This window comes from Haemorhous mexicanus, chromosome 1, assembly GCF_027477595.1.
Source record: "Haemorhous mexicanus isolate bHaeMex1 chromosome 1, bHaeMex1.pri, whole genome shotgun sequence".
Classification (NCBI taxonomy): domain Eukaryota; kingdom Metazoa; phylum Chordata; class Aves; order Passeriformes; family Fringillidae; genus Haemorhous; species Haemorhous mexicanus.
In genome coordinates, this window is record NC_082341.1 from 38,516,258 (window position 1) to 38,804,615 (window position 288,358).

The following is a 288,358-nucleotide window of genomic DNA, read 5'->3' on the forward strand; positions in this document are numbered from 1 at the left end:
ACAATTTAATTTATTACTATGTGCAGCAACAGGATTTTTATGAAGAATTAAAAATTACTGTGTTATCTTTGTCCAGGAAAGCAAACAGAACAAGTGAAAGTTAAACAGCCACATTTTACAGAAAAGCAGAATTAAGTTAGAGATGAAAATCAGCAAAGATCAAACAGAAAAAATGGGATTACTTGAAATAAAGGAGTGACTTTTCCATGTACAGAAGGACAGCATTGTCTCTCTTAATGCTGGAAGTCAGAGTAGAGGCAAGATGAAAATGGATCATTGGTTCTGCATACCTGGAATAGCTGGAAAGGTGCCCTGTGATGGCACAAGCTAGGTAGGAATTAGTATTTTCAACCAGCAAGTTGATGGTTTTACTCTCCCATCACGAGTGCCTGGAGCTGACAACAGGGTTGGGATCTGTGCCCCGGATAGGAGGAACAGTCCCACAGTTGGCCATGAGGCCAGGGAGGCTCACAGAGCAGCTGCTCAGGCTGGGGAGGTCTCCTATCTGTGCTAGGCTTCTTTGGACTCCCCCACAATTTGGGGAATGCATTTGTGCCTTGGTGGCAGTTTCAGAATGAAGTTTGTTGAAGGGGGAATCGATGGGCAATATTCCTGTGTGGTCCCATGGAGCTGAAGACACCAGGGTCTAGTGCAGGAACTCCAGGCTGTGTCTCTTAGATGCAGTGATGGTCTGGGCATGCAGCACATTGAGTCTGGGCTTCAGGTGGGGTCATCTGTTGGGCTTGATGGTCTTGGAGGCCTTTTCCAGCCTCAGGATTCTGTGATTCTTCGTCACTCTCTTCTCCCTGCTAAAAAGCAGCAGGAAAACGGGAGATGGCTTTGAGTTGCACCAGGGGAGGTTTGGATTGGACATTCGGTAAAATTTCCTCTTTGAAGTGGTGGTCAGGCACTGGAATAAGCTGCCCAGGAAAGCAGTAGAATCATTATCCTTGTGACCAAAAGACACATAGAAATGGCATTTTGGGATGTGGTTTGATGGTGGTCTTGGCAGTGCAGGGTTAACTGCTGGACTTGATGGTCTCAGAGGTCTTTTGCAGCCTTAATGATTCCAAGATGAGCTGGAGACCTAGAAAGGGTTGTGTGTCCCAGCCTTCAGCCTGACTTTGGAATGTTTCTAAAACCCAGGAAACAATGAAGTGTGGCAGTCACTCCTTTCCCAAATCTCCTGCTGCTACTGCTGCTCCTGCCCATTTGGGCTGTCTTGACCAAGTTGGCCAAGTACAAATGTTCTTGGCCACAGGAAGGGGACGAAGGTGCTGCTCCTATTCAGAGCAATGCCAGATCCTTGCCTCCAGGCTGTGCAAGAGCTTAGTAGGAGCCTTTGTTCCTGGAAACAGAGCCCACATCCAGAGCCCACATCCAGCCTCCTGCTGAGCAGCCAGCTGGACACTGCATGGGGCTGGGTGAAGAGCTCAGGGCTGCCCACCACAAACTCCCGCCCTCAGCTTGGCCTGAGGGGTGACCAGGGAGGAGGTACCAAAGACAGAGGCTGTGACAGGTACTTGAGGTCTGTTCCCATGTCTGGAGGGTCTGTTTAATATTCAGAAGAAAGCAAATGGACATTTTCTGGCCTTTTGGGAACTACTTTACCATTCCTTTTTAAGCTTTAGAGGCCATATTAAACTCAGTATTCAGTGAAGTTCCTTAGCTTGTGAAGCCTTAAACAGTTTTCCTAGGGTTTTTGCATAGTTATGTAACTCTAGATTTCCCCTCCCAAAGTGCAAAATAAGATTTTCAGCTGGATGACTTCTCCTCTTTGCTTTTTTTTCTTTCTTTAAATAGATCTCACATCCTCCTTTCTGAACATTCATCATTCTTATTGCCCTCAAGTCAATATTTAGCATTTTCCAATCAGTGAATCCTCTTCAAACTGAACATTCAGGATTCCTGTGGTGTAGAAGCTTCCTGTTTTTCACTTTAGGCTCTCTGGTACTTTTTGCTACTGGTTTGGGCAAAGCTCATCTATTTAATCTACAATCTCCCTAGCAAAACTTGTGAAATCAAATGACTGAGGGGAGGAGGCAGAAGGGTAAATGTAAGTCAGTAATTTCTGTAACCTGTTCATCAGCCTGGCAAGCTCCTTGACCAGAGGTTTGCTGTAGTTTAGATTAGCTGGATCTTTCTTCTTTCTCTGACTTTTGCAGTTTTGGCAAAGTACTTTGGGAAAGGAAATAGTTGAAAGAGAAGCTTTCCTTTGCTCTCCTGAAGTTAATCAGGGATGGCAGAGAGGCTTTCTAACAGCACATGGTGTGGCTTCTATGTGTCCCCATTCTGCTGCAGGGGAGGGGTCTTCAGACTTTGGAGCTCATTACACAGTTTCTGGCACTGTGCACAGAGGCCAGGTGATAAGGAATGAGAGAGGCAGCCTGGCTAGGGAGATAAGCTTCAGAAGATCCTGTGGTTTTATTTCCAAAGCCAGTTTCACTTTGTTCCAGCTGAAGGTGTTTCTGGGGTTTCAGGCCCATGCTGCAGACCCAGGATAAACTGCAATGCTATATCTGAAAAAGAATACCTGAACTGCAGAATCAAGGAAGTAGATGGAAAGAAGAATGCTTTCACCAAACATCTACTTTATTTGGAAAACCATCTTTCTCTCTAAACCAGTTTGAAACGCAGTCTTCCAAACAGCCCAGTGTGCATTCCCAAGGGATGATCCAAAGGAAACAACTACCTGTGCTTTCAATGCACTTCTCTGCCCAGACTCCTCAAAGGGACAAGCTCAGCCTGTCTTCATGGCCCAGTTACAAAGGCTGTAACTGATGCTTGTGTTGTGAATAGCTTAAGATTTGCAGGCAGCAAAAATTCCTCTCTCCCTGACGCATGTCCTCACCAGCTGTGTGCTGTAAGAACCATGGAGCAGTTCAAAGAAGACTGTGCAGAATCAGACCAAAACCACCCTGGTGCTTACAAAGGCTCTGACAGAAACCCTGATCCCTCCAGACTGACAGCCAGGTGATATTTCTCAGCAGAGACATTTTAGATGATAAACAGCACCCAGAATTCATCAGCATGTCTGTCACACGAGCTACCACTTATTGTCTAGCTGCAAAATCAACATTGATTTTTGACAACATAATGCACCCCCTTTCCATGTGGGAAGTGTCCTGATATTTTAAACAACAGAGGAGCCAACACTCTGCCCTGCTTTACAGCTGGCAGGGTTGGACCAGGCACTCAGTGTGCTAGGCTGCTGTCACAAAATCAGGGCTCAGTAAAAACCACTTTATTTTGTAGCTTCATTTGTGTATGTGCATTGAACCTATGGCTGGAACACAGTGTTTCCTCCTGGGTTAGCTAGAAAGTTGGCTTTCCAACCAAATGAGATGCTTTGCAAAGCTCAGTTCCTCTGGGGCTTCTCCCCCTTACACAGGCACTGTGCAGAGTAAAACTGGTGAAAAAGGCCAAAGTTCTCTTGCTTTTTGCTAGACAAATATACCACTTCTCTATGCTGTTATTTCCACTCTAGGAAAAAAAGTAGATGTTTTATTCAGAAAGATTCCTACTAAAATATTTTTTGGGGATCACTGATTTACACGCAAGTAAGATTTTTTTTTCTATATCCACTTGATTTCTGAACAGCTTTAACAGCTTTTAGGCCTCAACCCAAGCACATCATCATCAGTTAGATCAGCTCTATTGTTTTAAATAAAACAAACCTTAAGCCATCCCTTCTCTCTGCTTACTTGTAGTAGTTTATGGTTGTCGTCTGTTTGTTACCCCATTTGCACTTAAAAATCATTAAAATACTGATGCTCTGATGCAGAAGCAGTAGGAAATAGTTCTGTATTAGATAAGGCATTTTACACTGAGATTTATACAGAGAAGAGAAATGGAGAGGTTTTTTTTAATGTCTGTTTTCAAGAAGCGGAATTTCAAAAGCAGCTTCAAGTCTTGGGTCTTATAATTAGTCATCAGTTAGTTTGCACTGTGCAAAAATTATTCCATCCAGTGTGCCTGAAATGACACAGTTAAAAAATAAAGGGAAAAATTGGTACAGACTTATCAGCACCTGTTTCAGGAGCATGATGGATGCTTAGAGGGAAGGCAACAGATTTCCTAATACAACGATGTTAGGTCAGCTTCTAAAATAAGTGCCAAGTGAATTACAGCTCAGAATATGTTCTTATGGTCAGTGCTAGACCACTCCAAATCTGGTGCAAGAACAATGCAGCCCTGAGCTATCTCACAACTTTGCAAAAGGAAAGAGCAGCAAGGTCTTCACATAGGAAAAGCCTGCACCCTCTCACAAAGAATATAAGCTTTTGTAGTACTTTTAGAGTGATGTCGTTTCCAGCTTGTGGAGAGCACTGGCAGCCACCCAGAACAATTCTCCTTCTCACAAGCCCTTGGCACCTGACCTCTGATCCAAGGGCAGCAGCTGCTTTGGCATGCTGGAAAGGAAAATGCCCAGGAGTCAGCGTGTGCATACAGGTGACATGTAGGAACAAAGGTCAAACGGCCAGTGCAGACATGTATTCCCTCTTCTTATCAACCTCTGCTTAAAATACACTTTGAATAGGCAGAGAACTTCATCTGCAGCAGAGAAAAATGTCAACAGCTGAGAGGGGCTCACTTGACTTTGAAGAAGTCAAGCACCTTAGCTCTGAGAAAGGCAAATATCTCCTAAGTTTCTTCTGAAGCCCGGAAGAAGGGATAAAAGTTTTACTTCCTTGATGAAAATAAAAATATGACTCGGGTCAATCTTCTGGAGCTGTGGATGGATAAAAGTGGAGAATTACAATTTATAAAAATTATTTTGAAACCTGGCTTATTAGTCCAGCCTCTTCTCTTGGCCTAGACACCTATCTTGTCTTGGCATCTACTGGTTAAAATCCTTATAAGCACATTTTTTTCCACCGTAAAAAAAGAATGGATATTGTGAGGTTTATTTTGAAATTGAAATACTGTCATCATGCCATCAGTTCAGGAAAAAACATGTGTGGTAATAATGGAGTGTAGGTGCATTCAACTGTCTGAAGCCAAGGCTAGAGGCAAATCTGATCAGATCAGCACAGCTAGAAATGTGACAAGCTATCGTTAACATTAGGTGATTGCCCAGTTTCACTGCTGATTTCTTTAAAAGAACTTGAAATAAAAATGAAATTAAGAGTCCCTGTGGTACTCACATGCCCTCTGAACAGAGAGAAGCTGAGAAGAAGGAAAACACAATTCTTATCTCGCTTGCTGTGCCTGTGTTGTGCTAAAGTAGAATGCAGTATGGAGATTGTTTACCCAAAGTGAGGATGTTTTGTTCCCTTGGGCTACCAGGGCCAAGAAGTGTGTGTGTGTGGGACTGTCACAGGAGAGTCATGAGACAATCAGAGATGAGTGCAGTTCTGTGCAGTTGTGAGCAAGAGTGAGTGCTTGGCAGATTCAGTTTAGATGAAATGTACATAGGATAGTGTTATAAAGTAATTCATTAGCCTTCTGATGATGGAGTCAGATGCATCATTCTCCCCTTCATCAGAGTGTCTTTGATTTACAATGAATCCTACAGCCCAAGTGGACTCTGTGTCCTTTCTGCCCTGGGTTCAGACCAGCAGCCAAGCCCAGGTGCTAGAGCTGGAGCTGGAGTGCAGCTCCAACAGCTCCAGGCTCACAGGGCTTTGTGCCTATGGTGATTCATGGTGGTGATTGCACCATGAATATTCCCAGCCCAGTGTGCTCCCTTGCTTTCAGCACAGGGCAGCCTGGGACTTGAAGCCATCCCTGGTTCCCAAAATGACCTGCCCCAGAGGACCTTTTATTTAAAGGGCATCAGCACCTCCTTTTCAACACGGGGCTTTAGGGATACAGCCTAGAAATGGCTTGGCCCAGTTTGGCTTTTTAGCCCTGTGTTGAGAGCAAAGATGTGCATATGCACAGTCTACAGAGAGCTCAATCCCCTCTCCTTCTGGATGGACCAGCTTCCTTCCCCTTTAATCCCTCAGTTCTCCCTTGAGCCTTGGCAGCAATACCAACTTACAAACTCCAGTGACAGGATCCTTCTGAGGGGAACAAACAAGAGAATGCTGGAATTTAAGAACCAAAGATGCCCATTTTATCACTACAAACTTCTGACAAAGAGTACTCTGCTCCTGAGCTTTGCAACAGGCTTTGGAGGACATAAACCTGTCCCTGTTGTCACCACCCATTTCCTCCAGGCAGACCTTTGTGTCCATCACTCCATCTCTGTAGTTCCTGACCTGGTGAGAAATCTGTTCTGGTGCCCTTCATCCCATCTCTGGTGCCAGCAGGACTTCCAGGGGAGGGGCTCGTGCCTCTGGGGTACATTCCTTCCCCACACATGCTGCTCTGGAATGCTAGATGGGTGTCAGGACCTGCCTTCACAGGCCATTAGAGGGAGACCTGGAAGAGCTCCCTGTTCTCCCTGGAACAGCGTCTAGGACTGAGGTGACCAACACACGATAGACAAAGCAGGCACTGACTGAATGGAAGAGTGCCTTGTTCACTGCCCAGGCAGTCACAAAGATGGGCTTCACCTGCAAGGGACCCAGCTGAGCCAGCACAGAGCATGCTCAGCTGTTCCATTCCATGGGGCAGTCTCAGGGCTGGAGCCAGGATTGTGGGCACAGAGAGGAAGGAGCTCACTTTGGCAAGAGGGAGAGGTCAGCAGCTTTGGTGTGTGCTCTGGCATTCAGGAGAAAAACACACCCTGCTCGCCCCACCATTTTTTGGAACTCTCTGAAAAATTTCTCACCATGGTCACAGAGCAGCCAGACAAAGCCATCATACTTGTATCCTAGGTGGGGGGGGAGCATAGCAGTGGAAGGACAAGAGGACTACCATGTTGTCCCACCCGGCCACGGAGGCTTAAAGGCACTGGCAGCTAATGTCTGTCAGATCCTTCTGAGTCTTCGAAGAGCCCTGCTTCTGGATTTCCTGCCCAGAAGAAGTAAAGGAACCACTGGCAACACAATCCCATTGAGTTAGATGTTTCCTACCCTCTCTTGCTCAATCCTCTGGGATGTTTGTGGTTTTGCATCTTGCAGGCTCTCTGCTCCTCACTGTCATGGATTCTGACCCACTGCACCAAGATGTGCTGGTTTTAAAGTGTGGGTTACCTTTCTGTGCCTCAGTTGCCAAACACTTTCTTGTGCCTTTTGTGAAAGCAACTGACAATACCTGTGACCTCGCCTACATTTCAGTGGAGCAAAGAACAGCTTCACCAAACCACAGCCTGGATCTCACCTTTTGTCATTATCTACAGCTCCAGCTTCAGGGGACACAGTCCTTCCCTTCCTTCCCTTCCCTTCCCTTCTCTTCCTTCCTTCCTTCCTTCCTTCCTTCCTTCCTTCCTTCCTTCCTTCCTTCCTTCCTTCCTTCCTTCCTTCCTTCCTTCCTTCCTTCCTTCCTTCCTTCCTTCCTTCCTTCCTTCCTTCCTTCCGCCACTTCCTTCCGCCACTTCCTTCCTTCCTTCCTTCCGCCACTTCCTTCCTTCCGCCACTTCCTTCCTTCCTTCCTTCCTTCCTTCCTTCCTTCCTTCCTTCCTTCCTTCCTTCCTTCCTTCCTTCCTTCCTTCCTTCCTTCCTTCCTTCCTTCCTTCCTTCCTTCCTTCCTTCCTTCCTTCCTTCCTTCCTTCCTTCCTTCCGCCACTTTCTTCCTCCCTCCCTTCCTCCCTTCCTTCCTCCCTTCCTCCCTCCCTCCCTCCCTCCCTCCCTCCCTCCCTTCCCTTCCTTCCCTTCCTTCCCTTCCCATGTCTTTGAGATTTCACCTGGGTCATGTTTTCAGCCCTAGCCAACTCCCCCTGCAACTTTATATGTGCACAAAGACATGCCCCCGCTTTCATTTGCATTTTAAACATTACATGGGGCAGTGAAGCTTTCTGCTTCTATGGTTATCCCAGAAAGGACAACTTCACCTTTTTGTTCCTATCTCTGAGCAAGGAGATACCAAAGACCTTGCAGCCATATGTAACACTTTTTTCCCTTTTTCAATAGAGCTTTTCTTTGAATTTTGAAAAACTGCTTTTATTTTTTGCAGCTAGAACATTTCTCTTCAGAGAAACGCTGCTTGAAGTTACCCCCATACCCACTCAGACAGTCTCTTGCAAATTCAGAATCCAATGAAATTCAGAAAATGACTCATTCTGGGTTTTGCTTTTGATTTGCTGATGTCCTTCTCTACTTTTTCACACTGTGTTTTCCAAATACAATCCACTAAGGATTGTCTTGTTTTCCCTGTAGGTTCCACCCCAGTTCTGCACAGCAGGATACAGAGCTTGAACCACTTTTCCAAGTTTGTAATTTTTCAAGTCACCACAAGGTCAGGATGACCTGTGAGACATTTTATTTCTCCCTTTGGGGCCTCTGACTTAAAGATCCCACAGACCTTTCAATATTCCTTGACCTTAGAAGTCTCAAAGCCCTCCCAAATGATACAAAGGAGATTCCTCAGGTATTTTTTTCTAATTTTTCATTATGTGTACAAAGGCAGCTTGTGGCAGAACCTGCAGGGTCAGTGCTTCGACCCGGCATAGGCATGAGAGGAGAGAAAGATGTTCTGTGATTCAGTCTGGGAAGGGGCCTTCTCTACCTGGTAAGCAGTGAGGAGGGCTGCAATATGATAAGCAGAGCTGAGGGACTTTTGTACATACCCTTTACTTATTTCAAAGGTGATGTGCTTGCAGTCACTTTTCATACGCAGGTTTTCATTTTGGAACTACTGATGCTATGGGGAATACCACACAGCACACGTGGCCATGAGTGTGACACGTTTGTTGTTAGACTCCCAAGTTCACAGAGAAAATCTTCAGATGTGGCTCAGTTTTCAAGGACAGAAAATCCTCACCCACCTCGCCTAGTGGGCAGACAAACAGTGCCTGTGTTCATCAACAGGCTCAGGGTGCAAGAGGCAGCCAACAGCAGGTCAAGAACACACTCCTGCTTTTATTGCCAGAGCTCCAGGGGAAGAGCTACCATTTCTTATGTCCTTCTCTGTAGTGATAAATAGACACTGAAGCAAATTCATGTGGCTCTCAGCATCCACAGATATCACGCCACTTTTTGAAAAACAGATTTCACCACTACAAATGAAAACACTTTATCCAGAGCACTGGCATCTGTGGAAGCAGAATTATTTCTTCACATTGAGTAAACAAGCTTTTACACACCAAATTAATTCCTTGCTCCAGAGGCAGTCCTGAGGGGCCAAAGCAACCCAGGCTGCTGCTGGCTCGGTGCAAACCCAGCAGAGGCTTTGGCAAGGCTTCCCCACGCGGTGCCTGAACTGCAGTGCTTGAAGGGATTCCATTGGAGGCACAGCAGGGATTTCATGCTTTCCCTCTGGCTCCTCACACACACCTCCTGCCTTTGAAGGCAGCCCCTCTTCCCACAGGCCACAATGGGGGGGAATGGACCCTCCAGCTGCTGCCACAGCACTGCCAGGGACACGAAGCCAGGTGTCAGGAATGTGCTCCCAGGGGTGCCACACAAAGGGAGCTCAGCATCCCTTGGAAGGGTCCAGGCCCTTCCTGTGGAAGGGGACCAGGAGCAGGAGCTGGCAGGCAGCCAGTGAATGCCTGTGGAAATCACGGTGAAACAAGAGCCCAGAATAGGTTTGCCATCTGGGACAGGCCAAGACATTACTCTGGATCCAGGCAATAGGCCGTGCTTCTTCCAGGTGGGAGTGGAAGAACTGGAGGAGAAATAAGAACTGCAAAGGAAAATAAGTCTAGAGAAAATATCTGAATGAGATCTTCTCCAACAGGTAGAGGACCAAGGTAGGGAAAGTATGAAAAGATGGGAAGCTTATTGCTCCTGTCACACCATCCCTGTTTAGACTGGGAGTGGAGAAGGAAAGAAAGGGCGTTCCTTAAAAAATGTAATTGAGTGAGACATAAATCAAGAGTAAGTTCACTGGAGTAAATTAAGGTTGGCTGCTGTGAAGAGTGAGGAAGTGAAAACCTTTGGTTGACTGCCCAAGGGAAGGGAGGAGTGGAGATAAGATATGAGGTAGGTGATGAAAGGGATGCAGAAGCACAGAAATGTGAACAGGTTATAGCTGATAAAACATTGTGCTCTAGGTTCTACTTTTCCCATTCTAGTGGCTTGGAAGTGTGAGACAGAGCTGACAAAAGAGCCTGCAACAAAGAGACAGAGACACCAGGACCACTTTTCAGTTATAAGCTTTTTCTTTTTTAGAATTCAAGCTTACACAGTTATCTATGCCCACTATATTCATAATTACATTTTAATATCTGCATACAAAAGCTATGTAAAAATTATTTTCTTCCCCAAATATACAAATTTTCTCTTTAGATAGTTTAAAACATTTGTGATCACAGATTTTTTTTTTAATATATTTTAGGCTGAAAAAATATTACCAATCTAGCATAACTCTTAACACTGTTTGCAAAAAAATACATCATCCAAGGTACTTTGTTTTTTACTGTATGGTGTAATGTTTGCCTTACCCTCAGGGCATGAAACTGATATAAAAAAATAAACCAAGTAAGTAAAACCCACAAACCTCATAGACAAAGTAGTAAGTCCTCCCAACTGACTTCATAAAAACAAATAAACAACCCAAACCAACCTCCTCTTCAAAAAAATGATGAATGACTAATTTGATGTATTTATGAGCAAACTGAAACTATAGAGTGCTAAGGAAGTAGGAAAAGAGAAAAAGAAATTACAGTATGTCAGCTAGTTCATGCCCTGATACTATCTTTACCAACATTAAATGTGTAATTAAATAAAGTGTCTTTTAATGTTTTACATTGTGCTCAGTAATTTACATAAATTTAATCCACACCTGGGTGCTGATGTAGATTTACATTTGATTGTCTTGTGCATAAACAAGGTTAGCTTTTAAAGAAGGTAAACTGTGCAATGGACAGTCACAAACAACTTATTACCTGCACAATATTGCTTTTTGAAGGCGACATCAGTCAATGTGGATACACACAAATAATGCATACTTTTTGCGTTTGCTAACATCTATACTAAAACGTTGTGATAAGGCCAAACCTTTTTTTTTGTTTTGTTTTTAATTTTAAAGCAAAAATATACCATAGTAAAAAAACAAACAAACAAACCAAAAACGTGCTCACACCGTTTTGAGTCTTTAAGTGGAAAATAAATCTCTATCACACTAGAATAAAATTCTCTCTATAAAATTTAAATACAGATCACTTCATTACTATATCAAAAGGAAACGTCTGGCAATCATTTCCAGATGGTCACAATAACAAGACACATTAAGAGGTTCTGTTGCCTCTTCCTTTGTGAAAAGATAAATGTTGAACACTTTCAATTGCTCTCACAGTGAGAGGAAAACGTTCCTTGGTTGTGGATTTTGATTCTGTCAATGAAAAAGGTTTAGCCTTAGGAATGCTGGCTACATCTCAAAACTGTAAGACTGATTTTTAAAATTTATGATTCATGCAGCAAGAAGTCAATATGACACATACAGATTAGAGTTCCATAGCATAAAAATACATCACTAGCAATGACATGCTCTGCTTGTGATTAACAGCCCTCTCTTGGCAGATTTCTGATATAAATGGTCTTTCTGGACAGTTTTTCCCTCTTTCTGATACCTGCCTCTGAAGAAGCAAGCAGTCTGCTCAAAGATGATTTTGGACCTGGGAGGTCTAACTCTAAGGTCTACATTTTGGCAGAATGTAAACAAAAATCATTAGCACACACTATATATGTTATAATAAATATCACAACTTAACTGAGATTACACATGAAATGAGTATCTAAATGCACATGTTACTCAGGGCAATACCATGAATGGTGACAATAAGGTTTGACAGGAAAAACCTTCTGTGTGAGACCCACATGTAGACCACAAAGCAAACACGAGAGCCATGTGGCACCAGCAGAAACAAGACTCTGGACTGCACTGGAAAGCACAAGCTTGTGATTTCACTCAGAAGGCCAGTTACTGCAAAGGGTGCTGACTGTGGCATTGGTGTCTGCCACTGAGGTGGTCAATCCAGGGCTCAATCCCACAAAGGCTTGAGATCACTGATATTTAGAAGTACGTCTTTGCAGAGCTAAGGTCAGTTAGTTTTGCTCTCCTGATCACATAAATCAGAAGTCATACTGTGGAAAGTAAAGGAAATGAGACAAAGTAAGACTGGTAGGAGATCAGGAGGCCATTAGATGTCAGTTCATCAGATCTGTCCAACCATGAGCTTGGCCTTAGTTTTCAGTTAGGGAATACTACTAACTCAGTCTGTTAATAAGTGCCAGACTCCAACTCAACCTGAAAAGCTAGAAAGACATGTTGATATATGTCCTTTCTGCTTAAAGCACTGCCAGAGCTGTCGAAGTCGGTTGCCTGATTTTAGGCACTTCAGTCCATCTGCAATCACCTAAGGAAGGAGGCCTGATTTTCTGAACCCTAAGCACAGCTCCAAACTGCATTGGTATTTAGGAACATGAAGAGATGTGTGATGCTTCCTCTCCTGGGTGTCACCTGCAGCACAGTCAAAAGCTTGAACGCCTACTCAAGCTCACATTAAGCAAACAGATAAAGTACTTGCACTGGCTTCAGGAGGAATTCCATGCTCAGATCCATGGCAGAACAGGGCTTCAAAAGACATGCACATTTTTCTTTGCAAGCCATAGGCACCGATGCTTTTCATGTATTTGTCATATATTTGTAGCTTTGTAGATTTCTGATATATGGCTGTAGCTCCAAGTAAAGTAGTTTTCCTACCCCTTTCCCCTACATTTTAGATCAGTGAGATAACCTCTAAGACATATTATGCTACATTCCTGAAATATTATTTAGTCTTGCCCCTTTAGCCAAGGATGTCTTATTTCCTTTTACCATGTATCCTCGACATAATAAATATGGGGCTAGAAACTCAGGAGAGGCTCCAAATGGGCAGAACCAAAAGGGGGGATTACTTAACTAAATGCTCTTCTAATTGGACACTATTGTTAAATATGCAAATTTATTAAACTTATAAAATTTCAGAAGTTCTCTATCAGGTGTGCATTTTGCTATATTTGTACCTGGAGGCCTCCAATTCTGCTTTTATATTCCTTGCTGTATTAATATGGTCTTGAAAGTATGTTGTTTTGTTTCTAGATTGTGAAGGCATCAGTGCAAGTAAGGGATGCTTTTCTGAGTTCCCTACTACATGCTGTAAGTCCTCCAAGTCACCCCAAATCACCTGTTCAAAAAGCCAGTGTCTGACTCTTTGCCCTCAAGACAGCGCTCTACAAGGAATTTGGATAGAGATGTTGTTTAGACACACGCTTTAAGATGGAGCCAACACAGCCAACAAAAGAGGTTTTACACCAAATATTTAAGAATTTATCTCCAGTGGTGTGTCTTCACTGCTACCTGCAGAAAAACTCCTACACATCCCAGTGTGTTTTGTGTTCTGACAAGAAAACCCCTAAGTGAAAACATTAGTGCTCACAGCTCATCACAGGCGCATATGGTATCAAACAACAGAGAGAACAAGATTCCACATCCCTAAAAATGTGCCCAATAGCACTCCAAATGCTTTATCAATGATGTAGGGAAAGAAGGGTAGAAAGTGTTTAACTCCTGACACACATATATCATGTTCCATCTATTAGTTTTCCTGAGTATCCTGTTTTTATGAGGGGATAAGCCCATAACCTATGGGTTCAGATACGGGCCATGAGCTTTGAAAGTCAACACATCCACTCTAACAATGCCCACAACTTGCTGGGCAAATGGGTCAATAAATAGTGGAGAAAGAAACTGGTACAAAGCAATGCACAACATGAAAGAATGTAGGGTATGAGGCAGTGCAAAAAACATGAACTAAAACTCTGGTTCCCAGGAAGAAGAAAAAGATGTTTTAGAAGTGTCATACAAATTCAGAGGATGGTTTAATATCAAGTTTATAAAACCCAGGGACAACATCCCTGAATGGAGATGGTGACAGAGAGGAACCTCTACCTACAATGTCCTCATCACTGGCCTCCAAACATTCCAGGACTGTGTGTACTGGCTGGCAGACTTCGGCAGCAGGACATTTTGTCATTGCTCAGTTTGGTTCCTGCTAGTGCAGTTAGTGGAAATAAATTAAAAGAATCAAGAGAGCATCTAGCCTAATGAAACACATACAGACATACCTGTAGAGAGAGACAACTCAGCTGATCCACATGCACACACACACACAGGGCAGAGTCAGAGAAAGAGAGAGAGAGAAGATAAAAATACGGAAATATGTTTAAGACACCTGCTGAAGATTTGTAATTATATATATATATATAAAATTATATATATAGGTGCATATAAACTTTATATATATAAAACAAAGGATTACTGCTGAGCAACACTATTTGTATTCCTGGGATAAAGCTCTACAGTCTTGAGTGTTGTTAATAATACAGTTGGTTTCTGTCCTATCTGAAGGTCACCTCATTTGTTTCATTCTCCTTGTCGTCATTCCGTGAGCTCTCATATCCCTGAATAACTCTGAGACACTGTCTGCTATCCTGACAGAGAGCCTTCTCCCTCAGAGTGATGGATTTTCCACACACCTCAGAAAAAGCAGACCCCTCCACCATCAGGAGCACCTCAGAGAATCAAATTTCTGTCCTCACTCCAACAAACCTTCCAGTGAAGTTACCTGGAGTCCAAATTTAGAAATTGAAGATCTTAATATCTTATACACATGGGAAAAAAAAACCAAGACTCAGTCCCTTCTAAAACTGCATTATTTTAAGTACTTGATTTATGGGGACAAGTAAACTGCATCTGCTGGAAAAAACCTCAGAGAATTGTGGGATCATAATGATGATGAAGATTCTAGATCATAGTTGTAATTGTTACAATAGAAACCATGACAAAGACCAGAAATTTTTACTATGAATTGGTCAGTTGTACCCTGCAAAAGGAGTAATACAAGACAGAATTGTCAGGGTCAAATTAACAATAGCTGTTTCAACTTGAAGGCAAATTTATCTTTCTGCCACTTCAGTCTCTCTCCCCTATTTTTGAGGCAATGATGGGTGTGAGCTGGTGACCACGCAAATGCTGGTGAATGAGATTGGTCTGTTCGTATTTTCACTGTTAAGCTGTCAAAGCACTCACATCAAAGGACTGAAGAACAAATTGCAATAGTCACAAGTACCCGCATTAAAGGGATGTTTTCATCCATGTGTATACAACTGCCCCCCAGCAACCCCAAAAGAAAACTCAAACAAAACCCTAGCCCCATCTCAAGAAACAGAAGACCACGAAAGAAGAAGAACAAACAGGTGAGAAGAGCTGGGCAACGGGATGAAATGACAGCCAGTAGTGCGACGGGGGTGTGGAGAACCACTTCAGTCTCTCTAATCCTCAAACACTTCCAGGAACAATGGAGGGAACAGTTCTGTGGGGCACTCCACCTTCATGTGCAGGAAGCGGCTGGCATGGCAGGCTCCGATCATTCGCAGGTCTGTCACTTTCATCAGCAGTTTTGGCCAAAAGTGTGCAACATGGTGTTTTCTGTAATTAATGTAGTGTTCGAACGCCAGGAGGAAACCCTCTTGACACTTTTCTATTCTCTCGACACAAACAAGGCCTGGGCGATCTGTAGATACAAAGCAGCAGAATTATCATTCTTACATATTCGCTTTAACAAATGCCTGATCATAAATTAGGAAAAATAGGATGATTCTGATGCTAGGAAAGAAAGGAGAGAGACAGGGGACATTTGTGGCTCTGCCACAAACTTCTTTCACTCCAGCCAACTCACTTGCTAGTACTATGCCTGTTAAAAGAAGAAGATAATCCTTCCTTACTTCATCCAGTGCCTGCTTTGCTCACTTACACACACATACACAGAGTGTAGCTGTTTGGGAAGTGTTTCCTTACAGTGACTAAAACATCAGATCCCTGATTTCAGCTAAGCTTCTATCTACATTTTTCTGTAAAACAACTAATAAAGAAACAAAAAAAAAAATCCTTGTCAGGTATCTAAATTACAGTTTCTTTCTACAGATTTTCTACAATCTGACTAATGGTTTGATCATGCTTTGATCATGCTTTGATTCCAGGTGAGCTGTTATGGAGCACCAAGGAATAACAAAGGCTAAAAATCTGGCTGTCTCAACTGGCACCCAGATGAGGACTGGAAAAGCCCCTTTCACATCACTTCTCAGGAGACACCTCTGGGAAAGCAGGTAATTTTTTAATTGCCTTTTGAAAACCCTGCTCCAGTATCAGTGTGTAGGGACCTAAAAAGAAACAAAAATGTTTTGATCGGGAAAATGAAGTGCTGTGTTGTGATTAATGTGGAAACCTTAACCTTTTTATCTCAGATGCAGTTAATGCTTGTAAATCACTGATTGTGTATTGTTATTCAGTGCCCAATCTTCAAAGCCATCTTAAAATAAAATCTTGCCAGATCTGCCACTGCCCAAGAATGGAATTTCCTCTTTGGGCTGGCACAATCACTGGAAGCATATATGAAAACATACTCAAATTGAGAAGTTTAAAAACTCTTTGGAAATCATAGGAAGTTATCTGTGCTGCTTTTGTATCATGACCAGTTGTAAATGGTCCCAGGGCAGGGAAGCAGCACAGCTTGTAAATGCCCATTAGGAGGCAGTGGTGCTGTTAATTAGGAAAACAAGAGGGCAAGTCAAACTAAACATATGAGACTGGTGGAAATGTGTATGAATGCCCAATGCATAACATTACTTGGGGGAAGAGGGAACTTATAATAAGGACCACTGTTGCTAAATTATCCATTTTTCATTTAAGCCAAACTGGCTCAGAATCAGAACTGATTTCTTCTTAATGATCATCCCTGGCTCAATCCTAAGTACCAAACTGAGCAAGGTGTGTTACCAAAACCAGTTTTATGTCCAACTCTCTGAACACCCTGAATTTTTTTCCTAGTGCTCACCGAAATAAGTCACTGGGGTTTTGAGAGAAAATTTCTCTCACATTACTCTAGTCAGCACTACAAGATCTAACCCACCTTATTTCTTTTACAAAGAGGCTTGTGAAAAAGACCAAAGAGTTTCAAAATTGCTAGGATCCCAATATATTTCTGTTCTCACCTGATGACATGAGCAGAACAGCCTGAAGAAGGGCAACCTCGGTGTCATCCAGATTAAATGAAGAAAGAGACATGCCCAGGTCAAAAATGGCATCAGACACTACGCCAAGACCCCCATTTTTCAGCTGGCCCCTTGTCACTGCCATCTCCCCATTTAGTGTTAAAGTCTCACTCTCGGGGTCATAGCGAACAGCTGCTCGGAGGGACATGATCTCCATACAGCAGCCTTTCAGAAGGATGATCTGGTCTTCACATGGCAGCTGTAGAAATTATAAATGGAAAAGAAAAATTCATGTTTGTCAGACTGAGTGACTTTTATAGCTACAGTAGATCCATGAGCATGAAGTTGCAGTTCCCAGCCCAGGACACTGCCCTGCATAATGCAGTTCCCCTCCAAACACGCTGCTCTGCAAAACCCCCAGGATCTGTGTTCCTGCCTCCAGGAACTGAGTGCAGGTTAACATTCCCTGGTTAGCATCTCCACACACCCTTGGGAAATCTCGCAATAACACAGCTGTTGTCTCCCTCAGCTTACAACCTATCATAGCAGAATAAACTATAATTTGGGCTGGTGCAGACCTCAGCCATCCCAGTTAAATTCACTACCAGCCATACTTATTTCTTACCTGACCAGAGGAAAGGAAAGACATTTGGGAGGGTCTGTAAGTGGACTGAGTTTTAAACAAATATTTATATCTAGAGGATATACCTCAATCAGTGGAGCAGGAATTCTCATGGCCCTTTTTAATAACAAAGAATTTATTTATCTAGACTTAATCTAGTAAGGCTGTTCTCCCTGAGCTCCCTACACTATTGCTGGACAGCCAGAAAATCTATGGTATAGCTACAGCTTTTATGCTGGTGCATAAACTGTGATCTTCAGGGCATGTGACTTTTCCATGCCATTAACAAAGGCAAGCTGTCCAAAGGTTCTGTATTTACAGAGTATAACCAGGATGCTGACATGTGAGCAGAATGTGTTCTATAAAAGCATGTCCTTATGTTTTCATAGGTTATTCAACTATAACAAAACCCACCAAGACAGTTTTGAGACTGTAAGCGAACAGCAAGTGTCCCACATATGAAAGAGCAACCCACTTCTACTTGGTTTAAAAGGAGGCAAAAAGCCATTTATTTTTGATTTATATAAAATTATTATATTTACCTGTTTTGCAATTCAAAAATAAAACCCCCTTGAACTATAGGTTTACATGGCAACGGTGTACTTGCAAAGCAAGTGCACTGATTTGGTGGGAAATGATGCAGAGCTACCTAATGCAAGAGGAAAGCAGTTCCCTGTTAGAGAAGAGTTTTAAGCACAGAGCTAGCCATGGTCAGGAAAATGAGTTGAGTCATGCAGCTACTTTTCCAGCACTGACAGCTTCAGGCGTGAAGTGTTCAATACACAAGAAAATTGACTCATCCTGTTCAGAGCAAATCAGTTTCTCTACAGATGACCCTCAACTCAGCAGCTGTGTGGGGAAGACTGCACAGGCACAGCAGAAGTCTTGCTACCCAAGACAATTCCACTGTTTGGCAGCAGAGACTGAAGTAGGGAAAGAAATGGAGCTTAAAAAAAATTAAAATGAGAATAGATATGTGAAAGGAACCATGAAGACACACTGGAAAAAGCAATGGAAGTGAAAAAAAGAACATGAAAGAAAGCCAGAGAGAAGGGACAAGAAAAGAGAAAATGAAAAAAACACCAAACCTCTAAATAGAAGGAAGAACAGTAGAAAAGAAATAGGTAACAGTAGAGAAGATATTTCGTGATGCTTCAGCTGTTTTATTAGTGAGCCATGAAACTAGTGAGGATTCTTTCTACTTGATCCTTCTTAAAACTTCTTTATGGTAGTCGCAGTCTATGCCTGTCTTTCACCTGCTTTTCTAATTCTGAAGGATACATGGGACACCTGTTTCACACATGCCAAGCCTCAGGTCTTATCTGCCAGTAGCAGGAGGCAGGAGGCTTGAACATCAGTTCTACTCCAGCTGTGAAGATTTTAATGCTACCTACATTCATCACTTGAGTGTTGCTACCAGAGCATCTTCCAGTAGCAGGATGGAAGTCAATAAATGTGACTGAAACTCTGCCATGTGTTGTCCTTTCCTCTCTCTCTGCAGGGAGAAAGGGCACAAGGCAGGAACCTGAAGTGCTCACCTCTGCAGGACACGTGCAATGCAGCACCGTGGAACTGAGCTGAGTTGAGTGACCTCAAAGAGTATTTACACAGCTTCACCCACTGTAGAACCACTGATGCCTTGATATTTAAAACTCACATTAAACTTATTACATTCTCCTCAATCTTCATCTTCTAGGCAGAAAGAAAAGCAGGAAGGAAACAACAGGAGAAATGCTGAGAAGGAAATCAAGTTTTCCTTATACTTTGATTAGTCTGTTGAGGCAGGGGCCAATGGGTGCACACAAACTAAGCTGGGCACTCACAGTGCTTTGCTGGCTTCTACATGTGTCCAAAGATGTGATAAAGAAGGAAAAGTAGCCTAATGAGAATATAAGTGGCCATGGATGTTCCCTGTCATGTCCCTCTTTCACAGAGATTTACTGCATTCTCAGACAGCTTCTGGAATTATGAACTGAGTTCATGTTTAAATGCTCTCCAGGTCCTATGGAAGAAAGAAGTGTTTTTTCCTGTAAAAAATCTACAGCCCACACAGTGTTGCTTCTAAGAAAAAGATATGGGTTAAAAATCATAATAGAAACAAAGTTAACAGGAGGGTGCCCCTTCCGAAAGGAGTAAACATTCGTAATTTTCTTCATGCTACAGGAAGTGCTATATGACAACTCAGAGGACAGCTGTCCTACTCCTTTGTGTTCATGAGGAGTTGTCCCTCACCCAGTCATCAGATCTTGCTGTATTTGGGCAGGTGCCAGGTTTACACAGTGGCTCAGCTGTAAACAAAGCCTGTCCATCTGAGCCACATAACATACAGAGGTCATGCTCAATGATTCCTTGACTTCTTCATCCATGCTTCCTGCCTAGCTCTGACACAAGTGGGTCCATGGCAGCCAGGAGGGGTAGGAGATGTCAGATGGGCAGTGAAGTCTGGGTGTGACTGGCAGAGCTTTCCAAATTGGAAAGACTACCTTGGTATGTCACTGCAATTTCCCACCAACAAATGCCAGATCAGAGGTGACAGATTCCCTCAGACACTAAATGCTCATGATCTATGGACATATTCCTCATATTTTAAAATCTTCATGCTTGGCTACTATTTCATGCTTCCTTGACTGATGGCACCAATGAAGAGGCTGGCCAGGGTGAGATATTTACACTATGACTACTATTGATATTTACCTCTTCTTGTTATGTACTTGCCAGAGAACATATACAGCTCTCCCTGACTGTCTTTTAAAAAAAGCTGCCTGTCACAGAAGAGTAAAAGTTGATGGCTGCCTTACCCTTCCTTTCTGGTAGGGTTTTGACCTCAAAGGATGAAATGGAAGGTGTTCCTGCCCATGGCAAGGGGGTTGGAACCATATGATTTTTAAGGTCCCTTCCAACCCAAGTCTTTCTATGATACTTATTTAGATTATTAAGACTGTAATATTATTTCAGGCTGCAGTTCTGATACCATTTATTAAATTGGAGGAAAAGAAATATAATCAGGCATTGCATCTGGTCCTTCAATAAAATGATACCTTGGTACAAATGAGATCAGCATAAGGCCTCTGTATTCCTTATGTGCAACCAGGCCTTTGAGTCTATTTACTGTATATTTACATATGAGAATCTACTTGGAATGACAATCCATTGCTTTCACAGACTCTTTTATGCACAACCTCCCCATTCAGAAGAATCAAGCCTAGGGAATCCAAGAAGGCAAGTGCCACTCCTGGACACAGGTCCTTTACTGAATTTCAAGAATTTTTTACTGTCTAGACCTAACTCTACAATACTGTACCTGCCAAGGAACCAGAAGATATATAGGGAACCATGTGCTGGAAGATATTATTAAACATATCAGCAATGCTTCTAGACAGTATCTTTTTGTTAATTTGCTTTGTTCAAGGCCACCTCTAAAGACATATCTGAGTCCCTAATGAACCACAATGACTTCCAGATTAACAAACTCAGGATTTCAGTAATCACAGAAAAAAGAAAATTCATGAAAATACAGATTATTCTAGTCCCATTGATTTTGAGTGTCTTTAATTTTTTAATTTTAGACACATTGAATTTTTAAGTTCCATGCCAGAGTATTTTGAGTAGTTTTTAACAACAGGCATAAAAATGAGGAGTGCAAGAAAGTCTTCTTACCTCACAAAACATAGGCAACTTTTTGGCAAAATCCACCACTCTTGTAATCGCTGGTGTGATAATTTTTGTAAACTGGCTGAAGGCTTCTAAATCCACTTTCCCACCTTCTGGGGCATTAACTATTGGTGCCTGCCCAATATCTTCTGGCTAAGGATATAAACAAAGATATTTAAAGGAGCAGTCTGTCTTAGAGCAACTATTTTATAGTCCAAAAAGTCCTGCTTGGTATGGAAGAGATGCTGAAATAAAAAGCAACACTATTTGCTTTATAAGTGAAGTCTGTCTACATCACAAAATGTGAATTCATTGGTAAGTTGTACAAATCTGTGAACTCATTTTCATTGTGAAAGAGGTGACTGCACAGAAAAATGGGTGACTGGTATGCTTCTACCCATTCTTTGTGGACAGCTGGACTGTTGTGCACACAGTGTCTTCCTTGTGTCTGTATCTATGTATTTTATGGGTGCAGCACATGCATCTTTTACTTAAAAACATAGGCACGTTTTTCCTTACAGGAAAGCTCTCAGCTGAAAGCTCTCAAGTCTCCCTAAAAGCAAAGAGAGTTGAGGAGACATGTTACCGTCAGAAGGTGCTGCATGCTTTGAAGATTTAGGCTCTTTACCTGCTCAAAGCTCAGAAAGTCTCCCCAAAAGAGATTGCCAGGTATCATAACCCTCCCCGCCCCCAGGCAATTGCCAAGGCCAGTTTCCAAAAGGTTAAAACAACTTATGTGCAAAGCTAAAACAACTTATGAGCAAGAAAGAACAGGCTAACCTAAAGGTACCCTGGATAATGTAAATGGAACTTGAACTCATCTGTGCAAAATTTTGGGTGGAAATTGCTTGTTGCATGATTTTGGCTCAAGGCTTCTCCAAATGAAAAACAAATCATATTTTGAGGATTTCAATAGGGATATACAATGAAATAGTTTCAAGCAGAATCTGTAATGAGTGTTTTTTATTCCAACTGCACTTGAACTTGTTCACCTGGTATTTATGCAGCTGGCCAATGTTACCGTGTATTTTAAAAACAGGCACATCAAAGCTGTTTTTTTTTTTTTAAGTGTGGCTTTGCAATTACAAACACCTACCAAACACCATGCAGAGGTTTCATTCTGTTCACATTAAGGTCAAAAAGTAGATGAAATCCAGAGAAACAGACCTTTAAGACTGATGGGCCCCATGACATTTATATAAGACACTGAAACACAGGAGCTGTTGAAAGTGCTGTCTGTAATAAAAACTTGTGTTCAACCACTTTTTTTAAAGAAACACATCATAAAAGATCCTTCTGTAACCAATCTGAATCCAAATCTAACTTCTTACAAGAAAAAAAAACTCAGCAATGTGTTAATAAAGCAAATACCAATTGTAAAGGAACAATGAAGAAGACTGGGCTCAATTATCTAATGGTTTCTACTAAAAAACTCAAATAAACTCATTTCTAGGCTCTCTCCCTCCCTGAATCTTGGGTAACTAAACCACACTGTCTGTGTGCTCATGATAATCAACCTTCACTGCTTCCAAGCAAAAAAAGACCAAAGGCTTAAACCCACACTAACCATTGTTATGGAGAAAAAGGAAGAGCACAGCATTTTCTTGGGAAAAGCAAAGCAAGTCAGGAGAGCCAGCTAAAGCTAACACACTGGAGGGGAGCCTCTTCCACCCAACTCAACAGGACAAGAGGTAAAGTGGACCCCAATGAAGTCCCTGTCAACAAAGAACCAGCCTCAGCCACACAAGGACAGATCCATAGCTCCGGGGGCAGACTGTCAGCTTCTCCCGGTTTTCAACATCTCATTCCCAACCCCAACTTCCAGCTCCTTAGGTTTTATCCCAAACCAGCTGATACCTGAAGAACAGCACTCCTGTCTAAGCAACCAAAAGTACTACTGCAGGTGCTTCTTGGTCTGCTCACACCTTGCTCTGCAACACCCCTGGAAAAAGCTCTCTTGGTTCTTGCCAGTGATGACTGTGGTTTCCTGACTGTAGAGTACTATGAGCACAAGCCTTTCATACAGAAATTTAGATTGTATCACTGGCATTAAACCCCCCACCCCCACCCCAAAAAAGGGGGATTTATTACAAAAGAGATCAGCTGCTCTGAATACATAATTTCTCTTAGCAATTCAACAGTGAGTTGAAATTTGAAATTCCCATGGTGAATTACACAGTAGGAGCCTAGGCTTGCAAAAAGATGAGTGTGCTCTATCTGATTTAGTATACCCTGACTGTTAAAGACTCCTGTGTATTTCTGAAATTCAGTCTCTAATCCCTCTTTTGTGTGGTACAAGCATTTTGCATTCTGCACTTATTTCCCTTAAAAATCGATTTAGAAAAATCAAACAAATCCTTTTTTAAGGTTGAGCATCACAAATCACCATTTATTTTCTGACTCTTAGTTATAGGATGAAAATCTAAGTTGTTTTGTAGGCTGCAATCCCAATGGTACAGTGTATGTATCATCCTGTTCTCACTGAAATTAATTTTCCTTGCCTAATATATTTTCATTACTATATCCACCATTAACCAAAAGAGGCAAAACCCCTGAGTTATTAACCTAAAGTACCAGCTTTCATCTAGAACTTAAACATCATGTAACACTTTCAATATGTTTTATGATAGTCCCTAATAAAAACAACTAACCCTAGACAGAATATATTAAAAAAATACAGTATGCATTATAGACTGCTTCTGTTCTCAATCAGGAGAGAAACAATTTTTCTACTTTTTCTTATCATAGCACAATAAAAGTATCCAGCTGAGTATGCCTTAACATAGCAACACGCTGTTTATCTTTTGAAATACATGGTCTGATCAAACACTGAGGTTCAGGCATGAAAAATGAAGTAATAACTATGCAAAATCATCCTTTTTTGCACAAACATCAGTACACTGGCAATAAAATCTCCTTGGGGTTGCAATGCTGGCAAGGCACTGCAGAAGAAACAACAGAACCTGGCTCTAAGAGCAGCATATAAGGCTACAGCCCTTACCAGAAATTTCCTTTTCTGCTTCCAGTGGCTTCCTTGTGCATTGGTGGCCACATGTGCTTCAGTAACAATTTTGATGAGCTCCCATTCCTCATCTGTTGGCTCTGGTTTGTGCCCAATGGTTTTCTGCAGCTCTTCCCGACGTCTCTTCTCTCGATTTTCTTCTATCAGCTTCCTCTTTGCCAACCTCTTGCTGTCATCCAACACCACTAGCAGGGGAGAAAACACACAAAAATGGCAGGAAGCTCCTAAGACTGTCAGAACTCTGGTCTTTTTTTGTGCCTGAGGTACCAGTTGCTTACAAACATCTTAACTAATCAGTAAGGAAGTACCTTGGCAAGACCCACAGTTGGGACAGTTCTCTTACTTCTCCCTTCAAACTTCGTTTTCTCAGAAGCCTGGAGAGCAAAGAGTGGCTTACCATCCTGGTAATACTTTGTATACTGCCATTGCCCTCAAGGGGCTGTTCCACTAATAAAAATAATATGTAAAAGATTTGTGAGGTGTCCAAGTGCTCCTATAATGGACTTGGAGTAATTCATATTGGGAAAGATGCACTTCTGTTTTCTTTGAAGTCATATCAGCACGCTCACACTCACTTCTCTGAAGTGCAGAACATGTACTTGGATGCTAGCAGAAGGTAATATGGATTGAAGAAAGTGGGAGCACTTATTCACAGAAGGTTCATCTGCCTGAAGCATGACACAATCAGGTCAGCATGCCTTCGGCTCTTTCCCTAATCCCCACAAATGGTGCTCCTGTACAGCCCCATTACTTCCAGTGACTCCAGATACACAGGTCCCAGGGCTCTCTGCTCACCACTTCAACGATATCCAGCCCCTCTCCTGAAGGTCCTACCTGGCCACAATGAAATTGCCTCCTTTATTCTATTTCCCTCTAGACAGAGGGCACTGTTATACATTACATTAACAATGAAAATACTAAGTTACTACTATTCTTCTGTTGTTTACTGGGCCTGTTTTCCTGTCAGTTCTTCTGCAAAGGTTTATACTGGTAACAACCATGAAGGCACAAGGGAATTTATATGACTTCTGGGGGCTTTATGTGACTTCCTCCCATTTGTAGTGATTGAAGTTGGTGTAAATCCCTGTGCAACGGCAGGAAAAGAAGACCCCTAAGGATTAATCTTAGAGCTGTATTTTCTACTTCTTTAGAAGAGACTCAAAATCTTTGCAGCAGATAACTTCTTCAGGGCTAAAAATAAAACAAACAACTGCAGGATGACTCATACAATGACATTCAATTTCACATCCTCCAGAATTTTCTAAACAAGATGTTTTTATCTCAAGCAAAGTGTCCATCCAGATGCATTTCTCCCTCCTCTCCTCCAAAGAGTGAACATTCCTATTGTTACTCAGCTTGGTAAGGCCAGGAGAAGGTGCAGCCTGATGAAGGAAAACAAAAAATTACAGCCCTGTAAAAGTGGCTTAATGCAACAAGTGCGATTCCCTGGTATTATTAAAACCAGAAAAGGGCTGGCAGTTCTACTTTACTTTAACAAGCTTCATCAATCAACATACTTTAGGCAAGCACAGGCACTGAAAAAAAAACAATAACGAAAACCCAGGAAAATATACTTACAATCTGTTGCCATGCCAACAAAGATACATTTTTTGAAGCGACATTCCTGGCACTGATTTCTTGTTACTTTGTCTATCACACATTTTCCTTCATATTTACAGGAATAGGTTGGATGGAGGTTCTTCTGAATGGTTCTTCTAAAGAAACCCTAGGAGCAAGAAATAAATACATTGAAAAGCATTAGCACCGAGCAATTTTTAAAAATTGGGAGCTGCTTGATTTGTTAGGCATGTACCTAACTACACAAGATAACAAACTTCATTCCCAAAAATTCTCAAAGCTCTCAAACCAGTTTTATAGTGTATGGCATTTATCTTGATTTTCCTTAACAATTAAAAACATATAGACATCTTAGATAAGTAAAGGTGCAAGTAGTGCTGTCTTGAGACACAAATACTGTGTACATGTCTTCTTGTAGTCTTTTTTTTTTACTGCTAAATTTTTTATTATATATGAAGTATTTTTTGAGCCCCTTTTCAAACTCTGTAATCATTTTGAAGGATATTGAAAAGCATACACATAGTTTTAATTAAAAAGGAGCTTTTGCAAATAGTAAGAATGGTGGTGTGTTTGTGCTATAAAAGGATTGAGGACAAACAGTTCCACTCCTTTATTCCCATAAAAGCCAAATAACCAACCAAATCTGGGCAAGAAAAAGATTTTGCAAATACAGTCTACACAATCTTTAAATTTGGTTCTAAACTCAAAGGATCCCTAATTTATAAATTATTTGTATTTCTGAAAAGCAGATTAAATTTGTATTTACCACAGAATTTCAAAAGCTCCAAAAGCCCCATCACCATCAAAGACTCATCTATTATCCATCAATCTATCATCTATCTATCTATCTATCTATCTATCTATCTATCTATCTATCTTACTATAATACAGATCTATATTGCAAATTTAAACAGATCCTAAGACCATATGAACTAATGCAATCCCACTGAATTCTCTCATTCAAATGCCCCATAAAACCTGGCTGTAGGTAATGAAATCAGATAAAAGTTATCTCTGAACATTATGGACAAAATCTTGGTATCAATTTCAACATGACTTTTCTCACTGACTTTTGCAAGGGCTGGATAAACTCCCGAAGACTGCAAGATATGAACAAGATAGGCTGTAAAGCAGAAAATTTAGACTTAAATTTCAAGTTTCACTTAAATTTCAAGTTCATCATTATTTGAGGCAGTCTAGATTCAGCCATGCAATTCAGGATTACCTTGACACAGAGAACACACTGACACTCTGGTCCTGTTTGACTGAGGCTGTTCAGAATGGCTTTGGTTTTAGTCAAAACAATAGCAAAATTCAAGTGAGATTTTACCTTGTGAATAGTCTCTTCAGCTGGGATTTTGTCTAATGAATAGTCTCTTCACTTCAGTAGGCAAAAGGTCTGTTTTTAAATCATGTTAAATAACACCCAGTAAAATCTTACAGCAGTGCGCAATTTCTTTTAACACAAAGTGTTGAATTAACATGTACAGATACGTCTGTATTTCAGCTTGTACTCCTAACTCCTGTGAAAACAATGAAGAGCCTTGTCCTCATTAGAGTTTTATCTTACGAGGTTCAGCTTGAGCTAAGAGTACAACTCTTTCTTCCTTAATTACGGTAAGACCTGAAATGTTAATTAAACTGAGTGGCATAAAGCTTGTGTGGGAGCCTTTGCAAGACTGGGACCAGTTGTGTTAAGAAAAAATCCAGGAAATCACAGGCAAGATATCCTTATGTGAGGTTTGGAATAAGTCTCAAATTCTCATCTACTGAACACCCAGTTTTGGTTCTTTTCTCAACCCTGTAATGAATTCCTAGAGACAGGATCTGCTTCACCCCTTCCTGAAGACCTAAGACTGTGACAACCAGGGTCACAGGGTTATCAACAGTTATGAAGCAAGAGATAGAAAAATCTCTAATGAATCTCAGCAAGTGAGCTTCTGCATTCTAAACCTTGTACGGGACTTAAGGTAGCTGTAGTTTTATGATGGCAAGGGTCTCCATCACCTCTGCTGGGACAGCCCATTTCACCTTCTCATTTCTTTGCATTTCTCAGAAAAATTTTGCAAAAATCCTTTTTTGTTCATCTCTAGATACACATTAAGGAAGCTGCTCTCTATACCTGTCCAAAGATTTCACCAAAGAAATGTTACTCTCATCAATAAAGGAAAGTACATTGTGTAGTAGGCAGTAACTCTTTCTAAACTCCTTTACTACACACCTATATAGCAGCAGATGCAATGGGTAAAGTCAGGAAAAACATTTCAGTGATTTCAGAACTCGCTGCTCATTTATTTGTGTTTAAATTCCTCACAATCTACTCTTCAGAAATCATGTGTGAGGATGATGTTCATGAAAGCACTTGCCAAAGCAAATCTTTGGTTGTCAGACTTGATTATCCTTGTTACAAAACTAAAGTGACTTTGAGTGGAAGCAACCAGTAAACATCAAATTAATTGAAAATTTATTATATATATTGTGTATTGATAAAGCATTGCTGATATATCATACAGCTCAAACGTGTATGCAGCTCCTCCAAGAATATAATTACTTTTTGCAAATTGTTATCTCAGGTCCTTGTGTGCATAAGCATTATTTAAAATTGTACATCAGACAGAAGAACTGTATGTGAAGATAAAAGCAAATTTGTATGCTATGTCCCTAAAATAGCTGGAAGGCATAAAAAGAACTACTTGACTTGAAGTAATGAAAATCTTAGCAGGAAAGCTTGCAAATAGATACAGCTGTTCAGCTGAGAACTAAGTATACTCCATAATGCCCCAGTGCTGCTTACTTCCCACTATATCTGAATTAAGTTGCATCCATACATGTTATGTGTTGTTATCATCTGGTATTCAGGATGCAAATGTGTAAGAACCCCTTGTGCAGCTCCACAGTAATTTTTAAAGATATAAGTACTTTTTTATACTTTGTATGTAAGTACGTGAATAAAGCCATTATGAGTATTACCATGAATCTGCTATACAATGGATACTTAGGTCTCTGTACATTTCATAAATGTAACTTAGGGAAATGATGTACAACCAAAAGAACTACTTCAACACAAGAGTTACTGTGATGAGGAGCTCTAAAGCCAATCTAAACCCAAAATATCAGATCCAAATGTTCCAGACTTTGTGGGTGAACAGAATGAGACTTTCATGGCTTAGTCTCATGACACCAGCCCAAGACATGTGTGGTCCCATTTGTTTAGAAAAACATATTTTTTTTACTTTCTGCAGGAAAGAATAGCTTTCTTACAGAATCTCGAGCTATTCAGGCAAATTCATGGCAGTGAAATCATGTAAGATGTGTCTGATTGTGTTACTCCATTTTTTTATTTATTTGCCCAAAGAAATCTCTTTTTAAATTTAATTTTGTATGTAGTCTTGGAGATGCATTTTAGGGCTAAAAGCACATTTCAATATGCTCAAGTTAAAGAAATAAAAATCTTTTTGAAACTATTTTAATTGGGTGTCAATGCTTCCCAAATTGATGGATGTTACTGTAATATGAGCATGTGGAAAGGATTTTGATTTTTGCTTCTTCACAGGGATGGTGAGAGGCACTGGAACACTGTTAATCTCATGGCCATAAGCAGAACGTTAGCTATTGCATAAACAGCTTCAGTGGAGTAGCTGGGAACATGCTGCTGTACCCTGGCTGAGAACATGGCTAAAGAAGCATTAAAAAATGGAAATTCAAAAGCTAACTGTTAAACAGCAGCAACAACAATCTTAATTTCTTGTTTTCTTTTCAGAAGCAAACATGGCAAAAACCAACTATATTCCTTATGCATATGAAGAGAAGCAGCATGGTCAGATGCGGCTTATCATCAGTACTGGATGTTCTTATTAGCTTCTAATCTGTCTTTATTTGATTTGACAGCACAGTTCAGGAAGTCTGTATAATGGAGGAGCTGGAGAGCTATTTCTGATTCCCACCTTCCCACCGTGCCATTTTACCTTGCAACCTTCGCAAGTGATGCAGCGATAATGGTATCCGGTGGCTTTGTCCCCGCATACTACACATAGCTCATCCTTGTCTAAGTAACTGGGTATGTACCCTGCAAAGAAAAAGAGGATGTGGCATGTAAACTCCATTCAAAATTATATGATACATTTGATATAAAAAGATTGTATTATAATCCACCACAGATCTTGTCTACCAGCGCCATACTTCTGAACTCACCGAATTTCCTGAATAAAAGTTTGTACTGTTACAGACTTAACTAAACACTGTCTATAAGATTTTCTACTCTTCAGACTGATTCAGTGTTTACTGGTCAAGAGGGAAAAGATGGAACATGATTTCTCTCTCCTGAGTGAAATCCTACATCAGAAAATATTCATTACTTCAAAAGATTTGATGTGAAATAATAAAATAGCAGTGAAGGCATACAATATGTTTCTGTTCTATATATCAGAAAAAACCTCAATATACTTGTACACCGCAGGTGAGACCCCAGGTTTCAGTGTGGCTGGGGGACTTGGTAGTAAGAAATATTTACTGACGGATGGTTTGTTTCAAAGCAGAAAGGTACAAGCAACATATAGCCCAAGTTTTATTGATCATGCCTGACCTGGATGTGTTCCACAGGAATACTTAATGTATCCTGAATTTAAAGCAAAATACGTGGACCTTCAAATATGTGTGTATGTGTGTGTGTGTACATGTATGTGTTAGAATGAATTTTTCTCTTCAGAAGTGGTTTACCAGATCCGGCCAGTGAAAATATTCCTGCTGTGAAAAAAATTGGCAATATTTGGTTCTTTTTCCACAATGACATTTGTTTTGAAAACACAAACATATTTTCAATTTGAGCAAAAAACCAAAACAATACTGATGGCAAGCAAAAAGTAATTGTAACCAGAGATAACTTTTAAACAGTGTAAAATACAAACCTTTCAAAATCAATGTTTCCATGACTCATAACGAATGGAGTTACAGTTCATAACTTTACCTTCTGAAAAATCTCACTGTGAAGATGTAACATAGAGATCTCAGACTCCCTTTGAGGGGAGGGAGGAAAGTGCACCACCCCAGCTCAACACAGGGCCACCTAGAGTCAGCTGTCCAGGCCCATGCCCAGACAGCTTTTGAGTATCTCCAGGGATGGAAGCTCTACAACCTTTCTGGGCAATCTGTGCAAGTGTTCTGCTCTGTCACCTTCAGAGTGAAAAGAAAACACTATTTTATTATTCTCAGAAGGAACTTCCTGTACTTCTCTTTGTGCTCATTGCCTCTAGTTCTGTCACTGGGGACTGAGAGGAGTCTGGCCCTGCCTTCTACAGTGTGGGGGATCAGGTATTCACACACACTGTTATGCCCCCTTGAGCCTTCTCTGCTCCAAGCTGAAGAGTCCCAGTTTTCTCAGTTACTCCTCATAGAAGAGATGCTCCAGTTCATCATCTCTGTGGCCCTTTGCTGGGCTTACTCCAGGATGTCTGTGTCTTTCTTCTATTGGGGAGCCCAGAACTGGACCCAACATTGCAGATGTGTTTCACTAGAGCTGAACAGAAAGGAAGGATCACATCCTTCAAGCTGTTGGTGATGCTTTTCCAAAAGCAGGCCAGATGCCATTTACCTCCCTTGCTTCAAGAACACTGCTGGCCTATATGCAACCTGCTGCCCACCAGGAAGCCCCAAGCACTCCAGTGCAGAGCAGTTGGGCCTGCACTGCTGTGTTTATTACTCCTCCCCTCATGCAGAATTTGGCCTTTCCCTTTGATGAACTTTTAGAGATTCCTCTCATCCCATTTTCCTAGCCTGCCTAGGTTGCTCTGAATGGGTAGCACACACATGAGGTGTTCCAGCCACTCCTCCCAGTTTTGCATCAACTGCCAGCTGTCTGAGTGGAATTTTTGAGTGCAATAAAGAAGAGCCCTTTGGATGCAGCTGCCTGTAACACTATCCCTTACCACTAGCTTGCTGAATCCATCTGTAGCACCACATATAAGGGTAGCCATGAAGGTTGATGTCTTTAGGCAGCCCTCACCGCAGTAAGGGCTGGTACAGCTTGGGGACTTGGGACACCAGTCACTTGGAGGGCAACCAGCAAGACTCAGGGCAGCAGATGGCTGTTGGGGGATGCTGCAAGAGGGGTGGTCATCATCTTCCTGCAACTAGCATGCCAGAGGGTCAGCTCAGTAACAGACAGTTTAAATTCAAATGCCTTCCTAAGGCTATGCATCCAGAGGTTCTCCAGAAAGGAAAGTCCAAATTAGACAAAACACTTAAAGTTAACTGAGCTTAAAATGCTTAAACTTTATGGAGTCTGGTGAGTAAATCAGGAGAAAGTAAAGAAGGCAAAAAGTATTTGTAAGGCCTAATTTGAATATAAGAACCTCAAATTATAGAGGAACACATATCCCTCTTCTCTAAAAGAAGGAAGCAGTAGTACTTGGAAGCCATTCCTGGATACAGGCATCTCAGTTCTGCCAATATTCCAAAAGGGGAGTGGGAGAATGAGCTAAGTTCTTAATTTTGTATCACACCAGTCTACAAGACAGCAAAAGACCAGATTTATATTCAGGCTGCATTTCTCCATGATGAACAAGTTACGCTGGGATAGACTGGTGGCCATGTGACATTGAGAGATGAAAGGCAGCAGGGTTTCAACTTTAATTACATCACTGACTCCTAATAGATACTATGCCAGGGAGGGATTAGCAGAGGCTATTATCTCCATCCTGCCCCCACTCTGCTCACACCTGCCTCTGCACATGCAACACATACACAACATAGAGCTGACAGAGTGGGCAGAAGATGCAGCAAAGGGATGCAGAATTTTCCCCCAAATGTATCATGAAGATCAATGGCTTCTTGTTATTGCTGGTTGCTGCTATTCACAAAATACAGTCTTTGCATAGCATAAACTAAATCCTCAAAAATTCAGTATCCCTGGTTAGCTTCTTCAAGAATTGTTTTTGAATTAAATGCCTTGATATTTCATTAATTATACAAGCTGGTTAGTGCTGCTCATGCAATGGCAACTTGTTCTACTAGAGGAGCAGGAGACCACTTGTCTTAAGTGCTTCCTTAAATATATACAGTAGATCATGCATGTGATCACTGCCGTCCATCTCCTTCCTGGAGTTTCGTGACTTTATCCAATATAAAGTTTCCAATCTGGCAGAACACACAATCTCCCAGGGGCACTCCTAATTAGAAATTAAAAATGGCATCCTTACATGCAACCACATTGCCAATTTCTTGCATCAGAAGCATTAAGTGCCACCTACTTAAGCTACCGAAATATTATGTTCAGTACTGCCACAGATTGACTCCATGTCACAAGGGAAGTACACACCTGGAACTCTTCTAGTGATTGAACAGGAAATATGAATAGAAAAATCTTATTCCAAGAAATCACTGGCAACAAAAGTGTGCAATACACATATCTTGTCTTTTTATTACAGTTTTCTATCTTTTTAACACTTCTTCTAACAGCTAGAAACAGTTAGACTGGGAAGATTGGACCTTCAGTAGTATTTTTAAAAGGTACAATTCAGATAGACATCACTGCAAAAGGAGTATGTGGATTTACATTCAGTTCTTACAAACACTAATGTCCATTCTAAGTAACTTCTAGTGGTGGCAAATATCCTGTATGACTTCTGCATAAATTCAATACAATTTCATTTGAAAGACGTGCAGAGAAACAGACAGTACATTTTTCCTGCTTCTCAGGAAAAACAGCATTAGCAGGAAGAAATTCAACATTGTTTTTCTAAACAAGGTACCAGCATGGAAGAAATGAATAGTGCAGTGGAGACTCTTGGGGAAGCCATGGATGGCAGCAGAGTTGTTTCTTAAATATTTTGAGGAAGGAGAAGAGCAACAGACTTGTCTCACTCTTTGGACCACTGTTAGTAACTTGTCTCTAATACCAACAAGTACTTTTGCTTCATGTGTGTGTAACAACATTGAAGCAAAAATAAAAATGCCTGTGTGGAAAAGCAGATGCTGTTTGGGCAGAGTAACCCTGGTGCTCTCTTACTAATGCAGAATGTCTGATAAATCTCATGGAAACATCAGGCATGCTCCTATTTCAGGTGGTCATGATTTATCTTTTATTTCTTGGTCAAAACCTTTTAAGTAAATAGCTAAGAGGGACTGTTCAAGAGCAACACCAACCTCACTGAATTGTACAAAAACAAGCAATACTGTTCCTTGTTGTTTCAAGTCTCTGTCTGCTATATTCAGCATCCTCATGGACTGTCACTTGTTGCATCCCATATGATCCTCCAAGTTAATTATCCGTCAAGTATGACCTGACATTGTTTATCACAATGCCCACCTTGGATCTTTGTTTTGAGTGCAGAATAACAGTGAATGACCTTGATCTGCCATGTCTGGTGTTTTCCCTGTAGCCTAAAGTAACACCTTTGGTTCCCAGACTCCCACCTGCCAGTCTGCCTAATCTGTCTTGGCAAGGCTAAGCACACAGCAGGACCACTTGCCCCTCTCCAGAAGAATATGTCATATAATCCATTATAGCCAATATTGAGGGCGATCTAAATCACAACTGTAGCTTTGTAGAGGCATGGCAGGAAACAATTCCCTTCAATAGGAAAATGCACAATGAGTCTGCCCCAAGCAGCCATAAGGACAGAAGGAAATCTCCTATCCCGTGCAGTCATCTGAGGTACTCCTCCATTAATACTGTATGCATGCACTCTTGAATTACCATTTGCAGGAACGATGCCTTACAGCACCATATATGAGTGACCCTGCACAGTGTAAAGGACTGGAGAGACACAAGCGAGACACTCAGTGCCTATCCTCCATCCCACAAAGCAAAGAAAAATTATTTCAATTATATAAAACTCTGAAAAATTATGGTGTTTCTCCTTCCTCTGTACCTGGTACACATTAACAACATCAATAACAAAAAGCATCTTTTAAGAAAAGTAAAGAACCAATTTCAGTTTGGTTAAAGTATCATTGCACATACTTTATACCTCCAGATCTGTACAGATAATGTGATATTTGCCTAGGGAATTAATCCCCACCTTAAAAAAAATTGTAGAACCAAATGGTATTTGACTACCAAACAGGGATATGAGTAACACCGATGCAAACAAATTATGCCTGTCTGCCAGATGTTCATTATTAGCTTGTTCCTAATCCACCATAGATTCATAGCTTGAAGGCAGAAAATGCCATTTTTTGCTATTGCAGAAGGACAGTTACACTTCAAGAATATTATTCAGTACTTTTAATTTTCAGTGTACACTGGCAGAGTCATGTATTAAATATATTCCCTGAAATCTTTCTTTCTCCCATCTGGTATGGTTTGCATGACTAGAGACCACTCACTAAAATGAGGACTTACCAGTAAGCTGGTATTCACTTACTAGACACTACAATACGAAAATGAAAAAGATGAAATTAATTACTACCTTAAGAATCCTCAACTGTATTAAAACTGAAATGTAAATTTGTACTGCTGTTCTACTGCTTTCATAGTCACCTAGAACTCTTTAAAAATTATAAAAAATTACAAGGACCAGCCATGCATCATCCTGGACATACTTGTGCAGAAAAAGCTTAAATGGGAGTGTTGGTGAAAGCACAGACCCAACAGAGAAAAAGCATACTCCATTCTTATCTGTGCTATTATCAACATTGATCTGAAAGGCTGGGCAGATACACTGATCCTTGTTTCCCACTTTCTTTAAATTACTCCCACTGAGAAAAATGGCTTATTTCTCCTTCGAGCTTGGAAGCACCGAGAATGTTGCTGAGCAGATTCACACATTTCTTGTTAGCTAACTGGCTTGCATGTCCTCAATTTTGATCTCTATTGACATTCTTTGATTTATGAAATCACTAAAATTTGACAAAAGATTTTGCAATGATTGAATCTGAAACATTTTATAGTCCTTTTTCTCTCCATGACTTTTCAGTGCAGTAGCTCTGCTCCTTAGGCTGAGTCAGAAACGTTATCAACAGCAGTGCTTTTGCAGAGAATGTGCTGTAAACATTTTAGCCCAAACTGTGTTGTCACTTAAACTTCTGCAATCAGTACTGTACCTGCAGCCATTACCAACTACAGGTATGAAATACATCACTTTAAGGGTCAGATCACACAGTTTCCCCACCCCTCAAATTATTTAAATGTTTTTAGAGACAGTATCTTAGTACTGCAAGAAAGTTGTTTCGAAATCTAAGCCTCACTGAACAAAGCAAAAGCAAAGTATAACTTCCTTCACTTTTTCATCCTTCATCAGGTTGCAGAAAGGTTACAGTAAAGGAGATGAAAACACATTATTTCCGTTGACTTTTTATGAAAGAAACATAACTCCAAATGCGTAATGATTTATGCAATGGATTATGCAATTTTTCTCAGAGCTATTTCCTTAGATGGGTGGTCAAGAGCAAAATTAATATTTTTAAGCCTGAATAATCGTTAACATACTGGGAGCTGCTCTGCTGCAAAGGCCAGGATGACAAATTCTCGGTGTTTCTGTAAATTGATTATATCCACACACACTCCCTGCATTGATGAGATGATATTTTGGCATAAGCTTCCTGTTACTTTTTCTTAGCTATTTAGAAAGTACCCTAATGTTCTCACACTGCTGAGAACTCAGTATGGGCTAATTCTGTTGCACACTCTAGCACTCTCACACCGCATATTCTCAGCTGCACCTTAACTGCCTGAGAAAAAACAGAGAGAAATAATTATGGCAAATACAATTATAAAATAAACAACAGTAACAACAACTTTCAAAGCCCCATTCTCCCACCATACCAAGAGCCCTCCCAAACATGGCATTAACCTCACTGGTATCTCACTGGTATCTGGGAGGCAAGGTGAGCTGCACGGATGAGAAGCCAGCTCTGCTACAGCCTAATCTCAAGAATTCCCCCTCAGCCTAATCTTAAGAATTCCCCCAAAACCCTCGGTTTGGGAGGCAGCCTCAGCTTACTGCTCTCTGCCCCACAGAATCTGAAGTTAAAGCCTAACCTCACAGACAGCTGTGGATATCTTTCATTAACACTGTCCGAGAAATTACCATGTAAAGGAAAGTGAAAAGCCAACTCTCATCCCAGTTTTAACTTAGCAGACATTTCTCCCATGTTGTCCAAATGTCAAAAAAACTGTGCAGACACCTAGTGTGGGGATAGTGATGTTTCTGGACTCCTGTACACATTTCTTTTGTACCTTCCTAACTGTATTATCTCCTCCCTGTCACTGGGTACTCCTCCTCACAGCATAGGTGGTGTGAGGAGATCCAGGGACATTTTTGTCTGTCTGCTCAGCCTCTGCACAGGGGCAAGGGGGCACAGGCTCTCCCTGAGCATCACCCATCCAGCAGGCAATGCTGCAAGCTCACCACGGCTGGCAGCACTGTGTGAGGGGAAAAATATTCCAGTTTAAGCTCTCTGGGACAAAACTGAGAATAGCACCTTGTTCTCACAACGAGCCCTGTTCTGCTTATCAGATTTCACAGCATTACACAGAACACAAAGTGCATGTGGCTGTCTATTTCCTAGGGCAGGATCAGGTCCAAAAGGGCTTCCTTAATAAAACAGTAAGCTCTTGCACAAACGTTGTGCTGTCACCTTTTAATAGCATACATCAGAGCACAAAAGGTAATGGAGCAACAAGTAGATGCAAAGCTAAACCCACATCTCCATCTCCTGATTTTCTGGACGACAATTCTTTTCTTTAAAAGTTAATTCTTTCACCAGAATTTCTGACAGATAGTCAGGAAATGGTTTTTATTGTACTGTAATAACTGAAGCAGCTTTCTGATATTTAGAATAACTGGATATGCTTTATGAATGCTTCCTGCCCCCCCCCCTCCCCCCCCCCCCCCCCCACTTAGTGACACACTGCTGGGGTCTTTGGTTGTTGTTTTTCAAGTTATTTTCTGAATTGTTCAAAGTGACATAAAAATAGAGAAGTAATTAAATACCCTTTCACAAATTACAAGCTTTTCAACATATAAAATGTTGATTCTTTTTTCTTCCCAGAGGGAAAACAAGACTTTAACCATTTAGTAACTAGCAAAAGCTCTGATAGGAAACAAGTAACAAGTCCATGTGCTACTATAATGTACAATCTGATTTGAAAAGCATATTATTGAGATTATGACAAATTTCAGGGGACCAACAAAAATACCAACTGCAACAATCAAGACTCCTCATGAACACCTGTTTAGGGAATTAATTTTGCTTTAATGGGCTATTACCCATTAAGGCTTCTCTAACAAACTCACTCGCTCCCCCAATCAATTCTGGATCAATACAGACACACATGCCCTGTGAAAAGCCTTCTGTTCTTAGGACAGGATTAAAAGATTTGTTAGTTTTACGATAGCTTGCTTAAAAGATGGAAATTAAAAAAAAAGAAGAAGAAAAGAGAAGATGCACATGTTCCACGCAGTTTAGATCTCTTCTGCTTGACAAACTCAACATTTGCAAAGGTCTGACAGAAGGGAGGCCACTTTTTATTGATTATCACAGTAATAAGGTTCTAAAGAATCCGAAAACACATTGCTCAGTCTCTGTGAATGATCAATTAAAAGCCTGCTAGAGAGCTGGCTTCCACGGAAATTCACCGCCATTTCTTAGTGAAACTGAGGTGGGAGAAAATAAGGGCATACAAGCCGTTTTTAAAAACAACTCTGTGTTCTTTCAAACCAAACAGTTCAAAAACTTTACCCAGGGCAGATGTCGGGCACTGAAATAACTTAAAGCTTTGATCTAGATGTACTAAGTATTATTTATAACCTTTAACATAATGAAAAATGTATTCCTTCAGTGACTTTGCAACAGCAAGTCTTTATTTTTTCTAAGTTAATCCTGAGATAAACTTTTCCCTTAACCAAAACCAAGAAATAAGAGAATTCTACAAAGGCTATGAATTCATTAATTAAAACCCAACAACAGATAAAAAAGCCTTTAAAAGCATTTAAAATTTTGCACAACACAAAAACATGTACTATCCACAACTACATTTATTCTACAATTTGATCGTGCTGTTACAGCTTCCAAGAACGATTTTAAAAATAATTTTCTTATGAAATATGTTGCTGTTCAAGGTATAAAATTAAGCCATTTTTCTATCAATCATAGAGATTTACTGCATAAAGGGTTAATGAGTATTTTCTGCCGAAATGAAAATACTTCAGTTTTCTTTGTAGGTAATAAAAATAAACAGTCTGCTCTTCACTACAAAGACACTTCAAAAGTAGTAAATGATGCTTTCTTTATGTCTCTAGTTGCATCAGATTCATCTGGATTTTGGAAAACTGCATACAGAAAATCTGGTCTGATCAGAAAAGGATATTATTTTGGTATAACATACAGTTTTTTTTTCCTTCTTTAATAATGTGATTTTGAAGAAACCCAGAGAATGTATACTTCATATGCATAAGTTGGGTTACCGAGTTCAAAACAAACAGCACCAAAAACATTTCCAAGTGTTTGTTAGTATTTTGGGCTCTTTTTAAATCTCACTTGCTTACCTGAAATCAAAAGAATAAATTCTAGAAACTGGCAATGATTTAACCCCTAGGGAGCAGACACTGCACTTGTCTCACAAATGTCTTGGTTAGATCAACCTTTTGGATGCAAAGTCATCTTTCTTGCATAGATAAATTCTTGAATTTTCAGTCTTTTTTGCTCTGCATAATCAGAAACTCATGCTTTTCACTTAGAAAACAGTAACTCAAACACATTTTCCCCTACATATTTACAGTCCTATTTTCAAAATCTTTTTCCTGAGTTGCTGAGCAAACAGAGTTCACATTTACTGAAAACACGGACTTACACAGTTTGTATGTAAACAGAAACACAGCTTTAAGACGCAGAATATATAATGATGACATTTCAGGAGAGAAACTTTCTTATCAAGCTCACTGGTGAATAGCAAAGGAACTTAATAGCCCAGGAAAGCAGAAAAAAAAGCAATATACTTGCAAATGTCTCTTATATATTATGAAAAAGTGCTCGGAAATCCTCATCGCTCTCCAAAAACCTTACAATCACCTAGCAACCTATGTTACTGCTGCTTTCAATTTTGAACAGGCAGCCTTCACATTCAAAGATGCATCTGAGCCAACCGATGCAACTGTAAGTTTAAAGCAAAACAAAAACAAAAACAGAGATTTTTTTTTTTTTTGTTATTTAAATAAAATACCCCTACCTTTCTTCTGAGAGTACGATGGCGACTGCACTTGAGAAAAAGTAGGTTTTTCTTCTGTGAAAAATTCAGGTTGGTTGTACTGATTCAGGGCCATGTCCATGTCAGAGTACTCGCTTTTAAACACGTTTCCAGGGTAACTACAGGTATAAGGCTGATTCACCGCCCAGGCCTGTTCCATATATATGTTGTTACTGTGCAGGACCTGAGCATCACAACTGCTGTAACTCTGATTATCTTCGATATATGTGCAATAATCAGTGGACTGCATGTAGCAATTGCTACCAGCAGCTGGGTGCACTTCATATATTTCTTGCATACAGTAGTTCATTTTGTTAGCCTATCTCAGCTTCTACTTTACGTACACACACACATGCATACACACGCAGGCATGCATACACATGGGTCGGGAAAGGAGCAATGAATATACACCAACAAAGTCGACTGCAAAACAGCCCGTTTTACTTTGGAGCAGCACCTGATGTGCTAAAATCCTACTTATATTGGGACGGCTTGTGAACTCCCCTGCCAGTCAAACATATTGGGAAGCAGATTTATGACAGTCAAAGGTCTTAATCTGTGACTGTAAGTTAATTCCAAGGGAAGATGGCAGTCAGGTAGCAATGACCACCAGACAAAGAAGTGACATCCTGACAACCCTCCTGTTCCCCCGTTTGTCTGGAATAATCATTTTATAAACCATTTCCATCCTTTTCCAATATGATTAGAAAACGATTACTAAGGCAAGGACACAGTCATGTCACTGTAGTTGTCAACTTAAGTGTGAAGAATTATAAAGACTGCTTAAGAACTCCCAGAGGGGATACGCTGAAAATCCTAAAATCAATAATCCTGTTTTTCAGCATTAAACCATAGAAAATCCAATAGTGCTGTGCTGATGACCCAAACAGTAGTCTAGTGTTACAAAATTTAGCAACTTAATCTGTCATCAGCTTTATTGATTTTGTTTTACAGAATTACATGCATGAATCTCCCCAGCCTTCCACACATACACAATCCTCCCCACTGCCTGATAATGAATTTACGGGAAAGCGGCTTTTCTAAACTTCAGTGATTTCAAGAAGTAATTTCTATTGAGTTCAACAGGTGGGAAACTTCAAAATTATATAATCAGCAAAAGGAACACTGCTTAACTATTATCAATAAGCTAATTGCTTTGCTATTCAGCTTTGTTATTTTTTCTGTTTCAGTAATGAAGTACTTTTAGAAGAGCTTTTTTTCTGATAACAGCGAGGAAAGGAAGGAACGTTTTTTGCTCATTTGGCTCACCTATGAACTATGAACATGACAATGCCACCACAACAAAAACTGTATGATATTTTAATTGCTTAATGCACTCCAAGCTTCAGTATGGTTATTATACCTTCTTTAATCAGCCATTCTTTTTTGATCTGAAAAAAATATTTTATTTTTAACTTATATTAACTGCTATTTGGTTGTTCATGAGGAAAAATGTGGTTTTTTCTTTACAGCACAGCTAAGATACAGTAAAACTTGTGAAGTCAGTAATAAACCGGTATCCTTTTCTAATATCTGTTCTTATTATTAGGGAGTTTAGTTATTACTGATTTGATAATGAGAGCTTTCTTATTTCATTCACTTTAAACTACAGGATTGCTACAATTACACTTGGCCCTTTTTCTTTTAGGATCTTAAGCATACATCTAAAAATCTTGATGAACATACTCTTAAATAGTCCTCAAAAGTTCAGTGCAATAGGTAAGAACTGGGCACGACAGCAAAATTTTTCCCTATCCAATATTGCTAAATATTTCAGACTAATAAAAAACAGCCAACAGAGAGACATTTTCCTTCCAACATACAACTGTAACTAACTTTTCTAAATAAGCAGCATTTCCAGTTAATGTCTAATTAACTACCAAATCCAGGACAAGTCCTTCCAATGATCAGAGAAGTTAAAATTTATACTTGGAGTTCTTCTTCCTTCTCTAACTATAAAAGAAGCATCTTTAACATGCATTTCTTATTTACTTGCTAAAAAAATAATAATACATTTGGTAAGTCTAACTGAACTCTATTGAGATCAGTGCTAGTGAAGTCAATTAAGTTGCCTCCAAAATGAACTTGTTCTCCTAAAATCTAATAATTTAAACATTTTATTTCATGAAGACCACAAACGGTTACTGAAATCCAGCAAGTAAAACCCTAATGAACCCTCATTCATTTACCACTGTCTAACTCAGCAAATACCACTGTAAAATACAGTGTGAAAAGCACACAATAAAAGTTAATTTTCATTTTAGTTCAGGCCCATCATCTAGATTTTAAAAACAGTGAGTTTGTCTGTGATAAAAAGCATGTCTCATGAAAGATTTGATTTTTCAATAATGGATGTTCAGCACTTCATAAAAACACCTGTGTTTCCTTCAAGAAATTCTGCAGCAGTTGTTTACACCGAAACCCCCAAACCATTCCCACTGAGGGGACGGGTTGGTAATGCTGCAGTGTATGTAACATATACAGCTTGCTGAGTTTACTTCTCCATGCTCCCAATAAAACATTCCCAAGTACCGTACCTGGGTTGCTCATTTACCACAAAAAAGATCTCCTGTACCGCCAACAGGAACATATGTAGAGCTCCCACAGAGGTGAGGCTGTGTTTTACAGGTTAGCAAAACACAATACCTAGATACTTTTACACCATCCAGAAAAGCTTTGGAGAGCTGGTCTTTAAATTCTTAGTGAGAATTTTTCCCATGTGGATTCGCTTTGCCAGCAAAGTCAAAATTCCCACGAATCTTTTATTTTCTTGTTTTTTCCCCCTGTGACTGGATTTAGGTTTGCTACTGAAAAACTAAACAGAATTGAAGCCTTCTGTAGACAGAGCTGTTCCAGCCAGGACAGCACCTGAGGAAATGGTATTTCAATATGGCACAGTCCGTGACTTAATTTCTGTTCCATAATAAATCCCTCAAACATTTCTTATTTTCTATTGCTACATCAATAATGCTCAAAAACGTGTCACATGTACTATTGTTGTCAAGAGTTCCTTTAATACCATAAGGAAATTAAATTACATCAAACTGTGAAGGATAAGGAAAAATGAAAAATTACTTTTCCAACAAACAAAAAAAATTATGAACATTGCCAGGGAATGTGGCTTTCTTACCTGTGATATGCTACTATTAAAGAGATTTATAGCTCTGCAGATTGTTGTTCCCTTGGAAACAAATCAGTTCAAAGAACACAGCAAAGATTTTAAAAACTGAAATATTCCTAAAATATTTTCATTTTAATCTTTTAGGGTCCCATCCTGTAGGTTCATTCCCTGTATACCTTTGAATTATATTCTCTGATACAAGACAGTCAGACAGTGTCTTTATCAAAAGTCTGAAAGTGGAGTAGAATAATATTAATTTTTTTTTTTGTATTCCTATTTTAATATTCATGTCGTTACATCATGTCATGTTGAGCTTTTGTTGCCTACAGCAATGTAACATCACACTTGGAATTTTTGATTTCACATGTGTCTGGTTATGTGAATACATGGAAGTTAATCAGCATCAGAATAAACCCTTCAATTCAAGCAAACAGACCAGGAATAAAATAGAAATTTTGATACTGTAACAGCAGAGGATCAGAAGCTCAAATTTCTCACAGCCTAAGGTGTTAGTCCATTGTTCGAAAAAAGGCAGGAATTATTTGTTGAACTTGTGCCTGGAATGCCCCAAAGGTTTTTATATACTCACCCTGGTGTAAATCAGAAGTAAGTCTAATGCAGTCATTGATATTAACAGGGTAGGCAGAAATCAGGCTGTGAATGCCTGAAAGGGGGAATCTGCAGAAGAGACCACCTTACACTAAACCATTCAGCTCTTCACTACCTCCTGTTTCACAAATTATGACTAAGATTTTTAATTGCAAACAATGAAATACCCCCATTAAGATGCACTTCTCTTGTGACTTAGCTTGGTTAGAAAACCCACCAAAATGAACCCAAAGAAATGTTAAGGACAGACAAAAATCCTGTCGTGTCCCTCTGAACGCTACAGCCCAACCAACAGGGTCCCTGACACAGAAAAAAGAAGTATCATGCAATGCAATTTAATCTGCTGTGGAATATTACCTGCAAGAGTCCTATTCTCCTGACTTTTTCCAAACTGTGCACCCCTGGTCTAGAGTCCTGGGTATCACAATGCTGCAGATAGGGCCCTTGCACGCCATTCTAAAAGATCTGGCAGTGTCAGTATGTGGGAGGTATTGCAGAGCATTCAAATCAGAAATCAGTAAGGGCAGAGTGCCACTTCTGAAGGAGCAAATATTGGAAGGATCTTATATTGGTTGCTGTTCAGACTTCATGCATAAAGATGAATAAAAATCCAGGATTTACTAAAAAATTTTGCACATTTAAACACGTAGTTGCAAAGATTAAACATACTGTTCTGAACTCTTCACAGTTTTGTATGCCTGTATTATCAGTTCCTAGTTTTGTAAAATGAATTTTTGCACATTACAGAATAACTGTTATATTTCCTATTTATGGATTTTATTGTTGCCTGAATTGTCTCAGCCACCTCTGATGGTTTTGGGTGGAAAAAAAAAAGAATTTAGATCATAGCTTTTCTGAGCAAACACAAATCAGCACTTTCATAACATGGGCTTCATTCCAGACAGATCTCATATCATAAGGAACATATAATGAAAACCGCAACAGCTTTTGAGCAAAACTACTAATGTCGCTTTTGCAACACCCATCAGTTGTCAAATACAACTACCTCTGGGCCCACACAATGAGTTACCATCTCTCTTTAATATATGTATTTGCACTACCTTATTCATTCACTTTATGCACTATGATCAAAGACTCAAAATGGTCCCTCAGAAGTATGACTATGCAAACTTAGAGATTAAGCTAAGAAAACCTCAAACATCAGGATCCAAAGTAACAACAAGCATTTACAAGAACAGGAAATTAACTCTTCATGGTTTTATTATATTTTGAAAACTCTACTTGTGACTAAATCATAACGTAGGTAGGATTATGGAATTCTGGTGCTGAAAGGTCACAACAGCATTTGACAGTTCCTGGAGTATGTCTCAGTGGAAGATAAGACATTAAAAAAAGAATCATTCTGTCTATGTTACATTTATAATAGTTGAAGGAAAAAAAGCTAAATCTTTCTGACATAAAATGATTTCCTTGGGTTTGCAACAGAGACAGGTAGATTTAAACTAGCTACCCTGTGGTACAAAGTAGACGAAAATCTTACTTAGACAACAGCACACCTCTATTCTCCACATGTACCAACTTAGTTATTTCTCTAAAACTGTTCCTCTCACAAAACCCACTGTACCTTGCTTATGACATGACACTAAATTTGTCTGTGACTCATAAAATGCCAGTGTGATGTGCCTTTTATTGAAATACTTCAGACTCATTAGTCTGCTTGAATAACAAAGAATGTCATCGTTTATATTTAAACCTTCAGATTCACTACAATTCCAGTTATCCCTCAAAATATTTTTGACACCTTGAATAAATTTGGTAAAAAGAGAATGGAGCTTGCTCTTTTCTGATCAGGACTCCTCCAGGGTTTGTGCTTGCTTTTACTTGCACTATTCATGACATGGATAGGTAGCACACGGTCTTGTCAGAAAGCGTTTACTCCTTGAGACGTCAGCCAACAAATGAGCAAACAAAATTCTTGAATTTGGACAAATTTTAAGATGGTCCTTGAACAAATATTACTAAGAGTAATTATAGCCCTGTGACCCAGACAACCCACTTTGTTAAGCCTCCCCATATATCATAATTGGAAGACCCTGTTAGCAGACATCAGTTAATTACAGAGCTTATCTCTTGAGAAAGTAATGGCCAATACTTAAAACGTGTACCTTTTTTGAGTCATTCCCTGCCTCAACTTCACATGAAAACATCAAGGTAAGAAGTTTCATTTGTTCAAAAATAAAACCAAGCAGAAAACAGGCTAATTTAGCTTGACATAACATAATTAACAGGCTCCTGGATGGGACTGTCTGGGTTTGGCAGCCTCCTGACATCCCTTAGTAAGACGTTAAAGCGATCAACACCTGACATCTGTTAGGAAAGAGGCATTCTGAGGTAAAGCACAACTAAATCTAAAGAAATCAGGTACTTAGACCAGTTTAACTTTTTCATGAGGTGATATCCTGCCTGACACTGTAATCTTTCTTCCTGGAGTGACGCAAGACTTAAGTAAAAGAAAACAACTTGTAATCCCAATATACAGTAATTATTTTTTAAGTGAGGAGCAATGAAGAACTATTTATCCAAGTTTAAAGAGGAATAAGAATAACTTAAGCACTTGTGCTACATTTGTGCTAATTCCCTAGCAACTGTGATTCTTAAAAGGAATTCCTTCAATGTTGTGCTGATGTGAATGAAACAATCTACCTCAGAGAAAATGGTTTATTCTCCTGACTAGTGAGGCAGAGAATATTCCTAACGAAAAGTCCCACTTGAGCTCTGTACATGCACCTACTGAGGCTTTGGGTATGGTTATTATTAAGAAAGAAGGCAAATAACACAGTCACAGGTGAGAGCTGAACACCCTGAAAGTAGAAAAGAATTATTTCTTTTGTCTTTGCATTTTTAATGTATCAAAGATATCCTATAAAAAAAAGGCCAAGTTCAGAAAAGATTTTTGATCAGCTTATAAAGATCATAAGGAGAGAGACAAATACTTTTTAAAAGCTCTAAAATAAGAGATATTATTTTGTATTAGGTATCACACAGAAAACCCCAGTAAGTACTCACCACATTGTTATAAGGGCTCTTCACATAGCTATTAAATTAAATAGAAAACTAAAACCACAATTACCACTGATAAAAAAAAAAAAAATTAAAAAAAGGTTGGTAGCTAGAAAACATCCCCACATAATAATGCTTTTACCAATGGCCAAACCCCTGACAGTAAACAAAGACATAAGCTGGTTTTGCTTTTTGTTTTTTCTAAATACAGCATTTGCTGTGCTCTGCATGATAATGTCAGTTACCTTTACACTTTTTTTCTTCTTTTTGGTATTCCTGGGCACTCGACATAATTGGAAAGTTTGCTTTTGTATAGCCTGGCTGTAAAATTGTACCAGTCCAAGTTGAAGCATGTCGGCATTGCAAAAGCTGCTGTCCATTCCTCTGGATATCATAAATTCTGAAGTGTCTTTTCCTACAGAAATTATTTTCTGTTATGCCCACTACATTCCATTTCTGATTTCTGTCAGGAAGGTGAATCAGTCTGTCCCACAATGGGAGGCCACGTCCTGGATGTTTGGCAAATACTGCAGGGCTACAAATCGTTGGCTTTGCCAAAATCTTGCTCAGGTGTGGAGTTTTGGAAAGCAAGTGGTTCCCCAGCTCTCCTGAAGCTGTGGTATTCCCGTGCATCTCCACTGGACTGCACTGATATGATGCAGAACCCTTCAGCCATGCCCATTCAGCCACCATAGTTCCCCTTCAGTGAAAGTGAATATAAAATTTTCCTGTCTGAGAATCCTGAAAAAGCAGGCAGATCAATGTGGACAGGCTAACACTAGATGCAACTTTCACAACATCACAACTACAACATGGGCCCCAGGGCAAGTTAACACCGATTTATTGCCTTGCTCATATGATCATTTGAGGTCTTGTAGGTCGAGGCTGGTCGGGAACAATTTTCAGATACTTAAAACACAAAACATCAAGGATTCAGCCTTGTTTGACTTTGCTCTTATCGTAGGCTGACCTGAGGGACACTCAGTTACCTAAGTGTGACATTCTTATGTGGGCATGCTTAGCAGTTCCGCTTTTGCTACCTACTGCCTTTCTCCGCCTGTGGTCACAGTGGAGTATCAGAGATGCTAATTTTATCACAGGAGCACAGACACTTGGCTCCAGTGTCGATAATGAACAATACCAAAGCTGCATGATTTTATCTAACTGGTCATTTCTTATTCTTTGGTATAGAAGAAACTGAGATACCACTAGCTGACAAATTTGTAAAACTAAATATAGTCCAATTTCTATTTCTGGGCAGCAAAACTAAAATCGGTAGAAATGACCCATCAAAGATCATATCCTGTACTTCAGATTTTATTTTATTTTATATTATATGTAATAAAACTCAAATACAAAATAGCTGTTTCTATGTTTCTTGCATAAAGAAAATAGCAAATTCCAGACATCTGATGACTGATACGCACAGTGGTTTTAATCACAGTAAGATTCTGCTGTTCTAATCAACCTAAGAGGCAATTTTACATACATTTCACTCAGTAAAGAAACATATTAGTAAGGGCATGACAAGTCATTAATTTCCAGAAAAAATTTATTTCAGTTACCAGATCTATCACAGTATTGCTGTTTCTGAATCCTTTGTCTCAGGACTTCTCTTAAGTGGAATATTGTTAGTACAGGACAAATTCAGAAAACTTAATCATGGTTAGTTTTAATACTGTTATCTTATTTTAATTCCTGTATGTACATACAGCTTTCCTGAGTATGTTATTTCGTTTTAGATGTAAACACCTTTTTGCTGCTAAGAATACAAGCTCACCTGACATTTGCAGCTACAAGTCTGTTTCTTCTGCTGACTGTACCTCAGCTGGACATCGGTAACACAAATTTGAGAAAGGACCTGGCATCACGGACTTCGATGCAAACGGCAGGTAAGTTACCTACATAATTTGCTCTTACCTACTTACTTCTAGCTTTATAGATCTGCTTTTGGTTCAGACTTCATTTTCTAAGTAAAATTAAAAACTAATTCTAAATGCAGGTAATACGGCAAGAGAATATCACTTGTAGGAGGATAATCAGTTTAAAATAGAATAGTGAAAGTAACCCAAGATATACTTGGCAATTTAAAAAAATATAAAAAGAATAGAATATAAAACTTTTTTTCATAATTTGAACACTTTGATATTCTCTTGACTTCATAAATTCAAGCAAAGAGGAAGAGATAGGATTTCTCTGATAAGGCCCTCTGGGAACTGAGAACTTCCCTATAAGATCTGAACTTACACACTTCATTTTCTGTGGCACAAAGAGGAACTGTGCCCTTCTTCTAGGCTTTGTATAACCTGGAACAATGTTACTTGGTTCAGTAGAAGGCTGCTCTCCCTTGAGTTCCTTCACACCTTAATTATCTCCCTGTGTGGATGATATTGCATCTTCACAAAATGAGACAGTCAGGCATGTTCAATATATATATCATTTCTATAATGCACTCATAAATAGATTCATGCTTTGTCAGCTCCTTGAGCAGGCCAGTGATGCGACACAATTCTTGACCTTGTTTAGAAAAGTCAGTTATATCCTCAGTTACTCAGGTCTTGACATTAGTCCTCAAGACCAGTAATTCATAATCCAGACTGTTCAATCTCATTAGGCAAACATTTCTATATATTTTCCTCAAATATATCTTTGATATTAAAGGCCATCTTTGCTGTCTTTTAGCCTATGAGGATTTGTGTTACCTTTGATTTTCATTAAAACCCATATATTCATGACTATGGTAAAAATTCTGTTCCCCAAGGATTCAGAGAGGGGGTCATACGAGGCTTATAGATTTTTACCTTTAATAAGGAACTCCAAAATCCTTCATAACTTAAAAAATAAAATCAAAACAAATCTTCCAATTTCTTTGTTAGCAAAGCATCTGTGGGACTTTGAAATATGATTATAGACACATTTAAACTATGAGGAGAAATTAATTCTATTACAGTTTCCATCATTTGGAATTTACCCAGGCAGAGTTTACCAAAGCTAGCCAAACATCAAGAAGCTATATGCTCTCTTTTCCTTTTAGTTGCCTCTGAAATTTTGCTAGTCAAAGATTAAGTTGCAAGGAACTACCACTGAGGGCTTTTATATTTTGTCTTCTATTCTTGTTCTTCCTATACTGAGGCACAGCAGATGTTTATGTCTTAAATTACTATTCTTCTTATTATAATGTTAAATTATTTTCATTAGAAGACTACATTATTTACATTATTTATTCTACTGCATTGGCTCTAACATATACTGCCTGAATTTCTCAAAGCCTTTTGTTTCTTTTTTTTTCCTTTTTTTTTTTTTTTCAACTGTTTTCAAATAAAACAGTTGAAATCTCCTTGAAATCTCCTGAATCTGCTCTTGGTCTTGTCAACCAAAAATCTTTGATAAAGGATGATAATGTAATTTTGTCTCCACTTCTTACCTGTAAAAGAAGCATCTCTCTCTCCCTCTAGCTACTGTTAAAACAGGTATATTCAAGGCAGGAAGCAGTACAGCCTACTGGGATGAACCATGACTAAAACCACAGGCCTTGTTTCAGAGTTAAGAGGGACTAACAAGCAGGGCCAGAGCTCTCCTCATGAAGGAATCACCAAGCAATTTCAAAATGCACATTGTAGCAATAACTGGCATCTCAGCAGTCAACAGGTCAAATGACTTCCTCAAATTCCCATCAGAAGGTTTTTTTAAAGGCAAGTTTGTTTTTACAGAAGGAGAAAAGTTTTAGCAGATGATGTGCCCATTAAGCTTAACTAAAAGAAAAGGAAAGGGGAATCCCTCAGAATTCTTTTACTACAAGCCAAAGCAAATACTCCTTAATGGGTAATTGTAAAGGTTGGCCTATTCTCAGACATGCAGTGTTATCTGAATGTCAGTATAAAAAGGACTACAGAAAAAAATATGGAACAATTTATTTGTTTTCATCTTAGTTATGTGGCCTTTTTTCCCAATTTTCTACTAATATCTGCCAACAGTGGTCAAAGAAACAATACATAAAAAGCTCTCCCATTTTTAGTACAACTCAAGTGAAGAGAGGCATTAAGTCGTATCTCCAGAAAGATGGAAGCTGGTAACCAGCCAGCCAGGAAGACAGTGCTTCCTGCTGGAATGAGCTGTATACCAACCTGAACTTTGATCCTGACAAAAACTCAAGAGTACAAAATAGAACCAAAAACCATATGGAAAGAGTGCGTGTTCCCCATGCTCACAACAACTCTAGAGGTACTGCACTAAATTCCCCCTGCTGTGCCCTGAGAGCTACACTAATTTTCTTAGCTTGGGATCTGCCCTGTTGCAATCAAGGCTGGATTTGCATTACCATTATTACTGTTATTGCTTTATACCACAGTAGCTCCAGTTAACAGCTAGATCCACTGGTGATGAAAGCTGCTGTGACCACCCAGGCAATCAGTGCCTGCTCCTCAGAGACTGACTACATTGCTCACACTTTTTGGGGGAGTGCAAACATTTATTTTTCACCCTCAGCAACAGGCTGTCACTTAGACAAAAGGTAAATTAACAGTTCTGGGATGTCAGAGGATTGCTGTTTTCCCAGTTAAAAAGACACTTCCTCTAACAACAAAAAAGTTATTTTACATTCCAAAACAGCTTACAGCAGAATTTCCACTGAAAAGTCTCTCTGTACAGTATTTCAATTTGCAGCTGGCCAAAACAGCGGCAAGTAGGAAACCAACTTAGAGATCTCTGAATTGTTATTAACTTACTTGATTGCAAACATACATAAGAAAGTTTTGCCTTTTTGGATATTTGAGTTTTACTGAAAAAAGAGCAGCAAAGACAATGCACTTCACTGGTTTGTTTTTTGTTTGTTTGTTTGTTTGTTTGTTTTGCCATTGAAGTATGCAAGCACATAAGGACACTGAAGTGGGTTGGCTTCAGAGATCAACTAAGGCAAATGTAATCAGGATTAGGACTGTGGGGTGCACAGTAGGTTGATGAAGCAGCCTAGCTCTGTATGGACCCAGTACAATAAAACTAGAGGATTTTTACTTGATGACTTGAGAGAAAAAAAGAAAAAAGCAACCCAGCTACAATTAAAGGACATGTCCCCAGTAAAGTTAACACCTGATTCATACTTTGTTCCAGCATTCAAAACCCCACAAACTATAAGTAAAAGCATGTAAAGTTTTCATGTGTGTTTGTGCTGGGAAAGACAAAACAATCTGTGCCAGCCAAGGCTAAGGTTTCTTTTCTTCTCATTAATCTTGCTGTCAGTTCACAGCATTTTATTTTCTCTCATTTATTTTGCTGCTTCTCTCCTCTTCCTCTTTTCTCTCCTATTCTTCCATTTTCTCCCCAAAAAAGCATAGCATTTTCCCCTTATGTTTCCTTATAAAAGAGGGAAACACTTCACAATTGAGTTTCACAACTTTTAAACTAGGCTCATATGATCATTGAATAAGCAGAAGGATGGAGCCCAGCTCACACAGACTAGCCAGACTCTTCTTAAATATGCAAATTTTGCCTCTGTAAATGTGCTAAATAAAACCTTTGAGAACATGTGATTTCTTTCCTAAAATTTTAAAATATAAAAATTAAAATGCCTATAAGAAAAAAATTGTAGAGTGAAAGAACTGCAGCAGGTAGAATGAGCAATGTCTACTGAAACCATTAGGTGGTTTTCAGTATTTCAGAAACATGTGCATATATGTATGCCTGTAGAAGTAAACAGCCAGGGTTATTTAATCCAGGGTTGTTGTCTTGCTACTTGCTTTAGCAGTGGTAATATTATAAAATATTTAAATATTACATTTTTTATTATGGATTTCAAGATTAAATTTCAATATTTCCAATCTTTTGGACAACTATTAAATCACCAGGAAAGAAGAGCACATAGATAATAACAATAAACTTTGTAAACAATTTCTAATGTGTAAGAAAAGCCAATATTAGGAAACTTGTAATAAAGAGTGTAATAGCTTTATCTTGGTTCTTGATATATCTTAATGAGCTCCTCTGTGAATCAGTGCAATCACTTTTTAAAAACATGCTGAATTTCCATTAACTTTATAGCAATATTACACATACACTTATCTCACCAAGAGCTGGGGCTGACATTATGCTCAAATTTCTAAACATGAGAAAAAAATTAATCAGAGAAAAGAATACCCAGAAGAACCTGGCAGTTCACGTAAGTTAACCAGAGGCAGGTTCTGAGCACAGAAAAGCAAATGGTTGAGGATTTTGGTATGTAAAGAGCTCTCTGAAAACCTGTCCTTTGTGAAATGAACAGGAATTGTACAGACCGATACAAAATCTTGTAGCAGCCATTTCTCTTACCAAAAGAAATGAATGACCAAAGCTGTATGGGGAAAAGCAGTAAAATACCAGGAGACACCATGGCACTAGAATGGTGGTGCTAACCAATACAGCCACATAGATGCTATAAATGCATTCTTCCCTTTCACAGTTCTGCCTGACACATAGGAGGGAATTTTTCTGAGAAGAAGCTATAGCTGCTAACCACAGGGCTCACCTGGCTGCTGTTCTCAAACAGGAGTCATAAGTGGACGCCCAGGGAAGAGTAAGAACAAAGTAAGCACATATCAGAGCTCGCACCAAGAGTCCCTCAGTCCCCAACTACTCCTCAGCCCAAGGGACTGACTGAGCCCTTGTGGGCTTTCTAAAATGCAGCAATACCCAATAGATCTCTCTTTGAACTACAGTCCAGTCTACTCTTGTGTACACTTTTTGTATTCACAGCCCCCTCTAGCAAGGAATGCCAGTGTCTGTCTCTTCATGTGCAGAACCATGTCCCTCTGTTTTAAAACAACATTGATTTAATTCCCCACAGACAGCAATCAACCTCTCCAGGGCTCATTTTGCAGACTACTGTTTGTGTGAATACGGGAATGTTAATGGATGTTTACTCTCTTCATGTTGTGTTAGATAATTCTCGTAATGCCTGGGAACCTACTAAAATAAAAGTGAGAAGACATAGCACCATTTTCAGAATATGGCTCAAAATACATAAAACACACCCTTAAAAACAAGTAAATTACAGTGAAACCATTTAGGAAATCACTCAAATCACTTCTACAAATCAGTTTAGATCACTGCCACCTTGTTCTAAAATCCTGATTCTGAATATTACTTTCCTCATGAGCTTTCAAATCAATTCACATGGTCTTTCCCTAATCTCTCATTAGACCTTCCACTTCCTCCTGCTGGGGAGTGGACAGTATATTTGGCTGCTGCTTGCTAACAAAATCCTGGGGATACGAGCGCATAATTGAAGCTTTTTCTTTTTTCAAGGTGGTGAAACAGTTCAAGTTATTTTGGTTCTAAAACTGCTTAATGAGATATCTTGAAATAACACCTCCCATTGAAAGATGGAGGTTAAAGTAACGGCCAGGTAAAACAAACAAAGGTACTAAAACTAGCAGTCTTGACAAATACATAATTTGTTATAGATAAAAAAGGTAAATAAACAAATAAAGTTTGCCCAAACAATGCAGTCAAAGCTTCTTCAGTAAGAAAGACAAACTTGGATGTGAGAAGAGAATTCTTTTAACTTCAAATAAACTCAAGCTTGGTACAGATCTAAACCATTTTCAGAAACACAACAAAGCAATAGTGAAAGGCCTTGGTATATGACAACATTTACACATTTACTTAAACATCTGTCTTTTTTTATGATAGCACTGCAGCAAATCTGATGCTTTTAAAGAACATAATGAGAAGTGCATTTAGTGAATGCAAAAGGTATTTTTATGTGAAAATAACCGGAAAATGCCTGAGTGGACTGATCCTACGGTTTACCAACAGCTTTACAGTTGGCACACAAAAAAATTAAAGTCCTCTCTACATCTAAGGATCAATACCAAGGACAAGTGCTCTAAGTTCATTGCTCTGACATGCACTTATCAGAAGAACTAAACAGCAGCTGTGGTCAGGCTTTTGAGGATCATAAAATGGCAGGCTGCAACTCCCGTGGCAAGCACAGCAAAGTGCTTTATTTTATAGGCTATTGGAAAAGACTTAGAAAAAAAGGGACATTTTACTCCTTTTAAATGACTATTCTAAAAGCTTCTTGCCTGCAAAATGAACAGGGACATTTTATACCGACAACACTTTGCAGTCCTTCTTACCTGATGTCAGTAGTGAAACACAACTACACAGTCTGAGAATTACACTCAAAATTAAAAACACAACAGTCTGCTCCCATCAAAAATAAATTTCAGAAAAATGAGTTATCAAAAGAAACAGCTCTTGCTTAAATAAACTACTATAGAAAGAGACTAAATATACTGATAGATCATTAAAAACAAAACAGAAAAACCATATCAGCATTAACATAATGAAGTGCACCTAAAATGACTAGCAAATGCTACAAAACTAAAAAAAAATACTGTTACTACAAAGAAAAGTTTGTTCTCTCTGTTCTTTGTGAAATCTAATCAGATCCCCCTCCCCTCCCCCACCTTTTTTTTTGAAAAGGTGTGATCTTTTGAGGAAAAAAACAGCAGGTATTTGTAAGTTGGAAAGAAAACACAACATATTAAAGAATTGCATAACATTTGAAACATTACAAAATGTTTCCCAGACTACTTGGCTTTTGTATTTATATAGTCCTTTTACAAAGCACTTTTAAAAATATTAAATTTTGAAGCAAAAAATTAACCCAGAGTATCTGTAACCGAGAACTTCGCAAGTGTGATATTTTTAACTGCATATTCAGAAATACGCTTCTAAGTAATAAGAGCCATCATGGAGTGATTCATAGCTTCATGCAAAAACATCCCACAATATAAATCTTGTTAACCTTTTGAAAATCCCCAAAAGCTCATTACAAAGCTGCTGAATCCTGGCATAACAAAACCTTATATTAAAGTATTTACTGTCCTCCTAAAAAGTCCATTACTTTAAAGAAATAACACACTTGAGTTAGTCAGATTTGATCATGGTCTGGCAGGCAAAGAAGTGTCAGACAGTGATGTATGTCAAATTAAATTATCCAAGCAAAATCATTATAGAAATTTGGGAGAAATAATTTCTCAGCTGATGTTGAACAATAAACTGTTCTCTGCCTGAATTAATGCCAAAGTTTACAGGGTAATGAGCATCACAGTGAGAAGACTCATGAAGAAAATGTGGTACCTTTCCTATTCTATTACTTTTCCCAGCTCTTGGAAACTACGTGCAACACCCTTGGAAACACTGGTTTTCAAATGGATTTGTTGCACGAAAGCTGATTAATTTTCTTCTCCAAATGAGGGACCTGTTTCAAGAAACGTTGCATATTAAATTCTACTTACTGAAAATATGCATTTATGACATTTAAATTATATTCCCCAATGTAAGCACTCAATTTTATTATAATTCCTATCTTGATCTAACTTTACAGTCATTACCAAATAGAACAGTGTGGATATTTGAGTAGAAGCACAATGACTGGGTTGATTTTGAAGCTCCCAAGTAAAAGCAGAGTAAACCCCCAGCCTTACTGAAATCAATGAAAGAACTGCTGCAGCTTTTACTGGAACCGCTATTACACTCTTTACATTCTCTCTTCATTTGCCATGAAAGTAAAAATTATGAGATTTTCTGTATTCTACAAATACTATTTCCTAGGTTTTAGAATCCTTTCTCGAATTTCTTCTTCAGTTCTCACTGTATAAAATAAAGTAAGATGAAAATATGTCTCAAGGATTGTCCTGCATTTTGGGAGAAAATGTACAGAAGGGAGCCTTCAGTGATAGCTATGGCCGGTGAATAGTGATGCTAAACCAGAAGCTTCATAACAGTGCTAAAATCGAAAGAATTTTAAAAATTATTTTACATGCTTGCTCATTTATTTTAGTTTCTCAATGAGAAAATGATACTTTACAACTTTTTTCTATTGTGCAAATGTATGCACACGAAAGAACTTGCTCTTATTGCTAAGATAGTACTAATTTTATTATGCTGATTTTTTTTTTTTTTCTCAGACATTACTCTGTGAGCAGCAATTGTTGGTGTCAACTGTAAAACAGCTGATGAACACTGTTGTTTCAGCCCAGAAAACCAATCACACCATGGGCTGCATCCAAAGCAGTGTGGCCACCAGAGCAAAGAAGGAGATTCTGCCCTTCTATTCCCCTCTCATGAGACCCCACCTGGAGCACTGCATCCAGCTCTGGGCTCCTCAGAACAGGAAGGACATAGACCTGTGAATCCAGAGGAGGGCCACCAAGATGATCACAAGAATCAAACACCTCTTCTATAATGAAAGCTTGAAAAAGTTGAAATTGTTCACCCTTGAAGAAGGAAAGCTCTGGGGAGATTTTACTGTGGCTTTCTAGTACCTGAAGGGGGCCTATAAGAAAGATGGGGACAAATTTTTTAGTCTGTAAATGTACTAAAGACTGGTTTTACTGTGAAGGTCAAATTCTACAACCTCCTGTCAGAAAAACTTCTCTAGATTGCACTAGAACCAGAAGGCTTTCAGGCAGTGCCTACAAGTGGAAAATACATACTGCAGTAGAAACATAACATATGGGGAGGAAAAATTATCTATCAAAACCACAGAGTAATACAGCCTGTTATTTTAGCCAGCTGGTTTGGTTTCATATTAGATTCTGCTCCCATATTCCAGTGACTCAGTAACAGAATCTAAACTTCCATTATCATTCATTAGAAAAGGACTCTTGTCTGGCTCTGGATCATGGTATTTATGAAGTTTTTATACAGTTTGAAAGTCTTTCATTTCATCCATGTTTCTCTTCACATTTACACTCATGTAGGGAACGTCATTCCTATAATCAGAAACAGAAAATATGAACTGCTCATAATCAAAAGTGATGGACATCTACAGCTGTACAAACAGTCATCTCCATCTCAACCTTTTTTTCTTTTGCTTGATGATAATGTTCTTTGCACATATTTGCTCTGTCAAAAGAAATGCAGAAAATATAGGTCCTTCCAATTAGGCTTTGTGTTTATCTGAGCTTAGCAGAGCTGCCCTGCCAGGGGCAAGCCCAGGGAGACAGGACTGATTAGAGTGCTAGTGGAAAATCTCCACAAACCCACCCTCCACAGGAAGCCACAGACCAAACAGAGAAGGTGAGGATAAAGTGGGCACACTGCGTTTCCTTCCTCATCTCTTGCCATCACACAGCAGAAGCTAATAACTGCTCCCTCCAAAACCACAGCAATGTCAAGCCCTGTAGTAAAATGCCATAAACACAGTTTAGCGTGAGACAGGGGAGAGCACAACAGAGAGTTGGAAGAGACCAAGTTACATGCCAGTGCTTTAAATTCTTCCAAAACAGGTCTTTGCCAAATGAAATCACCATGCCCAGAATGCCTGCAGGACAATGCAAAACCATTCTAGCCGGGGCCTGCCAATGCAGCCTGAGGACACTAACTTGTTCCTGATCCTCATGTGGCAGTGATGCCAAGTCAGAGCCTGACACACCAGCCAAGGGTCAGTATTTGACTTCATTCCACAAAATGCCTCAATGCTCTCTGCTTCCTTCTTATATTTGTCTCTGCTTCAATGGGCAGCAAAGTAACCATAAAAAGACACACCTTTTCATACTATCAAATAATAGGGTTTACTATGAAAGCTTGTATTTACATAATGCTCTGTTTCTTCCCCGCTCTACCTCTTATCTAGAACCTAAAATCAGAAGACCATCTTTGTTGGTGAATGCAGCTGTTACCCCTTGCTGGCCAGTACCAATGTATGTGAGCCTTCTAGGGAAAAGGAAAAAGAAAGTTGATCTGCATAGTCAAGTAAAAATAAACTGTCCTTTGGACAGAACACCAGGAATACAGTCTTGTTAGTGATGACTATTCCTATGTAGCACATGCTGTATTTTGCAGGTTTTTAAAAGGTCCCATTTATGCATTTGGCTCTTGAAAGAGCCATTGACAAACACTTTCAGTAGAACACTTTCTTAGGCAAATTGATGAATACTAAAACAAATTCTGGAAGTCTGAAATTCTCTGGCCTTCTATATGGTCTCCACATAATAAGCACGCCTTTCTAGACACTCTGTTCTGGGATTAGATACATGGGGGTTCTGACACAGCTAATTTATGTGGAACCTTCAGATGCTTTGCACCTGGTAGGGATAAGATGGTTAAGCAGGCTAAAAATGGTTAATGGTCATGTCAACTCTGGACCTTTAGCCCACCTGCAGACCTAGTCAATAATTCTCTGTAGTGTACTTGGCAACATATGTAAGGTAAATTTGACTGTCTCACGTTGAAGCTCAGGGGATATGTCCATGTTGCGAAACAACTTAGGCCAGGACACTCAGCAGAAACTGTTCCTGTGCTGACAGCTTCAGCAGGATAGCTGAAGCTGGAATGTGCATTTAGAGCAAAACACAACTAGGTTCCAGAAGGCAAACCAAGGGCAATGAAAGCTTCAAAAATGATGGGGAAGATTACTACGTGTCCCACATCTCTATGCTCTGGATGGAGGTAAGAGTTTCACTCCCAGCACTAATAGGGAATGAATGCAGAATTTCAATTAATTTCAATTTCAATTTCAATGAATTCAGAAATCGTTAAAGAAGCATTTTTCAATAAATATTTAACAATAATCACTCCAGAAAGGCAAGAAATATTGCACAGATGTTCGTATCAAATATGATTACCTGACATACTGCTGGGAGTTATGGATAAGTAATCATTCTCGTCCTTCTTCCGTCACCAATGTCACCTGCCAAAAAAAAGGAAAAAAAACCCATGTAATATGTTCATAAATGCTCATCTGCCGAATACCATTAACATTTAACCAAGATGGAACCTTCTGGATCTTGAATAATATGGTAAATGTTTGATGATAAGACATTAAATTCAAAGCACTTTTCTTAGCTGCATGAGGTAACAAATGTAAATCAGGTCCAAACATGGTGAACTGTGGTTAAGAGGGATTTGGAAGCAATGTACAAAAGACTATGCCTACTGATGCTAAAAAAATAAATAATGCTTTTGTGCATTTCATGGAATACTTTCCATTGTTTTTTCTGCAGAAGTTCCTCTAAGTCTCATATGTGACCTTAGGAGCTAACTGGTTTCTACTTTACAGTTTCTAATGATACACATATACCATTACTCTCAGATTCAGTAAAAACAGAGGATTCAAAGGAATTAGAAATTCTCTGTCACAGTTACACCAATTCTTACCCAGTCATTCAAAACCCAAAAGTCTACTGGCTTTTACAAAGTTCTGAGATGTAAATTATAATTTTGTTCATAAGGTAGAAAACTAATTTACAAATATTTAACACTTTTGAACAACAACATCTTCTATTTTATTAACAAGACATCTGCATCTGTGAAGAACTGAATCTGACATTTTAAAGTCTTGTTTTTGATATTTAGATTGTGTACCCCTTTCATATGTCCATACACAAACACATATACACATAGACATACTAAGTCTACTCTTTTTCTGCTTGGTAGCAAAGATCGAAGCCCTGCAAGCTAATTTAGTGCCAGGAGAGAATGTCATGGATACCAGTCATGACAACATCCTTCGGCCATGTCAGTTTTTATACCAGCCCTCACATTTTTCACATGGAGGCATCACAGGCAGAATGCCCTTGTTCAGCCATCCCTGCCCAAAACACAGTGCCCAGCTAGATGATCCCAGCTCGCTCCCTAGTTTAAGCTCCAACAATCCAACCCAAGCAGAGACAATCCTAAAGGCATTACTCCAGAATAGAGACAAGATCTCATTAGAATTTTTAAGTAAGAAATCCCGGGCCTACAAGTGACCCCAATACTGCCTGCAGAAAACTAGCCTGAGAACAGAGTCACGCTCTCTGGAACATCCCGCTGTACTCAGCACTGGTGAGGCCACACTTCAAATATTGTGTTCAGTTTTGGGTGACTTTTACTTCACTTTAAAAGAGCACTGAGGCGCTGCAGCATGTCCAGAGAAGGGCAACAAGGCTCGTGGAGAAAACATATCTATGGGGAAGAGCTGAGGGAGCTGGAGTTGTCTAGCCTGAAGGACGCTCGGGAATAACCTCATCCCTCTCTACAGCTACCCAAAAGGAGAACGTAGGGAGGTGTGACTGCACTGAGAGGACCAGAGAAAGTGGCCTTCAGCTGAGACAGGGGGGACTCAGATAAAAATTACAGAAAGTTTTTCACTGTTAGGGTGATCAGGCATTGGAATAGGTTGTCTACAGATGTTGTGGAATCACCATCCCTGGAGGGGTTTAAAAGGCATCTGGATCTGGTGCTGGATGATGTGGTTTAGTGGTTACGGTGGTAGTTCTGGGTTGATGTTTGGACTGGATGACCTAAAAGGCCTCTTCAAACCTTGCTGATTTTGTGATCCTATGAACAGAAAATACCTCTTTTTTAACATTAGTGTGGAAGTGACATTTTAGAGAGGAAGTAGAACCTCTCTTAAATTGTCCCGATCACCATTCCATGGTAAGAAACTGACCTTTGTGAACAAACCTGTGGATTTTATTTCTCTCCATCCATTCAGCGCCACAGCCCCTCTCCCTGTTTCCTCACACAGTGAGCCTTTCCCTTCAAATAAATATCCTCCCCTAGCAGCGGTCTGAACATCGGGCGCATCTGCTGTGTTTAGGCAGGGGTTTGAACTGGAGAGCGGCCGAGCAGCAGCACCGGTGAATTAACGCAGCCGGGACGCGGCCCCGCCGCTCCGCCTCAGCCCTTCGGCCTGCGGGGCGCTCCCACACCCGGGGCTCCGCTCAGCTACACGCGGCGTGGGCGGGACGCCCCGAGCCCGGATCTCCGGACGGGCTGCGAGGCAGGGCCATGCCCCGCGCCCCCCGAGGGCCAGGAGGCACAGGGCAGGCAGCGCGGCAGGGAAGGGGCGCCGGGAAGGGCGGCAAGGCAGGGAAGGGGCTCCGGCCGGAGCCGCGGCCTCCCCGCCCTCCCGCAGGCAGAGCCCGCCCGCGGCGCGGCAGCGCCCCCTGGCGGCAGCCCGGAGCGCCATTCCCGGGATTTTCCACCACCCCGCTCCTCCTTGACTAAACCGGGCACGTCTGCGTATAGCTTTAAATTAACTTAATTGCTGCTCCAAAGGTAGGAATTGTTCATGATTAAAAAAAAAAAAAAAAAAAAAAGCAAACAATAAAGAACCAAGAAAAACCCAGCGAACAACAACACACAAAACACCCCCACAAGACACAAACACACATACACCCCCTCTCCCAAATAAAAAGGCAGGAAAACCCCCAAACGAACCTATAATCATAGAGTATCTGGAGCTGGAAAGGACCCACAAGGATCGTCGAAGTCCAGCTCCTGGCTCTGCACAGGACAACTCCAGGAACGTGATCCTGATGGGTCCCTTCAAACTCAGCAGATTCTGTGATTCTGCGATTCTGCGGATAGCACCACACGGCTGAGAGTGTTGCCTCGGGCTCCTGGAGGAACTGTGACCACTTGCCTGGGGAGACCATTTATTTTGTCCTTTCTAATTCCCTAGTAATCTGAAATAATTTCTCCCTGTAATATATTATATTGAACGGAAATTACTGATTTCAGGATGTAATGTTCATTCTATTTGCAAAGCAAACACAATACAAAACCTACTGAAGTTTTACAGAAGAAACTTCTTTACCTGAGGGATGCAGAGCACTGGAACGTGCTACCCTGGGAAGGCATGCAGTGACCCTCTCTGAAGACTCACGTTCCTGTGTCACCTGTAACCTGCTCTACATGACCCTGCTTTGGGACGGGGGGTTGGACTGGATGATCTCCAGAAGTTCCTTCCAACCCTAACAAGTCTGTGAACTGGTAAAATATCCTCCAGTATATGAGTGACAATGTGTTTTTACCTGATATTTTCTCCCAAGCAAGCTACCCAAGATTTCATCTGGGCTCCTAGACAAGACGGAATCTCTTTAATCTTATAAGGGAAGAGCAAATACTCTGCTTGATATTTCCATGTACAAACCCCACAACCAGAGGTCTTTCTTTTTGCTGATGACACCTTGTGGAATTTCAAAATCCTTCACAGTTTGTCAATCCAGATTTGAGAGGATACAAGTTTAGATCAGGCCTCCAATTAAAATCAGACTCTGACCCGTCCCACCACGTCATGGGACGTCGTGAACCTCAACAATAAGCCATTTCCCAGAATTTAATTGTGGTTTAGTGACTCAGTGACACACAAGCATACTTGAAGCAAACAATTGAGTGTTTTAAACAAAAAATTCTGCCCCTCCTGTAAATAATTACTTACTAAACCTAAAATTATTGGTTTTGCACCAATCTATTAAAAAGGGTGATAAAAAAAGGATAAATACAATGTTCTTCAATGGATTCTGTACAAAGAGAAAAATTCTAGTTATCCTGGGAGTTTTGCCATTTTCCCTGATGAGACTAGGACTTGGCATAAAAGCAGCTGTCACTTGTGTAAAAAAACTAATTACGAAATAACTGTAAGAAAAGCTGGTCTTTTGTTTTGAAGCATTACGCTAACATATCTGGCTTTGGCAGTCTTTTTGAGTGCCACGGCTTAAAAAGGAGAGTGTGCATCCTCTTTTTCTCCTCACACCTGCCTAGAGATGAAGTTTCTTGGAGCAGGTCTTGATGTTGCTGTAGATGTACAGCATCTCACCCCTCTGGCATCTCCACTAGGCCAATTTAGCAGCCGTCAAAAGACACACAGTAACTGAGCCCATTTGTAATACCTGCTTTGTGATGATGATTTTAATAATCATTATGATCATTTAAACCATTAATTAAACCATAATAAACAATAATTAAAATCATAGTGATAATTAAAATCTTTTATGATTTTTATAATCTTCTCAAATGTCTTGGGATCTTTTCTAAGGGATGCTTTTACACTGCATTTTATATGCCAGAAGTAATTTCCTATTTTTCTTTCCAAGGAATGTGGCCCATAGATGGAAACATTGTGGAAATACAAAACTATTTATCCCTTCTGGCACATACATAGCATAGCCTTCTGAAGGCACAACACAGCTTCTACTTCACACGAGCAAGAATATTAAGCTGTGTCTACATTAATTGTAGCCAGCTCCTCTTGAAGGCATAGCTGTGTAAGATGTTGGAGGAAATCAGGTTCTTTTTAAGAGTCTACAGCTAAAAAGTACGTGAGCAGGCACAAATGGGAAGGATGAGGATGAGTCACAGACAAGTCTCCACTACATCAGTCCAGAAATGTCTGGGGGTCTTTACGGACACTGCAGAGTAAGACTCTTTCTTGCCAGAAGTAAGACAATTTTTATGGCTAAGCTTTGCTAACGTCACAGGGAGAAGGCTTTGTTAGATTATCTTTTGTGTGTTGAGCACTTACTTGCCCACAAAAGAGCTACCCAAGGTCTCATGGCTCTGAGTCACAGTCCCTGAGTGCTGCAGCATCAATTCAGAGGCTGCTATCTCACATCCCGCATGACCTCCCTGCTAGAGAGTTTCAGCAGCAGACTGAGCACTCTGCTCTTTCTCTATCACTGGCATTATACCCTGCTTTTTCTTCTTTTTTTTTTTTTTTAAACAAGGTAGTCCTCATGATCATATTAGATTCCTCAAATGAAAGCAGCAAAATGCATCCTGCATCCTGATATGGAGTATTGTTTCAGATCTACAGCCCTGCTCCAGGAAAATAATACTCTTATACTGGCCCTAAATACATTTTAAAAAAGAGACATCTTTGGAATCTTCAGCTCCTCTGGCCTGAACAGGTGATATTTCAAACTAACTCTCAGGCTCTGGTCTCCAATACAGATGCACTGTCTAGCCATATTGCCAGTTACTGCACATCCTTATTTTTTCCATAATGAAAGGCGATTAACCAATTAGCATTAATCATAGTAGTTAGGTGTTTTCCCACTTTCACCGAGTGCCTCCTCCTTCACAGGAATGCATCAGATTAAGCAATGACTATCTAACAGGAGTGTGCTGCTCAGGGGATGCAGGGGATTTTGACTGTATTCTGATGCTTCAGCTTTAAATGGTGGCTGCCTCTAGGCCAGGGCCAGGGTAATTTTGTGGTTTGAATCCTGGTTCCTGTCCATACCATGAACCGCTCACCTTCTGGAAGGCCTCAGGCTTCCCTTCCCACTCATCAAGCAGCTGCACAGGGTGGATAAGCACTGCTGCCTCCTGTCTCTTCTCAAGGCAGGAACAGGTGGGAAAAGCAATTTTGCACCTTTCAGAGGCACTGACAAGCTGCCCAGCTCCTTGCTGGACTGCTCTTTGACATCCCCTTTTAAAAGCCATAGGAAGGACCATGGGGCAACCTGGCTCATTTGCACAAGTCCCTCCTGTAACCCCACCTGCAGCTCCCGATGGCTCTGCCTTATCCCGCCGCTCTTACACAACGCCCTTACACAACACTTGCCGGGCACTGGGCTGCCTCCAGGGAGGCTGAGAAGAGGGGGGAGCTGCTGGCAGACCTGGAACGGGGTGAGGGAAGCCTGCCCACGTCCTGGGAGCTGATGAGGGCCCTGAGGGGATAGCAGAGCATGTAGGTTTTGGAACCAGGCACAGGGGGAAAGCTCCATCACAGCCAGAGTGAGAGCCACAGCCCCAGCACCACACCAGCCCCTCTTGCCCTGCCATTCCACAAGTTATGGCTCTTCTTTTTTTCCTTGGGGGCTCTCTTGGCTTGGGAGTGATGAATTATGGGATGTATCATCTGAATATTTTCTTCTGTAAATTCCCTCTGTGAAAGTTGCTCTCACTTCTTAGTTAGTCTTTAGTGTAAAATCCAGAGTAGCAACTCTGCATCAGGAAAAATTACAAGGTAGCCCATAGGCTGTATTGATGCCTAACTGAATTTTTAAATTAGTTTCAATATTTAATATTGCAATATTTAACAACAAAGCAAAATTAGTATTTTGGAGCAAGTTATACAGAGGATTTTGCAAGCTCTACATACTCAGTATAAAATGTACTCGATCATGGCTTATGGTACACGATACATTTATCATGAGCCAGCAGTATTTCCTCCCTTGCAAAACATAATGAACAACTGTGCATTGCATGAGAAATAAAAATCTATCTAGTTTTCCAAATATATGTAATGAAAAGCACCCATAAGGACTAGCTTGTAGGCACAAGCTCAGAAGTGGGCTTTGACTCATGTTTTTTATTGCTAGTATAGCTCAGCTCACAAGGACACAAAAACAGGCAATAAAGCATAAAATCAAAACCACAGTGCACTATCTGTATAAACATTTACAGTCTATCCCAAAACATAAGAACAAAAAAGCAAAGAGTTATTGAGATTTTTAATAGGTATGTACAGTAATTCTGTGTAATATCCCCTTCACACAGACTCAACTCATGCTCAGCTCTGTGCAGGCATCAGCAGATAATTTTACAGCACAAAAGCCAGAAAATTATTACATGCAGACAATAAGTCTCATAAAAGATAAGTGTAACTTCACTGTTCAACGGGTTTTTGAAAGCTCTTGTGTTTCAATAAGCAGATCTGCAGGATAAACACCACTGAATTAGACAGAAAAACTAATTCTTCCTGTAGTCTCATTGTAGTAAGGCTTTGGATCCGGCATATGGTTTGCAGGACAGCCTGAATCATAAAACTGTTGATTTGAATATAGCTACAAAAAATAATTTAAAAAAAACCAAACAAGAGACCCAGCACCACAAAATAAAGTAATACAAGACAGAAGCAAGATAAAAGTTGTTTTTATGATTTCATCAAAACTTTATGGCTTACTGCACTGGGCTAAATAGATCTTTTTGTAAGTGGAAAAATATAATAATTAATTATTATGCATGAAAAATATAATAAAGCATTTCTTCACAGGCAAAAAGAAACAGAATTTAAGTGTGCCTGTTGGTCTCCCAGCAGCCTGAACAGATTAGAAAGGCAGTTTCGTAAGTATCATTGAAAAAACACAGATGGAGACTGTAATATTACCTTTAAACCACCTGGGCATCAAGCAGAAAATGGAATATGCAATTCTCCTCTTGCCCTGTACTTACAGAAATTAGTAATGTTATCTCATTTGCAGAGCATCTCAAATCACTTATTATTATGATCTGAAGCTGCTGACTGCCCCTAAGATGTTAAGGCTCCAAGAAATCTACTTACATTCAGCTTAACACTAGGTTAGCATAATGGGCTGCAGCCTTCTCTTCACTTTACTTCATCCCCCAGCAGAAATGTCAGCTCTCCAGCACTTTGCTTTGACCTACTACATGTGTACACAGGAGGGCATGAGAGGAGCACAGAACTGCAGACAGCCCTGTTCAGCCACTATTCTGATAACCAGACTTCTCTAGCCCCTGAGTGATTTTCTTACCATGAAGTGTTACTGTGTGAGCTAGCCAGCTTTGCCAAGGAGTTGCTGGTCTGTAACTGTGAATTAAGTGATGTTTCTGTCATTGAAGATTTAAGCCTTAATTCTCTAGACCTCCACCAACTTGAATAAATACCCAGTTGAAAAAGGATCCTGGAGGGCCAAGAATGATAGAAAAGCAAAGGTGGGGGGGAGGGTTTATACAAAAGATCTCTAATTTGAGAGATAATTTTCTGATTTTTTGAGATACTTCATGGCTTTTGTGTTCTTTCTCCAGCACATGGGTGTTATATTCAGACAACAGCTTTGACATAAAACTTCCCTTATTTGTCTGTTTTGTTCTGTTGACTCAGGAAACATTAGCTCTCCCTGAAATTTAAACATGGGACAGTTTATCTTCGAAGCTAATTTCTCTTATTACTCACTTAGAAGTGTATATTAGATGAAGGCTGTCTTGAATAATCTACCTACTCTGCAACTGACTGATGTTAGTTAATCCCAAAGATAATAAAATTCAAAGACTTTCCTTGAAACTGGTGAATTTGCCCCCTTACGATGGAATAGATAAAAAAAAAAGAATATTTTCTAAATGTCAAGAGGGGAGGTACCTGGATGAATCTTGTTAACATGAATGCATTTTGTCAATGTATCTTATATATGCTGTGCCTAAAAAATCAGTGAAGCAGAAATGAGTATGTTCTAATCTACAAATGTCACTCTGAATAGGGATAAGTATTACCCTAAAGATTGGTACTGGCATTTGTTTGAGCTATTTTCAGGGATTCAGATATGAACAACAGAATTAATTCAGCTTTAGGCTTTCTGCTTTTCTTAACCAGAGCTTCAGAAAGTCACCACTTAGTTGAAAATAATAAATTCTAAAATGAAAAGAAAAATCTAAATGAAAAATTGTTATCTGTATTGCAGGCTTTGAATTACAGTGTGCAAATATATAGAAGTTTGAAGAAAACGTTGGAAAACAAAATGAGAGATGCTTTTACAGCTATGGATTTAGCGTTGTGGGTTTTGTCTATTGTGTAACTTGATGAGTTTCCAAATTTGATTCTATTTTTCCTAAAAACTGATAGCTGAATTGCCAAACCACCAAATTCTGAAATGTTTGACACAGATTACAGACATTAAATATATGGTTTAAACTCAATTATAATTGGGAAAGAATTTTGAAGGACTTGATTTTCAGCAAAATCAAAGTAAAAGACCAGAAAAAGAAGTTAGATGTTGTCTAAAATTGGTATCCCTAGCCAGCAAGAACTATGGTGGGTGAATATAGTCTAGCTAGAATCTGTGCAAGAATCTTTCCACAAGTCAAACTGGCAGACCTGGAGCCTTTGCCTGGCACTCCAGAAGTGGCTCAAGGTTAAAAGGGTATCAGAGGCTTGATGACAGTGTGACACACACCAAAACAGGACAAGGCATCTCTGGATGTGGAGGTTCAGGCTTTATATCAAGCAGTAAAGCAGAAAGCATCCCTGAAGGCACACTGAAAGCCCACCAGAGACATAAAAAAGTATGACTAATAGAAAGGGAGAGACAAACATGTAAAGTTAAATGATTATGGGGCTGGACTGACAGATATCTGTTGAGGGTTAACTATGGCTTGGTGAAGTGATGAGGAAGTGAACACAGAGATCAAGGAACGATGGAAGAATGTGACTGCTATGGGAAATTTGGTCAAATTATGCTAATGGTTACTGGTGGACATGTAATTAGGTTAGCAGGCAGCTATATTTAAAAAGAAAAAATCATGCCTGGTTTTAATTGATATTTTGAAATGGAAAACTTTATATTGCTATTCCTGAGGTTCACCCAAAAGCTTATTTTTCAAAAGAAAAAATTCAATGACTTCAGTAAAAATTAGGCTCAGACTGGAGAAGGCTTTCTGCAAACATTCTCCCTGAAATTTTGAAATACAAACCACATGTTTCATAGATACATCAATACATTTATAATTATTATAAATAAATAAAGAGTTTCAAGTTACCTGGCAATAATCTAGTGGTCATAAAATATGACTGTATTAAAACTATCTAAATGCCCATTTGCTTCTGGTTTTGGGCAGACAAAAGTCATGGAGAGAAGGAATAATACTTGTGAAAATGAAGTAGAAGCTCTTATTTCGCTTTTTTCTTTAAACAGAAAATTGCTTGTACCCTCTGCAACGGCTTTGCCTGTATAATCAGCACTGCATGTAATGAACTGCATTTCAGCTGAAGATTTCCACAGCTCAGAAGTTACCGTATTCAAAATCCTATTCCTTTTTAATTTTTTATTTTTTTGAGAGGAAACACATTACGGCATATTCCCAACTAAGTAAATTCACTGATTTAATCTTTAGGGCAGGCAGAGTTTCCTAAGAGGTGTGTTCTAATCTCTATCACGTCTTATACCCTTTTTCCTGACCTCACTGGGGGCCCAGTGCAGAGAGGAGAGGACAACTACTTCTCAGAAGATGTATACATACTGATATTAAGTACAAACATCATAGATGTGTGCCTGCTTTTGTGTGCAGAATGGAAATAAATCACATAGCCTAAGTGTTAACAATGGCCTTTCAGTATGTCTGATAGAACAGTGATTTCTTCTTATTTTTTTAGCCTTCTCTTCTTGTTTGCTGCCTCATTTACAGCTAACAATAATAGAATTAAGCCCAGAAATTAAAAGAAAAAGTTTAATCACTGATGATTTCGCTATCTCTCCCAAGCAAACAACAAAAGTCCACAACCTTTTAACCTTTTCCATCCTATTTGCTAATTACTTATTTTCTAATTAACCCATTATGCATCTGTCAGTGTGTTTTAAATTAAATCACTTTAATTGCTAGTAAGTAGGGTTTATTTAGTTCCTGGTATGGCTGTACGGGGTCATGAGTGGGGAGCTGTTGAACCACTCTGAGTTACAGGTGGCTCTGCAAAACTGCTGAAGTTGCTGAAGATAAAGAGGAGTTAAGCTGCTTTCCTTAGGTGATTTGATTTTAATGTCTAGTGGCATATTTCTAATGGATAAAAGTTAACTGCAAATACAGGAGGGCATTTTTTATTCCTAGTATGTAGATCACATTGGGAATTAATTTGTTGCTTGAAATAATTTTTAATAAAGGAATAATTATGCTAATTTTCTAGAAAATGCCAGTACCACAATGCTTACTTTGCTGTATAGCACAACTCTTTGAAATGCAACACAACTATATATTAACAGCCAAATTTCAAAATAAAGAGAATAAAGAAGGCCTAACACATGGGAAACAGGGAGTTTTAAGTATGAGGCTAACAGTCAACCGATTAAAAATCTTCATGCAAAACACTATAAAAACTGAAGATAGCTTTAAGGATAGGCATAATGTTTAATGAGGACAGATATAAAAGATTTTGTTCTCTGTCGCACAGCCCCCTTCTACCCCTTGAATGACCTGACTCGCTTCACTGACTCTGCAGAAAACACCCACTTTTTGCTGGGTAAGTTTTGTGCTGGGTTAGTGAGTTGAATTATCCCTGTGAAGTGGTGGTGACCACCACAGCTGGCACCAAGTGGCAGGAGACCACAGCTGCTCGAAGGCAAGGGGAGGGAGATGAGGTTCACCCTGTCTCATAAAATGGCACACCAGAGGAACGCAGGATGGGTTGATGTCTTTTGTAATATACTAGGGTATTTATGACTCTGTGCATTAAAATTACTTTTTAATTGCTAATTATTTCTGAAGCTTTCTGAAATGCCTTTGAAGATTGTAAGTCTTGCACTGTGGGAAAAAAAAAAACCCTAAAGACAACATAATTCATTATAACTCTTTTTGTGTTTAGATCCTTGTACACTGGAGAAAGGCTCTAAAAAGTGCTAGTTGTGTGTTCTGGAGAATGACAGTATGAACTGGTAAAGTCAGTCTTCCCTTTAGCACTAAGTAAAGCCATGAATCTAGTTCTAATGAGAATTTCCAGCGTACGTTTCCAGCAAGAACCCAAGTCCACATCATTGCTAAGTTACCAAAACTTAACAGTGGGCCAAATAAATAATAAAGACCATAACCAGGAGAGACTTAGCTGACAGAATTAGCTAGCTGAACTTGACACACAAACTTTGCTGTGAAAATTTGTTAACAACACTAAACTCTAAGACCAGCCTAGACATTAAATGTTTTCTTCCCTGTTTCTATCAGAAAAAACCAAGCATATGAAATCAGGAATAAAATGAATAAAAGAATGGAATAAAAAAAGTAGCTTATGGAGCACACCTGAATAAGACCTACAGTAACCCATCCAAAAGACAATCTTTCTGAGCAGTGAGGAAGCTGCAATTGACCTCTTCAGCTTGCTATGTCATCTATGTATTTTACCTTCACCTACAGGCTACCAAGACATAGCTGGGAGATTCTGGTGCAGCATTTTGTTGCTGCCAGATTTCTCCTACTGCATTCACCCTGACGCCCTCCTCGCTGATCTCAGTAGCTCCACAGCTCCACAGGCAGCATGCCTGGGAAGCTCACCTCACCACCCCTCAGTCTTTGTGCCACTCCTTGGCTGAACACCCCATCCCTGCATTTGCTGTGATGGCACCGCCACTGTGAAACAGCTCAGAGGTACAGAGGAGAACATGAGGGGCTGCAGAATGATGTGAATGAGAACGGGAGAATTAATTTTTTAACAAGGAGCTTTTGGATGGCCTTCAGGAACAGAAAAGCCTGTCAGAGAGAAGCCATGAAAAGCTCCACAAATAGAGGTATCTTCTGTACAGAGAGTGAGAATACATTCAGAAAGCTTGCATTTGCTTATCAAAGGTAAAGAATCAAAGAAGCAGCAATAGAAGTGCAGTAAGACTCAGAGTAACAGTGATTCTGAACATGCTTTAATAAGACCCATCCTAAATAGATCCATACTGACCTGTCCTGAGATGATGAGGCTTTGGGCATGTGTTCTAGAAGCTTAGAATTATAGAGAATGCCAAACCACTGAAATGACAGCTTTAAGGGTGGCCTGCTTGTAGGTGCACAGAGGCATAGGTCGAGGCTGGAGACAACACACAAGAAATCCAAGCCTCTGGAAGGAAAGAATGGAAAAATCGAGTAGGAGAAATTCAATTGTAAGGCCTGTTCAGCAGCACCTGCTTCCCATGAGTTGTGAGTTGCACATCTAAAGCTGTTTTACTTTCCCTGGTTTGTCAATAGTTGTCTCAGATCTTAAGAGTTTCACTATTGCCTGCATTCAACCCCTGTTTATTACTTAGAGCATGTATTTATCAAAGCAGTGAAATGAAGGGTCTTGAAAGGGCAGAGGGAGGTCAGTGTGGAAGCAGCATCCTCCCAGTGTCTGAAGCAAAACCCTCACATGAGCAGATACAGTTTCCCCAGAAAGCGCACCAAAAATCACATGCAGAAATCTTATCTACCCCTTTTATTAAGTTCATTAAAGTCTCATTACCACAGTGTTTCATGATGCCTATGTGACTGAGGTAACACCAAGGTATCAATCTGAGTTTCTTTGCTCTCCTGAGTCAGTGGGATGAGCCAGGATTTTCTTTAATACATAATTCTCTCCTGCCTCCTCCTTTCCAATTTTCCAAATAATGCCTCCTGTTCTAATTTCACATCTTCTTTGTGTAGCTGTGCAACAGGAAAACTGGATGTTGCATTTCATTCCTGAGGGGCTCCACTACCAAATGCCAAAGCCATGGCCCTGCCGACTCCATCTCTGTGTGCTGCTCCTGTGCATCTGCTGCCTGACAAACAAACAGATCCTTGAAGAACATAGCTGCAAGCAGGAGCAATCACCATTCAAGGAAAACTTTGTTTTAAGACACCCAGCAGAGATGACTTCAAAGGTTAGCAGGAAGATGCTGAATCCCACCTGGTATGGAGTGCCAGGGGCAAGACAGTGATAAAGCAGGGAGTGCTCCCAGAGGTGCAGCAACAGAACAGTTCCAAGGAACTGAAGAGTTTCCTGTATAAAGCTCTACATAAACACACTGAAGTGGTAAGGGATGGAAGATACAAATGTGAGGATTACCCAAGTCAAATTACCAGATGAATTTTTGCTGCTTATCTCAGGAAAGATTGCTCTGAAAATAAAGACAACAAGGAAGCCAAAGAGAGTCAAGGGAGAAGCCACGAGCAAAATGAGTCCCGAACACAAGACGAGATGGAAATCGCTACTTTTTCAGTAGATTTCAGTCCTCCATTTAGCACCATTTCTATTTAACTAATATGCAGTTTGATTTTAGCCAGACACTCAGAGACAGTTTTTATGCCACTCACATCAATGAGGAGAAGCAGAATGGGAAATCATCCTTGTATTGCTGATACTGAGGCTTCCCATGATTTATCTCAGCAGCATCACATGGATATTAAAAAGGACAGTGGAAATACATGATCTTAGAAATGATATTCCACATACTTCCCACCAGGCTTATCTGGAAACATGCTAAAATAAGCATCAGAGACATTCTTTTCCTGTTGCTTTTCATAGTGTTTCAAGCAGAAAAATATTAAGTGTGAAAAGCAACACACCAGTGTAAATTAAGGATGTGGGCATTTTCCCATCCAGTGATGGGAAGGACCTAATCTATCACAGCAATTTTAGAATTAATAAGTTTCATAGGTATTTATAGATGGATCTAATCTACATTCAGTGCTATCCAAATTACCTTGTGCTGAAAGAACAAGTTCTGTATAATGAAGAGAACAATCGAAGCTCACAGAAAAATAATTAAAGTTAGGGAGTTGCAACGGGAATTGGAATCAGCGCTGCCTCATGCTCTGTGTTGAAAATTTATTCTTACGGTTACCTAGCTTCCTCATCCATAAGGTGGAGATGATAATACTCACTTCAGTTCCAACAGTATGCCAGTAAGATCTACAGATAAGCCATCAGAACTGCTATTATTAATATCATATATGCTTGGCACACATTTTTTACTTCAAAACAGTTTTGCAGAATTCACTTCTAGTCTACTCTCAGTGTTTACTATTTTAGACTTCAGAGAAGTTATTCTCAATTTATTAACAACACTTGGGCATATTCTTTGCCTTTGACTTTAATTCTATTTTACAGCTTATTAGTTTTATGGGATTTTGTTCTCTGTACGATGTGAGAACACAGGAGCAGAATGATTCAACATCAGTTGTACCAACCAGCCAGATTTAACAGGCTATTTCTTGTTGTATCCTATAAACACAGTGAGCAGCCAATCTGATAGTTAATGATGCAAACCAGAGGCAGAGGTAGTGTTTTGTGCCAAGATACAATATGTGGAGATTGCAATAGCTCATAGTGAAATTTCTGTGGAAAAAAAAAATACAGCATGGAAGATTCTGTTATTTTGTGAAATTCAAAATGGAGTATATCTACTATGAAAAACAGATTAATTAGAAAACCCCCAAAGATATTGACAGAATGAGAGAACACCTCATATTGTTTGTGGAAGGTATCTGCAACCAGCTGCAGGAAAATTTTATCAGAACAGAATCCCCAGATTTATTTCAGGATCCTCAGATTTATTTTCATGGTCTGCCATCCACTAAGATACTTTGGTCTAAATGACAAAGCAGTTTGCTTATATGGGAAGCACAAAATGTACTAGCTTCTAGAAAGGGCTTATTTTTTAGTATCTGTGAAGTTGTTGGAGAATCTTACATAAGAAGTTATTTATAATGACTTAAAAATAGAATTTTCTTTGAGGTATCCTATCCAAATTATAGAAAAAGAAGACTTAAGAAACAGGATGAGATGTGTTTTTAAACCAGGCTTTTTTTTTTTTAAACCATCTTTGTAGGTCTCTCAAAAAGGAGACTGGTATACTATCAGCATTTTCTGAAGTGGCACAGAAGCTACAGGGGACAGTGGACTATAAAATGCTGTCCTTGACTAAATACAGACAATAATATAAAAAAAAAAAGAAAGTCTTAAAAATTCAGCATGAAATAGCAGAGTTGGCAGTAATGACCTGATTCATAGTTCCTGAGCACTGGAATTTGACAGTACTGGATCATTAGAAATGCCTTAATTACACAGACATCTCTCCTGAGCAGACTGACAGCAATTTGCTGGAATTTCATATCCCCACTAGGCTTTATTTCTCAGGTATTGTGGTCAACAGCTATAGCCAAAATATGTGTATCTCTTCCAGTTATCCTTTTTTTCAATCATGTATAATTTTGCTACATTTTAAAAGTATTTCTTAATTTTGATTTTATTCATCCTTGCACTTTTTTTGTAGAATAATGGGCTATAATTCATGAAAAATCTGTTCAGCTGTAGAAATAAGTATTCTGTTCAATCATTTATGACAGATTTAAGATGTTATTGTCAGCTTTAGGATATCTGTCTGTATTAGTCATCCTGCCAGCACTAAGATAGCAAGAGAAAAGATAAGGTTCTGCTGGAAGGCCTACGAAGCCAAGGGAGTCTTTCTACTGACATCAGCTATTTTGTACCATGTTCCTCTAGCAAGGGATTAGGACACAAAGAAGAGCTTCTCATGCCAAATTCTGTGCTTCTTCATTTGCACTCATTTCCATTGAGCAGGCTCAATAAAGTCTACTTGGACTGTCACTCCTGCACTCTTTTTACAGGTTTCAATGATTTCACTGATGGGAGCTTGGCAAGAGATGGCTGAGTGCCACAGACAGGGAAGGGGGAAGGCAGAGGACCTGCTGGGGTGTACAGCCACACAGGGCCACCAGGACCAATTCTGTCACCTGAGGCCAGGTTTACAAGGTTGAGATGGATGTGGAAAAAATGGGATCAAGGTGGGGGAAAAGCAATTAAGGGTGAGTTGTTTATTGGGGAGGAGACTAGAGTGGAGACAGGAGGTACAAGGGCAGCAAAAAGGAGGATCAAGAAATGGCAGAAGTAGTAACAGCAGGCGCAGATGATGTTAACCAGGGCTGTTTGGGGGTAACAACAGGGTGGGGGTGCACTTGAGTACTGCAGCCTGTTGTCCCAAATTGGAACAACCAATCAAGCCTGTTGTTCTGAGCACATCATGTGTGCTGACCTGCTGGCGCACTCGGGAGGACTGAGTGGGATGGGCACAGCGGAACATCCAAGGCAGATGGATCGAGCATTCTGTGTTGTCGTGGTGGTGCATGTACCAAACCTGACAGCATCAGCCTCTTCCTGACCTTCTCCTCACATGCACACCAGCAGAAGGAAACCCTCTCCCACCAACACTGCGTCATCTCCCCGAAATGGCATCAGCTAAATTGATAAAGGCGGCAGCACTGTTCCATTGGCAGAGCTTCGTATGTATTAGGGGCTTTGCCAGGATAATTTCACCAGCTAGGAGGGGATGATTATTTTTAGATGTCTCTACACAACATATGCATGCTGGAAAAATCATCTTAAGTCATTTCACTGCTTGCCTAGTCCCAAAGAAGGAGTTAATGTCTTCAAATTCCGTAAGTGGAAGAGCAGGTAATAAAACTGAATTGCCCATTTCTTTGCAAAAATGCTACATGAAATTATTGCATTTTTACATTGAAAGCATTATTTTGGGGACAATAGGGACTTAGCTAGAACACTAGGCAAAAGTAGCTTCCTTCCAAATTGTTTTTAGCCTTGGTGCTTTTCTAAAATAACCCCTAGATCTCTTTTCAGTTTATTTCATACAGACAAAATTTTCCTATAAGTATTACTGCCCTTAGATACTGCACAAATTATCCTTAAAAGGAGTATATAGTGTATTATCCTCACAGATATTAAATCCAAGTACCCTCACTCAGAGTGTAAACTCCTGATGTCGAAATAACTAAGGCTTAGTTTTCCAGCAGACAGATGTTCTGTCTTTTGGGTGCTAGCTGTGCTCCTGAAGTTTAGTTCAAATTCTGAAGTGAGATGCCACAGAACAAAAAGAAATCATATATGAGAGTCATTATCCTCAAAAACAAAAGGGAATTCTACAACTCTCAAAGAGAGCTAGACAAGAAGAAGAGGCTTGTTCATTAAGGAGAAGACTTAATAAAATCCAGAGACCAGCCTGCAGAAAGAAATCTGACTGCTTCCACACCAAGACACCTACAGTAGATATAAACCCAGAAACATCACTAAATATATTAACTCTTATTAATTACAAGGGTTTTTTATTAAAATCTGTTCAATTTTTCAGACACAGTGACTGAATGTCTCTGAATAACCACTGAAAAATGCCCACTTGCATTCACAGCACATTTACAACTGAGCAAAAGCACTATTCAAAGCTACAAAATGCAAACAATTGCACAAAGAGCAGCATAATACCAGAGAATCCAGGCACTCCTGGGAAGAATCTGAGATTTGGGATGTTAGACATTGCCAGCAGATTTCTTCCTTGGTTTAGCTACTAGAATATTTAACAGTACCATACATTCTTTATTAATGCTCTCTAAGGAAGACTGGTATTTTGTACGTAGTGTGTTTATTAATAGGAAGAAGATTTTAAGCTGCTAAACAAAAAGTTCTATTTGTTAGGATTTGTTCAGCACTGAAATGGCCAAGAGTTTGGAAGCAGATCAACCTACCTGCAGCGCCAAAAATCACATTTACAAGGTAAGTAACAAAATAACCTGTATGCCTTTTTTGCTGTTATTGCTCAGCGGGGAAAACTTCTGACATGCAGGTAAAACTATTTTTTCTTAATTACAAGCCATTAAAATTCCCAACTAATTTTAAAATAATTAAATCAGATGGAAAGTACTTGCACTTTATTTCTAAAAAATAGCGATGAATATATGGGTGGATGACTTTCCTAATTCTTAGGCAGTGGTAATCACAGTTCTCCTGGTCTTTGATATAACACTCAGATTTTATTTGAGGCCCACATATAACATTTGGCAGCTGTACACAAGAATGATCTCAAGTGAAACCCTCTTTACAATGATCGTCAGTTCCCTGTTTCAGGTGCTTGAATAAAGATGACAGTCACCTGAAATACTCTGACTTTGCAAAACCAAAAAAAACCAACAAGCAGTCTGATCCTGATCCTGTTCCCATTTCACTTGAGAGAATTTTTCTCTACCCACTGCTTATATTCTTTCATGGAAAAGCAGAGATAGCTCAAGGCAGCAGGCAAGGTAGGCAGCAGCCTAGAGCAGAAAGCTGCCTACACCACCCAGGAGAAGAGGAGCGCGGTGCTCATTTGCAATTCCACAGCCCTCACTGGTGCACTGTCTCACAACTCAGATGCACTGCTGGAGATCAAGGCTTTCAGATGATATTTCACCAGTGTTATCACCCATTGTTTATAAGTATCAGCTGCTCTGGAGCTGGACAGCCAATTTCTTAAATATTCTTCTGTCTTACAAAATTAGTACTACCACGTAAATCATCAGAAGAAATCTACGTTTTTACATACTCACCATATGAACCCTCACTTGATGCTGGGCAATGCTTGCTTCTCTCAGTACTTTTTCACAGATGGTGGGTATTTTGTCTTGTTTTATTTTCTAAATACATGTAAAACAACTCCAGACTGATTTCAGTTCCATGCTGCCCAGATTTCTCCCAGAAAAGACTGATAACTTTCTTTCTGTGTTTTCAGGGAATATTTAAATATTTTATATAAAAAAGAGAAACAGCTTCATCAGGTTTGCTGGGAGACCCACACTGGCTCATTCTACCCACCTACCAAGGAAGCTCACAGTCAGAGATCAAATCAGAAAAGATGAGAGACAGAAATAGGTAAGCCTCAGTGCTGCCAACCTGCTCTGTTGTGTATTGGGCATTTCCTCCTGGTTTTGGGAGACATGGAGGGATACAACTTGCCTGGCTCCAGAATTGAGCACTGTCAGCCCCAGCTCAGCAGCTCAGGGGTAAGACTTTGCTTCCATTCCTCTCCAAGGCATCTCTCATTATGGGCAGCTGGAAGGGGTTTGTGTGTAAATGCAATAAAGAACACCAAGAATATAGCCTGAAATAACCTTCAGATTGAGAAATAGGTGTCACAAAGCAATTCCTTAATGTATTTACCTACACAAGAGTCCTGTACAGCACTTAGCTTGTGCAGGTGCTCATCTCCTTGAAGGAAGGTAAGGTAAAGCACATACTCAGTTTGTTAGGCTTGTTTCATCCCACTTCATACAGCCTCCTAACATTTCATCTTTCTGGTCTTCCTTAAGAGTCAGGAAATATAAGAAATCAGGGGGTGTTTTTAAGCACTTTCAATGCCAAATTATGAGTTGAATGGTTATAATATGTGATTCAATTCAAGTGACTGTCTCCGTGTCCTCACAATCTCAAGATTACCCAAAAGATTACACTTAGAACTGTCTGTATCACAAAATCAGAAACTTCAGATGAAAATCAGGTATTTGCAAAGTCTTAGTCAGAAAGCATTGCAAGTGCCATTAGCTTTCCAAACTAAGGCATTTAAAAAACAATTTCAGTACAGAGGAAAACTTAGCAGGAATCTATTGATTAGAAAACATCAGAATTAGTATTATTTCATTCAGGGGGCTTATGTGATAATGTTTTCTTGTTAAAATGAAGCATGTTGTTAGAGATGTCAGAAAATTACTGACAGGGACTTCAACAAAGAAAAAACACCCTTTCATGCTGCCAAGAGAACTGGGAACAGTTTTGGAGGGGAGCGTATTCCGATCTGTTTTCCTGTATGGGAATATTTTCCCAAAACAAGATCAATGGCAGATTCCCACTTTAGGGCTTCAGTCTGATAACAATCATCTGTCCCCAACCATTTGCACAAGTCCTGATTTGCAAATAGAAACCTGAAGATTTTTTTCATGTCTACTCCTGTGGCTGGTTGCACAGGATTTTCCATCACTACAAAGGTGCATTGCAGACTATGTGCTAATGCTCTCTCACTCCTTCTCTGTGCTGCTATGACAAGGCAGTGTGCTGGTCAGGAAATCTGGGCTCGTTAATCTTGCCAATACCCTGTACCATGTCATGTGCTGCTCATTAGGAGCCACGGGCACCCAGACTGTCTCAGCCCATCAGTTACAGAAGTTACAGAAGCCTTTCCCATCTTGCAGGCAATAAAGACATGAAGTCTGCCACTATCACAATTGTCTTCAGAAGAAGAAAAGCAGCAAGTGCTAATTAAAGGAGGTGCCACAATAGGCTGTACATTAAACATCATTCAGAATGAACACTGGAGTGTGAAGGATGGAAAGTTTGCTTCCTTTTTTCAAGACACATAGCTGAAAAGTTAAACACTGAATGAGCTCTCCGAAACAGTACAGTCTGCATCTATTTTCCCAATTTCTGTATAGTAATGAAACATCCTTATGCTATACATTAAGAAATTAACTGCAGCATGCAACAGGCTTTTAGCATTTCAACAAGTTAAAAGTTTGTTCTTTCAATGCAGGATCAGCTCCAGCCCAGCAGTGGATTTACTCCTTCTGTCCATACAGACTTGCTGCTGTAATTTGTGAGCAGGATTTGCATAAATGCAGGGTGAAGTACTGAAGGACAGCAATGATCAAAAGGAGTTTTATCTTATAGGGCTTTATATAAATTCTGGTATACTAGAGGCTACCTATTAGGACTACTATAGCATGTCTCACCTGAGACAAAGTGAGCACCTGACCAGTTGTGACAAAGAGATCTGTCAGTTGGTGCATCTCTTCTGCACACCCAGTCCCATTTATGCCAGCTTCAAACACCGTACCCACCCTAGGCAACATCTTGTATTGCTCATCTCTTCCTTTCTTTCAAGTGTTTTTCCCAGTACAGGGTTCTCTTACTGTAGACAGAACTATCAGTGTCCTGCTAGATCCACAACCGATTCTGGCTCTTCTTCACAGCTAACTTTTATCCATTTCATGAGAACTGTTATCATGGTCTTCCCAATCACCTTTTCACAAAACTAAGCAGCTGTGCTTTGCTAAAACCTTACGTAGAACTCAAGCTTCCCATACCTTTGGTATTTCTTGATACTCCTGTCTAGACGGTCTCCTGTTGCTCACTTTCTCTCCTACAGTACTAAACTGGAGCAGGTGCTGCACCTGGGACCTCAGCAGGTTGAAGTAATTATGCACATATTCTGCAGTCATTGCTTAGGGCAATCTACACATTAACTACTCCAGATTATTCTCCCTGAAGTAAGTCTGCTTTCAGTTTATATTAAATTGTGCAGCGATCACACTGGAAGAGAAATAAAAGCATCCATTTATGTACTCACCTGGACCAGCTGCTCTGTCTAAAGTTTTGAGGTGACATTTTTTCCAAACTATTATCATCAGCATATGCACACATGCAAATGTACACATTCCCCTATTTCAGACCTGATGTCTACATCCATCCTGCATAAGATTGTTAAACTTTCAACAGTTCTGCACTTTACTGAGAGCTACCAAAGACAGAAAATGTCAGTGAGCATTTCTGAAAATAAAGCTTAGCTTTGTAAGATCATCTTTTTCAGCTATCTGGAAGCCATCTAGAGTTATTTTATTATCGTAATGGACATTTTTATTATTGTAATAGAGTGGATGTCATTATTGTTCACCAAACAATATATTTAAATGAAATCTTAAACGTTATTTTACAGGACTAATCAACACATCACAGCATCAATTTTCATTCACAGTGCAGAAAAGGTCAGTATGCAAATTGCAATATGCTAAAAATGGATCTGCTCTGAGTAATGCCCAATCAAGTTAGTGAAACTACATCCTGAAGACAAAGTTTGGCTTTTTGTTTTACCTCTGATATTTTGAATCTGTTCTACAGGCTAATGCGGGATTCAAAATGTCAGGGAGAAAAATAAGAAATTAAGCAATGTAGAAATAACATTTTCTGTCATTATGCAGAGTCTATTTATATGGTAGAAATCTTTGCATTACTTTTTCTGTGAAGAAACACATTTGATTATCCATCGGGTTTTCTGCTTTTAATTTTAATCTTTTTCTATTTAAATTTGTGTAAATTGTAAAATTACTAATTACTTGTATGGACATATAAGATGAACCTTAGAACAACATAAGCGTACATTTTTTTCTTGTTTTTTTTTTTTTAATCAGGGAAGCAATGACAATAATCTTCTAAGCTGTTTGAATACCCCTATAAAATTCTGAAGAGCAGTCTGGTCAGTGTAATCTCAAGCTTTTTGTAGGTGAAAAAGAATTTTGTAAATTTTTTTTTTGGTCAGAAATTGTGACATTTTAACATTATATAAAAGTGTAAGTAAAATGATCCAAAGACCAATGACTTTCATGAATGCATGATTAGAATATTTTTCTTCTCTTTAATATCTGAGATCTTCAGATGGATGGGGAGGGAAAAGTAGAAATTATTATGTGCAGTATGCATCCCATACTTCATGTGCAAGTTTGTAACCGAGAGAACAATTGAAATATATACAAAATATGTAGCAGTTATTGTACCAGGAAAGTACCTGGCAAAGTGGTTAATTTTGCATATATATGGCCACAATACTGGTGCTTAGTACCTAACAGGCATAAGTTTTGCTGGATAAAATTGCTTTGGAATAAATAGAGGATTTGATAGGTACAGCAGTTATATGTACATACATCTGAATCCACACAGTCAAAAAAGTCCTTTGGGACTAACCCATTCCAGAATAAAACATTATGGAAGACAGGCTTGTTACAGCAAAGTCCCCACATGAACTAACTTTATTTTTTAAGGAGGCCTTCTGTTCAGCATAAAGCTGTTTACATCTGTAATTTTTCCCAGCTTAAAATTTCATACAGCCTTCACTCCTTTTATTTTTCAGATATGCTCTCAATGTTTTCCTTTCTTGATTACCAGTAAGAAACTGCTAGGTGCTTCTATGAAAGCGTTACAACATTGGTAGGCATTAGTCTATTTTCACTTGTTCTTTGTATTACAGGGTTTTTAGATATGTCAGAAAAAGATGCATCTGAGGATGGAAAATACTGTGCTGTTATACATGTTTTAACACTACAGACACAAAAATCTAACAGGTCAGAACAAAGACCATGTTAATTCACAATGTTTGCTTTTGACATATGATGCACATTCAGCTGTTACCTTTATTAAAAATCTATTAGACACCACCATTTTTTCCTTAAGTGGTTGTAAATCCACTGTGATTGCAATTCTTCTCCTTTTAAAAATATTAACATTTATTGTGACTGAATTCCCTCTGCCATCATATTGCTCAGTCACAGCCAATACTGTCAAATCCTTGTACAATTCTTCCCAGTTGACTCAAGCACCACCATCAGGCTTCATTACTACAATATTAACCCCTTTTTCCTTATGTTGGATTGATGCCTTACAAGATTCCCCCACTGAAAAACTCAATGATTCGCTCCCTATTTCTTCCTAACTTTTAACCTGCTATTAATTCACTACAAGAGTTTCCTTTTCAGTGCACAGGAGCTTTAATTCTTTATAAGCCTTCAGGAAAGATCCCTATTAATAACTTCTGGAAATTCAAGAAGATTATAACTGGATCATAATTTGTACCCAAATCATTGCCTCCCCTGAAGAATTAGGTAGACCTGTGAATTTTGACCCCTTCCTGTTAATCCAGGCTGTTTAGCCTGCATGATGAGCAACACAATCCTAAATTATAATTGACTCCCTGTTGCCATTCATTTCATGCTAAGCACTGAATTGTAGCTGTGGTTTGGGAGCACTCATCCTGATCAACTCTCTATGCACATGTGACAGTCTGGCTGTCAGAAAATGAAAAGTTCTGAATTATGAAAATTGTTTTTACAAGACTGTTATTAACCATATCCAATTTTTATTTTCTTTTATTTCTCCAATGCAACAAAAAATAATGGAACTGTGGGAGAGAGGAGGAAGCTCTTGAATAGAAGGAGGTAGCTTTCCTATAGTTCATTGCTAAGGAAACCAACAAGCCTAATACCAATGGAGTAGCCCAAATTGAGGGCTTCCTAGCTCAGAAGAGACCTTAAACTTTCAGGGGACAGAGGAGAAAAACATCTCCAATGAAGGTCCCTAAGGAAATGGGTGATTTCACTTGGTGCTCTGGCATAATAATAAAGTAATATCGTTACAGTGTACCTGACACTGGAGCAGTAGGTATGGGCTAATGATTTAATATTGAGCTTTTACTGCCATGTCTAAAGAATTCTGGCTGTCTGGTAAAGTGGATGGCAGACACAGGCCAAAGTACAGTTATTCACACCCAGTTTTATGGTTTGTTTTCTCTCGTGTTATGACATGAGACACAAAAAACACAGCACAAAGATTTCTGCCTGCTTGAACTGAAAAATGTAGGATTCTAACAGAGAAAAAAAATCTATGGTGATAAAGTATTACCTAAGTACTACCAGGCTTATCTTTTGATATAACTATTCATAGATACAGGTATATGTACACACAGAAAAAAAAACCAGAAAAAGATTATGGTTCACTCTAGATAACAATTACAACAAAGTGAAAATGGCTCACTTGCAACATCCTATATTAAACTATCATATCCTTTTAAGTGATTACTTTGTTACAGATTCATATTCATACAAATGAATTATAAACAAAATATGCTAGTGCTGCTAGAAGGGATATTTTTTTCCTGGTTTTGTAACTATCATTTTACAATATAATTCTCATGGCTCAGTCTTGGTAAAAAAAAACTTGAAGGCAGGAATATAAAAGCCACAGCCACCTTTCCTAAAGATGTTTTCCAAGCAAAATCCAGGTTCCTGTTCCCTGGATTCTAATGTTGGCAGGCAGTTACTTTTCCTGTAAGAGGCTGAGCAAGATCCCAAATCTGAAAAAATAACAAGCTCTAAGAATATTCAGGTCTAGAAATGCATATTCCATGAGAACTTCAAACTAACCTTCAATTGTATATACATTTTTAAAGAAAGTAGAAGCAAAGTTTGCACAAATCAAGTACAAAATTGGAAGTAGAAGGGAAAGGGAAAAGCTTCCACAAATTAAACTGTTATGCACTTACAGAATTTTGCACAGATGCCGCAAATAGGTAGGTTAGAAAACAAAAGAACATGAAAGAGTTGAAAAGTGAAACACTATAGGTTTAAAGAGCCAAGATTAATCACGTCTCATTCCTTTGAAAAAAGAGCATTCCAAAAAGGCATCACCAAAATGCAAGGAAGATGCCACAATAAAAAGAATTATTATGTACCAACAAATACTTAGTGTTTGAAGAGACATCACAAAAACTGCATCCTAGCCTTGAAATAGATATTTAATTCCACAAACAATCTTTAGTTTAAATGGATACAAAGAAAAGTGGTTTAGATGTCATTTTCTCTGTTTAACTCACAAAAATAGGCATTTGATTTAAATTTCTTTTTCTGTGGTAACAAATCCAGAAGAAATGGGGTTATGCTTTTTTCGTACATCAATGCATACCTTTGTTACATTAACCTGAAAGAATTTTTTATCCTAGATCTTTGAGCTGCATACACAAGTATCGCAGAGGCAAATATAGATAAAAATGAACCTGGTTTAGAAACAGAATTTCTGCCATGACAGATCACAAGGAGAGTTAACTTTTTACTTTCCAAATAAAAAAAATTTAAATACTGAAACATTCTTTGAAATGTTAATATTTAATTCTTTAATAGCATCCTCAGAGACTTTCCAACTCTCACCTAATTTGAGGGTAATAGGTTACAGCAATTTTTATTGCTGCACTGGACATAATTCTTTTTTTGTGTGCTTTTATGTTATGCCAAAATTGCCTGAGTGCATATGAGTAAGTTTAGGTAGAGGGAGGGGGTTGGTTCCTTGGTTTGGTATTTTTTTTAAGAACGTGTACACATTTGATGGAATGCTTTTGCTTTCTGCTTTGGTTTTTAACAAGCAACATTTCTGACCATGCACCATCTCACTATTGTTTCTCTGTGTACCCGCTGCATCTGCTCTGCAGAACTTCCTAGGTTTTTTTTTTTTTTTTCTCCTGTAAATCACATTGTATTTTTTACGCAAACCTTACACAGAACTAAAAAGAATTTAATGAAATGTCCTCCACAGCCCATCACAGAGCTCAGATCTGCATGTGAGAAGGCAGCAGTGATCTGACCCTGGCTGGGCTCTGCGTTTGCCTCTCCCTGCCCTGTTCTGGCAGAGGAGAGTCCCGCAGAAAACTGCTGGCTTCTTTCAAAAAACTCTCTAAGTGCCACATCTTGAAAAGCATAAAAAGGAAACTTATGCATTTAGAAACCCATTTACCAGCAGTAGCAGAGCCTGAAAAGCAGCAACAGAGAAAAAGCAAAGAGAGGACTCACCAAGATACATCCTGATGTAGGGAGAAGAATTTTGGTAGCAACCGTCAATAGTTTCTGCTTCTCTCCTCTTTTCCTTTCTCAGTCCCCCCACTCCTAATTTCCCCATTTAAGGGAGAAAATAACAAGGCAGAAGAAGCCAAGAGACTTTCATGACATAAACAATAAGGCCTTCCTGTGCCAATATTTCCTTTAAAAACACTTGCCAATAAAGCTCCTGGAGGCCAACAAGAGAAAGAAACGCCGAAACAGCCATGACATGAACTTGGCATATTTTCTGACTCACTCACTTCCCTTGAGACAATTCCTCCAAGAGAATGTTGAAGGATAATGGGAAAAGAAAATTTCTTCCAGCGAAAAGGACTTCAGCTGCCCGTGCATACAAGAAAAGTGCCAATTAACTTTATTTCTGTTTACCTACAGCCTTGCTCACACAGCCACCTCCACTGACATGTTTCCTGACTCACACTGGCTCATGTTTGTATGTTCATCTTGTAAGCCTGGTGTCTGAGACAGACAATGAGATTTAAAAAAAAATAAAAATCTGAGAATCCTTGACTCCAAATAATTTCTGAACAGCAGAGAGAATGATCAATAAATGATAAAGGGCAGCCAAATATTTGGCTGCTTCGCATATTAAATCCATATTTCCCTTTTCTTTATCCCTGCTATTTATATTTCTTTTATAATTTCTCAGAGCCAGACACAGTAGTCTATAAAACATTAAGAAAGCTCATATTCCTTCAGATATTTGTAATGAAAGATTGTCAAGATTATTGTGTCTCATCAACCTATCTCATTTTGAGTAATACCGTGTTTTCAAAAAGAAGTGGCATGTTAAGAACCAGAAATTAAAATCTCCTTGGAAATCAGCATCTAACACGCACACACATGCATTCACTCCCTCATTCACTCATTCCTGGATGCAGCTGGCCCCCACCTGTGTCTCATGGGCAGGCACGCAGGGCTTTGGCTGTCTCCTCTCTCTCACGCCTTCACCTTCACCTCCAGTGCAGGGGACCTTCCCCAGGAGGCTGGAGCTGAGGGGAGGCACAGGTAGGAGACAGACCAGCACTGTACTGATGGCAGGGGGCAATGTGGATTCTCCTCCACCACGGGGTCACAGTGGCTCCCACTCCTCCAAGGGCAAGGGCAGGCTGGCAAAATGTGTCTCTGGTCAGGCTCTGCTCCAGGGCTGCCACCCCACTGCATTCCCCTCTAATGCCAGACCGGGCAGAAAACTTCCACCTCAAGCCCGACCAAGCAGAAATTGTGGTTGCTTTGGGGGGCTGTTTGATTACCAGTCCCAGTATTGTTGTGTGGGGACACCACCTCTCCCTCCGACATGTACCTGACTCAGGGGACCATGCAGGGACCCACTGTCCACTCCTCTCCAGAGACCTTGCACCCTGTCACTGCGTGAGCTCGTGCTCACTCTCGGTCTCTAGGAAGGCAGGGGAACTGCCAAGTGCTCCTCGCTCAGCTAAGGGCTCTCATTGTTGCTGGGGTTTCTCTGGTTTCGCATTCAACTCCTTAGATTAGCATCAGAGTATCACATACCAAAATAACCACTAAGTGAGGATTTGCTGGCCTGCTCAGAAGAGGGTTCACCATACCTGCAGCTGCACAATTTTACTGTAATGTAATCTGATATCATACACCCCTGGTTTCTACTCTCTAAGAAGCTGCTTGCTGCTTTAGCACTTGGGCTTATGCCACACTTGCCAAATCCCCAGACTCTCCTCTGAGACCCCTCCTACCCCTGGAGACCCTCAGCAATCACAGCTAAACCTGTGGCACCATTATGGTCATATTTGGGGTTTTTTCCAATTTTAGTAAATTTTGGAGCATTCCTAGCTAGTATGGCTCTGCTGGTAAAATGTATAAATGGTATAGGATACCATAGTGGATACAATCTACATTAGGAATTACCTACTGGCTCACCTTTACTCCACCATGACTGCTGGGCACCCTGTCAAGTCCCACGCACACACCACAACATATGATTCTTTTTTCTTAAGCATCTTTTTCTGCCCCCTTACAAAGCTAACACTGGTTTGGTTTTAGGTTTGTTTTCAGCAAAACCAGAGAATGTATGTATTTTTTTGTAACACCACTGGGGCAAGCCATCTGTGGTTGGCTGGCAAACTCTGAAATTCAGGGCTGGGGCAGAAATATTTAGGAGTCAAAAAAAGCTGACTTGCTCAAGAAATTAAAGCCCTTCTGACAATCTTCCAGAGAGCCCCTGAGGAAAAGGGAGGGAACCAGAGAGAGACTCAAGGAAAATGGAAGGGAGCCCAGCGTTGAGATTCACGCCAAAATGGTTCCTGGCCAAGAAGGAAGGTTGGCAAGTAGACAAATACAGGCTTTCATAGGCAGCATTGTAAACAAGACATTAAAAATATTAATCCATTTAGATTTCAAGCACTGAGATGAGATTTACTTAAGAAGCAGAATTATGCTGGTAATGGCTCCTCAAACTTTTCGGCTGAATGTCAAAATTTTTGCTCAACTGTATCAAGTGAAAATACAAGGAGCTGTTGACACTACAATATTCAAACATTCAATCGTATGGCCAGGCTGAAAAAACACAGAGAAAAGCAAAGGAATGCAGAAACTCAAGCCCTCTCAAGGAAACTGCATTCACAAATTATTTTTACCTTCATTTCTACACCAAAATAATAAATTGAAGGGGTGAAATAATTTTCTAAAACCAAACTTCCATTCAGAAATCTTTTCAAATCAAACATAAATTACTTATACCAAAATGCTTTGTTTCCAGGTAGACACAATCATGTAGAACAGAATGTCTTTCGTGTGAAAGAAAGCTTAAGTAGACTTTGAACGCCTGGACTTTAAAAAAAGTTTCCTCTCTCTTGAAGGAATCAGCATGTCTCCCCTTTTCCCTTTAGAAAACATACACTTATTCTAAATGACTGTTTTAATTTTCTTTTTAAATGTACCAGATAAGTAATTTCTCACCTAAGCCAACAGGTGCTCATGAAAACTGAAGTACAGAAATACACGTGCTTTTTTGGTGCACGTGGGAAGTGTCATGCCACCTTAAGCCTGTCACCACCAGGAGATTCACAAATCTTCTTCTACAGGCTGGTGAGCAGGGCCAAGCATGTCAGGGGAGGCCCACAGGGAAGATCGAGTGCCTTGAACAATGAGAAAAATACAAGCTGCAATTACTGTATGGGATTCAGTGACTCAGTCAGGAATGAGAAGATTCCTGTATTGGGTTAAAGATAGGACAGATATTTGTTGAATTAATGAGGCTGATCCTGCACACAAGTCCATGTGCACAGTCCGCTCAAGAGAGGTCTTTTCCCCCCTCTCAGTAGCACCAACAATCATTGTAAAATGCCAGGCACAGAGGAGGTATCTCCATTCAAAGCACTAAGAGCATTCTAAGGAAAATCTTCATATTCTCCATTACCTTTGGTCACTTAAAAAACCACCCACATTAACTGAGTGAAAAGGATAGGACAGAAAGCATTCCATATCTTACAACCTAGGATATACCTCATATATATATGTATATATACATCCCTCAGATTTATATTTCTTATAAGGGTCTTTTTACCAAGAAAAAAAAAAAAGTTAAAAAACCAAAAACACCCCCAACCAAACAAAACAAAAACAAACAAACAAACAAACAAAAACCCCAACCCCAAAACAAAAGAAAAAAAAAAAACCCAACAAAAAAAAAAACCCCACTAGGCTCTTTCTTGCTTATATGTGTAGACACTAATAAAATTATCTTAAGATCTCCACAGTATCTGAAATGGAAGATCAGAGCAAAGGAAAACCTCAAAATAGAGTTAAACAAGGAACAACTTCATTCTGCTTAAGAGTGAAAAAAATAGATTAAAGTTTAAAGAATCTTCAATTTTATAACAGTTTAAACATTTAAATGTAAATTAAAGTAGCAACACATGAATTATACAAATTCTGTAGCACTCCTATATTATGAATCATACTATGAAATTTGCTTTCTGCACTCTCAATGGAAACAGAATGAAATACTGGCATCTCAGGGATTTTGAAATGATATACAAGCAGCACATTTAATAGCCTCAATTTTAATAAGTTAGCATTCTATCTCAGATGCATATTCTAAAATGTTCTAGCTGAAGGTATTCTTATGCAAGCTATTTGCCTATTACATACCACAACTGGTGTAACTTCACCGTCCAGGGAGGCATTTCCATCCCTTGGAAGGAGAAGCCATTAGGGAAACACTGCTTGGCAAACAGCAGCTCGCACACTGGAGCTGCAACATTATCCCGGCTTTCCTACATATTAGGCACAGGACTATGTTCAAAGTAAACATGCGGTCATAATTAAATAATAATTATGACTAACATTTGTGTAACACCATTCATCCAAATAGTTCAAAGCATTAGGTAAATCTGTAAACAAAAGGTCTAATCCTGCACCCTTTACTCACATAATGCCGTGCATCAAACGGGCTGTGTAGATCTTGTCTATGCACAGACCTAATTGCTCTCAATTAACTCCATGTGTCAACACTTACTCCAGTGCCTGGTGCTCCTGTTCAGCTTAATTCTCTCACTGCTTACTACAGGTGAATGTACTGTTTCTACACTCTCACTGACTTAATACCACTTCCACGGACACTTTCCTACATGGATCCCACAGGGCTTTTAAAATATTAATGCAGCCTCACTTCTCCTACGCACTTCTAATAGGACAAATATTCCTTTATTAGATGAAGAAGTTAACTTTTTGCTACTACACTTCGGGGACTGACCGTCACATCTGACTTGCAACTGCAAACCCAAGACCTACAGTTGCTATTCTCATACCTTAATCACACAAATAGCCTTCTTCATCCATCATGCTCCAGAGTAAAACCACAGGAAATGGTAAGAACAGGGGAAAATTCTGCAGTTTCTAAAAATAAAATATATCCACAAGCAGACATGCTCAAATCACTTTCATGCATCCGTAGTACAAACATTGTCTGTCACAGAGAACCAATGTTTCTAACGGCTAAAAAAAAATAAAATCAGGAACAACCTGCTGACAATTTTGTGTCAGTTTGCCTTGACAGTCAAGCAGCTAGAGAACAAGGAGAGAGATCAGGAATACCTGAGTCAGATTTCATTTTGGCTCTGCTATGGACAGTTACTTAAGTTCTTTGCTTCGGCGGCAGTATCTGCAAGTCAAGCCAAATAATCTCTTTCGCTTACGGATCTTTTGAAATTCATGAAAATCCCTATGGCTCTTTGAAGACAAATACTGTTTATCAGCACCAGCTGTTACTTAACTTTTAGCATTTTTCACCTTTTATCTTAAATTTTGCATAGAAGAAAGTCACTGCCACAACCCACTCACACCACAATTTAGTGTATTTTCCTTCCATTTTTAATTCTCCTTTGCAAGACATAGACTCAATTTTAGCTCTTATATGTATTCCATGTAACTTAGGCATAAAACAGAAAATATTTTTTTTTAGCACCAAACAAAAGCACTGTAAAACATCATTGACTGCTGATCTGTCAGTAGAGCTAACACTAGCAGGGCAGTAAAGTAGGGTGTATTTTTTCTCTTCTAACTTTCAGATGAGTTTAGGCACTTCTCTGATGTGTTAATTAAAAAAAAATCCAACAAAACAATAAATTGTCTCATCTAAGCACAATGCTGTTGAACCTGAAAAGAATCTAGTGTCACAACAGCAATCCCTGCTAGAAAAAACAATCCTGACTTGTAGAAGGATTTCTCATTAATTCAGAAAATGCTGCACAGTAGTTAGCTAGTAAAGACACAGCTCTCTTACAGCTATGCACTCTTAATTCCATATACAGATAGTGTTTGTGGACCCCATAGGAGTGAAAATGTGAATATTAATGGTTTAATCCACAAAATGCTCACATGTAGCTTTGTTTTAATAAGCAGTGAAAAGAACACATTTATATTAAACTGCATTGTCTTCATGTGCCAGGCTGGGGATGGAGAGGTTGGATTCTCCCACCAGTTGTACAAGCAGCATCTGTCAGCAGCACAGATGAGCAGCAGGCAGGTGAGCTCTCTCAACCTGTCCAGCCAAGAAAGGAGAAGAGGAGCTGTGCTGTCTCCTGCCAGGACACCCAGAGCAGTGCTTCTGCTCAACAGCACTTCCTCATTTATTTCTGCAGTGCCTAGGACAGGACTGCAGCAGTGTGAGCCAAGCCGTCTCTCTCCCTTCCCGTGGATCAGATCTTGACAGCTGTGCAGAGACCATGGCTAAACATTGAGCCAAGGCAGAGAAACCAAGAGCAACTCCATTCAAAACTGGGCTGTAGCCTCCTCTACTCCTTATCTGTTGCCCTTCTTCTGGAGTCAAGCCAAAATGAGCCCATAACCCTGCTGGCAAGAGCACCTCTGGCACTGCTCCACTTCTTCATTTCCAACAGGGGCGGACAGCACAGAGCCCAGACAGGGAAAGGATCCTGGGGGACAATGAGTGTCATGCTGCTGGGCACTACAGGGCTGCCTATAAATACAGAGACTCCCAACACTACCTCTTAGCAAATCCTGGAGAATTTGTTCACAGCTGAAAATCGTGCCACACAGGATACAATTCACTGATGCACCACTAAGCACAGCACTGGAACAATTTGAGCAAGGCTTTCACAGGGGCTTCATGTGGCACTGGAGGCTTCATTTTGGCCAGGAGGGCTAAGAGACTATCTATCTGAAGTGAAAATGAGTAGTACATTAAAGGACAGCACATAGGACAAACAGGCTTGGTCGTTTGGATTTCCAGAGCTGCTTATGTGTGAAAAACAAGTACCAGATTTGACAAAATGGCAGGCTAGCCCGTGCTTTCAATTCCTTTCCCCAGTGGTGATTGCTATTTGCCTGGAAAGCTCTTATGTTTAATGCTAGAAATGCAAAATCAACTCTGCCTGATAGTCAAAACAGACAGAAAAAGTTGTAGTTAGCATTATGGTAGTTATAAACTGCAGTATCTCAGACTGTTCATGTTAGGAAAAGCAGCAGCTCCAGAGGATAACAACCATCTCAGGCATCTTAGCTGAATGCCCATATGTCACTATTGGCTATAAGTGCATCTAGAGAAGATAAAAAAATGTTCAGGGGCAAAAAGCAAGTCAAAACCTTCTCTGAATCTAATTAGGACAAATGAAAGTACAAACTTTTATTTCCTCTTAGTTTTTAAAACTGTTACTTTTTGTTGCTGTAACTGACTCTCACTATCACTTCCATCATTTATTTATCACATGACTCACAAAGCCACACTAGTACTACCCAGGTTTATCATACCACTGATTTTAAAATTTCATACACTGCTATTTTAGGGCTCTTGCATCCCAGAAGATTTAATACTCCAAATCTCTGCAAGCACAACATGAACATCCCCATGGCAGATCTTTCTGAGATGGAAGGAGATACAACACACAGTAAATATGCAACTAACACAAAACAGTTCTTCAGACCTGACCAAAGCACTGCTTGTATTCAATACCAAACAGGTAGAAGCCATTCTTTTAAGAGAGATGACATTTCTGAGTGTAAAACACAGAACAGCTACCGTGGAGATCCATTTGTTAGTCTAATTTCACTGGCTCTGATAGATTCTCTTTGGGGTGAATGGAAAATGACTACAGTGATTTCTTCAGGTCTTACATCTGAGCATAGCATGTTCTATACTCTTCTCAAAGTAAACTTGGAAGAAGAATTTTATTCTGGGGTGCAGCAAGAAATCAAGAAAAAAAAAAATCCACCAGCATCCTCAGGAAATTGCTACATCATTAGGGCGCAGCAGAGGACATTGTCCATAAAGGAGTGGCAATTCTTGGCTATTTGTCTTTGAAATGCTGCATACCATGACACCTAAAACCCTCATACTGAAAACTTTAAGGAAAGACAATCTGGTCAGCCTTTTTCATTGGATGAGCATACTTCAATTTGAAGCTAATAAAAGGCTTACCTTCCATTGAGATATCCCTTTCTTTACAAAAATGTATGTAATCTAAAAAGGAAGCCTAAAAATTAGCCCAATTTTTAAAATAAAATATAAAATGTTATTTCCTACCTTATACCTTCATCACCTTCTAATAAATGCCATGCAGCTGTGGGAGGGCATTTTCAGAAGGGAGGAAAGTCCTAGGAAACAAAATGCTTTTAGTAGAATTCTGAATGGTTTCATTGAGTTTTTTTAGCCTGGCCTCTTCAGAAGCTCTGCAAACATTTGCAAAACTCTAAACCAGAGCCAGGGTTATGTCACTATCTTTGGAACAAATAATTTGTTAGGAACTATTTTGTTCTGGCACAAGGATATATCAAGAGAGGATGCGTGAACTGGCTTGTTTTCTTTTGGATTAATGTTGTTTGTCAACTGAAGGCTGTCTTTATGTGGAAAGAGCAAGGTGCCAAGAAGCACATTTCACCATGCCAAAATTAAAGGGAGGAGCTCAGAAACAGTCTTTTATTACCTAATTAGTTTTATCAAATGACACAGATCAACTAACAGGAGATAACTAATAGGAAAAAGGGGTCTAATGAAAAAGTAAGTTATCAGCTGGATGCTCTCCAGAAAACAATTATCTCCCTAGGTAAACAAGAACTGCTGTTGGGAGGTCAGGCACAAAACGCAAGGAATGGAGGTCTCCTCAGGATACCAGCCCTTGGTGGAGTTGAAATGGGTGAAAAAAGTAGTGGGATAAACTACTCTGAGAAGAAGGGATGACTTGTTATTAAAGAAGCGAGTATATTCAGATAAAATTATTCCTATCTGGCCTACACATATCCCACCAGTTGTTTTTTTATGAAACACAAATCAAGTACAGCCTGCTAGATTAATATCCTTATTCAAAATGGAAATTAGGAATACAATAGGAACAGCCATGTTCACCTACTCATGAACAAATTACCAGAATATGTTTTTTATAGCTTACAAGGAAAATGGCAGTTCACAGATTTTATTTTATCTTGATTGCCCCCTAAGACTAGAAAGGATTATCACAAAAAGAAAAACACAATTTTAGATGATATTCTGCTTTATCCAGTAACCAGATGTACCACAAATACTTACACCTCCTTTCCATTATTTTCCCAATTGCATGAACTAAACTAGCCAAACAATTCAAACTCATGTGGCTCCCATTCAGATTACATCAACTTTTAATTCCTAATGTAAACCATACTTTCATGTTTCCCATTATTATTTGCTTATCTAGTATATATCTAAACTATGCAAAACTTACCCAATATTTTAGCTAGAAAAGTAACACCAGACACACATAACAGCAGAAAGACATTTAAGAAGCCTTGCTAAAAAAAAAAATCTAAAAATGAGAATTTAATTGATTAAAGACTTGTGCCCCCCAGCAGCTTGAAGAGAAGCAACATTGATTTTTATGAACATTCCTTGAGAATTTTAAGGGATGCAACGGGGGAGTTTTATTATGCTATTCTTTCTCTTCCTCTTCCCCCTCATCCATCATCAGTTAATTTGAAAACAGACAGGGCAAAGAATTTATGGGAAAATTCTCTGTCTCTTGGGATCTTCAGTTCTACCTTTACTGCAGAGCTGTGGAGACCACAGGAGAGTTTCATATATACTTATTTTGTGCTTCAGCAAGGACTGCTACAACTAGGAAAGGAACCTAAAAATCAGTCCCTCTAAACGGAAATACCAACCACTGCCATTCCAGAACTATGTCAAGAGTGGGCAAAAGATGTTAATGAGGACTTGGCCTGTCCTGGACAGAGCTGAGCAGCACTGCTGGGAAAGAGCAGTCCTGTTAGCATGCCTTTCCCTGCCTGGAAACGCTGAGTTACAGGACAAGTCCCAGCTCACACAGCTTGGTGACCCTGCATGCAACTGAGAGCACCTGCAGCAACAGAGGCTTCAGCCTAGACTTGTATCACTGACCCTTTCTGAGGTCATTCCCATCATTCCTGCACATGGAATGGGTATCACCATTCCTCTGTGTCTCAATGGACTTAGCAGAGTATTGGATTTTGGGGACTCTTCAGTAAGATAGCCCAAAAAAATAAAAGAAAAGAGAAAGAGCACATCACAGGAATGCAAATCAGTGAGCTCATGCAGGTACAAATAGAAAGCAGATTTAGTTGAGGAATAAAATAACCAGTAAATGAACTTATTTCATCTGCCAGGCACCTTTAAAGCCCTGCAACGAAAAGACTCTAAGATTCATAGCCCTCACAAGATTCCAAGTGACTCCGCAAAGAGCGGGGATTTGCTGCCAAAACCAGCCAGTCTTCACTTTCCTCCAGAGTCAGTCCTTGGCTGGCAAACCCTAACCACTGTGATATCCAGGCCTGCATATGGATGAGGTCACTGACCATGATCAGCACATGAGCATGTGTGTGGCAGATCTCCACACACATGAGAGCCAGCTTTTCCCCTAATGTGTGATCCTTCATTCCCACAGAACAGAGCAGTACCACTGTGCTCTCTTTTTTTCTCTCCCTGCCCCACTGCTGCCACCTTCTTATTACTTCTTCCATTATTTCCATTTACTCTGGAACTGACTGCAAGGCATGGCGCCATTTTAAAATCCTCCTTGGCTCTGCCCACCTTGAAAAGACTGACAGAGGAGGGAAAACTGGCCAAGCCATGACAGTGAGCATGATGTCTTAGGCTTTAGCTTTTGTATTTTTCAGCTTCTGTTCTGCTTTAATGCGTAGTTCTGAGCTTCATATTAAGGGATGGTAAGCTCTATTCACAGAGCAGCTAGACAAAACAATTCCTCTTCTAGCTTGGAACCAAGGAAAACTGATCCAAATTTCAGGCCCAAGAGCATAAACAATGTGGACTGAAGAGAGAAAAGCAAGCAGGATGGGACTTCATAACCTAAAGCTGTAACTGGACAATTAACTCCAATATGCAAATGGACCCGAATTTATAAAGGTGAGAGAGCTCGTGACCGGTCATTCATTTTGTGACCATTTTGGGTTCATCTTGGGTGTAGTCCTGGCTGGGCTCTTGTGCTGCCCAGGGTGTCTCCACTGAGGCCATTTAATAAATATCTACTTTACTGAGCCTCTGTTCTAGGTCAGCCTTGACAAGGCATCAGTTCGGGCAGAACCAGAAGAGTAACCACTGCCACTCTCACCATTAGCACCTGGAGATTCAGTCAGCCCCCTCCTTCCAAAAGAACTTGCCTGAGCAACAAATGACTTTTTAACTGCACGTTCTCTCTCTCTCACAAAAGGTTTCTAGCAGACTTTGATCATATGGCCTGTGCAAAGACACTGGATTTCCAAAATCTTTGCTTACTTTTTTTCTTCTAACCCTTTTCCCTCCTGTGTACCTTAAGCTACAAGTATCTACTCTGTCTACCAGAGAACTAAGTAGCAGAGATTCCTGGACTCAAAATTCCTAACTCCAAATTTCAATGCTGGGCAATGATTTTCTGGTTCAGTTAGGCCACTTAAATTTATGCAGTTCTACCTATAAGGTGGAGATTGTGAGAAGACTCCTCCCACCAATGGGTGTAAATCCCAGGGTACAGCCGGTGCAACCTCCTGAGATCTTCATGCTTCCACGCCTACAGCATTCCTGCAGACAGCTTCTCTGAAAATTATAAGCTTTAAGGCAATGTTCTCTGCACACCAACTTCCTTCTCCATGTCTCCCTGGTAAGTTTCAGCCTTCCTGCCCCAGCATCCCTTACATCAGACTTGCTCTGGTGGCACAATGTGAGCCCATCAAAGCAAGCAAGCTGAAGGAAAGGTGTTCGTGCTTGCTGCTGTTTTTCCACAGTTCATGCTTGCTGCTGTTTTTCCACAGCACACTGGCATATTCCATCTGGCCCTTGGAGTACTCATCCTAGATGCACTGCATCGCCAGCCTGCAGTCACAGTAAACAGTGAGACTTCTCCACACATGTAGAGTTGGTTTGGGAAGGATACTTGAATATAGGAGGAAAAAAATTATTATAAGGAATGTGGGCAGGACAGGCCATCCAAAGAAAAAAGCCTCACTTGACCAGATCACTGACCTTGCCCAGGAATGCAGGTACTGCACAGAGGAAGAAAGTTTTCTGTGCTACTCAAGCTGCAGTTAACACCCAGGTTTGTAAGCTGTTTTCCACAAGGAGAAGCTGTGTGCGAGGTCAGAAGGCAATAAATCATGCTGCATTATGGATCAGCTTGTTGTTTAGGACACACACATGCAGAAATATCAAAGGCTTTTTGAAATTAACAGTGAGTGATTATGTGAGGCAAATGTAATGAAAACACAACAGAGTCTCTTAGCTAGGGGTAGAGAATATTCAGCCAAAGGCTTCCTCTGACTCCAACTGCGAACAACAGTATGAAATATGTATGGAAATAAACAAAATGATGTATTAGGAGAATGAAGACTCAAGGCTTTGCACTAACTTATTGTTTTCCTGAACCATTAATTGCTAGACAGCTTTCTGTGCCACAATAGCATTTCAAATACTGAGCTTTTATATTATAAATTTACTGTATGTTTTTGAGGGTGGACAAAAATTTTATAATTATTAAAACATGTCTAACAGGAACAATTATGAAGGAAAACTGAGCATTTGGCCCTCCATTTGCTATTTTAAAACACAATCTATGCAAAGAGATTATAAGCAATTAACAGGTTTAACAACACATGCCATTAGCTGCAGTCATATTTAGAGTGATTCTTATGCATATTAAGTGGATTATTTATTTAAGAGAGATGCATTTCAGCAGAATACACTGAAGGAGACTGTGTGCAAGTTGCATGCATGTTGACAAGAAAGTGGTCTTGTGAATTCAATACACACAGGTGGGAGCTGTGACATAGACCATTACTAAGGATTATCCAATGCTTCCTATAAATCTGATTTTCACTTGCTTATAATTTTGCCAGATTAATTGTTTGGGCTGAAGCTTTCCATGTTGGATGTGTGGTTCAGGCTAATTTTTTTCTTACATTAACCAAAATGGTTTGATTATTTCCAAGACAGAAGCCAGAAAAAAAAAAAAAAAACATTGTTTTGCCAAGAGAAAATACTATATTCAAGAATTTAAATATCCCTTTTGTTTTAAATAGCAGAGGATGCATTTTACTCAGGGAAGTGGCTCTTGCCAGGCCAGTTAAAATCAGTTCAAATGTGATGACACTCCAAATGTCTGCAAACTTGTGAGAGGTGCTAGATACTGGGTTTAATGTTGGGTTCCACTGACGAGCATTATCCTCATGCAAAGAGAGGAAGCTGAGATGCCTTTGCTGCCATTGCTGCTGCCTGTGCCACAGCCCAGGATGGAGGTCAGGCAGCACAGAGAGTGGGACCAGACTGCCTCACAATCCAGCAAGGAAAAACTGCTGGAAAGTGGAGGAGAACTTGGGTATATCTGGCCCATACAGACCAGTTATGCAGCAGAAGAGAGTGGGATCCCCTGAAGAGATTAAAATGAAAGGGATTTAGGTGACTGATAATGAGTTTATGATGAAAGGAAACAGGGTCATGGGTGGGGTACAGCACTTGATTTTGCAAACTCTGTTTGTTGTGTGTGTGCAGCACTTAAGCAAGAATAAAATGAATAATAACTTTTTAAGCTGGAAATGTACAACTCAAAGCTAATGTTTTCAGATACTGACTAAAACATGCTGCTTCTAAATATTTAGGCCACTCCACACAGGTCTCCTGTTATTGAGACTCAAAACATCCCCAAAACTGCAGTCAGAAATGAACCTCTGTTTATTGGGAAAAGATCCCTCTTTTTAACACATATTTAAAAATACACGCCCTGTTTCCATGATTAGAAATGTACATACCAAAAATGAGAAACATGGTCTGAGGTACCTCTTAACAGCAATCAGGTAGATAGTTTCACAGAGTTTTTTAAGGAAATATGCCTTTGAAAATCTTCCCTTACAAATCCATCTATGCACAACTTCATTTTATCAGTCTTGTGGAGAGGACACAGGAGCTACTCATCACAACTGAGAACAAAACACTAAACAAAAGCCCTTCTGAAGGTCAATCTGTGTGTTTATTTTGTAGCTACTTGTAGCCTGGCACACACCACCTTTTACCCAGCCCTAGTAGCAGCAGACAATCCATGTGGGCAAAAGCCCTTGCCTCTGCCTTCAGAGCAGCCACAGCTCAGACCCTGCCCTGGAGAGTTTGCTCCAGCACAGCTGCACCATGCCAGCACACCCAGGGTCAGAAGGCAGTGGCCAGGACAAGGCAGCCCTGAACTGCTGTCCTCTGTGGGATGGGTAATCTGCCTCAGCACGGGAGAATTTGTGATGGTTTTCACTGATTTCTGCTGTGATTTTTGATCACTAGCCAGGTGTTGGTTAATTATTGGCCTTTATGGTGTTGATTGCTCAACAGAGAGAGGGCATTGCATGTGCAACTACACCACAGTCCAGAGCTGAGATGGAACAAAGTAAGGCAGAAAGCTTCCTGTGACTGGGGGTTCAAGGTTGTACCCAGTGATTAGTCTTTAAAAGATACACAGATTTTTTTTATTTCAATTTTCAGCTCACTTTCTATCTCATTCACCTTCTCCTTTTAGCAGTGAATTCCCTTCACACAACTATGTGATGAATTAGTCCTAAAGGCAGAAGATGGAGAGGAACACTGGCCATACAGTTGCACCCTGCTTTTCTTCCCACCCCCTATAGTATTATTAATTCCCACAGATACAAACTTCAATTTCCATTTTTATGACAACACTATTTTCATGGATTATCTGCTTATCATTGCCAACTTTCCTTCAGCAAGGAAAATCACCTTCTCCCAGGAGGGACTATTTGCAATTTCATACCAAGTGTGGCATCTCTGCAGTAGTTCTAATTTTAACAGAAGAAAGTACATCTTGTTTTACAAGGATGGTGGAACCATTACACAGTACACCACTACCACCTTTACAAGATGCAAAGCATTCCCTTAGAAGAAAAAAAGATCTCATTCTCTGTGAATTATTATTTTCTTATTATTTAAGAACTTAGACATACTGGGACTTGGCATGCCATGCATTTAAGAAGGCAAATTCATAAAAGCAAGAGATTCTGAAAAGTTAGAATCTTGAACTGCTTCCTTCCATCATTTTAATATAAAGTATTAGATAACATTTGAAGAATTTTAATGGTAAAAAGGAGCACAACTGAAAATTCACAAGAGAGGTATTTCTCAAAAACAGATCATCTACTCTCCAGTCCTGTTTCTCCATTGCATAAGACTATTTCCTTTAGTGCTGGCTGATGTGGCACATACTCCCAATAAAACAGCACCAAAATGGCCTTGGTGGACACGTAGCTTCTCCTCCCCTCCAGTTCTGGATGTGTTCAGTCTTAATACTTGTCTCTGTGATTATTCCTTCCCCACAAAATTAACTCTAGACATGGTAGAGGAATTATAAAATATAACTGATACAGCAACTTCTTGATTTATATTTGATTTAATTGCTAAACAGCTTACTAGAGACTTGCTAGATCTGGTCCCAAAATTACAATCAACTAACTATGACAAAATGTGTGTTGGTGCACATAAAGAGAAAAGAATTGCCTCAGAAAAGCAACACAAAGCACCAAGTGAATTGGAAAGAGTCTGTGAAAGGCAGAGGGCATGCACTGTAGCTCTTTCATGCTCTGGTTGGCTTTTGTGAGCTTGATTTATATATAATTAACCATTTTTTCCCCTGCAAACAATTTCATTCGAAGCTGTGCTATCATTTTTGCCCCCCATTCTCCTGCCACAGCCACATAAAACAGTCCAGTTTAACATGATGACAACTGAAACACGCTGCCACAGCAAGAGCCCAAACTTCTGTGTTTGCATAAAACCCCGCTCCCGTCTCCCTCCTGCTCATCCTATCATCACAAGAATGAGAGAAATTCATAAACTGTAACTCTCATCTCTAATAGAGCCTTGGCCAAAATTCAAGCCTGGTAATTAATTACATTCTGTCTCTCCAAATTCCCACACTAGGCTGACTAAGAGAAATAACTCTTCTCTTCCCCGCCTAGACAACAATGTTTTATATGGCTAATGGACAGAGCATTTCACCTCTGAGAGAGCTGGGAAGCTAACTGGAGAAAAACAAGAGATACCTAATACTTGGATAAGACACCAGCAGCAGATGAAAGAGTACTGTAGTATGTTTTTAGTGTATGTCAAACCAAAAGCTAAATCATTGTTCTCTAATTACACTTTCTGTCAGAGAATAAAAGCACAGATGATCATACAGGACAGGCAGCTGGGAGGAAGGTGTCTGAGTGACTACAACACAAGCTGAATGATTTGGGATAGGAGGGTATTTGAGACAATGCAGATATGGTTGTGAAATCTGATAAATCAGTAAAGTAAACTACATTTACTAGCACTAGACCTCAACAAAATAGAGAAGGCATCCAAACCATTTCAGTCTGAAGAATATGAAGCATTAACACTATACCATGATCTTAGACAGCCATAAAAAATCACTACCTCATTCCACTGTTCAGTAAATTACCAATATATCAAGAGAAGAAAATTATTATGACACCTGTACTGCACACATAACATAAACCACTCATTGCATGGGGATTGTAATTGGACTTTTCTTCTGAGCTTGACATATGAACACTATAACCTTAAGTAGCACTCTTAAAAGATTTTATTTATTGCATATTTCACATGTATTTGTAAAGGACTTAATGAACTTCTTTCCCTGCAGACTTCTTTATCTTCTGGTACAAAAGGGTGTGCATCATCACTGGAAAAAAATCACAAGACAAGGCTGGCATGAACAGTCTTGCTAGTACTGTATGTACTTCACACTGACAAAAAAAACCAGTGCAATTCTGAAAGTATCATCAATAAAACCTGCATTGCCCTTCTTTAGTCTGGTCCATCCCATATTTCCTGTCCATCTCCATTCACTCTTTTAAAGATAATATGCAACTTTGAGGCTGTATCCATGCAAGAACAAGACATTAATATATGGTATAAACTACTTTTGCATTGATCATATTACTATGGAGAATGTATGCAGTGGATGAGCCAAAAGCATAGGACTGATCTCTATTTACCAGATTATAAAACAAGACCCCGTTTCTGTTTAGTTAAGGTTTCTAAAAACTTTTCTAGTTCTAAACCAGAAGCAGAGTAATTTCAATCCAGTTACACTTGAAAGCTGATGTTGGAATCCCATCCAATTCTTCATTCATTCCACTCATATTCAATCTGTAGGGCACAAACCCTCCAATATTCTAATACAGATAAGGTCCAAGACACTTCAAGCATAACATCCATAATATGCAGTCATGTTCTGATGCACCCTGTGCATGCTCTTGAGATGAAGAGACTCATAAGGGAAAAGGAGGGGCAGACACTGATCTCTTCTCTCTGGTGACCAGTGACAGGACCCAAAGGAATGGCCTGAAGTTGTGTCAGGGGAGGTTTAGGTTGGATATTAGGAAAAGGCTCCTCATCCAGAGGGTGGTTGGGCACTGGAACCACCCCAGGGAAGTGGTGACAGCACCAAACCTGACAGAGTCCAAGAAGCATTTGGACCATGCTCTCAGGCACATGGATGACTCTTGGGGATGGTCCTGCACAGGACCATCCCCAAGAGTTAGACCTTGTGGATCTCTTCCAACTCAGCATATTCTGTGATATTGTGAGATTTACTGCAAGCAGTTCAGTCACTTAAGCCTTGGAACCCTACTCCCACACCACCACCAATACACTGGCCAGAGAAATAAGAAAACAGCTCAGGCAGAATCATTAGTATCATCAATTTTTCACAACAAATCAATCTTGTTCAGCAGCAGAAATGCTGGGTCATTACATACTGGCTGAGAGGGCAATAAAAACTCAAATAAATGCTGGCTGAGAGAGGCAACAAAAACTCAAATCTTTCTGAGCACAGAAATGATAAGCAGAATATTTGTGTGAGTGTTTCATTTATTTTTATGTGTTGACTTGGCAGTAAGTATGGAGTTTAACATTAATTCTTAAAAAAAAAATTCAAAAGTTGTATATCTCAGAACTTTAGATTTCACACACACACATAAAAAAAGAACCCAAACCAAGAATATATACACAAACTTGAACATCATAATTTGATGTAGAATGGATTACCACACAACACTTATAAGCATGGTCATCAGTATTATGGTTTTCTTGCTCTCTCCGTATTACTTACATGTAAGGGAGATTTGCAGTACACAATGCAAGAGCTCCAAAACTGCTTTTGTGTCAAAACTAATGGAAAGCTTCACAAATCTCAGCACTGTAAATCACACTTCCTTCTTCCTCTTGGTCACAAAACATAATTACAGCTGAATTTAAGCACAACATACAAATTGTTCTCACAGTGTTTTCCATGGATATCAAGCCTTTCATCTACAGATCCTAACTCTCCTTAGATATTTGAATTTAGGTCTGAAGAGCCCCACACAATACTCAGCTAAGAGAACTAGATTAACTATCATTGCATCAGGGGACATAAAAGAAGTTCTTTGCTTGAAATTATATTCCTAGTTTGAAGAGGATTTATATACTTGCTTTTTCAGACAATGTACTGAACAGCTCCCTCACTCATATCTGGCAGTGCAGAGAGATCCTGAAGGAACTTTGTGCTCCTAAAATCATCATGATGAAAATAGCCTCAAAATAAAGTGCAAAAGCTGTTAATTCACCAAGCTGCCCTTAGCTCTAGCTGGATATCCTGAGCAGGAGGAAGGGAGGCAACAGGAGCAATATATGCACTTTCCTGAACAAAGGCACTTAGGATCAGTCTCCTCAGGATCAGACCTATTCCCAGAGCCTGTGCAAAGAAAAAATCACCTTATAGAGGAGAAAAGAATCTGCTACAATCCCATTTATCAGCTCTCATCCAGATGGCCTCTTAAGAATACTTTTACAGAATATTTAAAGGAATAAGGGATTAGGCTATCATTTGATGAGTTACAGAGGCCACATCAACTCATACATAGATCCTGAATGCACAGATACAATATAGATATACTTTATGGTACAGTTACACCACATAGATGCTCATCTGCTGGTCCTGACTGACTGATCCTCAGCTCCAGCACACACCCCAAATCACTGCAGAATCCAGGACTTTCTTTAGCAGTTCTCCCTGCATCTCTGAAATCTTTGGTCACAGGTCCTAGCTCTTCCCAGAGCTGGAGGCCACCCTTGAAATCTGTTACACACTTGAGGAATGAAGACCAAACTACAGCACATCCTTTGGGTCTTAGAAGAGCTTTTGCTAACCACTAAGTGCAATATAACTGTCTCCTTGCAGTGCTTCCTTTGTGTAATTCAGTAGCAGTAATCATGGAGGTTATCACATTTGAGCTTAATTTTTTTTCAGCTGTTAATGAGCTTTACAAAACATTGAAGATCCTCTACCTTTCTCTGAAGGTCATCATGGGATTCCATGTGAATATGGTGATAATAAGGTCAAGGCATTAATCTGAAATAAGGACTGAGACTTCAAAACTTTGGAAGGAAATGTATAAAAAGAGCCCAAAACATCACAATGCTAATGATGAAATTCATTAAAGTAAAATGGCCAGTCTGCTCTTCTAAGATTTCCAGGCCATCTGAGATATTGCTGAATCTTAGCAACTTAACTAGCAACAGTCTGATGTAAGTGATATGAGCAGGATTAAAAAGCTTTTTTGGTTTCAAAGAATAGACTGGAACATCACCTGGAAAAGTGACTCTTTGGTAATACAAGTCTACTGATGATTTTCATTTACTACATATATTTTTAATGTGTATGATTCAGTTCTCCACTTCCTCATTAATTTTATATCCTTTGTCATGGACTGGTTGGTACCACTGTAAAGCAAGAAAAGAATCAGTTTGGCAGATTTTAACTGAAAGGCAGCTAGTAATAAAATAAAATATAAGAACATCTGGATCAAGAACATCTTGAACAGGAATTTAAGAATGGCTCACACAATGGAGCCATTAAATTACAGAATTACTGAACATTACACACATTACAGAAATGTTGCTTATATTTTGCTTTACTGACATGGTAAATTACCAGCTTTGTTCACTGTAACACACACTTTTCAATTATCTGTTCAGATTTATCAGCATAACTGGATTTATTACACACATGTAGACACCTGTTTTATAAAACCAAACAACTGTGCCAAAACGACCATGCTGGAATCCTCTGGATCTCATCCAAGAGGAAACGCTTTGAAAGCGTCACTGAACTGCCCTAAGAACCCTTCAGTTTTATAATAAGGATAGCAGCAGCCAAAGTAGAAAATAATTTGTGAATTGCTAATCTCTGCATCAAAAAAGACTAAAGAAAAAATGCTATATTTTTATCATTTGGCCATTATTACACATCGTGAAGACCAAAACTAACAATTCTTTCCTTGTGAGAAGCGGCTGGTATCTTTGCTGTCAATCTAGTCCTCTTCTACAGCAACATTTAAGTTTTATTTATAACAAAGGAAGAAGTGAAAGGCAAAAGGATGAAAATGGAAAACATCCCAAATTCTCATATGAATTTAAATAACACAAGACTCTCCTGACAGAAGGACTTTTTTTCAACTGCCTATTTTCAAGTTCCACCCCAACATTATGGGGCATCTCTCACAGAGACACCTTTCCTTCTAGGGCCACTGCTAGAGGCCAAGGGGACACCCTCTGTGACATCTCAAGTATCACTGCCCATCAGCGTGTTGGCAGCTGAACCCAGGCATTAATTACATTCCCAAACAAGAGGCTGCAATCAATCAAAGGCACGCTTCATGATTCACATTTGGTGTTGAAAAACCTTCTCTGTCAGGAGTCTCATGGGAGTAGTTAATGACAATAACCCCTGGGGGATTCCACACATGCCACACTAACAGATTAAAGGATGCTTCCCAAAGGTTTCTGGGACTCTGCCTACTAAGACATTTGCCTTGATCATTGCCCACTTTGGTGCTGCTGTAAATGGGCTGGCCAGGATCCTTCCAAGTGCAACAATCCAATAAAATTAATCAAAGTTCAAAAACTGCATTCAGTTTGCTTTTATTTGTTCTGAAACCCTTCAGACAGGTAAAGTTTTGATCTAGGTCATCTCTGTGGTCTACAGATGACAATCCACCAGATAAATTTCAGGTCCTCTCCAGCTCTGAAGTTCAGTTACTCCAGCTCTACGCCAAGCTCTCATACTAACCCAGAAATTCCTTAAGAAGTTTTCAGCAATTAAGAAGGGTGTGTACATGCAGACGAGTTAATAGCATTGTCTCCTGGACAAACTAGTTAAAACAGTCCCTCTTCACATTTGTAACTTTAAATATTTCACTCACATGGTACCATCACCTGTTCCAAGTCAGAATTGTTCAGATAGAGGAAAACAGAGAAATACAGCTTTATTGTGGTGTGGTGCATTGGCCTTTACCACACATTCCAAATTCTTCTGGTAATGTCACAAAAGCATGCTAAGCATGCAGAAATAGTGTCAAGAGTGCTGTTACACTGAAGACTGAGCAAATGGATTTCTCTGTAGAAGTTCACGAGCATGGAAATACATTTCCATTCCTAATAAATATGAAGATTCTTTGTTTACTTAGTGCTGAGCTGAACAATGGACCAATTAAGTTGCAGGGAAAGACTGATTTCCAGAGGTCTTGAGAAAAAACACTTCCATGGACAAGTATTTTGAGGTCTCTGTGTATGGGTGGAATAACCCCAAGGCCAGGAGAAGTTCGGAAGGAAGTGAAGACACCCTTGGGGTATAGTTATTGCAGACTGAGAAAAAATGAGAGAAGTGGAAAAGATGTTTTTGGATAAAGTATTGTTGTAAGCATGTGTAAAAATCTCCTCTAAATAGTCCTAAAGCAGGTTTAGTGGTGATGCTTTTTATTTAATTCCACCACATTAAGAAAATAAATCTCTCCTCCTACTCTTTCCTCAACATTTGTGAAGATCTTAAAGAGCAAAATTTGATACAAATAAACTGACCACTACAAAGAATGATTGTTACATATTAACCACTGAATAACCCACAGATAGCAGCGACATGTATCTAAAAATGATATGCTTCAACCTTAAGCAAATAATTCCAAATTTCCTTTTTTTTTTTTTTTTACAGTGCTCACAGAGGAAATCATTACTGATCTAGATAAATATTTCAAAGTTCAGTTCAGTTAAGAGCTTTACTTCAACTTTAGACTTCAATTTGCTTTTAGGACAATTTATCTCATTTCCATCCATTTTCTTCCCTAGCAAGGCAGTATATTAAACTTTCATACAATATAAAATTTTATACAATATTTTTATACAATAATTAAGAGAAAAAGAAAAAGAAAAAGAAAAAGAAAAAGAAAAAGAAAAAGAAAAAGAAAAAGAAAAAGAAAAAAGAGGAAAAAAGAGAGAAAAGCAGAAATTGAAAAAATGTTAAAAGAGAAAATACGAACAGGCTGCCTTTCACTACAGAGATTGCTTTGGAAAGCAATTGTACAAGAGTCAAAGTGTACCATTATTAATAAATTTAGCAATGAATAATCACAGGTCTAAGATTATCATTATCTGGTTGTGCTTGAGCTAACAAGTAGGAGTACAAGACATCTCATTTTTGAACGGCACTGTCAAACAATTTAAAGAAAATGTTTTCACGTGACTCTTAATCTTTTAAGAGTTTTGAGGAAACTGGAAATGGGAGGATTTTCTTGTCAAGATTTTTCCTCTGTGGTGTACCATGCAGTAACTACACTTCAGTAGTTCTGCTGAAGAGCTTCAAACCTGGTATTTGCTATAAAACTTCAACTGCAAATTTGTGAATTTCTCAAAACATAAAAAGAAATAAGAAAACTGAAACCAGATACTTAGCAACTCCAAGGAGACCTTTTCTTATCCCAACAACTGCTCTTTACGTGTCATCCTAATCACAATATAATTACTGCTCATTTTGCACTTCTACACATGAGGGATTATGTCAGAAGCCAACACCCCTCACTTCCAACCTGTTTTCTGACATTCATAATCCTTACAACCAATGAAAGATCCTAGGGCTTCAAGCACAGCATAGCAAAAATTACATTAATACCTATTAAAGTAGGTAACTAAGTTCTGGTACAACAAAGGTTTTACGCATTTTCATAGCAATTTATATATTTTCATAGAAAACCAAAATTTTTTACAAAACTGTCAGAAGTTCACTGACAACAGAATTCTATTCTGTTCATTTGTTTTTTTCATTTCATTAAGAAAAGTAATCTTTTGCAGTACAAGATAACAATGTATTAATCTGCATTACTCAGTTAATTTACTAAGGGCTATTCAGCTATTTGTTGTGAGATCAGTCTGCATCTTCAAGAGCCATGCACAGTCTTGACACCTAGGAATGGTGAATCCACTTTCCAAGAAACTGGAAAAACCAGCAAAATGTGCCACATTTCCAACACCATCAGGGAAAGTTAATGTAATCACAGCAAGGTCAAATATGTTCATGATTCAAGCCGAAATCAAACCTGCAATTTAAACAGCCCTGATGTAGATGAGTGGAAAAGGTAATAAGTAAATACTGCTCCCTTTGACTGCTTAGGGCAAAAAGTATTATTGCATTCCCATTTAATCTCATTTGTAAATAAATCAAGTCTCAAAGAATTATCTCCGTTTCAGCAAACTCAATTTGATTATCTTCCCAATAACAGTGAAAGTGTTTTTGTCAGCTGCAACTGAAATGGCTAAAATCCAAATACTGAAAACTTCATTAAAAATTCAGGTTTTAAATTCAATTACCTGGCAAGTATCTCAAGAGGAATAGTAGCCTATTTCTTGCTATAGGATGCAGAAAATGATACAAAATCACCCTTGTATAATTATTACTATATCTATCACAAAGTGCCTTTCATATCACTGTAAATTTTTAATGAAGTAATGAAATTGCTTGTAAAAGTACCAACAGATGATAAAATGCAACATTACCTTACTGATGTATAATTTGAATGCTGTGCAACCAAAAGAAATCTGTCATAACAGCGCCACACAATACAGAATACTCAAATGCTTTATTCTTCCTGTCAAACAATTAACTCCTTCTTTTTGATTTCTGAAAGTCAGCATATAAATATTATGTGAACTTGCAATAACATGACCTGGAATTCAAATTTATACTGGAGTTCAAAATTCATTGCTAACAACCACAACAATCCAAACAATCTTCTGCAGTAGAATATAATAATTAATTGGGGGAGAAAGTTAAAAATCACATGCCCAAATAGAGGACAGCGTCTCTGTAATGATTGCATTAGATTTATTTTAGTCTTGTTTGCCTTGCATGAAACAGCACAATTTCAAAAGAAAACACCAGGAAACCTCTGAGCTTCAAGGACAAAAGCTGGAATCAAAAGTAAAAACAAAAGCAGTATTTTAGTTTCAGATGTGCTTTTCAAGAACTGAAGTTGCTCTGTTTTCCTTACAAGCTGCTGGCCATGGGAAAAACAGTTATTTTCAACTCTACTACTGCAGCAAACTGCTCTGGTGATTCCCTCTGAGGTGCTGCTGCTGCACTGGGATGGTCTCTCTGTTTTCCCAAAAGTCATCCCTGGCTCACCATCATCATCTTCCCAGAGGTGGCAGAGGTTGCCTCCTCTCAGCGCAGCCACCAGAGCTGCCTGCAAGCTCTGTGGGACTCCTCAAGATGGAAGAGCAGGAGGATTCCAGAGCCCCCTGCTCTCAGCCTGCCTCACAGGGATGAACTTCCCAGCTGCTCTGTGCACCAGGCACAGGAAGATCACACAAGGATGCTCCACTTGGGAGAAAGATCTGGAGCACAACATGCCTTGGTTTCAGCCTGACCACCCAGGGTACAGGAGACAAATCCAAGCCATATTATAGCACCTAAGTCTAAAACACCCTGGTCAAGGTTCCACCAAAAAGTGTAATCACATTCTAACATTAGGGACCTCATGAAAGTTAGTTAATGGAGACAAGAATCATTTCATAAAAAACTAAGAATATGGGCAAACTAAAAATTAACTTGACTCTGAACATGAAAGAAATGCTGTGGTTTTGTTCTTCCCTTCCTTAAACAAAATGGCTGTGTACATAAAGGACCGTCACTATCAAGACAAAACACCTCTTACATGATCATGAGCAACAAAACTCTCTTGGCAGTATTTAACCAGTTCTAATCAGAAGACAGAGTTTAAAAAAAAACCACAAAACCAAGAGACAACTCACTAAAAATCAAATAAGAACCTACCTGAGGACCAACAGGAAGGAGTATCATCCCACTGAAGTTCATGGTTACAGCCTTTAACTCAACTATGAACTTCCCCAATTATTTCCAGCACGGAGTAACATCCTGAACTTAGCACCACTGATCTTCACTTCTGGTTCCCTGCTGCAACGCTGTTTTCTAGCAGAGAAGGAATCTTCAAATCGGAAGTATAGCACATACACAATGCAGACTTGAAACAAAGGACCATTGTCACCATGAGGAGCCTGCCATGAATAATCTCGTTATTGCAGTCATGAATGATCTGACTCATGAAGCGTCTGCAGCGATGGTTCAGGCCACAATCACTTGCTTTTACACAGAGCACACCTGGCTATTTCACACTCCTCCAGCAAACAGATGCTATTTGGTTTCATAAAAAGCCTGGAGACAGTACAGGCAGAGTTAAGAGGAAATTAATTCTTCTATCATTATGTGCTTCTCTTCCCCTTCTTTGGGAAAGGGGGAGGCATACCTACTCCTCCCTCGCATATTTTGCTTTACACATTAGGAAAAAACACTTCAAATACTTCAGGATACAACCAGTGCAAGCTCACACAGCCCAAAGTATCTGATACTCAGCTCCTGCTGAGGAATGCACGCTGGGTGGGCAGCACGCCCAGGTCACCTCCAGCACCCTGGCAGCAGAGCACTGCCATGGCCATCCCTGTGACAGCACAGGCACTGAAACTCCCACCGGGACACAGCCACCCACACATGGGGAGGCTGCACCATGCCAAGGGATCTCACAGGCCCTGGGGACAATCCTGCTCAAAAAAAATAAAATGCTGGTGACACAGAGCTGCACAGGTACAAAGCTGGATGAACCCTGCTGGGGTAGCATCAGTTTTCAGGGTTCTACCAGCTTTAGAGGGAAAGCCATCATCATTCTCAAGCCACTAAGGATTAATACTAGAAAATAAGCATCCAGTTACATAAATATTCACAGAAGGGGGGGGGGGGGGGGGGCGGGGGGAAGGTGCAAGGAAGCCAAACTACATCCTTTATAAACAAGAAACCAACTCAATTTAACTGCAGAACTCAACTTACCAAACCTTTGCCAGCCCCAGGCAGCCTGGGGAGGCAGGAGTCCAAAATGTGATAAAATTATTATTTAAAAAAAAAATAAAATGAAACTTATAAGAATACACAAGTGTTTCTTAATAAGGCAAATTAAGTTTCTTTATGAGGATATTCCTAAGCTGAACACACATTTTAACTTGAAATAGAGGGAATGTTTTGTTAAAGCATTATGTAGATGTGAAGCTGCTTTTATGTAACTCAATTTATCAGAGAAACATGTTGTATCATGTTGTTAAAATATTACAGAGATAAAAGGATAATAATTGAAATATTTGCATACGATGTAGTACAAAGAAATAATGTATGTGAACAGACTATTTGTTGTCACATTAGCCTCAAGCAAATAAGGAAATAAGGGCTGATTTATTACTGTGTGTCTGGGGCTGTAGGATGGTAAAATTTTTCTGACTGTAGTTTAAATAAAGGTCTAGAAAAGTAATGGAAAAAAGTCCTGTCAATAATTCAGGACAAATTAATGGTACAACATAAGGTCTTTAAGTTTATTGAAATAATTAATGAATTTACCTTGTTTATTCATAGTATTTAAAGGACTGACTTCTAACTGGAATTTCTTACATCTGCACTTTAAAGAACTGTTGCTATGTGGAGGGTTGCATACCATACCCTTCATAAATAACAAACCAATTGAATCTGTTGCTGTACAGAACTTGGCAGCACCTCTGCCTCAGGAGCCTGGGCGCCCAGCCTGGGGTCCTGCTGCTGCACCCAGCCACATCTCCTGGTGCTTTCCAGACTGACTTTTGATCCCACTCTTATCACTATAACCCCTTCCAGAATCTGACAACTCTGATTGTTACCTCCCAACCTCTGCACTTCAGTGAACTGAAGATGACTTTGTAGAGTCTCCCATTGCAATGCTGGCCTTTGTCAGCTAAAACAATTTTCTTCCCTGTCTTGTGCCTTGCTGCTGCAGGCAAGGTGAGCAAAAAGGAAAGGAGGAGAAAGGGGAAAATAAAATTCAGCAAGCACATACACATGTATATTTACACATACATGCATACTTGGGTATATAAGCACATACTTAAGTATATTCAGTATACCTAAAATAAGGTTTACAAATATGGGATGCATATATAACAAGAAAATAAAGGTGGAGCCCTGAATCCACAGTCTGATCACTGTTTTGGCTAATGACTCCAAATTTTGCTCAATTTTATTGAAGCTCAGTGGTAAATCAAACCGAACAGCAGTGGTTTGATTCAGGAGGTTTGTTGCACCCAAAAGAAAGTCTTGTGACAATTCTCCCTGTAAAACCTAATGCCCACCAAGGGCAGCAGGAAGGGGTGTGCCCACAGCACTGCTGGGGTCAGTGCCAGGCAGCAAATGAAACCATACAGAAAAAATCATCACGTACCCTTAGGCATATGCATAGTGGGATCACATTTGAGAGCACTTAAGAGATTTAAGAAATCACTTTTTAAATAGTTTCAGCTTTATTTTTTTTTCAGAGATGGCAAGTAGATTTAAAGACTGTTTATTTCAAGTGGTACAGCTAAGGCTCTACAATTCCATGTATAGATATCCCCTAGGGAAAGAATTCCCTTCCGTAGTTGAAACCAATCTACTGTAAACAGATCAGATTAAACCAAAATGACACAATCTCAATGCAGTATTAGACTGTCAGCATATTTCTTCATAATTCCACAGGTATTTTGGAATGGTACAGACCAGCCACAGATAAATAAAAGAAAAAGCAATTCTCAACTATGCATTTGTTAACTATTTTCTCATTCCCTCCCAATAATAATCTTTCATAAATGCCATGAAATTACAGCATTTTAGACTTCTTAAAAATAACAGGGAAATAATAATACTTGTGGAAGTATTAGCAGGCTGTTGTTCCATTCATGTTTAACTTGAAAATGAAATATTTCAAATTTTAAAACTTGTAGAAGCTTTGGTATGAAGTTTCTTAATGTCATGCTAAAAAGAAAAAACCTTTACCCCCAAATAAAATTGCCAACATAGTCTTAAATCCCAAAAAGCAGTGAAAAATCCTGAACCTAAATTAAATAATAATTTTTCTAAAAATAAAATTATTATATTTCCTAAACGAAGTTATTATTTGTGCTAAAATTTGCAGTGTATTATGGTTATTTAGCAGAACACAATTTTATTTGAGTGTAAAAGTTTGGTACTTTCCTCATATGACCTTCCTGGCATGCTGCCAAGGCTCAGCTCTTGATGACATTTAATCTGATCATAATCCCTGAAATCTCTGCGCCATTACTGGGTTGCATGGGAATGATTCCCTGACAACATACATGGAATTGTGCTGCAAATTTTATTTTCAGCCCTTCCTTACCAGCTGTTGCAAATTATTTGCTTGAATAAAACTAAATAATCTATACCTTTTATTTGCTATAGAACCACATAATACCTAAAATAGAAAACAAGTCCAACACTTCTCATTTGAGTTGGCTTTCTACTGATGGCTACCATATTTTTAAGGGAGTAAACTCCAGAAAACAAACGAAGTTCAGCAGCTGATGAAAAGCCTGGGTAATGAGCTGCAGTGGTGCACACAGCCCCGTTGACTCTAAACAGGAGCAAGACCACACTGCAGCAGAGGGTTCCAGCTAAGGGTACTCACACTTGACTAGAGTCTGCATGAGCAACTGCCTTTACAAAGGAAGAATACACTTAAAAGAGGTTTTTTCATATTCAAAGATGCCTCTGATCTCTGAAGCCAACTGTCTTTTTGTCATGAATGCTGTGAAAAATCACAGTGCCCAAGATTTCCACATCTGTGATTTTTGGCACTTGTGCAAGGGTAGGAACTGAATAACTGGTGTCTGAACACCACCAACAAAAATGAGACAACACAGCAATTTGTCCCACAGGAAAGTGCAGAAAAGCCTCAAAATCATTGCAACAAGGTAAGTGCGGATCTCTCTTTCTTTTCTGTGTGCTGAGGATTTCACAAGTATTTTTCTCCTCCATTCCCTGCAGGAAGGAGCTAGGTAGGCAAGGCAGCACTGACTTTAATCTTACTAATGCAGGTCCTAAAAGCAGTGAATCATACAGCAGTAAGAGCTCCAGTATGGGACGCAGAGACCTACCCATTGACCTGCATACTTAGTTCAGCAACAATCTAAGTGTCATTACAGTTCATGGGAGCTAACACCAGCCTGCCTACATTTGCTGTGGTCCAATTGCTGCCTGAAGCAAACATTGGCTCTTACTGAGACTTCTTGTTTACTGAGTGATCCCAACATTTTCCCTCTCCTATGAAAAGTAAATAATAAGATGAACAAGAAAGACTGATTACTCCCCGAAAAAAAAAAAAGAAAGCATAAAATTATAACAGATAAAGCAGTGTTGTGTTTTTTTAAAACTCTTCATTTTCAGCAGAGAGCTTGCTTTGTCCAGTGAGCTTTTCTCCCTGTACATTACCCCCTTCCCAAAAAGACGTTTCCTACACAGAGTTGACCAAGTTACCAAGGACCACAATTCTGTGGGAAAAGAGAAAGTCCTCTACAGCATGCATAAAGTAACTTCTAAATTACTTCTAATGCTAATCTTTTTATACATGTAAACAAATATCCTATTTCAAAGGTATTCCTTCAGGTTGGGGTGCAGAGGACCTCTCAGTTCTCCACTTTAAGAAAGCCAAACTCCAAGGAAAAATAGGAACTACTCCTCCAGTCCTTTGTTTCCTACAACAGAGTAGGCTTGATCCAATCAAGAGCCACTTTAATCGATGGGGAGCTGTTAATGTTTGGTTTAGGCCATGTAAGAGTGAGAAATTGAGAAACATGTTTTCACCTGGCCTTCAGCCAGGCACAAGGCCACCACTAATGAATGGCTGCTATAATGAGACCTTTTGAAAGGGTCATATGTGAGATGAATTAATGAACACAATGCAAATCTCACATCCATCTCAAAGAGGGGCAAAAAAAAAAAAAATCACTGCAGTCTATCATAAATATGTTTAGGTGTTCTGATGCCAGCCTACTGCCAAAGGAATCCACTGACAGGGAAGGGCAAGGTCTGTTTGCAATGCAGTCCTCCCCAGGGAGATGCATTTCAGGGCTTCCAGCCAAAGCCTCCAAAACGCCTGCAGGGTAGCAGTTGGGCTGGAGCTGCCTCATCACGCCCTTCCACTGCAGCCGGATTTGCCTATTTTTGCAGCTGGCACCACCAAAGGCTACAGAAACTTGTAGTCAGCACAATCTCTTCCAGACTGACTTTTCAGTCTCTTCAACTAATGAATACTGAGAGGAGTGCATAGACTGGCAGCAACTGTAAACAGAGTTTACACAGGAGACCCTGCACCCCTCATGGCCTTTCTTTTTCTTAACATTTTCTGTGTGACTGTTACTGTCATGGCTCTCATGGCTCTCAGTAGCCTAAATCCTGCCCACCATACCAGTTTGTAAAAGCACCATTTCATCTAGCACCAACACAACCAAATCCCTTTTGCTTAGTGTTCCTAATCCCCTTGATAACAGCGTTGTACACAAATTGTCACGATGAAGAAACCTACACTGACTCCAATGACTCAGCAGTGGTTTCTTCCTTTGCTGCTCCAGTGGCACCAAGAACAGGCTCAAGAGCTTAAATCTTCATGATAGATCCAGGCTCACTGTGCAGCTAATCCTATCATTTTCAAGACAAAATCCCAAGTCTGTGCAGCCTGTAGCTACTGTTGATATACATCCTACAAACATCGCACCTAAATGAAATAATAGTTGTAACAGTGAGTGAGGAAGATGATGGTTTTAATAATATTTCCATTTGCAACTAAAACTCAGACACTAAAAAATGAAGTCAGAAAGAGAGCAATCAAGGTTTATAAAGAATATTTCACATAGCGAATATTTCACCTTATACAAACAATTTTTGGAAAAACACATTCAGTCAAAGCATCAACAATGCTCTGTAATTCAGTGATCCCTTACACAACAGAGAACTGCAGAGGGCTTCACAAACTAGAAATCCCACAGGGAAAAGTAAACATTCCCTATTTTCATGTAAAGTACAACAAACAAAGCCTGAAGAGTGAATTATAGGTGTGAAATTCAAAAAAATCTGTGTGTGCAAGCAAATGAGCAATCTGTATGTGCAATCAGCATGACCCTGTGTGATAAGTAAATACACATACATACCAGAACAGCAATTACTTATCTAACTTGCTGTTGTGGGCCTGTGAGCCCACAACACTGGCTTTGTGAGCCACTGCTCTACCTCTGGATGCAAATATGCTGCATGATGGAAGACCACTCTCTGGAAAGCTCACTTGGTTTCAGAGGGATTGGTTTTGTCGTGAACTAGCTTGCCATAAAACTTGAGTTGTGCCCCTAAGCTGACTCTTACTCAAAGACAAAAGATCTTATCAATATGGAAGTGTTGCTGTAAGCCTGAGCAGATGGCCCACAGGGAGAAGGAGGAGGTGGCTGGATGTTTTTGTGGATAACAGCACCTAGCAATGCAATGAGGAAGCAGAAGTTTGTACTTCGGTATCTTTCGCAAATGCTAAGAATGGGAGAGACTGGTCCTAGCGTATGAAAAACATCAGAATCCAGAGGCTTGGGGAGAATGGCAAAGCCAGCTCCAATCCACATCTTTACACTGTTTTCCCCTGCAAAACATGGTTACCTCTTCAGTAATGCTGTTGAGAACAGTCTCTCTCCCACGCCATCCTGCCACAGCTGCCATCTGGGAGTGTGCTAGTTGGCACGGATCAAAATCATGTCATGGAATGTGCTAGAAATATAACAATATGGACAATCATAAGATACAAGTCCAGGCCCTGCTTAATGTACCCATGCAGACAAAGCAGCAGTGAAGCAAAGTGGAAGTGGAGCCTTTTAAGTCCATTAGCCATCGCTGTAGTTGAAATACAAACATCAGAAAAGACTGGCACAGCAGGACCAAAGATTAAGGCTCCAAAGTTTAGCCCCATAAGCCACAACATAATCGTGTTAGTGCCATAAGAAAGTAGGAAGCGCAAATAACTTCTAAACACAAAGTCAAACTTTTCTCTGAAAATAAAGAGGCCAGAAGATGAGTGCTACAATAGATATCAGGGTGCTGGCAAAGGCAAAGTGTGAAATGGATCCCTTCCAGTATTCAGTTTAGGAAGACAAACATTGTTTCACAAATTCACTGCAGCCCTGCTTATTTTCCAAGCTCCTTAACTCATGCCAAAGGGCCTGGACTTTCTGAACATCCTGTTCTGTTTCCTCCACTCCTAGTCTTAGTCCTCAATAATAAATGTCTTTATTTCAGAGTCCCCTTTTATATCATTTTATTCCAAACTCCTCCCTCTGTAGCTTTTGTATTTTACCTCTGGGTAAGTGTAAAGACAAGCAGATTAATGAGAAGTCTGAACAGCACATTAAGTTACACCTATTTTAAGAGCCCTTCTCAGTAGGCATCCCAAGACGCCACATAAAAATAAACCTACATCAATCACATTTAAAACTAAGAAGCTTGCAGATGCTGGCATGCCTCAAAGCATGAAGATTGATGGATAAATGAGTCCACGATTCCTCAGAGTCTCAGAGCCCCACGAACACAGACCATTTCATCTGTCATTGGCTGGGTGCAACAGCAATCTGCTTGGATGTGCAGTTAAGGAATCTTCATGATGGCCTACTGGCAGGAGAAAATATTCCTGCCTGAGAAGGACAGGAAAACAGTTTTAGTCCATGAGCCTACTAGTAGTAGCTGGGAACTTCCTATCTGACAAGCAGCAATGCCTCCTCCACCTCTCAAAGATGACAGAATACATTTCTGCTCCTCTCTTTGCTCCTTCAGATCTGCAAGAAGTCCAAGGTACAAGTGGTCTCATGGCAATGACTACAGTAGCACAGGCTTGGGCAGAGACAGGAACATCACCTCTCACTCCATCTCATCACATCAGCTCTCACATCTGCTGCTCTTGGGACTCCACTAACACCACAAGAAAAGGCACCAAACACCTTGACATGTCTGAGGTGCACCCTGGGCCCAGCTCATCTGCCCGTACAGACACATCTCCTGGCAAGGGACACAGGAGAAGGCATTTCTCTTGGTACAAGAGGGAACTGCTGCTGCCTCAGAAGTGCCAGGAAGTCTTTTGCCGCTGGGGATGCAGGAACAAAACTTGTCCACTTGTCCTCTTGTTTCCTACTGCTTTGCCATAAGAACTCCAATCTTGCTTCCTTCCTCTTCCTTACTGCAAGTGTTTCAGGCTGAGACCAAAGCATGCAGTCAGAGTTACAAGGAACCAACCATGATCTTATTTGCCGTAAATCACTGCATTTCTACAGTTTGTCTGCCATTATGAGCAGTGTACAGAAAATCAGCCAGCCCTTACAGACACTTACTTCCCTCTTTCAAGACAGTTCAGGAGAAAAGAACCATGTGGTGCCCTTGCAGCCTCTTCAAACACAATGTTGGAAGACAACTGTAGTCTGCAAGCCCTAACAAACAGTAACGTGGCTTACACTACATTCAACCCTACTTTAAATTATTTATCTATGAACACAGACACAAAGGGGGAAAAGGATCTAATAGTGCACAGGAAGCTGCAGTTTCAACATTGAAGTCAAAGCTAAGGCCTGAGGGCCATCAAAACTTAAAGCTATTCCTATTACTTTGTGTGCAGCTGAGGTGATCACCAACACATCAATATTGTAAGACGAATTAAATTAGAATACAAAAAATTGTTATGGCTGCCAACACACTGACTTTCGTGGAGAGTATGGACTTTAGTAAGTTAGCAAAACCAGAGCTACCATCTTATGAGGGGAGCACAGAATAACATCAATGTAAGAAGAACAGGAGGTCCTGAACAATGCTGGAAGCACATTTTGAAACCAGCTAAGGAACATGTACATGAAATCAACCAAACAGACAAAGCTGATGCCATCAGTGAAGAAGGTCTGAACAGCCATGACCTCAGGCTCACACTGCTTGAGTAAGGAACACTTTCCTTACCATGTGGCTTAAAAAATCCCTTGGATTCCACAGTGGCCATATAATGGCCAACAGGGAAGCAGGGAAACTATTTTAAGTAAGCATCACTAAAAATAAAATGGGTGATGCAATGAAAGGGGTGGGGGGGGAAGTGGTTAGTGATAAATATAGTATAAATATATTTCTATTTATAGTTTTAAAGCTATTTATATTTGAAAGTTTTCATCTAGAGACATGGAGGGCTTCCACATTCATCAGTCGGGTATTCATTCAACTACACAGTATTTATAGAAATATGTACATGCCAACAAAAATAATAAGAAAGACATTAAAATTATCTTCTCTCACAATTTGCAGTTATCAATTTACATTCACATTCAGTCACACATAAACAAAACATTTCTCAATATTACACTGACATGCATTTTGAATGCTCTCCATGAAATCCTGCTCCAGCAATAGGGCAAGAGAAAAACAATAGTGCAACAGTTTGACACAGTCTGACACAACACTCCGTGGGGACAAGCTCCTTCAGGTGAACTTGCTGTGTGGGCTTGGTTTCCCATACAGCTGAACCAGGAAAGCAGCACAGCACCTGTGATGGCAGGACCATGGAGAACATTCAACATCAACCCTCAACAGAGAAAATCTAAAGGACAGGGCAAGAGAAGGCTCTGGGAACACCTTAGAGCACCTTCCAGCACTAAGAGGGGGCCTACAAGAGATCTGGAGAGGGACTTTTTACAATGAAATGCAGTATAATAACAAGTGATAGCTTTAAACTGAAAGAAGGTAGGTTTAGTTTAGGAAGAAATTCTTTACTGTGAGGGTGCTGAGGCACTGGAACAGGTTGCCCAGAGAAGCTATGGATGCCCCATCCCTGGAACTGTTCCAGGACAGGTTGGATGAGGTTTTGAGCAACTTGGTCTAGTGAAAGACCCATCTCAAACCATTCTATGATTCTATATTTCTGTAACTGAAGAGGAAAGGATCCATGAGTGTAGGATGACTGCTGAAAGACTGATGATATGCTGGAGGAGAACTGCCAAATACCATGCACAGTCCTTTCCAAAAAGGTTGCATTTGGCTCTTCAGAAGCTAAGGCATTTGAAAAGAAAGTGCAAATCCTCCTGCTCATCTCTGAAGCTCCTCACAAAACCGACGTTGTGCCTGGTTAAGAGCAGGTCACACTCGTGAACCCATTTAGAAAATGCGAGCTGAGGTGCATTCTGCTTCCAGTAACATGGACGATCTCACTTGAGTTTCAGAGTCAGCTAACTGCTTTCTGCTGAAATTGACATCTGCTACTAACTTTGTTCACGTGTCAACACTGTTTAGCTTTATTAATCAGCTTTCCTCAGCCCCTTCCTTGTTGTATTTATCAAGGAACTATCGTATCATGCTCTGGGTTTCACTTTGCTAGCCTGTTCTGCTAAGGTAAAGGCTCTCGGCTACACTTTTCTTGCTGTTCCTATTTTAGTCTGAATCATTCCTGAATTCAAAATCCAGAACAACACATGAAATTTTGTTTTACACATTTTTCTACACCGAATGCAAAGTTTCTATGCCTCCATCACCTTCCCATTACACCTATTCCATTCTAGGTCCATATTTATCTTATCTGCTTAGGTCTGGAGATTTGCCTTGTTTTTACAGAAGTTTCAAGATCTTTTAAAAATGTTTTCTCTGCTTTTAAATGTTTGGGCTTTTTAGTCCAGCCAACTGAATGACCTACCAACCTCATGACCTTGTTTCTTTAATTTCACAGGCTGTCCTTCTGTGAGATGGAGTGTTACTTATGACCTGTGTTTGCTTATACTTGTATAACATTTAAACCGAAATAAGTAAATGCATGCTTCATACAAACTTACTTTGTATCACCAACTCTTCTACAATGTCACCATGCTCCATGAAAACAAAATCTGAGAGCACATCAACATCTCAGTTCAGCAACATTTTAAAGAAGAAATCATATTCGCTACCTGTCACAGCTTGCATCAAAGACTGTGATGTCCTAAGTTCCTAAGGGATTGCACCTCCTGAGCCATTTGCAGCTATATTTCTACAAGCAAAATAAACATATCCAAAATGTTGAGGCCAACTGGCACAGAAAGGTGCCATGCTAATAAAGTCTATAATCCTCCAAAACAGGGTGGTTGCTTTTAACTGCCTACCGGGAAGAATCCCAAGATAACTTTCAAACCTTACCTGGGAATAGTTCAGGTGAGTTCCCGTAAGTATACACCAAAACTAGGCCAGGGACAGTCAACAGTAGATACATTTAATTTCCAGGGCCAGGGACTGCTTTAGGCTCCATTTCATTTACTAGTACAGACATGCCCATTGCATGAAGACCTCTTCATGCCTGCATGACCCTGAGGTCTTCATGCCTCTTGTCATTCACCCACCTTCCTTCTCAGAGACCAAGGTAATTCTACTAAAACTACACCAGCCACAGATTTAAGGAGAGTTTTCTCTGTCTAGATATACTCATCTTTGTTTTGTTCCAAAAGGAATTCTGAGATCTTTGTCTCAAGTTTCTTCTCCAGGACTGTTTCTAGTTTTATCTTCCCAGAGTGTTTCTTTAGTCTTGGAAAACAAAACTCTTCTCTTTCCCCGGAAAACTCTGCTGACAGATGTGCCTTTCCACCTAAAGAAAATGTCTTCAGACTCATACACTTGTGTCTTTTTCAAGCCACAAGGAAACCCAGATTTTCATGGGGTTTGGGTTTTTTTCCCTTTTTTCCCTGATGCTGTCCAACTACCTTATATTTGCTGTCCTAAGTTCTCTAATCACATCCTTCTTCCTTCTCAGCCTCAAATTTCTACTTATTTCCATCTTATCCTCCTTTTCTCCTGGTGCCACTCTTCTTTCAGTCATCTGTTTCTCACTTTTTCTCCTGAGTTCTCCATCATAACACATCAGTCTTTCATTTGATTTCTCCACAACCAATGAGTGCCAGCTTCTATCCTGTGATTATAGCCACATGCAGTACGTGGTCAGCTTCCTCAAAGACCTCTTCCTTCCAACTACTATTTTTACATACAGCTGTGCATTCAGATCACCTCAGCTGCCTCTTCTATTCCCTCGTGGCTTTAGCTCCCTGCCTCTAGCTGCATCTAAACTACTTGGATATTCTCTCTCCTGACTTCTGTCAGGTGACATTTCTATATAAAAATAGATTCTATCAGGTAACACTGAAGAAAGTAAATCTCCTTCTGTTCCTGCACCTAGTCTTGGTGTCTCCTCTGCTATCCTTCATTCAGTGCTGCATCACTGCACATCCTTCCTCATCTCTGCCTTCAAGGAAAAATAAATAGCCCAGATGAAATGCATCTGGACTCTAAATTTTCATTAAATGCTGGCTTCCTCTGGCCACTGACTGAAAGGCAGTTATCTGCCTGAACTAAGCTCTCTTAGGTGGAAAGTTCTAGTTGTGATCAAAGGCAGAAGAACTCCCCCATCTTCTTCAGCTACAAGTTTAATCCACTGAAAACTACATATTGGTCTTGCAAACACCAGGGAAATAAAAAGAAAAAAAAAATAGAAAGAGTAATCACAATGTAGGGCAGGGATTCTTGTACACAATGCTCTACTAGAACCTGAAGAAAAACGGGTGCCTACCTAGGTGGAAGAAAATGAAAGAAGCAGTGGGAAGAATTTCATGTCATAGATCACAAATCCAGATTGAGTAATCTTAATTTTCTGAGACAAGGCTAGGTACTAACAAATGATTCCTCATGTTTGGGAAATAGGAAAAATAAGTTTTCATGAACCTCATACAGAACACAGTATTTTGAAGAAAATATTCTGCAAAACTGGAAATGATTGCAGAAACACGTGGCTAAAAAGAAAATAGAGTTCAAGGATTTAACAAGGATGTCTTTCTGCTAATCAAAGTACAGACTCCAATCCTTGATTATTCCCATCAAAGTATGAAATAACATTAAGGGATCACACATTCTAAAATGCACTTTATTGTTTTTTCCCCTTTAAACAACACAGATTTTGTAGGCCAAACACTAAGGACAGAGTTCAAAGAACATGTGAATGTGTAGGAACAGAGTACCAAGCAAAGTGTCGTCTCAAGTCTTTTACTATATAATAAAAATAGCACTTTGTTTTGAGAATTGGAAGCTTATCAGTCTCACTTTCAGTGCAAGTCTTTCCTTTAGGCATGCAAGAAAGGAGAAGCAATGAACAAGCAATGAACAGCAGGTGAGCCTTGTGCCCTTAATGCTTTGGTTTTTCTCCAGAACTCAAAATCCAACAATGCTACTAAATAAGTAAGGCACACTGAGACACAAACAGAAAGAGTTTGCCAATTGCTTTCATGTACAAGTAACAAGGCATCAAATTTAATTGTCAATAAGTGGGAGGATTTTCAAAGACGCAAATGGACAGTAAATGCAGAGTTCAAAAGGTATTCAGGGTTGGCCTAAATGATCTAATTGCTACTGTAAATCTACAGTTCCTGGAAACTATGAAGTCTCCTGCTCTGTTGAAGATTTTGGAACATGTATCCACTATAAACACCATACTAATTACAATTAATTACGTTAATTTTCACCTATAATTTACAGAGATTCTCCTAAAATGAAGCAGGCCAAGAACACATCCAAAGAGGTATTTCCTCTGCTAGGGCACAAAAGCATGCTGTGGTACCTGGCCTCCTGATCCAGGATCTCGCATAAAACCTATTAAAACCTTTCTGGCAGATCAGAGTTATCTGTGGCCTCTGTTACAAAGCACAATGCAGAGCCTGATCCATAGACCCTGGTAAAATAAAAACAAACAAACAAAACTCACCTCAAACCAAACAAACAAACAAACCACCACCCCTGAAATATTTTAGCTGGCTTTAAATTAGGGTAATTTTTACATTAATGATGCAGGCAAAGGTGCAGACTCTGACCAGTGCAGCCATAAATATTTGTCAGAAATATATATTAGAGTAAAACAAACAAGATGTGTCAGAGTAAAAGTCTACAACATTAATTCCAGACTTGACATAAAATGTACGGAGCTAAAACAAAGCACAAGCCTTTCACAGTTCCTTCTAAAACTTCAGAAATCTTCCTCCAAATTCCCAGTGTTACTTTGACTTGCTTTGAAGACTAATTCTTTGCCAGAGGTGCTGTATAATTGTTATGTCTCATCTAACCTGAAGTGGAAGCTGAAATTCAACAAATAAATATGCAAATATCTCCTAGTGATTTGTACTTGCTAAATATAATCCAAATGTTTATTGAGATCCTATTTAACAATTTCCCAATGGATGCATTTCTTGCAGCAGATTAAATAACAATAGGATCAGAAAGCAAATCGTACAGGGCTAGGAAAGATAAGTAATTCTGTTATGAAAAATATTGGAAATAGCATGCTTAGCAGGGAAATGTGACTGACTGGCTCAGCATTCAACTACTTGCCACACATTTACATCAAGGAAAAGCATTTTTCCCACCAGTAGAAGAATTTAGTTACATGGAGTACAGGGAAAAGAAAAGAAAATCCATTGTGAAAGTCCTCTTTCACTGCTTTAGTCAAAGTGGTTATTTTAGAATATGTCAGCTGGACAAACCAAAAATACAAAAATAAGATTAAAGATAGTGTATCTTCACCTAGCAATCGGTAACTATGTGTTCCAGCCAGAGAAAACACTGGGAAAGCTACTGGAGGAGTTTTCCTTTGGCTCAGGGAACAGATGAGCAAGAGTTCTCCTAAGGCATTACTTACAAAGCCAAAAGCTGTTAAATTCAGCGGCGGCTAAAGCAAGTTACAACACAGTCTGCTCCAGACTGTGTGGACAGAGCCAAGCTGCAGTATAACAACATTTGGGGGGAAAAGGGAGCAAGCAGAGAGAACATACCTTATGGTTTTATCCCAAGCCTGAATCAGATTCATGGAGCTCTCTCAAGCAAGTCAGAATATGGATGTAGAAAAGGTCTTCTGCTTCAAGAGCTCTCACCTACAGAAACGTGGGTTCTACACTGGTATTTTCTAGTCTTTATTTAAACAATTTTTCAGTTCCCAAATAAGACAGACACTTTCTTTGGGAGACAATGCCACTTGCTGTTGTTGAGGAAGACTTTTTCAGTCCAATAAATCACATCTTTCCTGTCATGCATTCTTTCTCAATTAATAAAACTTTTTCTCTATGTCACTTTACCATCCCAAACATTTTGATCAAACCATTCTTACAGAACTGCTTTCTCTACGCCCCACTCCTGTGTGAAATCTCTCACTTCATCTGTCCATCCACATTTCTCCATGTCCATGGTTAATTTTCCTTTATTTTCTCAGAATTTCAGTTAAACCACATAAAAAGGTGTAGAAAGACTAGAGGGAACTTTACAAAGCCACTGAAGTGAAAAACAGGCTGGAATTCTGGATTAAGGACTGTTTTTTGGTCAGCTGTGCAATTCTAGCTCATTACATAAGAATGAGTGTAAAATCATTCTGCAGCTTCAAATAACTGCTATTTGTGTAATTTCCACTCCATTTAAGAATTAGTTGGAGCAACTGTACCGGCAATTTAAGGAAGGCAGAAGAAGTTAAGAGGATCTAAAAGGTTTTGATACAATGACTGCAATATTATCAGAACCAGGATTGAGGGACCTGATTAGGATTCTTTTGTGTGAGGGTGGTGGGGCATTGGAAGAGTTGCCCAGAGAAGCTGTGGGTGTCCAAACCCTGGGAGTGTTCAAGGCCAGGCTGGATGGGGCCTTGAGCCACCCAGTTAAGTGGAAGGTGTCCATATCTTAGGCAGGGGGGTTGGAACTAGATAACCTCTAAGGTCCCTTCCAACTCAAGTCATTCTAGGATTTTATGATCCTATAAGAACAAGAAATTACTTTTTTCTCTTCTGTTATTATTTTATGTTCCTTCAATTATTTTATTTCACGGAAGCAAGGAATAATAAAATTTAAACATAATTATGAAGGCTAGTACATTTTTACAGGAGTCTCATGTTTAACCTCTGTCTCTTTCCACATGTGAAAGCTGCAACTACAACCAAGTTTTGGAAACAAAGTACATCAAATCCTCCCACACAGAGCTGGAACACATCAGGGCCAGCCTGTCATTTTCCTACTGAAGACAGAACTTGCAGAAAGAAGTGAGCACTCCCTGTCATTTTCACTTTGCTTTTGCTGCCAGCAAAACAGGAGCTTCTCCTATAAATCTAAGTATTTTCCAATCAATTTGTTTTCAGAAATGGAATTTCAGGCCTGAAAAAGCACAACATCCTGTACCTCAAGAAAATCAGAGCTGGTGAACACCTGCACTGCGGCTACTTACCTGGAAATCTTGATGGGTTAGTACTGTCACTGTATTTTAAAGCAGCTCTACACTGAAAATTTTACCATCCTGTATATCTTATCATTTTACAAACCCACTCTGTATCTGAAAACTTAAATGAATCAGCCCCAATCAGAGGGTGAGACTAATAATGTCTATAGTTAGCATCTTAGTATAAAGGAAATCATATTCACTGCACACATATTCTACATATTCTACAAATATTCTTTTGTTCTACAAAGTGAACCCCTGAATAAAGAGCCCAGTCGGTGACATTAGATTGAGGAATTAGAAACTAACCAGTGAGTGCAGCTCTGTGGAGTCATTAGACTGTTCCCTTCGGTCACTGAGTTGGGCTGGCATGGTTAAGGTGGCTTTGTGACTGTAAACAAAGCATTTCAGGCTGCCTTTCTTTATTTTTATTTTTTTTTTTCTCTTTTCAATGTAACTGTAACTGATCTAGCTCACCATACAACTCAAACCAATCAAACACAGATTCTTCTTGGTTCTTTTCCACTTCTGGGGGTAGGGGCTTTTTAAATTTGAGATAAAATGTTCTGTGTCAGGAACAAAGTCAGCCATCAATCCTGCCAGGATGGACCTAAAATCCATTTAAAAAATCTCTAGGATATACATGCATTTTACTTTGAACTTCCTGCTAGATTCCATTTGCACTTACTTGAGTAAAAAGTTAGAGCTTCTCTCCTTGCCTGAAGCAACCAAAAATATTAGTGCCAATTAAATATTTATTTTGTAGCAACATGAAATCTATCATGCTATAAAAAATTGTTTTGAATTATACCTCTTGAGCAAGACGGCGACTTACAGCTTTCCTTTTTACTAAGCTAAACATTCCAAAAAGAAAAATAAAATACAGCTGGTCCAAGAAAACTCTGTTTTGCTTTGGCAAAGCATCAGACAGCACCTTCTGGTTTGCCAACACAGGCAGAATCTTATCTAACTGTGGGATGTGCTTGGATTTACTACCTATTAGCAAAACTCTTCAGAATCACTGAAAGGTTCCAGCCCCTTTTGCGTGTTCTCAGTCATTAACTTCATGCTCTCAGTTTGCACACAAAATTATGGCAGTCTTTTCCCACCTCTTAGGGAAAAATTAATAGGAGAGTGTTAAATCTTGTGTTACAAGGACTTCATTACTTTTACAATCTATGCTAAATAATTAAATGCACTTGTCAAATAACTGATTAGAGAAGATTTTGGGCCTTGGAGTATGTTTTTACTGTCTGTTTACCTCAGTTGACAAAATATAATCATTCACAGGGTCTCCTGCATAGCAACTGAAACCTTAAACTTGGAGAAGAGAAGAGCTGTGGGACAATTTGACATAGGATGTGATTAAAGAAAGAGAACTGGATTAAAGCCACAGATGGGGAGACTGAAACAATAGAACCAAAGCTTGCTCTGAGGATGGTGCTGAATGAGAATGACCTAGAAGCAAATCTAGCTAACACCATCTAGATCTCTAGCAGCTTCTAGACAGGCTTTTGACTCTTAGAGTGAGCAAAAAGGCAGAGAATACATGTTGCTTAGAGAGATTAGGACTAATATTATTCAGCCAACATTGACTTTTCCAATCTTTTTTCTTATCCATGTGTTCACAGTAATATACTGGGGCGGGTGGGGAGGCTTTGACTAGTGCTATCAGCAGGGTGCAGCCATCTGAAATATTCTGTAGTTAACCCATCTGTTCTGCAGACGTAGGATCCCTCAGGTCTGAAATAGGGGGCTATGTGCAAATGGGCAAAGGTTAAACAATTAGATAAGCAACCTGCCCCTCCACCACATCCATAAGGAAAGGCCATTTCTGCAGTGTCAAAGATGAAGGGAATTTCTGACACAGTGCACGTTGTCCTACCTGCCTCTCTTCTCCACAGGCAGTCTCTGGAGCCCATTCCATCCAGTAGGACGACCCACACAGTCAAATGAAGCAGATGTAGTCAAATGAGCAGCTGTCTCTCCTGCTGATGGGAATTAATCTGTTTGGCCACCCTGGCAATTTTTCAGATGCACTTTTCTAAAGGTTACTCAAAACCAAAAATTGTACAGCTGCAAATCCCTTCTGGTAGCAGCCAGACATATGCTGCACCAGCCTGCTGCTACCAGAGCCTCATCCAGTCTCCCAGGGCTGCAGCACACAGCAGGATCTGCTGCCCTGAACATCGCTGTGATGTTCAAGTTGGACTCTGTCAATGAGCACATACACGCAATCTGCTATTTTTTAAATGCACTGGTCACCAAAAGCCACATTTCCATTAAGTGGGAGAGAACATTCCTGATCCTCCCGCTCTCTCACGGCAGCAGAATTTCCCTGAATCGACACTTTTGGAGAATTCTGTAACAGTGAGCACAGCACGCTTGATTCTCATCTGAGCAGACACTGCAAGCACAGGGTTAAGCACCAGGTACTCCTTTACTTGTGCTCCAACCTAGCATGTGGATTTAAAAAATTTAAAAAACAGTATATTTCTCTCTTGGAAGAGAGCAGCAAGTTACCCTGGAAAAATCATGGATTCTTTACAGAGCTTATTAAGTAAATAAAGTGCAGGAAACAAGACTGAATAGCTTTCAAATGCAGTAAAACTGAGCTTTTAAAGAAAGTGCAGTTCTTAGATACAAACAATGAATTTGGGACTAGCATTGTACTGGAGATGCGCCAAAGGAGCTCCCCAGACCTCAACACAACTGCTCTTTTCTGTCATCTGGAATGCTTTTACAGCATTAATTGCCTGAACAGAAAGAAATGCCAAGGAAACCCTCAGTGATAACCAAAGTCAATTTTGCAGGCTTGTGTGCCACTGTCCAGTAGAGGCACTTCTGTGGTAGAAAAGACTGTTTTCCTTTGCATTAAATGACTTAGCCATGAGCTTTCACATGGAAGGAAATAGCAGCAATATGATGTCTCAAATACCTTACTAATGGAGAGGGCAATTTTCTTCCATGGCACTGCCTTCTCCATTCCTTTTCAGAACTGAAGTGTCCATTAAGAGTGACTCACTGGTTGAAAAAACATGTGAAAAAGAGACATCCTGAAGTTTGTTTTTAAATACTCTCCACAGTCAGTATTATGGCTATCAGGAATTTGTAAAAACCATAGGCATGTAATATACTTTCAAGAGACATGGTGCAGAAGAAACCTCATGCTAAAAAATCACAACTATTATTGCATGGCAACCAAGCAAACATGTTTGATTCCTGACTAACCAAAGTCTTCTCTCCTTTCACCACAGCCATGAATCCCTAACCCTACCAGCAAGGGTTATTAACCTTTTTTATCTTTTTCCAGCATCTTGTCCTCTTTCCTGGATGTTCATGAAAGCAGGTGGTGCCTCCACATGGAGGGACACAAACTTATTAACCTCAATCACCTTCCTTTGGTTTATTAAACAGAATGGTATCTCTCTTCTCTACTTTCATTCTACTATTGTTTTAGTCCAATATTTTTTCCAATTCAGGTCTAGGCTGCCATGTGTAAACCATAAGTGCATGCTCATGGGAGAGAGAGCAGTAGGGATGGTCAGGTACCAAGTGCAAACTACCTGCTGTCAGGCTTGGTATTCTGGCGGGGAAAAAAAAAAACCAAAAAACTTCTAATATTCCTGGGCTCACTCTTGAATTTACCCTGGATAATTTTACAGAAAAGCTTTTCATAGATCTTTCTACAGAGCCAGAATTCCATGAAAACTTTCCTGAGTAAGTTTTTATCCCCACATACGGCCAGGACAACTCTTAGCTGTTCTTCCTGTCATGCTGCTGTGGAATTACACTAAACATTCTTGTAACAAAAGCTATGCAAGCTAAGTACAGTAGGGTGACATAATTCTGAGCTCAAGTTGATGGATTTTTCCATTTGCAAGATTTTGCACAGTAATTCCTGATTAATTCTGAATGTTGAAATTAATGAGCTTATCAAAGTAACAAGGAGCCAGGGCTATTCTTGTTCACCACAGTGTTTTTTATTTCTTCTAGTATAAAATTACTTTTTGATATATTTTAATCTCTTTTCTATTAAAAGGATCTGCTGCCTCTTACCCAGTAAGACAAGAATGCACTTCCCTGTAGCTGAAGAGAATTAAAAGATAAGTGTCCTCCACTCTCACTATTCCATGCATGTCCCAGAGCATACACACAAGTTACTGCTTTTTCAGTTTTGGGGAAAGCAGATTCTTTTACCCTAGGAATTCTACATAATCTGCTAAAAATGTCCCCTGCTCTTTCTACTCATAGGGATATTAAGATTCTGTGTTAAAGACAATGGAATTATGCTCACTGAGCAACTGAAGAAAATTCAGAACTCTTTCAGGACTTTACTTGTATCACAGAAGGGATTCAATAAGCTTTACAGAATAATTATTATTTTTCACTGAATGCAATAAAAAATGCAAACCACTAAATAAATCAGGTAAAATGTTAGAAGATTATGCAGAAGGATGGGTTTATGGGCTGATCAGACAGAGCAGGAACTGGCTCAGTATTGGTGCACAGGGCTAAAGCACACAACGTACAAGCTCAGCAGCGCTGAGTACCCACCACAGCGTCTCTGCAAGGATCTGCTCAAAGACTTTTCAACCTTTCACCACTGAAACAAGAGCGACCTGCTCCACCTCAGATTTTGGAAATTCTGTGGCAGCCTGTACCACATAAGAGCCTTTGTTGGTGGAGATGTGGATTTAAAAGGCCTGGAGGAACTCTTATGGTAATCTGGTCTGACTTCCTGCCTAGCACAGCCTGTAATACCTCATGCAGCTATTTCTTTACAAAGCACAAGAACTTGTAACTCTACTAGGAGATATTTCAGAAGCAGATCTAATCTTGATTTAATTACTCCAAGTGATCTACCACATTCCTTTCTAAGAGTTTCCAGTGGTTAATTACACCCACAGTATCGTAATTCCAACGTGAACTCCTCTTCCTTATCTTGCCATGTTTTTGTCTGTTGGAGCCCTATCCCATCTCCCTGTACTGATATTTTTAGATACTAACCACATCACATCTTAAAATTCTCTTACCTGAGATAAATAGTTTGCCTGCTTGGCAAACCAAAACAGGGATTCCTGAGTCAATTGCACAGCATCTGCGGTGCTGTATTAGAGATAGCTTTTGACCAAAGAGACTAAAAGAGAAAACTCAATTCAAATGCAAGAGGAAGGCACCAAACATCTTTAACAAGCTTTTCCAGCTTCTGCAGCACCCTTTTGTATGACCTGGAAATTTGGGACGAACAGTACTGTGACCTGCATAGCTTAATTTTCAGCCTAACTGATAAATTCTAGCTCAGACTGGATCAGTGGTTACTAAACACTACAGTTAACTTAGAAAGAAAAAGATGGCTGATGGCAGGTGGTTTTCTACTGCCCATATGTCAAATCATATAAAAATGACCTGGTACTTCTGCAGGCACTGCCAAGGCAGAAATCCAGGAGTGAGCAATGTATACCTTAAAATGCTTCCAGCTGTGACTTGGGTAAACAAAATAAGTAAATTTCCACTACTGCTGTCATGCTATATTACTTAGGCAGATTACTTAGGGATTTGTGTTACTGTAGCGTTCAGAGGCTCCACATAAGGCTCCCTTGTCTTAGGTGATCACCTACAGACACAGCAAGTTTAATTCGTTTCTGCAACGTTTGCCCAGTGCTTGTATGGCTGAATCCTGCTAAAGGGACAGAAGGAGGACTTGTGTTCTTCCTGGATCACAGATGCTGATGAGATCAGTGTACAAAGACTGCTCAGAACCAGAATTTCTACTGGCATTTACTAAATCCCTGCACTACCCATGTGGTTCTCAGCACATTAAAAAGTTCCTTAGCTTCATTAGCCCTGTTCCAGAAGGGGTTTACAATCCTTCTCACTGACTGGGTGAAAACCAGCAGCATCTTGCTGTCTCAGAGATGTATTACATAAGCACACACCTTGGTAGCTGCAAATAGATGCACATACTCTCCATGTACCAATGCAAAGTAAGAATTGCAAAGATTGTCTGCTATTAACACCACCATTTGTTATGACACCTCATTACTTTTTCACAACACTACTGTTTTTTCCATTAATACTTCACATTTCTACTCACTTGTGGTTTCTAGCAGTTTATATTTTGCATAGCTTAAATGCCTTTTTTTTTTAAGCCTCCCTCTTCCCTATTCCAAAATGCCCCTCTGCAAACCAGGAACACAGTTTATGCAGACATATCAACTTTTACTGATGTTAACAGCTTTTAAAAAAATTTCTTATGAACACTCTTCCATTTGGAAGTCATTTGACTTGAAATAGGTGTATGAAACCCAGCTAACAACTCTGCAAAATTTTACTTTAACCACTGATGCAAAAAACCAAACCAGGCAAATACGGGAGGAAAAGAAAACAATAACCAACAACACTTTCCTTCCTTGGAATACTGAGAATGACTATTATAATTGAAATATTAATTGTGACAGAAAAGTAATTATGTTATTTTTGTAATGCTCTGAACAGGTTCATACTTCAGCTGCCTGTCAGAACAACTTGCTATTGTACACCTGGCTTTGTTATTCGACAGCAATGCTTCATTTTCTAGGTGACACACCACATGAATGTCAGCATCCTCACTAGCAATGGAAGAGATGGAAAAATAAAACCACTTTTTTAACATCCATTGCAGTTGGTAGTGTATTGAAAGACCTTCTTCTGTCTTTTGCCCATCTAGCAGATGATAGAGTCCATTTACAGAATGCAGCTGAACTATGTTATATACAAGGGGAAATATTCACTCCTAGAAGAGTTCACCCCTCCTTTATTTATTGAACTACATAAACTCCCACCACCACCTCTCAAAAACCAAAAATCTGTGACCAAGCTACTTATTTTATCAGCACATTCTCTGATGTTTCATTTTAAAACTGGAAGAAAATATTTTCACTGACTGTGTTGTGAAAACTATAGCACCTGCTGACAAATAATTAACTGCAAATTCCTTACAAGTAAAAAGAGGTTTCCAAATCTATGAAGGCATCTTATGTTGATTAAAGACCAAATAGTGCTTCAGTAACAACAACAACAACAACAACAACAACAACAACGTTAAATGTTGTTAGACTCATTCTGCAATACTGTACTCTTTCTTTTTTGTGCTTTGACCTACTGATCCAAACTGGGATCTACCAGTGAAATGCTGAAATCTACTGGTCCAGGATCTAGCCTAAAATGCTGAGTATATTAGTTAAAATTATCTCAAATTAATTTGAATATCTTACTAAAGTGGAATAAAAAGAATCTTACCTTGTTAGAGCTTCATTTTCTGTTCTTTCACTGAAAAGAGTAAAGAAATCTGTATTAAAGATCCATTTGGTAAAAAGAACCTTCTGAAGTAACTATTTTAGTTTCACTTCAATTAACATCAAAACTAAAAGGTTCTTTTTACATAACTGTAGTAAGTCTCTGTTATTTTGCAGGGTTAATCATTCTCAACACTCTGGAGTGGAGGCCTTTATTTATTTGCCATCTTAATTAGCTGTTCTGAACAAACATTTCAAATGCTTTGGAAATATCAATACAAACAACTGATCTCGTCAATTCACCACCTAAACTACAGGCTGATTAGACACAGTCAGTTTATTTTCACTTCAAGCTCTATCTATCTCATGAACAGCATTTGTGTTTGTGTTGCCATTATTTTTATTGGACATCTGGTATTTTCTATTATAGGATGTGTTTTCATTGCATATGCCCATTTAAAGAGTTTCTTAGCCTGGAAGGTTTTTTTAAAAGTAGCTATTTTCTGCTCCAACCTCACACAGGTAGGGTCAGTGGCAGTTTAGAAGAATGAAAGCATCAAGTCATTTCAATAAACACCTACTTTAACTCAGCTGCTCTGTATGACAGACACATTTGTCAACAATTTACCAACACACATCACAAAATCAGAAAACAAAAAGAGCTTTAAGAATATTCTGGGAAAGTTCAGGCATAACTCAGAACAACCAATGAATGGTGAGGCATGCAAAAATATTTGTTAACCTTTTATTTCTTCATTAGTTTTTTTCAGTCTTTTACAACCAGGGAGAACTATCTGCAAGGATCTATCTGCATTATAACTGGGAATTGGATTCTGGTGACTCTGAAGTAAATGGGTATTTTTTTTGTCACCAATGCATGCAAGAATAAAAATCACACGTTTTCTTATTTCATTTTCTAAATTAGCATAATATACAGCATGAAATAGAAAACAAAAAGCCAAGTCTAATAAAATCTGACAATTATTAGCGGTATTTGTTGAAAAGCAGAGAAAATCATGCTGAGTCACAGGCAAAGCATCTCAACCTCTAGCACTTTCTGTACACTTCATTAGCCATCAGTCAGTATGGTTAGAGATTTACAGATGAAGAGAAAACAAGGAGAGACCTTGTTCATCTTTGCCAAGGACAAATTCGAAGCTTGGCCTCAAAGCATGCAATAATGCAATGCTGAAGAGATGAATTCTTTGCTCTACAGTGAAAATACTGTGATTTGGGGGACAGCAGGGCTCAAACAGAGTCTTCTAGGAATGAATCTGTCAATCTGAGAGAAACAAAATTTAAGAGATTAGTAGAAGTGCCTCTGCCCTTCATTTACAGTATGTTCACCTGATATTTTTGAGACACCTATAAATTGAGACTATTTCACATGTGGAACAGGTAAACTTAAAGAGAGACATTCCTGGAGTGCAGTAAATCATTGGATTAACCATCCATTTTGAGAAAAGCCATGAGATCCCATTTTTATGAGTCAGCTCATGAGAGCTGACATTTACAAAGTCTGATTTCCCACAACAGAGTACCTGCACATGCTTACCTTTAAAGGAAGAATAACTATAGGGTCACTTAATTATTAAGTCAAACATAAAATCCTCATAGGTTTAATTATTCTACAGCTTCCCCTGATAATCAGCTATTAAAAAAATGCATCAGTACCAGATGCATTTATCTGTCACATTTTAGTTCACATTTATCTGTCTGGCTACAGGTGTGGGTCACCCACAAAAGGTAATTTAAGAAAGATTTTGCACGCAGAAATCAAGGGACAGAACCAGTAAGTATTTTATCACTGGATGCTATGCAGGGTTTCAATAGGATTGAGTGGGATTTATTACAGCATGAGCCAAATCCTCCTTACTTTTCTCATGCAAAACACCCATTGAAGCTAGCCAGAGTGCAACTGAGGACATCTTGCATCCCTGATTCTCTATTACTCACCTGTCACATTACTACTGCACTCCACAGCACCAAGTTTCTGGGAACAGAATGCTTCTTTCTGGGAAGGGATAGGAGTACCTGACAGGCTAGCCTGTTTTAAATATAAAGCAGGTACAGAAGCAAGTCTGAAGAAGACTAAAAGTCATCTTGGACTTGTGACAAGATCCACAGTTTTAAAGAAAAGTATTTCTATGCTAGAAACACTCACAGTGCAAGCTGCTTTGAAGCATATTTAACGCATCCTACATAATTTTAAAAGAAGAATGAAAGCTTACTTACTGGCAGGGTTTATGACTCCCAGGAAAAAAGAAATCCAAAAAAACAAAAAACCACCCTAGCATGCTTAAAAAACCAATTTGCATAAGTTTTCCTTATCTGATCTAGCTGTTGATAACAGGACAAGCTATAATGAGGGCCATGAGCACCTCCTACCACAGGTTCTCACAGGCCCTGCTGCCTGTCCAGCCCAATGGTCTCAGTAGACATTTGTTCAAGAGGACCAATTACTATCTCCATCAGGTAGCAGGAAGCTTCTAGCCTCAGAAGATCTGGCTTTTATCCAAGTGGAGATAACCTCCCCTCCAGGGTGCCCAAAACAACGCTGGATAAGTGAGGTTCAAGCATTCAGTGGTCCCTGCAGAAGACTTACCAGGTTTCCTGCCTTGTCTGCCTTAGACACCTTGGCAAAGAATTTAAAATTAAAATATATCTCCTGTTAACTGCTTGCACTGCCTTCAAGCTTAATGCCTACTGCTTAGATGGAGGGGGAGAGCGCTACAGGGAAAAAAAAAAAGTAAAAAAGTGAGGACATTTACATTGCAATATTCAGATGTGTCATCTTGCTAAGCATATGCCTCTTTACAGTAAAAACTATACTTGTTGCCAGTCATCAAATGTGTTAACTTTGGACAGACTCGAGGAGGATTCTACCAGACTGCCTCAAAGGCACATCAGTACCACTAAGTAAAACTAAGTAGACAACTGTCCACACTCAGTGGCAAGAGGCTCTGTAAATTCATCAGGGTATTTACAATTATCCTTTCAATCCTGGTACCAAAACTAAAAAAAATGTTAAAAAGAGAAAAAAATTGTAAATATTTTTTCAAGTTCCGTCTTTTTCAGAACAACTTCTGAACCTTCTCAGTTTTATAAATACTATAATTAACACTAAAAAAAAGACTGATAGAGATTGTTAAAACAATGTTTCTTTGCTACTGAAGCTGTTCATGATTTTTCTAAAGGAAGATTCACCAATGACTTGTTGAACCACAGGAAACCAATATGCTAAAATGATCAGACAGCAGAATAGATGTAATGAAAATTTCCTACTTTAAAATACAGAAAATTCCTGACTGCATGGAGTTGTACAAGTAAAAACGTCCCTTTTTGATTCAGTCATTATTTCACCTTTTTTGTTATGTGCTGTTTAGCAGAAACCGAAAAACTGAAACTAACTTGTCATTAACTAAAATATGGGTTTGATCCCAAAAAGGAATACACACAATTAGCTAAAACAACTTATTTCCATATGATGCAACACTTATCCAGCACACAGTAGGAGAAAAGACATCCAAGTGCTCTTCATAAAATTTAGATATAAAGTGCATATTCTGCCTAAGTCTTTGAACAGATATCAGATTAGGGATGAGAGCAGTACTTTTCTTCTTATACTTTTCTTCTTATCCATCAAATCCTATTCATCCTATTAAAACTTACTTTCAAGCTCCTCACACCCATCACAGACATCTTCATTTAGAAAAAAAAACCAAAGTTACCAAAAGATAACATCTATTCAGTCCTCCAGACAGATTCACCCCAGAATTTATTTCAGTTTACTTTTTTAGTCCCTCCAGGATGCTCTGGTATTCAGAAGTCCACAAAGAGACTGATTGAACAAACTAACTACAATTTCCTTTTTCACAAAAGATCCCAGAAAGCCACCCAGGCCTGGAAAAGCCAGAGAGCTCTCATTCCATCAGAGTCAAGGAAGGAAAAAGAAAGGAGTGGGGGATGAGCAATCCTGACCAGGAGATAAATTCATTCTTAAAGCTGCTCCAGTAAGTCTGGCTTTCAGTTCTTCAGTTTAGCAGCTCGCAGTCAGAATTAAAAGCATGACAGTGGAGGTGGAATAAAAAAGAACAAAAACATAGGGGAAAGAAAAGGACAGCAGGGAAAAATCTCACTGAGCTCCCTCAGCAAAGCTCTTCCTCAAGATGCAAGGAACTCTGCTGGCACAGAAAGTTAATTTAATTCTTCCTGCCCCACCAGTCTTGACTCAAGGCCATTTGATTTCACAGTTCCAGTATCTGCAGTAGTTAACAAGTCATGCCATGCACTCTGCAGAGTGAAAAGCCATGACTGCAGCATGCCAAAGTCTAATCTGTGACAGGCATTCCCAGTTCTGGAACTCCACACAGCGCGCCTTGGATTGCTTGGCGCTGCGAGGCACCAAGTGTGCCCAGCCTGAACTCTGGGACCTAGGGATGCATCCTGAGAATGTTCACCACCAGGGCACTGCTCATCACAATCAGCACGCAGGTATAGGCTCTCTGCAGGATCAAAGGGCAGAAGAAAGCCTGTGTTTAGGTTGGACAGCAAGAACAAGATCATAGCTGGGAGGCAGAAAACTCAAAGAATAGCTCCACTTAAAGCATACATACAGATTAAAAATTAACCACTGCTGCCAAAAAACTGCATGCAACCCCACCCACAGCTATACCTGCCTATGCAGGGACTGCCAAATGCAACTGGACTACATGCTCTGCTGCCCCACCAGCATGACCAGCCAAGAGCCACCATCTCACATCTGTCCTGCTCCCCAAAAAAGTGCCCAAGAAAGAGTCACCATTTATTATTGCTCTTGACGACTGGCTGTCATAGCAATCAAGGACTTCAGTGATTTTTTTTGAAGTTAGTCATCCTCCTCAGCATAAGAAGTCTTAAACATCAGCCAGGTAGCTTGACCAAACTGTTTAGAGATAGAATAATGTGGAAACACAAAAACCATTGCTACTGCTGTATGTTTGTTCTCTATACTAAAGAGCTCAACGCTGCTTTACAGAAAATGCTACAAAAATGCTGTCCAGAAGCTATTATCCTCTCCAGTAAATGATGAGTCCACAGACAGTAATGTCTGCAGTCCTGTTTTGCCAACATTTCCATTACAACTCTCTGCTTTAATGAAGAATTAACAAGATTAAATACACTTTGGCTAGTAGACCTTCAAGTTCTCTTACAGTACATTGTATTTACATTAGAAATGTTAATGTCACAATTCTTCTTGACTTTGAAAAGTACAACGATAAATTAATTTACCTTTAAAATAAAAACTGTACCAAAAATAATTGTTTTAAATCTTCAAACTTATTCTACTACTCTTTATAGAAAAAGTACATTGCTCATGCCATTAAAAAGAAAAGCTAATGCATTTTTGTAAGGTAAGAATTAATTGAATTTAAGAGAACTAAGCAGATCCCAGGCAAGGGCAGCTATTTTCTCTGTATATAATATAATCATATGCCCTAAATCCAGTTATTTTCTTGCTCTGAAAGGTAGTTAAGGATGGCATCTCCATAGGGCCTGGCCCAGTGCCACAGAAAGCACGATACACACTGTAGCTGATGAGAAACCCTGCATTCCACTTAGGCCTGAAAACCTTGTGTAGGACCAAAGACTCAGGCGTGAAAAGCATCAGGCTGTTGAAAATAAGCCTTCACACATATTTTTTAATTATTAAACTTAAAAACTTTAAAAAACCAACAAGCTAATAGTCGAATCTAAGGGGAACCTTCAAGACTTACATGCAATGTATTCTGATGGTGATACGGGAAGTTTTGGGAACTCAGGGATATTCATTCCATGTGTGTTTAACCACATACTGCAACTGTTGGTGGAGGTCACCACTTCTGAGATTGATGGTACAAACAGCACCCTGGAATCTTCTCCCCTCCCCTGCCAACTTACTGAAGAGGAACCCAGGGAGCAGATAGGCTGAGACAGCCAAAACAAGGTTTCTTCAGCCTTTCAATCATCCTTAGACCCAGACTGCTTTACACCAGATGCCTGATTTTAATCATTGTCCGTATATCTGAGTAAGCATAAAGAATGCACTGCAGAGACAAGACTTGGACCTTCATGCTTTTTCTCAGAAAGCCCAAACTTTTCTGATTGTGATCACCCCACTGACAAGTGAATGATTGTGATTTTCTCAATTGTCCCAGGTTTATCTTCTGTGAGACGGCTGAATTTAATAAGCTAGTATCTTGAAGGACAAATGTTCAGTAAGTATTGCTGCATAATATCCCCAGCCAGTAAAGTCCATTATTGAGTCCTAGAATAAAACACGACAGACTTTGTTATGTTATCTTTCCCAAGGTGTCACTACCAACCCAACACATCTTAGAACTTAATAAAGCCTGGCAGCTTCCAACTTGTGATACATCCAGAACATGTAATTTTTTTTTCCTCTGCACTGCTTTTTCTAATAACTGGTGCTGTTCTGCTCTTCTTGGGATGGTGGATGACAACCATCCCACCTGCACACTGGAATGCAGCTGTCAGGGTAATTCCATCCAAAATTAAGGCAAGTTCCATGAAAGCAAATGTTTAATACACACATTTAATGGCAGAAAAATATGGTGAACTGGTCTGTACCACACTAACTGCTTTGAGTTTAGGATTTTTTTTTTTTTTGTTACATTTCTTTCTTCTGCTTTTTCCTACTTGTATGGCACATGCCCTGTATAGCATGTGTCCCAGTAAATTGTCCCAATGCAGTTCAGCACTGTGGCACAGACTGCATGACCTGAGCAAGAAATGGCCTCAAGCTCTGCAAACTGCATATTGAGAGCTATGAACGGTACCCAAAGAATAAATAAAATGGAAACCTGACATTTGAAAGTCAGTGAAAGCAAGCCTAAAGAGAAGAGTTATTTCTTCTTGTTTATGGGACTCCACAAAGATTTGAAGGTGTATTGTACAACAATGCTGTAGAATGATCAGGCCCACAATTCTGCTGGGAAGTATTTTTCAAATGGCAGTTTTGGTTGCCAATACAAGAAATACACAATGAAACACAAACAGGTATTTCTAAAAAAGGGCTTTGGAAAATGTCTCCCTGTGCCCAGCATATAGAGCAAATATAAATCTTCACTTAAACTGAGTTGTATTTCATTACTATCTGCAGCTGCCTAACTTCTCTTCAGCTTCTGTGGAGAGGCAGTAGAGATCACTGTTAGTGACAATTACATAAATTGCCAGTGATATTCAACTATGAATAAATTCAAAATCTTGTTGAATCAAGGTTTTCTGGCTAAGCTAGCAGGATAAAAGCCTTAAGAAAATATATTTGCTTTATTTTCTGGAGCTAAGGTCAAGTATGCTGAAGTTTCAGGGGTTTTTTTGAAAGGTGAAATAGAGCTAAACTCCAATTAAGAGACAAACTGACTGAGTAAGATATTTGTTTAGGAGCAATGTAGTAATGCACCAAACCCAATCCACTGGAACTGCCTTTTGTGTTTATTTCTACCAAAGAAAAACAGAACAAAAAGAAATCTATCAAGGTATTCAATTTCAAAACTGAATTAATGAACACTGAAAACTTCTGAATGTACAACTAGCAGGCAAGGGGAAAGTGGTATTTCCCTCACTTTGGATGCTCCATAAAAAATGCTTCATTTACACTTCTGTATTTTTAGAAAGATGGTGGTATTTGCTTGTTTCTGCCAGTATATCACAGATAATACTCAGCTGCTGGGTTTATGAGGTACTTGCAATTGTAACTCAACAGACAAATCCTTTGTTATAAAGAGAGAACAAATAATGGGGATTTACAAAGCTGTAATTATACTGAGAGGGTTTATGTGCAAGGATGTATTAAAAGAAATAGTATAGGCAAAATAACTTTTTTTTAAAAAAAACCCTCTGAGCATTATCACTGCTTATAATAAGGGCTCTTTTACCATAAAAGGGATTTTAAATGCATGCCATGCTTCCCGAGGACAGGTGTTCCCAGTGCACCAGAGACCTGTGGCTAGTGGCACAGCATTCCCCAGGGGACCCACTCCAGCTACAGCTGTGTCCTGAGGATGCTTTGAAGCTGGCTGCCAGCCAGATTGTCCCAACAGTAAGAAAACACAAAAGCAAAGATGACTTCAAGCATCCCACTGTCTGAATTAAAGATGATGTTAGGTTTAACTTCAATATATTCCATGAGCAGAATGTAGCTGAGAAGTTCTTTTACTATATGATGCACATTTTTTTATTTAGTAATGGTCACCACAGTTCCTACTCTTGTTAAGTCACAATGATTTCTACATCTCCTCACATGGAGCTGGGAATCACAAAGTCAAAATATTTTGTATACATTTATTCTGAGATCACTTTGACCTTACTAGCTTATTGGTAAACTAAAATGGGACAATCTGACAGTTTTTCAAGAAAATACAGTACATAAAATCATAATTACTTTCCCAAACCTCTTCCCTAATATCAGTGATTCATTTTCCTAGTTTAGATTTTTAAAGTAACTGATAATTTGTATCAGTAACATGCAATTCTGATTTTTTAAGGTTACACCTGAACACATTGGAACAGTTGCTAGTGCAATGTATGACCAAAAAAATTTCACTACTTTATTATTAATTGCTTTTATGGAGACAGGTATTAATTAGATGGTCAAGGGAATTCCAGGGAATTAATTAGATGGTCAAGGGATTGCAAAAGACGCCAGCTGCACTAGTAATATGTTTCCCAATTATAACCTTTTTTTTTTAAATATACCAATTACAATATTTTGACTTTTGGCATGGATCCCTGAACCAGTCAGGGCTGCAGGAAGGCAGTGGGACAGGAATGCAGTGGGAAAAATGAAGTGGTAGGAGGCTCTTGGAGCAGACCCAAGGCACAAGGGGGCTGAGTGGTCCCAATTTGACTGGAGGGAGGAATGGGCAGCATCACTTCTACTATCCTTCCACAGCAGCATAGTGGTGGTGGTGACAGGAGGTGCCCAAAGCCTGCTGCAGAGGAGAAGGACAGGAAAACAGGGGACAGAGGTTCATAGTCTTCCAGCCTGATGCCACTGGTGCATGATTCCATGTCCATGGGCAATATTAAGACACTAAACATACTACTTTCTCCCTTTTCCATTTCATTCAGAAAATGTTTTTATAATTGTTTACTTTCTTGTTCAAAACGAAAGTGTTCAAGAAGTGTTTGAACAATGTTTTCAGGCACATGGTGTGATTCTTGGAGCTGCCCTGTACAGGGCAAGGAGTTGCACTCCATGATCCTTGTCCAACTCCATGGTCCCTTGCAGTCAGGATATTCTGTGATTCTGTGACAAAGCAAGTAAATTTAAGTAAAATTTAATTAAAATGTAAGCTAAGCTACAATGGATTAGAAAGCCACATTTTCAATTTTACAAACCAGAAGAGTTTTTGCTACATATAATATTTCAACTTTGGTGTTTGACCCTGAAATGAAAACAAAAAACAATCTGCGATTTTTGTATTTGGGAACAGTCATATGGACTACGCAATGGAAAAGCTCTATAATTTATCTGAATCATTATTTTATTTTGTTCTCTCATGGTTGCAATTGTTCATTGTTAATTAGATCCAGCCACAACAACTCATTGTGCAAAAGGCATACTCTGTTTTAATCAAAATCTTGGACGGCATTTTGGATGGCATCTTTAAAAACTTGGACAGAACACTCTGTGGTTTCCTCACCGATAAAGAATCAAAATTATTAACTATGAACACATCTTCCACTGGATGCAAACACTTACTATCAGATTATTTGATGAGCAGCCTCTCGTTTCATGGAACTATTTTAGATTTCCTTCTGTTTCGTACCTGCTTTCTTCATCCAGAACAGTAATGAACTGAAAACCTGACCCACAGGATACATCCATGGTGAACTCTTAAATAATTTTTTAATTTCCCTTTTATGCTGTGATGAAAATGATGCTGTAAACACAAAATACGACTGTGACAGTCTCACCTATCTGAAATCAGATCTTTTTATCTGTAATGTTCAAATTATTTTCCCAATTGTTTTAGCAGTAAAGAGAAATGGCCAGTGTTTGGGAATGAAACACACCAACAAGCTCATGCTTATGGACTGTTTTCATAGATGTATTTTGAAGACAATGTACTGATTCAGATTATCCTCACAGGTAGTTCTTGGTGACAAAAATCTGAACAATGTTTCCTTGGCAGAAATAAACACAGCACTCCACTTTTACCTATCAATGTATAAATTGTCATTCAATGAAACTTTTGATTTTGATCTTAAAGCTGCTGCTTTACCAACCTTTGCTAGGTCTTACATTTTGCTCCGTAAGATTTAGTTTTTTCTTTTATGTCAGGCTGCTTAGCAACTTCCTGTTAGAGTGAGGACAGAGGAGGCCATGAAGACAACAAGAGGGCTGGAAAACCTCTCTGATGAAGATAGGCTGAGACAGTTGAGGTTTTTCAGGCTGAAGAAGAGAAGGCTCTGGGGTGAGCTTGGTGCACCTTCCAGCACCTAAAGGGAGCCTACAAGAGAGCTGGAGAGGGACATTTTACAGGGACAAGATAAGGCAGAATGGCTTTAAACTGAAATAGAGTAGGCTTAGATAAGATATTAGGAGGAAATTCTTTACTGGGAGGATGGGGAGGCATTGGTACAGATTTTCCAAAGAAGTTCTGGTTGCCCTAACCCTGGACATATTCAAAGCAAGGCTTTGAGCAACCTGATCAAGTGGAAGGCATCTCTACCCATGGCAGCCCCCTTCCAACCCAAACCATTCTATGATTCTGTGATTCCATGAAATAGCCACAAAATCAGTGCTGTAAGTGCTGTAAACAGAAAATTACAGGGGATTCTAAACTGCAGTGTACAAAACAGTGGAACCTTACACGCTGTCTAGCCATCAGTTATGCCTGCTTTCCTTCCCCTTGCATTAATACAGGCAATAACAGCAGAATTGTTTTATAATAAATGACATCATATCATAAATTACACTATTATCACACTGTATTATGTAATTACAGATAGATGTAAAAATCTGATTGATTTTAATCTTCTAACTTTTTCAAACTATTTAAAGCTTGCAAATCTAATTTCTTATTAAATCTAATAAGCTCAGTTTGCACATCCGAGTGGTGATTTTGGATGCCTGGGCACTTCTCTGACCAACTGAAATGTCTTTAATGGAATCCTGTTTCCAGTAAGAACTGAATACCATCTTTCAGATGTTTTAGGTTACGCACTCTGAAATGGCCTTATGCCAAATCATGAGTCACTTTTGAAAATTTAAGATCCTGTGTCTAATCCAGTAAAAAATAAATTCCTTAACTATTATCAGAGTAGAACCATGATCTGGAGAAAATGAAAGATCACTTTGGCTAGTTTCTTTCCTAAAGCAAAACAAAACAACAATCAAGGTTTTAAACTGGCCAGTTAAAAGCAAACAAATAAACACAAAAATAAGCCTCTTTCTAAATGAAGGGAAAAATATTTTAGATTGTTCCCAAATTAAACAGCTTCTGCCTGTGTTTCAGAAGAAAAATCATAATAGCAATAACAAAAGTTTGTCTCCTTTTTCAACAAGGCATGTAATGCTGCATCAGCCCATTTCAAGTACTGTGCCTCTGAAAGTTTAAACTAAACATATCATATTTTTATGACTGAATATAAATGCTAAGGATCAAAATTCCCCCAAATTTACCTAGGAAAATTAGCATAAGTAGCAGTTTGCCTGCACAACACTTGAAGAACTGACATTCCAAAACTCTTAAAATTCTGCTTTGCCCTGAGAAAAGACACTGAAAAGCAGAGACTGATGAAACAGCAGCCTGCTTCCTTGTCACACAACTTTTATATCCATAATTCCAAGTAAGTTCTGCAAAATGACTGACAGACATAGTGTTTCAGGGAAAAAAAACCCAACGTAGCTGAAATTGTGTTGGTTGAATGCTACAGCACAGCAGACAGCAGCTCTATATGGCAGCACAGCAGGAAAAAAATCTCAATTGCTTTTAATAGACAGGCATTTAGTGCAACTAGTATAATCTGGAGTGACATTTTTCCCTGTCTATTATGTAAGCTGAAAGCTAAATTTCTGCTTTTATACAGTGTATTGCCTATCTTCAACACATTGCCTTACCAGCTTTCTCTCAATTTTTAAGGTATTTTAGTACCAAGGAAGGGGAGGTCTTATCACATCTTTGAGACTCCTTCTTAATATCCTATTTTCTTCCATTCTGTGTTCATGTTGCCACACAGACAGGCTTCAATAGGAACTGTTCTTTGTTCAGATAGCACAGTCCATATTCTATGTCTAGAAAGCTCTCTGAGAATTTTAACTCTCCACAGAAAATAATTTAAAAGACAAAGAGAAATCCAGGAAATTCAAAGAAAAGAAATCAAAAGACAAAACAAAGAAAAGATGGAATTTAAAAACTCAAGGGCGGTCAATCCATTTTACCAGCGTAATTGTCTAACACCTCTTTTTCAAAATCTCAGGAAAAGAGGAGAAAAAGCAAGGAAATTAGTAGTTGGAGACACCATCATTTTTATATCCCTGACATCTTCCAGAATGTCTGAACGTCTACCTTTGCAACAGCAACTATCCCTGACAAGATTTTCAAAATGGCATTCAGCAGCAGCCTTAGAGAGACCAGAACTTCCTGCACAAAGAGCAAAACAGATAATGACAGACTTGCTCTGCTAAAACAGGAGTTTATGACTCCAAGATACTTAAATTAATAATTCTTTTCCAATCTTTCTGTCCATCTATCTACTGTTACTCACCTCTGTGCTGCCCCTGGAAAAAGCTGATAACTTAATCAGTAACCCTTTCAAGATAAGCAGCTCCCATAGACTGACTTGCCTTTAATATATTATGATAGACAAATAAAGCTGTCTAAGTGCCAAGGAGTCTGCATATTTAAGATTCAGTTCTCAAAGAAGCAAGTGATTAAAATCTAGTGATTTTGCAAGACAAGTTCATAAGGGCTATAAATACAACACATAGCATCAAAAGGCCTCACTAGCCAGACATCTGAATACCAGAGGGAGACACAAGGCACAAAAGAAATCAAACCTTCAAAAACAGCGTACCAAATTGATTAGGCAATGCTGGAAGAATGAGTCTTACAGGAGACACTTTATTGTGTGTATGTGCCAAACATGTTTATGATTTCCCTTAAAAGACCTATCTTGCATTATCCTGGTAGTACTTCAGGAGTTCGTGTCCCACCTGCCTTCCCTGTGTATCTCACAACAAACAACACTGCCTCCATTAGAAGAATGTCCTTCCCAGGTACAAATCACCTCCTGAGAAGGTACTAGAAATGTCCTACCCTGATGCTTTAAGAGCTGCATAATGAGCAGGAATCTCTAACTTTCCCAACCTGAAGCAGGAGCATTCAGCCTATATGCACAGACAACACTGCAGAGCTTCTTGGACTACCTATGGGTGCAAGAGAGGTGCTGACCACTCACCCAGCTCTACAGACCATGATGCAGGCTGTAAATCTCCCCCTCTCACTCAGAACTGCAGGTCTGCTGAGCCATGCCACTGATGCTACCCTGTGCATCTGACAGAAAGCCCCCTCTATTGAAGCCTTCTGCTGGGAGCACCGAGGGGGATGTAAGGCAGCAGCAGGCACAGTGCTAGCTCATGGAGCACCCATGGTGCCATGCCCAGGAGGCACCAATGCACAGCTCCCCCCTGACCCAAAACCCTCCCATAGACACAGCAGAGCTCATGCACGCCCCTGCGAGCCATCCTGACACAGGATCCGAAAAAAAGTTAGGAAAAGCCTTACAAGATGACAGAAATCTAAGAAACTGCTAACAGATTCAGTCAGAAACCTCAAGATGCTCCTCCACTGCTCATGCAGGGAGCAGTGACTGGAATTTCAAATATGAAATATACCATCTACCCTATACCAGACAATGCTCTTCATTTTGTATTGAAATTTAGCACAGGGGCTGAGATTTCCTATGCCCACTAGCTGGAGGGGGCTGTGAAACCAGCAATGGCCCATGCTCTGCCCTTTTTCAGAAAATAGACGCTGAATCAGACAAGCAATGGGAAAAAACAACCTTAAGCTCAGCACAAAGGGATTTTTTTTTTTTTTATTACAGCACAAAAACCACATGGCAGGGGCATACTTCCATTTAGCTTTCTTTGTGTTGGTTCTTCTTTTATATCAGGTGTTGAGCTGGTGAGGCTGACTGACAGTAATCTTCATTTACCTGGCAGACCCCAGCTGCAGGTAAGGTCTTTACATCACGACAGTGCTGCTAACATTTTCCCTCTAATTATTTTTGGTCAGTATTCTATTCTCCAGGTCCGAAAGGAAGGAAGAGCTTCAAACACCTGGAAGAGGCGCCTCCTCCTAAAGAGAATTATCCAGAAAAACTGCAATTCAGAATTAATAAAGCCTCACGTCTTTTCTACAGAGGTTTTTTGAGTCCTATATGCAAAGGAGAGTTTTTCATTTATCAGGCAGCAGAAAGGGAAGGGCTTTCTACCAGGTGATTTTGAAATTCTTGGTCAAAGGTTAACTTGGTTTTTAACTTCAAAGTACAGAAAAACAGGGAGGTTGAAAGAATACAGTAAAACTTCAGAGGGATATTTCCAACCTGAAACCAGGCTATGAAGGCAAGTAAAGCTGCCTTCTGTGCTACACCTTTCCTTGCTCTTGGTTTCACAGGCAGTTCCTCAGAAGGGAAAAGGCAAAGTCCGTTTGGGAAAGTTTAAAATATAATCAGATTTTTCTGGCTCAGAGCACCAAAGGTGGAAAGGTAGTTTCACTAATTAAGATCTGAACTTCTGCTTCTACTTTAGTTTTTCATAATGTTACTAGATATTTTAAAATATGGTACTCATTCATTGCAGGGTGCAGCACCCGCAGGGCAGTGAGTAATGGTTTTACTCTTGCTTCAGTACTGGCAGCAGCATGTTGGACTGGAAAACGAACCTCTATTTCCTATCTATTTTTATAATCAGTTTATCTAGCATCTCCTTAATTCTTACCCCCACATGCACACGAGAAACAAAACATTTAAATCTCAGTACTAGGCTGGATCGCGCTCACAGCGCTGCCATCGACAGCTCACCGGCGACACTGACTTGGGACTGAGGACAGCACTTGGCCCCAACCAGCACATCTGTAGTCTCCATGAAAAATTCATGAGCTAAATCTTTTCACTTCTTTTATAAACAGGAGACAAATGAGAGAGTCATCACTTAGTCAGACAGGGAATGATTCAAAATCTAAACCTAGGATATCATGTTAAGGAAAGTAACTGGTAATACGTACAAAGTATATTTTCTTCCCACAGCCGGGAAAAGGACAAGATTAAGGTATTCTGGTTTTTTGCCATTTTTTTCTTGCTTCCATTAACTGAAAATGTACACAATACTCACTAAACATAGCAGTAAGATACCAGACACAAAATAGAAATCTGGAGTATTATATGCCCCGATATATTTTGCTGCAGCCCTGAAGTCATACACGTTACTGAGTTCTGGTTTATTTGCAAGCTTTCCTGTTTCCTGAAACACAAACATTACTTCTGTATTTTGTGACCAGCTCGATATTATGAGGTGATATTAGCTGAGGAGGTGGCAGCTGGCAGGAACTTTTGATTCGCAGGGTCTCTTTCTAACTGATACACACAGAGCTCTGTATTAGCTCTCACAAGATGCACTGTTTACTAAAGATGATTACCCACGAGTAAATAATGAGTCATGATATCCTCAAAAAAGCAAACACACAGAGTTAAAGAATAATTTTTAACATGGTTAACCAGACGGCACTGAAAATTGAATCACTTAGATGCATTTGTCCTAATTAAGTGTTAAAAACCAGAAAAGCTATAGAAAATAGACATAATTATATAAAAATATGTTGGAAGATCTTGAAAAGACTGTATCTCTTTTCATATGACTGTAAAGCACCATTTACAAATGGGTAACATAGAAATAGCTACATTCAGTCTTAAGTATATGCAGGTACAAGCAGAAAAGAGATTTTTATTTGGACAACACTACACAAACAAACTGTGGTAATTTTGTCATTCTTGAGGGATTACTACTCCATCCTTACAAACAATTCAGAACAAAATATTGGAATTCAGGCAAGAAAACAGCACAAATTTAACACCATAATTATAATAGGGATGCAAACTGCTCATTTTTATTATATGTTATCAGATGACTTCCTAGCACTTTGGGAATTTAACATCAGGAAATTCACCTCCAGACAACCCCCAACAGTGGTGAAATAGTCTCTCCTTCATTATGGCTACTTCCATATGCATCTTATTTCTCATACTACCTTATACATTTCTAAAACCACCACTAGGCTCCAAAAGTTCCTCAGGGGAGTATGATGACAGAATGAAGATTATGAAAAATAAGCTTACATCCACTATTCACCTGTAAGGATTTTGTCTGAAACAGTTTGCTCCCAGCCATTCTGCAGAGCCACCCAGAAACCTGTGAAGCTCATCAGCAGTTTTAGAAGACAAATTAAATTGAATCTAATGATCCTTATGACTTTGAAGCAGCTGAGAGTGGTGGGTCTGGAGTAACAACAGGACTTAAAGACCATAAACATACTCTACTGGAACTGTGACTTTTCATTTAATCTTCTGAAATGTTTCCTTGTAAGGATGATACTAGAACAAGCTGGATTCTTAAAAAAAAAAAAAAATTAAAAATTAGGAACAATAGGGAATTATGTGAATGTAGGGAAAACCAAGCACCTAACTTGCTTTCTTTGTGAACACTGCTGTATTATAAAAAGATCCAGTTGAAATGGGTGTTGTCCAAATGTTAGAACTAATGCTCTTCATTTGACATGCTACATTCTGAAATTAAGGATGCCAGGATATATTTGAAAAATTCACCAGGATGAAAGAGTTCCATTGGATTTCTTTGCACTGAAAAGCACTGAAGTTCTACCTGACACCTGGTTCAAACCCAGGTATGACCACCCATTTTGGGGAGTGCTGCCTAGATGGGGTACCAAGCAAGTAGAGGAAGAAAAGCTGGTAATTCTGACATGGAGACAGGGGTTCTTTTCACCCCTTTCTTCCCTGTCTACTGCTCCTAGCACTGGTCTTGAAATGTAATCTCTTGCGCTTTGACCAACCAACAATTTTCATATTCTTAGTCACAGTTCGGATTTTTTAATTTAAATTAAATTTAACTTGTATTAAATTAAATTTACCTTGTGATTTTAAATCACAAGTTTCACAAAAGCTGTTGTAACATTTTAAACAGCATTTCTTTTGAGAAGAACCAAACAGCCAGTGAGATGGCCAACCACAGCATGGATCCCACAACCTGCCCTGCAACTTTTCTAAATTACAGACACACTTCTGAATTAGGGTCGCATATAACCTGCAATTCTGCAAGGTCCTCCTCCTTTTCTGGCTGAGTGCTGATTGTTAAGATCACTGAAAAGGCACCGAGTAGCTTTAGCTGCCAATGTTCCTAATAAGAGAGATTGCACTTCTTCCCTGACAATCCACAAACCTTAAAATACTACCAAAAAGAAAAGGAAAAGATCAGTGCAATCATAGCACTTCAACTAGAATAAAAACTCCTTTAGGGCACTTTAACTTCCAGTCTGAAGCTTAAAGGGAAAATTAAATACAATCTAAAATGTCACACAGTGCTTATAAGATTACATATGCTTACTTTAGGCAAATACCACTGAATCCTGTTTTTTGCTGTATCTTGCTTTATATTATTGCATATGTTTAACTAAGGAAAAATATTACACCTAAATAAGGAAATACTTCAATGTATTTTCCTTCCTCCTTTCCATGATGGAAATGCCCCATATTCCCAATGTTGTTACACTAGAGTTAAAATAGGTCAAAGGCATTTAGTGTTCAAAACCAGGACATATCACTAATACCAAAAATGATCATGGAAGAGGGGGCTTCAGTAGCTGCCTACCCCTTATTCCACCAAAGTTTTATCGTTCTATAATGCACAGCTGCTGGTGCTTTACACAGCTTAATTCCTATCAAGCACTCCCAGGGTGGTAATACCATCACACATGGACCAAAGCCTGGGAAGTAAATCACCTTGTTAAAATTTAAAAAATCCTCACTTTTTGCAGTAACCTTTTACCAATACTTTCAGTCAATACAGACAAGGTCAGTAACAGATGTATACAGACAGTGTGTGTGTGTGTGTGTGTTTATATACATATATTTATATTTGCAGTCTTTTCTTGTTTAATTCTTGTTTTACACTCTATTATTTTTCAAAATCCTGCCTGAATTCTTTGCCGTTTAATCTCTTCTTGTTAGGAAAAAAAAAAGACTAAATAAGGAGCAGTACACAAAAGGGAATGCAGTGTTCTAGGACTGGGCTGTATGAGCTAAAGGAAAATGGTACAAAACTGAGAAGAGCAAAACTGAGAAGAGCTGGGATAGCTGTAGCATGATATCATGACCTCTGTTTACAGTCACAAACTACATCAGCAAAGTGACAGTGTTCTGAGTGACCCTGCATTGCTTAATTTTCATTACTATACCTGTCTTCACTTTACTGATTCTAGTAATTTCCTCCAATTTGATAACAGTCTAACCAAACACATACCTCTACACGTCCAAGCAGAAAACCCAATTTTACTGTCAACACAGCCAGATCAAAGCAGCTAACCTGTTGTGGAAACAGCATGGCCAACACCCTAATAATGCCCCAATTTCTTCTGTTAACCAAAGAGATAAAATTATTCTTAATTAACAATGTGTAATTCAGCAGAAATAGAACTTGAACATAAGTGCTGAAAGAAAGTGAAATTCATTAACTCGAAAATACAATGCATTTACTCCCAGAAATTCAGCCACTGATCTACAAAATGTTCAGAAGATACAAAAATACGTGCTATGCTGCACATCCAGAGATAATAGGACAGTACAGCATCTTAATTCAGTAGGTTTTGCTCTATTTGTTGAATTACATAATGTTGATTAGAGGACATTAGCTTGGATTACAAAGAGAAGAGCATTAATTGCATTCAATATCAATACCACTGGCTAACTGACATATAGGAGTATAAGGAGCCTTGAGTTTTCACGAACTTTCACCAAGTTTTTCATAAAGATATCAGTAAATATCCAACAATGAGATTCCACATTATAACAGAAAAAGAAAAAAAAGAACAAAACCAAAACCTAAGGTAAGGGTCTGAAGAAAAATACATAAGAGCATGGTATAAATTAAATCGCCAAATCAAGATATTAGACGTGCCATATACACAGATGCAGATGGCTGGGTATACTGATTCCAAATTTAGCACTGTAGATAAAATTACTTCCATCTTAAAAACACCCTGTAAGCAGATAATTTTGCTCAGAAAACTGTTGCGCTTTGGAAAACAGCAAGCTTGTATCACCTACCTTCATTTTTGCCTTTCTCGATTCTCCAGCCGTAATAGCCACTGAAGACAATCTCATTAAGTTTCATTTTTGAGTCCTGACCCCAATTTCAAACATTGCAGGAAGAAATGCATTTATTTAACACATGTAATGCTGACCCAATTTCAAAAATCATTGTTGGGATCATTGCTTTTTCTTTCTGACCTTTCACTTCTGGGCACTACTTAAGGTCATAATCTGCCTGTAATATTCACTGAGACTTTTTCACATGGAAATGAGGCAGTAATTCCACCCCTATGATATTATTAAAAAGGTATCTTGTTCACCACTAGGAACATCATGGCAGAAAACACATCCAAGTAAACTAACAGTATAATGCCACAAAGACTGCTGGCATCTGCTGGCTATAACTTAGCTCAGATTTGCTATGCTGAGACAGAATATAAAAGGTGTGACACCAGACATCATATTTTCTGACTCAAAATGTATCCACCAAAAAAAATGCAGAAAGCGTGCAACAAACACGAATCCCCAAAGATTATCCTCAATACAGATAAGCTGAGAAGTTAAGCCACTAAATTCTAACTTCTGATCTGTCCATCTGCTTTCCCCACTTTGTCCTGCTCTCCATATGGGAAAACAGGTGAGGTCTTGAATTACTCATATGTAGCTCTGTAGTTTTGCCCACACCCTTCTTCCTGTTACACCATCACCCAAGTGTTGTGAAATCTGGAGCTCCTAACAGAGATTGCAGATCTTAACTTCACACAGCAATAGGTAAAGCTCAGTCCTATTCTATCACATGCCTTGCAACATCTGCCAGGTTGAATCTCTCAAATTCTTCCTGCCTAATGCTCTTTCTGGGTTTAAATATTTCTTCTCTTAAAGAAGAGAAAAACCCTACATTGAGGTTTCCACAATCCTAATTTGCAAACTGTTTCAAGCTCTTTTAGATTAGATTACCTTCCAAAGCAAACAGAGTAGTGCCATATTACTCTCGTGTCCCAAACACAGACCTTCTTAAGTCTGTACAGGGCTCACACTGCCTTTGCTTCTTTCAGCTGCCCATGTTCATATAGACAGCTTTCACTGACTCCAGGAGACCTTTGAAAAAGTACGGGATGTTCCACCCTTCCAGAGCTATTTAAAGGAGTGAGACCTAAAGAAATATTGACAAGATTAGGCATGATGTATAAGGAAGCACTTAGCAAGAAAACATTAGAAAAGAAAATCAGCCTGTAGATTTGATCTTGTAGATCTGGGCTTCAGTGGTAAAAGTCTCCCTTTACATATCTTTCTTGCACCATCAAATAATTAATTCAGATACAAACTTGTGATCATCAAAACAGACTACAGCTATATTTATACAGACACATTTTGAAGAGGCTGAGGTCAAGTTAATTTGGCTTGGAGTTGAACTTCACAAAGAGGAGTCCAAGCTTTTTGTCTTATTGCACACTGTGTTTGCACAGCCAGCAAGCAACCCTGTCAGCAATCCAATTCCCCTTTTCCTTCTATCTCCACCATAAATTGCTGATAAACCTTCCTGCTAGTCCTAAGATGAGGAAATAAACTATGTTAAACTATGTTAAAATAAAACTATGTTAAAAATGACATTTTTTCCAGGAAAAAGGCAGCCTGCACTGTTATTGTAAAACACAGGGTCAAACTAATGTGAACTTAGATTATAGGCATGAATTTCTAGCTGCCATTAGTGGATGAGCTCTATCTATGAGCAAAGGTAAAGAGATGTCTGGTACACTCCTGGCTGCCAGCCAGTGTCCACACTGGTCCCCACAGGGCTGCCTCGTGAGCAGGTGTAGCAGTAATGGGAGAGGGAAGATTGCTTGAGTTCAGGTTTTGTGGCTGCAATTCTGCCACTTTCTTGCTTTCAGAACTTGGGTTTCTTGCTAGAGAGACAAGTAACCCTAGAAAGAGACTTCTGAAAATGCATTGGGAGCCAAACTGGACAGCAAAGTTTGAGGGAGACAGGAGGGCAAAGGTTCACAGAGTAGTCTGCTTATGTAAATTTAGCTCTTTACATTTACATTCGTATGAGCAAAGTATAATCAGAAAATTACTACTAAACAGCAGGCAAGTTCTGGCTCCTTTTTAATCCTATGATTCTTTCTCTGGGATCAAAGGCAATGATCCTGAGAATTGGCCTCTTACGTGAAAGGTGAGAGCATGAATTCTCTTTCTAAGTTTTAAGTAAGCTCATAACTCTGATCTGTGCATGGAAAATGCATTTAGAGCACCTTTTAAAGTTACAGAGGTGCTTCAGTTGTTTGTGAAGACAGAAGCAATATGATTTGCTCTGTTAATTTGGTATAATTCATAATTTCTTTTTTTTTTTTACTCTCCTGAACTTATTATGGGCAAGCCTGGCAGACCAGCTTAATTTGAAACTTTCCATTAAATGATTCTACCTTAAATCATTTTGTATTTCACTCAGCTTTATCAAAGAGAACTGCAATTCTCTTTCAAAACGTTTTCAGAAAGTTTCAGTCAAGGAAGGCCTGAGGCTGGAGAGGACCTCTGCAGACTGTCCATTCCACCACCATGCTCAGTTGAGCAGGGTCACCTGCAGCAGGTTTCCCCGGACCATGTCCACCTGTTTTTTAAGTATCCCCAAGGATGGAGATGTCACAATGCCTCTGGGCAACCTGTAAAGAGTCGTGCTATTTCTGCAGAAGTAGCAAAGGAAATGTTTGGGGTTGGGCTTTTTTCTATATGCAAAATTTTATATTCTTTTTCTTTCAGCTACTTGAATTCTATTTCTTGGAAGAGAACCTGTAACTTGGCAAGAAAGGACCTTATGACAAGGATGAATGTCATCAATGTGAAAATAAAAGTCTAGTCAAAAATGGAAAGTGGGGGAGAGGGGCTTGCCTAAGTTTATTTGTGCTTCACAAACATTTCTCATAGTATTCGGGGGGCAAAAAAAAAGTTTCATCTAGATTCTGGAATTTACAATCTATCAGGTATTTCAGAAGATGTTAAGACACCTGAAAACAGAAGGGAGCACGCTCTATATACGAATGGTTTTCCATGTACATGGTTCCATGCAAGGAAAGTGGCACTGAAGAGAAGCCACTGCAGAGCCAAAGCAAGGAGACTTACCCATGTCACTGCAAGCAGCATGGAGAGATGAGGACAGCTCGCTCAGGGAACTGCTCTATAGAGACAGTATGACCAGAGCCCTTCCTCCCTTGGGAATTATAGAATCTAGCACTTTCCTTTCCCCAGGTTATGCTATTCCCATTCATGCCTAACCTCCAAGCACAGAAAGCACTTCCCAAATCTAAGAGAGTGCTTTGATATGAGGTCTGTTGAAGAGATAACAGTAGAAGATCCTTCTGCCTTGCAAAACACGCTCCCACCATCCACCCACTGGAAAGTCATGGCCAGAATGGCTGCAAGCGCATTCCCCGCATCCTACCGTGAGAGTGGCACCGGGTGAGATTCATCTTCCCTGGGCAGAGGATGAAAGCACACAGGCTTCCTAGGAGGCCTGACTATCAGAGCAGTCTCTGGGTTCTCCCAGAGTTCAATGCAAATGAAGACAGCTGCCATCAAGATGGTATCTTGTGCAACAACCTACTCGGCAAGAAAGAAGGCTTCATGCATTTTGGAGGCTACAGAGGCTGTCACCATTTTTGTCCAAGTCTCACAGGACGGGGCAGTGCTCACATACACAGCCAGCAGAACTGCCAGGTAGGGCTGCCAGGGAGGGAAATGCCAAATGGCAGTGGGACTGGGGACAAAAAAAACCCCAAATAACTTATTACTCATTAATGCAAAAAGTCAAGAAGGCAAAAGCACAGGTTCTGGCCAACAAAACAGCAAGTGGAACAAGAACTGGAGCAACTGACAGGACGTTCTAAGGGGAAAGAAGGTCAAGGATGCTATCTCCATGCATAAGACCCTTCAAAAACATGAAATGTCTCTAGCATCCCTCTTCCATTTCTAGCAAAGGAGAAAAGTGTGAAGTGTCTGAGGCATGAGACTAGGGGCAGGGAAAACAGGAGAAGCAAGAGAAATAAAGATAGCTAAACAGTTTGCACCAATTAAATACAAAGTGGGGTAATCAGGTTAGATACCTTCATGGTGCAGAGGTGATTTTCAACTGAAATTCACAACCAGTGAAAAATTACTGTTACATATGTGTAATGTACAGGCAAGGACCACACGCTCACAATATTCTACATAAACAACTGCATTCCCTGTGATCTGATCCCAAGCTTCCTGCTTTCAAATAAAGTTAAGAGGAGGTGTAGTTTTCAAGGATGACAAATATTACATAGAGCTAAACACCCTGAAAAGCGAAGTAATACCATCCATGGACTCTAAAGCTTAGCTTACCTGCATATATTCAAAGATGCCTGAATTAAAGCTGCACATCAAACCCTAATTCTGGTATTTCTTCTTTCTTTAACCTTAATAATCAGAAACTTCTGCAGTTAAATAGTTGATCCAAGTCCTCTGGCCCAAGCTGTTTTATTCTGGTCACATAGAGAATTTGAATAAAATAAATCACTTCAGTAAGTCACATCAGTGAACTGGGCACAACACAAAATACATGCAGTTCAGCACTGCACAGGAAGTACTCTCTGTTCCAGACACAATTTTCTCTGTATTTTTAGAAATAAAATTATACTTTAATATTTAATGAAGTAATTATTTTGCTTTAAAAATTAAATTTGTCACAAATACTCTGCAGGGGAACATTCTTTTAGTGCATATGCGTGTGCTCATGTATATTCTGAAATTACATGGATACAACCCTGTACAGACACTTTCCCTGTTTATCTAACTGGATAATGCATTTCACCTTATCTTCTTTTAATGAGAAAAAATGCAGTATGGAAAGTAAGACACCTAACTTATAAAAGAAGGCTCAAGATAAACCCTTCAATTTCCTGAACGGAGGAACACAGTTATTTTAAGCATTATACATAAATGCTACAGCTCATAATTATACTTTGAAGCACCTTGCACACAAACATGCCACATCTTTTTAAAGATGTAAGAAATATTAAAAATAAAACAGAGCCAGGGACAAGTTAATAAATCATGGGAATAAAACTATTTTAATGTAAAGCTAGAAAACAGAATAAAGTCACATGAAGGCAATCCTACCTGTCAGAAGTTTCAAGAAGGTAGGCAAATGAATCAGGAATGATTTTGTGCTAAGGGTCAGAAGAAAAAAAATGCTAAAGAAGAAATAGCTTCAATTTACTAGTGGTCATTCTTTCCACTGGTAGGAAACCAAGCAGCAGCAGCAGCAGTCCACACCTGCCAAAGTACAGCTGGGCTGGAGCACAGGGCAAGGAGCTGGCATAGCTCCTTGAATCAAGAGAATCAATGCAAAGTCATGAGTGGGAGGTCTGGAGATAACAGGATACTAAAAGGGGCCAACGTGCAAAACCAAGTCAGGTGAAGAAAGATGTGAAGGTCTACAAATGAAAATGTAAGAAATTAAAAGGCCCATAGTTCAAGAACCTTGTACAGATGTAGATAATGACAGCAAACATGACACACAACTCAAGGAAGCCAACTTGCAATGGTGATGAAAAAAGCTCTTCTTACCCACAGAAGTGTATTTTTTCTTGTGAATGTTTTGAAAATGGTTCATCCATATGCATGTCACTAAGATATCAGTTAGTGAGCAATTGTTCAAGGATCCAACTACTTATGTAGTTGACAGATACTTCTCATTTTCTTCAAAGAGCTCCTTTATTTTCCTACAGCACAGCTGTTGCAAAGCACATCTTACTGTCAAGCAACGTTGGTGCTGTACCTGTGACATGCAGCTCATGCCAACCAATTCCCATGAAGTATCCAAGAAGACACTCAAACATCAAAAATAATTAAAAAAAAAAAAATTAGCAGGTGAGCAGAATGAACTTCTGCCCGAGATAAAACAGCGTGTATGCAAACATTCAAGTGATTTGGTTCTACATGTACCAACTTCACTCCATCCAGGAGAAGACTTACACTTGGTTTGACTCTAAATACACCTGATGAGACATTGATCTTCTTGCTCTGTTTTCTACCTTACTGTTAGGCAGCTTGACAGTCAGTCCTTTTATTTCTTCCAATGGAAAAACAGAACCCTATCTTTATTGGGTTAGGTTCAGCAGAGGACACAGAACAATTCTGTAGTCTAGAATGATCACGCCGCTTTCATGCCTATAATCTAATTATAACATAAGGGTATTTTAGTGCATCAGTAAAAATTATTACAGCTTCTCTATATTTAAGATACTTGAGGATATAAAGTATTTTTTAAACTGTGGTTTAATCCATTATTCTTTCATTAGTTCACTCGTTTCACAGGATATTTAATTTCTGATAAGCTAAAATGGGTTAGAGTAAAATGAGAATTTTTATGACTAAAGGCATTCAAAATTAAATACTCAGGTTAACTTTTGTATGACAAAAAACCCATTTGCTTCCTATTTACTCCTCTCTAGTTGCAGGCTTACATGCACTTTGGCAGTGAGACCGTTCCTTGAAAAGGTTAACAACATACACAACTTTTCCAATCAGTCTTTTTGCTTGCATTGTCCCCCTACTATGATCATATTTAAATTAAGTAGTTGTGATGAACAGTGGAAACAATCTCATTCACGTGTTGTGAATTAAATGAGAGAAACAACTTATGCAAGACTAAATTACTTTATTCAGAATGTCCTCTTGGACCACATACAACTGATGGAATAACACAGAATTAAAGGAATACAATTGTTTAATCTTTACACAGAAATTTGTAGTCTGCCCTTGATTTTAATGACGAAGGTTCTCATAACACATGCATTGTTTGTTTAGTTATCCCTGTACAAGACATAAAATCCTAGCTCATCCCTAAGAAGGGAGATTATTTCTCCACTGCACCATTAATGAAAAGTTTAAAAAACACCAGCAGTAGTACTGCCACACAAGTGGCCATGTGAATTATTCTGCTAACGCTTTTGATGGGATAAATTAAGCCAAGGAGTTCCCAGGGCTAAGACTTTGTCACCCACCCAGAGGCATTCCTTCAGTTAAGCAGATAGAAGGAAAGCACCTTGGTGACTTGGCAGAATTCTGCTGTCAAACACCTGAAGAGTTACCAAACAGCTTTTATTTATTTACTTAAATGGGGCCATGCAGGAGAGAATCTAGGATTACACACATAGCCATTTCTGATATTTGGAAAGAAGGGAACGGAGATGAACTGTGGAAATATCAGGAAAATCCTTCCTGATTGATTCTCTGACGCTTTCTGACAGAGGATTCACACATTTAGATTCCGGCCATAATCTCTGCAAACCCATGACATGGATGTGCTGCCTCAGACCCTGCAGGTAGGTGGAGAGTGTCCCAGCACTATCTCCACCTTTCCTCCAGAGGCCAGATTCTCATGTGTGTTGGAAAAACCACAGGAAAAAGGACAAGATGGAGAGAAGATGGAGCTCTGCACTGCTACCCTGCACCTTGCAGTACAGCTCTGCTTTCTGCCACAACAGCCATCTCTCATTTAAGAGCAAATTAGTTGGCTGGGAAAATTAGCACTTTCCAAGTCCTAGAAGGAAATCTAAGGCATGAGGTCTCACAGTAATTGTGTTTCACCTGCCTTCCCTCATTTCAGCCTATTTACCTGAGCTTCTTTCACATGCATGTCTCTTTTGCCTTCTTCAACTTTAAGTAACAAGCAAACCCCAAATCAGTAAACCAGAATATGATGGTGGAGAGATAATGAGCTCCAGAATTTCCTTTTCCAAGGAGCCAAAATTCCTGGTCTCACCCTTCCGGTGGCAAATGAGATTCTTGCTGGAGGACGTCCTGCCTCAAATCAGGTGGGTTTTTTTGAGGTTTCATCCCTTGACTCCCTTCCAAACAGAATCAAATTTCAAGACAGGCTACACTAGACAACAAACTCTGACTAACTTCCATGATTTAAGTTTAGCAGTCTTTCTCCTCCCCACTTTCTCTTGGCTGGGGTTTTACATATAGCCAAGAGGAAAAATCCTGCTCATCATCAACAACAGGGAAGCCAGGAGAGGATATATGCCTACCACAGGTGTGTGTTATTCAGCAAGCTTCTTCACAGAACACCAGTATCTGTTATCACTAACAACTTTCTCCCCTTCACATTTGTAAGAAAAAAACCAAAAAACACAAAAGACAGCAAACAACCATTTATACCGGACAAGGGAAGTACAACATGGACAACAGAGAAAGCTTGTCTTATGATGTAAGATGTCCCACTTCTGCAAGGTCTTTGAAAAATACCTGAAGAAACCTGTCTTCAGTGTAAGCAGCCTTCAGCAAAAGCACTTTCAATTTTTCCAAAATCACCCATGTCATCCTCAGATAATAGGAAATAATCAGATAATAAAATTATTGCTGTAGCGTGTAAGAGAGCAAAGAAAAACACCACCACTTTCTACTAAGCAAAAGAACATTCTCACAGAGAGAGACAGCACACAAAAAAATTGACTTTACATAATGACTTGGATATGCAAAGAATTTCAAAAGGACTGAACAATTTGGAGTAGCCATGATGTGTTCAACACCAGCTCATACAAGACTTTATCCAAAACCAGTAAAAATCAATGGCAGATTTTCCACCAACTCTAACAGACTTTGGTTCAAGCCCTTTCAGTTCTGGAAATCAGAGTCCACAGAGTTAAAAGCAGATGAAAACCACAGCTAAATTCTGCCTTTTCCACCATGGAGCCATAAGACATTTGAATTTCCATCCAGCAGCAGCGCCCTCGGTTTCACAACTGGTACGTCAGGACTAGATTATTCCATCATTAGCAAGTAACAATGGAACACACCAGCTCATCCAAAGGTCACCAATTCAAATAAACTGGAAGAAGGCTGAGACTAATTTAAGGGTCCTGGGACTAATATGAAGGGCAATTTCATGCCAGTTGGCAGAGAAGAAAAAAAGACTTGTCAGGAAGGAAGTAGGCAAACACAGTTTCACAAAACTTTTGTTGTTATTGCACCTTAAACAGCTGTTCTATGAGAAAGTGAAGGGCTATACTTTCCAGTGATTTCCTCCAGGTTCTTCCCTTTAAAAATGGCTACACATTCAGATAGCTGTGATATTTAGAGTTCAAAGTAAGGGACAGAGCTCAAGCCTCTCTGTGAGGCAATGCAACTAACCAATGCAACTGCATTGATTATGGTAAAATCTCCTGAAAATTACCTTGTTATTACAGAAATTTCTTGTAAAAGAGCAAACCCTTTGCTCTGTTGTTTTGGTTTTTCTTCACAAATGTTTATTCAGAAGGGAACACAGGAACCAGAAAATCTAGAAAATTGTCTCAACACACAAGTAGTACTGAACTGTAAAAGGAAAACAAACCATTTTTTATAAAAATATCCAGTCTATCAATTATGCAAGCATATATTTATGACAGACTAAGTTTTGTAAATAAACGCTAAATATGTTACTATAACTAGCAGATGGCTCAGTTCGAATGCACCAACTTTGTGTTAAAATACTAAAGGGAACACGGCTTATACTGTAGGAAAAAAATGTCCCGTTTGCCTTCCTGGTCAGACCTGGTATTTATTACAGCATTTTTAACCTGTGTTTCGCCTTCCTCCATCCGGACCACAGGAGGATAAATAAGGTTTCGGGGGACCACGGGGCTACGGGGCTCCTACCACTCAGCAGAACAGGTGCGATCCTTCCATCCTACCGGCACCTCGCTGACAATTTTGCCTTTTCCTTTTTACTCGTACGCTGCCTGATCAATCCACCCACTACAAGCCTTCCTCGTCTCTATTCAGTTAACAATTAACACATTTGGCTTTTTAACTTCGCGGATTTCTGTCGTTCTTGTCGCCGCCGCTTTAGAAAGCCAAATAGAAAACTTCAATGGATAAACCCTTAACGGGGAAATACCACCTATGCTGCAAACATAAATAAATCAGGAAGCGCCGGCAGCCGCGCACGCCGCCGCTCCCCCCGCGGTGATGAATACCGGCGGTGCCGCGGCTCCCTCCCTGCCCTCCCCGCCGGGCCGCGCCGCCGCTCGCCCCCCACCACCCCCGGATGCTGCTGCTGCTGCTGCTGCTGCTGCTGCTGCGGGCGGGCGGGCGGCGCCCCGACGGGCCAGCGGAGCTCTGTCCCCGGCAGCGTTTGCGCGCCGCTGCCGCCGCTCTCCCCACCGGTGACGGCTAAATATAGTGAGCGGCCGGGGAGCGCGGCTCGGCTCCCCCGCGCTCGCCCCGCAGCTCCCCGGAGGCGCTCCGGGACGCCAACCTGCGGAGCCGGCACCCCCCGCTCACCCACGCCCGCGGTCGGGCGCGCTGCCCGCCGAGCGGCAGCCCGGTGACTCGCGGGACTTACCGGCGGAGCGCAGCGGCGCGCCTGCTCCGCGCCGCTCGCCGCCCGCCCGGGCGCGATGCGGTGCGGTGCCTCTCGCCGCGTCCCTCCCGCCAGCCGCCGTCTGGCTGCGGACGTGACCTGGATTCCCCCCGCCTGCGCCGCCGCCTCCCGCGGGGCCGCGCACACGCCGCGCCTCGCTGCGCCCCCCCGGCCCGGCCCGGCCCGGCCCGGCCCGGCCCCGCCCGCCCCGCCGCCACCGCTCACCTCCGGCCGCGGCCACCCGACCCGCCTCGCCGCGCCTCCCGCCGCCCCGAGCGACGCGCGGCGGAGCGGAGCCCAGCGCCGCGTTACGCAACGCGCCCCGCGGCCCCTCCGCGCCGCGGAGAGGGTCGCCGGTAGGCGGGCGCGGGGCGGAGGGAAACCGCGGCGGAGCCGGAGCCGAAACCGCCCCCGGCGGCCACTTGTAGCGCCGCTGGAGCCGGGATCCCCCCAGCTGCGCCTCGGCCCCGCGGGCGGTGCCCGGCAGGGCGGGCCCCGGGGCGCCGCCGGTGACCGCTTCGCCCCGGGGGCTCGGGCGGAGAGGTGCGGGCGCGGCGAGCGGCTGCGGGCGGCGGGGGAGCCGCTCCGCGGGGACCGCGGCGCTTTTCTGCTTCGAGTATTAAAATCCCCTGACCGCGGGTCGTCCTGTCAGAGGGACACGGGCACGGGAAAGGAGGAGGATTCCCCGTGGTCTGAGGCCCGAAGGCAGCGGCCCCCGCTAACAACTGTGCCGCGCCTCAGCCTCTGGAGTTAGCAGCCAGGGCAGTCGCGGCGCTGCGCAAACACGAAGTTAAAGGGCTTGTTGATGGCACGTCCTGCATCCGGCTGGGTTGTCCCGCTGTTGAGTCGCATGCTTTTCCCACGGGCTTTGACCAGGCACACCCTGCTGCGAGGCTCTATCCCAAGGGTGCGGGAAGCCTCGGTGGCTGCCGGCGGCTGGCAGTCCCCTCTCTGCAGGGATGCCCAGTCAGGACTCTCCCCTTGCCCCCCATCTCTGAGCTTGGGGAACCAAGGGGTCAGGGTGTGAGGGCAGCTAATCCATGCAGGAGTCAGGAATGAGGTAGCTGTAACCAGCACACCGGCTCTGACAGGAAAATGAAGACTGATGGGCCTCTGGGCTACAAAACCGGGGTAAATTGGGTCTCAGAAACATGATCACCCCACCTCAGGTCAGCACAAATGCTGCTCCTTGCTCTTAGCAAGGCAAGCAGGTCTGGGAGGCTGTAGGTTTCCTGGCCTTCAGTCACGCTCAGAAGAATGTTCTCAGAAAAAAATGACAGTACATCCCCACCACCCATCTCTAATTCATGAGACAGGGAAAGCGAGGAAGAAGTACCCAGAGTCTCATTAGCAGCTATCAGCTTGAGCGAGTAAGATGGCGTCTGAAGTAACAGGCGTGAAAGCAATAGCTACTTGAAAGAATAAGATCAGTTTGTTTTTCCTTTAGGAATTACAGGAATATTAAAGCCTTCTTGCAGTTATAAATCATTTAATGCAAATCATTTAATCCAAACAGAATTTTTACAGGCTCATGAGGCTCAGTCATTTTGCCAAGAGTGAGTCATGTACAAATAAAATGAAACCAACAAAGAAAAGAGCTCTCATACCATGTGTATGTGGGTGATCCTTTGAAAAACTTGTAATTATTTTTTTAACTCTACCACAGCCAGGAAGACAGGTTTGTAAAGCAAGAGCAAACCTTGATAGCTGTAGCCCATCCAGATGTACTTCTTCCTTCCCTTGTCAGGCTAACGACAGCAGTGTATCAACAGTCCCTCAAACATTGTGATTTCAAACCCAGTTGTGTGTTGACATACTAAGGAAGCAAAAAAATTTCAAAAAAATGAAAATAATGTTAAGTGATTAATACTTAGTAAAAGATTGCAGTAGGCAGTTAATCCCTTGCTTACGGGTTAGTTAAGGACTTGAGTTAGACTTCATTCTTCACTCCCCATGTCATAAATATGTGCTGCTAAACACAGAGCGCAGCATGAGCCAGTGGGGTGGTGATGCATTGCTCTGAAATGACTAAAATGCAGGGACACAAAGCCATGTGACGGTGAGAATGGGAGCCGTAAAATGTGTCATCATCCCCATCGAATGAAACTGACACAGAACACCGTTCACTGATGGCAAGAGCAAATATTTGTGGATACTGGAGAGGTACGGCTTCCTCTGATATTCTGATTCCAATTCCCTGCATCTTTTGGAATTGATATGTCAAAGTATTTTGAAGTGTTCCTCTAGGCACCTGCTTTGCATGAGGACAGATGCTCCTGGGTCCTCATATGACCACAGTTTCCCTTCAATCTGCTTAGGCAGAAGATGATACTTGCATATGAACTGTAAGTCCCCAGATTTGGGAAATCCAGGACCTTAAGCCCTCTGCAACTTTCACTATCAATGCCTCCCCCACCCTGTGCCTGAAACACCACTCCTGTCTGGCTCAAGGAAAGGTCCTGTTATTCTCTTTGAGTTTCAGGGATGTGCTGTGACTACCATGCATTCACATAAATGCTTTTCCTATGCCTGGAATAAGGGTTCAGTACAACTGCAGGACATGTCAAAGAGCCTCCAAAATCCTGCAGTATCTGTGCTGTCTGACCCGGAGCAGGCACTAAAGAGAGAGGGAGGAGCAGAGGAGGCAGCACATAGTTTGTACCAGGACAGTGATGACAGCATTTTCCTCCTCTCTGAGAAGCAAAGTTCAGGTCATGTACAGACACAATTTCCAACTGCATCAGCCTGTGACTTAGTTCACAAATGCAGGAGCCAGAAACTTCCCCTCAGTCATAAAGTGACCTAACACTGACCTCATCAAATGCCTGATAGCTGGTCCAGGTGTGCCTAGGATGTATCCAGCTCTGAGATAAACTGGAAGGGAACCTGTACGCCTTTTGGGCATAAGGCTCTTGTCAATGAAACCATATTCTTTCTTTTGCATTTTAACACAAAACATTAGCTTGGTACTTTGGTGGATTTCAGCTTTTTATCCTTTATTGCTCTCAATTTACTTTTGCCCCTAAGAAATTTTTGTCTGGCTTTCACACCTCAGGGCTGGGCAGGCAGGGGAGAGCTTTAGTTTCTTTGGGCTTTCTAAGGGTAATGGACATTGTGCATCTGACATGAGCTACCAGATTTCCTTGTTACTGGTTGGTTTGTTTTGCTCTACAGATCTTTGATTTTAGAGTGGTTGTTTGGCACATCAGTTCTGATGCAAATGACTTTGTGTTTTTCTCAGAAGTACTACACACCTCACCTGTTCCATTTTTAATTTGTTTGTACACAAGCAGGCAGAGAGCACGGGCAATTAAATATGAGCTAAGCTGAATCACTGACCACCTAGCACACATTATCTGGTGGGCAGGGGACCCTCTAATCACTTTCTGAAGGAGGGTCTTAAAAGAGATATGGGGTTTATTTGCAATTTCCCAGGCCTCTTACTTCCTGAGTACTACAGTACACAAGGACACGGTGATTAAAGATGAAAACAATCACAGTACAGCAGTTTCAAAATTACTCCAGTCTGCTGATTAAATGAAAACTTCACCTTTTGGCAGACAAAGAGAATCCAAAACATTTTGTTTTAAAAGTGTTAAAAGGAATGTGAAAATCAGGAAGCATACATGCCCCTTTTCATTTTTAGACTACCAGAGTGAGTCAGCACAGCAGGAAAGCATCCTGTTGAGTCCCTCTTTAAATGATGGATAAGCAGTGCTTAAACACACAACAAAACTGATGGACAGTGCGTGACTACAATGACTTTAGATTAATTTCCATTTATTATTAATGCTAACTGAGGCCAATCTTCTCTAAAGGCCATGAAACACTTCAAAACATTTTGGTGTTAACTGAAGGTATTTGGCCAACATCCTCTAGTCTTTGTCTGGGGCAAATATCCATTTCCTAGGGAAAAAAAATATAGAAAATAAACCAGTAGAACTATATACTCTTTCTTTTCCTCTTCATTTTCCATTTTCCAATACAGTGTAATATATGTCTGCTTCAAGATTTCTGGGGAATATAAAAATAACCTAATGTAATAATACTTTGCTTTTGTACATAGATCCAATTCCATCCTACCACCAGAATTCAAGGGGAACCAGAGCGGACGTTTGAGAACTGAAGAGAAATGAATGAAAATTGAGACAAATAGGAAAGAAAAATAAATAACAAGAAGGAAAGCAAAAGAGAGAGAAAACAAATCTGGACTCACACTCTAACCTCCAACACACAGTTCATATCCATTTTCGATCTGTCATGAAAAAACACAGCAGGGAATTTTTTTGAAGTTATGCAGGGTTGCACATGACACAGGAAATTAGTGCTCAGTCCACAAAACCAAATGAACACAGGCAAAAAAATCTGAACTGAAAGAAAACAGTAAGATTAAATTATTTAAAAAAAAATATTTTATGTTTCTAAAAAATTATTTTGTTTCTAAATTGCAGCAAGAAAGTATTGGGAAAAATAGGTCTCAGCTCTCCTAGACAGAAGCCAGCTTCCAGACTAAACAGGAATTTGTGTATGTTCTCCTTTTTATTGCAAAAGCTCTTTTACTTAAAAAGGCTATTTGGACTGTTATCAAAGGATGATGTGGAGGTTCAAGAAAGTTCAAAACAGATCAGACAATTTATGGTCGACAAGCCCATCAATGGCCAATAAACATGATGATGCAATCCAGTGAAATTTCTGGTTTAGGAAATTCCCATATCCTCTGACTGCCAGAAGTTAGGAAATCCTACACTTTTTCTATTTCTTCCAGTCTTTTTGCAAGCATCCTCTACTCATCAGCCAGGGGCAACTGGGCTAGATGGGTTACTGGAGTAAACAAAACCAGTAGTTCATTCTTCTTATTCTCTATACAGATCATCAAGACCATTCTTGTCCTAGTGCCATCTGTGATGATTTTTTTAATGAGTCATGACTCCAAATTTCATGACAGTGGACCTTAGTTTGTATTTTCCAAAAATACATATCAGAAGCAACTTGAAATTAATAAATTAATTTTAATGCAAAAAGTAGATGACAAATGACAGGTTTCAGTAGCTCAGATCTGTAGCTTTTCCATCATGGCAAATGGGATGGTCAGGGAGCACACTAGCAATGACAGCCCATCAGGCAAGAAGAAATAGCATTTAACTAGCCTGCAGTAAAGCCTCTAGTTTGAAGTGGTTGTGGCAGCACCAAAGGCTTCCCTTTCAGCAGTGGACAAGGGACATCTCTTTTGAGAAGAATCAAACGAAGAGTGAACACAGCTGGGAGAGAAGGTGGAGGGGGAAGATGTGTAGATGTCCTATTGAAACCAGATCCCTTGTCCCAAACCACATCGGTTTCAGTTAAAAGATTAGGGCTTGGAAAGGCTCCTTCAGTTGGAATAATTATAACTGGGTTACTCTGAGGCAAAGCTAAAACACACTGGGGAGAGTCTTGATTTTGGAGGCCTGACAGAAGCAAGAGCTTTGCAAGTTCTCTCTTTCCTAATCCAAGACCATATGGAGCTCAACTACCAGGTGGGTGGGTGTATTAATTGAGGGATCGTGCAGCTCGTCCTATTCTAAACCAACTTGTTCTTCGTAAGCAATCATTACTATGGAAAAGAGAGCAAGAAACATAGACATGCTGGGAAACAACCTCCACCTTAGAGTAAAAATAACAAAATCTAGGAATTGAGATTCAATCTCTCTACTAAGTTCAGAACAGAGAGTAGAAGCCTGCTATCTCTACTCTGGAGAGGATGAGGTCATCTACTCATTTCAGTAAGTAAAAACATTCAAAATAATGCTCTATAATGTTCCCATTCATTCTCCACTGTTGCTTTAGCAGTATTTTGCTAAGCTTTATTTTAGAAGGTCCAACACACGCAACAAATGAGATCACATTACCATCTTCATCCTGAATCCATTCATAGCTGGATTTCTGGATTATTTTGGAAATATGCACAGAGTTTTCATGGAAGTATTTTGGTTCCTAAATTCTCTTGAGAGAACTGGAACAGAAATATTACCCTGGTGCTAGCAGAAATGCTTTAATGGATAGCGCTATAATTCTATTAGTTTAGAATGGGTTGCCATTTTTTTGCCCCAAGCGTAGCACACAGTGTAGTATATATACCTGCTCAGTGTAAAATGCAGTGCTGGTAGATTTTCAACAGTCATATTTCAGTAAATGCCAAATTAAACTCAGTTTGCCTGACATACAAGAGGAAAATGTCCTCTGAGTGTGATTATGGGCTTCATGTTGCGATATTTATGCTAATAGTGTCTGCAAAAGAAGCAGTTCCCTCCCCTAAAAAACCTGATCTGTCAGGAATCCCAGAAGGTACTTTGGAGGCCAGCTTGAAAAATCCCTCTGTAGGAAGAAGAAAGAAGAGTCCCACTTTAGTCAAAACTCTGGCTTTTCAAGTGACCTTCAAGCACTGCAGCAGAGTGGCAGTGTTACCTGGTGTGCATAAAGCTTTGCAGAGGGAAGTGCCTCAGTAAAAGCTCTTGCTTGACTTCTAAAGAATAAATATAGCAACTCATGGCATAGCTATGCATAGCATAGCATAGCATAGCATGGCATTGCAGTGCTACACTTTTTTTTAGATACCCGGTCAGCTGAAACCCAATAACATGAAGATTAAAAACTTGCTTATGACCCAAATACAATGAGAAGTGGTATGGAAACACCTACACACCTACAGGTCCTTCCTGATGTGCTCAGACCCACGGCTATGAACTCCTGGAACAAATTAGAAACTAGCACTTCTGTAATAGCTGGGTATCTCATTTCTTTAGGATACATCTGAATGAGCAAAACATGAACAAACAAGCAATGGATGAGACAGATAAGTTGCTAATTCCAACATGCAGGAGCCTCCTGCTTGTTAACTTATTCACCCTAGTCAGTCCTCTGACTGTAGAAAAAACAATCCACCAAATCTGTACTTGTGCACTAGGGAAACAAACAAATTATAAATGCACAGAGACAGGCTGAACCACTTGCTTTTAAATTATCTTTATGAAAACGAGACCTTGGGGAGGAGCTGGGATGATTAGAAACTGATGATGGCATACACTACCAGCTTTTCCTTCCTCCAAACATATCACTTCATGCCTTTAAATTCACTAGGTCTTCAGACACACCAAGAGCGGTTACTTGTTTTTTCTAAAGACTTTTAGAAAGCTGCTACTTAAACTTCAAGCACTGTGAAAAGGAAATAAACATTTCAGGAAATCTTACCTGTTTAAACCACTCTTTAATAGTCTAATGATTTTTTAAAAACAACAATTCGAATTTTGCCAAAAGTATCACTACAAGCCAGAATTAAAGTGCTTCCCCACCCTGATGATAGAATTACTGAAATAACATAATAATAACCTGAAGGGAGGAAATTATTAAAAAAAAAAAAAAAAAAAGTGCCTTTACTGTTCACTATAGCAAAGTTTTTCATCATTCAACATTGAAAATGTCCACTAATAAAATAGAATTCATTTGTTTTATAACAATTCTGGTGCAAAATCTTCTTTTTGAACCTCTAATTGATCCGCCAAATGAGCTTTATTAATCATTGATGGAAAACTGGCAAAATCCTACCCTGTACTTTGGCAACCTTTCAAAATGTCCAATTAGGTCAAATCAAGAAAGTCCCAGAAACCAATTACAGCAGCACTTCTAAGCCAAAAAATCTCATTGTACTCTGAAACAACTGCAACATTATAGAAAAAAACAAAACAAAACAAAATCCAAAACCCCTCAGTGTTGCTCTGGTTATGCACCTGAATTACCACCTCCATAGAAACGTGCCAGACAGCCACTCCTTGAACTGCATCAATTAATGATATTTGCTCACAAATTTTATTTATCAGCGCCATAAATGTCACCAAGCAGTTCACCACAAGGAACAGTGCCAGCCAGCTCCTTACTCTGTCAAGCGAACACTTGCTCCCCCTCAGCATTTTTATGTGCAAATCATCTCCAGTGCTCTGATTGCACGTGCATACAACATCTCCGCCTTTTTTATGAGTTTGGTGTGTTCTGTATCTCACCTGCGTGTTTGCACATTAACAACTATGTTGACAATGCGATAAAAATAATCTTGGCGGCAAGAACAATAGCGACCTTTATCTAACTTCTCAAGAATGTGATCTTTGCTTCGGCAGAACTTCTGCACGTACAGCCCTATGGTGCTGGTGGGCTGTTTGAGGTGTGTTTTGCTGCCAATCCTAATCCCACCTCCCACAGTTAAGAATTAATTAGGACTTGAAGATGCCAGAGGGAGGCAAAACAAACAAAAATAGCATTTTAATTAACTGCAAACAATAATTAAGATTTTGCATTATGCTTAGCATCTGTATATTTCTGGACTTACTGCGTGGCTCTGAACCTAATGAGATCATCCATCTAAATCCCAGAGGACTGGACAGATCTCAGATCCTAAGTACATCTCCTGTAATATCTCAAAACAGTAAATAACTCATTCATCCTTACTGTGAAGACCAGTAATTAAATTTTTAAAAAACATCACTGTAAATGAACTTAAATCCATATAACCTGGACAGAGTAAGGGAGAACAAAACATGCACAGATATAGTAAGCAGAGTCTAAGTTTCAAATTCCATTTCATAACATGGTGGTCCCTACTTTACCATAGTTAGTTATTTAGTTGGGTTTTATTTATTTATTTATTTACTTACTTACTTAATTATTTACAGTCCCCTTCTACTTTTTTATTAACCTGCCATTATCCCAACAAAATTAGAAAGGTGGTGTTATGTGACATATTTTTGCCTAAGTCATAGGAGTTATTTACAACATTTTCCACTCCAATGCTCTTTAATTGCAATGTTGAGACTCAGAACCCTCTAAAAGTCCTCCTATGCATTTTAGCTACTCAGTTTTCTTTGTCATTTGATCTTCCACTGGCTAGTTTACAAACAGGATCTCTGCACTTTATCTCAACACCAAGTATTACATTACCTCGACTCGTGCCTGACACAGTTACCTGCCATTCAGAAATCAAACCTCTTAACAAAAATCTCCTTACCTTCACCAGGAGAACAGGTAAAGTTCCTGTAGTTTCACTTTACCATGTTTTTGATCAAGGTTAACCACCAGGACCTAGTCATACAGAAGAGAGTCAAGGGCTTCTCTTGCGTATGTCTCTAGGAAGCTAAAGGAAAACACCTCTCTGAAGTAACCATGTGGCTTTTTTGTTCTGTTGTTTTCCAAAAACAGCTAGACCAAACCCCCTAACATGTATTAACTATGGCTAAAAACTTAATTCACCTAAGAAGGGGACAGAACTCATATAATGTAGCCCCAGTATCTCATTTGAATTATAGACACTATATGTCAGACAAGTGCATCATATTAGCTAATATGTTGAAAGTTTTGTGCTGATCCTTTTCTTCCTCCCATTATTGGTTTATTAGTCCATTAATATAAAAACCAGGAAATGTTTGGAAGATCCTGCCTATCTCTATCTGTCTTTCAGACTAAGTTCCATAGGTTCCTTGGGTTTCATAAGTTCCATGTGCTCTCCCTTGCATTTTGCTAAACTTGCAGGGACAGAACTGATTGGGAATTATATTATTGTTTTCCCCTCCATAGCACATTTTTTGAAATGCAAATGGAATAATTGTAATGGAAGTGTTAAGAATGTCATAAAAACAGTAAAAACAAACTGGTCCATATTCAGAAAGCCAAGGTCAGACCTAAGTGTTAAGTTTGTGTGAGAAGGTATCCTAATGTAAGATAACTTTTGTTAGAATGACTGCCATTATTTAAGTCTGATTGCAAATGGGGCTGAATTGCTTTGTTAACCTGGAAAGGTCAGGGATTTTAGTCTGTTTTTCTCTAATTTTATTTATGTAATGCCTTTTCTTTAGCTGTCTATATTCTCATAACTGCACCACATTGTTACATTTGTCCTTCTACAAAAGCTTTCCTTCCTTTTTATTCATGGTTTGTTTTGGGGTTTTTTTCTGTTACGGTGTCAAACACCCCATTAAAAATTCCACATTTCCTTCGGGTAGATGAAGAAATTAGTTGCCTCCTTTCTTTACATAAAATGCTGGTCTGTCATGGCCTAGAAAGCCCAGCTTGGTACAGGATAGTTATTAGGCTGTTCCTGGTCTGCAGGACATCCTGTAACACAACCTACCTCATAGCTGTGTACGTGCTGCTGTACAAGAGCGGCTGAACCTCAGCCCTTATCACAGTTGCCCCTTCTAGCTGGTAAACTTTCCAGGAAATCACATCACAATCTTTTGCCTTTCTTTCAGGTGTATATAAAATCTGCATTTTCTGTAAGTAGCTTTGGTTTTCAATGCTCCATAAGGGAGTTTCGGGTCTTCCTCCTTAACTTTCTTGGCCTTTCTTCTGACATCCCCTGCCAGGGCAGATACATCATCATGTATCAGCTGTTTTCCTGCTCAGTCCTTTTTCTGGAAGTGCAGCCCATAGTACATTTAGGAATGTCTCATGTTTCTCTGAAGTATCTTCACGTACCAAGAAGATAAAATGGTAAAGTCTCAGGGTCTGGGGTTCTAGCTTTATCTGCCATCCACTTAGCAAAATGAGCTCACAATTCCCTAGGACAGCAGTGTGGCATCCTTCCCTCCCATATAAAAGTCTCCAGAAACACCTGTAGCAGTTCAGCTATCTACTTATGCTCTGATTCCACTCTCTATTCCTAATCCTTTTCCACAATTTCCACAATTTTTCTGCAAGCTACCTCTTTTTGTGTCTTATTTGGGTTGATCTCCAGATTGTGACAATTTGTGTGGTGAAAATTAATGCAATTTATCTCCTGCATTTCAGCTTCCTTCTGAGTAATACTATCCCATGTCCTTTTTGTTTGTTTCTCTTAAGCTAGTCAACTTACTTCGATATTACTTTCTAAAATGTTTATATTACCTGGAGAACTTCAATTTCTTTCTAATAGCAAGTTTCCATCATTACCAAAGACATTTCTTTTAACTTTTTCTCCTGGCCCTTTCTTTTTCTCAAAACTTTTTCATTGCTGCTTTTTCCATGAAAACAAAGTATTGTTGTATTAGCAGGTTCCCTTTCTTTCTTTCTTTCTTTCTGCTAGGCCTCATTTTTTAAGAGATTTCCTTTTTAAATCTGAGACAATATGTCTTTCTTCATTTCCCTAATAAATCCTGATACCATTTCCCAAGCCTTTTTTCCTAACAATGCCTTCTCATTTATTCTGTTCAAGTTTTATCTCAACTGCTCAGTATAAATTTATATTAAATCTGTCTATTTTCAGTTTATGTTTATTGATTCAATGAGAAAGGCCAAGACCTTAATCTTTTGTAGCCAAGTATGCTGTTGTGCCTTAAATCATTAAGCAAGTCTTACCCCTTTTGGCAAATTTGCCTGCATAGATTGACGCTGTGAACTTTTTTTAACGATACACAGCATCTTTCTGTTTTCCTTTGCCACTGGTTTAGTGCCTCAGTACCCTTAAGTATTTTCTTTCAGGTATATTTTCTGGGGGGAAAGAACAATCTTTAAGGTGGGAAAGAACTGTGATTTGATTATCGGATATGTTCTGCAAGAGCTTGCTTTTTGTTGAGGCTCTTTCCGCTTTTCACCGCCTCCTGACTGCCCCAGGGCACAACTGCTCCATGCTGCATGACCAGCAAGAGCGAACTCCTGCGACGGCAGCGATCCCTTCGCCGCGTGTTTTGCCGCTGTCTTGGTGAGAGAAAGCCCTATCCCTAAAGGACGAAGATTTTGCTATGACAGACATGCAAGACAGAGAGACAGGACATGCACTCTCTTCTTCCCCTCAGCTCTGCCACCTGTTGCTGCAGGACTTAAGTTACTCCATATTCCTTTTCCCACATAATATTCTGTGTTAGTTTGTTTACATCACTACAGCAGAAGCATCCCACAGAGCACCCTATGCAACTCTGTTTTTTTGCACGAGGTGCATTGACTTAGGCCAGTAGCACCCTTTAAAAAAATGATCCACAAGTACGATTAGCAAACAGCCTTACTACACTAGCAGAGAGGTTCTTACAGCTTGTTCCAATTTGTCAGCCGGTCACAGAGTGCAGTCTGGAATGATAACACGCGGCCGCTGCCATCTGTGACCCGAACTCCCTAGGGTTTCCCAGACATCTCCCATGCTGCCATCCCAGCTGAGCTCAGCGCTCCCACACGCGCCGCGCAGGGAAAGCGCCTGAATTCCCTACGGAGCAGCCCGGCCCCTCCTGCGAGGTCTGAGCAGTTCCCAGGGGTGGAATGAACTCTGCAGAAGCAGCAAACACGACGTAGCCCTTCCTGGAGCCTATTTTCTTCCCGTGTAGCCAGTAAATACGTCTGGCAAAACGCAGGGCCGGGAGACACTCAGCAGCTGACGCTGCCCTTGAAGCTCTAGCCCGGTCCTGGCCGGCGCGGGCAGCCCGGGGCCGGCAGGGGAGCCCCGGCAGGTCTGGGAAGAGGAGGGAGCGGCATTGCCCGGGCGGCGGCACACCGGGGCCTCCCCGCCCCGGCGGCAGGCCGGGCCCGGGCTGCGGGGGCGGTCGGCGGCGCCGCTCCCGCCCGGCGCCGCTCCATCCCTGCCGTGCGCGGCCGCCCCGGCGCAGCGCCGGCAGCGGAGCGCCGCCCGGACCCCCGCCCGGCCCGCCTGCGGAACCCCCGCTCGGGCTTCCCGCCCCACACGCCGGCCCGGGGCAGCTCCCCCCGGCCCCGTCCCTTCGGCCGGCGGGGAGAGCGTGCGGGGCGGCCTCCGGGGGAGCGGGGAGGGACGCGGCGAGTCTCACCTGCCACAGGCGAGCGCCGAGCGGGAGGCGCCGGGGCGGCTGCGGCGCTTCCTGCGGCGGGAGGCGGGCGCTGTCCCCGGGTGACCCCGCGGGGGGGCGGCTGCGGGACGCGGGGCCGGGGGGGCCGGGCAGGCGGGCGGGCGGCTCTCCCTGCGGAGGGAGGCAGCCGGGAGCGGAGCGGGGCGGAGTGGAGCAGAGCGGGCAGCGCCGGGGCCGAGGGAGCGCTGCGGAGCTGCGCGCCGGGATGGCGTGGAGCGCTGGGCACAGCGCAGGGTCCCGGAGCTCCTCACGCCTCTCCTGAGCGCTTCTGCCGGCTCGGCAGGGGACGGGACCTTCAGCGCCCCTGTCGCTCGGCGGAGGGAGGCCCCAGCGCCCTGCGCAGGGCCACCTCTCCGCGGGAACGCACCCTTTCTGCACGGCCAGAACCGCCGGCGAACGAATTGTGTTAAGTCCGGCGGGCTGGAGCGGTGCGGGCGGTGCTGTGGTTAGCGGCGAAGTGCCGAGGCAGCGCTCAGGGCTGTCGCCGCTCGGCGCCGAGCCGCGCTCCGCAGAGCCGCCCAGCAGGGCAGCCGCGGGTTGCGTAAGAGCGGCCGCTGCGCCCGGGCTCGTTGGAGGTGGTTTTGCAAACACGTCGTGGACACTGCAATCTGTCTTACAGATTGCAAAGAAGCTTGTTTGTTGTGTTTTTTTGTTTTTTTTTTTTTTTTTAAAGTTTTTTTCCTTCTCACCCCTGTTCACCAGTGGCCAGGTGTGGAGGCTGACCTACGGATCTGCTAAAATAGACATCCGTTTCGTTTACACCTTTTCAATGTCTTGCTTCTTTCTGGTTTTCACGTCTCTACGGACAATTTTTACATTTGATTAAGTATAAAAGGAAATAAAAAGACACAAGGACGTAGTTTAGGTGGCACAGTGCTGCCTGCATTATAAGTGTAGAAATAAGAGAAGCACCCACAGGACTCCTACTAGGGGATACAATAATTTGACTAGACAGCCTCATAATATCGCAGCTGAGACGGGAGAGTAAAAGGATTAAAGCCCCATCCCAGTTAGTATTTAAGCTTCTAGAGCACAGTTACTCTATAATGTGATTTTGCTCTGAAAATGGGATAGCACGTGCTGATTGTGTATCAGTGCTTTCTGCATCATGTTTCTGCTCAGCTAATATGTAGATGTTGCCAGTGAATTACAATCCTACAAAGCCAGTTGGGATTTTCTTTTCAAGTAATAAAACAACTATTTAAGTTCAGCATGTTGAAATACATTAAAATATAACTTCTATACACAGTTCAGTGTTTTCAAGTCTTCACTAAAGGAGAAGAGTACTTTTTACTCAAAAAAAGTATAAATCCTCATAATCCAGGTGAAATGTGCCATGTATTTAAACAAACATGAATTTGGTCCTGAGTCCTGGCAGCGCACTGCTACAGGGTCTACCCATATCATGTCTGTGGATCAAATTCAGAACCCACTGTAATGATCAGCTGTCTAGAAAAGTTTCAATGTATTCTAGAGACCTGAAGAAGGACAGTTCTTACTCTAGAGAGAAAAAAGTAATGTACTTTAAAATATCTAGGGCTGATGAACTGAATTACCTTTATTCATTTTTATACAAAGTTAGAGATTTTCATCTAGCAAGGATACGTAAGTGTCCTGTAAGTCCAGCTGCTCTGTATAGAAGGGTGTCTGTAGGCTAGGACTGTAGGAAGCCAACAAAAGATGCTGTTCCATGCTTTGTTAATGAGAGAAGGTGAGGGGAGTGATGACAATAAAATCAAAAAACCAATGGCAAAGGAGCAAGGTGAAGGCGAGTAAGGACAAACTTCACCTTAACAGAGCAGGTCAAGGGAAGCAAGCTGGACATTTGATAGGGGTGCTGTAGTCAGCAGCACAAGGAGGGACAGTGACCATCAGGAAAGAAGAATGTCTTCAAGACCTTTCCTGAGGTACATTTTAAGTTCCTGGGTTTTTTATAGAATCTCTATAGTTCCATCCAGCAGCAAAAGAATGGATCTGAACTATACAGGATTTTACTATTGATGCAGTTTTATATTTCTCTTTGCTGAAGGACCAGATAGGAACATGCAGCTGGCTGGAGCTGGGAAGAACTGGGAAGCATGTTAGAGTAGACAAGGCCCAGTGTAATGAAAAATAGTGTCTGGAGAAGGGTCTGCAATTTTGCTACTCATGCTTCCTTCTAGATTGTCACACTATTTTCCATAATGATGATTTTTGTATTTACAGTATACAAATAAAAATTACTAGAATTGTCTTTCTGTACTTGCCTACAAAAAAGGGATATCTTCTCCTGCAGATTTTGACCTTAAAATTTTGAGTAGGGTGAATCTACTGGAAAAACCCCCAAGCAGAGAGTGCAACCAGATGAAGCAGCTGCTTGATGCATGCAGGCATTGTTTATTTGAGCCATTACAGTGCTTTTACCCTTCCATCCAACACACAGGAACAACTGGATGTTTGCTCCATCATACAAACTCAAAGGAGCTCACAAACACCCTCAGTTGAGGCTTGAATTTCGCAGAAGCCCATGTGAAAGGCAGATACTCACTTTCTGAGGTGGTGGTTGTTGCTCAGTTTGGAAGCATCCACCCAGGGCTTCCTGCTGCTCTGGCAGCCCTTGCTGTGGGAGGGGGGCGAGGGGAGATTGGCCTGAGTTCTCCTTGTGGGGGCCACCAGGAGCCTCCTGGCAGCAGCCAGGTGGGCTCCCATACACAGCAACTTTTATAATCTTCATGGTGGAGAATCCTTCAGAGTGTTGAGCAGAAGGTGCTCTTTTAGCTCTCCCTTTTTGCATACACTTCTGTATGTACTTTTACCCTGGCATTCTCCATGTTTATTACCAACATGAATCACAGATACAGCCATCTTTTTGTTGTTGTTGTTGTTGTTGTTAACATCTGATAATACATACTGTTACATTTTGGAAAATTTATTAGAAAGTAACCTATTTTAAAAATTACTATTTTTCCAAGTTTAATTTCTCTGAGTGTTTTATCAGACTTCTTAGATGACTGCCTATACTTCTGGTAGATTTCCAGCTTTCCCATCCATCTGTTCAGTTGAAAATAACATGAATTGAATATTCAGCTTGTTCTTTAAGTTGTAGATTTTCAAGGACTGAATCTTCTTTAAGCAGATAAATGCAGCTGCTGCCTTGCCAATTTGTGACATGATTTCATTCTGGATATCCCCGCTGGCTTGCATATTATTGCCAAGGTATTGAGACTGACTCATCTCTTGTACTCTTTTGCATTCTAAAGCAATGCTTGAATTTTAGGTTTCTTGTAGGAATTCTTTTTTGCATATTATTTTTGTTAACCCTCTGTTTACTGTCATGCTCAGTAGTTTTCAAGCTCACCTTTCCAGATGGTTTTACATGTCTAAGTGGATACTGAAGATCTAAGTCTCTAGTAGAAGAAAATTTCAGCATATTGCTCTTGAGCCATTTAATGTCTAGTAGTCTGGCTGCCTAACTTTTCTGATAGTGAATCAGTAGTAACCTCAGACCATTTAATACTTTGCACTGTCATTTTTTGTTGATTTGTATAAAAAAACTCTGCCATCTCTTTGTCCAATACAACTTTGTTCAATGCTAATCATCAAACAGAATATTTTATCTCATTTCACTTATGCTTTACCTGTGCGTGTTGCACCTGGATATAAAGCTGTTTTGATATTAATTTCTTTCCTTAATATATAACACTTCATCAAGATTCAACAAAATATATCAGAACAGAGAATATCAAATGCTTCTGTGCGTGGTTTATATCAGTATTTTTTTGCTATTTAGTTTTCCTCTGATGATTGTTTTTAGAATGTGTTGATACACACTCTGGAAAGTTAAAGTAACAAAAAATAATAGAAAAATTATGCATGACAGAAAAATTATGCATGAACAAGGCCAAGTGCCCCTTTCTACACTGGCAAAAAAATTAAGCCAGTGTTTATGTGGAAAACTATGCACTCGAGCCTGCTAAGGTCATGTGCTGACCAGTCCCAGGTGAGATCACCACACAGTGTATACTGGAGCTAGGAGTAAACTAGTTATCTCTAAGCCAGCAGTGATCCTGTGAGGGAAATATCTAATAAAGTTCACCTGGACCAAAGTTTCTGCCATGAGCTTTGCCTCAGCCAACTCACCATATGAAAAGATTTATCCACAAAGAAGAAATAAAGGAGCAGACAAATTTCACGCAGGTCACTTAATGGACTTTTCTGGTATGGTTACTGGAAGAACATAGGCTTAAGAGTTGAAAAAAGTTGGAAAGGGAAAAGCCCTCAGCTGTGCAGTGGCTCTCATCCAGTAAACGTGGGCTGCCTGGACAGCTCCTGTCCTCTCACAGTTCTGCCTTGGCCATTACTTCTGTCTTCAGCCTAACAAGCCTCCCTCTCACCCTTCTAGTTACCTCCTTCTCTTTATGTGATCCCCAATGAAATCTGCAAGAAGTGATATTAAGAGACTAACTAAACCCCTAAGTGATCTGGTTTTTTGCACCTGCAGAAAAGCACGGCTGTTCATGTGTCAAAATATGGACTTCAGATAGTAAAGAAAAGTGGGTTTGTGATGTTTCCAGTAGGAACATATAAAGCAATTTCATTACTTCTTTTTGATCCAAAGCACACTGAAAATTTCCATTGCTATCGTTCTGTTAGGGGGCCTCGTTGGTTTAAAATCAATATTAGTCATGTGGTGGTTGAAATGGCAATTTTATTTAAGAATTCTTCTGCAGTAATGTGCTGTCATACATGTTCTGAGTGCCCACATGGCAGAAGCCCATATGGCATCCACTTTTAAGCAAATTATATATAGGTATATTTCTTCTTATAAAACCCTGCAGGAACAGTAAGGAGGAAAGCCTTCCAGCAGAAACTAATCCTAAGCTCCACCATTTTCCTAGTGGGTAAGGAATCTGTTTCCCTTAAGAGAGGACATTGTTTGTTCATTCACACTGGGACCCAGTAGGGAGCAGAGTCCTCCGTAATGGGAAGACAGAGGCAAAGCACAGCCACTCCTTGTGCTTGATTTTATTTTCTGCCCATGTTTAATGACCCATGTAATGAGTAAAGAATTGTTTAAATCGAGTAGTACACAGCAGGTTAGGTCAATAACCGCAGTCTGAATTGGTGATGAACAAAATTGGTGTTGTCATTCATAATTTTTTTTAAAACATTGCAGCCACAAAAGTACTTCCTAGAACAGATAAATTCCTTTGCTACCTGATGATTAACACTTTAAAGATCCAGAGGGCCTTAGTGTGTTTTTTTAAGAGCCCAGATGCCTCTTGGGTTGGCCGGTAGAGGACTGATGGCAAATACAAGATTTTAGCAGTAGCACTTCAAGATTTATTTAAAAAAAACAGAAACAAAACTCAAGTATTAACTATTGAGGCTCCTTGAGATATACTTTTGATCAGCCCGGTTATACATGAGTGTATTCTTTTGTCCTGCTTCTCCTCCTTACTGCACTGATATGCTGTGAACTTTTAAATTACCTTGAAAATTCCACAGGCTGAGAGCTATGACTGGGTTTGCATCACATCTAGCCCAGAAGCATACACTTAGACCTGGAAAATGGCATTTTTATAGAGTTGAAAAGAATTACATTAAAAAAAGTGAGAAATGTGACCTATCAAATCTTTCAAACTATGATAGAGAGTGGATGGCTGTCCTGCCTTCTGATTGCAGTCAGAGTCCAGCAGCCCCTGTGTTTTGAAAGATGTAAGCAGACATCAAGGGAGACACTACTCCTATTCAATGGAAATGTGGTCTCTTTAGGTAGGACACCAAGATGGTCTGTATGCAAGAGAAGATCAAGAGAAGGAAAGGCCTTGCTCTACCACACCATGTCTTTCTGGCTTTTCAGAATCTTCTGGTTCAGGTCACATCTCACAAAGTGTTATTTCTTAACAAATCTTGCCTTTTTTTCTTACTACTTTACAGGCTCCATGGACAATTAGTAAATGTTTCCATGGCAATCATCGACAGCTTCTCATGGATGAAGATAGATTTTAGCATTCATAGACAAAGACTCCATTCTTCCTTTCTGGTTTTAAAGTATTTTTAAGGCTAACCAAAGAGGATCATGTAGGAGTGTGCTGTTACAGTAACAATACCACTGTGAGGATATTTAGGGAGGTCCAAGTTAAAAGTAGTCTATTAATATCTTAAACAGCCATGCTAAAACCACATTCAGATGAGATCAGAGTCTATGCAAATCACTGGGTTTTCTGCTGTAGGGAGGGAAATGTCTTATGTTCTTCTTTCCACAACTGAAGCTGCAACCAGAATAAAGTCAAGGCTCCCCTGCCTTTGCAGAGCACCCATTTCCCACTGGCCTCTGATGTCTCCTGCAACCAAATAAAATCTATGACAAAGGAACCTAATAAGGGGGCAAAAGTGCACAAGCAAATTATCTTATCTTACTGTTAAACTATAAATTTAATTAGCTCACTTGTCCCAGAAAAAACTCTTGAACTGTTCATATTCTAGGATAGGAAGGTTGACTCTGGTCCAACAAGAAAAATCAGCATCTCACAGGTAGAACTTTTTGTCTGTGCCAAAACTAGTGCTCTACTGGGATAGACATCTACGATGTGGAAAAAACTCCACCTCTGCCCTCCAAAATAGGGTTAAATTTTGGAGCTTTTAAGAGGGCTAACAATGTGAACCCTGGTATGGTTATGGATGGACTCAATTAGTGTAAGAGTCAGTCGTTTCATTTATTCATTTCATTTCAGACAGACAGCATGCAGTGAGACACTGTGGAGATACACTTAGTTCTCACTTTTGAAGTGCACTTGAACAGTCCACAGGATATGTCTTGGAAATGAGAGCCACAGAAACAAACAAACAAAGGAAAAACATGTCAGGTTACTTAACAAGTGTCAAAACCAAAAAGCCTGGTCATCCCTCTTCCACAGGAAAGTCACTCAATAAGAGCAACCCTTTGTGAGGAGGAGAAAAGGACAAATTGCTGACACACACTGCACAGTGAAATTCTGACTACCTAACCACAATAAGCCATTCCAAACTCAGAATTTTGACTGAAATGTCAATCATAATTATAAATTATTTGACTATTTATGTCTAAAAGTATAAGGTTTCTTTATCATCTAACTTTTCTAACCATCTTATTAACTTAGCTTTTTTTCTTCTCGTGTAAATAAGAAATAAATTTTTGCAACTACTGTATATTATAAGTAGTCCTCCTTGACTGGCCTGCCAATATTCAGCATATAATCAGAAGGGAAACATAAATTATTTCTGAACTCGTGGTATGGCATGTTTTCCAGACTGCCTGCATTTTTTACGATTCAGCAGGCTCTGCAAACATGCAGGAGAGTTATTTTGTCTCCCATGTCATGGGTGAGTTAAACCTTTATGTAAAATCAGTTCATACTGGTTCCACGGGCCCCAGTGTTTGCTGCTCAGGGAAGCTGAAGCACAGCAGTTTGCTGTATCTTACCAGCAGTGGAGTGGCAGAGACTGGTGCTCTAAAAGCACAAGTTTTGTTTATTCTTAAAAGTGACTTAAACACAGATGAATCATACCATGCTTTTTAAAAATAGGATTTTTTCTTTTCTCTGTGATAGAATGACTTTTTATTAAGGTTGCAAATCTGGTGAAACCACTCCTTCTTATAGGATCTGCTGCAGTGCACAGACTGCTGTGTAATCACAAGCATCCACCTGAAGCTTTCCAGTAAAAAAACTGAAAAGTCTTAAATTTGGTTGCACAGGCTGTTTGGCTTCTTAGACCAGTTTGTTTCCTTACTCAGAGCTGAGTATTAGAACGAAGTCTTTGTATACATGTATATATATTTGTATTCCTTTGAAAAAGTATGTGAAACTCTCTAAAATATACTAAATATATACACATACACACAGACACACAGACACATATATATATATATTTGTGTTTTTCATGAAAAGTGAATGTGTTCCATCTTCTTCCCAGAGCAGTTTACACAGTTTACAGGTGGACCTCTGTATTGAGAGAGACTTCATGTTCTAGAAATAGAAATGAATGGATGTTGTAGGAAATTTACTATGGAGCGGAATATGAGCCCTCTACCAGCAGGTTAAAACAAAGCTGTGTATCTGCTGTTCAGCATCCTTCTTGTGTTTACTGGAAAGTTTGCCTTGAAAGATAAGTCTTCAAACCTGCATCACTTCCTGCCCAGTTTACAGTAGGAGGTACCTATAGTTCTCTTGAGTTCCCAAATGGCACCACAGTGAAGGGCAGTGGCATGAGACTCGGCACCAGGGGACTGCAGTAATATTGCTAGCACTGCCATCACCTTTCTCTGTGTCCTTGCACAGGCTTTTCATCCACTCTGTTTCTTGTTTTTCCTGAGAAAGAAAGGGAAACCATGTAAAAGCAACATACAAAACCCAATAAATACTGCCAATTTAATAAATTTATGTGCATTTTCAGTTTGGTGCCAGAATCTAATATGCAGATACATCAGTGAATTAAAAGAGCAAGCAAATGCACCACATTATTTGCACAGCAAAGACAGTTGAAACAATCTGAATTTTTGGAAGTTAACCCTACTTATAATATTATGTAGTGGTGAGGAACCAAGGTAAAGTCAACTCTGGCATCTATTACCTTGCTAGGCAATAAACAAACAAAGCCTTGTAAACAATCTTATAAACACTTTAAAACAAAATACACAGAAACAGTCATAGAACATCTGAACAGGGTGGAAACAAAAGAATTACATAATAATTTTAACACATAATTCTCAAATTAGATCTGCATGATGTGCTACTGTGGCTTTTTCACAGTAATAAACAAAGGTTAATACTGACAACAAAAGCTTTTCCTTCATACTCAAATTCGTATTACAATATACTGTTGCTGCATTTCCAGATCATTAAGAGTATTACTGAGAAGACTGCTATAGAAAAAGACCAAATAATACCAAGGAAAAAGACCAAGGAATAATACTATTTCTTTGCTATGCCGTTTTGGAGGCAGCTTTTATAATTGTGACTAAGGATACGAACAATTTAGCAGTTTCTACCATTCAATTCCCTCAACTGATGTTTATTCTAAATAAATAATTCTCTGGTGTCTGTGTGTGTTTTCTTCTCAAGTGTGGGCTAAACAGAGGCGTAGTGAAAAAAATAGCTCCCACATTGACTGCAACAGGCTTGAATTTCACCCGAGTGATCTTAACCCAAGTGTGCATCTCTCTGTCTGTAAAAGTGCTGCTGAAATTCCAGTTCCTTCATTTAATATTACAAGCAGAAATGTAGATAGCGGGTTAAATTTCAACCCCACTGAAGTTAGCAGCAAGCCTCCTGCTAGCTTCACTTACATGTACAAAACACAAACATATGGCTGAATTAGGAACAGAGGAAAATAAGGAGGAGCAGAGGAAATGCTGTCACTGACTGAAAGCAGAGTGGGTGGGCAGCACCCAACCTTGTCCACACAGGTTTCCATTGTAATTTTCTGATGGATTGGAAGAGCTGTTCCTTCTTCCACCAAAAGCAATGGTTTGTGTCTACCAGAGCTAGCAATTACTAGCTGCCAACAGGTCAAGAGAATAAGGACTTGAAACAACTGAAGGATGCTCTGGCATGTACTGAAGGCTGTGAGCCACCATAAGAAGGTGAGGTGGAGAAAACCAGTGGGGTTCCTGCCTGGAAGGAGACAAACTCAGAATGACAAAGCTCAGCTGATTTCCATGTTGCTGTATCCGCCCACTGCAGCAATGGCATTATCCCTAAACCTGCCCACAGCTTTAACAGTTATGAGAGGAGCAGCCTCTTCTTCTTCTGCAGGCTTGTAAGACACACAAATATGCTATAAGAAGTCCAGTTAGAGAAATGGGTAGATAGATTTTTAATATTGCTGATTTTAGATTATATAAGAGCTAGGGTTTCTTGGGACTCTGCTATTTTAAACAAATGGTAGATTGCTTCTGTCTCTTGCATGCATAAAGCTGTGTCATGACGGAAAAATAAACACACGGTTGAGAGATTTCTTGAACTCCTGTATGGTGCTTAATTTTTCAACAGTTCTTTTAATGGCTTTGAGAGCATAATACAGCAGAATCCACGAAGATTCAACTCTCACTGTCAGTTCTTCATCACACTGTTCAAGAAAATCCCAGGTACCTTCCAATGTTTTGATTTTTAGCCATGTTATTTCCCCATCTCTCTCTGGTCAGCTTTTGATGAACTGCAAATTCTGAATCTGTTTTTTTGAAACCATCTACAAAAGCATGGCTTTTTAAACCATGTTTGCATAACTCTCCATCTGACTAACCTGCTAAACTCCTTGTCCCAAAAGACATACAGAAATGACCCATTTTCAGTGGTGTGCCAGCTGTATACTTAAGGACTGCATAAATTTGCCTGACAAACCACAAACAATCCCTGAACTGCCTCTTGATAACCCCCGGATTTTTTTACTCTGTTGGAGTGAAGCTCTTTTTTTCCTTTCTCTCCCAGAGCAATGGAAAGGAAAGAAAAAGTAATTGAAGTAGATTGGAAGGCTTGATGTCGTAGGATTTAAAATCCAAAACCAGCTCAGTTACATGTGGTGAATCATTTTTGGTTTATGATGGGCTATGGATAACAATAAAGTTTTCATACTGTTCCCAGTGGCCAACTATTCATATCCCAGACCCACCAGTGTATCTGAATTACTAGCATGCTTTTTGGCAACCAGGGAAGAAAGACTGCAGGCTGAATGGGTGCCAAGATGGATGTATAATTTGGGCCAGTTCTCCAGGAAAGTCTGCTCCAACCTCACTGAGTGGACCAGACATTGAGCAGTGCAATTTGAGGAGCTGCAAGGGGGTGAGAGGGAGACTGCCTGTGCCTTAGGCAGAGCTCCCCATTGCTTTCAAAGGCAGGGCAGCTTCCTATAGGATCCTGCAAAATTTGGCCATTGTTGCTGCAGCCTCCATGTGTGTTCGTGTTATTTGTTTGCCTGGAGGCTTGGCAGTTTGTTTTGACTCCTGCTAGCTCTGCATAGACCAGAGGAAGTGAAATGGTTTCTGTTATTTCTCTTGTACAGTGTCAGAATCCATTGTATGTGTGCAAAGCTACTGAAGACAATCTGATTGCCAAGTGTTTCTGGTGGCGGAACTGGCCTGCTCGTTGCAACACACTGGAAAAACAAGAGAAAGATTCCAAAATGACATTCAGCTTCTTAGCAAGTTGATAGAGCCAAGTATTGGCAAGTTAATACATTAGGACTGAAAAGGGAGATAGCTTTCCTTTCCACTTGTAAATTTGATATGTTTTGTCTGGAAAAAATTAGAACAATATAAAAATATAACTTGGTTGTATCATTTTTCTAGCATCACTTTTTGGAAAATAGATTTGTAATTTAAGGTGCTTTGTGCTGTCTGGGAGCACCAGGAACTTGCCAATTCACCATAGTTCACCATCGGGTTGCTTCGCCACAACCAAAAGCTGAGGAATACAAAGTCTTGTTGATCGGGTTACCTTTTGAAGCTTTAGTTATTAATCTCATTATGCAGACTCGTGAGAACATGGTGGGAGAAGATTTAGATAGGGAGGAAGCTTTTATCTGTGTAGTAAATACAAATAAGAAGATAACATTAAGCCTCTCAATGGGTCCTGCTGGGCAGGAGGGATGCTGCACCACCCCTCAATAACAGTGCAGGCTATGGTTGCTCTTGTGAATAGAAGCTTTGTGTTCAAAGAAAAACTGTATTTAAAACCAAATAGTCAGACCCAAACAAATTATTTTACTAAACAGAGTTGTTTTGTCCTTTGTATTCTGAGGCAAATGGATCCACAGTGACTGGTTTTCATAAAACTGTTTCTCAATGAAAATAAAAAGTGTAATTCCAAAAATGTTCTGATTTCATCATCTTCCCTGCTAGAATGCTCTTCCTGACACTGGTTACTTCAGTCTGCCAGCAGATCAGTGGGCTGGACAAACTACTGGACAATGACCCAAAGGAGAAATTTAACTGAGTTTATAAAGACAGTGAATGAGAAGTTCTGGCAATAATTTATCTGGCAAGAATAAATTAATGGAAATACAAATTACACCATCAAGGTCTCCTGACGCTAGTTTTTCCAATGAGAAGATATCAGAATGATATCAGACAGAAGACAAACAAAAAGTAAATTAAAACTTCAAAACTTTAAATTTCTTTGAAACAAGTATTTCCTACAGAGATTAAGTCTCTCGGGTTTGATGAATTTAACAGTGAAGAAAGAGGGTCATTCTTTTTAATGAATTTTAAAACATAGCAGACTCAGGAACAGACCATGTAAGGCTAGTTATGACAATAGGAAACATCAGAGGACATTTTGTAGCAAAAAGAAATTTACTGATCAGAGTCAAGCTCGAAACCCCCCCCACACACAAAATCCAAATCAGTTTCTGTTCCATAATGGGAATACGAGTAAAGAAATTAAATTCTACAGTGTATTGCATGTCCCCCTTCAAAGCTGTTGCGCATCAAGTACTCAGAAAAAATTCTTCAGTTGCCTGTTAAATGTCTTAGTAGGGCTTTTCATTGTTTTACTTCTTCATTTGTAGGGGGTTTTGAGGTTTCTTTCTTTTGCTTTAAAAGCTTTGGAAAGTTTGGGGGTGGACTGGAGCTTTCCCTAGAGAAGCAGACTGATGGCTGCTCACAATGGCCATAACCTGTACTGATTTCAGCGGGCTGAAATCAGCCAGGACAACTACTAAATTCTGTTTCTGTGTGTATCAGACAGCACAGGGAAGGGAGGGATGAAAGATTCCCTGGTAGCTTGATGTCATCTCCTTAGCAGATTAACTGGCATGGTGCCATTGCATCAGGGGTGTGGGCAGTTCTATGCTTATCCTTGGAAGACAGACCTGTCTGGTCTACACAGAGAAGTGTAGGGCACACAGCTTCCAGCAGGGACGTGCATAATATCATTGGCTCTGGAGACATGGCTCTAAAATAAGGTACCACTTAAATTTAGCAAAAGTAGCAGATGAAGGACTGCTGTCCCTTGCCTCAATAATCTAGAGCAGCCTTGGCCAGCATATTCTGTATGACATGTACTGTAAGAAATGAGAGCTGTCACAGGCTTGAATTGCAATGTGGCTGTAGGATTAGACACTAGGTACCACCAAAGGGCTGAACACTTCCAGAACTCCCCAATTATTTGCTGGAGAAGGCGTCAAAATTGGATTAGACTCAGGCTGTGTCCCTCACTTCCATCTGAAGCTTTGCTGTACGAGGGATCCCTGCAATGGGCTTTGTCTCCTAAAAAACAGTACAAATAGGATTTGCTTCTGTCTTTTTCAGAAAAAGTACTAGATTTGCAAATTAAGAGAAATACAATGGGAATTGCTAACAATCCTTTTAATTTGGTTACACTATTTATGTTTGCTCAGTCATATATTTATTTATATTTTACACGTCAGGGCAGATGAAAAGAAAGTGTATGAATAAACCAACAAAGAAAAGAGCTCCAAGAAAATATTTCAATACATGCTTTTTCTCCTTGGTGAATTTTACAAAATGGATCTGTCCTAAGCTTAGGCATCTCAAGTGCTTTAAAATTGTTTTTTACATAATTTTATCCTTCCTATCCTTCTTCTGAAGCAGAAATTTTTGTGACACTACAGTCAGTCAGTGCCTAGGGACACAGCAAATGACTTGGAAACTATCCAAAACAGGACCTCATTCCACATGAGACGGGTCACTATTAATTATAAATTTCATTTCTCATACAATGACTTGGCAAGGGCTATGATAGCTATTATCTGTGTCATGCTACGTTTGTGTTATTCCTACATTTTGTGACAGGACAGGTTGCAGAAATCATGTGCTGAAATTCATTAAACAGCAAACTTTTATTCTGATATTTTTCTGCATTTACAGCTATGAGTGCTTAACTCCTAAGAACATTTGATTCCCCAGAAGCATGATTCATTTGACAGAGCTAATAACCAAAAAGTGTACGATTTCACCAGACCTTGTAATTTTGCTTGTGGGACTTGGCAGGAAAGCTTCATGCACTGAATTTGGAGTGCATTGGTTATTCCACTTTAATAATTAAATCCTAATATGACAGAGAAGAAATAAAAAAGTTTTAAGGAAAAAGCGCAAGTCAAGGCAATAACTAAGGAAGACCATGGTGGATTTGTCAGGGGGTTAATAGCCTTCTTTGTACTGCCCCACACAAAAATCCATCTTGGTTTGTTTACAGAGGGACCAACCTTCACAGCTTCCCCATGCCATGGATTGCAGCCAACCTTAATCAAAATCTCAGAGGCAGCAGCCTGGGCCTCTCCACACACATCCTACTGCCCCGAGGGACAACCCCAGGACACAAAGGTATGAGGAGCTGAGGAAAAACTCTTTCTGCTTTTCTCTAATAGAAAAAGAAATAAAAAAAGTCAGGGCTTTGTTTGATTGTGGCTTTTTTTCTGTCCTTTATTAAAAGAACCAGTAGGTCTTATCCTGACACCCATATCCATGGGAGCTTTGCCTAAATAAAGCTTAAATATTGGCAAGTATTTCAGTCTTACAGAAGGATAGCAAAACATACTTTGCTAGGGAAAAAAAGTAAAACAAACTTTCCTCAGTATCATCATGAGCTCATCTCTGTCCAAGGGGAATTAAAAGTTATTCTGTTGATTTAAACAGAAGCAGGGTCAGGTCCTTTTTATCAGGGACTGATTCACAGCCTAGGAAAAAAAAACAACTAGAGAATCTTATGAATATTTTAAGATTTCTGCTGAAATGTGTACCTACGAGTAAAATGAGATGTTTCAGTGTAGAAGGAACTCATTACTTAAATTAAAAATAGATGGATCATTTATAAATGCAAAAGTAAATATAAGGCAATCAAATTATTACATAAGAAAATCCTGCAAGGAATACTTGAGCACCAAAGAACATATTTCATACAACGTGACTTGGCAGCAGCATGAGAATTTAAAGAAGCTGGGGAAAGGAGAGAGATGCATTTCTCACACAACACCGTGCCTGAAACCCAGAGTTTGGGTTCTCCAGCCACCCAAATCAGAGGTGGGACTCAGGAGCACAGTAGCACATTTCCATTTGGTGAACCTCCATTCTTTTTCCACAGAAACCTGGGCCCTGAGGCCAGGAACCACGTGGCTGCACAATGACAGCTTTTCACAAAACTGGTCATGGATGTATCCACCTGACCCCAGGAGACTGAAAACTTTCAACCAGTACATAGCTGAAGAGGAGAGGATCCTAAAATTCTTTTTTTATTCACTGACTACTATGAATCATCCTCCATGGATGCCTGAGTAATCTCTCCTCATAATGGAAAAAGTAAAATGATACTCTAGAAAAACAGACAAATTCAGATTTGATGTCCATGTTTGGACTCATATGGACTTGATGTTCTTAAGTGTCCTCTTTAATTTAAGTGATTCTATCATTCTACGATTCTGTCCTAAGGGATTTCCCCAATAATATAGTCTTAGATTGCTTTCTAAAAACTAGCATCAAACCACCATCAGCATGAAATTTGTGAGATTTCCTATTCAGATATTCCTATGGAGGCAAGTGCAAAGTTTCTTTCTTGTGAGGAAATACAGGTTTGGTTCAGGGATTTTAAATACACAGACACGTGGGTTAGTAGATGGTTCAATCACACAGACAGCAACCTATCACTTCAGTATTTACAAACTCTTCTTGCAAAGCTGAAAAATATGGTATTTAAAATACTTCCCACATAAATAGTCGAGGGGGTTATTATTTCTATTTGATTATGGGTAATATCTAATCCCCGTAGGAATTGGTGGAAATTGCTCCACAGAGCTACACTTGCAGGTACATGTTTAAAGGTGTTTAAAGGTGAGGATGAACAGTAACTGCCAAGACATTTTGAGAGCTGGCAATGATTCAGTGCTCCACAAAGTCTGGCCTTGTGCTCAGCAAAGGGAATTCTCTCGGCATTACTTCTTCACATGTGATGTGGTGGAAGGAGCTGCAATTTCTGAGTCTGCTTCAAACTCCTTCCAGCACAACTCTTTCAAACATATGAAACTACCTAAATGATTTTATGAAACAAAGCCTTTTTTATTCCAGCTGTCCAAAGCATTTACTACAACCAACTGAAATGATGAAATTCTAAATTATAATGAGAAACCCTGAGAAAAGACTAAGCTAGGTGTAATAGTATTAGAAGGATCTTCTCAGGAATTGGCACAAAGTGTATAAATTTAACAGTCTGGAATGGGAACTGTTAGAATCCAGTAAGCTTAGTGTAGGACAGTGTCATTGTGGATTGTTTAAATCAACTTCAAAAGCGGTTAAAGTCTTAATGATTCTGAAAATGACATTCATTTTTTGGTTTTGAAGGTTTAATCCTATTACATGCCACATAATGAACCCATAGATATTGTTTCTGGCTTCCACCTTCCTAAGTTTTAATTTAAAAAGGGAAATAGCCATAAATGAGCTTGAAATTATACACTGTTCAAACACACGAAATTTCACTAGAAGAGTGGTAAGGAAAGTAATATTTCTATATCCCTTCCCAATCCTTCAGAAATACCATGCACTTATTCAATCATGGGCTATCACATAACACAATCTGGAGCTGTAACTAGTGGGTAGCAAATCTTACTACATCTTCCCTGGGCCACATTTGCAAATGATAAATTAAAGACTGAATTCAGCAAATCTTACTGATGCAAGTAATTCTTATTTTTGCATGCCTTCTCACTACCTTATTTACCTTTCAAACCCTTATTTATAGAAATCTTTCCATTGCCCTCAGTAGTACTAACTGGGAGAGTAAGAGTTTCCAGTACCAATTTTAAAATTATTTGGGGGGATTTTTCGTGAACAGATGTCATAAATTTTACTGACTAAATTAGCAGTAATGGAGAGTTTAAAGGGTATGTGTAAAACGATTTTTTGTTGGCACCAGAATTATTTCTTATTGTTCTTTGGGGGGGGAGGGGGAAAGGGAGGGGGAAACTGGGAAGGGAGGGACTTCTCCATGTCCCTTCTCTAAAGAGCTTGAAATTTATGTGTAGGAGGAAAAACAACTGAAACCAGAACATATGTCTACAATAAATAAGATTATGTGTAGTTACCACAGACGAGATAGACAAAGAAACAATGGGACTGTTTCAATCAAGACAGGAAATCCAATGTGGATGCCAGAAGTGGGATTTAGCTCACCTAACTTTAGCTGTATAAAAGTAAAGCATTTGGTCTTAGACACCTGGGCTGTTGCCGTAGTCCATGGAGAGTGACAGATCCATGAAATGGGCCATTCATCCAACATATTTTAGGATGTGATGAATCACTTTCTGCATGTGGTTGTGTCCATTGACTGCAAAAGGCACCTAGGTAACTGGTCTATATTTAGTGCTTAAATGCCTTTTAGATGACTAAATTAGGTAAGAGAGCCCAGCCCAGCTGCCTTGCAAAGGTCAGGGTATACATCAGGGCGGAGGTGAATTTTAAGGAAGGAATTATGGACAATAAATTCTCTTAGATCATCAGCACAAGAAACAAGTCATGAAATGGGCATGTTCTATCTTGGGTCAATAGATCAGAGATTAAATATATCAAGTATGTATTCCCACACTCCCTGCTTCCCCTTCCATTCCTGCCATTTCAAACATATGTTTAGGTTTTTAGAAGTGTTTTGCTGAGCCTTGCTGCTGTGGACAAGGGAACAGAAACTGGGCTTTATACTGAGACAGTGAAACCAGTGAGAGGGTGCTGCCAAATTATCAGAGCAGAGAGCTACAGAATGTTTATTTTCTCTTTAGGCACAGTTTTATTGAAGACAATGCCCAACAACAGTAGGAAGATAATGTTCAAAATTATTTCAAGTGGAAAATCAGATTGTGGGAAAACAGTGAAAAGCAGAAAATACCAGAAGTATGCTGGATAAACATTATTTCTGACAGGAAACAATTTTCTGAAATGGCTATTGATTTCACAGCCTCCACACAGCTAACAAAATAATCACTAGATATTTTTGAAATTTTTGATCGAAAATAATTCTTGTGTGAGGTCTGCAAGCCCTTGCAGTCATAAGTTTTATGGGAGAAAAGTCTAGATAAACACAGGAAAGGTATGTGTAGTCTGTTTTATATTTACAGGAAAAGAAAATAAAACACTAAGTTATATGTTGTTTTGTCAGCTGACATCTATTTGTATTTTCATTATTTTGTTTTGTTTTTCTGCTGCCTGTGCAGTTAAGAAATCTCTAGAAAAGGTAACCTTAAAAAATGTAATTAAAAGGAAATAATTATTAATAACTGCTAGTATAATTTTATTGTATAAAATACATTTTAATAATAAAATAATATTTTGTGAAAATATTATGTAAATAGATCTCCCATAGTTCTCCCACTAGTTTACAGCAAGTGAAATCCATAATGATATGATAATAAGCAAGGAGCCAGTCTTAGAGACTGTGGACTCAGCAAGAGAGCAGATAAATCAAAGCAAAGAGGACTGCCAAACTTGTACATGACATTGAAATGAGCCTGGATACCCTTTGGGTCTTAAATCTATTTTTGTGTTTGCAGAAGCGTCTTGATATTAGAACAGTTCCAATAAATCTCTCTTTCTACGTCAGCCCATTAATATTGCTAAACAATAATAAACCTTATGTCAATCCATAAAATGCGACAGACACAAGCCTCATCATTTTTTCCACTTTGACTTTTCCCCTAGTGCTAATAAAAACATCCATCATCCAAGCACTAAAGCCTGGATCCCCGGTAACAAACTTTCAGGCAAAAGTGGATGAGGAAAAAGCTTTGGTAGTCTGTACTTTCTTGATCTTGTGTCACATTCAATTCAGTTTCTAGATATGGCTTCAAATTAGACATAACAACCGAATATAATCTTCACAGCATTTATTTAGTCTCTGAGATTGTATGCACTAGTGTTACAGTCAAGTTTGCCTAAGTTACTTGTGAAGTACTTGATCATGAAGTCCTCTAGTAGTTTCAGAACAGTGCTGGCACAGCTTAGAAAAAATTACTATAATGACCCTTGGAAACCAGCCCATTTTCTGGAAGTTTCATTCCAGTCCATGTGCTTGTGGCATGAATGGGGAATCTGAACTCCTTCTCCACACCAGCAGTGTGCAAAATTAAAGAAGAGCTCAGACTTTAGAGAAAGGATGCCTTGATCTGTTATGTATACTGTCACCTATGAAAAAATGGGAACAAGGCAAAATTTATCCTTTATACCCACAAATTCATCAGTCCAGGGAAAAATAATCTTTGGTGTTGTTTTTGTTCAAATTAAAAATACTTGGAAAGAACAAGTTTCACAAAATCAAAGCAGCACTTTGATTTTAACTCACACTGTAGTAGCCTTGGACACAGCCACCTCAAGGAATGCTCCACTGCTCCAAGCCCAGCTCTGCTGGATGCTGTGATTTGTAGTGATCTGTCCTGCAGATTGGAGAGTTCAGTTGAGATAGTCATGGTAGCTTTAGACAAAATAGACCAGCTATCAGGTATAGTCTGATATATAAATTTAAGGCAGAGATAGTCAGCAGAGGCTGATTTCACGTAGCATCAGCAGCCTTCTCCATGCCTTGATTTGCTCTTCAGCTGGCAGATAAAGTCTGCAATGGCTTTAAAAAGTGCTCAGTGTGGACTCCTGTTTGATACTACTTGGTTTGATACTACTTGGTTTTGACTGCGCTACGTATTGCTACATAAATACATGAGAAAAAGTAAAGAGCAATAAAACTGCATGCAAAGGTTTTAGCATTATCAAAATCTTGTAACTACATAAAACCAACAGGAAATAAAGTGATACAGGCACATTGTCATTTCTTTCCCCTAATGGGGCAGTATATTTTCTGAAGATCATCTTTCTGCATGATACAGGGATGTGAGTATGAAAGCCATGCCACATTTCCTTTTCCTTACCTAAGTTCATCTTCAGAGATGAGGAATATAATTTCTAGGTGCTGCCCAGAAGTATGTCCACTGAGGCAGCAATTCTCATCCATGTCCCAGATCTCTCAGTTCCAGTTAGCATTTCAGCAAGATTGCTAACCTCCTCTTTCATCCCTTTCCTTTCATCCCAGACCTTTGGTATAAAGTCTCTGCAGATGTCTACTACCAAAGCACAGGCAACTGATGGATCAATGCCAGATGGGCTAGCCATATTATTCCTGGCTGGAACAAAAGCTGTTCCTTTTTGGGGTTCACTCAGTTTTGGGTTCTTTGGTAACCCTGGAGAAAGGGGCTGAAACTCAGCAGGGCTTTGCAACTCCTCCTGTGTTACAAGGAATGGTAGAGTCACTCTAACAGATTGGGCCCCTAGGTTCTGGTAAGCCCAGGGAGATTTTGTTCATGCCCACCCAGCCTCACCGGGAGGTGGGCTCTGTACCACAGAGATGATCTCTAAAGCAGACCTTGGTGCCTGGCGTGCTGGTGGCATCACCAAGTGTCAAAGAAATTTCACAACTCTGGCAGCAGCAAAAGCAGTAGTGCCAAAACCAGGGCTCTGTTCACACCATACAGTTTGCATTAGGATCAAAAAAAAAACCCAACAATAAAATACCTTCCTCTTTAGGAGGTTCAGGACTTGCTAACTCATGCATAAGTAATTATAAAGCCATGCTTTATTGAGATTCGTGAGAAGAAATGAAATACAAGTTGTAACATATGCCAAACATACTAGTTCCTGCCTACATATAGATAATGAATAAAGTATAGTTACCTTTATTCAATTCCTTTTTAGCTGCCTCCTAGAGATTTCCTTCAATATTTTCTCTACACCAAATCAGATTTGTCATAAACAGGAATACAGGACTGAGTCATCTAGTCCAGTTCTCTGTTATCACAGGCAACTACACTTGGCAGGGCCAGTCAGTCTTCATTGTTCAATATAGTTTGAAGTTTTTACCCCTTCCTCCTAGGAAAAACACCCTTTAGATATATATACATATGATAGCAAAGTTTTGATTTCCCTGCATAAACAAAGTTCTATTTTTTGTGTGTGGGCTTGTTGCCACAATATCTGATTGCTCTGGAATACTGTGGGTTAGGTACAAGTGTTCAGAGAAAACATGAGGAAAAACCATATGTACTCATTAGTGAAAAAGATCATACTGACAGATTGCTCCCCATATGTGGAACTTCTGTATTGTAACCTTGTTATTTACATGACACATGAAAAATGTGTCATTTTCTAATGAAAATTTCACTTTATATAATATCTCACTAGTCATAAGACATGAAGAAGTTTATGTCATTAATATCTATTTCATAGGAAGGGACCTGCCATAAATTTAATGCTTTAGCTTTAGAGTATTTATTGATATAATTGCAAAACATGGACATTGCAATACTGGGGGAACCAACAGAAATTAAATAGGTGAGAATAATCAGCCTATAATTGATGTAATGAAGCTCAGACAATTCTCCATACTTCAAAAGTTTACCTCCAGCAGTTTTCTAATCTACTGTATGTGAGAAAAGGGAAGTATTTATTAGTCAAAGAAGTCAATTAAATCTTGCAATGCAAATGCCAGAATTTACTTATACTTAATTAACCTACCTGAGTATTTTTAATTAAATTAATAATTTGCAAAATATCAGCAATATTGAAATATTAGTAAAATAATTCCATCAGTTTTCTTCCTTGAAATTTGAATATTTTTAGATGCTAAATATTTATGAAGAAAAGTGTCATTTAGAATAAAATAAGAAGATAGAGAAGAAGAGATTGCCATCCAGTAAGCAGATTACTCTTTCTTTAACTCCATTTTTTTTTTCAAATTTGTTTAAGTACTTGGTTGTCCAGCAAAAAAATGTTAAATGGAAATCTCTTAAAATAGGCATTTTCTTAAATTCTCAGAATAGAATCATATTCCTGTAATCTTTCCTTAGGCAGAACCTTAACTGGCTCGAACGCAAACTGTTCCAAAACTCATGTAATCAGTGGAAACATTTCCACTTACTTCAGTGAATTTTGGAAAAGGGAATATCACAAAAAGCAGTAGGCTGCTATTTCATGTTTTCAGACAGTGAGTACATGACATTTTGTAACTATGTCTGAACTATTTTAAACTCCAGCACAGACTAATGCACATGATATTCAGAGACCTAAACTTTCTTTTTGAGAAGAAACTGAGACACACTTAAAAATCAAGATTTTTTTTTTTCAGTTACTTTTTTATGAGAAAAGGCAATGTGAAGTTTCATTGCTTTGCAGAGCTGCCATGTAGAACTGCTTATCTTCTGGTAGTAATTTTCCTTCATGGGAAACTCAAATATACCATAGGGATATGGAGAAATACATCTGTTTTCACACTGAAACTATTGGCAATGATAAATTATTAAGTATTTTTGGGAAAAACACAGAATATAATGGAAATATTACAGTATTTTTCCATAATGACGAAATCAGAAATGTAACTGGCCTATACATTTCATTATCAGTTCAAGCCTTTTAAAATCTAGACCCAGCTTTCTTTAAATGGGCAGCAATTTTGCAAAGTTTGTGCATTTTTATTTTTCTTTTCTTTGCTTTTAATGTCTCCAGACAATAAAAATTAAATTTTAAAAAAACAGCACTGAAAGGTGTTTTCATGTAATTTTCATTAGGGTTCTGAGAAAAATATCTAGAGAGTATCAAGGATAGTTTTGCTACATTACTTCATCCAACACTGTGCATCCGATGCAAGATTTTTTTTTCTGAATGAATGCATATATCTGTGGTAATAAATCATTTTCTGATATTAATGAATAAGCTTTTATGGCGCCATTAATTATCTAGTTCAGCTGGAGGCACTTTTGCATGTGTTCTAGAGAGACCTGTGGCAACAGTGAGTAACTCTATTAATCATATGCAGATACTATTTGTATGGAGCATGCTAGCAATTCCAAATTCTATACGTAACACTCTGAAAGAACCTGACTTCTACTTTTACTTGCAGCCTCTTCCATTTTTAAAAATGAATATTCCCTGCCAATACCAAGAGTTCACTGCATGAAATGAAGCCAAAGGAACTCTGTTTGGGCATTACTGCATCCCATTTATCACATCTATCAGTATACTTTAACTGGTATTTACTGATTTAGAAATAAGGTGGGTTCCTAGTGAAAACAACTTCATTGAGCACAGTGATGGCAACGACAGCAGCAGAAAGCAGAAGTGATATCATAGTTCACTTGCAGAACTCACAAAACACCTCATCAAATTGGAAGACTCAGGTCTTGGTTTTTTGTCTGTTTGTTTTTAAATTTTACCTCTGAACTGTTAATACTTTAAGGCCATGAAGACCCCCCTCTCTTTCTTAGTGGATGCTATTGACATCTTACCATTTGCTAACAACAAATTACCAACTAAACATATTCAAAAGGCTTTTTGATCTTATTAGTTATGAAATATCATTTAAATTCTTTATGCAGCCTCATGGCAATTTATTAGGGGTTTTATTTGAATATGGATCTTGATTTCTCTGATTGAGAAAAAAATAGGTTGGGGTGTCACATGGAATTTCATCTGTTTTGGCTGAAGAACTGCACTTATTTTAAGAGAACAACACTGAAACCACACCCAGGTTTTTTGGCACAGAAATCAGAAAAACAAACAAACAAACAAACAAACAAACAAACAAAAAAAACCACCCCAGAAATAAAATAATTCTTGTAGATTAATTCTTTTCTATGCTCTTCAAAGAAAGGCAAAGAATTAAGTGTGAGAGAGTCCAGTCAGCGTTTCTACTCCAGCTGCTATTTGAGGGAGGAAATGGACACTTGGCTGAGAGGTGACCAAAAGAGTGGTTCTGCCCCAGGGGTCACCATTGCTCATCACTGCCACTCATACTGCTCCATAACACGGGTAGCCTGGGTGATATTACCCTGGGAAAACAGGCAGGCAGGGAGGGTAAGAGTATTTCACACAAGCTGGCTGCTTTTGCATGTCTTTTATCTTGCCCATGATCAGCTCTCAAGTGTCTGATATATATGTGTGGTTTTTTTAACATTCTCTTTTGTAGCTAGTACTAATTCCGTCTTAGTAATGTTTTGTTTGGCTGTAATTCTCTTTGAACAAAGACTTTCAGGAAACCCCTCCAAACAGCTGCTGTGCTCTAAGACCGTCTGCGAACAGACTCAAAATCCCAGACAAAGTCCATTTATTTAATTATTTGAAAATAATTATGAAAACCCGGTATCTGACAAAGTTGTATATATTGTGGGCTTGAGATAAGAACATGACTCAATGTGTCTGATGACATTCAACAGTTAAATTTTTACTGAGAAGTTCATTTCTAGGGTATTTCCAAGGCCATAAAAGACAAGGATTCTGTCTGTCATCTCTTTTACTTGGTACCACTGAAGTTGAGATAAAAGGATTGTGACTTTACTTGGCTCTACACATTGCAATGAAGACTCCTGAGATACTTGGTTTCTCACCCATTTCTGTGCTCTTGTATGATCCTTTGCTCAAAGTTTCTGTTCTAACTCTGAATTACTGGGTCTTACCTATCCAGTTCAGATCCCTAAGAGTACTCAGACTTTCTGAAGGAATGCATTATTTTAAAGAATTTTATCCACTTATATTAATCTAAACAAATGTCAATACTGGTGAGTATGTGTTAGGACAAAATGCAGGAAGTACAGTGGGTGTCTCTTAGTGATAAAATTCAATATAGACAATATTTCTCACACAGACACCCAGACAAAGGAAAGAGTCTGTGTAAAGTGTCAAGCTTCTATGAACCAGAGGAAATACATGGGTTTAGATCCGCATTAAAAACAATCACAAAAGATCCATTTTAAGAGCCACAAGGTATACATTACAAAAAGCAAGATGTTGGCATATAGACCTTAGAAATATCCAAGAAGGTCATTTTCTGGAGAATGGTGTCTTGCAGCTCGTACAGTTACCACAGTAACATTTTAGTTTTGCTCAGAGAGTCTCAGCACAGTAAAAAAAAGAGGGGAAAATTGATTTTTGCCCATGTTGGGTTTTTTTTTTCATGAAAAAGAGACCTTTCAGACCCTAACCATATTTCTCAGAATTCAGTTGAATTATTTTTGGAAAACCAGAAGGATTTTTTCATTGCTTTCAGAGAAGGGGCAAACAAGAAATTGTATTTTCTTAATATTATTATCTATTTTGTATATCTGTAAGGAAGACTTATACTCTTTTTGAAAGCATGAGATATTGAATAAAACCTATGTATTGATGGCAGTCAATCATATTGATTGCTATCAATTACACTTACAATTGAATTAATTTACCATCTCAATGTGACCATTATGGAGAAGCACAAGTTATTACTCAAGACTAGATTGAAGAAACTTTTCATTATTGGCTTGAATTTGAATTTCCCCCTATATCCCTCCCCCTAATTTTTGAATTTTTGGCTGCTTAGTTTTATTGAAGGAATAGGGCTAGTATTTGAGGACAAAAGTAATAGCTGTCTGCCTGGAAAAATTCAGACAAGGACCAGATCTTCATCTGGTGTTAATGAATCTAGAGGTTTCAGTTTCATAGGGAAAAAAACTTATATTAACCAGATGAGGATTTGGCTCATGGAGTTTTGTACATTACTTGTCATCCATTTTCTGAAACTTCCCCAAATGTTTCTGTCAATCCATGAGACCTCCACAATTGGCTTCTTCTAGCCTATTTAAGTTTGCTTTCTCCTTTAGCTTTAGTTAAGTGAAGGATCTGTAATAAGCTAGTGACATTACTCCTAGATCTAAGAGCATCAGGAACTTAAGAAGCATGCAAAGCATCAACAGACAACTTTGTGGAAGAGTACCCTCCACTCTTAACAACCCCCACTTAAGGCTTATGCAGAAGGGAAGGGACAAAATAGATGTGCAGCAACTTTGTTCCTTTTCTTTTTCCTCTAACACTGTTGAAGGCTCTCTCCCCAAAGCCGGAACTGTTACAGACTTCCAAAGTGCAGCAATTCCCAGCAGATCTCTCATGCAGCCAAGGCGTATCTAGAGCCCAGTAATGCTCCAAACTGATTTGTTCGCCCAATGTTCCAAAGCAAGGAGGTGGAAGAGATGCCACAAACCCATTAAACTGCTCTCTTCCTCTGTGGATCTCTCTGAAAACCAGTGAAATCCCCACAACCATTGTGTTCTAAGCTCTGTGTTTCTGAAGTAATGTAACTTCTGGACCGCAGCAGATCAGGCTTACAAAAGCTACATTGGTGACAAATGGTAAATGTCTGCAAAGAATCATGACTCCAACCATCAATTCACAAATTATGAAACAACTTCTTATTAGTGTCTTTATCACTGACTTATAAGCTCAACATCAAAGTTTTTGAGCTAGCAGCACAGGACTGGATGACAATGATGAATTCAAGAAATTTATAATGGTGAGATTATGTGTAGTTTAGCATAACAATTATTCAGATAATTTTAAAAATAGATGGAACCTTAAAATAATTGTAGAAATCAAAACCAGGAAGCATATCACTTTAGATTCGAAAAAGCAGATTAGTCAGAATTTACAAGGTACGTATTGATTTTCTGTATTATGTATTCTTAATCTTTATTAAATATCTTCAGAACTGTATGTTTCTGGAGGAATATGCTGTGTCTGCATAGTTTCCTTGCAAAGCACATGATTAGGTAAACTTTTAAAGTACTGACATTAATAATGCTATGAGCAATTTCCAATTCATGCCAAAGCAGAACGTCACCTAAAGAAAGGTGCAGAATAGTCGAGTTCTTCTTTCCAAGATACTGATAATAATTTTTAATCTCCCACAATGAGAGTTTACAGAAAAAATTATGTCAGCAGTTACTTTTTGGCAGGAAAAAGGAAAAGCACTGAAGAATTAGGTGAGAAAAAGAAAAATGCAAATGTCTGGAAAAAAAGGTGGGGAAAAAAGCCCTCCATCTATCTCTTGAAAAATGGAATAGCCACAGACAAGAAGTGTCTGAGAGGAAGGAGGCATTTTCCTTTAAATGGCAAATCAGCTTGTTGAATAAAACAAACTGGCAAGATGTTGTGTTCATTCCTTCTACTGGAGTCCCTTTTCCAGGGACCATTTGTGTGAGTACAAACAGATTCCCACAGCACATATTGAAAAATCTGGTGATCTACTGCTTCGTTACATCGGCTACGGCAGCGGACAGCCGCTTCTACATGAGGGTGGTGATCTGGACCACAGCCAGCTCCTGTGAGGTTCCTCTGCCATCTGCCAGGGAGCACTCTGTGCTCCTTCCATCAGCAGTGGGCATTGCAGCCTCACAGGCATCACTTCCCAGCCTGCAGGGCTGCTAAGCAGATACCTCAGACATTGCATGGCTGTCCACATACCTACCCATAGCCCAAGTGGCTTAATAAAACAAACTGGGTTAACAAAGAGGCTGCAAGCAAAACAAACACAAATGCCTTTCTGTTATACTCAACTGTATTATTTTAACCATGGGGGCTTTTGGTATCTCCCACCTAGAGTTCTTTTAAGTGTCCTGCATATACAAGTAGAGCCCCAGATCCCACAGCAAAATCAGATGTTTTCTACCCATCCTGCGCTTTGGGTTACTTCCATTTATATTCCCTTGGGCACAGTCTTTGAGACACCAGTTTAGACAGTTCTCTCTGGACAGCATCTTGAGTGCATTATTGTTATTCCTCTTCTCTGCACCCAAACCACCAGTGGCTGTGTGAACCACCTATGTGGGGATCTGATTGCCATTGCCTGCATTTGCTGGAGCTAAGTCCTTGCATTGTGTGAAAGCAGCTCCCTCTCTTCCTCTCAGACCAGCTAACTGCTGGTCTCATTTTTTACCACTGAGGATCAGTCGGGGCTGCTGGAACATTGAGAAGATTGCATAAAGCAACTGTTATAAAACATATTTTCTTTGGAATGCTTTCTGGTGTCTCTTTCAGCAGAAAACATGGCCCTAAGGCAAATGACAGACTTGGGCAGAAGGGCCAGTTCAAGCCCAAAAAGTCCAGTATCTCTCCAGTCACAGCTCATGACTACATGACTACAAAGGCAGCTACAACCCCAGCACACCCATGGTGGCTGAGCACCTGCAGCTAGGCTGGATGGCTTCAGGCCTCATTGCTCAGCCTACACATGTCCAAGACAGCAACTTCATCTCCAGCTTTTACCAGTGTTTCTGTTGGACCACAGAGATCTCAAAACACATTGCAGAAGTTTTTATAGTAGAAATACGATTTCAGAGCGAAAACTGGAGCAAAGCATGGACTATTAAAGCATGTGAAGGGTCTCTCTCCCAGTCCTATGTCCTACACCAGTTGCCTGCCCTCTTTTCTTCACCAAAGAAGCACGTGGACCCCCAAAGGAGGAGTCCCTCCCTCTCCCACAGGGTTGTCCCAAGTGGAGAACACATGCATTAGAGTCTGCGGGGTCTTTCATCCTCCCTTGGGAAAAACACATCTTCTCTTTGACCTTTACTTTGCCCTGTGCACAGATGCCACAAAAATGTCATCCCAACCTATCTGCTAGAAAATGCTATATCATCCAGGAGGACACTTGTGCAGAGAGATAGAGGAGGGCAAAGGCACTTTTGGTCTGTAAGGTGATGGGCTGGTTTAGTTCTGGCAACAGCAGATATTACAGTCTGTGCCTTATTCTGACCACTAAACATCATTGCTTTTGGCCAAGTGCTTAAAGCAGCCAGCATCTTTAACCAAATCTCTTATTTCTTCCCCAAGTTTCCATGAAAGGGGTTTACACGTCCTTCGCTCATTTCAGAGCAGGGTGGAGTAAATTCCTCACTGCAGTCAGCGGGTCCTGCTAGCACAGACTGGTGCCATTTGCACACTGTATTGCCAACAGCAGGCCCTGAGAGTGATGAACGAGAGCCCAAACATCACAAGACTGCCTAAACATTTTTAAAATAACAATAAAATTTAAAATAACATTTTAAAATAACTAAAGGAAGCTCTTTTCATTGCAGTTCAGATGCTGTAAATTTAGATTGGTTTCTTTTCCACTCCTTATCCACTGTCTTACAGCCTGAAAATATTTTGTAGACATGAAAGCTGAGATTTACACACTCCTTAGTGCCAGTACATTGCAGTTTCTACCAAATTTCACGATAAGACCCTGGGAGCTGGTAACAGAATGCAAATTTCACTCAAAAAATTACTCAGAGTTGGCATATAAAGCTAAGGTAATTAACTCAGCAGAGCATTTCTTACTACTTTTAAATAATTTAAGTATTTGACATACATAATAGACCATGTTTTAAGTGATGCAGGGCTTAACGTGATTGCTACAGTGTATGAAAGCGAAAACATGGTTGATTTGATCTTATTCTCTTGCTCTGTGTGTGTTATCAAGTGGCTAATACATATCCAAATCCTGTTTTCATGTGAAAAATAAAATGTATGTTCATAAAAATGCAGTAGCAAATGATGAGATTGTTTCAGAAAATGAGATTAGTTTCCTCAGTGTTGTCAAACAACTGGATCCTTTTCAAGTCTTAGCCAATATATTCACATTTGTAAACAGCGTTACATACAGAAAAGTGTTCTTTTTCTGTATAATTCTACATCTGAAAACTGCTGTTCACATTAGCAGCAGTACTTTTTTGTGCCTAAATTTGATTATGTGTTTTTTGGCTTCTCCTTGTTCACACTTTCCACAAACACAGATTTCTCATCACTACTTCACATTTGCTTTGTTTTGGACCACTCCAAAAAAAACCCAAAAAACCAAGCAACCAACCAACCAAAAAAAAAAAAAAAAACAAACCACCAACCAACAAAATGCTCAATTTTTAAAATTCTGCTCTGGAAAAGTCCCTGAAAAAAATCTTATCACCCTCTTAATTTTAAACAATCTGTTTCAAGGTTGATCCAAACCAAACAAGCTTCCATTAAGTGGCACCAGCTTCTATTAAGATGCCATTAGCAGCCCTGAATCTTCATGCCCGTTCCACCGGACGACTAGTCAGTTTTAAAAAACCCATCTGAATTTCAAGCTTCCAGTTTTAGTGGTTTCATTGTGGCTCTCGTTTGAATCTTTGTCACCCTCTAGTGTCTTGACAATGGAAGCCATAAGCTAAAAAAAAAAGGCAAAAAAAAAAAAAAAGGCAAGTTAGAGCGCATGGAGCACCCGAGAGCTGTGCGCACAGAGCGAGGTTCGCACAAACAGCCGGGCGCAGACAATGGGAGCAGCGAGCGCAGTCATGCGGTTGCACGATGCTCAGCAAAGAGCCCCGAGTCAGCTGTGGGTGCGGATTAGCAGGCGACAATCATCTGTGCCCAGCGGGGCCGCGGGGACGTGGCCGGGAGCTTTTGTGCCGCTGTGTCACAGCGCGGGCGGCCGGGACACTCCGCAAGGTGCCTGTCACTGCTCCTCGCCCGGGCTCCCCAGTGGCTCTCAGCGACAATTTTGAAAAGCAAGTGGTTTTTGGGTTGAAAGGCAGCGGCATCACATCCACATCCTGAGGTGGCATCCAGCACAAGATCTGCTGGATGCCACAGACTGCAACTTTTGTCCATGGCTGAACATTCCCCTCCCAGCACAGGATAATACTGCTTAGTTTATTTTTGGTGAAAGCAAATAAAAAATTACTCCTACAACCCTTTCCTCACTGTTTTCTACAGTTACAAGAATGAAACAACCTTCCTGATGTGCATCAGCACATTTGTTTCCTTCCCTCCATTCCCTACTTTCAGCCCTGCCCTCATCAAAATCACCTGAACTCTCAGTCTTTGGTGCCACCACTATCTTCTCTCAGGTCCTGAAGCTCCATCTCTCCCCTTCCCATGCTCACTAGACCCATGTTCTCTGTTTGTTTTGGTTTGGGTTTTTTTTTTCCTCTGTTCTTTTTCATGGTTCCTCCTGCCTTCTTTAGTGTTTCAGTGGGATTACTCCTATGCCCTCTTTGTGTCCAGAATACATTTTCGGATACTTCTTCCAGAGAGGACTCCCAGGAAGCACATCTAGAACCTGTTCTTGTGAAATGCAATCAGAAGAAGGGCTAAGTCTTTCTTGGTGGGCAGGAAGGAGAGAACAGGTAGGCATGGCATAGACAGGCCACCATCCTTTGGTGGCCATGGCAGTGAAGAAGAGGGTAAAGGAGTGTAGGGGGAGGTGGGGGACTAGCAGCAGCTGGATGGACAAAGCAGGAAGAGTGGCAGGCTAGATGAGGAAAGCCAGGCAGGGACAGATCAAAGGCTAAACAGAGCAGGGTGCTCTTCACTGGGGGCCCTGTGGTTGTTGCAGGGCTGCAGGATGAGTGTTGGGAAACAAGAAGGAATGGGAGGCTTTCCAGTGGAAAATAGAGTTGTATGTGAAAACATCAGGACGAAAGGAGCAGAGGGTTTTGTATTATTTGCAGGCTTTGGCAGTGGGATCCAGAAGAAATGGGAAGCTCAGGAGTCTTGGTCAGGAATCAAAGAGATTAGCACCAGCGCTGTCTCCTGGGAGATCACCTACACAGGCTCTTAGTTCAGAAGCAGAGACATGCACATGCAGCAAAGCTGCCTGGTGCCACCAGAAATGTGATAGAGCTGCTGCACTGTCGTGGTAGGAGCCATTCCAGTGTCCTGTCCACACTCTTTCCTCCCTGAAAACCTTTCTCAAAACAGATGACAGCCCCAGATGGGTGACAGTCCCATAAGGGGACAGACTCTGTCTTCATCACAGTTAGATCCATTTAAATTTGTATTTTGTAAAGCTCCATTCAACTAATAATAATTATTAATCAGAGGGAATAATAATAATTCTGTTTTCTGCAGGGTGATTATGCACATTGCAAAACTACCCAGAACTGAGCTCCCCTAGCAGCCTCTGCCATAAAGTCAGGAACAAGTGGCACAAGCAGAGCTTGTAAGGATCCTGGACTCCCCAGTGTAAACCTGTCCTTTTTGTAATAAAACTTAATTCTTCAGTTAAAATATTAGAATAGTATGAGGTGAGTCAAAGATTCACATCCAGGGAGATAAACATCCCAGTATTTTCAATCTGATCCTGGGTTGGAGTAGGGGGGAATTTTGTTGTTTTTTAAATCTCTCTTTAAATGGCACACAGATTTCCTGTTTGTCACTATTTGCCCTGTTTCCCCGAAGAAATGTTCTACTACTCAATGCTGTAGTTTGTCTAGCATTTTGTGATACTCCAGATGAAAGAAAAAAAAAAAAAAGAAAAACCTTATGCCATTTAAAATAAGCCCCTTGGGAAATCTGAAAAATATGAATTATCTCACACAGACTGATTTACCAGATAAAAACCATGTTTCTCTGGTCTGGAAAATGGTTGATTAAATATATCCCATAGTTATATCATTTAATGGTTGATTAAATAGATATTTAATGAGTAAGCACAAGTACATTTTTGGATTTTGATTTCTAGGAGCACAAGTACCCTTTAGTTAATCCACACCTGGTATGCAGTACAAAGTGCTGCATGTTTCATTCAGGATCGTGCCAAAGTTTTAAGTGATCATCAGAAACAGTGTCTGCAAGCTGAATATACAAGAGCATCAATTATAATGACAAAAGACAGGATTTTTAGGAGACCAAACACAGCATCCACATGAAATTGGTATATTGAAGTTTAGTGCTCCAGGAGCTGAGTATCTGATCCAGAATGTTTTGACAGATTTTGGGGCATCATATGAGGCAATTGATATTTTGCAGACTCAGGGCTACAGAGAAAGAAGTGCCAATTATTTTAAAGATGTAGCTGAAGCTCCTGCCTTTAAAAGTCTGTTGAAACAGACTTTCAGTTGTTTACACAGCACCTATTTTAAAATGGCAAACTGATACGTAAATCACAAGGATCAACAGCAGGATTTTTTTGGCCATAAGCATGCAAGAAAAATATCACCCTCTGATGTGTTTCAGAAACATATAATCTAACTATGACAGAAAAAGTATGAGTTTACTATGCGTGAATTGCAGTAAGAGGTGGTGCTGTTAGCATCAGCTATGAGAAAGTTTGTCTGGCACTTTCTGGGATAATACCCTATATTGTCTTGCTATGACTTCACAGTGCTTTAACAGTTTGCTCTTTTACCATTAAAAAGGTTTGTGTCTGATCACAACCTTTTCTCTGAGCAGCTGCAGCACTTCACATCTTGGAAAATGTGAAATTTGTAAGGGGACGATTTCTGTGCAAAGAATAAGTCCATTCCTGTGTTCAGTGAAAAGCACACCAAGTTTGACCAGGGTCCAAGTCTTTGGAAAAATCCCTTCATCGGTGCTCAGAAGGGACTCACTTGCATTTTTCACCTGAAAATTCAAAGGGTGCAACAATATTCTCAGCTTTTCCTAACTACAGTTGATGCTTTGGGATTTTACCTATCAGGACCAAGAGATTGTTTTTCCTGGGGTTTTATCTTCTTTTTTTTTAATTTTCATTTTTTTCTTTTTGTTTCAGATAGAGGACAAAGCTGCCTGACAGAAGAGTAATGTACAAATGGGTGTGAAGCTAAGGGATAAGGTAACTGATGAGAAAACCTGGTAGAAAAAGAAACTGCAAGCTTGTGGAAAAAAAAGAAAAACTGGGTCAATAATTTATAATGGGCAGACATTAGGATTTCGAGATCAGGGAGGAGAGAGGGAAGATGGAATGACTAGACAAGGAACTTTGTGGGGATATCAGGACTGGAGCCTGAGATTGTGGTGGGATATGCCATGGAAATCACTGAATAAATTAAAAATATTTGGAAAGCAATTATTTGTAAGTGCATTGCAGTTCTTGTTGGCCACTTCCTAATTTTTCAGAATGTATCAGTACTCATCACATTCTCCCACATTCCTCTGCATCTCTGAAGTCATGTCTCTCCTAGGTCATGTATTCAACTCTGAAATTCAAGTAGCCATGGACACATTTAAACTTTCTATGTCTGTTTTACACTCAAATTTACCCTTTGGCCAAAGGAAAAGTACACTGGGTCAGGGGTCCAGGAGCTGTTACTTCTAGCTTCATATGTGACTAATGCATGACTTTTTACACTTCACTGTCTTTTGTTACTGTGTCTTTGCATCAGCAACTCAGCCGTGGTAGAGCTAATATTGTTTTGTATATTTATCATGTGCAAATACACCCTGCAGAGATGTGTCACAGGATTTATGTTACTGCAGCATATATTACCACTCAAAAAAGGCAATATCAAAAAAGACAATGCATCTTATTGGAACCAGATCCTCAAATAACTGCTTCTAAAACTTTACGTCTGCATACATTATGCTTTTATCCTAGAAACAATGACACCACAAAGTGTCTGCCTCTAGCTTGCAAGAGAGGAGCATTTTGAATGGTGTTTGTAGTCCAATGGTGTTTGGCTAAAGCAGGTGAATATGGAAAGGCTATACAACAATATCCTGGATAGACAAGAGCCTGAGTGAGAAGACATTTAGTACCTGGCATGACTGTGCTCTCAGTGTGTAACTTGGACAACACTGGAAATCAAGGCATTCTGGTTCCCATCCCTCTGCTGTAATAACTAATTACATCACATTGCCCTCAATTTTTTTTTTTTTTATGATGCATCCCCTCAAGAGTTTTGGCTATTTTCTGGTTTATGTTAGCAGAGTTGCCAGCTTCACTTGGCTTTCTATCACCTCTGCTCCACAGCCAAGTATTTCCCCCATCACCAAGCATCACAGTACTGCACGAGGCAGACATGATGTGTCTGCGATGCTTGGTCTTCCAGCTTTCTCCCCTCCAGTCAGGAAATTAGTGTGTTTAAACTCTAACATGTTTAAAATCCCACTAGCATTGTCTGAATACTTTTTTTTGGTTTTTTGGTAGCAGACTAAGTGTAGAATAAGACAAGTAAATTAATTTTTACTAGTTAAATTAAAAATAGTGGCTCTGCTGTGACAACAGCAGCAGGGGAAATCCCAGCTGGTCCTCTGGAACATTTCAGGCTTCCTGCTTCACTGTCTCTGCTGCAGTATCCCCCCTTACATAACCCAGCAGGCAGCACTAACACACTCATCTAAGCAGGCACATTGCCAGAAATATGTGGTCTATTGAACACTCGTGGTACACAGACTGAAGACTTTTGTGACTCTCCTCCACATGAACTTCAGCTTTAAACGGCAAAGGAGCGTCTGCACTCTTCTCCCTTGAGAAACCCAAATTTACTTTTATGAGGCCATCAATATTAATGTTCATGCAGCATTCCAAAAAGCTATTTTCCCCTTCCTCTTCTACTGCCAAACATGAACAATGAAGCAATTTTGTAATCAATGTCATATTTAAACTATTCATTGTTTCTTTCTCCTCCTTGCCCCTTCTCTTTTCCTATATTTTTGAGGGGTGTACTATTTTTTTTTTTCTGTCTTCTGAACCCTGTCTTGTCTTTTCTTTCTAATAATTCCCTTGTTTATGTAGTCTTCTCTACTTTGGGCCTTCATCAAGTTCCTCTGTGGCTTGCAATCACACAGTCATACAATGTTCCCATAAAGCTGAAATTGTTACATACAAGCCAGATAAATAAAATGCGTTGGGTTTTGAGAAGAGGGGCTGGGGAGGAGCTGAGCAGACTGAAGTGCATGCACTCAAGAGCTGGGGATTTGGGAAGGTGCCCATTCCCCATAATGCCAAACACACAATACTTACTGAGTGTGTCACAGCCACACACCAGAGCAGAGCTCCTGCTGGATGGTCCTTCTCCTCTGAACTAGAGGCGCTCCTCAGACAAAGATGTGTTTTTCAGGGAGCACTTCCTAAATTTTATTCAAGCACAGTTTATGTTTTACTGGAGGATGGCTGATCTGTAGGGCTAATGAGAGGAACTTTTCCCCCTTTCGTGTCTTCAGTTTTAACTGCAATTATTTTCCAGACAATCCTAATTTTCAGGCATTGAGCAAGCAGAGAGAGCTGTTTACTTTCACACAACACTTTTTAAGAAGCCTACAAAATTCCGAAACTAATCTATGTGTTCTTGAGTTCTCATTTAATGCCCACCTAATGCCTTTCCTGTTAATATAGGTATTGAACTCATTGTGCTGCCACGGCCTCACATAGGCTGGGAAGGAAGAGCAGTCGACAGCCAGCTTGTGTCAGCAAGCTGGGGAAGGGCCTTGGTCCAAGCTGTATTATGAAGGCATGTCTCTGTAGTCAGGTGGAGACAGTTGTGGAATAGCTTAGCTCATTTTCTAAGGTGCAAAATGGAAGATACATTCAATCCAAAAGCTGTTTGGACACGCTGTTGTGGAACTGTGCCCAAGCTAATAAGCTTTGCTCACAGGCAGGTTATTCTTTTACATAAGTTGGCTGGTCCCTTATTTGGTGAGGTATATATGCTAAAGCTTGAAATAACACAGTTCAGCCTTTAATATGAATGTTGGTTTCTAGACAAAGGCTGTTTAGAAAGACAGGCTTTCTTTTCCTTTTTCATGCTCATCCTTCTGAAGTTCCCAGGAAACTAGTACAGAATATATTATGCTTGCAGAAGTAAAGGAGAAGTTGAAAAGCTAAACCTCTTACTGGTTTGTTTCTCTTTCATATTCATATCATCTTTCACTCTGTAGGAACAAGTGAAAAGAGACTGAACTATTACCATCCCATTAATAAGAAAATGCCCCTTTTTCTCTTGTAATGTATTGAAATTAATTTTAATTTATAGTGGTAATATATGCCACAATACATCTGGGGTATATAATTTTTAAAGTTAAATATAACAGTTAAATAATTTTTCCATTGAAAGTCTCATTATAGCTATCAAATGTATTATTAGAAGATGTTAACCTTAAATTAAAATCCTTGGTGTCAGCATATCATGACCTTATAAAATTCTTTTCGGAGATTTTGATGATATTGCACTTCTATTTCCCATTCCACACACACTAGAGTTTAACAGGTTCATATGTAATAAGGTTTATGGCCTTACAGTGTCATTAACCAAACCAGATGACCTCTCTGTGTCAGAGGTAAGCCATTTCATACACCATCCTACTCTTACTCTGCTATCATAACTAAGTACTTCATTAGGTAGAAGTCTCAGCAGTAACTTACTAATCCTTACAAATTGCTGAAAATCTGTAAAAATATAAGTAACCCCCAGGACTTAGCTTGGACATAGTTCTGAACTACTGTATCTAAAATTATTTCTGGATTGCCTAGAGCTTTATGGTCACCTGCACTGATTGTGAACACATTTTTCTTAAGTTCATTTAGTCATTGCCACCTGTACCTCACAGTGCCAAGCATTTCCTTTGTCCACAGAAGAGATTTACTCTGCAAAAGAGGAAAGGCTATGCAGAAATACATGTTGGGAAAACACTGATACTTAGGTTGTAGGAGCTGTTTTTACTGAAGAATTGTAATCTACATTAACTCCTTTCATGCTGTCTTGAACAAAAGCCCCTGCACAAATAAATGCACAGAGTATCCCTTTAACTCAAGTTAGCTCCATAGCAAAGACAACAGGACTGCAGTGCTGATAAGACCTGAATGCTCCCTGTCTCTCATGAAACTCCCACTGGAAGTTGGTAAGTCACACATCTGGCTTGTAGTTTGGGATAGGAGAAATCCTGTGGCAGGGCCTATTCGTGCCTCTTGCATGTCGAAGGCATGCTGTTCTGTCTGTTGGGTATTGAAGCTACCTCAGGCCAGATCCACTGACTTACAAATCACAAAACCTAGCTGGAATGCATCCCATTCAGAAGTAACAGTCAGGATTTTAGTGAAAACATTCCCCAAGTTTTCTTAGGAAAATCATAACTTTTGGCTGAGATTGGACTACTGTAAATGAGAGGGGTAAAACAGAACAGGACAAGCAAAAGGCTCTTTTCTTAGATGAAGCCAGCACACCACTTCCTCAAGCCTACAGATTTCAGTGCCCTGTCACAACAGAGCTCCCTGAGCTAGTGTCCATCTCTCATAAACACTTGACAACCACATTTGTTTATACTTGACTGAGGTACAATTTAGCTCTTTATCTAAAGTTTTTTGTCTCTCTGAGATTTTTCAAATCTCTGTGGAGCAGGAGTTGCTGCTGAGACAGCGGCTACTGTTCCATGGCAAATAATAAATAAAAAACTACTGCCTTCTTTTGATTTCAAACCTGCTATCTGCAAGAGGCATTTCAGGGAGTCCAGTTCTTACACTGTGACAGAAAGAGGAGAATCCCTCCCTGTTCATTTTTACCATGCCACTAATTATTTCACAACCTCTGTTATTTCATATCCCAAGTAGATGTTTCTCATCCAAGTATACCCTCTCTATTAAGTTCCATCTTTTGTGGTAGCCATACCTTATCTTTGGCCACACTTATTGCCATCATTACCATATATTTTAGTTCCACAATATTTTTTAAATAAGTCCAACTAGAACAATGTACGATCTTCAAAATATGGGTCAGATTTATAACTCTGGTTCTGCAAATTGTATCATGCTTATAATTGCATCCTGATTTCTATTTTATTCATAATTTCCCTCTGCTAATACTTTGGGGTTTTGTTTGTTTGCTGTTGCTGAATTTTAATCTGACATTTGCATACAGTATCTCCTGAAGAACTCAGACACCTTCTGTAGTTGTTATAACCTATTTAAAGCTGCATTGCATAAGCATAAGAAGGCTTTTCTTCTCCCCACGGGTATTTTCCAGTATTTAACATTGAATTTCTTCCACCATTTACAGCCAAATTGCTCTGTCTTGGGAGAACATCCTGCATCCCATCACAAGTGGCTCTTGGTTTGCATCATCTGCTGACCTCATGACCTCTCTATTTACTTCTTTTCTGAAACATTCAAAATATAAAGTAGCCTGGGTGTGAGCATCAAATCTTGGAGAACATCTACAAGTTCTACATCTGCCATTGGGAAAATGGAAAGCTACCCGTTCATTCCCTATCCCGATTCCTGAAGATTTTGTTTCAATTCTGTATGGACACCTGATAAAACCTTCTTCATCACATGCTTGCTTTCTTCAGCATGCTTTAATAAAGGATCTTTCCTCAAAGGTTTAGGAAATCCATCTGTGATGTATCATTCATAATGTATCATCCAAATTATTCTCATTCTCTTGCATTCTGAATTTTTCAATAAACTCTAATAATTTGTGCCCTATACCCTTCTTTTGAAAAAGCTTTATCAACTTGATACAGGGGATCAGGCTTATTGGGCTGTAATTCCTGAGGTCCCACTGGGTTTAGGGACAAAATGAATATCACATTTGCCACGTTCCATTCCTTTGGAAAAGAGGCCAATCTACATGTCGAGTTACATCGCATTCATAATTTGTCACATATATCAGACTTCTGTAGAAGTATTTTGAAAGCCTGATATAATCTACTTGATTTGTTACCATTTGGTTCTGTCTAATCTAAAATTTCTTCTCTGACACTTTAAATTGAGATAATTTCTTTGACTTGGACCCAAAAAATGTTCTGCTGTTGAAACCTGCCTAAGCTTGTCCCTGGAGAACATTATAGTGAAAAATTCATTTAGCGTTTCAGCTCTGGGCTTATCTCCTTTAAATACATCTTTTATAGCCCAAACATTATAGAATGCCTATAAACTGTCTGGCACAATTCATGCTTCTGATGTGTTTAGAACAAGTTTTATTATTCACTCTTATGCTTATCACAAGTTATTCCTCAAAATATTTTTGGCCCACTTTATAAAGACTTTATATTAAACGTATAAGAGTTTATGTTCTTTTCTGTTTTCCTCATTTCAACACAATTTCCACTTTTTGAAGACTGACTGTTACTTCTAACAACTACTTTCACATTTCTGTTTTGTCATGCCAGCTTTCTGTGTGCGTGTGGTCCTTTTAAAGTCTTTTTTTGATAAGCAATAAATGTTTGCTGTTAGTCTCTGGTACAGCATCTTGAAACAATCGGCATGCCACCTGCAAACTTTCTACTTCTTTGGCTGCTTCTTTGAATTTCTCCTTAATAGCCATGATTTGCATATTTCAATAATACATAATAGTCTAATAATATACAGCAGAGGCATATGCTTTGATACTACTTTTTGGTTCCTAGGCAAATCCTCATAACATAGGAATTTTTTTTTAATTACAATTCCTAATAACATCTGCACATTGTTAGTTTCTGCCAGAATCCTGCTTTGTTTCTTGGGGAATTTTACCAACTTGTCAATGAAATGAGAATCAATCAGGCCTCAGGTAAGACAGCACAGAGTGAGTGAATCCCTCTCCAGCAGGTCTGAATGCTGCTGAGTAGGTCAGCAGTGCTAGGACTGATGGGCTCCCCTCCTGGATTTTAGCTGCAAACTATTTAGTGAATATGTGCAAAAATTTTAGGAGAATCAGCAGTGCTGACAGTTCCATTTTAGAGAGGTTTCTTTTGAAAACACACAAATTAAAAGAATGTGAAATCAGAACTGACCACAGAGGTTTAACTGCGACAGAATTACATCGTGAGGTCTTGGGGGTTTTTTAAGCAAAATGAAATAATTTCAGTCCATCAACTCTTGCATTGCCCTTCACGTGAGTCCCACACAGATTTTACAACATTATTTGCTCTCCTCAATATCTTTCAAGAGCAGTAAAATTAATAACTCATGATACAGAAATTTCACACGAGAAGTCTGCATGTGTACTGGGAGGGGAAGCACTACTTCAGCTAGGCGGGAGGGCGGGATGATGAGAATTGGTGTTTCTCGTCCTTGGCCGTGGCCGGGACAGCATTGCCTTTTTCTCTCCTTTTTCTCTCCTGCAGCGGCACCCGGTGGCACGATTTGGGAAGAGCCGGGGCCGGCCAGGGCGCTGGAGCCGCTCCCATGTCGGGAAGAATCACAATTTTCTTCTGCCTCTCACAAGCTCACCGTGGCCACGATTCCTGAGCAATTCGGTTGCTGTTGCTATAGACAAAGACCTTCTTCATTTTCGTGCACACTAAGTCTTACTTATGTTCATTTTTTCCCATGACACACAATTAAAACATTAAATTATTATAGGAGAATATGTGAAACCTTTTTTTTTCCCCATGGTAGTAACTAATTTTATATATTTTTTTAATCCAAAAAAAGGAAGCTGCATATTTAAGTTTATCAGGGGAAATCCCAGTCATGCTGGAACTTTTGGAAAAAATAATTTGTTATCTGGGGGCAAGAGCATGGCCCAAAGTTTTTTTTTATCCTTCTGGTGGAAACAGGAAAGGAAGTGTTGGTCTTGCATGCTGTGGAGGAAAATGTATTACATCTCCAAGAGCAACTTACACCTGCCATCTTGTCTCTGCATGACTCTCCCTCCAGATGTACAGCAGCAAACAAGAAGAGAGCCTGAAGAAGTCTCACGAGACCTATAAAGTCAGCAAAATGGCTTATGACCTCTTTTTTGTTCAATATTTCATGAAGTATAAAAAAACCCAAAGCACTGAGGTTTTCCATTTGATTTTCCATTTAAAAGACAGATCTTTTAAGAGTGTAAGGTTTATCACATCAGGGAAATGGGAAAAGTGTAATTCAGTTGAGATGTTTTTTCAGCTCAGGCTGGTTTTGGCTGTTTGGTTTGTTACTTTTATTTTTTAAACTCTAATTCCCACACCTGGAAAGGAAAGCTTGATATCTCTATCTCTCTCAAACACAAGAATAGAGAATACTGTCACCTCAGATTTCTGAGTAATCCTGATGTGAAAATAAAGCAAAACAAGCCTAGAAAATTTCTGGTATTCAATGTAAATAATTAAAAAGGTGAGAGCATACAAATACAATGATACCACTTCAATCAAAGCTTTTGTTGTTCGGGTAAAAATCTGAGTGATCAGACTAATCACATTATCTCCTACCATTCTCACATTTAGAGTCCCTGTTTTATTATCAGTCAAAATGCTGCAGGGAAGTAAGGGGTTTGTATAGCCTTAGCCTAAATCAACTTCTCTTTCAGATTAAGATTTACCCAAGAAGTGAGCTGCTTCCTTCTTTTTTTAGTTTAATTCCTCTCATTTCCATTCCATTCAACATAATATTTTGAACAGGTTGTTCTGCTTCTGCCTCTTGTATTTGTGATGCTTTTGTACTCCTAATCCTTTTGTGGGCACTGCTCTGTGTGTCTTCAGCCTAATTTAACCACAGTTTATATGGCTATAAGATAAAGATATTTTATACCTCACTAGTCAAGTGTAAACTATTACAGTAAATCGTGTTATTTTCACAAGTTTGGTAACAAGTGCTAGCTGGCATTATAAGTGTGGAAGTAACACTTTTATTTCCACATTCCTGCTTTCATCATTCACGTTTATTTCTTCAGGGGAAAAACGATACTTGATGTCACATTGAGGAGTGTCTCTCTGCACTATATTTAATTCCTGGGCTGGGAAAAGATATTGCCTAAATACAAAAGGTCACAATTAAACTCTGGGGTATAAATGTACCACTCCTGATTTCTGCTTTTTTAAACCTTAACAGCATCTGACCATAACAGAACGCTGTCCTGAGGCCACAGGGAACATTTTCTCAAGCTCTGCTTAACTCTGTTTTTCTTTGTTTTTCCTCAGTTCATTTCTGAGCTGCTACAGCAACCAGGAGAGGAGCTGTTGTGCCTGTACTTAGCTCTCGCTTGCATTGAGGCAATGGTCTAGTTCAACAATGATTTAGGTGGAAGCTGAGCAATTTCTACCCACATTTAGAGCTAGCTGTGTTTTCAGGCCAGAGAGGCATCAAGTACACAAAAAATCAGACTGCAGATTTTAATTAGGAAAAGAAACAGAAGAGACTCTGTGTGAGGAAAAGGAATGCTTTCCTATCAGTTTTCTTCTCCATTCATGATATAATGTCCTCAGCAAAAATCTGTAACACAAAAGGGACAAATGATATTTGTTGTGTAAAATGTGCTTTCCCGAACACCAATGAGCTTTTTCCTATCCGTTTGCAAGGTTCCTTTTCTTTTCCTACCAGAAACCAAGAGCTGACCACTCTTCAGGTGGAATATTCAGTCACTTTTGGGATGTCCCAGTATTGCTCAGCACAAAACTTATGCATTGGGAATGTGTGAAAATTAAAAACAGTGCCAATGGGATTTGCTTCAGTGCAATATGGAGTACACAGGCTGTAGTCATAGTGGAGGGTAAATAGGATGCAGACTGCTGTGTCACAACATTGTTTTTATTCTTAAAACACTCTTTCAAGGTTCAGACATTGCTGTATAAATATCGCTCAGAAAAGTATCTTCTTAAATACATTTTGGGAAAACCATTCATTAGATTAATATCCTTCTATTACTAAATTTCAAACAGCATGCTCCATCTTTTCAAAGGCTCTACAGCTCTGTTGTTCTTCAAACACAAAGAGAATGCAGTGACTAAAAAGCTATCAGACCGAAGCACAGACAGTGAATGCAGCATATTTGTAGAGTGCTTGGAGACAAATGAGTTTTTGGCGTAGTGGTGACTCATTTAATTGCACAGCTATCACAAGATAATGTGATAGTATTAACATAAGTAACTATGTGCTGCAATTATTCCTCTCAGAGTGTTATATGCTAGCATTTATAACAGTGTTCACTGCTTCTAGCTCATAAAAAAAATCCTGAAAGTATTCTCATTGAGATCACTGTGCAAGCATTCTGAATAAGAAATTAGGTTACGTGTGCCCGTGGCACTGCTAGTGCCTCTACCCAGCACTGGATGTGGCACTGGATGGCACAATTACTCTCCAAGGCAGGAGTGGGCAGCTCAGGGCTTGGAGCTGAAGGGCTGTCACTGAAGGCAGTGCCAGTCCAGAGAGGGGGAAGCCTTTAACCAGGCATTCCCCGACTAGGGCACACCCCACTACTGACACACAAACGCTGCCAGAAGGGAAAAATGCCTCCGCCTACACACACAGCCCTGAAAAGCCAGGAGAGACCACCAAATTAATCAAGGAACATTCTTCATAGACCCATTAACTGAAGATGAGTGGCCAAACTGAACTGAGCAGAGCTATTTGATTCTGGAAAGAAAATGGGTATGAGAAATGGGTGCCTATAATGACGTTTGTTAAATTTGCATTCTCTGCTGATGTATGTTATTTCTGGCCCCAAAATTGCCCACGGTCCATAAAAATAGGTACAGTAAAGAACACCCAGGCAAATAATTTCTAAGCCCAAGTGGTAGGAAAAGGACCCTGGAAACTAATTTATTTTAAAAGTGATTGTGGTGGGAGTCAGCCTTATTTTGACAATGTATACATTCAAATAATGTTTATTAAACTATGTTCATTTACTCCTTGAATTACAGTTGCCCTAAATGAGGTCTTCACCTTCCCAAAATGCCATCTGAATGGTGATATTACAAATTTAAACAATCAGTCATATGTAAATCAGAGTTAATAGAGCATCCCCTTTGGTAGTTGGACATGCATTATTCAGCTCTGGGTATCTTCTTTTTTCCCCACAGGCTGAAGCCATGATTAAAACGTTACTTTAAAATAAATGTCTCCACAGAGACAAAGACAGATTTAAAACATAATGGATTCTCTCTCACCATGCTATTAAGGAAGAAAGTTACCTCAGCATAAAGATTTCATTACACCTCACCAAAGACTTCAGATACTCCACTGCAATCTTAAAGATTTCACAAGGCCAAGATCGGTTAAAGCACAGATGTCTTTAAAGAATATTTTTGTTCTTTTTTTTTTTTTTTTTTTTTAATACAGAGATGTAATATTTCCTGTGAAGATGACTGTCAATGTACATGCATGCCAATGCTTTTCTTAAAACCACGGTCTATTATTTTGATAAAAGTGGCTGGGCATGGTGTAAAGCCCTCAAGGCCAGTATGCACAGTACAGTTCAACACTGAGTTTTCTACTGCATCATTTATTTAGGAGATCATTGTGGTTCACTGGGCACAGGGCCAGTTTCCCTTTAGGAGAACCAGATGATTCAAAGCTCTGTGGTCACCACCACGCAGTAGGTAGAGTTGGAAGAGGCAGGATTTGGACCAGATCTCTTTGGATCAAGACTTGTATTTCAGTACCTTCCGCACAAATAATGACGTATGTTCCAGCAGTGCTCCCCATGGACACTGCCTAGAGAGATGGTCCAAATAGACCACAATACAATTAACTAAGATCCAAGCAGTGGGAGTCTGAGGTTAAGCAGAAATGGCATCTCCATATGAACAGAGCCTGTCAGTTTTATGCACAGCTATTTTCCTAATATAACCAAAAGAAAAGTAAGTCCATGGCCATATTCCTTCCATCTTTCACAGAGTTTAGCTGCTCTTATATGCTAGTAGACAACCACAAATAAATCAGCCCGCCAGCCTTAGGAATTGCCTGTCCCAAATGGCAGACACTCCTTGGCTCTTTCCTCTCTGAAGAAGCTCATGCCTGCCCTATCACTTGAGTCTGCACTTCACTGACACTGATTTTTCTTCAGTATCAAAGTCAAAGCCTTTCTCTCCAGATATCATCACTTCAAACAAGCCTAGATTAGAGCACGAAAATGCGAGTATGACACTCTGCTGAAATTTAATTCCTTGAAATCCAGGCTGCTGCCTGAGTCTTCTGGTAGTTCTTGCTGCAGTGCAATCATAGCAAATTCACCATGTCTGCAGTTTTGACATGAAATTATAACATAGCTGATTATTTAAGAGTACTTTTTTTTGTGTGCAATGGTCACACAGAAATTCTCTAGGACTGATCTTTAAAAACCCTAGTCTGTGACAGGATTTCTGGAGTCTGTAGAGCTCATATGTAACTTACCAAAATTACACAGAACCAATGCAGTGTTAAAATAACTTACTTGCCTTTGTCTTCACTTCTCGTAACCCGAAACTCTGAAGAACAATCTTGAATTATTATTGGAAAAGTCCTTATTTTGTCCTGAAAGCATATGAGTTCAAATGGTTGTATTGTGGGTTTTTTTAGCAGAAAGCTATGTAAAGAAAATTATCAGCCTCCAAAATAGCAAAGTTTAATAATAAAAGGCTTAGGATATTTGCAACTGTAAATAATTTGGTCAAATAAAGGCTATAGAATACAGCTGTATTTATTTTTGTTTTTCATTCTTTATTAAATGAGACTTTTCCATCTTATATTTGAAGTTCAAAGGCTGCAAATGGAGCCAAGCTAATACCTGTGATGATTTTTTAACTACTGAATATGCTTTTATCTGGGTTTGCTTTCTGCTGGCTTCTGCCAGTGCCCTGATGAACAAAGGTACTGACAAAGCATAGAGCATTCTTACCTCAGAATGTAGAATTTGCACTTATATCTCACTTCCACTTAGAAGAGACAGTACAAAACCACATGAATGATGCAGCCAGTCAAAATAAGCAAATCTCACTTCAAATATGTAAAATTTGCAGTGGTCTGCAGATGAGGATGCAATGAGGGTGCCAGTGCGGGGTTTTGCTCTACAACCATTTATTTATATGCAGCAAATGTGTATGGGTATGAAGACAAGAGCAATGCTCAGTGCTGTACAGTTGTAGAAATAGATCTGCAAAGAAAATGCATTAGCCAAAAAAGTTAAGCTTCTGATGAAACACAGCTCAGTCTTCTACCCAGTTACACTGCCAGGGATGTTGCAGAGGCCTGTGAGCAGGGCAGAAGTGCCCCTCCACCCCCACCCCAAATGAGTGAGAGACCCAGATTAGTTAGCCACGATGCAATTAGCAAACAGCATGCATGACATGACTGAAAGATGAGCAACGCGTGAGAGCAGAACAAATGGCCTGTGGGACAATATGGGGCAGCTGGGGAAGCAAGCCAGGACTCGGGGGCTGAGGCAGGTTGTGGCATCCCTCCTTCTGGGAGGGAAAAATGGATGGGACATAAAAGGAAAGAGGGATCTATAGGGGAACTGTGGTGAATGCACATAGATATCTGAATATGAATACATTCTTTATTCATTTTGTTTAGCTGTAAAAGAAGAGTATGTCTAAAGATAAATGAGTATTGTTGTTATAAATTTTTTCTGACGCACATTCCCTACCACGGCCGGAGAGAAAATGGATCAATAACCCTAAGCACTAATTTCCGGAGCTCCAACAAGGCAGTCCTTTCAGAGCAGTAAGAACTGCAACCAAGATTCTTGAACACCCTCTAGAAATAATTTGCACTAATCTGATGCCTCCTAAAAATGACAAAGTTGTGCTTCCACTTACAAAACTGGAATTCTGCATGTTTGACTGACCAGCAACACCCTAATTCTCATCACATTTTGTTTTGCTGCAAATGTTGCTAAAAAAAAAAAAGCCAAGCAGTCTTCATCTGAAATAACAGTAAAACCAAAATCTTCCATGTGTCAAAATTACTGACAGCACCAGCAGCCCAGCTGGATTCCTTCTGCTCCCAGAGGAAGATCAGAATTAGGATGAATTAGATCCCTTCCATACCATTATACCACTTTGCTTGTCTCAAAATGTGGGAGGAAAACTGTTAACGCTGAGGCCAATTTGTTGTTTATGTCATCTATTTGCATACTTAATTAATGTAAATTACCAGCCGCTACAGAAGTTTCAGACAATGACAACAGTTACGCTCCAGTTTTTCAAGTTAAAACCTCCAGGAGGAAAACACGGCTGGTTTGTATTCTCCCTACATCAGTGACAGCAATTTCCAGGTTTTATTATTTGATTCTACTTTTGGAATTAAGAGCCAGGGAATAATTACTTAAGCAGGGAAAAAGAGATTATAATGAGGCTCAGGACTGGGCAGATGAGAATTACCAAAGGGAAACAGTCTTTTTTCCCATAGAGCAAAATAAGTAGTAGTAGCTCTGGGCATGACTTGGAAAACAGTACTGTACTGTACTGTGCAAAGAAGCTGTTTCTGTGGCGTCGGCTTTTTCTGATTTTTTCCCCCCCACACTCCTTTTCTGAAAACCGTATGATGTGAAAGAATTTCGTAGTACTAAAACGATAATGGAAGTAGTGAGAGGGCTTTGCAAAACAAGCTCAGTGTGAGTGCTGCTAGAATGAAGCCTACAATGATTAGACTTCTGAATAATCAGGCAAACAGCCCATATTGTAACAAGCACTGTTTATGGGGCTGAAGCAAACACAGACAAGTTTGATTCACATGCCTCAGTGAGCGCAAAAACACTTGTAACAAGGAGCCTTGCAAAGCCAGCAATTAGGGCTATGGAAACAGTCTCTGCCCTACCAAGATCACAAGCTCAGTGAGAGGTGGGAAGCACTCAGCCCAGCTGGGATGCTCAGAGAGACGGGCTCTCAGCTCCCAGATAGGCAACAATGGCAAAACCAGCCCCCGACTGGGAATCTGTTCCCTATACAGCTGCATCAGCAAAACATTGCCAAAAAATGCCTGAGCAGAATAATATAAAAATCAAGCAAAATAAAGCCCTACAAAAAGAGCACTGTAAATTTTTGAGAATTTCTAAAACCACTGCAAAGGTATGATTTTGGTAAGCAGCTCTTTGTGGGCTTTATTAGTAAAATGTAGTATAAGCAATTCCAGCTGCAGCAGCTGAGACATGGCTTTCTGCTTTCCATAAACATGGAATGCACAGGATTGCCTGGGTCTAGAAGTACTTCACAGATATATTTACTCCACATGAATATGATATTCCAAATGGATGGGTCTGCTCCAAAGACCCCAAGCCTTTTCATGCCATGGTTTGGGCCAGTTGTGATTGTTACTATGATTCTCCAAGGGAGAGACTCACCCTGCTTCAAGAATGGATCACCAGGGGTTTGTGCTGCCCTGTAAGAAAGCACATGCAGGGGTAGGAGTGCCCATCTGTCAGAGGTTTTTTGTTTTCCCATCCAGTTTTGCTATCCAGAAAGGCACCCTACTCCTGGATGCAATTAAAGGTAGCCCTTCCACCACTTCTGCTTCAGTGTTTGACTGCAACTTCCATGTCTGACAGCAATGAGCAAAATGGTCATTTGCTAGGCCATGGAATTCATTGGCTGCAAATGATGTAGGAAACTCTTTGAGCATCAGCATTTTTTAATCTCTTACTTTCTTATCCTTTAAGAAACAATGGCAATCTGTCATATTAAATACACTGGAGAAGCTTCAGCGAGATTAAACTCACCATCCTAAAATGTCTGCAGCTTTTAGTTTTCTCCTTGTCTGAACTGTAGGAATCTTGATCTGGTACACACTGTCAGCTTTATTCAACCAGTTCCTTTTTTTCCTGAAGCCCCACTGGCCCTGACATCCTAAGACTACTTTGCAGCCTATTTCTGAGCTCCTTACTTTTGCCAGTTTGGTATCTTGTGTCAATCTGTCTGTATCAGAAATCACAAAACACAGGAAGTACAAACAGAGAGATAGAGCAAAGAGACACCTACTCCTGGTTCCTTACTTTAACATCACTAATTCCAAAAGGACTTGGAGATACAAAATGAACACAGATTACAGTTAGCTGGAAGATTCACCACTATTGTTTTCCTTCAGCTTTGTGAAAGCAGCAGGGCCACAGACCCCATGGAGATGCTCTGCTGAGCGCCAGGCAATCTGTTGGTGTAATAAAGCAGATCACTGCGTGTCAGAACCTCATTTCCATGAGCTTGTTGTTGGCCTTATCATACATGTTTGCCACTTAGGGATGCTTCTGAAATTCAATAATTATTCATGAAATGCAATAAAATATTCTAAAGACATCCAAGTCAAATCAGACTAGTTTGCATTTTACCCACTTGAACTCTGGGGTTTTTTTTCCATGTTACTGTACTAGGTTTCTCTGCTAGTCAAGACATGTGTCTCTTTAAAATCATTACACTTTGATTCCTATTTCTCCTGTATATAATTAGACAAGAATTTGAAGATAAGCTTACAAACCCCTTCTTGAATCCTAAAGCTTGTTCTCATTCCAACTGTATCAGGTAGTTAAATTGAAAAATAACCCCTACCTAACTTTGTCATTTTAAGAATTCTGAAGTTTTTTAAATATATATTTAAATGTATGCCATATGTGTTTAAACTTTTTTACAGTTCTTAACTACAAGACCATTAGGAACTGTCAAGTGAAAATCAGAATGTTTAACTAATGTCCCTGAACTGATACTGCTTTCTATGAAACTCCAAGGACACATCAGTTTGCTTTCACATTAAGCCTATTTCAAAAATAGCTAAAAATCAGTTCCTGCATGTAAGCTGTGTAAGATTAGGGCCACTTTCAGAAAACAATATTGCCAGGAGATGGCATCTGCTATACATATTTGATGCTGCCGAAACAACAAAGATGTACAGGCTGCAGTAGAAGAGAGCAGATACATAATTGATTTCACCCACTCTCTGTTCCAGGGTCTAGAGATTGGGGGATGTATCCCTTATATAATGACACTCAGTTACTTCAATAAAAGCAAAATGTAGCCTCAATCTTAAATACAATCACAAGAAAAAAACCACTTTTTTTTTTTGCACAGTAAGTGTGTATTACAAAACTATCATTTCCTCTTACCCACGATTACTCAGAATTGATACAGTTTCACTTAGAATTTTATGTTTGTATCCTCTTTCCCACAAATTGAAATGATGTGTTTGTTCTCAGCACCAAAAACTTCAACAGGAATATTTTGCCTTCTTCAGTAAAGCAGGTGGTTTATTTAAAACTGAAACTTTGAATTCTTAAATATTAGGATTTTGCCTTTTCCTCTTTTGTTCCCTTTCTGCCCATTCTCTAGGTCAGAAAATCTTCAGTTTTCCCTTTCTCTGTAGCATTTTGAAACATTTATTGCTTCATAGCAATCATAGTGACAAAAAGGAGATGGAAATTATAAAAAATGTCAGAAACATGGGCACTATTTTTTTTATCTCTTAGTCACACAAAAGAAGTGGGGAATTCTCTAGAATGGATCTTTCTCTGCCCATACACTCAATTATCCCCACAGGCTGGTGGTGATTGTGGATCTTCATAAAAACATTTCCACCTTAGCATTCATTTTTTACAAATGTTCAGGATATCCTTAAATTTTGTGACAGAAGTTTTTATTGTAAAGTAGGACAAATTTCCTGTGTCTGGAGAAGTCTGAGTCAGCAGGGGGACAGAATTTCCAGGACATCAGCATCTGTGAAATCTGAAGTGAAGCTACAGTAATTAATGATGTCCCAGTTCACTTGCATATGTCCTGCATACTGGCAAGAGCTTTCAGTAAAACAGAGGGCCATGGTTTTGGAAAATATGATCCTTGCTAAGTGCTCTCAGGAGAAGAGGAACCATAGGTAAGTCCTTTGGGAATACCTTTAGACCTGTGAGGTTTTTCTTGCAGAGATTCAAATGCTTGAATGACTAACTCTGTGCCTTTCTGGGAAGTAGAGAGGCATTGTCCACTTCTAATATTTTTTAACCTATTATTTTCTGAATGTGTTTCATACAGCGTTGTATTCAGAGAAGGATAAAACCCTGGTGGGGAGAAAGAAAGACTTTCAGGGACCTCTTTGGACAGTACAATTTAAAATATTTGCTATGAATTGAAAGCTCTGGAAGGACCTGTGAAACTGAAGGCTCCAGAATAGAGTCAAGGCAAGCTCATGAGAGGAACCTACAAGGAATGCTTGTTCACAGCTTCCTGCGGTTGCTCTCCAAAATCACTAACTCCACCTCCCCACTTCCAAACCATTGCTCTCCAAAATCCAGATGCTAGATTTTGCCCTCTAAATTACTGCTCTCTCCAGGAATCTGCAATCTCTACACGTATTCTTGATTTCTGTTCTATAGTCTAAGATTTTATGTGACTTCTTAGATTTACTGGGTTTTAGCACTACTGTTTGAAAAAGTTTTGTAAAATCAGAATTAGTACCCAGTCTTATTTTCATTCAAATATTAATTCATTCCTTTTAAGTCACTTCTTCTAGATGCTGGCATTTTCTCACCATATTAGGAAAATGACTTCAATGGAAAAAACCTCAGGCTCTTTTTAATGCAAGGAAAATCTGTGAACTAACAGTCAAAAGAGTTTTCATTAAAATCCATGTAGATTAAAAGGCTAAAACATTCAAATTAGTAGACAAGGCAATCTTCCTAGGGGGAAAACAACAAGGTAAACATTGATGCTCTGAACAGCACGCAAAAATGAGAAAACATTGGAGGTTTAATTCTGGCAATGTACTGAAAATAAACTAGCTCAAAATGTCAAACAGTGAACAAACTTCCCTTTCCAGCACTTCACTAAAGCATGCCATAGGCCTAGATGCAGGATGAGAAGAGTACAGAGCACTAAGGTGTGCAGTTCAACACCCTGTAAAGAAGGTCTCATATGCAATTCCTACCTGACACTACCCAACATCACCAGCCAATTAGCAATAAGGCCAGAAAAATAGTTTAGCTGTTTTGGTTTCCTATCCCCCAAGCTTTTTGTTCAATCACAGTCATGTCTCAGCCCAGCGGTATTTTGTGTTTATCTCTTTCCATTTCATGCCTTCGAGCATTTTTACAATATCTATAGGTAGTACCTGTCTGTTATTTCCACTTTGCCCATGGAGAAATTGAAGATATTTGTCTCAAACAATAGAACTGCTTGTGAATAGTTCAAAAAGTAACACTGAATTCCCATTTACAGTTGACTATCTGGTGCAGACTAAATGATCATTGATACAGGTAGGAATCTTGACACAGACCTGCTATTTTTTATTTTGGCAACAACTGCAAATATCAGAGTAAATTCTTTTACTATTTTTTAAGTATAAATCCACATCCAGGTACTCTTTCTTTGGGTTTGAGGATCAATCTCCTTAAGAAAACCAGTTCCCAAAGCTCCCATATAAGGGAATTTTTAATCACTAACTTAATCTCAAGTACTAATCAGGATACTTATTTGATAATTGATTATTAAAACTATAACTACATCTTTATTGTCATTATAATTGAGGGTTTAATTCTATAGCAAACAGACATACAATTTTCATGTGCATAAAACTCAGTGGGTGCTCTTTTAAAAGTCAACTAAATTTAATATACTTAACAAAACCAAGGTTATTAAATACAAATTAAAGCTAGAGACACACGAACTGTAATGTCACCCTGTTTAATACTCTTGGGTTACTGCAACTAGGATCATTTTTCAAAACAAGTTCACCAGACTTTTAAACAACCATCCCAGCATGTGATGGGGAAATAAGAACACCAGAGTGATAATCACTGTGCAACTGATTAGTAAAGCTCTGTGGAGCAGCTCGCTTATAGCTATAATAAACCAAATTTGCTTCTTGGAGACACTGGTGCAGCTAGCTCCATACTTCAGGAGCTCCCTATAGAATAACAGATTTTTAAATAAAGAAAATCTATATATATTTGGAGTACTAGAGTTTATTCCTTGGTAAGAGGGAAGATCCTGTCATAGATTAATGTCAAATTAAATATTAATATCTAAAAAATATCAGGAATAAATTACAGATGCCCAGTAGAGGAAGGCTACATGTGAGATCTATACTATGCATAAATTATTTGCAAACCATTGTAAATCTGGAATGAATAAAAATGCAGATGATTCTGCTTTATTCAAAGTAGCTAATCCTAAAGGTGAGCATGAAAGTTATAGAAAAGATTTTACAGTCCTGAGTGACTGGAGAACAACACTGCCAAGGAATCATTTCTGTTTCTGATAAGATCAGAACAAGCGGGCATGGAATGAAATTATCAGGTAACAAACAGAACACAAAGTGAAGTGCTTTTTCATAAAGGATGAAAGAAAAATATGGAATCCCATGCTACAGTAAAATCCAGACAGCAAAAATACAAAAGGCGTTGAAGAGGAGTTTTTGAAATTATGGAAGATAAGCATTTTAATAAATAATAGATGTGATAGTCCCACACAATCCTGAATTGTCTATGCTAGTAGGAAGTAGCAGGATTTTTATGAAATACTAGATTATTAAATAAACTGAGTAAGCTTCAGATACAGACTCAAGGCACCCATCTCTACTTTGCTGAAGGTGTTTGAGCCAGACACCATACCAGTCCTGGGCCAAATTCCCCCCAAAATTACACGATGGAGAGGCTTTTTGCTTAAAATGCAAAATGAATCAGCACTTCCCCTGTTCATTATTGGCTTTGAGTGTAAAAAGACAAAGAACAGCCATGCATCTTGTACACCCCAAAATGCCCATTTCCTCTTACACCTCCAGATGAAGCAAAGGTAGATGCTCCAGAACACCACCCTGCAATGCAGAGGCTGCAGCAACGGATCCTATTTCACAGCCTAAGTTAGAGACCAAGCTGCACAGGAGCTAAAGCAGATTAACTAACATCACACTCCTAAATCCCAGGAGCCTAAAAATAGCATTCTCTATGTTTGCTTTTCACAGTCACATAAAACACACATTGGTTTTCATTTATTTGAACTTGGGCAGGATTTTATGCTAAGAGGCTGCTTTCTTCCTGAAACAGCCTCTGGTTTGAACCACAGGGGTCCTTTTTTCTCTCAGTTGATGTTTTTGGGGCCTTCATTATTGCTTCCATTCCACTCTCAGATGTGCTGCAGAAAGGTAGGTTGCTGCAGCCTCTCTTATGTGCAGGGGTTGGATGCAGCAGGCTCTGCAGTACAGGTGTCCCATGAGCTCATCCCCTGAGAGGAGCTTCTTGCCTGTCCTGGGACTATGACCTGGGGTCTCTCCCTGTCACACAGCTGCACGTGTGCCATGCTGTCCTGTGAGCCATCACAATGGCCTGTGGGGCAGCTTTTAAAGCAAGAGCATTGCACAAACTTGGCATGTGACATGCTCAGAAAGCTATAATTTTCATATTGTATCTTCTTACCAATTGTAAATCAGTCATTTTAAGGATGCTTTCCATTCTTGCTTCCCTTCAGGCATCTCTTATTTCTCTCTGGAAAAAGAAAAGATGTAGTTTATGGCTAACTGCAGGACTGAAATGACATATATAATAGCAACAGCAGGCAACAAATGTGTCCCTAAAGTGGCAATATGGTGCCTTTTGTTTTGTTTTAAGACTTTGGAGTGATAGACAATTTGTCTTTTCGAGCTGCAATTTGAATAGTTACAGGGAATTTAGAAGACAGTGTTATGCATGTTCACTAATAAGGACTGCATAGTCTGACTTAGGCCCTTTGAAAACTGAATGATAGGAAAAGACAATCAGGAGGACAAAATACTGATTATTATGCATAGGGTTATTAGCAATAAAGCTTAATAGTATTGTTTGGGTTTGTGTGTTTTGTTTTTTTTTAATTTCCATGCTGTCTTCTTTTGTTTTCAGTTAAAAAAGACAAAACAGACACTTTTTGATTACCAGATATTTTTACACAAAATTGAACTCTGGCCCCTTTGTGGGAATAAACAAAGCCTGCATGGAACACGTTTACATTTAAATATAATGGTTTACATCTATGAGAAACTCAAAGTCCCCCTTGTAACTATTTAAAAGACTGATATTGTCACTCTACCCACATGAGAAATCCAGCTTGCATCTCTCTGAAGGGATGCTAAGGACACAATATGTCCCTGACTCTGTCTCGGTGCCCAGACAGGTACAGCACAATCTCCTTGTCACACACAGGACAAACACCATTCCAGGTGCAGGAATGCAGCAGGACAGGAGATATGGAAGCCACAGTGTGTTTGGAGCTTTTCACTTCTCTTTCACTCGGACTGAACTCTCAGAGCATGTTGCAGGGGCAGGTGCATGGAAAAGGAAGAGGATAGGGGATGAGACAGCTGAGCACCTGCAGCACTCACTGGCTTCAGCTGCAGTTCTATGAGCTCACATTTCTAAAACCACTGTGCCAGGAAAACTGATGCCACAATACAGATCTTGGTGTTGAGTGGTCTGAAGAAGGAATCTCTGTCTGAATGCCTCCTGGTTAAGAATTTAAGGGCGAAAACCAGCAGGCACCCAACAGAGATTCCCTGGCACGGGGATGGGGCGAGAGGTGCTCCAAGGAGCATGAGTAGCTGCTAGTTGAGAGCCACCCACCCATGTCTTTGTGGGTCTAGCTCATTACTCACTTGGCAGCTCCTCTGCTTCTTACTTCCCTTCTGCCAAGGACTTCAATTTCACTTTTCTTGCTGTATCATTTACTTTCTCTCTCTCTCTTTCCCTCTTGCTCTTTTAAAACTTCTGTGATGTCTCCTTATACTTCCCTGGGATGATCATGCCAGTATATTATTTGATCTTTTGAAACATCTACCAAAATTTCAGCACCGTCATGGGTGACATTCTATCAAAATTATTTAGTAAGATGATTTGTTTCTCTTTCTAAATGTGTTCTTAAGGGGACAACTCTCATTTAACAAAACAGAAAAATTAAAATTAAAGCAATAAAATCTATATTAAAACCTCATTTAAATTAATCCCTGAATACAACATTTTCTAGATAATATCATTTCAACTTTTGTCATTATTACAGGCTCTATGAGTTTTTCTAAACTAAAATACACGAAGGTGAGGTTGATGTTAAGAATATAGATCAGTATTATTAGATGAAGATTATTTAGGTAGATTATATGTTATGCTTGTACTGGAGGTCCTAAAGGAGAGAAATTAAGGTTAAGGATTACAATGACCCATTTTAAGGATGAAAATGCCTGTCCTCCCTTGCTTTCACAGTGCCATTCAATGTCTACCATAAAAATACTTCTGTATGCAGTCCTAAATTAGACTAAACTGTCTTTTCAAAGCAGATTACATTCTAATTATTTATGATTATTTTGTCACTATAAAGGCTGTGTTTATATTCTGAATTTTCCTATTCTCACATGCTGGTGGGGGGAGCTGAAAACCCACCAGAGATCAGTTTGTCTCTCCCGGATCTCCACTCTTTTCAGGTAGGTGGGGTGAGTGTCTGGCTGCCACAGGGCCACAGGCGACAAGGCAGCAGGGGACCAAGTGTCTCCAGCTGAGGGCAAAGAGCAGGAGCTCCTCTCGTGGTTGCCATGGCAGCCAGAGCCATCCCCACACCAGGCTCTGGTGAGGGGCACACCGTGATTCCACGCCCTGCCTTCCACTTGCCTCTCCTCCAGTGATGCACTGCTGGCTTGAGGTGCAACTGACAGAAATCAGCCTCCCCTTAAAGCTACTGTGGGTCTTATACTTCCATTCAAATTCCACAGTGTGTACCATGGTGTGCTATGTATTCTGTGTTTACTACTGGAATGAGGTTCAAGCATTTCCATTACCCACATTCAGTACAAACTGTGTTGCCAGTGGTTTTACAAGGCTTGGCTATGATCCTGAGGAAGCTCTTTTTCCTTAAAACTACTCCACTAGATTCCATCACAATCCCTTATTTTGCTCGAGCTTTCTCACAGGCTCAGGGAGATGATAATGACATTCTGGCATAAATACATTGCTAATGTGCTAATCCTTTGCTGGAATTTCACACAAGAGTGTAAACTGTTTTTACTGACCCTTGTGAGATAAGTAAGTGACTGCAAAATATGGTAGTGTCAGAATTCCTGAAATTGTTCTGTTTTCTGTATAAATGTACCAGTAGTCACTTGCTCAGTTTGTAGGCTGTGCACTGCCTCGTGCATAAGAAATCACAGAAATATTAATGCAAAACTACTGCTGTCTCTCTTAGTGCATTATCATCACATTATGAAGCTTTCAATTGATGGTCTTTCTCATGTTCTTAGACAACCTTGACCTTCTGTTTTTAGTGAGGTGAATAATATTACATCACATCTAAAGAGAACGGTGTAATCATCTTTTCTATTTGCAGCCAAAGACAGTCAACACTATTTGATACAATCAGCATGTGTCTTGATACTGAAGGCACATGGTGACAAGTCTAACTGAATGTAGTTATTTGGCTGTCATGAAAGGCACCTTATGGTGATAAACTTCAGCCATAAAATTGGAAGACTATCACATAAACATGTTTCATGAAGAAATACACTAACAGAATTCACTGCTGGTTTATAGTTGGAAAACCGTGTTCTATTTATTATGCTGCAATCTTTACAGTAAGCCAGGTTCCAAAGCTCATTACATTTTACAATGAAGTAATTACGGGGTGTTGATTCTTCTTCAACCAACAGGTCTCTCTAATTAGCGTACAATAAACTGAAATACTACAATTAAGGATGTGTAAAAGGATACTAAGACTGGATGCAGCTTCAGTGTACTTTAGAGACAGGGAGAACTGCACAGCTAGACCCCCACCATGTGCCTGGGTTAGGTACCTCACAGGGTACCTGCTCATTGGGAAATCTCCTCTGCCTTTGCACCCTCTCCTCTGCAAACATGTCCTAGGGCAGATTCTACAATAAGCATATCAAGGCAGTTCACATTTGTATGTATTAAATCTTGAACTTGATACAAAACCTGCAATTTCTTTTCATTACTTATCAGGCATTTTATCTTTTAGATAAATTTCTTCTCCCTGTAATCTTAAAGGATATGGTGTTCATAACACTTACTGAAGGTTAAGCTATAAAACCACCCAAAACAATAGCTTCAATAAACTCAGAAACATTGTCTTATCTTCAGCATAAGTCAGCCTCACTGCAGTGCAATGTTTTTAGCTTGGCATTTTATTGGTTATGGAAGATGTTCTGAGCCACAAGGAAACTCAGTCCTGCTGGAAGTCAAAAAGAATTTGAGACTAACCCTCCATTTGTGCTTTTGAAGATTCCCACTGTGAGTTTGAATGGATGCCTGTGAATAATATTTAAAATATGGGGTCACTCTTCTACTGAACTAACCAGTAGCAGGATGTGGGTATTACTGTGCTTATAAAACATTCACCCAAAGAAAATTACTTTATCTAAGAGAGGCTGTGATCATGGGGTGTTCTTAGGCTGCCCAGGTAAACAGTGGAGCACAAATAGTATTTCAGGAGTATTCCCAAAGCAAGGGGTTTCTTGGTACATATCTCCCCTCTTCCCCCTGGAAATGTGTAAATTGGACAACATGCTGAGGTGCCCTGGAATGGCAGAAAGAGAAAAAGATTGATGAAAGGTATGCTTTATTCAAGAAGAAAAGCAGCCCCCTTTGGGCCATTGCAACTCAGAAGAAAATGTAAACTACATAAATTGCATCTGCAGTTCACATATCTGCTGGAAGATGAGGAAATAATTAAAATAGTCCTGATTTTTAAAATTTTTTTTAGATCAGAAAGGTTAGGCTTCTCTCAAAATTATTTAATCTTTTCAGACCTCTTACAGCCATTCACGACATTAGACAGCCTTATGATGATAAAGATAAAATTAATGTCTCACTTTTATGTAAGACTTATCAGGCCAACATTAATCATTACTTGGTTAATTCAGATGACAAAGAAAAATAATCACCAAGTCTCAAAGAAATAGGGAATGTTTTTACAGGCCCATTACATCTACACATTTGCTAACCTTGCTAGAGCTACTGAATCTCAGCAGAGGTGATTAATACAACTAAAATCATATTATTCTTTGCTAAAAAAAAAGCAGGTTCTAGTTGATGAAGTAAAGTTTCTGATTTCAGAGAGGCCAAGCAGGGACTTTTGTGGTCAAGTTAGGAAAAAACTGCATCTTCATGTTAGCAAGAAACTAGAAAATTTAGAGAATTCTGATGAAGAACTGATTAAAAGAAGGTAATTTCAAGATTTCTAAGATTATTTTTCTTCTTTTTCTTCCTTTCCTCTTTTAATTGATTCATTTCTTGATATTCATAGAATCATAAGATAGTTTGGATTGGAAGAGATCTTTTAAAGATTATCTAGTCCAGCCCTCCTACAATGAACAGGATCATCCTCAACTAGAAGAGATTGCTCAGAGCCCCATCCAACCAAACCCTGATGGTTTCCACACCTCTCTGGGCAACCTGTTCAAAGTGTATTTTACCACACTTTTTGTAAAAACCTCCTTCCTTATACCCCACCTAAGTACACCCTCATTAAGATCAAAACCATTGCCCAGTTCAAAACTATTGCAACAGGCTTTTATAAAAAGTTTTTCACCTGCCTTTCTCACAGGCCCCTTTAGGTACTGAAAGGCAGCAATGAGGGGTCTGCCTGGAGCCTTCTCTTTTCCAGGCTGAATGCCCCCAACCCCCTCAGCCTGTCTTCCCTTGTCCCTGAGGGCAGTTTCTCAGGAGGCAGAAGAATAACCAGAATATGCATCCATTCTGAGATGCTGTTTCGCCTTTTGTCTGCCCATACTTGGAAAAATTTGTATCAGTTTACATTTCAAACAATAGAAAATCAGAAATGCCACTGTTCACAAAGTAGGCAAAACCAGCAGTTTCATTTAATGTACAACAACAAAAAAATTAGATGGGAAAATTGTACGAAAAATTACAGTACAAGACAGTCTGACTATAGATAAGAGTTTTAGAAATATGAGATTGCCCTAATAGAACTGGCTATATTCACATGAAGAAAGTAATTAGAAAATGACAGATAAACATCAGGGCAGAGATCACTGGGGAATTATGATAAATTTCTTGTTCCTCTGATCATTAATCAAGAGATATAGGTGTTGTTGATCTCTTGAGATAGGGGAATCCTGGATTTCTGTCTCTGCTCCACGAATTATTTATGTTCTCATGTTATCCACCTTTCAGTTCTACGGTAGATCTGAAGCATTCCCCTTAGTTAGTTAGAACAAATGAAATGCTAAGAGATTAAAAAAATATGCAGAAATTAGAAGAGTAGATGGACAAGGCAGCATAAGACCCAGCATCTGGCAAAGGAGTATTTTAAGCAGCAGAAAGTATTTTTCGTACAGTTCCTACTGCACCAGTGTAAAAGGCTTAACCAGGTAATAACACAGCAGGCTGACCATTTGGTAGGGTTTTTTTTCAAAGTGGGCTTTAGAATTTTAGACAGATTTTTGAATCTTGGCTTTCAATTATACTTAGTCCTAGGGGAATTAATTATAAATATGAAATAAATGTACATTAACAGATAGGTCAGGACACAGTTTGAACCTTTTAAATTTAAGATTTTAAGATTGCTGCAGTCTAGACCTGATAAGAGATGAAAAACAAGTAACATTAAATGACCAGATCCCATCACAGTGGTGGATTAATTGCCCCAGGTGTTCCTTATGATGTGCCATGATGTTTAATGAGTTCATTAATGACTTGGAAAGGTGAAAGGATAGCATTTCAACAAAGTCTGTTGAGGGGGCTAAGCTGTATACCTGTACAGGACCTGAGGGGACTGTAGAGAATATTAAAGACACTTAAATAAGATAGGTGAAAAGTCAGAGTGATAACAAAGAGCATCAAAATCCAGCTGCAAAGAAAAATAATCTGTTCAACCTGGAAAGCTTCAAGCTGATTATATCATCTAAGGGAGACCCGGGACTTCAGTGAACACAGACTGATGTGCAACTGCAGCTGAAAAAGCAAATCAGCTACAGGACTGTGCAACCATGAATGTGGAGAGCAGTGGAGTGCTGCAGGGACAGAGAAGTAACTCAGTGGGCTATGTGTCACCCAGCCTACACGTGGTTGCTGAGGGAGAAAGAAAAGAATCTCCCTAGAGATGATAAAAGTTGCTCACTCTGCATGAGTCTGTACAATACTGTGTGCTCTGGAGCAGGCAGCCAGGGACCCACAGCTTGAGCTTGTTTGTGAAGTGAAGGAGCCATTTGGTGCAAGCAAGCAGCAGAAAGCTCAATTTTTTTTCACTATTTCAGGTAGGAAATTCAGAACCGTTAGAAATCATTGAGACTAAGAATTCAGTAAGATAAAAAAAGACTGAACAATTATATACATATCAAGACTATAGAGACCTATCATAAGTAGTGGTTTTTAAAAATGGTAGATAGCTATCATGCAGCACTCACTGGCTGTGAGGTTTGTATAACTTCCTCTGAAGCTCAGGGTGCTAGATGTATTGTTTGGGCAGCAGAAGTTGAAGAAATCTTACATTTCTGAGCCAAATACAGAAAAAATATTTATAGTCCTACCATAACATATTAATAAAGACAACAAATATATACCAAGACAATCTTAAAAATTACTGACCTGATCTTTAAAAATCCACCTATTTGCTTATGCCAATGTAAACTCAATCTCAAACAGAACACCCCCCCCACCACTCCTCAGCAGAAATCCCTCTCAAATGTCATTTCAGTTGAAAGCTGAGACATATAACATCTTCTTTTCTGACTTCATGTTTTCCATATTTATATTTGGTCGAGGACAATCCCTTTCCCCCATCAGTGTCAGCATTTGACAAAATACAAAAAAGTGCTTTGGAATAGTAATTAAAAAACCACCCCTGCATAACCCTGTCCTGATATAAGTAGACAAGTTCATGACTTCCAGCCTCACAACCTCCTCCTTAAGCACTCACCAGTAGCTCCAGCAGGCTGCCAGCCACCAGGTCTCCTCTCAAAACTTACAGCTGGGTCAGAGAGAAACACTGATGGAGAAACCTTGGCACAATCTGGTCTTTCCTACAACAGGGTGTGCTAATGTGCTCAACATTAACCAATAAACACTTCCATGTGTGTGAGTGTTGGCCTTGGGGGAGGCAGAGGAGCAATAGATCCTGGGGAGAAAGGCACAGTGTGTCACCTCTCCTCCCAGCCACAGCCTGAGTGTGGCATTGCCATACTTCCAAATCTGGATAAGGGTTTCCAGTGCCAGTATGTCCCACAAGCACTGAGGTGAGGAGACAGGGTAGTGGTGGGGGAGTTGTATTTCCTCAGAATCGTACTTTGTTGTGTTTTTGACACAGCTATTTCCTTAAGTGGCTCCAATCTGTCAGAGTGCTGAAAATGTCTTCTGTTTTCATCTCAGGGAAAAATGCCCAGCTGAATCTAGGAATGGCTACGTAAGTGATGTTGGATTCTATGATCTGAGCCCCAAAAGGTCTTAAGCAGTCAGATTTATTGTCTATCCAATTTTATGACTCTTAGTTGTATTTATTCTCTGATGTTTACCATCAAATGTCTCTACGTGAGCTTTGGTTTGTAGGCTTTCATATTGCTAAATCATTTTTTAAGCTTGAGATGTAGCTTCTGTTGAACATCAATCCCTTGAGATACACCATTAACATGAATCATTTCTGAAAGTACGTCGTGCAATATGAACTTCACGTGGAGTCCATCATTCACTGTGATTGAAAGAGGAGATGACCTTCACAGAAGCAACATATCACAGCTGAATATCCCCAGACCCTCTTCTCTACTGTCAGTCGTGGCTGTTTTGGAGCTCATGCAGACTTAATCATCATACAAATCTAGGTTGAAGATTATTTTCTTTTACATGGTTAGGTCAGAGGAGCTTTAAATAAAGGATTGACAAAAACTGAGGCCTTTACTGAGTCACAGAGACCACTTTATCCCTTTCACCGTGGACTTAAAGATAAGCGTTGAGTTGTACTTTGGTTAATTGGTTTCCTTTTCTTCAATGACCATTAAGTAAAATCTTTTTTTAAAAGTCCAGGCAGCAGATTTTTTTTTTTTTTTTGGGTCTTGTTATTAACCAGGCCAAGATTTGCAGAGGCACTGGGGCATCTCCCTCTGCCAGCTGTGGATCTGAGGCATGGATCCTGCATTCTTGAGCTTGAGCTGAGGGAAAAAGGAATAAACTTGATCACCTTATTAAACTTGTTCATCCTATTAATTTGACAAGTGCTTTTAGTTGGCCAGTACTTTAGCACAACTCCCTTTGTAGGAGGAGATGGTATTTTACATTAGCACCTATTCCTGTACAAATACTGCAAAAGTGGATGGGGTGAAAAAATAGATTTGTTGTTAAAAGGCACAGGTTTTATAACTGATTCTGGTTTGGGTGTCCTTTGGGATCCTGGATTTGTCACTCACCCTTCCAGTACATCAGCTCTTTCTCCTGTAAATTAGCCTAATTATATGTTCCTGCTTTATAAAATCAGTGGGAGGCCTGGTTCAGCCTGGTTCATTCATTAATGATTTAAAAGAGCTTGGAATTACTGGGTGTAAAGGGGCATAAAAGGGAAGTTAAATGCAAAGGAGACATTTCAAAGAAAAGGAAAAAAGAAAAAAACCAAAACTGTGTCAGTTCCACCCACTTTCAGAAAACTAGTTTTTCCCACTCCTCATGTGCTTCATTCTGCAATATGAAATATTACAGATATTTTCTTTTTCTTTTGGTAAGCAACCAGAGTTTGGGGACACTCTTCTCATTTGTGAATATGTCATTTTATTCTGAAGATCATCTGATTTATAAGAGTAATTATCTGCTTCCTAAGCAGCATTTCTGCTGCTGAAATACCATATTTCAACAAATATAAGAACCTCAACAAGGCTAAATACACAGATTTTATATGTCTAAGTTCATATTTACTTTTTATTTTAAAATTAATCAGTTACAGCAATTACTTTGTAGGTATTTGAATGAAAAAAAAATCAGCATTTGCATATAAGATTTGGCCAATACATACAGGATACTCTCAACAGTAGTAAGACTTATTGACCCCACAGTATTCTTTTCAATTAAATATGGCCAGCATCAAATATTGATCATGTAATTTGAAATAATTCAAAAGGAGGTGCAAAAAAACTCTAAAAAGGCAATTACCGAGTACCTTCCCCATACAGAAAGTTTCATCTCAGCTCCTTCTGTTGAAAAATGTGGCAGACAAGAATTTTGCAGCTTCAAAATATAAAAAATATTTTATTAATATTAATTGAGAAAATATATTAATAACATGATTCTGAATCATCCTATTAGTTTCGTAGCTGGATAAAATTGTAAAATTCATGCAAAATCTTGCTGCTGATAATTAGGCAAACATTAATATGTTAGGACTGCATTTGGGAAAATATTTTTGTATAGTGAGTTTAATGTGCTAGTGAGAAAAAAATGAGATGGATCATAGAAAAAGCATTGACATTGTGCTTAAAGAGTAATGAATGGAAGGTTGTTTGCAGCAAGAAATGCCATGCCCAAAGGTGGTGATTTCAAATTCAGAATGTTATCCTGTTCATTGCTCACTGTGCAGGGTGACCCAATGTGTAGATATGTCCCACTATCACACATATTGCTTCTACTCAAAAGCAATTTCATTTTTTCCTAGTAGATATTGAAATGAAGGAATATTCTTTGTACATCATCGCTTAGGACTGTGGCATTTAAAGGTCATCATGAAAAACATCTCCCAAGCAATTACTATCAACATCTGAGTATTGACTGATAATGATTAGGTATTGTTAAAAGTATTTTCTCTCAAATAGAAATAAATGTTTTTCATATTGTTTCCTGCTTCTCAGAGAAAGAGAAGAAGATAAGATTTTCAGTATTTATTCTACTGTCTGCTCATGGATGTGAACAACCCCTTCAGAGTTTAATCTTTATAGCAATATTTTTTTATAGATATTACAACCTTGAGTTGAGATTTTAACATCAAATACAGTAAATTTTAGTGTTCAGAACTGACAACAGCGATAATAACAAAACATCCCTAAGGCAAAGAAGAGTTCTAAAAGTAACAGAATACATATCATATCATCAAAATCAATTGTCCCCTTTCATTTCTTGAGCCTCTGCCATGATAATTTCAGATTGCCCATAGAAACTAAGAAGAAAGACAGGACAGCCAATTGATAGCAACTAGTTTTTTGTGCAAGCAAAAACTGAAACAGAGTCCAATGCAATGAGATGCAGCTCTGTTAGCGGTGGGCTGGTTCCAAGAGAACATCTGTGAACTTTTGGCCATCACAAACCTTCTGGAACCGGTAAGAATAATTGCTAGTTTCAAGTCAGGTTAAGTGAGGTAGCAGTCACATTCCTCTTTATTTCAGAACAAGATGAGAATGTGTCCCAATCACAAACCAGTACACAAGGCTGGGATAAACACTGAGCTATGAGGGCTGTGGGCATGTTTTGGTATTGCTTTTTTTTTTTTTCCTCCCAGCAGCAGACAAAATAACCCTTTGCTCCTGTTCATTTCTGCTCTTCCTCCTCTTCTACCATTGCAAGTTGGGCAGTAAGGTTGTGTGCAAAGGCAAATCCATGAAAAAATCCACTTGAGGTGCTTTTCAATTTTTTTGAAGGTTTGCAAATATGAGAAAAGGAATGATTACCTTGGAGCATGTCAGTGATCAAGCATACACTAAAATCCCATATACACTTGCACTGGTAATTCAGAGAGGACTTAATGCAGTGTAGAGGGGTTAAAACAGGATAGAAACAAGTAAAAAAGTGCAGATAGTGGAAGGATCCTTTTAAACTACATTTGTTGCTGGAGAAAATATCTACTACATAATTATGAGTTTTCCCTGGAGTCTGAATGGAAATACAGAGACCGAGTTTTGTTCTGACTTATTTGTAAATATATTTGAGTCATATGTCACCACAAAGGCAGCAGGAAAGCTCAGAAGATAGCAAAGGAATCAGGGCAGTGTGGCTAAGGGACAAGGTTCAGGACTAGGTAGAAAAATTTGAAATGGTGATTAGGGATTATGATCAGTCTCCTTTTGACTGATTCCTAATGTGTTCAGACAAGCGAGAACTGATGATGAATTCTCTGAGGATAAATAGAAATATGAGGCAAATTTCTCATGATATTTAATTTTTTCTGCTGCTGGAAACAACTCACCAAACTCAAAGAATTTAAAAGCTACTTAGCCTAAAAGATTAGCAATATTACATGCAGCAGAACTGACACAGAAAGCATGAGTAGCCCAAGGAAGTAGCTTCAGTATTAATTACAGTAATTATTTATGATGTATTTGTTAAGCAGTGACAGTGCACTTAGGACTGTGTACAGCTGAACCAATGCCTGAAGCAAGCAGGTGCTGACCATCTGCATCTTGGGTCTTTGGTGGATACTGAAAGTGTTGACAAGGGACTCTAAGCTGGAAAGGAAACTGTTCATTTGCTTACAGAGATGTTTAATCTTTTGAAATACTTATATTGTTATAATACCTAATTGATTTAAACTTTGAATGCTTTCCAATCATTTATTCGTACAAAGAAGAAACAAATAATCACTGTATTAATAAATGGGACACTGAGATTTGCATGACTAGGGCATGATCATCCTCCTGTACTCAGCCTGAATCCTGCTCAGTTCTGGGCCCTTCACTAAAATAAAGACACTGGGGTGCCAGGGCTGTCCAGAGGAGGGCAATGAAGCTGGTGAAGGGTCTGGAGCTGGGTTTATCACTCCCTACAACTGCCCAAAGGAAGGGTGTAGCAAGGTGGTCTCTTGGGTTGATCCCTTCTCTCAGGTAACAAACAACAGGGCAAGGCACAATGGCCTCAAGTTTCACCAGGGATGATTTAGTTTGGATATAAGGAAAAATTTATTGAGTGTAAGGGTTGTCAAGCATTGGAAAAGGTTGCTCAGGGAAGTAGTTGAGTACCTGCATGGAGGTATTTAAAAGACATGCAGACTCTTAGGGACTCATGGTTTAGTGGTGGGCTTGGCTTGGTAGAGTTAGTTGAGTGGTTGGAGTTGATAATTTAAAGGACTGTTCCAACCTAAATGTTCCTATGATTCAAAGGAATGAGGTACCTAAGGTCTAAACCCAGCTTCCCACAATTTTAACAATTTCAGTTCAGTTTGCTTCTTTTAGCAGAGATCTACTCATTTGTTTTCCCTCCCCTTCCAATCTTGCTCCTTTCCCACAGTCCCTTTAAACCAGGTACCCATCTGCTCGATCAGGACTTTTATTGTTGCTGTGCTGTAACTCACCTCAGGCACTGAGGTGTAAGGAACTGCTCTTCATTTATTGGAAATTAGTGGTACATCCAATAATCTTACCCACCTCCTCCTCATTTAGGGTACTCCTCATGTACGAGGGTGTCTGTATTTTTCTGAACACTAGGGTCATGACAACATTTCTTATCTTAATGGACTGACATAGGTAAGCTTTTTGGAAGTCTTGATACTGAAGGAGGGATTTGAAAGACCAGAGGATCAGAACTGGAAGGAAATTCCACAATTAGACGTAGCAGCAAGACAAAGTATGATTGTGGATGATGTAAAAGAGTATAAAAGTGGTTTTTAGACAGATCTCTGAAGCATAAAGATAGGAAAACTATATTGATTTTCAACTGGCAATGAATGAAGGACACAGCAGAACAAATAACATAATAAAATAAGTATCCTGTTCATGGGCTCAGATGTACAGCTGAATTATCCCAGCTGTTTTGGATATTACATCTCAGTTGAGCCATGGTAACTGACTATCTACAAAGTTTTCACTTATGGGAAGCATGAAGTAAAATGTGCAGGCTTCAACCTCTGCTAGAGATTTTCAGCAGGCTCAGGAGATGCATGTGTTGTGGGTATTTGGCAGTGGTTTAAGTCATAACTCAGTTGTTCATCCAGGTTCTTAGACACATAGGTATGGGCACACTTAATTTTGCTATTTGCTGTCTTCAGAATAGGAGAGTTTGCAGATTCACAGTTCTTCTGCATAAATGCTTAAAAGACACATTTTTGATCAGTGTTTTATTAAAAAAAAAACATAGCCCAGACATCCCCAGACAAATATGTGGAGCTGAAGCAAATGTAGTGAGTCCTAAACAGATGTGTCAGTCCTGTAAGTGTCCTGCAGAGACAAAAAGCCTCAGAGCTCTTCTGTTCCCTTGTCTGTGATGGTTTCACAGCATCAAACTAATCCAGGGAGGAGCCAGCCCCAACATTTTCACTGGCACCAGTACATTCCACATGCTTATTTACCCTGACTGTCATCAAACTAAAGATAAATCCGGCATCAATATTGCTTTTTGAAAGGCCTACCAGACAAGATAAGTTAAATACAAGCTGCAGCATTCTTTCTGAGTTCACAAAAAGGGGGAATTTCGAAAACTGTAACACTGCCTCTCTTACCAACGATTTGTAACCCATAATTACATTGATACATGTGCCCTGTCAGCAACAGCAGTGAAATTCATAGTATTTTTTATGTGAAATGTACTGTTTTATTGCATTAATTCACATTTAATGTGTACACAGTAATAACCATAAAATATGATAACCAAAGTTATGTATTTTCTTCAGAACCTTCATTTAGAGAGCTTTCAAAAGAGTCCAAGGAAATTAAAATATCAGTCAGTTTACCTGCAGGATATGGAGCCAAAGCACTATGCACTGTAACTTCTTTTACAAGCAGTCCCTTCCTCTCATAATATCCTACCTCTGATAAAATACAGTAGTCATAATACTTGTACATATTGTCAAAACTGCTGTGCACAAACCTCAGATTTTAGAACTAGAGGAGACTGCATCACTGGAGAGAAACCGTGTCCCTCCTAGTGGCTCAAGGAAAGGAGGGCTGCAATGATGGTGGTATGAAATTCCACAATTTCTTGTCAATAGCATCCATAAAGCAAAGATGTCACACTTAGGGAACAACTCTTCTTGATAAGCTGCATAAACAAATGAATAAGGACTAAATGGAACCAAAGTCTTCAACTCCCCTCTCTTGAAAAGCAGAACAGCAATAATAGGGTCTATGGAAGATTTAAAAAAAAAAAAAATCATTTTTGTCTTTTGTCTTATTTTACCAGCTGCCAGGGCTAAATTACACTCATGTAATGATCTAAATTGAACACAAATCCCCTCTTCATTACAAAAACAAGACCAAAAAAAAAGAAAGGACACAGTACAGTCCAAGAAACACACTTTCACTCAAGAAAGAAGTAAATATAATTACAGTTTTTTCTGACATTGGGCAAAACTTTTGGTAGAGATAGCAAAATAATTGACTCTTCTTCACAGAAGTGAAAATAAAATTTCAGGAACATTTTTACTTGTTAGTCATTAAACTTGAATTACACATGTGAAAACCAAGCAAGCAGTTGAATAGTTAAGTAATAATTGCACATAAGATTTATACTAGGTGTAAAAGCAGGAACCAGAAGTAGAGAATAGATATCACTGGAATCTGAAAAATAAAAGCACCCCCTGACAGATTATGATTCATGAGTTGGATGGATTTTCTGGAATGACAGAAGCACGCAACATTTGATGGCAAGAAACTGGCATAATCAGAGCTGGCTTTTATCAGCTTTGGGTTGCCAGAACTTTGTGCCAGTACCTGTCACGGATCAGAGAGATTTCTCTCTACTGCAACAAAATATTCGGTAAGAAAAGCATCTTCTTGCTCCAAACTCCTGAACATTTAAGACTGGTGTAAAGAGAGAAGCTGACTTGGCACAGAAACATAAGAGTTGTCCCCATGACTGAACAATATCAATTCTAGTGCAGGAAGGAGGATCCACAGCAACCTCTCCTGAGGTTTTTGATATCGGCTAACTAAATATTCTTAGCTCTATAAGAAAATCTCTTTCACATTACACAAGAAACTAAATGACAGGAACAGTACTGGAATTAAATATGCCTATAATTTGGAGAAAAGTTTCATTTGTTACTACCATTTGCAACTTTTCACTTCACAGAATCTATTTTTTTTATTATTATTATTATTTATACCCACCCCTTAAAACTGTTTTAATTTGAAATTTCTCTGGTAACTCCATAAGGTTCAATACTTTCCTTGTGTGGAAATCCATGGTACTATGATACCTGTTTTGACTGAATGGGATTCCTGGTAAAACATGCAGGGGGAGGTTCATGTTCACTGGTGCAAAATATCAGAAGAAAGCACTTAGTACAAGACTGCAGGGCAGTGACACAGATAAACTCCAAAGAAAAGCACTGAGATCTCTTCTCCTTCCAGAGAAGACTTTCGATTCTCTTTGGAATTTGTTAGTCACCCTTGTGTTCAGCTGATTAAATTTGTTTGTAGCTGTCCTGGAGATTATATTGACAGCTATTCCTGCTTACATCTTAAGTGGCAAGATGCTGAAGAGTATGAGTTGACATGAGATGACAAATGGAAAAACTAAATGCACTGTTGTGTAGCACTTACACTCGTCTCCTGATCACCCCGTGGCATTTTGGCTGTGATGGGACTGGAAGTCAAGTGAATGAATGACACTTGATCTTGCTAAAATAGCAGTTAATAGTTATTGCTGATTTATGGCTAAATTCCTTCGTAAGTACACAGATTAGCAGGGAAGGTGAAAGTTAGCTAGTCAGAAGATTTGTGGAGTTCTTGAGTCTCATTGGTAATTTCACTGGAAAAGATGTAAACCATAAATTTAAAACAATTATGAAGAAAGAAAGCAGATGGAAAAAAATCTTGACTGAAAATGACCACACAGTGCCTATGTCTGCAACAATTACAAAATATAGTATCCCTTTTAGGTGTATCTGCAGATTTAAGACCTGATCTTACTTCTACTTCAGTAAATATCAGAAAAGTAGATCCACTTAAATTATCAGACTTACACTGGGCTAAGGAAAAAATAAAATTTGCAAAGTAAAATCAAGCTAAGAATTGAAATGTTGTGCTTACGTAGCAGATAGTATGATCCACATCATATAAATTTATTGCAATTTTAGGGAGAAAAGGTCTAAATCTAGGTAGCATCATCCCCCCTCCCCCAGTAAGTGTTTTTCTATTGCAAATGAAAGTAGACTTTCTGAAAACAAATTAATTTATCTAAAAAATGTTATTTCTAGGCACGCTTGTTTCTGAGAGAACATTTTTAGGTATCAGAGATGACTGGTTTATGGAGCAGCTACTCAGGGAACAGATATCCACCCACACAGAGCCCCCTAATAGCTACTGCAATCATTATCCTTATTATTGGAAGGGGAAAGGTCCTGAATGTCCCACAATACCAAAATCTTTAAAAATGAAAACAACATAAAATGGTGAAAGAGTGAAATGAAAATGAAAAGCAGCCATCAGCAGAGTAAAACACTTTCAGGAAGACAATTTAGAGAGCTTCTATATTAGAGATACAGAGAAAATGTATGCAATCATTAAAAATATAGATTAGAAACAAAAAAATCCCCTGGCCTGTGTTAAATACTTAAGGAGAGAAAGCTGTTAGGAGTGAAGATTGAGAGCTGCATCCAAACAAGTAGAAGAGAAAGGAGTATAAATAGCAGAAAGCTGAATATAGAGATGCTGTATGACAGGCCAGAAGGGATTTGAAGGAGTAACAGTAAGGACAGGTAACCTATTAATAAAACTTTTTTCAAACATACCATTACCAGAAAGCCTGACAGAGATTCAGATGGGACCAATAGGCAATCAAGGTATGAAAGGAATGTTCAAGGAAGATGAGGCTATTGCTGGAAAGCTATATTAATTTATTGCATCAGTGTTCATTACAGAAGAGAATGGGGTCCTGATATCAGTCATTCCTTATGGGAGATAAGGCTGAGGAATTGGCTCAAATTCAAGTGTCAATAGAAAAGGCTTTAGAGCAAATTGACACACTGAGCAGTAAGAAATCTCCAGGAACAGATGGTATTCACTGAAGATTTATAACAGAGCCCAAATATAAAATCACTAAACTACTAACAGTGGTGTCTAACCTATTGCCAGAGGAACAGAAGGTGGGAAATGTGACACCAATCTTTATGAAGGACTCCAGAGAGATCTCGGATCCATAGACTGCAAGTCTGCTTTCTGTACAGGCAAAATGGTAAAACTGTAATGTAGGATGAGATTAATAGACATCTGGACAAACAAAGTATATTGCACAACACGCTGCCATAGAGAGGGAAGATATTTCTTACAAATGTACTTGAATTTTTTAAAACTCCCAACAAGCATGTGGATTACAGTGATCCTAGTGCTTTAGGGTACTTGGGTTTTTAAAAGGCTTTTGATGCATTTCTTCATTAAAGGTTTCTACAAAATAAATTACCATGGGGCTAACAGGAAGCTGCTGCCATGGATTAGTAATGACTTAAAGGCAGATGACAAAGAATAGCTGTAAGTGGTCAACTTTCTCAACCAGCAAGTTCCCTAAATATCTGTAGTTGGATCTGTATGGCTCATCATTCTCCTGTGCTACCTGGCAGAGGGACTTCCTGAAATATAAGACAGCAGGGACTTCCAGAGCCCACTGGAAAGAGCAGTGAAGGAAAATGGCAAATAAAGCTCATTATCAATAAGTGCAAGATAATGCATTTGGAGTAAATCAGTCATGATTACTAAAAGAATGGGCTCTGAATGAACTATTTCTATCCTGGACAGAGAATCCAGGGTTACTGGGGTTCATTTCATAAGATAATCTTCAAGTTGATGGCATAACTGGTGTCAACTACAGTGTTAGGATTTCTTACGAAAAGGGGCTGAGAGCAAAACAGAAAACAACTTAATAAAACTCATATGTGTAACACATTTAATGCTGCATACAAGTCCAATTACCCTGTTTCAAAAGCCTTTCAGTAGAACTAAACAGAGGTAAAGATGGCAATAATCTTGGCAAAAAAACCAACAGCACATTTTATGTTAAAAACATGGCAGACATTTAAAAAGCAAAAAATTATTTCAGGAGTGTAGGTAGTGAATTGTTATTCACTGTTTTTCATCACGTTAAGAAATGGAGCACATTCAGATCACAGCAGTTTTAAAGCAAACAAAAGAAAATGCTTTTATACATCATATAACTGTGGAACTCATTGCTTCAGGGTGGAGACCAAAATTAAAATGAATCAAGAAAAGGATTAGATGAGTCCCTGGGGAAGAGGCTCATTAATGAATTTAAACACAATTCTACAGATGTTGCCTCTGTTTCAGGAAATCCAAACAACGAACAAAAGCTGGAATAGAATAGAAGGGAAAAAGATGCCTCTACATGCTTTGTTTCATAAGTACCTGTCTTTGCCTTCTGCTGGAAACCTTCATGTCACCGGGAGGGCAAGGTTTTCTATAGATAAGAATTAATCAGTAGTAGTATGCACTGTAAAGCTTTTTTTGTCCTATGCTGTTAGCAGGGTGACATTAACAGTGAGCTGAAATACAACTTCAACTCATGAGTATTCGCTCTGCTGCTTTCAAAATGTAAATTTAGCCTGTGCCTAACTGAAGAAATTTTAAACTTTTTTTTTTTTTTTTACTACTTGCTCTCACTTATGCAGAAATGTAGACCAGTAAGATCTCTTCTGCTCTTGGATTTGGTTTAGTAGATCCGGTCTTTGTTCCTACAGAAATGTTGAAAAGAAGAAAAACTATTGATGAGCACATTGCTTAAAAAGGTTTAAAAAAGTCTAAAACAGGTTGGAAGGACATGTATCTGTTCACAAACAGACATAGACACAATGCACCGATAAAACCAGAGATGCCAACACAACAGATAAAAGTGCCAATAAATTTATTTGAGTTCCTCAATAGGAACTCCTCAAAGTTCCTGAAAAAAAGGGCAAAGAATATCTACTTTCTACACTTCCTAATAAGAACTTCTAATGAGCAAGAAATGAAGCTGAGAAATTTGTTGTCTTGTGTGAATTATATTTCCAAATTCAGACTTGAGAAAGGAGCAAAATTCCTTAGTTTTCTACCATTTGTCTCAGAAGTATGAAATTTTCACCTCATCCCAAAGGTCATCTTTCAATTAGACTGCCAGGAGACTTCCTGTGCAGCATCTCCTTTCTTGGGAGCTCCTGCCTAAGTTATGCCTCTATAAGTGAATAAAAGATATGCTCCAGCTTTTCCTCTTTCCATAGTGGAGATAAGAGGATATAAAGAGACCCCATCAGCTTCTGTCAAAAACCTGAGATATTTTGGCGTAACACAGACACAAATGCAGGACAGCAGAGACAGCAAATTCCTCTAATGTGTATCATGGATACAAACAACCAGTAGAAAGCCTGTTCAAGCAACCTATTCCTCAAACAGCTCCAGATCCTGTAGGATTATGCTGGGAAAAAGGTTTTCTGCTGCTTCGTGTAACTCATATGAAAGCTATTTACACACTCTTGAATCAAGGTCTTAATTTTAGGCAGACACAATGGATCAGGTGAACTGAGCTACTTCCCTGAATGAAATCTCACTTGCACAGCTGGGGTAAATTGTGCCACATGCGCACACCCCCCATGTGCTCTGTAGTTAAGGGCAGCTGTGCTGGGGGGATGGCTGCTGCACAGACACTAAAAGGGACACAGCTGGCTGCACTCATCTCACTTCACACTACGCTATAAAAAAAAAAGTATTTCAACTCTAAGGAAACCTTTTAGGCTGCCTCTAGAGTCTGCACACCCTCCACAGGGAGGTTCATGCTCCTTTCTCAGGTAGTATTTAGGATGGGATTAATTGGTCTGTTTTTCTCCATTGGGTATTAGAAGAAGCCTAGCTGAGGGTTTACATTGGGTGTGTTTTGCTAGATTAGGTGAGGAGAATCCTATCCATGATTTTTAAAAAACAAGCATAGCCCGTGTCACAGAAATTGCCGAGTGAGTGGAGTTGACACAGTTTGTACCTCAGACTTTGGCTTCCTCAGAAGATACTAAACAAAAGATAAATGGTGCTTCTTGAACAATACTTGTAACCTTATGGTGTAAATGTTAAATAGAATCTGCACAGCCTCAGTAAAGCTAGAGGCTGCTATGATGAGCAATTCAATTCAGCACAGAGACCAAAGGTACCAATCACAGTGCACTTCAATTCTGTAGTCCCACTGCTGTGTAACAGCATCAGTACCGAGCTGCCATCAGCATGTGAATGATGCTCTTCTCTCCTTATCTCTTCCTCCCCAAATCTCACTGACATGTGAACTGTTGTATCTGGCTCTGCAGAAGTCACAGAGAAGCATCTGAAAGAATATCTGAACCCTTTTATTTTATATTCTGCCTCCCAAGGACTTTTCTGAAAGTTGAAATGTGTATAACAGATAGGAAATAAACTATGACATAATCTAGGGAATTAGTAGAACTCTAACAGCTGAGAGAAATACAGGAGCTGCAGCTTGGCCTAATTTATGGGAGAGTAAAGCCAATCCCTGATACCACATCTTCCCTAAGCTTCATTATTCAGTGCCAATAAACTGTGAAAATTAGCACAATGAACTCCAATTTGAAAATAGATGTTATTTTGCATTATTATGCAAAACATGCACAGTGGTGTTGCATAAATATAGCATCTACTATGAGATTTACACTTTGCAACTGTGCACTTGACAAACATTTTTCATTCTTGCTTGCAATTGATACCCTAGTATGTTTTCTGAATGTATTTTTGTCTCTCAGAAGTATAGTGCCATGTCGTATTATGTTCCACGTGCAAGCAGTTAGGAGAATATATGCCAGCCACCAGCATTGTACAAGTCAAAAGTGATTTACCATGGATATATGTGCCTCTTGATGAATATTTCTAAGATTATACAGCTGTTGTTTATCAAGTATCATTTATAAAGCATTACACGACAGTAGGTTGTAAAGAATGCATGTGCAAGCTTGTAAAATGAAACATAATGCTTGGCAATTTAAAAAATATATTCATTGTAGATTTAATTGTTGAATAGTTATGTTGATTTATACCACACAAATGGGGACTTTATGATTCACAATGACTTAGCAGACAATGAACTTCATTGCACCACTAAAGTTGGTTTATGGGATTTAGTTGCAAAAAAGGTTAAGTGTGTTTGTAGGGATCAGTCCTGCATTCTCTGCACTGTTGATACTCTGCACTCTTCTTGACTCCAGTTGTTGAAACAGAAACACCACTGCAATCAGGCCACAAGCCTGACTGACTCTAAAAGTTCATGAGAAAACTATTTACAGACTTGGATTAATTTGGGTAGTAACACCAGTCCTTTGTCTAACAGGAACAATGTCTAATGAAACTTTCTTCAGAAAATTATTTGGTAGCTAAATGTAAAATGGATTGATAGCCAAACCTCCTTCAGAAACTTATACTTTTAGTTAAAAAAGAAATAATTTACCAGCAAAAAGCTCAATAGTTTGAGAGGATTAATGAAATAAAAATTTGAATTTTTAATTTAATAATTGTGATATATTTGTGCCTCATCTCTATTTTCCACTATATCTGGACTCCCCAGAGAAACAGTAACTCCCATAACTCCGGTGCTACGTCAAAGTGAGACACTGCTAATATCAAACCTGTGTACCATGAGAGAAGTAGTCCAGTGAGCTGACAGATCAGGGTCATTCAACCTTAATGTTCATAAAACCCTTGAGACAATATAGCAGTATTTCAAATTTTTATAAAAATTTACTTTCAGATGGAATATTTTTAATTTTTAAGATTTTTCATATGCTGTCTAAGTTTCTGAAGTAGTTCTGGTGAAATTGAACTCCTTGATCATCTCTGACACCTCTGTGGACAGTCCTCACTGAGAAGCCCATAGTTAAATGGGTATGGACAATACCTTTCCTTCCTGTTCTGTGGAAGAAAGCCTTTTCAGTACCTTGCCCATTTGAATGGAGCTTCAATATCATAAGTCTGTATTCTTCATAAATGCTGAAGTCAGTAAATGAGAAGGTTTCCTTAAAAAATTAAAGAGCAGGTCTGACAAGTGTAGTGAGCCAAAAATAATCCAATATTGTTGGATCCCAGATGAATGCATAATTGGATGCTGTTCATCACGGTGCCTATTTTTTTTTTCTCATAAGAAGGCAGTAAAAAAAAAACCCTGTTAGTTTTCTGAATGAGTGAACAGTAACCTTGTAAAATGTGTGTAACTGCTCATATGCACAGGAAAGTAAATACACACAGCATTCATGCATATGCTTTTGTCATGTGTTTGCACACCTGCGACTGTAGGAAAAAAATAAAGCTGTATTATTTCAGGCTCAATGTTAATGCAAAGTGTTTACTTACTGAATATGAGTAATACAAACTGAATCTAAAATACCACCACAAGAAGACTGAAATTCTTGCAAAATACATGGGTAGGGTTATTAGATTTTTCCAGCTTTGTCAATTTGTCAGTTGCTAGCCTGTGTGCTTTTGACTGTTTCTTTAAGTTATGAGGCATTTTCAGTATAGAATCAATTTATGCGTAGCATGCATTTTGTTCTTTCTTTTGCTTGTTTATTTTGAAAGTTTGAATCTCTATTTGCGCTTAGAGGTTTGAAAAATGCCAATGCCCTGCATTAACCCACAAACCAAATACTGAATGCAACAGGAATTTCCTACAAATGTGTTGGATGATGAATACTTGGCTTTGATCTCACAGGAACTCTTGGAACAGAAAAAATCAGAAGTACTGGAATTCAATTATTATGATAGTTCAATTAACCTCTATTGAACAGATGTAAAAATTATACCTAATTATACACATAGCTGACTTCAGACATGGACCTCTGCCCAACGAGGACTAATCAAAGATCACCAAATTCATTTCACTTCAGACCTTTGCTCTCAGAAATGAGTACTACAGTAAGTGATTTCACCATTAAATATCCCTCTAGCACCATAATCTTTCTAAAAGTCTGCTCAGTGCTCAATTTTATACTAAGAAACTTAATGTGATATCCCCAAGTGTTATCACAGAAATTCTAAAGGAAAGGTCACTGATAAAAAGAGGCATTTAAAGTGAGTTTAGCTGAATATTGCTGTAAGCCTACCTCACTCTGGCTCCACAGACATACATCAAAATGCATGAATTTGTACCTACATTTTAAATACATTCTTATTGTGGTGACTAGGAAATGCTCGGAATTTATTCTTTCGCATGAGGTCCAGTGCCAGACTTATATTCTGAGAACCAAAATGGTATGCATATATAAAATGTCCCTGTACAAAATGTATTTTCTGTCTATCCATAAAGTAAATTTCTTTATTATACAGCAAGTCCCTTAACACAGACTTTCTTTAAGACAGATATGAACACAAATTCTACTCCACTGTATTCTAGGAATATGTTACCTGCATTGTCTGGGCAATGTAATTTTTATTGTTCTCATATTAAAAATACATAAGAAAAAATGAGTACAAGGTTTAAAGGAAGTGTTTCTTTCTCCCAAATATCTTTGTTTTTACCACTGTCTAACATACATTATTTGTTCACATAACTTTTCTATTGCTAGCACCATTTTTCAGGAGGAAAATTATTTTCCATTCCTTCATGAGATTTATTTCTGTTTCTGTGTCTTTTTGAGATTAACTGCACATCAACTGCTCAAGTTCCTGTTCTCTCCTTAGCTATTTTTATGAATACCTTTATTTTCTTACAGCTTCTGGTTTCCAGAGGGGATCTGTGGGCTGGCATTCAGCAAGAATATCCCTGAATACTCACCACTGTCTTCTGAATAAAAACAAATTTAACTGCTTTGTTGTAACTTCTTGGATCCCTCTTGATGGGGAAATGATCATGTGTCTAGAGTCCTTATCAGGTGCTCATCCACCATCTAACTTTTCTTCCTAACATTCTGGTAAATGACCATATTGCCTTGGAAATGACATTGGAGTGGAAGTTCTTAATTTTATTTGGGACCTGTGCATCTTGGATTCCCAGAGGATGTTAAATTTAGTTGCTGTTGACCATAGCTCTGCTACATTTAATGGTACATTTTTCTTCTGGGTTCCTGTAGCAAATGTCACAGAATCACAGAATATCCCAAGTTAGAAAGGACCCACAAGGATCACTGAAGTCTAACTCCCGGCCCTGCACAGGATGACCCCAAGAGTCGCCCCACCTGCCCAAGAGTTTTATCCAAACATTTCCTGAACTCTGTCAGGCTTGGTCCTCTGACCCCTTTCCTGTGGAGCCTCTTCCAGCGCCTGACCATGCTCTGGATCAAGAATCTTTTTCTAATATCTAGCCTAAATACGATGTTGCTTAGATAAAATACCAGCAAGCAAGATGGAGTGGAGGGAAATGAGAGTCAGATATTCTTCTGTGACAACACTGTATATACACAGGGTCCCTTAGGTCTGAATGTAGTGTGTTGTTCCTTAGAGCTGCCAGCATGTTACTGGTGAAGGGGTCTGGTCCCACCAGTAAAATTGGTTAGTTTTGAGGAGACAAAGTATTTATCTTGAGCTAGAGAAAGGAAAATCTAGGTACTCTAACTAAATTTATACCATTGGTTTAGAGCTATGGGTAAATGAATAGTCTTCAATAGTTTATATAACAGAGAAATATCTTTCTGTGTTTTGTGCTGTGCAGTCATCATTTTAACGAGATAGTGTTGACCAGCTGTATTCTTTTTCAATTGTGTTTACACTGAACACCTCACCCATTAGCCTCACTGCAGGCTAATAATCTTGTGGAAAGCCAAGCAATTTCAATTTTTGAACACAGGAAAGTATTTAATGTAATTATATTTCCTTCTAAAACAACCAACAGCTTGGAAACATGGGAAAGTACTTGTGGATAAGTACTTGAATACTGCTGCTATGATTGTTTTTCCCATAATGTATCTCTTTTAAATAACGAAACTTCGTTATTGGCATGATAATCTAGTAAGACATTAAACTTCAAGCCTGTTAACAGGGAGGATATTGTCTCATATTATATATAAATTACAGTTGATGCACTACATTTTGTAATTTACAATTATTGTCTTCTATTGTCTACAAGCAATTACATTTACAGTAAGCAGGTTGTAAAAACAGTACTAAGACAGCCTTGCTTCCTATAAACTAGTGCCCTACATCTCCTCCAAAATCACCTCTGCTAGCTGGCTTTCCTCTTTCATAAATCCCTCTGCTATTGTATCCATAGTTGCCTCTTCCTTACCTTACTGCCCTTATTCTTTTCAGATCGTTAACTCACCTCCTGCAAAACCTCCCTGATCTATCCACCAGACCATCAGCTCCCTCCTGTGTCTCCCTTCTCTACTTTATTTTTGCCTCCAGGTGAAGAAAAGTCTGCCAGGACTGGCTGGCAGTTGCTAAGTGGGTAGCCAGGTCATGGACCTGTGTGCTACCAAACACCAAATCCCACATGAACAGAATTTCCTTTCCTCAGCAGCAGCAACAGCAAAGTCTCTGTTCTCCATCGAGTCATGAAATTCACAGAACTTGTAACAAACTTCCATCTTTGAGACTTTTCACAAATTTATTTAATTGAAGATAACCAATGGATTAAAAAGTTAATGTGGAAGGATAACCAGCAAAAAGGATAACACAGCCATGCCAGCTTTATAAGTGGAGCATACGGAACTAAATTTGACTTCTATAGCTGTAAATTGAAATGTGAAACTTGAAAAGGAGGAGGAGTTCTTTTTAGTTCTTCGTTTTTTTAGATGCAATGAAACCTTAAATATCCAGTGTGGTCAAGATCTGTTTCCTGAAAGACTCCTGACTATTATATTGCTTGTCTCCCTGCCTGGAAATTTAGGACATAAACTTCTGAAATCTTACAATATGTTACAGCATATCACTTATAAGAAATTCTGAAGGCATTTTCACTGGTGTAGAATAAAACCAAATGGAGAAGGCAATACAATTATAAGAAAAATACAGTCTTTTTCATAAATTTGTGGATGTAAAAATACAAGACAGTGGAGTTGACTTGAACTCCTACACTCAGGAAGGAATTTGGTCGTCTCAGTGGTCAGAGAATTTTGTGTCTGCTTAGACTTAAAACACATGGTGGTAAGGCAGAGAAAGTGATGGTTACACAGTGTAGAATTTTCAAATGTAAAAGGAAAAATATTCAAATGATGTGTCTGTCCCCATTATTTTGTTTGGATCTTCCTGAAAATACATACACTCTCTCACTCTCCCACACAAATATGCTCTATCATCAGGCACATCGGTTACTATTTCAACTGGACTTTTTGAGGACAAACATGTATCATGAAATAATTTTTATATGTGCCATTTTTACTAGCATAGTCTCAGTAGAAGACCAGGATTGAATAAGCATGAAAATCGAAGTGCCTTTGTATTCAAAATGGTGCTCACTCATCCTTGGTCAGAGTTGAAGGAAGGCAAACACACAGGAGCATGCACTGATGGTAGTACTGTAACTACCTGTAGACAAACCCAGGATTTTTGTTCCAGACATTTGCTACCCAGCAGAGTCCAAACAAAAGCAAAATCGTGGTGTGTCATTTGTGCTGTCACTGTAAGACTTTAAAGCACTGCACTATTTCCTCATGTCTTACTGTAACACAACCATTAACATACTGTGTAATCTGTGCCACGATTGTTTTGCAGAATCTGACATATCTCAGAGAAACTGGCACTCTGAGAGCAACCAAGGCATATTAAACTGGAATAAAAAATAACCTTCAATACAACTGACAACAATGGAAGTTTTCCATTATATATTGTAAACAAGAAAAATAAGTAACAAATTCTAGTAAAATATTCAAAGGCCAAAGACCAGTCAGGTCAGGACCCTTCTGTGATATGGACTGTGAAAGCATTTAGCAAGTGACTCTTCTTTCCCTAAAGACTTATGTTGAAGAACCAGTTAGTTGAGGTAAAAGGAGGAGATAACAACACAGAAGGAGGCAGATTATTGGGAGATATTAACACAATGTCCAACATAAATAGATCTTCTTGAAATTATTTTTTTATTGCATTTGATAGCCAAGTCTTAAAAATTCCATCTTGCGCTTGGACCTTGTCAGATAAACAAGTTTCACACTCACCTTGTAAGCATATTGAGATGAAAGAAGTAAATAAATTCCTTAACTAAGAAACAATCTTGTGTATTGTTAATTATTCCAAGAAGTATATTCCAGGTTTACAAAAACTGATGACATTTTAAACTAACTTTCACCATGATCGTAAATGCCAAAGATGCCTTCTTACAAGTGGCCATAGAGAAGACTGTTCTGAATATGTTGTACATTCCTCTTTTGTTTTGTTTTTACTTAAAATTGTGCCCTGATGATGTAATATTGCACTCAGCCTATTCAGATTGTTTTCTGTAGAAGAGATATTGATTTTTGTGTTAGTCAACAGAAAGCCCAAGCAACGGCACAGAGGAAAACAATAACAAGCAGTAAAAGAATAACGTTAATTGAAAATGGAAATGTAAGTTAAGTAGGGCAATGACAAAATCTGTCAGGTAACCAGATGTTGGGGTTAAAATGACAGCATGCCCGATGATGAAAATTATTTGCAACGGAAGAGGGAGCTCTCACAGCACTGGCCCTGCCAGCCAGGATGGGTGGGGTGCTTCTTCCAGCTGAGCCTACGGGGCTGGTGGTGCCCATTCCTTCCCCCTTTATTTTCATTTCTCAATACGATCCAATGCAGTTTTCATATTAGTCCTTATAGAAAGCTATAGCAGAACACTCCACAGCAAATTACAGTCAGATATGAGCAATGGATGAAACTCAGTAACACTTACCAAGCCTAGTGGTCAGAGGGATATTTTCTGGAGTTAGGAAGGCACATATTATCCCCATAGCAATAAGTCTGTTTCTTCCTGTATATGCACAAAACCCAAACACCCTGGGAGAAGTACTACGGCATAAATAATAACAAATATCAACCGTGTTTATGACAACTGAGAGTGCAGACTGAAGGCTGAACTCACTGAATTTAATTAGAAGGCTCTGACCTCATCGGGCTGAATGAAACAGCGACAGAGTGATTTTGCAAACCTCCTCAGAGTAGCTGTTACCTCTATACATCACCCTTTCTTGTTTAATAAGCTGTTCCATGTGACTAAGAAAGTAGTCAAAGGTTAACATAGATAAATAGCTGCGTTTTATCCTCCACAGATAAACAATTATGCCTAAGGTCTCAATTACAAATACCCTAGTGGTATTCTTGTTTGTCTGCTAACTTGTTTGTATTGTTTTGGAGATAATTATTTCCAGATAAGCAGAAAAGAATGAAATACTTAAGATTCAATGTGACTCTCTGAAAAAGAAGGCCGGAATGTGTCTAGATATTTTGTTTAAAAATTTACTCCAAGTTGGAGACTCTAAAGGCTTGCTGAGGTTTTGAATGACAATATGAGATGCCCTAGGGTATCTTTCCTAATCTTCAGACACCTCTCCAGAAGGACATCAGAATCCTAGGTTTCAGTCGATGATTTGTGCCCCGTGGCTCATCAGTGGCTGCAGGACTGCTTACAAACCTGTAGCAGATCCTGTAATGAACCAACAACTGACAGCAGCAAGGGACCTGAGGTATCTTCACCAGTTAAGTACCTGTTAATCTTTCCTTCAGCCGTGCTACCCACTTGCAACGTGTCTAGGATTTGAGAAGGATAGAATGTGGGTTCAATTGCCACTCTTGATTTCCTGTTACACGAGATATTTGTTGCTGACATGTAAGGTCCTGAGGAAGGTAGGGGCAATATACGCATCCATGCAGCAACCAATTTGTAAAAGAATGTAAGAAGCAGCTGTTAGAATAAGTGGCATAAAACTACCCTTCCCTATTATACTCTACACTATTTACTTAGGACTACAGATAGAATGTCATTTCAGAAGTAATTGTAGGACTGAACATCTGCCCTAGAGGCTGAATTCAGAAAGTAGAGTCAGGGACAAGTATGTTAAGACACTGCAAACAAGGACTTCTATGTGTGCTGGTAGAAATTTATATATACATATAAACTTAAAAATGACATATTTATTGACACTCATATCTCCATTCGACCACTTGCAGTGATTATTACAGCTATTTATCTCTTGAATTTTACAAGAATCCAGCAACACAAATTCAAATATTGTAAAAACTAGAAAACCAGGAAGCCCACCACCTATCAAGATTATGAATGTTGTAGTTACTCTCAGTGTAGATGGACTACAATTACAGAGCAAGAGAGAGTATGTAACTTATGGGCCAGGCCCAGTAGTTAGGCATGTGCTATGCTGAAAACTTCAATTTTAAATTTCTTTACGTTGTCCTCTATATTCAGTCTTCCACTATTTGGTGTTGCAGCATTGTAACTATTATTGTTGTCTCTTTTTTTTTTTTTTATCCTGTGTTTGGCATGCTTGCCTTTGACTCATATATTGGTCTGATTTTTGAAAGATTGCCCCAGATCCCTGACTTAAAATTCTTTTGCATCTGGCACCTGTGCAGGAGCAGAAGTCTTTGCTAGTTTTTGATAAATAGGAAAGTATCTCAGGAAGCATGAATCCAAAAATAATTTTATCAGAATGGTATTGGATTGTTGAGGGCTGAGTGGTATTACTTAAAAAGATGACACAGGGACCTTTGTAACACAGATTTGTTGTTCTTCTCTGATCAGAACTCTAAGCTTGGATCACTGGTGTGATTTACAGAGTACATCCCCTCCATTACTTGCAGGACAGACACTAGCTCATACTTGTCTGAGGGTGTCTAAAGCTTTGACTTATGGCAGCCATTCGGATTCCTGTGCCGGAACACGCAGCCTGCAGGACCAGACTGCGAAGAGATGTTTCACCAGCATATGTGCAACTGTCCCCACTCCTTCATCCCTTGGTGGCTGGGTTCCAAATCCTCTCATGAAGCTCACTTTGCTGTTACGTATTAGCAGCAAGACTCATTTCCACTCATTATTTCTGCTAACATCTTTCTGATAGTGCTTTGTGAAGTAACAGGCAGAGTAATCCATTGTGAAGTAACAGGCAGAGTAATCCATGTGCTCTGTGAATTCTGTGCTGACAGTGATGAGCCATAAGGACCCTTGCAAGACTGAAATACTTCTACAGTCAAATAGTTGGGTTCTCTGTTAATTTCACCCCCTCAAATAACACTGATCTGCTACTAGATGCATAATTTCCACCAAGAGAAGATCTAGCAGAAATCTTAAATGTACATTTATATACGATAAATAATATACATTTATGAGATACATTGTCATAAATGTATAGGACAAATCCAGAAATACCAACACAGCTTTAGTTAGACCTCTGTCTTTCCATAAGTTACATTTTTGTTCTTTCTCCACCCATGCTGTTTCTCCTTTTTAGCTAAGTACAGGAAGTACTTTAGCCAGATCTCTTTATTTACCTCCGTATTTGTAACAATTTTTCTGCCGTACACTTTTTCCCTGTAATCAGGGTTCCAGCTCGTTGTCACTCATTATATGCCAAGGTGACATGATTTCCTACAAACTGACTTGCTTTCTGCAGCTTTACATCCTAAGAGACCTTTACAACCTTTTTTTACTCCCACCAAACGCTCCTCCCATGTTCTTCATATTGTCTTACCATACACTTGCAACCCGATACTCCCTGGCAATCCATCCCGGGGACAACCTCGAAGAGCTGTTCTTTAAACACAATGCACCAAATTATCTCTCCCAATCTTCTCATTACCATTGCTCAGGTAACAAATGGTTTAGCTGTTCTAACGCCTTTGCTCTTTGTCTCTTATGCATGCCCTTCTTAAGTCATTACCGAGCTAGTAAAGGAGGTTTTACGGTATCAGTTATGCTGGTTGGATTTTTCATTAGCTTTATTTTTTACTTCCTTTATCAAGCATTCAGAAATCATGGCACCCATGTGTTGCTTAGTTTAATTCCCAAGGAGATAATAGAAGACCAGATGATACACAGAAGCCTAAAGGAGTCCCAGATGAGTATTTGTAGCCGCAGATGCTCCTATAATCTCAGCTGCCACCATCAGTTATTATTGCATGATGGTCTGAGTGCACCACAGCTTTATTTTTCATCTCTAAAGGTAAAATATCATCTCTGTAACCTAGTAAGCATGGAAGACACAAAATTAATGCTCTAAATTCTGTGCACAGACTCCATGTTCCTTCCTGCCAGTATCTTGCAGAAAAAAACCCCCAACCAACAACCTATGAATATTGCTAGGGATTGAGTTGTTGTTATTATTAACACCTTGGGATTTTTATCATGTCCTTAGCTAAGTGCTGGCTGTTACAACAAATGTTCATGTAAGTGTGCCCCACGCTTAGTGGGATTCTGGATTTCTTGTCTGCTAGCTGGTGCTCAGATCCTGCAGTATATTTTTTCTTCTCTTAGTAAAGGAAGCTTTTTGTTAAGGAAAGCAATTTTAGATTCCAAGTCTCAAGTATTTTGCAGTTTTATATGAGCTGATGTCTCCAGACTATATGAAAACAGATATCTGGGAGGCTCTTTATGTCAGCCTGTTTTAATAGTTGCTGATGCTGACCCTAGTGGATCAGCACATCCTTATGCACGGACAATTCTGTTTCACATAGACATCATTGCCTCCATATAGCCAACAAATATAATCCAGCTCAGAATCCACCTGGGAATCAGAATCTCTCAAAATTTCTTAAGGCCGTGACAAGTAACTCAGAGCTGAAACTCCTCTAGTTTTTTCACTCAGTTAATTAACAGTCTCTCCAAGCATGTGTCTATATGTGAGGCTGGCAATTAACAGCTGCTACTTTTAATAAGACTTTAATTTCTGCTTTCACATTTGTAAATATACAAATACATCTGCTGTAGTCTTATCCATCATGCTATTGACCTTCTATCAACAGATTGTGAAATTCTCTGTGTTAAACTGTTCTTTGACCTTCTTTTCATGAAGGATTTGCTCTTTTTTTGCATAGTTTCCTCTTTACTTCTGAATTTGTATTAGGTACAGAAGAAGCCATGGGATCTCCTGAGCAAAAACTAGGGAAATTGATTATAGACTCCTTAATGTACAGAAGTACAAATTTCCCTTCCTATAGTATCAATTCCACTTCCTGCAGAAGTTTTCAAAGCTGCATCTGGTCACAGGATAGTCTTTGCTGTCTCTGGAATTTTACTTTGGTCCAGAGCATTTTGAAACATTTTGTTTTGAGGATTTGTTTCCTTTTTTTTTTTTTTTTAACCCCAGGTGGCTTTTAAAAAAATAATTCTAAGCCATAGGCTTGGGAATTGGCAAATAGTAAAAAAAATGTTAAATAGAATTTGACCAGAAAATCCACTTTGAACACTTTCCCCTCTCTCTATTTGCTTTCTTCTTTACAGTCTAAAGGAAGAGTCTGACTGATCTGTCATGAACTGTAGGGAAAACAGGAGAATCTTGAATAGAATTTATATAAAGTATTCAATTCCATCCTATGACAACTTAAGAGGCATAGTCATTTCACTTGAAGATGGGAGACAGGTATGAAAGGATTATCCCGAGTTCTTTCCACGATTTAAGAAAGGCTGCCCTACTTAACAGGATACTTAGCTTTTCTGCTGCTTGAACTGGGGGATACAAAGGAAAAAGTACCCGAGGAAGCCTTAGGAAGCAAGGAATTATGAGGAGTTCCAGTGGAGAGCAGCTAAGAAATCAATAAAATATTCCAGAAGTTCCTCCAAGCTATGAGAAGAAGGAAACTTCTGAGGAAAACGACCAAGGACCTAATGTTAAAAATCTGACAGAAGCCCAAAAGACAGCAACATTGACTTCAGACTCTCCTGATCTGTCTACCCGACTTCTTGATGGGAGGGAGAAAATCAGGAGTGCTTTCTCTGGGAGCACTAGGGAAAGAGTTATACATGGAAGTACTGAATTAGACACTGCTGCCATACTTGCCTGGCCACTACGTACCAGCAGTTGCTACAGCTCCTGTCTGTCCATGGCACAGGGCAGACCAAATCACTGTGCAGTGCTTGGGTGATGGCGGTCACCCCGCAGCATTCCTGATACCATCTCTCTGTGGTTTGGACTCGCATGACCTCTGCCTCCAGATCTTGATCTCCTCCCTTAGCCCCAAGTGACCACCATGCAAAAAGGTCTCTGAGGATTCCCCAGGACTAGTGGGCACGGTGAATGCTGAATCCCAAGCTGCAGTGTGATTAATGAAAGGGCTGACCTCCTGACCTGCAGAAAGGCTTTTAGGAGAGGGTGACCTGCGGAAGGCAGGGTAGATGGCCCAGCTTTGTCAAAGGCTCTGTACCCCAGTGCTGAAATAAGCAATGTGGGAAAGGTGGCCTTAAGCATTTTAAATAAGGCAGGGGAGCAGTACTGAAGCTTTGAAACTGATTAAGCAAGTAGAATGCAGAGCTGAGTCACTCTGTATTTGTCTCTCCGTGTGCATGTGTACATATATAGATACATATTTTCGTAAGCGTGTGCGTGTGTTTGAGTGAGGATATGAAAAAAAGAGGCATTCAGTTCCAAAAGCCACTGCAATAACGAATCGCGAGCTGAAGCTGTCACATCATATGAAACAGATCCAGGGAACACGTGAAGACACAGTCTCAGATATTTTAAAACTTCTCTTCAGTGTTTTGCTCACATTTGGTAGCATTTAAATCTGATATCCTTTATGTTTTTTTTCTTCTTGAAACCAACTTTACCCTTTTGAAGCAATGTTTGATGAAAATGCAAAAATTCTTGGCTCGGAAAAGAGTTTTTTTTAATCTCCCAGAGTCATATCATGCAGATTCATGCAGTGAAAAAAACCCGCTGATGTTCTTATGAATAAAAGAAGGATTAGGAAGATTAAAACGCACACCACCAGACTCGTTGAAAAAAGGCTCAAGTACATGATATAGCCTTCTGCACATTTTTGCCTTGAGGATCACAGCTGAAACTGTTCTTGTCTTTGCTTTTGGGTACTTCAGAGAGATGCCGGGTCCGGATCCCCCATATTGAGCTTTTCATAAAAGTTGCTGTAAAAAGGACATTGCAAAGAAAATGCTGCTGAGTGAATGATCAAATTTTATTTTATTTATTTATTTTTGTTATTACAGCCAGATGTTGCCTCAGGAAGTCGAAACAAGGAGTCAGGAACTGACAGTTTAATAATTAAATTGGGAAAGTTGGCAGGTCTCCTGCTACTTCCTCTAATACATAGCATCTTTGAATGAAAGTGTGCAGTATCCCAGTGGCACTCCTTCCGAACTGGCTCATCCATTACTGGGTAATGATTTTCCGTCGAGGCAACAGCAATGCACAGGGCCTATTACACCAGCTACATAAAGTTAAAAAGACATTATGACTAAAGCTTTCACTGTGGCTTTTACCAACATTTCTACACAAGAGTGCCTAACACTGACATGTGTTTATTAACACTTAATAACGTTTACATAATTCTTCCTTGTGCTCATTACAGCTGTCAAAAATCTGAATTCAGGGTGTTTTTGTCTATTTTAACGCTTGAAGATTTTGCAGTCTCTAAGCTGAGATGATCAGCAGCTGAGAGGATGCTGAAGGCCCAGTCAGTTCCTGTACTGCTAGGATGGAAGGCTTGGAGCCGGCTGCCCACCTGAGCAAAATCACACCTTTTCTCCCTCTTTCGGGATTTCTTCCCTAGCAGGAATTCTTAACGTTTCTCACTGCATGCTCTGCTCCCCGTTGGACCCACACACCTGCAGAAGGCATGGAGAGTCACTTCAGCCGTCAAGGCAAGAGGAGGCACATCGGCAGCGAAGGTGTTACCCACGGGGGCCGCGCTGAGAGTCCGATGGAAGAAAAACTATATCCAGAGGCTGCGGGCAGAGCACTGAAAAGGCAGAGCACTCGCGAGGTGAGAGGTCGGCGGGAAGAGGTATGCCCATCCCGTGTCCCGGTCCCTTGCGCTGGGCTGAAAGAGGTACGGCTGCTCCCACCGGGGGTGCCCGCGCTCGATCTGGGAAGCTCCTGGCAGCGTCCGGAGAGCAGGGGGGCGAGCCCTGGGGTGCCCTGTCCCGCCCCGCACCTGCCCCCGGCCGCGGCGCTCCGGGCGGGAAGGGCGCCGGAGTGATCCCGGCTATCCCCGCTATCTCCGCTCCCGCCTCCCGGCCCGCGCGGGCGGGAAGCGCCCCGCGCCCCCCGGGCCCCGCGCGCGGCAAGGGGGCGCGCGAGCCCCCTCGGCCCCGCCAGGGGGCGGGGCGGGGCGGGGGGTCCGGGGCTGCCGCCGCCGCTGTCGGCAGCACTGGCGGGGCGGCGGCGGGAGCGGGAGGCTGCCGAGGTAAAGCGGGGCTGCCGGCGGCTGGCGGGGGGTCGGTTGTCGGTTCCTTGCTTGCCGCGCCACGTCCGGCGTGGGGAGAGGCGGGGAGGGGAGCGGGGCGCGCTGCCGGCTGCGCCCTCTCGGTCCCGGTGGCGCGGCGCTCGCCCCGCGCCGCCTTCCGCGCGTGTCCGCGCCCCCCCGCGCTGCCCCCGCTGCCCCCGCACCAACTCGGAGCGGGTCAGCGCGGGGCACCGGGCGCGTCCTCCCGCTGCCCGCCGGGACGCGCGGCGGCCCGGGCGCTATTTTGGGCTGCAGCCCGTGAGCGCGGTGATGTGGCGGCAGAGCCCGGGCGCTCCGTGCCTTCTCCTCCGCAGACAAAAGCGCGCCCGAGGCGCGTCGAGGGCCGGTTTGGAAGCAAGGAGCGCCGGGCTGTGCTCGGGACCCTGTCAGCCCGGCACCATCTCCGCCGCTGCCGGCTGCTCTCCAGCTGGGCGGCGTTGGCCTGAATGAACGGCTGTTTTGGCGGAATATTAAAAAAAAAAAACCAAACCAACCCAAACCCCAAAAAACTTGATGTTTACAGATGTGGTCGAACAAGGCAATGTGTCTCGGCAGCGCTTTCTGTGCAGGGCGGCTCGGTGTGCGGGAGCAGAGCCCAGCGATGTGCGCCCTGTGAGTGAGATTGCTGCGCAGGGAGAGCCGCGGTGCCCGTGCTCCTGCCGGCTGCGCGCTTCGCCTCCCGCTACTTCTGTGCCCCGGTAACTCGGGCAGCGGCCGGGCAGGCGTGCAGGGCGGCTCTTCTGCGCCTTTGGGGAGTGAAAGTTCGGTTTTGCGGCTCCTCTCCTCGCCGGAGGATGTTGTTAGGACGCGGTGGCTGTGCGGCTGGAGCAGGGATTACTTCTGGGTGAGTGAGGCTGGCGGTGTGGGGCTCTGCTGGATCCCTTCTGCTCCCTGCCAGGGAGTGATCCATGGTTAGCAAACACAGAAGACCCGGCAGTGTGTGTGTGTGCGTGTCACAGGCATTGATGCAAGAAGGTAATAGGGATGCTCTTCGTGCATTTCTGGTGTTTTCTAGTGGTTAACTGTTGTTTGTATGTAGAGTGACAATTTGGTCGTTTGAATCTGTGGCAGAATTTTGCTGGTTTGGATAGTGTTGATATTTTGCCTTTGGCTGAGACGTGCTTTTAATAGCATTTAAGCAAGTTGCGTGTAACAAAATATGAAGGGCTAAATTACTGGCAATAAATTCTGTCTAACTTTATGCTTTGAAGAGAGTGGGGAACAGCAGCATGGATTCTGAAAACAAAGTAGTTAATGGAGCAACACAAAATATTATTGTCCGAGGACTGTGCTAGATCCGAAAGATGCCCACCAGGACAGTAAAGCAAGAGTCCAAGTAAAGGAAATTCACTGAGACTTCTCTTTGTCTCTTTCTCTTGGAAGAGTTCTCTTGAGGAAGTTTAGCAGGCATAGGTTAATTATATATGATGCTAAGGCTGACTGAAGGAATTGGATACCTAGTGCAAAAGCCTGTGCATGTGGGAGAAACTGACTTAAGGTAAAGTGGTGTCAGTGTAAATTTAGATCAGTTGTGTCATTGTGGTAGAAGTTGCTATGTGGACATCCCTTGTTTGTAGTTCTGGTTATGTCATTTGGAAAGAGTTGGAAGCAAAACTGAATAAAAATCCATTGCTCTTAAAATAAGAGCATCAGGAGTTAGTGTGTGCTTTGTTTTTTAACCAAGAAGGTTGGTTTTGATTTGAAATATTAATTAAATCATTCCTTTATGAATCAAGCTTTGGGTAAGAGCTTCTTGTGTCAGCATCTGTCTGTTTTAATGATCAGAGAAGGTTGATCCTCAGCTTTTTATGTGGGTCAGCTTCCAGCGAAATATACTTTGCTAGATGAAGGGTTGCAGGATTTGTCCTTCTGTAGTAGTCTCACGGTGTTAGGTGTTAGTAAATTAAAGTGCCTCGACCCGGGTTGTCATTATGTTGTGACTAAGTCTGCTTGTGATGAATCCAAAGTGGCTTCACCGCAGATGGTTGCACTTTGGGGTACTTTGCATCTCTTTTGCACCTTCTTGCAGAGGTCTCACTCCTCTTGCATTTTCAGGCTAATTTACCCTAATAGCATTATGGTAAGGCGTCTCTGTTACACATGAAAACTGGGTTCTCTCTACGTAGAAAGAGTGGCACCACCAAGGATTGCTTTTTCATTTTCTGCTGAGGTAATTTTGTCTATGTCAGTAGTAAAAGGGATTTATTGATAGAGTTTGTTTTGGGGGTAGTGGGTCTCTAGTGTGGGCGAGGTGTAGAAGGCTCAGTGTTCTCACATATCCCCATTTCTGTAGAAAGAAATGAATTATTGCAGCAAATTCCTAACTATGAGTGTCTGTAGGTGTGTACAGTAGGAGTTTGAGCCAGGTGTGCCTGAAAGGGATCATCCATTTTCACACTTCTGTCGATATGGATATGGTGGGTAGGTAGCATAAACTGAGTTCCTGTTGACTTCTGTGCATTTCCACATGGAAAATCACAGTTGCAAGCAGGTTCAACCAGAACTGTGCTAATATTGGTGTTTCACACAAGAAGTACGGGTGTTTTCAAGACAAAGATTAGTTTTCCGTTTCTTTGCACCCCACAGTGGGATTCTCCTAGTAGTTGATACAAACAGTGATTAAAAAAGCTGCCACTCCTCAGTGGGATACAATACAAAGTCCAGCCATTGTCATCCAGCTGTTATGAGCAGTTACACAGTGGTTTTTGTTGTGGTGGAAGTTTTTCTAACCCTTCTCAGCTAGCAGTAATTTTATGCACGAGGCTTTAATATCTTGCCTGGTTTAATAACCTGTTGTTTCAGTAATATTTTGTGGCATTGAACTCTGTAAGTTATCTGCATTAAATCTGTTGTCTTTCAATATCATTGACTCTCTCTTGTTCATCTGTTAGGAGGAGACAGTAGCTATTGAAATTCCCTAAAACAGCTTAGCTGATCTTAATTATAATAATGGAGTCTACTGTGGTGAATATTGCAAGTGCAAACTATTGTTACAGCTTAGGCAAGATACTGGGGGAAACGATGGCCAATATTATCTTATTTGTAGGTTGTGTTCTAATTAAATATTCAATATTATAGGAGATGGTCTTTGACTCCCAAGACACTGATGAAATGTCAGTTAAATCATATTTCCCCTCCCACAAAGCAATGTACAGTATTCTGTTTGCTACAGTGCTGGGAAATCTTTAGGACTGGAAGAGTCATTGAACTTCTCATTTTCTGTAATCTCTAGTTAAGCTTGTATTCAAGGTAGATAGATTGGTGAATGCTGAACACATACGAAGTACAGACATAAGGAATATGCCTATTCTGACAGAATAAGGCCCATTGTGAAGAAGCCAAATGAAGTACTGGAAATATAGAAAATTTGTAGAATAGACATTTACCTATAAAGAATGTGTTTTTTCTTATTTTTAGGACCTACTTGTGTTAGTGAAAATAAAAAGACCTTAATATTTTTAAATGTTTGTTTACTTTGTTGAAGTTATACTTTGTAGGTTTTGGATTTATTTGCTACACCAGCTGAACATTCATCTACTGTTCACCTCTTTGTTTTATCCTTACACAGTGAGCTTATTATTGTTAGTTTTGGTTACAGACATATATATTTTTATGTCACTTTATAACAAGTCTATAGGGCAATAGACTCTACCATATCTCACGTTTAATTTTTAACTTTATTTTCCAGCAATTATAGTTAATCTGCTGCTCAGATCACTATTAAAATTATATAAGTATAATTAAAATAACACCAATATTACTGAAATGATGAAATGCATATGTGCTCATTCAGTTTTTCTTTTCACTAGATTTTTTTGGGGTTATTTTTAGTTTTAATACAGAGTGCAAGCTGTTGCTAATTAGCATGGCACTCTGGAGGTGGTCTCTGTAAAAGCTGAATGGAGAGGATAGGATGCAGGGGTGGGGAGAAAACCCCAACCTGGAGATGTAAAAGTGCCAGTTGTGGGGGCATTAAAAAGCTTTGCACATAGAGTGGGTTTTCTTCTTTTTGTTGGACAAGTGATGGCAAAACTTTTCCAGGTCATGTGTAAAACTCCAGAGCTGAGTCCTGTGCCAATGTGTGTGATCATGCCTCTCTCTGGAGGGGCACTGGTTCCTCTTTTGCTTCTCATGCAATGCTACAGCTTGTCCCCTGTGTCTATCTGGAGGAGGGCAGCTGGGGCTGGGTGCCCATGCTGTTCCAGAGTTGCAGCAGGCTCACTACTGAGGTGCCATTACCATGAGACAGCTCTGGCATGTTTGCCATGGCTTTTCTCTCAGGAATGCAGAATATTGCAGACACTGGTGTTTGCTACTGTTCTAAATTGCTGAAGGTCATGTGTCTAGTATGGGGCATGTGTGTAATATGCACAATTCTGCCAACAGAATGCACAAATGAATATTCAGGTGTGTTTGTCTGTATAAATAGTTCCACACCTATTTTTCAGTGTTAATACATGTTGTGCTCTTGGGTGGAACTGCTGTGTCTGCTAAGGGTACAGGTTTTGAACTTGCACAGCTTAATCTTAAGATCTGGGTCTGCTGATTGTTGGAGTATTTGGCAGTCATGATTTCAGAGGTTTTAGGTCTTATCTAGTCAGATATGAAAAACTTCTCCCTGTGGCAGCAATATGTAGCCAAGTAATAGATGACAAGCTCTAAATAAATAATAAATAAAATCTTTATTAAACCCATTCTTGCATATGGGGAACATCCTATGAAGTTGTATAGAAAGCTGAGTTCCTTGGGTCTCTGAATGAAACCTGATTCATGCCCTGTGACAGCAGGCTTTGTGCTGCCATGCATGGAAGTGTGCTCTCAGTAGCTCAGTGAGGGTAACAGATCTTCTTTTTCTTACATATAATTTTTCTTGTATCTGTTTTGACCTGTGTCTAGATTCTCTGTAGATGCTTTGGAATTAACACGGTTGGGTGAGGGGTGGGTACAGCTCATTTCATCAAAGTAATGCAGTGCATCCTGTCTCAAAATAAAGATTAGAAACTGTTTTTCTTGGAGAGGGTGTTCTAACCCATGGAATTGGTGCATGCAGATATTTTAGCGTTAGGAACTACTGGAAATATTAATGAAAATTTTAAAAGTTATTAATAAAAAAAAAATCCTGCTCTTTAAAGCAGGAACTTCTATCTAGAGTTCAAAGAAAAGTCAAAGGAAGTTACACATCACATGTCTTTTATTTTTCTGGGGTCAACTGCAGGAAGCTGTATAGCTACATTCTAAACCACATTAAACTTCTTCTAGATGTTGATTTTTTTTCTTTGTACTCTTAAAAAAGTGCCTTTCCAGAGTGCTTAGGTGATCTGAGATGCCATTCTGTGCATCATCTTGTCAAATCCTTAATGCTTGCTGTTCCTCTGAGGTTGTCCTCAGAACTTTCTTTGGGATCAGAAAGTAAGGTACCAGAGGTTCTGTCTGTGTCAGGGGACCTGTAAAGTAGTGTTGCATGATGAAGGTGAGGTTTGTGAAAGGCTTTGTTACTTTTACGTGAATCATTTAAGGAGTTTTAATCTGGAGCAGCTGCCTCCAGCTTGTTTCAGTTGGTGTCTGGAGTGCACAGCATACAGGGAGATGCTGGGGGATCTGGGTTTGCCCAGCCTGGAGATTAGAAGATGAAGGTGAATTTTTGCCTTCCATTTCCTAATAGTCTGTTTTGGAACAGAGAACAGTGCTCTTCTCCGACGTGTAGAGACCAAGGGTGAGGTGCAGTTGTCACATATAGAAAATGGAACAATTCTGACTGGGCATAAGAAAAAAAGAATTAACAATCAGAGTAGTTAAACTCTGACCAGAGGTCTATGGAGGTTGTGAGACTTGACCTTGGAGATTTAGAAACATGACTGGACAAGACTCTGAACAACTTGTTCTAACTTTGAGATCAGCACTGCTTTGACTGAGAATTGGAGGATATGGCCTCTAGAGGTCCTTTTCAGCCTAAATTATTCTGATTCTGTAAGAAAATTTCCTGCAGAGAAAATAAGTATTGTAAAAATTATTCTAAATAGTCTTTTAAATTATATTCTTAGGACAAAAGAGCGGTTTGTGGGATCAGAGGAGCCCTTTGTGTAGTACTCATGGCCAAGATAATTTTGAATAAAAATGGGTAAAGAACATGTGCAAAGGAATAAGTTTAAACTGTGGGCCAAAGTGCTGCTGCTGCCTTGACTAGTCACAGTCTTGCTGCTGTGTGTTGAGAATAGCTCTGACAAATAAATGTGACACAGGTCAAGTGGTAGTCTTTGCAGGGCTTGGCTGTGGGTACTGTTGGTGAGTTCTTCACAAGTCTGGGAAGGTATATAGCATACTAAATTTGGTGACTCTTTTACTTTGATAAAAAATATTGGGTTGTTTTTTTTCCTGACAGAATGGCTACTGAAGCTCTCTGATTGTTCACATGTCCTGTGTTCCTGATGTGATGAGAGTACTCTCTGTTGTTGGAGTGGCTTACTGTTGTTAATTGTGGCATCATGTTTGACTGTTTGTTTTTTGAGTCATTTCTCAGAGCTAATTTGGTGCAAAGGTGGGCAAAACACCAGCACTACTTGTCTCAGGCATCTGCTGTCACCAGAAATCCCCATAGATTTGGCCTTCAGACTTCAATTTGTCCTTGAGTTAGTGATGACCAAAGAATCTGTGTTACATGAATTGTAATCCTGCCAGCATTACTCATTCAAAAGGTATCTCACTGAAATAACATGAACTTTATATATTGATGTCTATATGTTCAAAGTGGAAAATTCTGTAGTGGAGAACAAGCTGTATTTGTTATCCTGTACCTATGTGTGAGCCATAAGGCTGTCTATGTATGCGTGCAGACATGATACATTCCTCCCTTCTTCTCCACAAATAAGCAACAGTAACTCCCCTGCTCTTCCCCCAAACAGATATGTTTGGGGCTTTTTGCAATTGGCACTGAATGTCTTTTACCAGTAGCTGAGTTAGATCTGCTAGCTGTGGCTCAGGCTTAAGACTCCTGTTCAGCTTTTCAGAAAGACTGTCAGAGACAGTCTATGTCTAATCAGCAGCAGCGTGAGTAGATGTTATCAATCTAGGCTGCTGTATTTTCTCTGGAGGCCAGATTGAGAGCAGCCTTTCTGCAGAGGTACAGGGGCTTGTATAAAAGCTTGAATGATTGCTGTCAGTGCTAGGATGCACAGACTTCAGTGGCTTTTCTCTCCAGGGGCTGCCTACCTGGGCGGGCCCTAGGATGGCAATTGAGGAGGCGCATTAAGGAAAGCAAGCTGTTGCTCAGAGGAGGATCAGTAAGGAGATGTGCTGTCTTGTGCTATCTGTGCTCCCTACAGGAAAGGGAAACTGCGCTTCTTTGCTCTGTCCCTTACCTTCCTTGTGCTTTTGTCTTTAATATTCTTAACTGTCTATCTTTTATTATTTCTTAGCATTGAGTTTCAAACCTTTTGGCTCTAAGTCAGACTTCCAAAAGGAAGGATTAAGTGCTTCCTGAGAAGGACTTAATCAAGAAATATTAGCATTGAATCCCTTTTACCTGCTCTGTGTATTTAAATCAAGCTCAGAATGTGTTTTCCTGTACTGTACACAGATTAAAGGAAAACATGATTCCTTGAATTTTCAAATGAAAGGTGAAATGCATGACTTGTTGAGGAAGAATAAGGAAAAGGCTAAATATCACTAGATTCAGGTGAGAAGTCTGGGAGCAGCTCTGTTGATTCTAACAATATTGTGTTACAGAAACAAGATATATACAAATCAGGCTGGATGTTTTGGTTGTGTTTTGCAATTAATTTGAACAACATTAGGTGTGTCTATTTGATTTGGAGTATTTCCTTATTTGGGAAGCCAGTAAAGAAGTGTTTTCACAGTAATATTATGGGTATTAAGGCTTAGACAGGCAGAGCACTTTGTTAGTTCAACACTCATTGTTTTGTACTGCTGCTGATATAGAGGGGAAAAAAATTGTGTTTTGTGGCTGCAAGTTCTTCACTCTGGTAGCATTTGAGACCAGGAAATTCTCTGCTGAAGATGAAGGACAGTACAAAGCAATTCCTTTTCCATTTTGCTTTCTTTTTCCCTTTTGACTACGGTCTTGTCCTGATTTTCTTGTTGGGCAGGAATGGTTTGAGAGAAACAATGCCCAGCTGGATCAAAAGGATTGGTAGAGGTCATGTGCTGAAACTGCATTTCCTGTTTTTAAAAAGAGGGTAGAATATTCTTGTGCTCATGGTTCAGCTGCAAAGGTGTTCCAGCTTTTTCCAAAGTTGAGCTGAATAAATTGGGAGAAGTTGATTAAATATGCTTGGTGTTAATGTAAACGTGGTTGACTGCCCCTGGAATTCCCTTTGGTGCTCCTAGGGAATTTTAGCAGGGGCAACTATTTCTTCCTTGAGATGGAATTGAGGTTAGTGTTGCATTTGATAGGGGTGGGTAAAGGAAGAAAGGAAGCATGAAACAAACCTGAGACACCACATTTGAAGACTTTAGTGAAGCAACACTCTGATTTCTCATTTGTGGATACTGGAGATACTGTTAAGATCTTCTCTGATTTTGCTCTGAGTATTATGGTTCTGGTGGTGGTGTTTGCCTCATTCCTTCAGAACTTCATTTTGTAACAGTTCTTTCCCTGTATTCTTCCAGGATATCAAACTGGCTTCGGTCCATGAAGACTGTGCTGGTGTCAAGCTCCTTCTGACTTGCCTCTAGGTCTCAGGAGGAAAGGTACAGTTAACAGGGGTAAGTTAAAATCCACTCACAGAACCTCCTGAAGGAAACGAAGACTTTAATTAGTGCTCTCTCCTTTGCATGGCAGTCTGGTATATTTCTTCCTTGTGAGTTGCTTGGTCCATGACAGCAGGCTATCAGTGACAGAGAAAGGGAATTCCAAAAAGTGGAGTCGCTTTGAAACTCTAGTGCAAAGCTAAATGAATAGAGCACTTAGAGGGCAAATACTGATGCAGGCTCTGTGTGTCAGGAAAGCACTTTGAAAATGAAAAGTGCCCCCCCCCCATTGGTTTGTTCCCCTTTTAACTGATCTCTTTGAAAATCTACTTGGAATCACAGTTGAGCTACCATGATAAAATATGTTTTTGGTAGATAAAGTTGAAATAATATACACATCTAGCAATTGCTAGAGTTGCTGAAAACAGTAAGTGCATGTTGTGACAAACACAGATTCCCATTTCTTGTTCCATCCTAAGGGCAAAGTACCCTTGGTGCAAAGCCCAGGGGATCTATACAGTCATTAACAGATGGAGGGGGACATTAATCTTCTACCCACAAATCTACCCCAGCACATAAAGCAGGAAGCGTCTGTTGTGAGGAGTGCTAGAGGTTGTATTAAACATGGTAGTGCAGTTTATAATCACAGTGCCAACCACTCTTTCTATACATTGCAATGTTTTCTTGGTACTCTATGTCTCTGGATTTCACTTTTTCTATCTATATGTACAATAGAGAGTGGCAGTGTTTCTGCTTTTTGTGATTCTGTCAGAATTTTCTTCCAACACTCTTAAAATTTTTCTTCTGCTGTAAGCACTTGAGTATGTTAGGATATACTTTAAGTACTTTTTTGTGTCTAGGGAGAAATGTGTCCTTTTTGTTTGTCATTCAGTCTTTCTCATTTGGCAGTCAGCTAAGAGAGAGGCATGGTTAATGAGGTTTCTCAGCATCACGTTTTTATGGGAGCATAGTTAAGGTTAGGAGTATGTCCAGTTTCCAAACTGCCTAGTGAGCATTCTGTATTTGGAAACAAATGCCAGCTGGCAGTGGTTAAGGAGTGCATGCTTATTCTGCTCATGGATAGCCAAAACATGCTCCCTGCTGTGTGCTTTTGGCAGCTTTGCACTGGCAATATGTCTCAAATGCCAGTTGCATGTCCTCCTTTCCTCCTCCTAAGTGTATCCCATAAAGCATGATTTAGCCTAAATAAAAATGTGCCTCTGTTGGACTTGGTAATGTATGGAAAGAAAGAGACCACTTATTTTTGAAAATCTAAGTCTTTCTGAAACACCTGTAGTACGTTTCTACAGTGGAAATAAAAAGATGATTAATGTGTTTTCCTATACTTGGTGGCAAATTTGCCTTAAATTTCTGAAGGTCTGATGATTTTTGTGACATCAGTTCTTAGGCACACTATGCTGAAAATTTTGTGTAATTTATTCTCAATGAGACCTCTGGCTGGAATTCTGGACCTCAAGTTTAGTTCATATTCTATTTAATTTTTATTTACATATAAAGCATATCAAGTTTATTTTGAGTTCTAACTGTACTGATCATTGTATTAATTATATTGGTGGTCAAATTAACTGCATTATCTTGTGGTCTGAACATAAGCATCACCTCTTACCTTTCTTTTTATTTGTTGAATAGTTTTAAGTCAGTGGACATGTAAAGTGGTATATTTTATTGAAAAGATTCCTTACGTGTAGACAGACTGACTCGTACAATCAAGTGTTGTAAATTATAGGATAGTTTGGATTGGAAGGGACCTTTAAAGGTCTTCTACTCCATGTGCTTAGTTGAATTATATGAAGCAGTTATGAATTGTGGTGCATTGGATACAAATTCATAAGAATCTGAAGGTAAATAAATTCAGTCTACATTTCTTTATAATTTTTTTCTTCAGGGACAGTATAACAAAATGTAAAAAAATGCATAGTTTGACAAAAGGGCAAAACACCAAAGATGTTAAATGCAATACTCACACAACTGTATTTAGAGTTAAGTCAACTGTATTTAGGGTAGAGTGAGCAAGCTGTGCCTACTGAACTTGGCTTTAGAAATATCTATATATTTAAGCTTTGTATTGCTTTATCTTCAAGAGGATGGAAGCAGCCTGATACCACTGTAATGTAACTTTCTCCCTCTCTCTGGCAAGAAGAACTCAATTCAGATTTTTCAGCAGTTAATCTAAAATGGTACAGGTTTCCTTGTAAGTACTTTGTCCCATCCATCAACCAGCTGTATCCTGAATTTCCAAGGGGCATGGACATCTTTGTCTAGGTACTTGAATGCTTTCATTGTTGTCTGTGCTATAGTGGAGTTGGGAGTTAAATCTTGCTGTGATCTGTGTTGATGGAGCACCGCTGCACATTGGCTAACCGTATTCATGCTCTAAAAAAATCCTTGGGTATGACGTGCAAAAAAGGTATTTTAGAAAGTAGGTTGCAAAATCAAACCCTCAGAAGTTGTGAAATGTCAGATTTATGTTATTTTCTTCTGTGCCTGTAATTGATGCAGGAATATAGATCTTGCTGCTTTAATTTCGCCACATCCTAATTGGATAACTCTCACGTTAAAAAAATGTGTGGCATGGTTGTGGTACTTTGTAAATAGCACAGTACCATTTATGTAGGAGGGAAAAGAGTATTCACAGAAGAATGATTATAGAATTTGGTGCTAAGTTATTATGTACGTGTAGAAGTTAAACAGAATTGGTTCAAAAGAATTTAAATTCCATGTCAGCTAAATATATTTGCATTATATAAACTTAATGTGTAACATAACTGTTTTCACTGAAGTTTCTCCATTTATGCTGGTGTTGAATTCTGCCTCTAGTCAAAAAGAACTTTTAGAAAAAGTTCTGCCAACACAGTTTTTTGTCTTGGAACAGATTTGAGGCTTGCCAGCAGTGTTATTTCTTTTGAGTTGCAGGAGCAGCTCTAGTTACATGCCAAAATATGGTGTTATTTTTAAACTGAAAAATAAATGAAACCTATGTAGAAATGGAAACTTCGTTGAATGCCAAATTCTGGCCACGTCACTCCCATTGGAACCGCTAGGACCAATTTTTGCAGTCTGCACTGTCTTTATAGCATTAAGAGTTATTTCACAATGTGGGAAGAAATGAGTGTAAAAAAAGCAGGAAATCTGCCAAGGTCCATGTCTTTTTAAAAAAAGTTGCTACAACCTACTTGCTGAGATATGTTTTATGCAGATATCAAATTTAAGCAGGTTTCAGTTATGGCCGGCCACCTTCCATTTCAAAAGTGTTATTCTGTAGAGAAGAGGCAGATTGAAAATTTTCAATACCTAAATATTTAAAAAATAATCATAATTTATGATTTTGGCCTATTTTCATAATGTAGGAAATTATCTCCTATGATCTTGGAGACGGTCTGTCAAGCTTCTTTCCTTCCCATTTTTCTCAATTCTAAAGTGTTTGTCCAATGTCCGAAGCAGAATTTTAAGGTTAGTTTCAGTAAGACAGGGGTTAAAACAGGGGTTGGGAAAGGAAAATACAGTATTCAAAAAGTGATTGGTTTGCTCCAAGACTATGTTCCTCACATAGTAACCCTGGTAAAAAAGGCCCAGGTGTTTTGCCTCTAGCAGTGTGAAAGCACTCAAATCCATTGAGAGGTTTGAGAAGAGGCTCTAGTGATTTTGGACAGTTGTTGACTTTCAGCTTGTGTGAAAAGGATAAGCAGGTCTGTTATCCCCCCATTCTGTGGAATAAAAAGGAAGCAAAAAATTGTGTTATTAATCCAGAAGACTACCTGAATGTGTTGCATCTGGAGTCTGAACTTGGTCTTGTGCTGAAGTCTTCAGAGCAGTTGCAGAGGTAAGTATAATCAAACTGACCTCTGCAGGTATGATTAATGCTAAAGGAGAAAGCAGTTGCTGTTCTAGCATTTTGAAGGCATATTCAGCCAGGTAGTACAGATTAGCCAAAAGTCTACTAAGACCTGAAATGTTCACTAGTTTTGACAGCTGAGCAGTTGTTCTGGCTGCGCCACCAGGCAGCTGTGGTTCTACTGTCAGTGGCTGAAGGATATCATATTGCCTAGCACAGCTCTGTGCTCTTGACACTAATGTGTTTGTAGATCAGTGCAGCTGGGCAGTGTGCTGGCACTCAAGGTTTTTATTGCCACTTCTCAAGGATGACTTGTGAAGAGCATTATTAGTGGTGTACCTGCTTGGAAATTGCATAGGATTATAGTCATGCCTAGGATCACAATAGAGGCTGGTGTGATCATCTGCCCTTCCAAACCTGCCCTATTTTTTGGTGCTGAGCTTTTCATTCTGCAGAGCCAAAGCTCTTATTTGGGGAACTGAATTCACCTTGGCTGGTGCATAGTCCTTCTTAGACTGGAAAATGGGCATGATGAATTTATGTTGTGAGCAGAGATAGCCCCGTGGCTCAGATGGCAGGTTTTAAACGCTTGCTTTGTACATTTACACTGCTTTTGCCGTGGACTGGTAGTACTGCTTCTACTTGCAGTAGTGCAATATTTGTTACTTTTAACTCAATTCATAAGGTGGTTCTTCATTTTGTACCTAAAGGGAATTAATAATAGTCTTCTGTAGGCTTTCTGGCAGGGCATGATCAGCCCTAGGGAGCGTTGACTGTAGTAATCTCATTGACAGAAGATGTAACTTGCCATAAATTGGATTTCTTCTTTCTGAACCTTGAAATGACCTATGAGTTTTAGAAATAAATGAAGATTCAGGGTGTCGAAAGGCAGTTAGAGACTGAGCTCCAACTGACTGAATTTGGTGCATAACTCATATTTAACTCATATTTTTATCTTTACGGAGCTTAATTTTTACTTGGTGTATTGGTGTTGGAGGAGGCAGCAAAGGAGTTACTTTCTACTGCTTGGTTCTGTAATTATAAATACACTGACTTTGGTATGAGAAACATCAGACAATAAGTCTTGGTGATGGTTAAGTTAATTCACTCTTAGAAGTTCAATAATTCATCTAAGAAGTGTCAGCAGCTGGGTCTTGTTAATGGTAAGCCTTTCATTTCTGTTAAATCAATTGTGAATAATAGGATCCTTCAGAGAAAAATGATGAAGTAAGCATTGATTTCCAAATTGGGTGTCTGGTATTGAAGCATTAATAAAATCTAGAGCAAGCAGGCAACTAGGACCTCATACACTCTGATCACCTAAGTAGTAATCAGAGAAAATCAATTTTTTTTTTTTTGTATGGTGCTAGATCTGTTAACATTTCGTTTGTCGTCATTCATCATTGTGTCTATAATTTCATTTTTATAATTGCTTGAATTTTGGGGGGCTTAATAGTATGCTTTGAATCAAACATTTACTGTCATGCTTTTGTGAAACAGATGTGGCATTGCCATATTGTCTATTCTTTGCTAGCTATCTTACTTTTTTTGGACTTTTAATAGCAGTGGGCAAAGTAAACTCTTAAGTGATTTCAAATGAGGTTACATTTTCTTAGAAGAGTTCCATGTGGGCTTCCTGGAGTCCTCTGTCCTTATCTTTCTCTAAGCCACGAGGAGCTGAGTTGCTTCTGTATAGTCATGTTCAGTCTCATAGAGGTGTTAGGAACATCTCCAGTGAGGTGGTAAAGGAGAAGATCAGTTGTAGAGAACATCTTGGAAACAGTCAGACTTCTGGCATGGTTTCCTCTGGAACATCTTCCTTGGGCTCTTATTCATCAGCTGCAACTTCTGGCTCTGTGTGGTTGGAGAGGGCTGTGAATCTCTGGTGTCAGAGGAGGTGACCAACGCTGACATGGCTGCATTCTGGCCTTTGGTGGCTTTCATACAGACAACCAAATTTTGGTGGCAGGAGCATCAGTGGGTGGTCTGAGAGGGAGTAATTGCTGGTAGTACATCTCACCAAAACATTTGTGGAGGGGATACCTGCATACCTTGTACTTCTAGCCTCAGAGTGGGCTGGGTTTTGTAATGCAGGGTGGAGATTACAGATTTGTGAGTGTGGGGTTTATTTGTTTATTTAATGGCATTTGAAGGCTGTGTTCAGTGGATATTTAGAGCTGCTAAGTGCTGGCTTTTTCTATCCAGTATTGTGCTTACCAGTGATCCCATTTTCTTTAAACCTGTGTTGAATTGGTATGGAAACTCACATAGAATCAAATCTGCATGATGTTCAAGTCAATGGGAGTTGAGGCTAAAACTGGACCAGGATTTGGCCCATAAAGCATAGCAAGAAAATTTAACAGTTATAATAAAACTCTTAAGGCAAATAAAACGTTCTAGCAGGTGTTCATAAATGTGCTTTATGCTCATAGACTCTGTTAAATGTTAATACTAAGGTCCTGCAGAAGCTGCACATAAGGACTGAGTGAAGGAAGCAAATGTCTGTTAAATGTGCTGTGCAATATTGTAGCAAAGGTGGGTGGCGGTGCAATGCCATGCTACCTATTAGACTGAAATATGAAAGCTATTAGAGTTTCTGCTGAATTTTCATTTTGTGAGGGAGTAGTTTTCAAGAGAGAACATACTGTATAAAAAAAGCCATGTGTTGTGCAAAACTAGAAGCATCTTTGTCAGTGCATGCACTTTTCTTGGATGTAGGCAGAGCTTATTAAGGACAACTGCTAACATACTGTATTAGCAATAAATTTAAAATAAGACAATACTTGTGAGGAAAATAATGGCTGAGAAGCAGTTTTATTTTTTTGATTTTTCATTGAATTATTTTGATTTTTTTTCATGCCCTAGATGAACCCACAGGCAGAAGTCCTAATATGACTTAGAATACATTTTGAGAATAATGGGTCTTGGCAGGATTTTATATTTAGATCTCTGTTGTAGGTTAACTCTTTATAATTTTTTTTTTATTCTGTCACTTCATCATCAAAGCACAATGAGGTCCATTTTAGATTTCCAGGAGCTTTCTGGCTTTCCTCCTTTTTGGCTTCTAGTAGAAGCATCTGTTGACTTTTTCAGCAGATTTTGCATCATGCCTTGAAATCTGGTAGCTTGTACTGGCTTGGTTTCTTCTAGCAGTTAATTTCATTAGGATTCAGGTCAAACCCACAGGACACAAAAAAAAAAAAGTCTGAATGTACTGGAGTCAGTTTCTAAAATGACGCGATGAATGCGGCAGTCATTGTTAGACTGTGTTTTGGTGGTGTTTGAGTCATTGACTTGGTTATCTTCTCATCAAGGCTCAGTCATTGTGTTGCAGGATAAAAGCAACCACATATTACAAAGATACTCTCTTTCACCATTAGCAGCAAGATGGCTGAGTGAAGGGAGGTCTCTCACATTTAGATATACCAAGTAGCAAGCACCCAGGCATCTCAGCAGTTCTTGTAGTGCTTGTCACTGCACAGTGTCCACGTAATGCCAGGCTCTTGCATTGTTGCCTTGGTCTTGTAATGTTTGTTCCTGGTGGTGGTAGTGATTTTTTGTTGGTTAGCTAATGTGTGCCAGGTTATTTTGACCTGATCTCTTCTCTGTGGTGAGCAGTGACCAGACCTGTGGGAATGTCCTAAAGTTGTATCAGGGGAGGTTTAGGTTGGGTATTAAAAAAAGGTTTTTCACCAAGTGGTGAAAACTGGAACAGGCTCCCCAGGTCACAGCACCAAGCCTGACAGAGTTCCAGAAGTGTTTGGACAGTGCTCTCAGGCACAGGGTGTGATGCTTGGGGTGTCCTGTGCAGAGTCAGGAGTTGGACTCGATGATCCTTTTGGGTCCCTTCCAACTAGAATATTCTGTAAAAAAACTTGCTTTGTTCTGCCTTGTTGTAAAAAGGATTGAAGCATGCATTACATGAGGGAATTCTCATCACTTGCTTTCTTAACAAAATCACGGGGACTGCTTAATTTTCTCCTCTCTAGTAATGCTGCACTAGTGTGCTTATGGATTTTAAAAGCAAGGCTGATGGTCATCATCTGCCAGCAGACAGGGAGCACCTATGTAGAGTATATCTTTTCTTTTGGTCCTTCTAGGACAAGGAGGTCTAGTAGAGAAGCAGGTGAGGAAAGACTAGAAACTGTTTTTAATCAAGTGGAAAATATGTCAGTACTTCTCTTGTGAGTAGTGGCACTTCCAGGATAGTGATATTTATGCAGAACTTTTAATCCCTGCAGTACATTACAAATGCATTGTCTGAGAATTAAATGTTAATTGAGGCCATTATTTGATGAGTGGACTATTTATATAGTAAAGTTATTTGAAGTAATGGGCCATGAATGCATTTTGTTTATTAACTTTCCCTGTGCTCATTCTTCAATATCTTTTCTTATCACAGAGCAGGCATTTTAAAATGGAAGACTCTCCAGTGACAAAGATCTGAAACATACAAAGTGTTTTACTTATAAATAGTGTGTTTTGTTGATTTTGAGAACAAAACAGCATACAGTTTGATAAAGATTGAGCTTTCAGGTAAATTTCTAACCATGGAAAAAATAAAAATGGAGAAGAAAAGGATGGTTTTTTTGTCCTTCAAAACTTGCATGATTCAAGTACTTTAATGATCTTCTCCATTTTGAAGATGAGAAACAAGGGAAAGGAAAATGATTTACTTTGTCTGGGATTATGAAGGAAGTCTGGCAGACAAGGAAATTAAATTGAGATCCCCTAAATGTCAGGCCAGCTCCATAAATGCTAAAATATCCTTCCTTTCTTGTCTAAAATGTCTGTCAGAAATGTATAGTAAAGTTAAGGTTTTGTAGGATTTCCATAGGACAACTGCTTTGTGGCCTCCAGGGTGTGAATACACACAATAAAACCACTTTTTGAAGTAGAGAGTATTTTATCTATTATTAAATTTGAAAAGAAGATAGCACAAAGGCAACATACTTTTAATAATATTTTGTATTTCCTTCTGTAATTGTTTAATAGAATTAGTATGAATATTGTAGCTATAAAGTTGGACAGCTGCAGCAGGATGTGATTTAACCAGGATGCTGACTCTTCTTTCAATACACTGGCAAACTTTACAATATGCAATGTTATGAAAGTCCACTTATCTGTCATGTAGCTCTCTCATACACTTCCTTCATTTACAGTTATTTATCCCTTTCTTTTTTTTTTTTTTTCCTTCTTTAAAGGCCAAGTTGAAATTGCTCCTCAATTCTTGGCTGTGATAAAATTCTGTGCAAGGCAAAAACCTTCAAGAAGTTTCCGTCTCATGAAAAATGCTGGGACTTGAGCATGACAAAAGGCAGCAGTGTGTAGCTGTACTTCAATTGTTCATCACATCTTCAATACTGCTAAAGCATTGCTTTTGCACTTCAGTCTTTTGCTTGTTGGATCCAATGTCTGGTTTAGATACTTTTTGTTCCAGTAAGGAAAACGTGGAATGGTTTGGATTAGAATGGCTTGGGACCTGGAAGATCATTTTGTCCCACCTCCCCTGCCATGGGCAGAGATGCCTTCCACTAGATCACACTGCTCAAAGCCCTGTCCAACCTGGCCTTGAACATTGCCAGGGATGGGACATCCACAGCCTCTCTGGGCAACCTGTTCCAGTGCCTCACCATACTCACAGTAAAGAATTTCTTCCTCTGATTTAAATCTGCCTCCTTTCAGTTTAAAGTCATCACCATTTGTCCTGTCACCACATGTCCCTGTAAAAAGTTCCTCTCCCTCCTTCTTGTAGGCCACCTTTATGTACTGGAAGGTGCTCGAAGATCTCTGTGGAGCCTCATCTTCTCCAGGCTGAACAACCTCAACTGTCTCAGCCTGTCATTTCACAAGAGGTGAAAATGTTCATGAGTGCTGGTGAACTTCTGTAACAGTTTATCATTCTTTGATGCATTGCATTTAGGCTCTGGACTTTATTGTCAAATAAACACAGCAGAAGGAGCTGGCTGTTCATGAATGGGGAAGTATTGTATTTATATAATAACTTTATGCTGATGATGCAGAGAGAATATGAGACTTTAATGCATTTTCACTGCCATTGGGTTGCCCTGATGATCTGCAGCGCTCTGCAGCAGGGACATGATGTTGGGTGTGTTGCTTTGTGCCATGCTGGAGGCAGCAGCTGGGAGAGCCAGCATCCCAGCCAGCTCCTGGGGACATGGGATGTGGTGTGTGCCAGTGGGACTCTGCCAAGCCTTAAATTCTATCTGAACAGCTGGGATAGGTTTGTGAATTCCAGTCAATTACAGAATTGAGTACTGTCTCTCTTCTTATAAGGTGCTGCTTTCTGCCCCTTGGTAATTGTGTGGTGTCCAGAGCTGTGTATCTGGGAAGGCTTGTAGGGCTTTTGCAGGCCACCAGGTTCAGTCTGGAGACAGCTAGCTACAGCAAGAAAAGACCTGTGATAAATGATAACTTGAAGAAAACACACATGTGAGGTCTTGAATGAAGTCAACATTGAAGTAATTTATTCTCGATGATTTGAACAAAAAGGAAGCTCTTACCATTTTAGAAGAATACCTTATCAACTCATCTTCTAAAGATAAAAGCTATCAAGCATAAAACCATGATGTTACACCAGATACCAATTACTGTGGTTTCTTAATGCTCTTGTGGTTTTTTTTTTTCTCCCACATTTATTAAATATTTAGACATTCAACTGTAGATATTTTTAATCAAAATCAGAATTTTGTCACAAAATGGGTGATTACATCATTTGCACATTTATTTTGTAAGACATTTTAACGATATAAGCATTTTTTCATTTAGACAGCAACCATAATAAATTGAAATAAAATTCAGCCTTGATTGATGTTCTATGTGTCATGTACAGGGCAAGTCCCATCTATAAAATGTGGTTTGCCAAGGCAGCAATATTAGTAGCATTTGAATGTTTTTCTTATTAAGGAGAAAAATGGTCAGCAACATCAATACCGTCTGCTCCAAAGACCATGGTAAATGGAAACTGCCTGCAGCACATTTGAATTCCTCACTGTATTTGGGATGAAGGTATGATGCAGGCAGTGAGAATTTTTTTTTTTCTTGAAAATTAGGATAGACTATTACAGTTCTTAGGATGAAAGAGAGAGGCTGATTACAACATAATGGAGTGTACCATATTCATCTCTTTGAAATATGCCCTCACTCGGCCTTTTCCATTTTACAATCGATTCTCTCATTCCCTTAATGAACCTGTGCGTTCATGAGTCTTCCTTGGAAGTATGCACATGAAGTATTACAGTAGCAGAGAGTAATTGTGTGACAAGCAACTGCAAGTAAAGTGTCTCTCTTGTAGTCTTGTTCAATAGCATTATGGACCATTAATGCATTGGATCAGGTTCCATATTGTTTTGTTAAAAATTATGCAGCCATAATTTTCTTAGCTGTTTGTAGTGTTTCTGGAATGGTAGCTTCAGAAAACTGGTTCAGCATCCTCTGGCTCTATTTCTTTGCAGAGCAGTACATGAGTAAGAGATGAGCTATCAGTAAGGGACTCCTGCAAAGTCAGCTCGCTGGTGCTGGGTACTGAAATTGGATAAATTTTAATATTGTGTTAAATGAAAAGAGGAAGGGCTTTTTGAGAAGAACAAATATGGGTAAAGTTATGTAGAGAATTACTGGAGGCACCATCAAGATGTGATTTTTAAAAGATCAAATAGCCAGTATGTGACTTTTCAATTTTTGGCTTCTTTTGACTTTGTAATCACCGTGATTACATGTAGTAAGAAAATACTGTGAATGATATTGTGTGTTGTGTTTGTGTGTCTGTATGTGTGTTTTTGGATGTATTTTAGTATAAGCATCGATTGTTTATATAACTAACTTATAACCAATTTGTATAGTACATAACCATGACTAACATGGAAACACTTCATAGATGGTTGAAGCATATATGTGTGTATGTATAGTTTTATTATTGACTCATAGCTGCTAACTGGCTGCTGACCTTTCCAAGTTGCTACAAAATA

At 39.7% G+C, this 288,358-nt stretch overlaps 1 protein-coding gene and 1 long non-coding RNA gene across 11 annotated transcripts; both read right to left on the minus strand.

The window, feature by feature from the left end:
• Positions 1-10,134: 10,134 nt before the first annotated feature.
• Positions 10,135-165,039, minus strand: THRB (thyroid hormone receptor beta). Of its 10 annotated transcripts, none has more exons than XM_059846344.1 (10): positions 164,986-165,015; positions 135,022-135,051; positions 118,143-118,250; positions 59,445-59,509; positions 29,863-29,963; positions 25,898-26,045; positions 24,299-24,504; positions 21,304-21,450; positions 17,025-17,283; positions 10,135-15,547 (listed from the first exon to the last, which is right to left on the minus strand). In XM_059846344.1, the coding sequence occupies exons 4-10, from the start codon at positions 59,449-59,451 to the stop codon at positions 15,306-15,308; spliced, it is 1,110 nt and encodes a 369-aa protein (XP_059702327.1). In that variant the 5' UTR covers positions 59,452-59,509; positions 118,143-118,250; positions 135,022-135,051; positions 164,986-165,015; the 3' UTR covers positions 10,135-15,305. The 10 variants fall into 10 exon arrangements, with proteins under 10 accessions (XP_059702327.1, XP_059702299.1, XP_059702289.1 ...); XM_059846316.1 differs by lacking the exon at positions 118,143-118,250 and adding an exon at positions 94,313-94,383 and having other exon boundaries at positions 164,986-165,003; XM_059846306.1 differs by lacking the exon at positions 118,143-118,250 and having other exon boundaries at positions 164,986-165,039.
• A 1,190-nt stretch (positions 165,040-166,229) lies between these two features.
• Positions 166,230-177,198, minus strand: LOC132327305 (uncharacterized). The gene is made up of 2 exons (XR_009486514.1): positions 168,977-177,198; positions 166,230-168,666 (listed from the first exon to the last, which is right to left on the minus strand). It is a non-coding gene; the product is annotated as an uncharacterized LOC132327305 (long non-coding RNA).
• Between the last annotated feature and the right edge of the window lie 111,160 nt (positions 177,199-288,358).

Excerpts from the sequence above, each read along its gene's own strand:
- THRB (XM_059846379.1), bottom strand. The coding sequence starts at position 47,526 with ATGGTGGCTGAATGGGCATGGCTGAAGGGTTCTGCATCATATCAGTGC. Across the intron at positions 26,046-29,862 it reads TCACTTGCGAAGGTTGCAAG|GGTTTCTTTAGAAGAACCAT; the intron begins GTAAAATGGCAC and ends TCTTGCTCCTAG. Across the intron at positions 17,284-21,303 it reads AGTTGCCTATGTTTTGTGAG|CTGCCATGTGAAGACCAGAT; the intron begins GTAAGAAGACTT and ends TAATTTCTACAG.